The 286,724-nt window shown below is 42.2% G+C and overlaps 12 protein-coding genes across 45 annotated transcripts; 4 read left to right on the forward strand and 8 right to left on the reverse strand.

The window, feature by feature from the left end:
- The first annotated feature begins 8,464 nt into the window (after positions 1-8,464).
- Positions 8,465-24,685, forward strand: myh7ba (myosin, heavy chain 7B, cardiac muscle, beta a). Of its 2 annotated transcripts, XM_080890758.1 has the most exons (44): positions 8,465-8,552; positions 8,833-8,981; positions 9,569-9,672; positions 9,784-9,927; positions 10,078-10,234; positions 10,342-10,369; positions 10,663-10,759; positions 11,331-11,354; positions 11,442-11,534; positions 11,650-11,713; positions 11,794-11,892; positions 11,980-12,083; positions 12,197-12,335; positions 12,445-12,563; positions 12,900-13,049; positions 13,291-13,461; positions 13,530-13,709; positions 13,805-13,937; positions 14,032-14,108; positions 14,447-14,534; positions 14,631-14,748; positions 14,836-14,959; positions 15,396-15,532; positions 19,000-19,255; positions 19,355-19,597; positions 19,745-19,921; positions 20,008-20,153; positions 20,244-20,334; positions 20,412-20,801; positions 20,882-21,008; positions 21,095-21,213; positions 21,329-21,525; positions 21,618-21,801; positions 21,979-22,144; positions 22,242-22,366; positions 22,448-22,563; positions 22,644-22,836; positions 22,924-23,127; positions 23,213-23,338; positions 23,454-23,624; positions 23,723-23,827; positions 23,905-24,000; positions 24,184-24,318; positions 24,571-24,685. In XM_080890758.1, the coding sequence occupies exons 2-44, from the start codon at positions 8,885-8,887 to the stop codon at positions 24,580-24,582; spliced, it is 5,826 nt and encodes a 1,941-aa protein (XP_080746884.1). In that variant the 5' UTR covers positions 8,465-8,552; positions 8,833-8,884; the 3' UTR covers positions 24,583-24,685. The 2 variants fall into 2 exon arrangements, with proteins under 2 accessions (XP_080746884.1, XP_080746883.1); XM_080890757.1 differs by lacking the exons at positions 8,465-8,552; positions 8,833-8,981; positions 9,569-9,672; positions 9,784-9,927; positions 10,663-10,759 and having other exon boundaries at positions 10,147-10,234.
- Positions 24,686-24,837: 152 nt separating this feature from the next.
- trpc4apa (transient receptor potential cation channel, subfamily C, member 4 associated protein a) lies at positions 24,838-37,019 on the reverse strand. The gene is made up of 18 exons (XM_080890759.1): positions 36,873-37,019; positions 34,250-34,378; positions 33,994-34,110; positions 33,802-33,859; positions 33,637-33,692; positions 33,372-33,500; positions 32,556-32,757; positions 32,213-32,398; positions 31,950-32,092; positions 31,731-31,862; positions 31,574-31,632; positions 31,288-31,473; positions 31,021-31,111; positions 30,793-30,933; positions 30,584-30,695; positions 30,152-30,264; positions 29,792-29,998; positions 24,838-27,410 (listed from the first exon to the last, which is right to left on the reverse strand). The coding sequence occupies exons 1-18, from the start codon at positions 36,996-36,998 to the stop codon at positions 27,273-27,275; spliced, it is 2,325 nt and encodes a 774-aa protein (XP_080746885.1). The 5' UTR covers positions 36,999-37,019; the 3' UTR covers positions 24,838-27,272.
- A 457-nt stretch (positions 37,020-37,476) lies between these two features.
- On the reverse strand, positions 37,477-41,817 carry sla2a (Src like adaptor 2a). 2 transcript variants are annotated; one of them, XM_080892328.1, is made up of 8 exons: positions 41,047-41,817; positions 40,474-40,577; positions 40,161-40,260; positions 39,978-40,064; positions 39,538-39,641; positions 38,876-39,028; positions 38,663-38,792; positions 37,477-38,288 (listed from the first exon to the last, which is right to left on the reverse strand). In XM_080892328.1, exons 2-8 carry the CDS (start codon positions 40,538-40,540, stop codon positions 38,162-38,164), a joined length of 768 nt encoding a protein of 255 aa, XP_080748454.1. In that variant the 5' UTR covers positions 40,541-40,577; positions 41,047-41,817; the 3' UTR covers positions 37,477-38,161. The 2 variants fall into 2 exon arrangements, with proteins under 2 accessions (XP_080748454.1, XP_080748453.1); XM_080892327.1 differs by having other exon boundaries at positions 40,474-40,580.
- A 1,057-nt stretch (positions 41,818-42,874) lies between these two features.
- On the reverse strand, positions 42,875-75,604 carry ndrg3a (ndrg family member 3a). Of its 3 annotated transcripts, XM_080891014.1 has the most exons (17): positions 75,466-75,604; positions 60,110-60,191; positions 58,080-58,112; positions 51,169-51,274; positions 50,933-51,053; positions 50,628-50,690; positions 50,467-50,527; positions 49,437-49,523; positions 48,821-48,877; positions 46,898-47,001; positions 46,380-46,445; positions 46,236-46,287; positions 46,062-46,109; positions 45,935-45,970; positions 45,775-45,826; positions 44,406-44,444; positions 42,875-43,917 (listed from the first exon to the last, which is right to left on the reverse strand). In XM_080891014.1, exons 2-17 carry the CDS (start codon positions 60,164-60,166, stop codon positions 43,745-43,747), a joined length of 1,155 nt encoding a protein of 384 aa, XP_080747140.1. In that variant the 5' UTR covers positions 60,167-60,191; positions 75,466-75,604; the 3' UTR covers positions 42,875-43,744. The 3 variants fall into 3 exon arrangements, with proteins under 3 accessions (XP_080747140.1, XP_080747141.1, XP_080747142.1); XM_080891015.1 differs by lacking the exon at positions 44,406-44,444; XM_080891016.1 differs by lacking the exons at positions 58,080-58,112; positions 60,110-60,191; positions 75,466-75,604 and adding an exon at positions 54,274-54,621.
- Positions 75,605-76,176: 572 nt separating this feature from the next.
- On the reverse strand, positions 76,177-87,359 carry phf20a (PHD finger protein 20, a). 3 transcript variants are annotated; one of them, XM_080892260.1, is made up of 17 exons: positions 87,201-87,359; positions 85,060-85,166; positions 84,299-84,464; positions 83,939-84,023; positions 83,560-83,636; positions 82,864-83,452; positions 82,699-82,749; positions 82,322-82,591; positions 81,884-82,078; positions 81,681-81,776; positions 80,889-81,044; positions 80,356-80,537; positions 80,151-80,250; positions 78,631-78,826; positions 78,085-78,526; positions 77,619-77,799; positions 76,177-77,493 (listed from the first exon to the last, which is right to left on the reverse strand). In XM_080892260.1, exons 2-17 carry the CDS (start codon positions 85,140-85,142, stop codon positions 77,351-77,353), a joined length of 3,012 nt encoding a protein of 1,003 aa, XP_080748386.1. In that variant the 5' UTR covers positions 85,143-85,166; positions 87,201-87,359; the 3' UTR covers positions 76,177-77,350. The 3 variants fall into 3 exon arrangements, with proteins under 3 accessions (XP_080748386.1, XP_080748387.1, XP_080748388.1); XM_080892261.1 differs by lacking the exon at positions 87,201-87,359 and adding an exon at positions 86,088-86,691; XM_080892262.1 differs by lacking the exon at positions 80,889-81,044.
- A 2,012-nt stretch (positions 87,360-89,371) lies between these two features.
- Positions 89,372-119,686, reverse strand: arhgap46a (Rho GTPase activating protein 46a). Of its 4 annotated transcripts, none has more exons than XM_080890550.1 (10): positions 119,498-119,686; positions 108,150-108,656; positions 98,547-99,978; positions 95,848-96,490; positions 95,496-95,588; positions 93,406-93,479; positions 92,935-93,134; positions 92,192-92,283; positions 91,929-92,098; positions 89,372-91,035 (listed from the first exon to the last, which is right to left on the reverse strand). In XM_080890550.1, exons 1-10 carry the CDS (start codon positions 119,509-119,511, stop codon positions 90,841-90,843), a joined length of 3,420 nt encoding a protein of 1,139 aa, XP_080746676.1. In that variant the 5' UTR covers positions 119,512-119,686; the 3' UTR covers positions 89,372-90,840. The 4 variants fall into 4 exon arrangements, with proteins under 4 accessions (XP_080746676.1, XP_080746675.1, XP_080746677.1 ...); XM_080890549.1 differs by having other exon boundaries at positions 95,824-96,490; XM_080890551.1 differs by lacking the exon at positions 119,498-119,686 and adding an exon at positions 116,428-116,655 and having other exon boundaries at positions 95,824-96,490.
- Positions 119,687-121,939: 2,253 nt separating this feature from the next.
- On the reverse strand, positions 121,940-168,930 carry sulf2a (sulfatase 2a). 11 transcript variants are annotated; one of them, XM_080892193.1, is made up of 24 exons: positions 168,787-168,925; positions 155,102-155,231; positions 146,932-146,997; positions 143,512-143,667; positions 131,784-132,050; positions 130,797-131,036; positions 130,529-130,680; positions 130,014-130,183; positions 128,377-128,527; positions 127,958-128,133; positions 127,715-127,843; positions 127,385-127,441; positions 127,117-127,246; positions 126,518-126,725; positions 125,882-126,137; positions 125,607-125,703; positions 125,416-125,510; positions 125,279-125,338; positions 125,027-125,193; positions 124,695-124,837; positions 124,443-124,551; positions 124,318-124,351; positions 123,742-123,795; positions 121,940-123,375 (listed from the first exon to the last, which is right to left on the reverse strand). In XM_080892193.1, exons 5-24 carry the CDS (start codon positions 131,977-131,979, stop codon positions 123,345-123,347), a joined length of 2,655 nt encoding a protein of 884 aa, XP_080748319.1. In that variant the 5' UTR covers positions 131,980-132,050; positions 143,512-143,667; positions 146,932-146,997; positions 155,102-155,231; positions 168,787-168,925; the 3' UTR covers positions 121,940-123,344. The 11 variants fall into 11 exon arrangements, with proteins under 11 accessions (XP_080748319.1, XP_080748318.1, XP_080748321.1 ...); XM_080892192.1 differs by having other exon boundaries at positions 143,508-143,667; XM_080892195.1 differs by lacking the exon at positions 155,102-155,231 and having other exon boundaries at positions 143,508-143,667; positions 168,787-168,930.
- Positions 168,931-197,323: 28,393 nt separating this feature from the next.
- id1 (inhibitor of DNA binding 1, HLH protein) lies at positions 197,324-198,619 on the forward strand. 2 transcript variants are annotated; one of them, XM_080892202.1, is made up of 2 exons: positions 197,324-197,789; positions 198,030-198,619. In XM_080892202.1, the coding sequence occupies exons 1-2, from the start codon at positions 197,433-197,435 to the stop codon at positions 198,063-198,065; spliced, it is 393 nt and encodes a 130-aa protein (XP_080748328.1). In that variant the 5' UTR covers positions 197,324-197,432; the 3' UTR covers positions 198,066-198,619. The 2 variants fall into 2 exon arrangements, with proteins under 2 accessions (XP_080748328.1, XP_080748327.1); XM_080892201.1 differs by having other exon boundaries at positions 197,325-197,789; positions 198,027-198,619.
- A 4,899-nt stretch (positions 198,620-203,518) lies between these two features.
- ncoa3 (nuclear receptor coactivator 3) lies at positions 203,519-239,715 on the reverse strand. The gene is made up of 23 exons (XM_080892176.1): positions 239,587-239,715; positions 218,027-218,094; positions 216,007-216,111; positions 215,579-215,739; positions 214,223-214,323; positions 213,813-213,987; positions 213,480-213,671; positions 212,848-212,934; positions 211,215-211,358; positions 210,655-210,802; positions 210,009-210,562; positions 208,433-209,400; positions 208,190-208,307; positions 207,843-208,079; positions 207,420-207,632; positions 207,164-207,281; positions 206,860-207,025; positions 206,381-206,737; positions 206,131-206,226; positions 205,805-206,027; positions 205,523-205,715; positions 205,203-205,398; positions 203,519-205,111 (listed from the first exon to the last, which is right to left on the reverse strand). Exons 3-23 carry the CDS (start codon positions 216,090-216,092, stop codon positions 205,100-205,102), a joined length of 4,545 nt encoding a protein of 1,514 aa, XP_080748302.1. The 5' UTR covers positions 216,093-216,111; positions 218,027-218,094; positions 239,587-239,715; the 3' UTR covers positions 203,519-205,099.
- A 5,345-nt stretch (positions 239,716-245,060) lies between these two features.
- Positions 245,061-261,760, forward strand: zmynd8 (zinc finger, MYND-type containing 8). 11 transcript variants are annotated; one of them, XM_080892181.1, is made up of 22 exons: positions 245,148-245,205; positions 245,298-245,366; positions 249,253-249,329; positions 249,624-249,775; positions 254,535-254,756; positions 254,946-255,059; positions 255,452-255,517; positions 255,761-255,853; positions 255,948-256,035; positions 256,284-256,339; positions 256,441-256,518; positions 256,630-256,745; positions 256,841-257,340; positions 257,601-257,735; positions 257,893-258,048; positions 258,230-258,763; positions 258,896-259,393; positions 259,602-259,798; positions 260,011-260,091; positions 260,188-260,266; positions 260,370-260,609; positions 260,765-261,759. In XM_080892181.1, exons 1-22 carry the CDS (start codon positions 245,192-245,194, stop codon positions 260,941-260,943), a joined length of 3,744 nt encoding a protein of 1,247 aa, XP_080748307.1. In that variant the 5' UTR covers positions 245,148-245,191; the 3' UTR covers positions 260,944-261,759. The 11 variants fall into 11 exon arrangements, with proteins under 11 accessions (XP_080748310.1, XP_080748305.1, XP_080748312.1 ...); XM_080892180.1 differs by lacking the exon at positions 245,148-245,205 and adding an exon at positions 246,031-246,128 and having other exon boundaries at positions 245,349-245,366; positions 258,230-258,751; positions 260,765-261,760; XM_080892177.1 differs by lacking the exon at positions 245,148-245,205 and adding an exon at positions 246,031-246,128 and having other exon boundaries at positions 245,349-245,366.
- A 250-nt stretch (positions 261,761-262,010) lies between these two features.
- Positions 262,011-281,679, forward strand: dido1 (death inducer-obliterator 1). 4 transcript variants are annotated; one of them, XM_080891117.1, is made up of 16 exons: positions 262,011-262,145; positions 263,601-263,693; positions 264,932-266,021; positions 266,180-266,606; positions 267,510-267,881; positions 270,316-270,535; positions 273,203-273,779; positions 273,902-274,061; positions 274,198-274,314; positions 274,463-274,624; positions 274,880-275,042; positions 275,143-275,644; positions 275,893-276,040; positions 276,348-276,437; positions 276,528-276,723; positions 277,634-281,679. In XM_080891117.1, exons 3-16 carry the CDS (start codon positions 265,090-265,092, stop codon positions 281,071-281,073), a joined length of 7,506 nt encoding a protein of 2,501 aa, XP_080747243.1. In that variant the 5' UTR covers positions 262,011-262,145; positions 263,601-263,693; positions 264,932-265,089; the 3' UTR covers positions 281,074-281,679. The 4 variants fall into 4 exon arrangements, with proteins under 4 accessions (XP_080747243.1, XP_080747240.1, XP_080747242.1 ...); XM_080891114.1 differs by lacking the exons at positions 262,011-262,145; positions 263,601-263,693 and adding an exon at positions 264,543-264,681; XM_080891116.1 differs by lacking the exons at positions 262,011-262,145; positions 263,601-263,693 and adding an exon at positions 264,543-264,681 and having other exon boundaries at positions 274,463-274,576.
- Positions 281,680-281,997: 318 nt separating this feature from the next.
- Positions 281,998-286,239, reverse strand: LOC308402219 (opioid growth factor receptor-like; the record flags this gene model as incomplete). The annotated part of the gene is made up of 10 exons (XM_080890908.1): positions 281,998-283,684; positions 283,781-283,929; positions 284,012-284,078; positions 284,152-284,230; positions 284,573-284,627; positions 284,709-284,747; positions 284,836-284,898; positions 285,376-285,600; positions 285,844-285,966; positions 286,228-286,239. 10 exons carry the CDS (start codon positions 286,237-286,239, stop codon positions 283,234-283,236), a joined length of 1,263 nt encoding a protein of 420 aa, XP_080747034.1. The 3' UTR covers positions 281,998-283,233.
- Between the last annotated feature and the right edge of the window lie 485 nt (positions 286,240-286,724).

Raw genomic sequence — 286,724 nt, forward strand, 5'->3', positions numbered from 1 at the left:
AAGTCTAACGCTACATCGACAGGCGACGTTTATCGTGTCTGTGTGATCATGATTATTTGTGTCAAGATCTACAGATATAATTACCTCGCCTCTTGCACTGCTGCTCTAACACACTGAAATAAAGAATGATCTCATTGTTTATGATATTTCTTTGTATGACCTCGCTGTAGGGACAATGACAATAAAGGTCTATTCTTCTATTTTGTAGATCATACATATATATATAATTGAATTACAGAAAATGACTAATGAATTCTGATAAAAACGTTTTAGGGGTGTAGTGTTGGGTAGTGTTAACAATCTATTAAAATTTGGCTTACATCAACCAAGGTCTTCAAAGTCAGCTTAATGATTTATTGATCAAAGATTGGCAGAAATCCTTATAACTTAGAAACTATGATTATTATGAAGTGTGGTGTGTATTGTTAAAATAGAGAAAGCACCGTATAAAGATCATGTCATATTTGACACGATTATCAAAAGGTCAAAGTGACAATGATGCTATATGGAACTATATAGAAAAAGTTTTAACTGTTTCCTACTGCCATTGTTCGTGCTGACATCATATAGGGAATGATATAAGGGGATTCTACATATCAGGTGACTTTTTTCAAGGTCAAAAAGGGTCTACCATTTATAAAATGACATCTTTGTGCGCTTTTATTTGCATTGGCAACATTTAGGAAATGATAGCTGTATATGTGGATTCTAAATATGACTTTATAGTTTGTATCCAAATGTCACATTTGACCTCTGACCTCATTTTTACATTTCACATCTGGTTTCTTTCAAGTTGACCCCAAACTGTGTTATATCTTTAAAGAAAGTATTGTCAAGTGAAAGAGAATGAGCTTCTATTTTATTGTTGTTTGTTTGTAAAACTGCTCAGAAAAAATGCTGAATGTTCTTGTAAAATGACAGAAAATACTGCTGTATGTGAGTTCTTAGCATATTTCTCAGCATTTTTAAGAAATCTTATTAATATTATTATATTTGTAAATTTGCCTGATCTCAATGAGTCAGTGAATCTCACATTTGCTTCCAGGCAAAGCTGGATTTGCGAACAACCAGATCATTTTAAGGGCTAATTAAAGTAGCTCACTTTTTATCTTCACCTTTTTTTCTTTTTAAAAAAATAAACATCATCTGGAGAGATGCTTTAACTTCAAAGCCAGCACTCTGCATTCAGGATGATCGCATTCAAAGCACATTTTAAGATTTGTTTGGACAGAACGATCAAACAAGTGGTGCTTGTTTAGCTAAGAAATCAGTTCAGCTTTTCTTTCAACATGGAGGCATAAGTCGCCTATCTCCAAAATCACTTTGTCTAACTTTGAAATGAAAGTTGGGGACTGCAGAGAGCTGTGATTAATGCTTTGTGGCAGCAGAGGGTAGCATTGATCACAATTACATCAGCTTACACCAAAAGGGCAAATATCTCTCGCATTTGCAGTCGTCTTGCAGCTGATTCAGAGCTGACACGGAGGCCTGTAACTCCCCCTGTGTAGGAAGTATTCTCTTCTTTCTGCAGAGGCTGTGATTTGTTTACAGATTCCAATTTTCCGCCACCTCCGAGTGGCAGTCAGCCACAGTTAAGAAGACTCCTCCTGAGACTCCAACCTCCGATGTTCACACTATTCTGGTACTGCCAATTAGGAGATGAAAACAGACCACTGACACACTGTCATATTGTGAGAGAAGAGGAAGACTGAGACACATACACAGTGCCAGCTGTCCGAGTGTCTGGCCTGTTGCCGGGATGTAGCACTTCTCCGAATGCCAGGCCAATCCTTCCGTTACATCTCGGCGAGCGAAGGAGGAGAACCAAGCTTTCCCTCAGGACTCTCTTCACCTGCTCAAACTTCTTGCTGCTCAACATCTTGCGGCCACACATACCTCAGACTAGCTGTGAAATGTTGGCAGGATCTGTTAAACGCCCAGGGAGGAATCTTTAGGTGGGACAAGGGTTGATGCCATCTGCAGCCGCTGAAAAACTAGAAGCAAGCAATGAATCCCAAACACAGGGGAAGTCAAAACCTTTTTTAAAGTCACTTGAAGACTGGATCTTATTAGTGTTTGGAGAGGAAATGACAGGAGGCTGATCACTTTACTGTAAATGTGGTTTACTTCACAGAATAGGAGAAGATGTTTGAATGGTTAAATTAAAAGGAAAAGGCCATGAAAATACACAAAGAAGACACCAGCTATGACACATTAAATTTAAATAAGAACTCAGAATCCTTTGATCTTGGTCAACATAAACCGTAACATTTTGGTCTGATTAGTTTATTTGAAATATGGGAAGAAGAAAAAAACATCTCGTTTAATGACAAAATATACCAGCATATATTCTATTGGGGCCTTAAAAGCAAGGATGCAGGGGAGTACTCGAGTACTCAAAAAACCCCAAAACATTTACATCTATGAGGACCACATGAATGAAAAAAAAGGATTTTTTTTTTTTACAGTGAGCAGAATAATGGAGTTTAATAGTAATAATAAACACAGTAATAAGAAGTGTCAAGTAAAGATAACTAGAAATATAAATTTGGTTGTGAAGTTTGTTACAGTTCAAAATAAACTAAAAGCTAAAACTAGGTGTGGGGAAAAAAAAACCATGTCAGTTGACTGAAATAAAAATATGAAATTTCAAATAAAATAAAAACTGTTAGAAGAAATAAAGTCAAATTTGGCAAGATAAACGTTGAGGCTAACACTGAAACTCATGAAAACGAAACATTTTCAAATAAGTAAATCTAAACTAAAATGAGGAAACTGATTCAAACTCAAAGAGAATTAAAAACTAAATTAAAAATCCAAAAAAGTCACAAGTTTGTTCGTGAGAAAAATCACTCAAACAGCCCTGAACTGAAGTCTGTGGGTTACTTCTACAACAGCTGGGATGGCGGTACAGTCATGTGAAGACAAGAGATTTCACAGGGGTCGTTGCATTAGTGTTACAAAAGTACTGCGTCAGTCAGAACAGGTAAAGTAGCAGCCAGGCGCTGCTAATCAAATGTACTTGATTAACTGATCATCAGCAAGTGTGAGCACTATAAAAGTAGCTGCTCTGAAGCTTTTAGGTTTGTGTTAACACAGTGCCACAGTCTACACAGGACTTCCCAGCAATTCACAGTGGAGTTCTCATAGAAGTGCTACATTTACTGTTAAAGTTTAAATTTAATGACAGTACAATTTAAAAAAAATGAATGAGTACAGCTTGTTTGGAAGGGTTGCCAGGAGAAAGCCTCTCCTCTCTGAAAAAAGTAAAATAGCAGCACAGCACAAACAGACACAAAAAAAAAGATCTAGAACAATGTTGGACGGATGAGAGCAAAGTGGAAAAACAACATCTCCGCACAAACACCTCATACCGTCAGGCAGGGCTGGTGATTATTTTGGCTTGTTTTGCAGACACTGGACCTGTGCAGCCACGAGTCGCCCATGAGCTCCTCCCACCAAAGTATTCTAGAGTCAAATGTGAGGCCATCTGACTGACAGCTGCAGCTTGGCACAAGTTGACGATGACCCCAGGCACAGCAGCAGATCTACAACAGAATGGCTGAAAAAGAAAAGAATCGAGGTGTTGCAATGACCCAGTCGAAGCCGTGAATGAAATGCTGTGGCGGCAACGTAAGAGAGCTGTGCATTAATGATTGCCCGCAAACCTCAGCGACAGAAGTAACTTTGCAAAGAAGAGTAGGCCAAAATTCCTCCACAACAATTTGAGAGACTGATGAAGTCATATATTAGAAGCCATCACTGGTGTTAGTTCAGTTTATTGTTGCTAAAGGTGGTCTTACAAGCTGAAAAACTGGATGTTCCCATTGTCATATGACTGTAGACTGTGGTAGCATATAAAGCATAAAGGAAGAAAAGAATTGTCTTTTTGGGCAAAGTCAGCAATTTTCTTTCTGTGTTACCACAGAAATTGAAGTAAATTTAGATCATTCTTCAGAATAACTGATTACAAAAACAGACTGAACACAGCTGCTCAGGCTGGCTTTACACTGCGTTTTTACCAAACCATTTCTGGGGGTTTTTGATGACAGAGAAACTATGACTGGTCAGGAAGGCCACAGCAGAGGTTCCTTTGCTTTCTTTGCAGACACAAGCTGCAGATCTACATTTTTAAGACGTCTTAAACCTGTAAAAATTCAGAATTGAGGTTTACAAGAAGTGTATAATAGGGATAAAGGGATCAGCAGCTTCTGATTTCATAATAACCCATTTATAGATGTATAAATGGCTTTCAGTAAAGCCTCCCCAAACCTCCACTTAAACAATGCAGATTTTGGTCAGCAAGCAGCATTTTTTCAAAGGGCTCAGTCATGAAACACCAGTTGTATTTCTGATTTTGCAGATGATGTTATGTGGAGGAAGTTTGTGTTTCCTTAGCCTTGAGCCAAGCGACCCGTGTCAGTTACCTTGAATTCTGCCTGGAAACAAAGTAGACTAACTGAACTCGATGGTGTAACGCATTTGCTGCTTGATTGGTTTCCACGGGCGACAGGTGAAATCTCACATGGCAGAGGTCCTGATGGTGTTTGTGTGGGTGACTGGATATTGGTGTATGGGCACGTGCACATACAGGAAACATACGGGGGGCTCGGAGCCTGAGTAAACTGTGAAAGAGCTGCCACGCGGCCTGCTGAAATGCCTTTCATTGTGACAGCAGTTCTGTCTAAACAGTTATGGTCAGAGGCCGAGCGCCGCCACCTGTACCCCTGGACGTCTTTAACGGACCCTCAGCAGGGCTGACAGTAAATTAAGGGAAGCTATGTCTACCCTGACAGCGAGATGCTGTAGGTCACTGACTGAAGGTCTTTCCAAGCAGCTAGACAGGTTTCCCTTCCAAGTCTATTTAAAGTCAAGCAGAGCAACTGAAGTCATGGCGCACTGTTTAGAAACAGTGATTTCATTGGAACCAAAATACAGGAGATCAAAAACATGGAGAGGGGCATCATCGTGTAACCTGATTTTTATATTTATTTTTTTCATGCATCCACGTTGCATTTTGCAGTGATTTATCGGGCTTAGTGATGCAGGTAAAGAAAATGAGCTGGACAAACTATAAAGTCCACTCAATACTTTTAAAAAACTGCTAACAGTTCACAGATGTACCGGTATTCATGTGTTTCCTTGTAAGTCAGTCATTTTCTGTAATTCAATTTGAACTTTGCTAAGCAAACAGCTTACAAACTGCGTGCTACACACAAACAGCTTTAGCTCGGTTTACTTTCCATCCTCAAACAGCAAACTAACCTCACCACAGTGGATTTGTTTTAGTGTGTTTAAACGAAGACTTGTGAGTGATATGTCTAACCGCATCCTTGTTAACCCTTTCTACCAACTTTATTAGACAGGGGGGGGCCTGCAGCGGGGCTGTCACTGAGATCCTGGAGTGCGTCAGATTGTCTGCGGGCCTCTGTTTGGATAAGGTTGTATTCCCATTGTTTCTGATGCCCCAGCTGGGCCGAGGTATGCCTCCATGCTCCTGAAATAGAAAGACAGCTGAGGGCTGCCATGCATACTGAGGGCAGGGTTGGCCGGGCCCACTGACCCGCACCACATCTTAGCACAATGAGAGACGGGGTATTGTCTGGAGCCAGAGAGTAATAGCTGAGGTATCAAACGCCCCAAATGGATTGCTAAAAGACTGATTAACTCCTCGGCGTGTTATTGTTGTCTGTGTATGGGTAAATGTACGGGTGGGCTGGAGTGGAACGGGTGTGGCGGAGTAATTGGGGGCTTTGGAGTGTGTTTCTGCCACGCGACTGCCCGTCTCCACTCCAATGAAGCGTCAGCTAAAGACCTGAGCCCGCACAGTTGCTGCAAGGTATTGTGGGCAAGCACGAGGCGATTACAGATATATCCACCAGCGATGAATGCTTTGATCCAAAATGAAACACAGCTTCACCCCCCAATTTTAGGTTGCTGCTACAAGTCAAAGCAGGGCTCTTCAAATCATACTTTTTATTTTGCCTTTTAAAACATTTTTTAGATCAATATGTTTGCTCTGAAGCGAGTAAACTGTGTTACTGCTTTCCCAGGAGAAAAAGAATAAATAAAAGAAGCCAGAAAGGAAAATTATAAAGAGTTCTTAGCTGAAAAAGGTGCGCAGAGGACTTTATGTAAAGATGCTGATAACCAGATTTCTGACACTGAATTTATCTCAAACTTCTTCATATTGCAGTAAAACAGCTTGAAAAGAAAATGATATTTCTTTTCTCAATGACAGACTGGGATTTGTGAATGTGAAAAGATACAAATGTATCATTTTTTGGCATTACTGTTTGTGGAGGAACATTCCCAATGCATAGAGCGAGAGGTGTGACCATGCAGTGCGTGATTAAACACTGCAGAGAATGACTGCAGTCATAATTCCCAATCTCCCTCCATCTCACTGCCTAAGCGTCCTGGCATTCGGTGCATGATGATCTAAAACAACTGTGACCGACCCCCAGATCAAGCCCTGATGCCCCAAATGTCAGCTCCTCGCATCACCAAACTGCCGGTGAGCCAACCCTCCCCAGGAGACGACTCTGTCCCCACACTTTTGGTGCTGAGCTCTACAGCTGGACGACTGCTCGGTTATTTTATACTGCAGGGTAACTTAAAGCTGCACAAATGTCTCATAATCAAAGCAGGAGTAATAATGGGCCTGGATGCAGTGGGGTGGGAGGTCTAAATGATTTTGAGGAACACTGGGGACGTAAGGAGAGCCGTTGCTCCGAGAAGTCAGCTGTTGCAGTGGGCTGCAGTATAGCGGTGCAGAGAGATGTCCTGGGCCCGACGCCGAAGCTGCAATCGCTTGTGTGTGTGTTTACATGCTGGAGTTTGTGCACTTATTTAAAGCCAGCAGCTCTGGGGACTTTGGGATTCATCTTCTCCTCGTGTGTTATCAGCACGCCAGCTTTTCAAACGGTGCACCAAAGTGACATGGTACATAAACCTGCCTCTGCTTCTCTGAAGAGACCCTCGTCCCAGAATAGCTCAGGCCCGCTCTATCTAACTGATGCCTAAGAAAGTTTGAGACATCACGGCAACACCTCTCAGTCTGCCACGGCAACAGATAGCGGCATCAACAAAGATGGCCGCCCCTCAAGTCAAGACATCTCATTACGAGTGGGTTTTCTCCTCCTCTCTGTCTCACTCTCTGAGTTGTTGTGGGGAAAGGGCACTCTCTTGTCATGTTACAAGACGGCCCACCGCTTTTCAGGACTTTGTAAAAACAAACAAACAATAAACTGCAGAGAGTCTGTCAAGAGCAGATGACCATTTCTGGCTTATCTATAGAGCTTTTGCTGATTTTGACACAGCCAACAGTTAACAGTCGATCTCCCTATCAGGAATGCGGGACTCTGGCTTTGTCTATTCTGAGAAACTCTGGTCCCCCTTTCTCTCCCCCCCCCCCCCCCCCCCCCCATGCTGCTGCACTGTCACCCTGCTCTCATACCACACACCAACCTCTCCCTTTGCTCTGAAGGTCAGATCTGCTGGAGCAGGAGTGTGAGAGGCACAGTAGCTTATGACACAATTAACGGACACACAAAATTGCAGCATCTGCAAGTGATAATACAGCACACTGGGCTTTCAGTGGTCAGGCATCATTCTTCTTTGCTTTTTTCCCTCTCAGAGGCTTGGTGTGGTAAATCCAAACATGTTGCTGGCATCAGCTCCGCAGAAAAAACAAACGATGAAAAAAGAAAAACATGAAACTGTGACTCTTTTCAACACTTTTTGGGCATAAATCGAAACATTTATTGGTTTTAAATTCACATGAGGCTCTTTATTGTGAACCCTGCGCCATGTTTCTCTCTATTAATATAATGTTGGATATTTATAGTAACATGTTTAATGCCACACAGCTCCTGAAATAATCTCTTCTAAGGTTGCATCCTCTGTGGCCACACACAATAGCAAACATCCCTGGCAGCACTTGACAACAAAAACGCTGCACGACTATTACTTAGAGGCCAACGTGAGTTCACAGCATGAAAGTCACGCAAGAGGTTAAATGTAGGGTCAAACAAAAGTTAAGTAGATGAGAAGATGAATTATGAAGTCTTGGCTGTAACTTTGATTCTGTTTTAGTGTTGTTGTTTTTGTTTGTTTGTTTTCATCTCTGTCTCTCTGATTATTCCTGTTTTTGTTGTTGTCTTTTAAACATATTATTTCATGGTAGAGGTAATCATGCAATGCCCTTCAGAGTCTGCATAAAGGAAAATAATAACTCTCTCCCTCCAGGATGCTCCTAATGCAACTCTCTAACACTCCCTCGCTGTGTGTACAGTGCATAAAATAACTGGGATACAAAAATAGCCGGCTTGAGTTCAGAGCAATGACAAAAACGTAGCTTTCCTTTTGTGTCAATTGAGACAGGCGCCCCGCACCAATAGGAGTCGGAGGAGGTGGCATATGCTAATGAGGGACAAATGTCCACTGACCGTGACCTTGAGGAAAACAGTATAAAGGAGGGCACATCCCAGTAAGCAGTTATTTCGTTGTGCTCTTTCTGAGGTCAGTGGACAACTTTTTGCCTCTGTTTGGTAGGTTGAACTTTGCGCATTTTGCGCGCGGGGATTGTCTGCCTTTTTAAAGAGTCCCAATTTATTTTTTAAGAGTAAAATAATCTCGCTTGCCATTGCTTCGTCGGTTAACGGTCTTTACACTTCTGTAGTTTTCTTCTGATTTCTTAGTAGCGGATTTGCGCTCTTTGCGCACAGGCTGTTTTCGTTTCATCCCGTCGTGGAAACTGAAGTAACCACAGGCGCTTTGACATGTAATGAGCTACTGACCTTAATGCAAAGATTTGTCTTCTTATCAAAGAAATTCTTCAACTGGTGCCTCCAGTTTTCGGGGCCGGCGAGGAGCTGCCACCATGTCGCGCTTTGACGTGAAAGAGTTTGGAGAGGCTTCGCCGTTTTTACGCAAATCTGATCTGGAGCTGCTGGCGATGCAAAGCACGGCTTTTGACGGTAGGCCTTTTAAGGAGACTTCAAAGGAACTAAACCTTAAAGCGCTTCACTTAAGAAATAGTATTTTTAAAAAAGGAGAAATCTATCTGATGTTGTGCGATTAGGCCTTTTCATTTTAGTAACAAAGCTGTGTTTAATGTAATGTTTTTAAAGGGATAAAACAAACAGTTTTGAAACAACAACAACAACAAAAATGCGTAAACTATGTTTGGAATTTTAAAATTGAGATCATTGTGATCGCAACAAATGCATCCTAACATAACAGAACATATATTAGTTAGTTATTAGTTATTCATATTTTATTCAACGTTTGATTTGAACTTTGCATTTACATTATATATATATATTGTTTGTTTGTTTGTTTGTTTAAATCTGCTTAACTAAATGTTTATTAACCAGTGTATGAATGTGAGAGTGAATGAATAGTGGTATTGTAAAGCGCTTTGGGTGCCTTGAAAAGCGCTATATAAATCCAATCCATTATTATTATTATTATTATTATTAAATTTTTTGAGATTTGTTTTTTTATTATCAATAATTCCCCCAATCCTCTCAATAATACTCCTCTCTCTCTACACCTCTGCCAGGTAAGAAGCGAGCTTGGATCCCGGATGAAAAAGAGGCTTACATTGAGATCGAGATCAAGGAAGTCAGCGGTGACAAAGTCATTGTTGAGACCAAAGATGGCAGGGTAAATGTTCATCCCTCTGTGGTACGGTGGTACCTGCTGACACATCTTCTCATGACTTTAACTGTATCTGCATGATTTCTTTCTCATGTCTTTGTGTGTCCATCGCCTCAGACCCTGACAGTGAAGGACTGTGACATCCAGCAAATGAACCCTCCAAAGTATGACATGATCGAAGACATGGCCATGCTGACGCACCTCAATGAGGCCTCTGTGCTTCACAACCTGCGCAGACGCTACAGCGCCTGGATGATCTATGTAAGTATCTCAGCACCGAGGGATGCCATGTTTCCAGGTTGCTTTAAGTGGCTAGATTATCCAGAGTTCAGCTGTGAGCTTGTGTGAAGTCAGCCTCTCAGTAGAAAGATGGTTTTAGGCATCTTGTGTCTTGTCCCTCTGTTTCCTCAGACTTACTCGGGGCTCTTCTGCGTGACAGTGAATCCATACAAATGGCTGCCTGTCTACACAGCTCCTGTGGTGGCTGCCTACAAAGGAAAACGCCGCTCTGAGGCACCGCCGCACATCTACTCGATTGCAGACAATGCCTACAATGACATGCTTCGCAGTGAGTGCACACACACACTCACGCACATGTGAAATAACTCTGCAAAGTGGTCTAACGCAGGTGGTGTCTTTTTAAATATAAACACACATCTATTCTGTCTTCATCAGATCGAGAGAATCAATCCATGCTCATCACGTAAGTTTCACCTGCTTTATTTTTTATTTTATTTTTAAATTTGGTCTTGTTTCAAGCCACAAATTTGGGAAGAAATACACATCTTACACACGTACAACAATTTTAAAGATTTGATTTGAAGATTTTTTTGTTTTTTCCTCCATTTTTTATTTTTCTCTGACTGAACCTTGTTCCTTCCTTTTTAATTTTTTTACCCCACTTGTAACATGCAGTGTACGTGTACCAGTTTTGTGAGCAGTTTTTACTGTGTCTGTTTGTATGTACACTTTGTTATTTTTTTTACACTCCTATAGCGGAGAATCCGGTGCTGGCAAAACTGTCAACACGAAACGTGTCATTCAGTATTTTGCCATTGTGGCAGCTCTCGGGGATACACCTGCCAAAAAAGGAGTAAGGCCGATGTGGCAACCCGTATTTTTGTTTCCTCCCGTTTTTTAATTTTTTTTTTTTTTTTTGCTTCATTTAATTTTTATTTTCTTCCTCTTTTTTTTGGTCCCAGGACCCCTTCAGTGTACACCCTTAAAACCATGTCCATACATTTTCCTCACTGTCAACATGGTGAATGTGAGAACTGATTACATTCATGTCTGAGTCTCTACCTTCATGTGTTGTGTTCCAGCTGCTCCACTCTGCTTTCTTATTGTTTTTAATCATTTCTTTTTTCCTCTCCCCTTTTCCCTTTTTTATGGCTCAGAATTTTAATTTTCTCTTCTTTTCCCCTTTTGCTTTAATTTTTTTTGGGACTTTTCCGTGTTGTTTGATGCTCCCCTTTTTCTTCCCTCCGTTCATCATAAGAAACATGGTGGCCTTTTTTTTTTTTTTTTTTTTTTTACCACAGCTTTAACACCAAGTTTCTAATTTTCCAGTCGATCATGGTGTTCCCCTTTGATTGTGAGAGCATTATTCAGTCATGGCTTCTGTGATATGACACTCACACTCTTTTCCCCTTCTTTCTTTACAGCAAGGTCCTGCAACCAAAACTGGGGTGAGTTTAGCAGCAAAATAAACACAACTGTCAAAAATTACTTTGTGTTGGCATTTTTTTTATATTACACTTTTTTTTTCTTTGCAGGGGACTCTGGAGGATCAGATCATTGAGGCGAATCCTGCCATGGAGGCGTTTGGTAATGCCAAAACGCTAAGGAATGACAACTCATCCCGATTTGTGAGTAACTGGAAACTGTACTTAGTCTAAAACAGAGTTTATGGATTGAAACATATTTGGAATTCTCTTAATAGTGATTATTTATTTTAAACTCGATGATTTCTTACGTCTGCAGGGCAAATTCATTAGGATCCACTTTGGTCCTACTGGCAAACTGGCCTCAGCTGACATTGACATATGTGAGTAAATAAAAGCGCAGAGTGATTAAAACCACACAGTTCTCAGTTTGTTTCATGTCCCACACAAACATGTCCTTCAGATCTTCTGGAAAAATCCAGAGTTATATTCCAGCAGCCTGGTGAGAGAAGCTACCACATCTACTACCAGATCATGTCACAGAAGAAACCAGAACTCTTAGGTTAGTTACTCTGGTTACTTTGGATATTTAGATACTGTGTACTACTGCTGATCTGCAAAATGATTTTAAAAAACCTTTGTTTTCCAGACATGCTGCTGGTGTCGTCCAACCCATATGACTACCACTTCTGCTCCCAGGGCGTGACGACTGTCGAGAACCTGGATGATGGGCTGGAGCTGATGGCCACTGATGTAAACTTTTATCCTCTTCGCTGATAAACAAAACAAAACAAAAAAACAAACCCAAACCTGTACGCTGAATAGATTTGCAAAGTTGTGAGCGTTGCTTTCTTGATCTCTTACAGCATGCCATGGACATCCTGGGCTTCCTACCAGAGGAGAAGTATGGCTGCTATAAAATAGTCGGAGCCATCATGCACTTTGGCAACATGAAATTCAAGCAAAAGCAGCGCGAGGAACAGGCGGAGGCCGACGGCACTGAAAGTAAGAACCTGTAGTCTGCAAGGAGTGAGCATAAAAGAATGAAAAGAAACCATGCAGTTAAAACAGGGGTCATGTTTCACACGTTTTTCATCTCCCTTTCTGCTACCAGATGCAGACAAAGCCTCATACCTGATGGGAGTCAGTTCAGCTGACCTCATCAAGGGCCTCCTCCACCCAAGGGTGAAGGTGGGAAATGAGTATGTTGTGAAGGGACAGAATGTTGAACAGGTGAGGAGACGCAGTGTCTCATGTCTGTGTTTTTGTTAAGCGTAAAGAGGCATAATCCACCCCATAATAATCATACAAACATCTATTAGTACAGTGGAGTAAAAGTTCAGTGGTTGCTCTCCTACCGCTAGGCTAATGGAAGGACGGCTTCTTAATCCTCAGTCAATACACTCACCTCTCAACACACACTAGAATATGGTTTTCAAACAACAGAGGCCATCCACGTGAATGATAGTATTCCTTCTTTGTGTGTGTGTGTGTGTGTGTGTGTGTGTGTGTGTGTGTGTGTGTGTGTGTGTGTGTGTGTGTGTGTGTAACTGTGCTTGGGTCCTGAAGGTTACCTATGCAGTCGGAGCTTTGGCCAAAGCCACGTATGACCGCATGTTCAAATGGCTCGTGGGGCGCATCAACCGGACCCTGTACACCTCCCTCCCTCGCCAGTACTTCATAGGAGTCTTGGACATTGCAGGGTTTGAGATCTTTGATGTGAGTTGATCTGCATGAAAGTTCAAATAACAGTCATACAGATAAAAGTTGAAAAAATAAAACTAGTTCAACACTTGCGTGATGATACGTCTTTTTGTAACCTGATCGTTCCTCGCCGTAGCTCACACTGCAATGACTCGGCAACGCTGCAGGCTGATCTGTAACAGTTCCTCCTGTTTTTCATGCTCCTGTGGTGTCTCCTCTGAACACCTGTTCTTTTTTCTTTTTTCTTCCATTGAAGCTCAACAGCTTTGAGCAGCTGTGCATCAACTTCACGAATGAGAAACTGCAACAGTTTTTCAACCACCACATGTTCATCCTGGAGCAGGAAGAGTACAAGAGAGAGGGTATCGAATGGACCTTCATCGATTTCGGGCTGGACCTTCAAGCGTGCATTGATCTCATTGAAAAGGTGAGCACAGCGTTGTGCTGTTACACATGTGAGGGCTTATAGAGACTAACATGCTGTGTTTGGTGCAGCCGCTGGGCATCATGTCCATCCTTGAAGAGGAGTGCATGTTCCCAAAGGCTTCAGATAACAGCTTTAAAGCCAAGATGTATGACAATCACCTTGGCAAGTCACCAAACTTCCAAAAACCACGGCCAGACAAGAAGCGCAAGTTCGAGGCCCATTTTGAACTGGTGCACTACGCTGGAGTAGTAAGTTGGTTTTCACAAGAGCAATTCTACAAGATAACATTTTACATTTAATACATTACCTGTTTATACATTTGCATTTGTTTGTTTATTTGTAGGTACCGTACAACATTTTTGGCTGGTTAGACAAAAATAAGGACCCACTGAATGAGACAGTGGTGGCTTGTTTCCAAAAGTCTGCCAACAAGCTGCTTGCTTCTCTGTATGAGAATTACGTTGGCTCTGACTCAGGTACAGTTTGGATTCTGATGGATGACTAAAGAATGAATAAATGATGTTTTAATCGTTTATTAATTTAGTAATCCTTCCTTTGACACCCTTGCAGCGCCCGACCCCAAGGCAGGTGGCAAGGAAAAGAGGAAGAAGGCAGCCTCCTTCCAGACTGTGTCCCAGCTTCATAAGGTGAGGCTGATGTGGCTGCTGCAGGGCTTGTGGAAAAACACTGAAGCTGGAAGCAAATGCACTGAGAGGCTTTAATGCAGGTGTTTAGTGCAAAATTGTGGATGTCACTGGAGCATGGGGACGGAGGCAGTTAAGACTTGCAGTGATGTTTAGGGCAATGATCACATGAACATCACTTTAAGTCTGTGCTGGCTCCTCTCTTCTTTACTTCAAGGATTTCTCATGTGAGCGTCACAGAGTAACAGGTTTTGCATGGTTGATGTCTTTGGTATTTTAACAGATTATTCAAAGTATTTTTATTCACTCATTTGGTTTGCTGTGATTCTTTGTTCCTGCAGGAAAATCTGAATAAGCTGATGACCAACCTCCGGAGCACGCAGCCCCATTTTGTTCGCTGCATCATCCCTAATGAGACCAAGACTCCAGGTAAACCGAAACGTAATCATCACATATTACCAGCTGATTAAAACCAATATGGACTTTTGGACACCACGACTCATGTTTGAAACCTGTTCTGCACAGGGATCATGGATGCATTTCTTGTGCTGCACCAGCTGCGCTGTAACGGCGTGCTGGAAGGCATCAGGATCTGCAGGAAGGGCTTTCCTAACCGGATCCTCTACGCCGAGTTCAAGCAGCGGTAAGATATGCACACACATCACTCAGATCACATAAGAGATATCGCGGTGCTATCATGGTCCTTTTTGTTTGGTAATCATTCAATCAGCTACCGCATCCTGAACCCACACGCCATCCCAGATGACAAGTTTGTGGACAGCAGGAAAGCAGCGGAGAAGCTGCTGGCCTCCCTGGACATCGACCACAGCCAGTACAGATTTGGACACACAAAGGTGTCTATTTTATTTGATATTTTTCTATGTTTCTCATAATTTATACACAGTACATTTTTTAAGATTAAATTGAAACAGTACATAAAATACTCCATATACATATTTACACACAAAGGGATAAATTAAAATTAATAATAATAATTAATCAAAATGCTAATAGTGTATAACACAGATTTTTTATATTAGCTATTAAACAATTTAACAATTCAAATGCATTTATTTAGAAGGTTTCTGTGTTTTTCTTTAATACAAATATGAATATATTTTACTTAGTACATTTTTATTGTGGCTGTATTCCTTGCATGGCTGTGTCAAAGTTAAAATGATTTTTGAAATTGAAAGTTAATCGACCATTTGATTATGCAAATAAAAATCTTTGTAATCCACACTTTTTAGTTTGTATTTTGTAATTAAAGCAGTGTTTCTTTTCATGTAGGTGTTCTTCAAAGCAGGCTTGCTGGGTCACCTCGAAGAGATGAGGGATGAGCGTTTGGCCAAAGTCTTGACGCTGTTCCAGGCGGCCGCTCGTGGCAAAATCATGAGGATGGAGCTGCTGAAGATGACGGAAAGGAGGTAAAAAAAAAAAGAAAAGAAAAGAAAAGAAAAAGAAAAAAGAAAAAGTAATTTTGCTCATTACTCTAAAAGAAGAGAAAGTGTGTTAATGAACACCAGTCTTCGAGCTCCACCTTACAGGAAGGTGAAGACATGAGTACAAAAAGCAGACCTCCAACAGTTGCTCCTCCGAACAGGTTTAATAGAGCCCGGTGAGCCGCCAGCCCCCCGGCCTGTGATACACTATACCTTATCGTTCACTCCCTCGCTCAAGTATGTTTGGCATGCAAGGGCAGTGTTATCGGCGTGTGTGAGGCGTGTGCTTGTCCTTGTATGGTTACCAGTTATGCGTGTGGCCCTGCTGTTAATAAGGGCTGCATACCCCCCTCATCTCTCTCCCGCACACCCCACGCTCGCAGGTCTCTGGCCATTCTCTCCCTCTGCTTTCTCTAAATGAAACAATGCGGACGGTGTCCTCAGAGCCAGGTGGCGACATGTGTCAAGTGGCAGCTGCTCCGGGCCTCCCTAAAAATACAACCATCACCACCACCCCCACCCCTTCCCTGGATGCCCAATGGCCCCTGGCCCCTTTTGTCCACGGCGCTTGTACTTCTAAGTGTGTGCATTGATGGGATAGGTGGCGGGTGACAGAGGATTAAAGCTGGCTGTCGGACAGAGGGCTTTAGTTTCTAAATAAACACAAACGCTCACCTTTGAGAGGCACCCGGCACGGAGTCATGTCAAAAACGCAATCAGCCCCTCAACCCTCCCGCACAACCACCACCTCCCAACCCTTGCAAGCGCACGCTCGCCCAAACCCTCTAAACATTGACGCGAAGTCCTTGACTAATCTGCTCCGGGTCCATATTTAGGGCTGTGAGACACCATCCTGCTGAGACTAAATCAATCTGGCTACCCTGTTTGGCCAGAGTCGTGAAACATCAAAAGCAGCATTAGGTGTATGATTTCATGTGGCATCCATCTGTGTATGATTAGATACAAGGGAGTGGATACTCGCAGGGTTAGTGCCAAAAAATCAAGCGCCAAGAAGAAGTCGATAAATAAACGGGGAAAGCCCGGGATAAATCTCTCTGACCTAACCGCCCTGCGGTATAACATTTAGGATTTTAACTTTGCATCCACTGAACTTTCGAGCAGACTTGGCATCATGTGACACTACTTTAGCTACACTCAAAAAAATGAAACGTTGACTTTAATTAAAATTATTTTGTCAACAGGTTCCACGAAATTGAATTATGTTAGTTTAAAGCAAAAATCTTTAGTTCATCTAATTTAAAAAAACTACTTAAGATTAACAAGACATATTTAAGACTAACTAAATCAAGTTATGTTGTATGAACATAGATGATATATTTACAGGTTAGATAGTTAAGATTAGTTACTTCAACACATTTCTTATTTGTGGCAGTAAAATGTTAAATTTAAGTTAGATTAATTCAAATATTATATTTTCAGCCACCTTGTGCTTTATTAATTAGTTTTACCTAAATCTATTTTGTCAACAGGTTCCACACAAATGAATTAAGTACATCCAACTTATTTTTTTAAATTTATTTTATTGCCAACACATTCAGTGAGCATTTGTGTAAACCCAGTCCAAAATAAAACACAACAGCTCATTAGGGTTAGTAATTAACAGTATGTAGACAGATGCAACATCAAGACTTTAAATTAAATGTCTGTATCTACCAGAAATAGAAGAGAAAAAAAACGCATTGAAGATCACATAACACATTGATAAGATGACACTTGAGTTATGCACATGTGATGCTAGTAAGGTCTGTGAGTGTTTTTTTCTTTTAGTGTCTAAAATGGATAGCAAAGTTGCTATTTGCAATGATTGCTTAGGGTCAGTCCAGTAACACAATGCCAATGAAGTGCTTTCCTTTAACAATGCAAAGTGAAGTGTCCACCTCAACAGCCACAATTTAAAAAAAAATTATGTAACAACAACAACAACAACAACAACAACAATAATAATAATAATAATAATAATAATAATAATAATAATAATAATAAATAGTCCACTGATATTAGCAATCAAAGAAAATTACATCACCATCCCAAATAAAACTTTAACAAAACATGCCAACATTATGGTCTAACAATAAAACAGCTTGTCAGCGTTCAGTTTTTTTGCAACAGCACAGCAGTAACCATTTAACACTCGCCACTGTCAACATTTATTTTACCAGTGTTTGGGCAAAAAACTTCAGATGTAAACATTTTAACATGGAAACAATTGTTCGTCTTTAAAAGTCCACAAAATATACATTCATCCTGCATTCCCAACTTGGATGATTTGATATCCTCGTGTTGGTGTTGTTCCCAGACCATCATGAAAATGTTGTTCCAGGTTCAACATTGCAAGTGACCAATCACATGAACCCCTGTAGCTAATCCCTTAATAAAACAAAAAACAATAAAAATGTTTCTTATACAGTCCACAAAATAAGCATGTCCAGGACCCAGTAAAACTAATGTAAAACAAGCACACGCAAACGATATAACATGTCTTGTAAGACAAACGTAAAATATAACCATGCTGGACATATAGATACTACACAACATAGTCAAAGAAAAAAGTGGTCTTACCTCTCAAAGAAACAGCAGCTTGGCGCCAAAACAGCCTTTTTCAGTTAAATTTGAAGTCTTGCGCATGAGCAGGCACAAGCCGTGAAACCTTCTTGTTCTGCGCGGTTTCATTACAACTGTTTTTGCATTACTGCCACCTTGTGGATATACAAGGTATATCGATCCTAATTGACTTAACTTAAATGTTATGCGATCAAGTAACACAGTATTATGTACGTTGAATAATAGACACAATTACGTAGACTTGATTAGAAAAACATATGTTAACTTAACAAAAACATATATTTTAAGTAAAATGAAAATAAATAATTAATATACACTGAACAATCCACCTCATTCATTTTTTTGAGTGTACCTAATATATCCATTTATTTAAGTTTTCTATTTGAACTTCTTATCTGTAGCTTTTAGTTGTTTAAACCATTTATTCTGCACCTTTTATTCATTTCAAATATAACACTTTTAGCTCTCCAGTTAATATATCATTCTCTTTACTCGACCTTTCCCTGATTACATGCTCCCAGTAGAAGTGATCACAGGGAACAAAAACTACATTTATATTTACTTTTAATTTACTGAAATAACATTAAAGCTACACAAATTTAATTCATGTTTGCTCACATAAATATATAGAAAATATATTTTTTTCCAGTCAAAATGTCACATGACTGTGATGTAGTTGTTTGCGTTGAGAGATCCGTTCTGAAAGTTTACCCCTGGTAAAAACATTGCCTGTATAAGCATTAAAACTAATAGGAAAAAATGACCGAACACTAAAACAGCTTTTTTTGTCAATTAAATTATGTTATATAAAACTAATTTAGCTACACAACAGGTTTTAAACAAAGAAAACCTTTTGTTGATGTTTTCAGAGAGGCTCTGATGATCATCCAGTGGAACATCCGGGCCTTCAACGCCGTCAAGCACTGGCCCTGGATGAAGCTCTTCTTCAAAATAAAACCCCTCCTGAAGAGCGTCGCTAACGAGAAAGAGCTGGCGTCTCTGAAGGAGGAGCTGGCCAAGCTGAAGGAAGCTCTGGAAAAATCTGAAATGAAACGGAAGGAGCTGGAAGAGCGGCAGGTCAGCCTGATCCAAGAGAAGAATGACCTCTCTCTACAGCTGCAAGCCGTAAGTTTTTCTCCTGATGTGCGGTATTTACACATTCAGCCTTTACACACACTGGCGTAGTGAGAAATTTGCTAAAGATGTACTTTTTCTTCCTCACAGGAGCAGGACAACCTGGCAGACGCTGAGGAACGCTGTGACCTGCTCATCAAGACTAAGATCCAGCTGGAGGCCAAAGTCAAGGAACTCCTGGAAAGGCTGGAGGACGAGGAAGAGATGAGCTCTAATGTGCTCGCTAAGAAGCGCAAGCTGGAGGATGAGTGTGCCGAGCTGAAGAAGGATATAGACGATCTGGAGATCACCCTGGCTAAACTGGAAAAGGAGAAGCATGCCACTGAGAACAAGGTAAGAAAAATGGATGAGAAAGAGCAGTAAGCTTCCTCCAGGGGGCGCTAAGAGGCCAGAGAAAGGACCACAGCATGCACAGTGGACAGGAGTTCAGTTTCTCACTGGCTGATTGTTAAACTCATTTTTAATCTTTTTATTTTGCAGGTGAAAAACCTAATTGAGGAAATGGCAGCTCTGGATGAAACCATACTGAAGCTGACCAAGGAGAAGAAGGCTCTTCAGGAGGCTCATCAGCAGACTCTGGATGACCTACAGGCAGAGGAGGACAAAGTCAACACTCTGACCAAAGCAAAGGCTAAGCTGGAGCAACAAGTAGATGATGTGAGTTTAAGACTAAACACAGAAACAAAGTGCTGTTACACCATTTAGTCAAAATTGTAAGATGTTTTCTTTCTGTGGTTCATCAGCTGGAAGGCTCTTTGGAACAAGAGAAAAAGCTACGTATGGACCTGGAACGAGTCAAACGTAAGCTGGAGGGAGATCTAAAGCTCTCTTTAGAGTCTGTGATGGACTTGGAGAATGACAAACAGCAACTTGAAGAGAAGCTGAAAAAGTGAGGATTGTCCCATAATCGCAGATAAACCATCTTTTAAACTATAAAGAGTGAATGATAAAGAACGATTCCCGAACATTTTCCCAACAGAAAAGACTTTGAAATGAATGAAATTAGCACAAGGATAGAAGATGAGCAAGCATTGTCCAATCAGCTTCAGAAGAAGATAAAGGAGCTGCAGGTGAAAATGAGCCTTAGCTTCTAGTAGAGCAGATGTGAGCCACCATCACAAAGTAACTGACTGTCGCTTTTCTCCAGGCTCGCATCGAGGAGTTGGAAGAGGAGCTAGAGGCCGACAGGGCTTACAGGGCTAAAGTGGAGAAGCAGCGCGGGGACGTGGCCCGTGAGCTGGAGGAGCTGAGCGAGCGCCTGGAGGAGGCCGGTGGAGCCACCTCGGCCCAGATCGAGATGAACAAGAAGAGAGAGGCGGATTTTCTGAAGCTGCGGCGGGACCTGGAGGAAGCCATGCTGCACCACGAGGCCACGACCGCAGCTTTGCGGAAGAAGCACGCCGACACCGTGGCAGAGCTGAGCGAGCAGATTGACAGCCTGCAGAGGGTTAAGCAGAAACTGGAGAAAGAGAGGAGCGAGGCCAAGATGGAGGCCGATGACCTGGCCTCGACTGTGGAGCAGCTCTCCAGGGGCAAGGTATAGATAGAGATTTAAACTAGTACGGGAATTGCATTTATATTTGTGGCGAAATCAAAGAATTTGCATCTACTCAACAGGCCACTTCAGAGAAGACGTGCCGACTCTATGAAGATCAAATGAACGAGGCTAAAGCCAAGGTGGAGGAGCTCCAGAGGCAGCTCAGTGAAACCAGCACACAAAAGGCCCGTGCTCAGGCTGAGAGTGGTAAGAGGCTATAATTTGATCTAAAAATCTCACAGATTTCATAGACTCATAAGTAATGCCTGTAACTGCTTAACTCCACTATGCAGCCGAGCTGGGCAGGAAGCTTGAGGAGCGAGAGGGCATGGTGTCCCAGCTCCAACGTGCCAAAAACTCCTTCAGCCAGAGCGTGGAGGAGCTCAAGAAACAGCTTGAGGAGGAGAATAAGGTCAGCTCCCAATTGATCAGTTCATCAGTCAAAACTTACCGGCTCACTCGGCGTGTGTTGAGAGTTCCTCCAGTTAAATTAACTCCTTTTCTACCATCATAACTGATCTCTTAAGGCCAAGAGCGCCTTGGCCCATGCTCTCCAATCGTCTCGGCACGACTGTGATCTCCTAAGAGAGCAGTACGATGAAGAGCAGGAGACCAAGGCTGACCTGCAGAGAGCTCTGTCCAAAGCCAACGCTGAGGTGGCTCAGTGGAGGACAAAGTATGAAACTGATGCCATCCAGAGGACTGAGGAGCTGGAGGAAGCCAAGTGAGCGTGATGTGGTTTTTAACTTGCAAAATTCGATGGCGCCACGTGATTATTTTGAGAGCTGACTTTCAGTTCTGTTTGCCTCTCATTAGAAAGAAGCTGGTGGCACGCCTACAGGAGGCTGAAGAGAGTGTAGAAGCTTCCAATGCCAAGTGCTCCTCCCTGGAGAAGACGAAACATCGACTCCAGACAGAGATCGAAGACCTGGTCATTGATCTGGAACGTGCCAATGCTGCGGCTGCTGCCCTGGACAGAAAGCAGCGGAACTTTGACAAGGTACTGGCAATGACAAGGACCCTACATCATCAGTACTGCATTCCTGATGTGACCTACTTTGGTGAATTATCTTTGCATTCTTTAGGGAATATCACCCTATTTTTGCACCTCAATCTAGACCCTCTGAGAAGCAATGCTAATAAAAAGCCAAAGAAAACCTTTAATTGTCCCTTCCAGGTGCTAGCTGAATGGAAGCAGAAGTACGAAGAGTCCCAGTCAGAGCTGGAGACCTCTCAGAAAGAGTCTCGTGGCCTGAGCACAGAGCTCTTTAAACTGAAGAACACCTATGAGGAGACCATAGAACATCTGGAGACCATCAAAAGGGAGAACAAGAACCTCCAAGGTACACATGGCATCATTAAAATTCAGCTGGAATTTACAGAAAGGTTTTCCCTTGACGTAAATTTAAATATAATACTTTCACATATCTTCTCCACCAGAGGAGATTGCTGACCTTTCAGATCAAATCAGTCAGGGAGGAAAAACCATTCACGAGCTGGAAAAGATAAAGAAGGGTCTGGACATCGAGAAAAGTGAGATTCAAGCTGCACTAGAGGAAGCTGAAGTAAGCAGCTTGCTGCGTTTATGTGCAATATTCCTTAAGAACAGTCTGCTAAATTCTTAATGCTCCATCTGTCTGTCTCAGGCTACTCTGGAACACGAAGAGAGCAAAACTCTCCGGACCCAGCTGGAGCTTAACCAGATAAAAGCTGATATTGACAGGAAGCTAGCGGAGAAGGATGAAGAAATTGACAATCTTCGGTGGGTTTTCTAGATAAAGCTCAATTACACTCTTGCTGATCTGCAGGAGTTTTTTATTTGCGCCTTTTTCTCCTTTTCAGGCGGAACCACCAGAAAACGGTGGAGTCTATGCAGGCTACCTTGGATGCTGAGGCCAAGTCTCGCAACGAGGCAGTGCGCCTGAGGAAGAAGATGGAAGGCGACCTGAATGAGATGGAGGTGCAGTTGAACCACGCTAACAGGCAGGCCTCGGAGTCCCAGAAACTCCTCAGAAACCTACAGGTGCAGCTCAAGGTGAGTCCATAACTACAGCCAGTCAGTGAGCTCACCTGATGTGCCATTGCACTCTAATGACTTTCTCCACCTGACGCATGACTCCAGGACACTCAGCTAGAGCTGGATGAGACCACCCACAAGAACGAGGAGCTGAAGGAGCAGGTTGCAGTGACAGAGCGTCGAAACAACCTGCTCACCGCCGAAGTGGAGGAGCTCAGGGCCATGCTGGAGCAGAACGATCGCTCACGCAAGCTGGCAGAACATGAACTGCTCGAGGCTACTGAAAGAGTCAACCTGCTGCACTCTCAGGTTGGAAGAAAATATTAGATGTTTTTTAAGATAGCACTAGTTATAGTCTTGTACTTTAAATGTTGGAAGGAGTTTTCCGTTTCAGAACACTGGGCTGATCAACCAGAAGAAGAAGCTGGAGGGCGATCTGTCCGTGCTGTCGAATGAGGTGGATGATGCCGTACAGGAGTGCCGTAATGCAGAAGAAAAAGCCAAAAAGGCAATCACTGATGTAAGTGCCCCAGTAACCAAAATACCAAATACAACTGTATACATCTGTGGCATAGGACTGGTTGCAATTAAGTTAGATTATTTGCCGATTTAACAGAGATTTTCTGCATTTGTAGGCGGCCATGATGGCAGAGGAGCTGAAGAAGGAGCAGGACACAAGTGCGCATCTGGAGAGGATGAAGAAGAACATGGAGCAGACCATAAAGGACCTGCAGATGCGTCTGAACGAGGCTGAGCAGATTGCCCTCAAGGGTGGAAAGAAGCAAGTTCAGAAGCTGGAGGCCAGAGTAGGAAATCACATCAGTCAACTGCATATTTACATAGTCTCTCGTCCACGTGCTTTACTTTGGAGTGAGTTTTAGTCATTTGCTTATTGCAATGGTAGGTCAAAGAACTGGAGAACGAATTTGAGTCTGAGCAAAAGAAGAGCCAAGAGTATCAGAAGGGAGTGCGCAAGTATGAAAGGAGAATCAAAGAGCTCTCCTACCAGGTAACTCACTGCGTGTGCACACGGAGCATGCAGAGGTGTGCAAATAAGATGTAAGACCTACCTCTGTTTCTCTGCAGGCCGAGGAGGACAAGAAGAATCTGGTCCGCCTGCAAGACCTCATCGACAAGCTGCAAGCCAAAGTAAAGAGTTACAAGAGACAGGCTGAAGAAGCGGTGAGTTTTCTGTTTGACAGTAAATGAAAGCTGTAATCGAAGCGATGATTCTAAGTGATGTTGTTTAAACTACAAATTTCTGAGCTTTTCTGTGCGCCACCAGACTGAAAATATCAATAGAATACTCAAAGATCTTTTAGTTTGGTGTAAATTGAATATTTTTCTTGGTTTTCTTTTACGCAGGAAGATCAGGTGAACACCAACATGTCCAAGTACAGGAAACTCCAGCATGAGCTTGACGATGCAGAGGAGAGGGCCGATATGGCTGAATCACAGGTCAACAAGCTGCGTACCCGCACCCGGGATCAAGGCACCAAGGTCGGTAAACAACCCACAATGCATTTCTTGTTACAGCTCACTGCAGAATGGAATTGTATGACCTTTGGAAGAATATTTTAAAATTAGCCAGCGGGCTCCGTAGCATGGACTAATTTTAGAAGAGACTAGATGTAATCCTCTGTTAAAGATGAACTCACTTTAGCCCTCTCATGTGATCTGTAGCACGGTTATGAGTAACTCTGACACTGTGTATGTTGTTGCTAACAAACATCACTGTCTCGTGCTTTTCAGCTGGCCGAGTGATGGAAGAAAGCTGCCCTCAAACCTACGACAGTCAGCCAGCTGCAACAGCTGTGCACCAACTGTGATGGCACACCCTCCAAATAAAGACTTTTAAACCTTTAAACGTGTCGTGTGTGTGTGTGTGTCAATGTGATAGAGAGATGCGATTCAACAAAGACAGTCTAAAGAAGAATTTATTATATGATTAATTTGACAAACAGCTGTTAAATAAGGAAATTAAACTTGAATACCAGCATTAGAGCAGGAGCATGAGGGCAAGTTTGTTACCGAAGTGTTTATTAGAATGTGGAACAGATTTTGTGAGTTGAACAGGGTTAGTCAGAGATTAACCATAAAGATGAAAAATAGATGTATAATTTCCTAAAGCCGTTTTACGACAGATTGTACACGACATTACTCACTGTCAGCATCTTTGAAATGCCGTTTGTCGCAAACCCCATAGATGCCGTCAATCCTAGTGAGATACAATCATCTTCCTTCACTCCCTCCCACCCCCCAAAAAAAAGCACCATATAATCAGTTGTAAAAGTGTGTTTAGGGCTTTTTATGACCGTCCCCCTCATGCTAAACATTACATAAAATGTACAGTTAAAGTCAAAGTCAGGGGTCTAAAATAAGTCAAATAGTGTGTTATATTATGCAGCATGTTTTTGGCCAAAGAGGATAACATTTCACCATTTTTTTCTGTACAAACTAATGAATGAAAACTAAGGCCTACTGGGTGGATCACACCACATACAGCATTACTATAGAGAACCAGTTCTCTTGTGCATCATACAGAAGGGTCACTCTCAGAAACTCATCACAAAGCTACGGAAACTAGGGTGAAGAAAATGTTTATACAGGTATTCCAAAGAGCTCACACCATTCATGCTTTCATACCAACAGCTTCGTCCGACTTCTACCACCAACGGCTGAAGCGATAACAGCGTAATAAACAATCTGTCCTGAAGAACACCGTTGTAAATATTCTTGGGCATCCAACAAAGAAATGGAGAACTCGAAAAAGAAGCACTTACGGGTACTTGCGTTACTTTCACTGCAAAGCACAGAAGATGAAGTCATTTAAAGTTTGCGCACACCAGTCAAGAGTTTTAAGACATGCTAAAAGCTAAAAAAATAGGAGAACCTTAAGAAGCTTTAAAGCAAATAGAAGGCTTCAAAAAAAAAAAAAAAAAAAAAAAAATTGACATGTTCACTTGCATCTCAAGGCAAAAAAAGCACAACTCGTGGTGTCGGAAATGCCCTCATACATTCACGTGAACACAACGTGCTGGGATTAAATCTGTACACTTGTGATTAGGAGTGGTTTGATCTGTACGGCGTTGGGATAAAACATGAGGTAGCTGATTCATTTGTACTTGTTTGACTGGACACATCCAAATCTTTTTAGCTCTGCATCTTCCATTTCAACAAAACAGGAGCACATTCAGGCTGTGGACAACTTTAACACAGCCACGCTCATCGTTTAAATTAAAGCTGAGCTATGCAGAAGGAGCCACCAAGAAGATTGTCATTCTCAGCTTGAAGGTTTCAGGAAATGCCAGATACCAGAGAAAGTGGAGGATTTCCAATCAAATGCTGATGTTGGGTTGAAAGCTAATTCGCATAAAGCAAACTTTGGGTATGGGGTGAACAAAAACTCTTATTTTAACACTTACACCTGCATAGTTTATTCTCTTCCCAAAGCATTTTCTCACAAAAGCTTCTGTTACATAATGAAGATTTTTTTTAACAAATGGGTTAAAATATAAACAATAAAAACAAATGTGCAATATTTTATTCTACAATTTATCCAGAGCTAAAAGCCACCGTTTTAACAACACAAAATATAAGTCAAGAAAAATAATAATAATATTAATGAGTCCCTGGGTGGGGCTTCTGAAGCCATAACTGAAGGGTGGTTTTTAGATGAGAGGTACCCCATGTGATATGTGGAAAATGCCAGCACACCCTCAAGCTACCTAAATGTGCTGAGTGGAGCCAGAAAGCACCAATGAACAATAGCCACCTAATAAAATAGACAGACGGGTTCATTGAAAATTCTCTTTTTAGAGGACTCATAAGGGGGGGAGAAGGGGGGGAAAGTAAAAAGCCATTTTCCTCCAAGCTCAGACAGTGGAGTGACATGGAGTCAACAGAGAGCATGAAGTTAGTGCGAGAGTGAGGCTGGTGACTCCTGGCAGCCCTGTGACACACCACTAACCTGCACGTGAAAGTTCAAGCTGCAGTAATTTCCAAACCAAGTCCATTTTTTTCCTAACATAACTTGTTGAATCATACATATTTATCATAGAACTTTCTAGGTTATATAAAAAGTTTTATTTTAAATTTCACCTAAAGCAAACAACCAATGCAGATGTCATTTTTTGAAGGTTGTTTAATTGTCTGTTATACCATGTGGCCAATCTGGGGTGGGCATACAGGTTTTCCTCTTCTTTCTCTTGAAAAGCGGATTTAACTCAGTGAGAAGACGATGGCCAGGAAAACTCCTATTTGCTGAAATCTGTGATGACAGCCTCCATGCGAAGGTGTAGACAGCAAACAGGTGAGTTTTTACATCCAGAACACAGTTCCTAAGCAGCCGGACGGCTCAGCTCAGCGGGGTCATTGCCAGCTTTAGGTGTCCATGCTCCATGTGGCCATCTGCCCCATCCCATCCCCAGTGCACTAAGTGCACACACTGGAGGTCAATCTTCCAGCAGATCTCTGTCCAGATCCATGAATGGTTCATCGATGTAGCTCGCTATGGCACACAGAGAAGTCCTGTCTGAACCCAGCAGCACTGATACAGTCTCCTTCCAGTAGCTGAATGGGATACAGGAGCTCTGAAAAAGGGAAAACCAAGATGAATAAGAACAAAAAAAAAAAAAAAAAAAAAAAAAAAACACAAAACCCCACAGCTAAAAGGTATCCCAGCTATAGCTATAATAATAGTTATAATTAGTTATTCAAGTAGCCTTTTACATAAAAAGAGTAAAAACCAGTAAAAGGACTTTTACTGGTTTGTATGAACAGATAAATAGAATAGAATAGAATAGAATTCAACTTTATTGTCATTGCACATGCACAGGTACAGGGCAACGAAATGCAGTTTGCATCCATCCAGAAGTGCTTTAGTGATATAGATATATTACAATATATATTAGCAATAATATAGATATGTAAGTATATTACAGAAATGGGTCTATTATGGTGTGTTATAATGTACACGGTATGAAGTATGTTGTGAATATTCTATAACTATAGGTAAGTACAGGCTGTAGTGAGAAATAGGTTAAATCAGAATAGGTTAGCTAGATGTCTCTTGGATCAATGTTAACACTTACAGATGAGTGTTCAAAAATAATAATACTTAAAAATAAATAAAATAAATAAATAATAGTCTTGTTATAATGCCACTAATTGCCACGAGAACAGACTTAAGACTTGTTTATCTAGGCTAAAAGTTTTCCCTAATTTTGTGTTTTGATAACTGAGATTCAAAGAGATTCAAAAATAGAAATAGAGGTAATCAATGATGCTGAGATCTGGTGACTAACACCACAAATCATAATTGGCATCGTTTAAACATGAAACCACTGAAAATGCAAAACACCCTACACAACACCGCAGAGCTTCAAAAATCACCTTGTTGTAGGGTCAAACGTTTGGATCGGCACTATTCTCCTGATGCAAGCATTAAATCATTTTGAACTTATGAAATTAGTTCTTTCATAATAAGCTCTGCCCCCCCCCCAAAAAACCCATCTCTCTACACCAAAGAATTACAAAAAGTGCATACATCTCTGTAATGAGGGCTTATGCGCTAATATCCTTTACTCTGTCACTACATGACCTGATCAAACTGTCCACCACTAATTAAATGTTTCCCTTCCAAATTAAACCAATGGCAAAGCATCAAATGCCAACTAAAATCTCTGACCCCATTTATAGAAGTATTTCCCACAGGAAGCACTTCTTGTGTTAAGCAGTGTCTGTGTACCCTATACGTTTATAGCGTTTAAATTTGATGGGTACTGAAGACTACAGTAAGTTGGTATGTGTCAAAGTCATTAACCTGTGGCAGTCAACAGTGTAATTAGGTTGGACAGTGCAAATCTAATGGAAAATTGTAGCAGCCAAGTTGGAGACATCTGCCACTTGGTGGCAGCAGAGCAAGCAAAACAAACACATTGACATCACCTTGTAAAACTGTTATGCTGACAGTGAGTGGGACATTAAGAAACATCTTTACATGTTCTTTTACAAATGAAAGAAAATGGCTTCAGAAAACAGTAAGAAGTCTGGGTTTTACAGAATTCCTGTGATAGAACTTTTAGATTGTTTTACTTTGAGCTCAATGACCATTTTGCTATTTTGTAAAGTTATTTCCAAACATCTGTTAGTCACATTGTTGCTTGTGAAAGGAGCTGAGCCCTCCATCTCCCTCCCATCAAAGCAAAATCTGTTGCACCATCTTCAGCATTAAGTCCCACTAATGAGTAAATGTTGCTCATAGAGTTGATAATTTCATAGGGCAGTCAAATATTTTAGATCTACTTACATAATCAATGTTTAAACAGCCATGTGAAAATTAAAGGGGGAAAAAGCCCTCTTCTGAGACAACGCTACAGCAAAAGTAAACACTTCGGTTTTGGTATAACTTAGTCCCAGCATGTGTATTTTTTTCATATTAAATAATATAAAAAGAATTTTATATTTGTTTACCTCCAATTAATTAATCACAGTTTGAGTGGAGAACACAAAGAGCACATACATTTTCTTCTTTTACTCTAGTTTTATTTAACCCCTGATGGGCAGGTGGATTTAACAGGGATTCCTGACTGGTGGTGGCTACTGCTGCAGATGATATGTGGCACTTAAACATTCAGCAGAAAGAAACTATTTTTTAGAAGGGCAGGTTTTTAGTTGTGGTGGTGTGGCGTGGGTATTTCAGTTCTTGTATGGAAAGTCCCTGACTTACAGAAGTTCTTCACAAAAATGAAAGACAATATCTAATCTGAAAGAACTTCTATGCACCTCTACAATTTACAAGTGCTGCAGCACAGCAATCAAAGTCTTGGTTTTATCACTGTGCTTGCAAACGTTTCTACTGTGGAATGTTTTGAAGGTGTAACACAAATGCCACTTAATATAAGTGAAGAGATCATTGCTTCCTGCCTGTGATGTTGGACCTGGTTGAGTGTTTGTACGTTCAGCTACTCACATTCTCCAGACAAGTACTGTCTTTGTCCTTATTGAGGTAGTGGCGCTGCCAGAATCGCAGTAGGTTGTGAAAGTTGTTAAGCAGGCAGCCCGGGTACTTCTCAGCATACTCCTTCTCACGAAGGGCGTTGAGGTAGAAGGGCAGTTTAGCCTTTCTTCTGGCCAACATCAAAATCACCAAACTGGTGTTTAAACAGCTGACATTCTCCTGTAGAGAAACAGACCTCAGTTATAATTAAAAAATGTTAAATGCCAAATGTCTCTGAACTGACTTACAGTTTACTTTTAAACAGACTTTTTTGCTAAATAATCACCATGATCTTCTATGAAAACATGTGGCAAGGTGTAAATGAACCCAGACCTGTGTGAGTGTCTGTACATTGATGATGTTGACCAGTCGGAAAAGGAACGACAGCCTGTTCTCAACTCTGGCCATGTACGATAGCAAGCAGCACTCAGAAAGTACCTCCACCACTGGGAAACAACAAAGAACACAAAACATGTTTGTAAAGTGGAGGGAAAAAAAACAACGTAATAAATCAAATAAATGTATCAATGTACTCTCACTTCTGGCGCACATTGTTTCATCAGCTATCAATTCCACTTCAAACTCTTTGCTTTCTTTTAGATTTTGTCAGCAATCATTAATTTTATGTATTCTTTAAGCACATTAAAGTCCCAAAGATAAAAAAACAAAACAAAAAGAAAAAATAAATAAAAGAAAATGCTCATATTAAGTTCTGCCTTAAATATTCTATAAACACCAGTTTACAACCATCAAATTTCCATTTACCTTTGACATCTTCAGTCTGGCTCTCAAAGCGGTCCAATGAAAGAACGATACAGCGTACTAGCATGTTTGAATCCACGAGGGAGCTGTTGATCTGTGTTAAAAACATCTGAAACTAAAAAAGAAAAGAAAAAACCATTAGCAACAATGCAGTAAGATCTTTTTCAGCCAGTATATATATTCTTAATAAATACTAGGATCTATCATCATACCTTTTCTGGAGTGTTGACATATTTGTTGAATCTCTTGAAAGCATCAATGTTGAACTTCATGAGCTCACCAAGCAGATCGAAGTAACTCTGAAGGACATCGCGAGATGTACAACCACTGTCTATGATGCAGAACAGGATGTGCTGTCGAGGAATGAAAATGGAAAGTGAACACCGATTCACTAAAGAAGAAGAAAGATCTCTGTACATGGGTGGTAACATTTATCTTACTTCTAGTAGGCCCCTCTTCAGAAGGAACATTTGGTCTGCATAGGATGTGGCACCTCTGAGGAAACTTTCCACTGCCCTTGCCTGCCAGAATCTATATATAAACACCCAAGAGAAACAATCCGCTAAAGCAAACTACACAGAGAAACCCCGAGCAGTCATTTAAATGGCACAATCTCTGATTCTCCAATATGTGCATGTCAGACTTTTAAAGAGATGGCTGACTATATAATCTGCATTATCTCCGTCTTTGGCCTACATGACACTTACCTGAAAGACGAGTCTGGAGGCTCCCTCTTCATGACAGTCAGGAGACGTGTGAGGAGGCCCTTCTTCCCATCACACACGAGGCTTCTATCTGTATTGACAAGAGCTTCCACCTCTGGGATATTAGCCTTCATGGAAATGGCACTCAGTTCATTCAACTCCTGGCTATTTAGAAGGAGGTACTTGTTCCTGAAAGATAGGGAACATATTGAAAAGGTAAATCAACATTTGATATTTCATTTAAGGTTAAAAGTAAAAAATAAAAAAAAATAAAAAAAACGCTGCTTACTCGTGATGATCACTGAAACTCTGAAGTAATCGCAAGAATTGGATTTTGAAGGATATCTCCTGTGTGACAGGAATAAAGAGTGTTCACCCTCCATATTTTAAAAAGTGATATGTAATTGTAATGATGAGTTTAGGACTACTGAATTGAAATTTCATACTGGACTACAGTCACAGTTCTCATTCTGGCCATGCACAACGTGATTCGAAACTGTATATTTCCTCCAGATGAGCTTGTCGAACAGGTTGTTGAGCCCTGGGATGAGACGAAACTCAGCCAGCATCTTGTGAACCTGAGAGGAGTTACAGGGGGGGAAAAAACAATTTAACTCTGTTCAGACAAAAAATTCAAGCTCAGCTCTAATGGTGGGGAAGAGTACCTGATTCCTTTGACGGCCCATCAGAAGAACACAGAGCACATACAGTACTTCTACTTTATACATAATCTCATGGACAATCTTCATGGACTGGGGCAGTCGATGTCTCAGAGGGCTGGTAGCCAGAGAACTCTCATCTGACGACTCTGTAGGTGAGGAGAGAAAAAAAACAACAGAAAAACAAAAAAACATGTCCAAATGTATTATTAAAAGTTCACGGGAATGCAACCATGAGTTAGCAGTATCATAAATGCCTTTTTTCTCACCTGTACTGCTTTGCTCAGGTTCCTCAGTGGCCATCTGCATGAGAGCATCCAGTACCAGAGCATTATCCAGCCATGTGTACCAGTCCTCCAGCTCCTGCAGGAAGTTAGCACCTGTGGCTTCAGATACCTTTCTAGTGGCCAATTTACAAAGCCGCTCAATGAATCCTGGGATGCTCAGCAGGGTTACTGTTGGAAAAAAAAAAAGGCCTGTTAGTTCAGTTTAATGACATTTCTTGTTACAAGTGTCAGAAACAGGGTAAACAAACGCAGTCAAATGCACTCTTGCTATTGTACAAAATAAATGACACAGCCAATAAATCTTTGAACTCTGAAGACAACCTACCCTGGTTGACCTCTGCACGTGAAGGACTTGCATTGCGTTTTTGCTGTGCATTTTTGGCCAACAGGGTGTGCTTGTCATCATTTCCCACATCAGGTTCTGAGATTGTGACAGAAAGGATGCGACAGAAGTTGGCTAGCTGTTGCTGGTCAAAGCTTTGGACCAGACCCGACAGGTTAGGGATGCCCTCTAACTGGATCATCTCCTGAAAGGTGTGACCAGATGTAAAACATCAAATGTGAACAGAATGCAGACATTGCAACACTTTCAAAAGTAACTTTTGAGACAGACCCCGACTAAATTTGATTTGACCCAGCAGATATATGTATAAATGCTACATGCCAGTTTACGCGTAAGACCTGAAAATATTTACTTCTTTTGTATTTACAAAACTGACAAATGATCAGAATAATACATACTAACTAGGCTAACTGTGACTTATACATTTTCATGGACCAAAGGTTTATCTGTCATAATTAGTAAAAAGATTAAGGAAAGCTGCTAAGTGAAGTGAGAGAGATGTCTAAACCATCAGGAGCACACAGAATAAAATTAAATCAGTCGCATTTTATAATCTCCACAGTGCTCTGACAGATAGTTGGCTTAGTTATGGATAATTAAGTAACTGGAGTTTTTGCCAGAGTCCACCCTGTACTGGTCGCCAGTCTGTCGCATGGCTAACACATGATTATAATCCATTGCTTAAAATCCTTTTTAAATAGTTGAGTAACTATGCATTAAAGTGAAGTCAAGAGATCCATAAATACATTTACCCCCTACTGTCACTTAATCCAAGTAGAACTCTTTACTTTGACACACCTTTTTTACTCCAAGAATATCTTCAATAAGAGTAGCAGTCTGCAGAAAGGTCTTCTTGTTTGTCATCAAGGTGAAGAGAAACAGAACAAAGTCATCCCTAGCAGCCAGACTCTTTGTGACGCCCTCCGTCTATGAATTTAAACAAGGAATTTTACACGGTCATTAAATTATGCAAAAATGATTCTGCATCAAGGCAAACAACTGGAAGGGAAAATATGATATGTGCGGCATATTTTATATGAAAAATATGTAACATGGTACTTACACATATGCAACAGTTGTACAGAACACTAAGGCAGTCTTTGACCAGGTCATCATTCACTGTTGTAACAGAAGCACAAATATTAATCTGACTGTTTCAGGATTATAGGAAAAAAACTAAGAACTAAAACGCAGAAATGCGGACAGATGTTATGGCAGTCCTACTTACTTTTAGGTTTCTTCTTCTGCATAGTTAGTGTAGGTCTCATCAGGATTTCCACTAGAAGCTTTATGAACACAGACAAATGAGAAAACCATTTTATTTCTCCAGTATCTCAGGAGGAGTTGAGCTATACATGAGAGTTTATTCTTCAGAAATAACAGCTTCAGTCCAATAACACCACAAGAATGTAAGACTTACATCAACTCCACCAAAGAGGTCAAAAGTGTACGTGTTGGGGAAGGTGGATTCCTGAGCGGTCTTCCTGTCCTCTGTGACAAAGGACATGGCCTCCACAGACAGCTGGGATAATAATAACTGCCAAAAAAACAGTGGTCACATTACTATTTTCCCCACCAGTTTTCAAAGTAAAACACTAAGCAAAAAAAAGAAAAAAAAAGAAGCTAAAACCAGTCATTTCACTGCCTCCTTTGATGGACTAGTGCTATGTGGATACCTTAAGAAAGGTGTGGGCATGGGAGAGGTCACTGTTGGGATGGCTGCTCTCATAGAGCTTCTGCAGCAGAGTAGGGATGCCATTCCACTTGGCACGTTTATCTCTCTCCTGAAGCAGGCCTCCTGGGAGCTACAACACATAAAGAGGCAACATGAGCCCTTTTCAAACATGCACTGCAGTCCTGAACTAGATACTACTTAGAGGAGCAGTATATGAGACTGCAAATGTCAGAATCAATCCAATTAGCACTAAACAGACTTTATCCCACCAGCTCCCTAGTTTCAAGTCTGTAATGTTTGATTAAGTCAATCTGTGAATAGCACAGGTAATTGTTTTGAGAATTCACCACAAGTATATGCTGTCCTGCACATTCTGCTCAGAAACCACAATACTACATAGTACTTTCAGTAGTGAAAAATCAGTCTGACATTTACTGTCCGCTATGTGAGAAGGTCTTCTCATACTTTATTCTAAACTGTATGACGTTTTTGTGAAATCAGCTATACATAGTAAAATATACAATTTTCTTTTAGACCTTTAAATAAAATTACATCGTTAATAAACATAAAAGCAGCGTGACATTGACTATAACACATACTCATAAAATATGTGTGTTGTCAGTCAAATAAATAATAAAATTCTCATTCCAATAGGTTTGCAACTTTCAAAGAAAGAAACATTTTATGAGTACAGCAAGGTAGTAAGCCTTCTTTTAAATGAAACTAAAAAAGCCACACCTTTGATCATACCATAGACTACAAAAGCTAACATGCCCCAACAGAGTTTCTATTTAAACCTTATGAAATCTAAAGTCATAGAGACCTTAAGATCAGAGTCATTGCCTCCCTTGATCACAGGAAACACATATTTATTGTGACATATAAACTTCCTGGAAGAAAAGAACATCTACACAAAAACATTATTGACCAAGTTAAAAATATGCGAAAGAAAATGTAAATATGCATGTTTTTAAATGTTGTTACCAGAAAACGTCTCACTGAGAAAGAATGAAATAAAAAGTTGAGATTAAAAAAAAAGCATATTTATGCATGACAAACTGACTTTATTACAATGTGTGATATCTTAACTCTGTTTACTCTGGGCAGGTACTGGTTGTGAAAACAGCAAACAAGCCCAGTCTTCCTACTGTCACTTTCACATGAAATGATTTGACCAATTCTTAATATTGCCCCCTTTTTTTATATTAAAGATGATGAAAAAAAACAAAAAACTCAGAGAGTAATCAATCAAGGCCTAAGAACCTTTCAGGCAATTTTAAACAAAATGATCTGTAACAAAATTTAATGGGTAATTGTTTTGGCCATGCTCCACCAACTTTGCTGAAATTGGGCAAAAAGCTGAAGAATGATCAAATAATTAGCTTTAATTCATGTCTCAGAGGCAGTTCAACCTAAAACACCAAGTGGACTGCTCTGACAACTGAAGGCTCAAACCACAGCACATGACATACCCTCCTTAAAATCTGTTCATGTGTCAGCAGAACTGGCAGGACTCCTGTGTTTTCCCAAATTACAGCAATTCATAACATTCCCTGGACGGCCTAAGAAAACTTGTTTAAAGTCGACGTGTTCAGGGTTATCGGGGGCGTTAACAGATAACGCTGGAAATACCTTGCGTTATTAGAACCTCTACTTAAGAACAAAGCTTCTTTGTAAACGTCATTACGCAGTACGCTAGCTGGAAATGTGACAGTCACGCCACTAACATATGCATTGAAAACAAAAAAGGTGTTAATGGGTTTAATCGGCTTTACAATTTGACGGCTTTTTTTTTTTTAGGATGAAACGGGCAATATCATAATAGATATGCATGAGTTGAACGTGTGGAAACACCCGGAGAGCTGCGACATTCGTATGCACGAAGATACGTGAAAATCTAAACAGTTGGCGTAAGCTGTCGCTAGCATTAAATCAAAAACCAACCCTTCACACTTAGAAATATCGTGTAAATGGCACAAAAATAAACCTGCGAACGTTAACATACCTTAACAGCTGTTGTGGCGTACCCATTTATGGAAACGATAGTTTTGTGGTTAGTGCTGTTACGTAATCACCTGAGCTATTCTGCTGGCTTAGCTAGTTAGCTGTCGCTAGCTCCTTCACTACCATTAGCAAATCTTACTGTCGTTTATACCAAGATTACAGTATTTAGAAAATAAAGTGAGGGGCGCTGTAGAAATATTTACATTATTATAGTCAACGGCCATAAGAACAGTCCGAAGACAACCGACTTTAAAATGTTTTATATCGTACAAAACCTGGCCTCCAATGCTAAGCTAATGTAAAGCTAACAACAAAAGAGCCACTTCAACGGAGCTTTTCTCATACACTTGTAGCAGTGACAGCGTCATTTGGATTGTCAGCGAGCAAAAACATGTTTCCTGGCAATAGGTTGTATCATAGTTTAAAATTGCCAAAGAAAAATCACACCCCGTTATGTTTAGCCTGTTAGTCAAGCCCGAGCTGACAGGAGCGACTACAGCTCCAGCTAGGTCTCTCGGACAACGTCTTCCTTTCAGGCTCGATTCCAAGCGCAAGTCCCTGGTCTCAGTCGATCAACTTTCGAGTGGTTTAACAGTCAAAACAAATGTCGTTTCTCCCACCTGTGTTCCTCGACTGAAGCCCTGGCCGGTGATTTTAGTGGCCGTGAACTTCGTGATGATATTGCTACTGTAGTTTCTTCGTTTTCCTCTCGTACAAGGGGACTCGCACCCCAGAAGCGTCGCCATTATTTCTTCTTCCTGAACTGAACTGTTTGGGCAGGAAGTGAAAGGCTTTGATGAATTATTTGAGGTAATTAAGCGGCATCTGCTGGCAGAGAAGCAGACTCTACGAGCTTGTGCGTTTGGTAATTCCGTTCTTATACATATATACCGCGATATATAAACAAATTAAAAAATAATAATTAAAAAGAAATTCAGGCCTGCCATTAATTATTTTTGCGTTCTTATATTTTTTATATATTGCACACAAGCGTAGGCGTTATTGGCGGCGGCTGAATTCTACGGACACTTGAACTACCTTGAACTTACGTTAATTAATCTTAAACGTACGTACTTAAAAGATGAGCTGTTGCAGTGCAAGCTCGGTACAAGTATTCGTTTCACAGTAGTTTCGTGTTTTTGCGGCAATGGTAACCAGCACGACTAAAAAAACATAAGTCATTCATCGGTTTGTGCAGCTTGTTTTCAAAACTCGAAAACTGCAAAACGAATGGAAAAGTGTTGAGGATATTGTGTGCTGATAGCAAGTGTATCGTGAATTCAGTGATCCGCTTCGGCACCCAGAGAAAGTGTTTCTCTTGCTTTGCCTCTGCAGTCTAACACGGATGTCTTTGCACTTTTAAAGCTGTGGCTACATGTCTCTATGAGTGTACTATACGTGTGTGGCTATGCATGTGTCAGTACAAGAGCATGTTTTTCATTTTTTTATGGAATAGCATAGCAAATGGACTTTAGCATGTTCCCCTCGAAGTTGTTTGGTTATTTCACAGAATCTGCACGTGTTACATAAATTATATATTTTTATTGGATTCCAATGACACAACCATGATAACAATCATATTCCAATAATATTAACACATAATATGACATTCAACCTGCAAGTACACATTAGTTTATAAATTAAAAGATACATTCAATGTTTCGGAGCCAAATGAGAACACATTTCTCAAAGCTCCTCTGTATGCCTCTTTGGACACACATCCACAAAAGCAGTCCTCCAGCTCATATAGTTTGCAGTACTGCATATCTCCACACAGCGTAGTGTCTCAGCCCTCTCGCTATTCCAGGGCAGTCTCTAAAGACTGCACTTGGGCGTGTAGACGGCCTCTTCCAGTGGGATCCCCAAGCCGCAGCCGATGAATTACAGAGTCTCACTCTGCAGTCTTTCCTCAAGTGTCCCAGCAGCTGTTTTCGCCGGCCTCGGTCATTTGGAGGTAGGAGTAAATAGCCTCCCTGAGCCCCTCGCTCACCAGAGAGTGGTCTGACACTGTCCTCTTCCTCTTTAAGATCACCGATCTGGAGGGGACAAAGAAGAATTTGAGACTTCAGTGAGGAAAGTGATGTGGTAACTGAATCCGTTGGAGACTGCCGTTTCAACCTGCACATCCTGCTCTACATTTGCAGGCTCCACACATTCACAACTGGCACGTACCCACTGTAACCACAGGCCTATCTGTTGGCATGTCTGCCGGTGTTGTTTACACACTCTTCACACCAGTTTATTCAGTACATTACTGCAGTGCTGAATCATTATCTTTCTAACAGACTGTCAACATAAACGGAAAAGGCAGATCTTGATGCTAATCTAGGAAAGACAGCGCTGAAAAATGAGTCACAGAGTGACATCTTATGGAAGACATCAGTACAAGTAAATCTAGAGCGAGCCACACCTGCTGATTTCCTTCCATTTGATGGTGGGCCTCCTGGTCGTTATTGGAATAGGCCGGGCCTCTTCAGCATTGTCTAAACCCTGGATGAAGCAAGGCATTGCCAGCCGACAGCACAATCCATCTGCGGTCTCTGCAAAAGAAGGCAACATTTTAGCATCGATCTTTTCAAGGGCTTTAGTGTTAAAGCAAAATAGTCTCAACATTAATACGAACCTGAATAGTGTTCCACCATGCAATGCAGGGTGGAGAAAGTCAGGCTTGGAGATATGTAGACCCATCCATTCGGGAGGGTAGAAATGCGGTAGTGCTTCACACAGTCCTGGTGCGAAGAGCTGGTTCTCCTCAGGATAGATAGCGAGTAGGAATCTAAATAAAGAAATAACACACAGATGCAGGAATTAATAAAATATGCCAGTCTTAGTTGTTAACCATAGTTCCAGTTGTTTCTGAAGCAAACTAAATATTTCTACTGAGCTTTACAGTATAGTCTGTAAATAGCTGTGCCTTCAGTAGAAATAGAAATAGCAGTTTAAGGGCGATTTTGCTTAAGGAAATTATTATACTGGATTCAATGTCTGATGATGAATACTCCATAAATAAATAAATTCATATACATGAACAATAACAATCCTTTATACATACTTAATAAGTGTAACAAGCCATCACCACTTTTAGAAGTACAGAAGAAATGAAAATGAAAATAACTGGGTAGGAAATACTCCTCCCCAGCAAAGCTAGGCTAAGGGGAAATGCAACTTCAAATGAAGAAATTTCAGGGTTCCTAGCATGACGTTGGCCTCGGACTGAATGGTAATGATAAATCTAACAATTAACAAAGGGGGAATAAAAAACAAAAAACAATAAAAACCTCTAACCTCTGCTTGTCTCTGACTCTCGAATCAAGAAGGCTCCATTCTGGTTATTAGGACGCATGAGCAGCTCCACTGCTTTGTACCTGCTGATGCCTTTGAACAGCCACCTGCATAATAATAATTAAAAAAATGCACATTCAGAACAGTAAGATGAGAGGACAATGTCATATTTTACTGTTAGGAAAAATCCAGTGGAACAACATCAGAGCACATTCACCACTGGAGGAGGACTGAAACTGCAGGAGGGAGGAGCTGATCATGTCACCGAAAAAGAAAAGCTCTGTTCCAAACATTTGTCTCCACTGAGGTAAAAGTTCACCTACACAGGGACCCCTCCCACCTCTCAGGGAACTCCCCGCCTCCCCTTTCATTTCAACTCCTCCGACTCTTGTCACGCACAGAAAAATGTGACAAATCTGCTAACGCGGTCCTTGTGTCTGTACCTGTCAGTAACTCTGGCCGTGTACTCGATAGGGACGTAGCTCTCCCGGCCTGTCGTTGTGGATCTCACCATTATGAAGTCCCCGTCACTGTGAGTTAAAATAAATACAGAAATAAATAAATGACACTCATCACTAATTGTAGCTGAACATTAAAACTGAAACATTAAGAGCAGTAATACATACTCTGATGTCATGGTCAGTCTTTCCCCAATGCACATGGTCAGTTGTGTTTCTCCAAATGATGGGTAATCAACAAGAGACACAATCACGGTTTCTGGGCTCTCTGCACAGATAGAAAGGAAGAGATATTTGATTTTAATCTTGCCTTTGGCTAATTATACATACATACATACACATACATATATATATATATATATATATATATATATATATATATATATATATATATATATATATATATATATATATATATATATATATATATATATATACACATACATACACACACATATTTCTGTCCTGGGATTAAACCTACCCATTGACTCATCTGGGTTTTCAAAGACTGTCAGGTTGGATTGGCATCTGGTGAGGCAGGTCCCCATTGTCTGTGGTTTTCTTGCTAATTTGAAATGTCTACTGCTGCTAGGGGGGAAAAAATATAGTGTTATTATGAAATCGCCTTTAGTAGCACAAATTCATAATTGAACTGCAAATGTAGTTCATGCATTGGCATTGTGGTATCTGTAAAGCTACTTAGAGGTGCAGGATATTTTTTTAGGACATCTGAATCCGGGCAACAAAACCAGAATACAGGAAGGCGCCTAACCACAACAAGAGGTATGATATCCTGTGTTAAATTTCCAATGCAATACTTATGTGAGAACTATGGTCAGTTTCTCAAATGCAAAGTGAGATGAGATTTTACTTCTGCGGTAGCAGCAAGGCAGGAACATATCTCAAACTAAAACACCGTAACTAACCACTCCATTTCTTTGCAGTGCATGATCATCACTCAGTGACAAAAATTCAAAGGAAATTTAAGCATAATTTCCTCGTTGTGAAAGTGAAGTCCTGGAACAAAAGGGGGGAAAGAAAAGCATATTCTCACCTTTTTAAATTCTTGGATGAAAAATGTCCCTCCAGAAAATATATTCCGCTCAATTAGTTAGACTCCTTTCACGATAACAAATCAAATCCAAGTCTTCCCAGTGAAAAATGTTCTTCGGCCTTCAGCACATCCAATGTTGCTTGGGCAACGTGTAGTACATGTATAAGCTCAAGTTCCTACTCAGGCACGCTGCTCATTCAGTGTGTTCCTTGCTCTGATCAGTTACCACGAAGACTGCTGTGTTTGCGCAGCTGTTTATCGCGTGGGCTCACTGAAGAGAGGAAGCTTCCTGCCTGGCTTTTATACATGCGGCTTAACTGCAACTTCCTGTGACGCTCAACAGTGACATAAACTACCTCAAGTTGATTTCTCTGATGCAGGCTGTTTTGAAGAGGCACCAATTGTGCGCTTGTTTATGGAATGAATGTGTACGTCAGTGAAATTTGTCATCCCCATGTACATGAACCCTGTGGCGCATTGTGGGTTGAAGAGGTGTCATCAGTTTACAGTGACAGTTAATGTAAAATAAGCTTATACTGGACAAACTATCTGAATTTCTGTATTTTGAAATGTGCGGAAAAGGGAAAACCGTGGAGATGTTTTCGCTCTTTACATTATTATCCATCATGTTAAGATTCCAGTTGTTGCTGTGAGATAAAAGACAAACTTCTGCAGAATCAGGCGGTTCCACTGCCAACCCACACGTGCCATGATTTCTCATCCATCCACCACAGTGACAATGCAGAAACAGCCCACCAGTGGGGTCCTGCTCTTTTATACATGTAAGTGTGAAAAGGTGAAAGGCAATCCAGATTATTATTTTTTTTAAATTGTCACGAATTCTGTAACTGTGTAGCTCTACTGCTTATGAAACCATGAGAGGGTAGGAAAGAAAAGCATGTCTCTGTTGAAAAAACACAAACCAAACCAGTCGTTCTTGGAAATATTAATAAAACCAAGATAAAACTGTCATATCTCCTTGTTCTGTGTCTTAATCAGATGTACTCTGAGCTGCTTCAGACGCAAATGAGCAAGTGTACCCTGCACGGAAACAATACAGCAAGAACAGATCAGATTGGTGCTGAATCACCAGAACAGCCTGTTAGCACAGATGGAAAGAACTTTGTGCTCTTTTAAAAAAAAAATAATCTGAGATTAACTTATTCCAAACCACTGATGTACATCTTTCTCAAATAGAAACTGAAAAAGGGTCACTAAATAGTGCATATTTCCTGTGTTTTAGTCAACTCGTGTAAAAAAAATAATGCAATGATCAGCCCGCCTCAGCTTCTCCGAGTACAACCTCAGTAAATGCACCACAGATGTCGACAAAAACAGGGCATTCGTCATAATGGGGTTTATGCATGTCATCACATTATATTCTATGCAAAAATGCTTGGAAAGCTCCATCAAGTAAGGGCAATTAATAATTAGCAACAGAGCTCCCACAATCATTACAGTAAGCACGTCCTCAGTGTGTGTTATGATTAGCATATTAACACTATTTTCCCATTCTGCTTTGTTTTCAGAAATCATCATCTTATTTACAGAGCAGCTGATCATTGTTTTTGTAACATGTGCTAAATATAGACCACCTCGTCTGTGACAGCAGAAGTTATCTCTCAGAAACAAAATAAGAAACAAGAGCGGTTGGAAACTCACTCACCACAGCCACCGCACTTTTCCACTAACGGGAGAGCCGATGTATGAGAACGCTCTGCTCGCAGACGCGCTCTTTCTGTCATTCATTCGATTAGGTTGCACGCTTGTTCACAAGCCGTTGGTTTAGCAGAATTATTGGTAAAAGCACTGACAAATAAAAACAAGACACGTTCTCGTATCTTTATTCAGTAGTAATATAAATGAGCTAACCAGCAGACAGTGAGAAGCACCACATGGCCCCTGATGGAAGGGACTCATACTTTTCACATCAGATCCCACTTGTTGAAGGTTGTTAAAACAACAATGAATATACTAGTCAACTGAACAACATCAAAAAAAGGGGAAAAAAAGCAAATTAAAAAAACATCAACACAAAGCAGAAGGGAAAATGAAATGCTGGGTTGAGTTAAAAAACCAAACAAAGTCAAATTACTTGAAGTGAAACACAACTGAAAGTTCAAGAGCAGCTCTACATTTAACTTAGCTGGACTTACAGTGTGCTACAGTATGCAATGCTACTTGCACGCATCATCCACATCACTTTCTATGCAGCTTTATTTCTGCAAATATTAAGTGATCTCCTGCTGTGCGTTGTATCTAATTTGCATTGCAGCTAGTTTGACAATAAAGACACACAATCATGATTTACAATCGATGTTAGGAGTTTAAAAAAAACCAGTTACTTTGATTTCTACACTGTGTGAAGACATTTGAAACAACGACAATGTGAAAAAAAATAAATACAGGACTGGACAGCTGAGTCATATGGTCAATCATATGGTTTTTGAATATACAACACATCTGAATGGAGTTATGGTTTCTGATAGGAATGTGAGTTTGACAGTGTATTTAATACAATATTTTATAATATGGATCTGTTAATATATTTATTACATCCTCCTTTCTAATCACATAGATCATTATAGATCTTCCTAGCATTGAGCTGCTTAGGATGAGAGAGAGAGAAAGTTAGAGAGACGTGGAGAAGGGACATAAGTTACTATGGGAGAGTGCGAGGTGGGGGCGGATTGGGGGCTTAGCAGGAGACCTCCATGGTCTGGGGCCCGGCCTTGCTGTCCAGGCTCCCGGTGGTGCCGCCCTCCAGCAGGCTGTTGATGTTGCTGCGGCTGCGACTGTTGTCCATGGAGGTGATGCTGGAAGAGGAGGTGGTGCGTGAGCGAGCCAAGCGAGTCATTCCTGCTGAAGGTACTGAAAGAGAAACGCGCGTTAATATTCCACTCACACGGCCCACAGACTCGGTGCAGCGTGGGAATGCAGATACCGTGACACATCAGCAACAACAACAACAACAACAACAGGAAACAAGTGCTTAGCATGCAAACTGCTCTAATAAATGGAGACTAATCAAATCAAATAATCCACAAATGTGCTAACAGTAAGTACAGCAGCAGCACACCGTATTTGCAATCCAATGGAACTGACAGGAAGCAACAGCGGCAGCTCATGCAGTAAACTAGGACACTCGGGGCATGCTGAGTGGGAGTGAGGTGAATGTCATCAGAGTATGCAAAGGGTGCAGTATGCTGACTGTATCCACAACCCAGAGCTGCTGTTCCAAATATTAAACAGTGCTCTCTCGAGAACTTCGTGCATACATTGACATTCATCCACTGTACTGTTATGAGGCCACTGAGTTCAAAGCCTCGTCATCTGGCAGCTACTTAAAAACCTGGTACCTGATTCGTTGCTCAGGTGACTGAGAAGAACGTAGGGAACTTCAGGCAATGATTAAAGAGGGAAAGAAAGGAGAAAGGGAGACATGTTGAAAAGCAAGCTCTTCGTGGTGCTTTGCCACACCTCTGTGTATTTCGCAGCACTTTTTGTAGACAAATAGCTGTCATTTGTTTGCTAGCAACAGCAGGTAAGAAATGAAGACATGCATGCAAGTTATACCGTACACTTGAGTTCCTGAACTTTCTGGCCGTTTCCCTTTGCATTTCACACTGTGGCAATGTGTTAATGAGGGAAAACCAGCTTTCAGAAACATGCTGAGGTGTTAAGATTTTTTTTCCACACTTTCACTGCATGAAAACACTCTTTTTAATCTGCTCTAATCCTGCAGTGGCATTTACTCAACAGGAGCACTTGGTGGCCTTTAAGGTAAAACCCAGGCTCTGGCACACTAGATACACATAGCTGCCCTCCTACAGTGAATGGCCCGGGAAAGAGAGAATGCAAAATAGAGTTGGTGTTACAGAATGACACACATAGACAGCGATCATCTGTGCAGCTGGTAAAAGCAAAACTACATTCATCTGTCCATCGATCAGAGTCTTGGTTGGTGCATAGCAAGCCTGTAGGGTCTTCTAGAGATGTGTTTGTGGCTTTTCTGCTTTTTATGTTTTTATTTTGTTTTTTTAACAAATGAATGACTGTAAAGCCTGAAGGCCTGTTTAACCATGCACATTGAGTCTCTTTTGACAAACACTGCATCATTAAACAGTTCAGATAGAAAAGAAAACACACCAGGCAAAAAAAAAAAAAAAAAAAAGGGCAATTTTTAACGCCCACTCTGAACTGAACAGGAAGAAAATTGCTGTTCAGCTCACAGAATGTGATCGTCATTTCTAGAAGCACTAACACCTCACCTACTGAGGCTGGTGGGTGCCACAGACTGCAAAAAGCAGAGAGGAAATGGTGTTAGCATCCATTGAGCCACGTGGGCTGCCTCTCCGTGAGCAGGGTGACAAAAAAAAAAAAAAAAAAGGCAAAACCTTTCTTTTCACGCTCTGCAGGCCAATGTCCGAGGGGGGGGGGGGGGGGGGGGGGGGGGGGGAGAGGAGGTTAGCAACAGCTCGCTGACTGCATTGAAAACAAGTCTCAATTAAGTAACTTTTGTCATTGCACTCACGTCAACAGGAAATTCAGTGGAGCGCCTGGGCCACAAACACGTCAGTTCAAACAGGTATTAGTCTGTAAACAATTCTTGGACACTGACTACTAGCAAGCCAGTTTAAACCAGTTTAGAGTTAGATCTGTTTACCCTTCAGGCACATACAAAAAAACCCCAAAACAAAACAAAAAAACAAGAGCATCTTCACTTACTGTAGCCCATGCCCTGGACAAAGTACTTGAATGCCTCAGCAAGTTTTCCTGGCTGCAAGAGAAAAAAAAGTTAGAAGATCGTGTTGCTCCAAGAAAAGAGCAAGATGACGTTCACGTCTCTCGATAATTTAAAAACAAACAAACAGACAAAAAAACCCACCTGCACAACCTGGGGCAAGCCTCCACAATCAGCCATCTGAGAGGACATTATCAGTCTCATCAATAAATCACATTTATAAATATGAATATCATCTCATATGTCAGAAATTGCAGTGCAGAAGCATCACCTTTAGCAATGTAGTCTTGGTAGGATTTAACCTGGAATTGCACTCCACCTGCAACATCAAAGACAGGCAAACACTGAGTGATGAAGAACTGCTGCTTGTTGGCATAACAAATCCTTCCCCAAGCTTCTTAGCGCACTGAGATGATGGATTGTAAGCACCACCGGCACCACTCACCACGGCCTCCACAGCAGGTGACGTGTCACCGACCACCAGCAAAGCAGGGCAACTGGAATAAATGAGGAGTGGATATTCTCAAATCACGCCATGCACTCACAGCCCAATGTGTATATTTGTGTCATCTTGATCTCATAGACTTACGTTAGTGTGTTGACCGTGTCCTCATTCAGACCCACTATGGGCCTCTCGATCTCAAGGTCTCGACGGCTGGTGCAAGGGGAAAAAATGAGAACGTGTTAGAGAAGCTGAAAAGGACGTTATCTCGTTAGACCTCTGTGCTTTGCATTTTTTGTGCTTGTATATTTAGGCTTTACTCCACAGCAATTAACTGTCTTTGTTAATAAAAGTTCTCATAAATGTAATGAATAAGCAAAAATACAGGCAACTGCAAAACCTAATATTAAATGTGTCCTGTTATGTTCATTACCAACTCTGTATTTTTATTCTTAGACACGGCTGAAGCAGCTGCGAATGACTCATAATTCAAAATAATCCTTATTTATCTTATAGTGGGCCTTTTTCCTTCCCTCCCAGCCAGAGCTACGTGCCTGTCTTTATCAGGGATCTAAGCTATGAAAACGCAACTGTAACAATATATAGCAGAAAACTGAAAATACAAGTTAATATATAGTGTATAATAACCATGAACTGTTTCATACTATTGGTAGGAGCCACAGAAGAGGGCCAGGTTGTCCTGGTTGATGTCTTGGGCGATGTGGAGGCGGTAGGTCTGAATCAGCTCCTGGTTGTCTGTAAGCTCATCCTGAGAACGGATTAATAAACCGAGAGCGTGATCGACATGGCACAATCTACTAGTTTCTATACAGTGGGGCAAAAAAGTATTTAGTCAGCCACCGATTGTGCAAGTTCCCCCGCCTAAAATGATGACAGAGGTCAGTAATTTGCACCAGAGCTACACTTCAACTGTGAGAGACAGAATGTGAAAAAAAAAATCCATGAATCCACATGGTAGGATTTGTAAAGAATTTATTCGTAAATCAGGGTGGAAAATAAGTATTTGGTCAATAACAAAAATACAACTCAATACTTTGTAACATAACCTTTGTTGGCAATAACAGAGGTCAAACGTTTACTATAGGTCTTTACCAGGTTTGCACACACAGTAGCTGGTATTTTGGCCCATTCCTCCATGCAGATCTTCTCGAGAGCAGTGATGTTTTGGGGCTGTCGCCGAGCAACACGGACTTTCAACTCCCGCCACAGATTTTCTATGGGGTTGAGGTCTGGGGACTGGCTAGGCCACTCCAGGACTTTCAAATGCTTCTTACGGAGCCACTCCTTTGTTGCCCAGGCGGTGTGTTTTGGATCATTGTCATGTTGGAAGACCCAGCCTCGTTTCATCTTCAAAGTTCTCACTGATGGAAGGTGGTTTTGGCTCAAAATCTCACGATACATGGCCCCATTCATTCTGTCCTTAACACGGATCAGTCGTCCTGTCCCCTTGGCAGAAAAACAGCCCCATAGCATGATGTTTCCACCCCCATGCTTCACAGTAGGTATGGTGTTCTTGGGATGCAACTCAGTATTCTTCTTCCTCCAAACACGACGAGTTGAGTTTATACCAAAAAGTTCTACTTTGGTTTCATCTGACCACATGACATTCTCCCAATCCTCTGCTGTATCATCCATGTGCTCTCTGGCAAACTTCAGACGGGCCTGGACATGCACTGGCTTCAGCAGCGGAACACGTCTGGCACTGCGGGATTTGATTCCCTGCCGTTGTAGTGTGTTACTGATGGTGACCTTTGTTACTTTGGTCCCAGCTCTCTGCAGGTCATTCACCAGGTCCCCCCGTGTGGTTCTGGGATCTTTGCTCACCGTTCTCATCATCATTTTGACCCCACGGGATGAGATCTTGCGTGGAGCCCCAGATCGAGGGAGATTATCAGTGGTCTTGTATGTCTTCCATTTTCTGATGATTGCTCCCACAGTTGATTTTTTCACACCAAGCTGCTTGCCTATTGTAGATTCACTCTTCCCAGTCTGGTGCAGGTCTACAATACTTTTCCTGGTGTACTTCGAAAGCTCTTTGGTCTTGGCCATGGCGGAGTTTGGAGTCTGACTGTTTGAGGCTGTGGACAGGTGTCTTTTATACAGATGATGAGTTCAAACAGGTGCCATTCATACAGGTAACGAGTGGGGGACAGAAAAGTGTCTTACAGAAGACGTTACAGGTCTGTGAGAGCCAGAGATTTTCCTTGTTTGAGGTGACCAAATACTTATTTTCCACCCTGATTTACGAATAAATTCTTTACAAATCCTACCATGTGGATTCATGGATTTTTTTTTCACATTCTGTCTCTCACAGTTGAAGTGTACCTCTGGTGCAAATTACTGACCTCTGTCATCATTTTAAGTGGGGGAACTTGCACAATCGGTGGCTGACTAAATACTTTTTTGCCCCACTGTAACTGAGAGGACACAGATAAAATAATTAGCAAATGTCTGAGAAAAAAGTGTCGAGGGAAATTTGAAAAGAAAGCCTCCAGAGGTTCAGCTGCTGTTTCACAGCTTCAATGAGAAAAGGTCAGGAGAACTACATAGCAATAAGTCAGACTCACAGTGCTGAAGTGGTGAGCCATGACGATATCCACCAAGTTACTGGTCCATCCAGAAAGCTGCACACAAGAGAAAGACGAGCCGCGGTAAGATACTAACAAGATCTGATTTATTTCTGGAGAGTGGACTAATTAGAAGTAAATAAACTGACATAGCAATCTTCAAGTTTTATGATTGTGAAGTGATCTACTGCTACTATAAATGCACAGTCCCTAGATTCACTGGTATATCTATGTCAGCTGGTATACCTGCATTTTAAAACTCTTGAGTGCTATAAACTTCGTAAATGGAAGAAATTGCTCAGGACTTTTCCTCTTTGCCATGTTTCAGACTTTAATAACAGCTCATAAAAGTGTGATGTTTTAAATGTATATGGCAGAAACGACACATCATATTATTATCACAGTAAAAGAATGTCTTCCTCATACAACCTTGTTGAATATTCACAGCGAGAGCACCATAGTAAACACAGTGTTTGTTCTTTAAGCCAAGAGGGGTGAGCTTTTATAGAATTTTTAACTAGGTAGTTGACTAGTATTGACTAGTCTTCAGAAGGCAGCATTTTCTCTTTTCATATATGATGAAAATCCTGGTCATCGATGAGGCGGAAATACTGACCTTTGAAGCAGCCCAGTCAATCCAGCCTTCAGCACACGGGTCGACATTAATGAGTACCAGCCCCTCCACGAGGGACGGGTTGTTCAGCTGTGAAAGTAAAGATGCACGAGGATGAGAGCTTTTTAACAAAAATGTCTCCCTGTGTTTTGTTTTGTTTATTAATTTCTTTATCATTTTTAAATCATATTGTAGTTTAATCTGAGCATCTGAACAAGGGAATGTTCTCCCAGGAGCTACATCCTCACAACAACAAGTTGGTAACATTTTGATGATGTTGCGTGTCCTCTAAAGAAGCAAAAACATGATTAAAAGTGAAGCATTTCTGTTCTGTTAAATGATGATGGAGTCACAAACCACTTCTAAATCAAGGGGTGCAGCTTTAGAACTTCCTGTAGACAAAAAGAGAGTATCTGGGGAAATCTAAGATCCAATGAGAGGGTGGCGGCTGCTGCTTCATCAACACGATGCTAATGCAGCACGGCAGCATCTGCTGCAAATCCATCATGGGAAAACATTTTGCTCCAAGCCAGTTAAAGCAAGCAATGCGTTTCAGAATCAATTTTTCCTCATTAATTCTAAATAAGAAAAGACTGTCCACGGAGAGCCCAACTCTACAATTCCTCATTTCCACACCTTCCCCTTTTACCATCCTCTCTTTTTATCATTCATTTTTTAGAGCTCCCTCACTGCTCTATGTCACTTCTAGATCTTTCTGCTAGCTTGTGCTTATTTTAGCTGCACTGTACCGAATGCAGAAACAAAGCAGTAGCAATGGAGAGAGAGATATTTAACCAAGGTGATTCATCACCTGGGGAATGGCAGCATATCTAGCAGACTGTAGAGGAACCTGATGCCCTGTGTGGGCTTGATGGGAGGCTTTAAAGTTCAGTGTGACAAACTGTGTGGTCTGAAAACCTTTAATTATTACAGGCGAGACAGAGAATCACACAAATAAAGACATCAAGGGCAAGGAAGAACAGAAATATAAGGATGGGTGAGTCTACACGCTGTGGTCCTGCTGTGGACTTACCGCAAAGCGGGTGAGGATATACGCTCCTGCTCCCACGCCGATGCCGATCACGCTGTTCACCCTATAAAGAAACTGCTCGTTAGTGTGTGGCTGAAGATGAATAATTCATTTATGGCAAAATCATCTTATCAATAATTAGCTATCAGCCAGGGGACACTCACTTCAACTGAGTCAACACAGAGGGCAGCATTTCGGCCAACTCATCCATGGTTGGATAGCGATACCTGGGCACGAGCGACACATGTGAGTCCACGCGAGCAGTAAGGAAAATGCTACCTTCAAGTTCATTCATAAGTTTAAATACTTCAGGAACAGACTGGATGATGACTGCACTTCAATTAGAAAATGAACCAACAGCTCACTTTCCTTTCTATGCACACAAATTGATTGGAACTCTCTCAACAGCACTGATATGAATAAATATGTACGCGTTCATCGGCGCGTGCAAAACCAGTCTGACACTCACCCGCTGGGAAAGGGAGGCGCTCCCTCCTGCTGACCGGGCGCATCGACGTGAACCACAGCAAAGTGCTGGGTGATCTCCTGCATGTCCTCGTAGTTAAACAGGGTGTTGAAGCAAGACTTGTCTAGAAAGGTGGAAAGACGTAGACATAAAATGTGACAGTGCAGGGGTTAACGTTCTTTGTTAGACGCAAAGAACAGAGCACTGCATATTGATGAGCTTATTTTTGGCCGACTCACGGTTGAGGCCGATGTCGTGATAGGTGAGGATGATAGGTCGGTTGCCCTTGGGAACGCCTCTCATTGTCACATGGAGAACGCCATGTGGCGTTTCAATGTCGTGCTCCTGTAGCCAAAGAGGAGGAAAAAAATAGTTCAGGACTAACACAGGTGGAAAGATAAAAAGCTTCCACATATGACCGCTACGACAACAATTCTGTTATAGCTGTTACAGCGTTACCCCAGAACTCCAGCAGAGTCCAAAAATCATCTAAATAAAAGAAGAACAATTGTTGTATGGGATTTTTCTCTTTCATCTCTGCCAAGCACAAAACAAAGACGCTTTCTGTCTCATTTCCCCAAAAGGCAGACATAAAGGCAACATTTTAGCTAAAACGAGCCATTTCTAGCATACTGATTGAAGTCTGCATCAAAGCTCCAACATGGAGCCACACACAAACTAAAGTAAACAACCCACAACAAACAAGACATTTGGGTTATATCTTGAATTGGGCATGCAGAGGATAAACCTTTTGTCGCCAGCTCACATCCCCTGTGCCCTCGGACAAACAAAGCACTGAATGGCCAGTTCAGGAAAACAGTCTTTCTATCCAAGGGTCTGAACCTCACAGTTCTTTTCACAAGAATGACTTTGCAAAAATGCCAGCATCATTTGTCTTCACTCAATGTCTTTGCAAAAAAAAAAAAAGACCCATTAAAATTCAAAGTGTTCATACTGGCTTCATTCTCTCTGTTGCTTTACAATTTGGGTCGAACACTCAGGGGGCTTGAGTACCTTAAACACACCGCTTCTGCAAAGGAAAACATTAAGAGGCTTCAACATATTTTCATCTGGCACTTAATCTGTGTGGAAGATCCAGAAAGATGATCAAGATAAAAAGAAAGACTGTTTAACGATGACACAGCAAAAATAACAGTGCCTTAATATTGTTTACAGGATCCAAAGACAGGGCAGGAAGTGACATTAAGAGAAACAATAAACTACACAAGAAGAGGCAAATGCATTTCCCAGATTCCCCCAGAATCACCGAATCATCATGTTACAATGCACAAAACCTCCCAAGATCAGCATGATCTGCAGCTGCAAACTACACCCTGCACGTTCTAGCCACATGCATGCACGCTAGGGTGTCTGTGCTGCACAGAACAGCGGGTGGTGCCTCATCCGCTTGCCTCGTCAGAAGGCCCACTGGTCATCAATAATAAAGAGAGAGTGAGCCTGAGTGGAAGAGAGACACAGGTTACGGCTGACAGACTAAGAGGGGAGTGTGACTGACTGTACGCTGCCATTTTTCCCCTGCGTAATCTCGGCCGCCTGCATTTAACTGACGGACATGTGTCCCAGTATCTTCAGAGATAAAGGCTAATTCTCAAGGGCGAGACTGCACTGACTTACATCTGCAATCTATAATAAGAGGAAAAATACTCATCATGTCAGCAACAGCGTGAGATATTTGCTTTTGAGTGGGAGTTGCTATAGCGATTAGCCTGTCGCACAACACATGAAAACTGCATTCAAAAACACCACAAAGTGATGCTCAAGATAGCGAGCTACAAAACAGCATCTCATTATAACCTGTATTTCTCAGATGGCACAAACCCTAAAGAAAGCCTATCTGCTGACAGGAAGCTCTGCCCTCATCGAAGGGCTTTTAATGAAGCGATTCTGTAACCTCGGTCTGGTGAGGTGACAGAACAACCTGTTAAAGGTGAAAAAACACTCTCACCAAGGCTGTGTTGCTGCAGAATCTTTAAGGTTTTTTAGACAAGGACAGAGTCAAGGACACTCAGTGCTTTGCTCTGAGAAACAATATAAATGCACTTTGTTCAAATGCTGGTATTCTGTTGAGTCTATGTGCTATACGTGCACCCTAACATGTGTTAGGTAAACCGGCGGAGGAAATAGAGCATGAAAGCAAAGAGTGACAGAGACAGGCTGGACATCTAGAGAGGGGAAAAAAGAAGGAGAGCACTGCAATGGCATCAACCTTTTCCCCACTTTAATACATTCATGATAGCTAGCATTTTGACGAAAAGTACGTTAAGGCATTTGGGCTGGGTTGGAGGTGAAATGTGAATACTGAGCAGAGGTTTTATGCTTTGAGGAGAGGGGCCTTTCTGGTGCCACAAATGGGTGAGTACTCATTTTTCAAAGAAACATGGTGAGAGAGTTGGAGTGAGATGAAAAAAAAAAGAACAGAGCACTTTGTCATGCTGATCTTCTTCCCGCAATTCACTGCCTATCAATCCCTCCTCTCAGTTTACTCCACCCTGCCAGGAGAGGCATCAATCACCACTGGGAGCAGCATTACTGGGCGGAAACACCAAGCAGTCTGTAAATGACTTAAGTGCACACATGCAAGTGGACAGAGCCCGGGATCATCTCGGGTACAGGCCAACCTCATCCATTTCTGACACTAACACGACCCTCCCCACCTGCAGCACACACAGTAAGTGTGTGTGCCATCAAAGCAGTGGGCTGAAACAACAAACTCAAGGACTCTGCGGGGAAGGAACAACCCGCTACAGTGGCTTTGGTGGTTTCTTGTCACGGTGTGTGGGGTGGGTGGTGAGTGACCTCCCTGTGATAACAGAAAAAAAGAACACAATGCACACCTGCAAAACGCAACATCTACAGCAATTCACTCATCGCCGGAAAGACATGATGAAGACATGCAGAAACAAACATGTGAGATCCACACACACAGTTACCAACAACCAGCTGATGGATATTGACAGGCGCACATCCTAAAACACTTGAGCACAACACAAGCATCTTTCATATCATCACATTAAAATGCACAACTGCACCCTGAGCAGCTTTAGACTGTGCAGGCTGCACATATGGACGCTGTGTGACCTGTAGTTGCACGCACATACGCACACGCACACACTGAACAAATGGTCACCCCATACCAGCAGCTGCCCAGAGAGCACGAGTCCCATCAAAGCCAGACCCCAGAGCTATTCCCTTCGTTTAGCCAGCTGCTGTCGGCATGTCTTTGGAGAAACAGCACCACAACACCCCTAATCTGAACCAGAACCTCCTTGAAGCACGGACAGAGCCAGGTGTGTCGAGTCAGGCGAGACACGTTTGTCACTCACCACTTCATTTCCAGCGCATGCAATCTGGTCCAGGTCCAGAATAGCTGACATGGTTTTCCCACACAGGAGAGGAGTGGTGTAATGCTATGTGTGAGTGTGCGCTGGGCAGCTTTGAAGCCCTCAGAAAGGAGCAGGAGGAGGGAGGGAGCGTTGGTAGGAAGTGAGGGATGTAGGGTGAGGCAGCTAGAGCAGTAGCGACAAGGAAGGAAGAGAGGGAGGAGAAAGACACAGCAGATGGAGTGAGGAGGAGAAGGAAAAGTAACCTGAATGAAAGCAGGAGGGGTGGGGGATGGATACGATGCAGAGAGAACAAGAGAGAGAGCGACGGAGACAAGAGGTGGGAAAGAGAGCAGGAAAAAGACAGAGGGGGAGGAGAGTGAGACTGCAGTTTGTGCTTGGTAGTCACAGTGCGTCCATACATCCAGTCACTGGTTCTTCTAATTGGATTGCGGAGGGTCAGGTGGGTAGAGGCAGAGGGCGGGGTTTGGAGGAGAAAAGGAAAGGGGGAGGGGGGGAATGGAAGCGGGGTGATGGGGTACAAAGAATGCAGTCCAGGAAAATGTGCAGGCTGCTGACGTCACGCTGTCTTATTGATGAGGAGAGGAGGCTGACTTTGACGGCTCGCCCTGGGCTGTTTTCTGCATCAGCAAAATGGCTGCTTGTCGCCAAGCACCGTATCCACATTTATTTTTGCATCACATTTCATCCGAATGGCTTTAGAACCCTGAAATATCTCCGTGTGAGTGGATATAATCAGATCCAGCTCACAGCAAGAGTGGACTAGCGTATAACGCAGCAGGAGGGCTTACGATAGCAATAGCTTTGCTGCGGATGTTGGCTCATTCAAGGCACCACTTAATCATGTAAATGACTGTCAAGTAGTGACTCTGACACTGAGCTTTGGCTAATGACTCCTCGTGTTCCAGGCTTACGAGCAAAAGATAGCAAGCCACCTTTTCCCCTTACTATCAAAACAGGACATCATCAGGATTTATGTCCTCTAAACTTGCTGCTGAGTCATTTGATCCACGTAGTGTATTGCTCTCTCCTTCTCACTCTCCTACCATCAGTACAACTCCTAACGGTGCAGGGTGTCACGCCTTTGACGGGGTGCTCAGTGCAGCCAATGGCAAACATGTAGACACAGAGTTTGTGAGGTTATAAGGACCAGGGTCTCTTTATTGGTTAATCATATAGCAGCATGTTTGGTTGTAGACCAGTTTCTCTGATTTATTTCCTTTCTTAACCCACAGAGGGTGCCAGCGAAACACATGTAGTCATTTCATGCACTGAATCATCATGTGCCTCAGCAAAGCCCCCTGCAGCCTGAGGAGTCATACAGACGCACAGTGACACTATGATCTGCAGAGATTAGCTCAATTGCATCATTTCCAGAAAGTAGGGTTTGATTTGAACCAATTTTTGTATACTAAAATGCACCAGCTCAAAACATTGTTTACCTGTGACACGGTCAGTTTGATGACAATTGTGTTAATCATATGTTATAGTCTACACAGCCACAAGATCTCCGTCCAGTGTATCAGAAAGCTTTCTGCACAGTCATCTTCACAACACTAGATGAGAAAGCTGTTCTAGCAACACATGGCAGCTCAGCATGTTACCAACACAGTTAAGGTTCTTTTTTTCCATTTAAATTGTCACATGTCTGGAGCTATCGAACAGCCTCGTGGCGCCCTCTAGTGCGCATAATGAGACAGTGAGGATTTGAAAAGCCACAGACTAAATAATGAGAAAGTTGGGCAAAGTTATAAAGAGAAACTGCTATTTTAAAAGTACACACTTCCCTGAAAATGTAAAAACCTACACACTGCATACAATATATAAAACGCTATACATATATAGAAACAATAAACAAAGCTTAAGCAAAAGTTTAAAAAATGGACTTAAAAACATAGCAGTGCGAGACTGCAGCAACACCATGACACTAAAACTATTTTTGAAATGCACAGTCAGCATTCTGGGTTTGAGGAGTCTGTCACACACCTTCCTCTCCCTTTCCTGGCATAAGCAGAAAATTGTAAGAGAAACAAAGCTGCAGCAGTTTGAACCTTTAGGTTCCCTGACTCCACCCCACCACCACTGTCCTCCTCTGCAGGTATGCACAGCTCTGGCACGACTCCTGCAGTACCTGTGGACTGCCTGTGGTGGGAGCGTTAGCAGCAGGAAGAGAGCAGCTGGATTCATCCTCCAGCTGCTGGAATGTCACGGCTCAGAGTGATGTTGCGGCAGGCAGGACCCCTCCCACACAGGTCTGATGTCTTGTATAGGGTGTGTTCTCCTTTTATCTTAGTGTTATTACGCTGCGTGACGGGTTCAGTGTTATACTAAATATTTACAAGATATTTACTCCATCACGTCTATTGCCAAATGGCCAGATTACCAAATCAGGAGGAACACCAGCACAGTTTGTTAACACTATAAATCTTTTAAGAGAATTGAACCTTCTCACGATCCATCATCAGCACCCTTTTTAGCAATTTCCCATCTTCAGCTGCTCCCTTATTCACAGGGGGTCGCCACAGCGGTTTAATTGATTTGGATTTGAGTTTTTACACCAGTTACTGTTCCCAAAACAATCTTCTCAGGATCAAACTGGGAATTTTTCACTAGTTAGGCGAATGTGTAAAACCACTACACTGTGAACTGCCTGAGCTTCCTGAGTGTGACCATGTGAGGTCATAATGGCTGAAAGGCAAATGAGGTCAAACCACCAGTGGGACGGATTCAGGTTCAATTCTCTCTGTAACTGACAACAGCATGACTTCAAAGGGAATCACAAAAAAGTGGTAATAAAAGATTACACGGTGAACACGAGCAGCTGACTGACTGCAGGATTGTACGCACATGAATGTCTTAATAATAGTTCTGACAGGATGCTAAGGAGCATGCAGCTTGCCTGCTCCGGCTAACATGCTTACTCTCTTCCCCCGCCTGCGTCGGCTATATTTAGCTCTGCCGGGATGCTGGAAGGAGGCGTGACTGCAGAAAGTGAGCTAGGGATGAAAGGTTTAACCCTTAGCAGTCATGATGGCCATTAAAACACAGCACAGAGCTTTCCCCAGCATCGTGACTCCTCCTCCTGCAGGAGAATCGTTGCAAGAAAAAGCAAACTGCCCAAGAGGTGGAAGGCTGGCAAGCCTTCTCCTCATTCTAAGACATAAAAAAGGGGGGATCTGGAAAACTGCTTCCTCAAGGTTAATAACTCTTCTTCTGGAATGACAATTATTTTTACATTATCACATAAAAGGGCTTGACTATGAATAAAATACAGTAAAAAAGGCAGGCACTAAAAAAAAAAAAAAAAAAAAATCATACTGAGGAAGGTGCTACAGTTGTTTATTCTTCAAAAAAACAACCTGATATGAATTTAACATAATCTTTTTCTGTATCGCTTTATGCAAAGAATAAAGTGAGTGTGCTTTCTCAGTCATTAGCACAGAGCCAAAGCACTATTCAAATTTTTTTTAAAAAGGTCCTCATTTGCAAATGATCACTACACTTGCCTCCAAAGAAATAGATGGCCATTAGCAAAAGCAGCAGAATTTTAATCAGGTGAGCACATAACTACTGGTTTGTCCTTTCTGTCACAGTCAGCGGTGTCAAGAGTAAACGCAGAGAGCAAGTTGGACCAAACACGCCTTTCACCTGCATTAGGCATCCATAAATGTGCGTGTTATTACTGAGTAACGTGCTCGGATGTACAAAGAATGCATGGGTTCAGCAGTGTGGAGCTGAGAATGAATCATAATGCTAAATTAACAGTGGGAGCAGAGAGCTACACTTACCTGGCAGTCGAAATCCTGAAAGTTGCGTGCATTCTGCGTGAAAAGGAAAAGAGGAGAGTTAAATGTAGCGTAGTATGCTAAAGCTGGTAATCACTCTTAATGTGTTTGTGTAACCCCACCAGATGGATGGGAGTGTGGTGCAGGATGTATACATGTGTGCAGACAAAATGGCAATAACCCATGTCTGATTACATTTATATCCATGACATTCATGCAGCTCTTCACGGAGCTGTTGATAACTTATCATTAGCTCCTTAGTTTAACAGCATCGAAACTAAAGTCTTTGCTTCACATAATACATGTGATGGTGCACAATTCTGACGTTTTTATGTTAATTTGCATTGTTTGAGGCCTGAGTGGGCAGCCGACCACAGAAAAGATGCCACTGGGATTGAGTTGCAGGAGAGACCAGTGGGGTGTACATGCTTTTAAACGGAGATGGTTTCTACAGAGCGGTCCTTTTCTTCTTCTAACTGCCTGTGCAGCAGAAATCTGGATACAAATCCACCACTATAATGAAATAATGTTGAGATGTGATGAATGTAATGCAAGTAAATGGGGTTGCTTTGATTTTTAATGTTGGGTGAATTACAAAATCGCTATTGGAGTGGTTAAAGAAATGGATGGATAGATTCACTGCACCATGTCAATCATCACACTTTACAGGGCATCTTGATTGCAGTCAGGTGACTCAACATATTAAAGAGACTTTTAAAAGGCTTCTTTTACATAGTCTGGGACGGGAGACGGTGCAATGAAGGTTACAATGATGAGCTAAAACGAACAGCAGCCACCTATGCGTGCCATAGACACGACCTACATATTAAAAATCAGTAAAGGCTTGAGTAAAGCTGTGGTACGTGGTGCCACAAGACAAAGGGGGAAAAAAGTCTTGTCCAAGTCACTCAGCTTAACCATTTCTTTTACATCTAACAAGTTAACTGGAAATACTGACAGCTTGGTCTCCTTATAAATATCAGACCTTAAAGAAAACTAAGATATGAACTACACTGTGATTGGCCAAAACTAACAGGCCTGTTTTGCTTTTATTAAAGGCACTTTAATGTCATACTAAATGACAGGATACATTTATAACCTTCGCTGGCTACCTAGGTGCTCTGAGCTTGACCAGTGTAATAAGAAATTATCAGTCGGCAGTCAGAACCAGTTTCCACCACTTTTACAGAAATGAGGATCCTCCTTCATCATTGTTATCACATCATCAACATCATCTCAATCCACTTTGAAGACTCATCTGTTTAATGAGCTGACCACTAGGTGGAGTGAGAGGTCAGTGCCAGTCTCCTCTATTTCAATGATTTCCATGATGCATTTTCCCCACTCTGTCTTCTAACATAATACATTTACCTTAACTGGCATAGAGCACACTCAGAGAAATGTTCTCATTCTTCAAATCCACCCCTGAGGTGACGCAATCCCCTAAGAGCCGATACATAATCACACACTCCTCCCTCTGAGGCACGATATGCTCCTGACTGTGTCAGTGATCGGGGTACAGAACAAAACAGACACATCATCATCATCGTCATCATTATTGTTCTAATCAGTTAATCAGGTGTTGAGAATGAAGGCGGGAAGAAGGAAAGACAGGTAGCGCTTCTTGTCTCTTTCTGCTTTTATTGTCCCTCACTCGCTGCAAACTTTCAAGCTTCAGAAATAAAAGAGATGAGTTTCTTTTAGCTTTTCCTTTGATCTCTTTACCTCCTCGCCAGACTGTTTTCTCTGCCTCTGTTACGTATTCTCTCATTGCTTCATTCTGTCTACAACCCCTTTTGCCGCCCCCCCATTCCCTTTACACTTGAGCATATATGAATAATTCACTTTGATGAACGGCACTGCAGAGCATGCATGACTAGTGTATTAGCGTATGTATTTTCCTGGGAGTGCTGTAGTGGGTGCTTATTCATTTTTAGGAGACAACACATCTGTTCATTTTATGTGTATGGTTACAAAAAATTTATCTTGTCGCCTCTGCAGCTTGTCATCACCTTGTTCTCGCTGCAACTCACCTTATTGGTCAGCAGCGGCTTGATCTCAGTCAGCTGTACATCCTGGAGCTCATCCATCTTCCTGTCGGATCACTCGAAACCACTGTCCAAGAAGGAAAAACGAAACATTTTCATCAGGAGGAGGACCGCATGCTGCCAAAGACACTTAAAATCTCAGATTAAAAGATGTCCATCTTTCTATTTTGCCTTTTTAAAATTCACACTAGCGCTGTGATACTTATGCTGTTATAAGAGTCAGACACAGAGGGCAAAGGGCCTCATTTCTGCTCCACACAGGTAGTGAGCAAACGCAAATATATATCAGGCCAGATTTAACAAAAAGTTTTCTCATTTGTTTTCCCCTTGAAGCCAGCCGTTTGTCCCTGCTCGTAATTACTGAACAAGAATCCTGACACAGAAGTGTCCCCCTCCCCCACTTTCCCTGAAATGCTACCTATTTTGCCCCCCTGTTTGCACAAGGTGAGGACAGGAAGTAGCATTGAATTTCTTGGCCGTTCCTAGAAGCGTGGCTCATGTTGCACATAGCAGCAGATGGAGGCTCTAACTCTTCTAGGTCAATGCTTACAACCGGCAAGCTAAAACCACAGCAGACAGCCTTTCTATAGATGGACGGCATTAAAAGAACAAACACACACTATGCTAGGAGAAACAAGCAAGACGTGTAGGCAAATGCAATTGGATGGAAGACCGGCCAACTGCTACCTTTTAATCACTTCCTGAATCCAAGCCAACCCCCCTTGGAATGACATTGAGCTGCTGGTATCAGATAACCTTCAATTGGTTAGAGAAGAGTCAAACAGCCAAGTTCCAGCAGGAGACACCAGAATAGATGACGTCACGCCATGTTTGTTTTACCAGCAGTTTCACCCTGCAATTGCCTGACAAAGGTCTAAACCCACATCTGCCTGCTGATGCATGAATCGGCTCAGGGGTCGTACTGGACTAATAACAGATTTCAAATTGCATGGGAAAAAGCCAGGGAAGCAGATGGCAACAAGTGAGCACAATCCTCAAATTACATAAAAAAAACAGTTCAGAGAAAGAAAAAAAAAAAGTGGAAACATCCAGGATTGGAAGGACTCAGCGATCAGTAAATGGGGAGTGAAAACATGCCAGGCAAAATCCCTGCTGACAAATCCGGCTTGGGAGTGGAACTAAATAATATTTAGACAACTGAACAAGGAAAAGAAGAAAAACAAATATTCTGCATGCTTGAGCAGATTGGGTGTATTGGTCGGATCAATCCAATACTTCCTCAGGCCGTCACAGAAAGGAAGGAGGCAAAGACCTGCTTTATTTGTAGCTGGCTAGTGGGGTAATTGAAGTGTTTAGTGCGACGGGGGTCAAGGCAAGCTTAAACTGACAGGCTGACTGGGTGGCTTTCATAGCCTAACCCCACTGACCTCACCGCCTTCTATCCTCTACACCAGCAATATTACAGAAGCAGAACGCTTGCTTTTATCTTGAAAACTGCTCAAATGCTCTACACCTTTCTTGTGAGCGACTTGCTTTGTGCAACCTGGCGTTGCACAAAAATCAGCCTCTCTTAGACAGGCACTGTTCATTAATCTCACAGCATTTGAATTTGCGCTTTCCTGTATAAGCTTGGACCCAGTAGCATATACATGTCACCTTCAAAACAGCACAGCAGCTCTGAGTGCATATTATACCAAGGCAGGCTCACACACTGAATCTTCAGTTGCTCAGCTCATCATTGCTTTGTAAAATGTCCTAAACAGCCACGACAGGAGAAAGAAAAATAGGTACACTAACATTTTTACTGGGTTTTAGAGTGTGGCTGTGATGGGTAAGGTTAAAACAATTGATTGCTAACAACTTTACAATCAAAATATTGGCAGAACATTAACAATAGCAGAAGTCAGTTTGTTGCTTCCAGCTGTTTTTAGAAGTCTTTTTTTCTATGTTTTCCTTTACATGCTTACTTCACTTACTGAGAGCATCACAAAGCAGAGTGAGAGAGTTGGACCTATTTATGCACATGGCATAGTGCATCATCAACAAGGTGTGAAAGAATTGATCACTGACTTCCTCAATTCACAAAGGTGAGCAAGTAGCTTCTCTATTATCGAGGTGACTTCCTAAATATAGAAGCCGAGGCAGGAAAACTCACAATGTCACAAGGGTTACCTGCCTCACTCTGTCACTGTTGTGGATATATGTGAATGAAGCAGAGAGGAACACTAACGTAACGCTAAGTCGACCTCATCTAAATGACAAAATGCCATCATTTATCAGACTGATGAAGCCGGAAATGTTACATATCATGTGACTGTAAATTGGGTACAGACTAGCTGTATCCCAGAGCAGCTCTGCTGGTCTCATAACCCCTTGTAACAATGCAGGTAAAGAGCACCAGATCACATTTAGAAACATCCACTGCCTTCGCCACCCTTTTCCTGCCTACTCTATGTCTGAGCTACCATTCAGCATCTACAGCTGTTGCCATAGAGACAAAGCTGGTTGCTGATGTTTATTCTAAACTGGGATAGACCCAAGGGACAGATGTAAGGCAAAGAAACAAGGGGAATAGATAATGGTAGAAATGAGAGCTGCCGAAACACGTTTTGAGCTTCATTTCCTTCAATGCCGTGGAACAATGCTCGAGTGTAACACATACATGTTATCTCGATGATAGCAAAGAATTCTATAACTGTAACAGGAAATGATTCCCAGGCTACAGCAGGGAAATTCACTTTGCAGCTTGCAAGGTTTGTCCCACATTCACACCGCACCATGGATGTGGAGGAGGATGGGGGAAGGATTCAAAGTGCTGATATGGAACAAGATCTTCCTGCCTTAACAGTATTACCATCTGTTGTAGCCGATCACTCACAAACAAATACTCTCTAATACCAGATTCTGTTTTACTCAGCTCCACCTGCATTAATACGAGTAACACCAGATTACATGCTGGATCTCACACTTTAATTTCCCACATCTGTGCTCTTCAGGTTCTTTCTCCTGCAAAAGCGTGTTGCTTTTAGGAGAGCCTCATTGCCAAGGATAAATATCAGCTCACACAACGAGGAAAGGAGCAGGCAACAGAGGATCCTGCAGAAAGTGTGTCAAGAGAAAACCCACATGAGGCTCTTTCGACACTGAAAAGGTCATCTTTCATTACATTCTAGAGTCAGCAGTGTCTCTGAGAGACCAGGTCGTCTTCCAATTCTGGCAAAATGACTTTATCGGAAGAATTGCAAAGACATGCTGAAATCTGTCAGTTTAATAAAGGGATAACTCATTTACCATCGCCCCCCTCTCCTCCCCACTCTTCTGCTGGCAAGCACTCCTGCCTACCTCACACAGAACATCCTGAGCTTTAAGCAGAGACAGAGCCAGTCTTTGCTTTAACAGTGAGACGCAGGCGCCTGAATACATCCGTGTGTGGACACAGTGGCGCATGCCAAACACTTCCTTGAGATATACCTCGTCTCTGCCAACAAAAGGAGTCCTGTAGCTGCCATGTCAGCAGGCATCCCTGAGTGATTGATGAGCAAATCCCCCTCCTCCCACTTTTTCCTCTCTCCCTCATCCTCTCCTTCTCTGCACTCTCTCCATCTTTTCCTTTTTCTGCTCATCTCCATCACACCTTGGGCCATCAGGAACTGTTTGCAGGTGATGTGATGGGCAACTGAAAGCCCAGCTGTGCCACCACTTAATTTAGCCCTTTTTCACCATGGCAACAGTGACTTCAGATTTACTTGTTTACGTCATGGCCGCACTTTTGACTCTGGCCTCTCTGCTTTCGTGCTGAATATCAGCACAGTGACCTCATATTAACGTGCCTCCAGGGCTACGAAGACCCTGACTCAGCCATCAGGTGTACTGCTATGGCGATAAACAATGAAATCCTATCGACTCACTGTCATCCGGCACGGTGGGAAGAGGATTACAGCAATGACGGTGGGGTTCAAATGAAGGACTAATTAACAACCCCCAAGAAAACCAATTAAAAAAAAACAAAGCTCACAAAATGTTACAAACATGGTTTTAAATTTAATTTTTATATAGAAAACTACAAAACAAAAAGTTTCAGTTCTGCTGCATTGCTTCTGATTTGATCTTTAATCTTGCACCTTTCCAGGTTTACAGTTCTACACATTTTAAACATTTCACTTCAACAGTACAAAAAGCATCTTAGTCATTGGTAATGTGTCACTTTGCCCTACCACGCATTGCCTTTTTAAAATTCAGAATCCTTATGGTTTATTTATCTTAATGACTTTAACTTCAAACTATCCTCTTAGGCTGATCTAGATTCATTTGAAGTTTGTTTTCTGTGGTATGTAAAAGGGATTCTTGCTTAAAAGCAGCGAAGATTTATTTTCATGTTTTGATCCTCTGAAAGTCGGTGCTGCAAAGTTTTCAGCTTGCACAAAATTTTTTTTAAAAAAATTAAAATGACTTGAGACACTGGCCAAAATTTGCAAAGAGTAGTGGTGGATCACACTAAAGCTCTGTGCAGGAACTGTATCCTCCATAGAACAGCGCATTTCTAAACTGATGATGCTTGACAGGTCAGCTCGCTCTCTGTGAGAGTTTAAGGTCTTTGGTGAACTCGGGTGCGTTTTGATTTTTTATGACCACACATCATTTCACACAGAACAAGAGGGAAAGTTCAGCAAAGCCTTCAGATCCCCTATAAGTCTCACCTTAATCCTCAAGAAACTAAGCTAATTTAGTGAGTGAAATGACAGACTAAAGTCAGGGATTAGAAATGGAAATTTACGGGCGCTCGCTGTGTGTGCAGGTGACCATGTGCCACATGACTGAAAGGCAGCAGCTCGAGTTTAAATCTGGCCTGAAAAACTTTCTGGCCCACACAACTTTCCAGTGGGCCAGATCCTGGTAAAAAAAAAGAAGATGAAGAAGCAGAAACACTTCCATGGTAAAAAAAAAAAACTATCATGGCATGTATAAACATATGTCTGGGCTCATTTCTCCTTCCCCTGGTGCTGTTTTGAGTGGCAGTTTTTGTCTTTTGGATTTTATTAAAATTGTATTGACTTTATTCCTCGATAAAGCTTCTTCTTCTTTTGCTCTCAGTATTTTTATTCTAAAGTGAAATGGCTACTTTTGGTTTCCCAAGTTTACTGATCTGATCGTGCTGACAGCTCGACTGCCCAGAGCGAGGCCTGTAATCCTGGAGGAGCTGCAGAGGTGATGATGGGGGTTCAGAGCCGGAGCCATTCCAGCAATCATCATGGGGTTATGTGAGGTCCTTGGACAATAAGATGGACGCGCCTGGCGAGCTGACTAAGACCCAGGAACACTGTGTAATTTTATTGTGTTGCATGGAAATGAGACTACACTCACAGTTCCCTAACCACAGTGTAACCATATCTGGCTCCAGGACTTTTCGTATGTGATGGGTATTTACTGTGAGCGGTAATTACTGTGGAGGGACTGCACTCTTTGGAAATTAAATGTGGTGTAGTCCCAGGCATGTTACTACAAAGAAACATTTTTTGGCCTTAATATCAAACTGTGAGTGGAATGAATCCATATTACTTGCCAAAGGATTTCTCTTCTGTGGTTGCTGTCAGAATCCAGTATCTACTCTGAATCATCCAGTTGGAATCGAAGTGGATTCTTCCATCAGCTGACACAGAGATCATGCAAACAACTGTGGCTGTGGCCAAAAGTTATAGATGATAAAAGGAAAACCTCTAAACCACGTGATCTTTTCAGACAGGCAGTGCCAAAAGGACAGATACAGAAACTCTTAACACCTCACCTCTATTTATTTTTTCACATCTTTACTTGCCTCCAATATATGCAGATTTAATTTATTGAGCTTTTTAAAAGTTATTTCACTATTTGGTATTTTCTATTTAATTGTGCTCTTTTTCGGTAATTTTTACCTTCTTTTTTGTCATATTGCATCTAGTTACTCTATTTAAACGTTGTTGTTACAAGTTCATTTAGCCTTCAGTGTCATTCCCAAAAACTTACAATTAGAAATGTTCCTAAAAAAAAAAAAATCCATGGGAACAATACAATTGGAATTAAGTGGGAAGCATTAGATAAACTGACAGAGAATGACCCTTTAATATTTTAGCCGCTATAACACAAAATGTCCCAACCTTTGGGGAAAATTTAAGGATATTTTATTATCTAATAAATAACCCAGTTTGGTTATCTCGTTCTTGACTTGGGCCTATGACCAACTCACTTCCACTGACGGGACGCAGACTTATCTGCCCATCTGCCAAAATGTTACAATCACAGAGGAACACAAGCATGTCTGTCCTCAACTAAAACTCCTGTCCTCATTCAACACTTCAGCGATCTTCACATCACAATAGAAAACAGGCTAGCACAAATTCCACTAGCCTCCTGCCAGCCATTCAGAGAGCCCGACATCCATGTCTGCTCCTCTGTTTTCAATTTCGGGGTAAACACAAATCTGTGTAAACAACTTCGCCTAACCCGGGCACTGGTGCGGTGATGCCCTATTCAAGTGGAATCTTTCTAGTGTACAGTTACTAGAAATTTCCTTATCCTCACTTTTCGTAAACAGGCAAAGCCGGTGTTTATAGTTCTGAGTCTTTAGAGGCGACAATCCGCACCGGAGTAAAGCTAATGGGCTGTGACAAGGCTCAGTTGCAGATTATTGCTCTAACTGGGGTCATTTGGTAAGAGAATTAGAGGAAAAATCCATTCGTTTTGCATTTTCGCCCCCCCCTCCCAGCCTAGTCCCCTTGTTAGGTCACTAACAATGTAATTGACAGAAAGAATTTAAACCCAGAGAGATAATACCTGGGAGGAAATCCGATCTGGAGTCTGAGATGTTTTGTTCTCCACTGTGGGAAAAGCTGACCTATAACACGAAGCATCTCCTGCAGATGCTGTCAGCAAACCCACACAGATGAACGAGCACAGACACACGGCACACACTGGCATGCACGCGCACTCGCACGCAGCTCCCCGTGATTCATGTCTGCGTAATTAAATGACAGCTTGCTCTCCTGGGGCTCCATCATCCTCCTTACAGCTTCTATTATTCTCCTGATACAAGCTGGCAGAAGAGTTTTTCTTCTTTTGACAACATGAGAAAAAAACTATAACGAGACATGTTGCTGACATTTTTCTCAGGATTCAGTTGAAAAGGTATATTTTTATCCAAAATCCCAAATGTGGGGCAACACCCACAGCTGGTTTTGACATTAAACTTCTAAACAATGGCTTAGGCTCTGTAATAAATGAATACACGCCAATACGCATAGATGATCAGTACATTTAATATCCTGTGCCTCCGGACAGTCATTACTCAAAATGCAAGTGATAAAAATGTTGCAGAGGCTGTACTTGGAGGGCTCACGGGACATTACACACATAGGAGCAATAAGGTTTAAGACCTATTCACCAGACAGAATATGTCCACAGAAGACTCACGACCTTGTCCTCTGACCAGTTATGTTCACTCTCGATGAACATGACATCGCTGTCTGTGATAAAAAGCTTTAGCGACACTGTAGTCAGTGCACTCATCTGCCTGCCAAAAAGAGAGGGCCCTCTTCTACTGACAGATTTCTGTAAAAAGGTAAACACACCTATTTACACTCACGCAATTTCAGACAACTAAAAGCTTAAAAAAATACTTAAAAAACACTAACACATTTCAATCCAGTTTAGCAGGGCTTCACTGGCATGAAAGACACTATAGTGGTAAAGCTGCTTCAATAGCCAACAGCTGCATGTGGGGAGTGTGTTCACTGAAATAAGATCCAATGAAAATGATATATAATACACATGTAAATGACATTAAACTGCTTAGCACAGCTATAGGCCTACAGACAAAGGTAACAAAGAGACAGACTTGCTGTCTCCCCAGCAGCAGGAGCACTAAACAGGCCACAAAGCATTACCTTAATGAGAGCACATTAACCCCATGCCCCACCAGCACGGACACTATGTTGGCAAAAACGAAGTGAGCTCTAGTATGATGACTACTGCTGATTTTATATTATAGCTAACATAATATACCATTAGTAAATTATTTAGAATTATCAGTATCACTGACAGTATATTATTCTGCATGTAAAAGAAACAAACATATGAATCACAAAACTAAAAGCACACAAACCAATATCTGATTCGAGGAACACTCAAATACAGATGGCTATATTATTGCTGAGCATTTTCTTCCCCCAATTATTAATAAGGAGACAAAAAGTTAACATTTATAGCAGATAAGACGCAAAAGCAGTGTAGGCACATGTTACGTTTCTAGATGTTCTTATTCCGCTCTCTCTCCTTTGTGCGTCTTACATCTGTGTTGGCAACAATAACGCAAAGTGCTGTGAAACTGAGCACTCCAGCATCACCTAAGATCTGTAACAGTATCTCACGATATGAGATCTTTTTTTTTTTTTTTTTAAAAAAAGAGCCTAGAAGAGTTTAGCATTAGTAGCATAAAGCCTGAAGCCTCCATTGTGGTGTCTGACAAATTTCCGAGCCACGAGGCTAAGAGTGATAACTATCTGATAACTTAATGGCAATTCCCAGTTGATATGGCCGTGACCACTTGAAAAATCTCAACATATTGCCTAACTTTACAGTAAATATATGTATATGTATTGTATGTGTTAAAAAAAGAAGGTGAGCAAAAAGATATATTGCACTTTGAAAGCTTGGTATTTACACCTGTCCATCGAATGGCGAAACTGACACGGGGAAGGCTGCGATAATTAACTGGACCGATTAATAAGTCTATCACCAGCATGGACACTTATGCACATGTCTAATCCTGCAGAGCAGCTAAGTGCAAGAAACCATCTTATTACTCGGTGAGTGCTTTTAAAGGATTCCTTAAGGAGGGCACTTTACCTGCTAATTGTCTTATGAGATTGAAGAGCACCATCTGGCAGATTTGATTCATAACAGCACATCTACGGGCATAATCAGCATGTTTTATGTCTTACATGAAGACGCACATGTCGAGAGAAAATCTCAGAGGACAACTGGCTGGCCCCCTAAACAGAGTGCTATGGTTTGTAAAAATACTTTTCATAACGTTCAGGCTCAACCTAAATTTACTTCACTAATGCAGACCCAGAGACCAACAGTAATATTTTCCACTGGTGTTCTGATGTTTCAGACCAGCAAACTGGAAACTCAATTTATCCATTATGCAGTTGTGGATTCGGGTGTTTGCAAGAGGGAAGCTGGGACATGAGTCAGCCCTCCCCATGCCCCACCCTCCTCACTACATTGTACTATATAGTCAAGCATCTATTCTGGTCTTCGTTTATAAATAAAGTAGTAGTCCTTGCACTAAGCTGCAACTTTATGAGAGCCTTAGTGGGCAGTGTGACTGGACCCCTGTGACTATATTAAACTGCATAGTTTAAAGTAAATACATCCAAATTTTCAAGTGTAATCACTAGAGACCAACATAATTTAACACTGCTTTAACTCGACACTGATGCTAAGATACCAAGCTGCATCCTCCGGGACTGAAAAATGAAGCCACCGTTGAGGTGTCAGAAACTGCACTTCCTCTAATAATGACTGGAAGTTAACTTGTCAAGTGGTTGGAGTTTTAATGATATTACCTAATGAATAATATGGCCTCCTGGAGTTTGTGCTTCAGTTTTAAGCTAATTAACACTTGATAACGCTTCTGTCTCATAAACATACTAGTCTGACCGGGATTTTAAGACCGGACCATAGCAAAGTACAAGCACTACATGAGAATGCATGAGGTTCATATGATTGCTCCTATTACTCCTCCTTGATTCTTTGGCTTAACATCATAGTTAGTCCTACTTGTGGAGCTGATTGGCTAACTGTGAATCCCCCTGCTGCTGCATTGGACCAGCTGCTTTTTCAAATGAGAAACTTTCATTTTTCCATCGGAAGAATCAGTCAACAATCAACTCCATTGCATGAAGTTGACTGATTGATAAACAGACTGGTAGGATCAAAAGACCTGAACCAAAGCAACATCAATTTGGACCAGAGCTGAGGTGTAACACAACCGACCTGTGCGTGTCTTCATTTGTAATTGAACAGCCATGAGAACGGAAACATAATGGACTTACGCACTTTGACTTCCTCGCTTTTTAAAAACACATGAAACCATTTATTGTGATAGAGACTTCACAGATTTTACCCTCCTCTATAAAAGTTCTCTGTGCATTTATAATGTATGTCACAAACACGCATATGAATTCACTTCATCTTTCCTTTAACTCCACAAAGCCCCGCAGGGCACTGACCCAGATGATCCTTTCAAACAATGATAAACAGACTTAATAAGAAAACAGTATTGCAGAAAACAACTGAGTTACTGTAGTGCAGCTGGGTGACATGGGGGGAAATCATATATCAGAAGTCACTGCATAGTCGGGAAACTTAGACCATTTTACATCTTCCAACTATATTAAAAAATATAACGTTTCACTGGCAAATTTAATGTATCCCTAAAAAAAGTAAATCAAGTCTTGCAGCATTTTGTTAGCGTTCTGTTTCCACAAATGAAGTAGCTTGGCTATACAAACAACTATAACATTAAGCTATCATCTTTAAACTGGAATATTTTTTTTAGACAACACGTTTTCCCCCCTTCATGGTGCAGGGGAGAGAAATAGTCTGCAGATGCAGACCGAGCACAGTTCTGGAAAAATTGTTTTGCAGCACTGAGTGACAGAAGACATGCAATTACTAGCATGGGTTTACATACAACATTAAACTACATCAGCACAAATGCTGTCTCATCCTATACTTCATTATAAAACATATTAACATACCTTAAAAAAATCAATATACTGCCCAGGCCTAAGCTGTAGCTTCATGACAGACACCATTGATGAATCAATAGACATCAGAATATACAGGTCTCACATAAAGGACGCTTAATGATGGGTTACAAGGAAAAAAAATATCGCTGCTAAAGGACGAAGGACGAGACAGCTGTGTCTTGATAAATTAGCTCTGATAGCTCAGATTGAGGTGTGAGTGTGACTGAATGAATCTCTCCTGGCTCCGCTCCTCCTGGTATCTGGCTATAAATTGGCTGAATGGCCAGGCCTGTCTGCCCTGCACTCAGCGCTGCTAATAGAGTACCTGCCCCACTATGCTACGCTAGGCTAGCTGCGGCTCAGTCTATGGGGATTTCCTCTGCCATGCTCAGTTGTGCAGGAAGCCTAAAGAAAGAAAGTTGAAGACAGAAACTGTATGTGTGTGCGAGTGTGTCTGTGTCCTGGGTCACAGCTGGTTGATGTGAAGAGGCAGAGTTTCCAGAAGAGCAGAGTCCTGCTGGAGGCTCAGCAGGATCTGGAGACTGCGGTCAGGCTGGTTGAAGGACACCTGTGAAAGCAGCAGCGAGGCCATCTGTGTGGCACGGGACCTAACAATCTCAGACACACGCATGCACGGCACATCAGCGTCACTTCAACAAACGAGGGGAGGGAAACACAAGATACTGTTTCCATAAAACATTAACAGAGCACAGAGACATGAGAGCCCTTGTATCCAGAGACAGTGAAGACCTCTGCCTGTGAAAACACAGCAAGCTTTGAATGAGGACAAGTCTCAGTATGTTTCAGTGTATGAATCAGTGCTAAGAGGCCTGTTGCCTCACAGGAACACAGCCTCTGCTAATAGAGTTATCTGTGTGGTCAGCTTGGCTGTCACAATGACTGATTGCTGACAATTCAATTTCCCAGAGAAACACAGAGGTGGCTCCTCTGGCGCCTTCCCTTGGCGAATGTTCGCTGTGGAGGCTGGCGGTGTCCTTGGCAACCACAGGAGGGGGAGGTACGCCCCCCCCCAGATCCAGCTCAGCTGGTGGCACTGCTGAAATCGAGCGACCTTTTTCACCATCATTTCCATAAACTCATATTCTTCTTATCACAACAACCAATGAGGAATTCTTCAACAGCTGGCTTTGACTCTACGACTCCAGCACGTTGACTTTAAGTCCAGCGAGAAAACATCAGACGAGTGATAAAAAGATGTCGACTATTCATCTCTTCCTAATATGTAAAAACAACAATACATGTACACGTGCAAACGTGAAACAAACAACTCTCACCGAGTCTAAAGGGTCCAAACCTCTCAAAGTATGATCCCTAAGTTTTTAGATCAGTGCTCGCTGCGTCTCATCTGTGAGAGAATTTATCAGCTTCCAGCAGAAACATGGATCGAGGGGGTCCTGAAACTACCAGGGCGCTGCATCTCCCATATGCTTCGTCACATTAAAGCATCTAAGTGTCTTGGGTGTCCCTGTGACCATAAAGCAAACGGAGGATGTAACCGCTCATACGGCTCACAGCCTATTGTGAGGGACTGTAACTAAAAGCTGCGTGCTGCTATTAACACTTTTAAGTTCGGAGAGCCTGCTGTGTGATGTGTGCCAGCTTATATGGATCTATGACAAACAGGGATTTGGAATATCTCCCCCAATCTGGATTAGTGAATACAGCTTCTTTTCCGCAGAAATCCAACAACCACCTTCAGACAAACGAGAGGAACAGAGAAAACTGAGGGTTAACGTGATGGCATCTGTGCAGATGTGCTCAATATGTGATCCTAAATGAAAAGCAGAGAGACGGGGACAGTCCAGAGGTCAAACCTGGCTTGCATCCAACTCTTTGGATCAACAAGCTTACCACCTGTGCTTCTCCTCGCCTCACTCCCACCTGCTGATTTGGCCGCCGATGTTGATAAGGAAAATGGAGATGGAGCCCTCCTTCTAGCAGGGATGGGATCCAGCAGATAAGAAAGTCTTGAGAAAACTATGTAGAAGACAGCGCGATTGCCTCACACGAAGAAAGTCAGCTCGCAAACGGCCTTGGATGTTTTGCCTTTCGTAGCTCGTCATAAGGAAACTTATCCTCCGTTATATCCATGCAATAAAAACAAACCGAGCAGGGACTCAGCGGTAGACTGGGATGAGATGGAAATTTAAGAGATGAACCCGGAGCAGAGGCTTACATCCATCATCTGTTTTCTCCAGGCTTTGTACAGCTTCAATTACAGATGCTGTTACGAAAACACAGCAGCAGCGCAGAGGACAGAGCCGGACTGAGAAAAAGACACACGGGATAATGTTTACATTGCTCGCCTTGCTGGGGATTTTAAAAAAACAACAAAAACACTATAATAATGTGCTGGCTGTATGTTTTTACTGCCAACTGACTAAGGAGAAATAGCAGAACAGGATGAGGATGTATTGTCAACAAAGGTTTTAGGCATTTTCCATTATAAGAAGAAGTCACGGTAAACGTCTGTGCCTGGCACAGGTTATGTTTGGCCCTGCGGGGCCGGGAATCCAAAGGTGAAAAGCGAATACTAGACAAGACTGACTGTCAGCACAGTGGCTTAATTACTGTCTCCATCTGAGCAGCCAGTGTTATTTCCTGACATTCATCCCTGCCAATGCTGCAAGAAATCCTCTTCTGCACAACAGCAGCATTTTCTCACTTTTCATGTACTCTGTAATCCTTGTAATACATCAAGTGGAAAGTGTAATCCAAGCTGAAAGGCACCGTAAAAGTTTCACCTCTTGACACTAACAAACGGAAATTATTTTTCAGCATTCACTTACAAGCGTTAATGCCATGTGAAGCCCGCAACTGTTTCATTTTGCCGCCTTTGCATTCACTCCAGTGAGTTTGTTTTAATTTCCGAGCGCGCGTGGGAGATGAATCACGCCACCTATTAAAAAAAGATATGGCAAAACTCTTGCGATAAACCACATAAACCGCTTATAAATTATTCAACATTTCAGCGAGGGCTCTAAGGATTACAGCCTAGAAAGACCTGATGAACACGTTGTCCTACAGATTCCAAGATGTGAAGGACAACGCGTGCATTAATAAACAACTTTTGACCCTCCCATAAGTTAAGCACAAGGTGATTCGGTGTAATAATCAACCACGAGCTTAGAGCTTCAAACAATAAGGCGAAACACCCCACCCCACCCTACCTGCCATCTGCTCTGTTATTATATATACAAGCTTTCCCAATCGCAGTCAACAGTCTTCTGCAACTATATAGCAACTGACAACAAAATCCTGGTAGTTGCGTAAGCTCTGTTCAGCCTGTTCTGACCATGTGGCACTGTTCGGGGCACTGTGGGAGATAAAATTTGTGAATTTAACGCCATCAAACTTTACATTTTAACACTTACATATGCTACACAGGCTTTCTTACACATTTAGCACACAGGAAGGAACACAAAGGTCACAGTGACCTTCTTGTCCTTTTCTGTAGTGTTTAAATCTCCCATAAATGAAACGGTTTCAATAACCTAATGGCAGATTTACTCTGAAAGAGTGGGATATGTGGTGGTATTTAAATACAGGCTCTGATATTCTTAGTAATGAGAAACACCTGATGCCCACTCCCTTACACTTCTCACCTGTGTGACCTTCGCCTGCGTACCAGTGACAATGTCATCAGTCACGTTATGTCTAATTATTTTTCTTTGGGGGGGGGGGGGCCTTCTATCTCATTGCGACTGATCTGCATGGTAATGATGGGTCTGTCGAGGATAGACTGGGACAATTTGTGGAGGAGCGTGCAAAGCTGAGGGCAACAAGTCCCCTCACACTGCGAGAGGTGGGAGGCCGGACATTCAACACCCGGCTTCGGATCTTTGGAGACAAATGTTTCCTGTTATAATTCAAACTAAAATTAAATCCATGCAGATAGAAATCATATTACTATTCCAGTAATTGGATAGGGGGGAGTTAAATAAAAGGCACAACTTGTATTTTTGGCGTGTTTATAATAAAAGTTCTTGTTTTTGTTTTCTTTTTATTAACAGGTAATAAGTACTAACAGGTTCTGTGCACTCCATCTATTTAGCTCAAAGCTATTCGGCTAACATTTCTTTAGTTGTCACAGTCCGTTATGAGGCGTCGTGACAGGCCTAGTTGTATTCTAACTAGCTAAAACACGGGTTAACACTTAGCAAGCACAAATGTTAACAGTGAAAAAAAATCCCAGATCAATGGCAACAACAACTGCACTGACAAATGAAGGGAAACAAGCTAAGCCGTTAACACAGGCGTTATGTCGCATCACAGTTGAGAGAAGCGGCTACGAACTCAATTCAATTCAGCTGCAGTTTATTTATTTATTTGTTGGTTTTTGGGGTTTTTTCATGACTGGACCGCTCGCTCCCTGTGAGCCACTGGTGTTTAACATGTGGTTTTAACTAGTCCTCTAACGATCCTCTAACTGCTGCCATCATCGATGTAACAAACGCCTGGACAGTACAGACAGCAGCACGAACAGGTTGAGAAATCCAGCGAGCTGAGGTAATCTGCTGTGGCATCGGGCACATCTGTAAGTGGTAAACGGTTATGAAAACTCACCTCGACGGTTGAAATAAGTATCCGGTGGTTTACTGTCAATTCTTCGCTGGGAGTGCTGTTGAATACCGTCGGTGAATTGTATTTCTAAGTACACAGCGAACAACGCTCGTGGCTGCCCAGCGTTTCCTCTGCCTCAACTAGTAATTCTGGGCGGAACTACACGCTGCGGCGGAGACACGGCGGAGGAGCCAATGGGAAAGAGGCGGTACCGCCCACAAAGTGGGGGGTGAGAACGGGAGGTCTCACTCCGCTCCGAAATCACGGAGACGACACTCTGCTCCCAAGGGAGAAACAAAATGTACAGAGACGATCAAAGCCAGTGTTTGTGATGACTTCAGTTCCCAACTTCATTAGATTCGCTGGGCTGCTGAATTTATCGACGATTAATTTTTAAACGACCGCTGTTTATAAGTCTCTGATCAACAGATGAGCATTGAGGCTTAATATATCATTTTCCTTCTCATTCCTTCATTCACGATAGCGGCTGACATTTTGAGAGATTACACGATTACAATCCCCATCCAGTTTCTATTTTCAAGCCGATTATATAACCGCTCAAATCGGCTATGCCATAAAAAGCCAAAAACCGTCACATCAAACATCAACATCAAAATATGAATGATCCAACCATCGACTTCACTGGTAGTCAACACAGACAGAAGAGGACTACTCTGTTTTTATGAGAAAACATACAGAACATGTTCATCGCGATTAATATCAAGGATATTTTATTTATGTACCAGGAAATCTGTTTGCATTGTTCTGGACATTTCCCCTGCTTCTAAACCAGACACACAGTACAGTAGCATACAATATGCTCATTAAAGAAGAATGACATATTTACAAACAAACGATTTACTGTAAATAAACAGAATACAGGAAAAAGAACACATTTACAGGTTTTCTGAGTAATATGTCACTGACACAAGATGATAGGTTAAGAAGAGACAAGTCCACATTACAATTTTCAGTGAATCATAGGTCAAGTGCTATAGCAACGACAATCCAAGGAGTAATTTAAAGTAGGAACGCAAACTGATAAAATGGGTGAACGGACAAGCAGACAGCTTTTAGACAAAACTTTTCCTTTTGCCAGTAAAGCTAAAATAAGATGCCTTTGATACCCAACAAAAATAACTTCACAGTGTAGTGGAAAACAAACCCTAGAGGAGGTCAAAAAAAATAGATTTTTTTGTAGGGACCGCTTATACAGCATCATTACATACTAGATGTCTTCAAGTTTCTATCTGTCCACATTTACCAAAAGAATTTGACAAATTACGGCATGATAGATGACCACAACTGAACTCTGGGAGACAAGGTTATGCAAAACAAAACCATTTAAAAAAAAAAAAAAAAAAAAAAAAAGTGAAAATGTGTTCAGAAATCTGCTGCAAAGAGTGTAGGTTCAGGAACTGCAATTTGCTTATAAAGCTTCTTCTGCATGTAAAGCACTGCGTACTGGGAGAGACGGGACAACCTCAAGCAGTAGCTCAGACAAAAGGCATTCATAAGGTTTAGAGTTGCATGGAAACCACAGAAGTGTAGTCTGGTCCTAAAGGATTTTCTCCTGCATTTACGAGGTTACTTCTTGTGTTTTATCCTGATTTAAGATGCTCACTTTTCATACACGTTCATATAAATGTTCATATAAATATTCATATATGACACAAGCTGAGCACGGCATTGGATTCCACCACACGGACCCTTTTAAAAAAGGAGAAACAGCAGCAGAGGTCAGATCAGAGCAAATGTGCTGAACCAACAAAGTCTTGGACCTGCATGAATACTGTCATCTTTGCAGCCTGTGACCAGTGAGCTTCAGCCACTGCATCTCTTCTGCAGGCTGTGTGGCGTCTGAACCTGCTGCTCTTCTCTGACGCCCTCATGTGGAGCTGTACAGGGCGATCTGCTGCACCTTGCTTAGCTGTGTCAGCAACCGTTTCATGCGGTGTTTGAGCTGAGGCAGACGAGCCAGAGGTTCAGGAGGCTCCAGTTCCCCGGTGTAGTCCAGCCAGCTCTCCAGCACTGATGACAAGAAGTAGAGTTTGTTTCAGAGAACCTTTGTGAAATTTTATCAGTCATATTTCTAAATCAGTTTGGTGAGTTAAATGACCTAGTTGGACAGAAGCTATTAAAGTCAAAGGGCTTACCATCTAGCTCCCTCTCAATGAAGTCCATCCTGTGAGAGACCTCGTCCTGGACGGCATCTATGTGATCCAGCAGGTTGATCCGCCACTGCTGATGCTGCCTGCTGTTATCTGAAGCTTCTCCGGAGTCCTTGACACCCTCGTCCCTGTTCTCAGTCTGTGACCATGAGCCACCCAATGAAGCCTGAACAGTTTTAAGGGAAAAAAATGGGAGGATTTACCTACAATCCACATGAGAGTTGTACAAGGACTTACTTGTAAATGTATTCACTTTGAGGAAAAACAAAGTTTATGATGGAGTCATTTTAAATTATATAATAAACCAAAAGGGACCTGTGCAGTTAAGATCTAATGCTCACATGAGGTGAGTTATTCTGAGAAATGCTGACAAAAGTATATTTTTATATATCCCCCTCAGAAGAGCAGCTTTTCTCAGTTTAATTAGTTTAATTACATAACAAATGCCCACCTTGTTGCTGATGCCTGTTGATTTGGGCTTGTCTGTCTCAAGCAGGCTTCCGTAGCGTTGCTCCCTTTCCAGCAGCTCCTCTGTGCTCCTCATGCTGCCCTCCAGCTCAGAGCCCTGTCGGGTCTCCACCACCAGCCGCTGCTCCACTGCTGGATAATATGCTCGTGGTTTCTGGTAGCAGTGTTCACTGGTAATGTAAGAGTCTTGGAAGGAAGGAAAGGGGGAAGAGGAGCAGGACGAAGAGGCGGTGGCAGCTGTAGCAGCCCGGCTAAGCTTCTCCAGAGCGTTGGACATTAAGATCTCTCCTCGGTTCATGTCCTCATCAGGAGTCACAGGAGATGGAATTGCATTGCTGCTCCGGCACGAATCTGAACCAATCCTTGACCTCTCCAAATGCTTCCAGGGCTGTCGCCATAGCTGCAGGTGAGGGTGAGAGTTGTTCCTGAAAGTACAGGGAAAAAAATCCAATGTGTGACTGATTAATCATTAATAACAGCTGAAGTGCATTGGTCAGAAATATCCTGTCTTGGGAATAATTGTACTCACTGTAAGACGCTCATCTTAAGCTGAAGACCATTGAGGATCTCCACTACATGGTGCACATCTCCCAGCAGCTGGTGGGTGGTGGTGATCTTCTTGGCATTTTGGTGAGAGTAGTTTTCTTCCAGGAACGAGAGTCCATACATGTGACCATTGGTCAACCACTCTCGATCATACCAGTAACGTAGACTCTGCCTCTGACCTGAAATTGAGACAATTAAATATTAACTGTAACGGCAAAAATATGCTTTGACTGTTAGGCCACCAATATTCTCTGTACAAGCCAAACTGTGTCTGACTCCTTTTCTAGTTGGTTGGGAATAAATGGCAGATTGAAGAACAGAACACACAAACGTAAGCAAACCAAGTCAACTAAACAGATGTGTGCTAAAGTCTTAGCTTAGCAGCATTTTATCAGCTTCCATCATTTACTCCTCCACCTTGGCAATATTAACACACTCTTCACACATTTTCTTTTTAGCTAAAGTCAGGACTGTACAGTCATGCAGCTCTGTACCGTGGACACAGTCAAACACCCCAGAAGACTACATTGTTTAGTTCCCACTAATAACCAACTAAAAACAATAGCCAGCAATGTTCATAGTTTCTGTAATTTAGCTGTGTTTTGAAGACCAGGAACTTATGACTCTATATAAGCAAAGTGTACTGTGCCATACAGCGACACACCTAAGTGTAAAACTTCTGTCTTAAAAAAAAACAAGGTAATAATATGAAGCAGAATTCCTTTTAAAATGCTAATATTGTATGTCAAAAGTCATGACTATGGTTATTAGGACTAAACATTCTAATCTCAATTTAAAGTTACACAATGATATCATGTACAGTCCAGTAAGCATTTAGAATCACAGTGAAATGATAGCATCTTCAAACCAGGAGAAGGAGGAGGAAGAGGATGAGAATTAGGGTAACAAAAATGAGTCATATGACATAAAAATGATTACTGATTATTGGCTAAACAATTTAGCATCCAACAAGAGCCACAGGGACACAATCTTAGAACTTGGAACAACTTTAAAAATATAATTTTTCGTATTGTCCAATGTTCCTTGGACATTGTCATTTTCTTATTGTCCACTAGATGGCCGGTTACACTTTTTCAAGATTCAAGATCCTTTTATTTGTCACGTACATAGTTATACAAGTATAACACGCAGTGAAATGACCTGATACGCTCCTCAACTGTGCAAAATAGAGAGAGAGAGAAGTAAAAACTACAGCAGAAGCAAATGGTTATTTCTAACAGATTAGCAGAGCAAGCTTTATGATGGAAATGATGCAGTCTTAGGCTTTGACCATACTCTATTGTGCAGCTGGAGATCCAATGTGATTCTTATTATATTTCTTTGAGGTCTGTCACACGGGGCACATGCACAGTTGTTAAACTAATGTAAATTCTGTGCTGACAATTGTGCGCGAACATCTGCACAGTCCCTCGTGCTCACTGGAAAGTATAATTCTAGGTCTGCTTTTAAAAAAAATAAACAAATAAATTTTTTCCCCCTTACCTGGTGGGTCTCGGCAGATGTAGCAAGTGTAACGGTCTGGAACATTTTCTTCCAACAATCCCATACAGGTGCCATGCTGCCAGCACAAACAATCTTCACACTAACAACAAGACAAACGTATTTAACAATTGTGAAAGTCTTAGATTCAAAAGCAATAAATAATAAAGCCTGATTTAAAATAAAAACAAAACAACAACAAGCTCACCTGAATCATGAAGTCATTCTCTTCTTCCACCTCACAGATGCATCTCACTATCTCTTGGTCACTGGTGTCTAAGGCACCAGAGTCCACACTCAGAGGTGGTGTAGTGACGTCCAAATCCACATCAAAGTCATCTTCACTCCACCCACAGCTATCAGTGGACCAGTCACTGATACTATCCTCGTCTACAGTAACAGGGACAAAACGAACGGTTGGGTTTTCAAGTGAACGACACAACCTTAAGATTTAATTTGTTTGTGGGTGATCCTGTTAAGTCGAAATAAAACTTCCGCTTAAATGATGAAGCAAGCAGTGGCAGCGAACACCAGCAAAGGATTCAATCAACCATAGGTTTAAAATGTGGCAACTATATTGACTTGTTGCATGCATGAGTATCAAATGTACAAAGATGAGTCAAGCTAAACAAAAATCTGCAGCATGATGGATTAAATCCGAAAGGAACAGAAGAATGTAGGGAGAGGAACCCATCTACATCCACACATATTCAATACACGCACACTATCAGAAATACCCACCATCCACATGTATCTGCTCTGAGTAGCTGTATCCAGGCCTGCTGGGGTAGGCCTCGGGCTTGTGATTGTGTGAGGGGGGAGTTTTGAGTGGCAAATTCAATTTGGACTGAAGACCCAATACTGAGATGCCAATATTCTCCTCACTACCTGTGCAGTCTGTTAATACAGGGAAGGGGGGGGGGGGGGGGGGAAGCACATGTTGAACAAAAATGTCAGCTTTAATAATGCTAAAAACAAGTGCCCATCAGGAAGTGAGAAAATGTGGCACAAACATACATTATGGACAAATGACATTACTCAAGAACAATCGGGGGGCAAACATGCAGCCCGTATTTCAGGACTGAACAATGTCAAATAACTAGTCAGTGGAACGCCGCCTATACATTCGTGTGCATGCCAAACACACCACTGTGAATGCTACCCAGAATTAACACTAGTGCGGGACTTGTATGTCGGATCAGTCATTATCAGTGCCACAATGAAATCTGGCTTTTTCCATCTGTATTGCCAGCTAAAAGAACTTTAAAAACAATCTAAAAAAATAAAATAAATCAAGCTGACCAATAGATTTAAGAGACAAGATGTTGGAGTTTTTTGACTGACATTATGGAGGGACAGAGGCAGACGACAAATATCACGCTTCTCCCACACACACAGACTCAACCACCACACCAAGAGGACTGAATGGAGCACGATGCTTTGCAGGCTAGCCATTCCCACAATGTCACAGTGAGTGCGCATGCAGAGCAGCAGATATGTGATGCAGCCATATGCCAAGCACCTGCTTCTTACCAGACTTGGCCTTCTTTTTCTTCTTCTTTTTCTTGAGTTTAATGCGGAGGAAGTCCTTCTGTTTAGGCTTTTCTTTCAGTTTATCTTTTACTGAACCTAGGGGCAAGAGTTCAGCTGCATGAGAGTACAGCAAACACTGCTAACAGGTTGGTACTCATACAAGCTGAATTGTTCTGAGCATATTTTCATTGCATCATACTGACCAATATCGAAGCAACTCCTGTCTGAGTCTTTGTCCTGCAGCTGACAGCCATTCCTGTCCAGCTGGTTCTCTTTGCTTTTCTCCCTCAGCAGTGCCCTCTGCTGATGGCCTTGAGTGTTGACTGCAGGCGGTGCTGACGTGCGTCTGCCAGCAGCCTTCAGCTCTCCACGCGGAGCCGTGGCAACTCCAACAGACTCTGAGGAAAAAAATCACAAGGAATTTATGAGCCAAGGTGCCTGATCTCAAAGCAATGCTGGACGTGCATATATTTATCACTTGGCCTCAATTCTGAAGTATGTGATTTAAAATAACAGCAAGCCGTGACTCAGCATTTCAGATTCTACTATTGAAAAAGCGACGCAGTGACCCAGTTTATTTATTAAAAACTCTTCCTCTGTCACTTTATCTGGAACAAATAACAAACTGAAGAATAACTTACGCATGGATGCAGAAATGGTGCGCCTTCTCTTTGTGCCATCCAAACCAGTGGCACTAGACTGTTTCTCAGAGGCCCTAGTCTGGACGCTCCTTGGGGGGCTGCGGTCTGCCTCTGGGGGCTGTTCCTCGCCATGGTAATATTTCATGTGGTAATGCAGCAGCTTGGCTTTACGGAATGATTTTGTGCAGCCAGGAGCGCTGCACTTGAACGGGTTGTGATCAAGATTGATGGACAGGACAGGAGGAGGTTGGTTTTTGATAACTCGATACACTGAAACAGAACAAAAGAAGTGCAAGGTGTAAATAAAGCTCTTCTTGTTTTTTTAAAGAGTGTGAGAAATTGCAGTGCTTGACTCAAAAATGTTAAAATGTACTCACATGGTTCTCTGCTAAATCTGTTGGGGTTGTGGAAACCCTGCTTCCTTACCGCTGTTAAAAGATAAATGAAAGGAACTCTTCAAAGTGCGCTCACATGCTTTCCAAAACACTAGAGAGCCAATGGCATTTCTGCTAAATGACTTCATTTAGTGCGTTAACACTTACGTTTCACAGGCTGAGGAGGCGGCACATCCACTGCGGCCTGAACACTTTCTGATTGGACATTTGGTTTCTGCTCCACATCGCCACTGGATTCTGTGGTTGTCATAGTGACAGACACCTGCTCTGTTTGCAATGACATCTGAGTGGGCAACTCTGTGTATGGCTTGAGTGACTCTGTATATGGCTTTGCTCCAGTCTGTTCCATTTCCACCTCTTCCTTTTTCACATCTCCATTGATGCGACACGTTTCGCCACCTTCCTTCTCGTCTTCCTCGACTTTCACGCCATTACTGAATCCTGTCCCTTTTTCGACATCCCTGGGCTTGATTTGGTCTGCTTTCTCAGGGATTTCCTCTTCTTTTTTGACAGTGGGCACAGCCTCTAGCTCACCATTTGTTTTCTTGTTTTTATCATTTACCATTCCCTGTTCATGCTCCTCATCCTCAGTGTTGCTGTCTTCCTCCTGGTCTGAAGTGCTGCGTCTGGCTCGCTTGTTCTTGGGTCCCCCGTTCTCCTGAGACCTTCTGTCTCTGCGGTTTGGGGCCCTCCTAACCATGTTCCTTTCAGAAGACCGAGACTTCCCTCCACCTCTCTGTGAGCAGGGCAAAGAAATAGCTTAGAAACAAAGATCTAAAAACCGTAGTCGAATCCACGACAGTATATCGTATCATTTGTAAGAAAAAAAAAACATGTTGGTACCTCTCTGGTAAAAGGCTTCACATGTATTCCTTTCACTGTCTGGATGACACCATCATAAAACCTCACAGTGTAGGATGCTGAAAAGAATGAAGAAAACATACAACTATTTGATCATTTTAAATGTGATGTGTGTGAGGCAATCGCTCTATGCAGAAATCAGATAAATCTAGCATTTTAGATTTTTTTTTGCATTCCCAACAAAAGAGAAAGTACTTAGACGACATCACAGATTTCATATTGAAACCAAAAACAAACGTACAAGATCTCAGACTATACTCCATATAACACTACTTTGCAATGAAAATGCAAAACTTTAAAAACTAGTAACAAATCCATGACTGAAACTCATTTAAGCCCATTAACTTAATGCGATACTCACCATCTTTATTAACCGAAATGACCTTAGCAGGATAGAAACGGCAGTCAGACCAGCTGGCCAACACTTTGTCATTCACATTAAAGGCCTGGAGGGAAAAGATGTGACACTGTTGGCACCATTTCAAAGATTGCATTGGAGGTGGAGGTGTTAAAGGCTTCCTATAGTTTTATTAAAAATGACACTTTTACTTGTAAGTAAAAGCAGCAGTACCATTGAACTTATGCAAATACAAAAACCCAAGAATCGCATTTCGCTAAGACCAGTTCAATGCAGTAATGCACTGTGCAACAAAGGGTAAAGAAGACAAGGCAGAATGTCTCTACGCTACACACTTCAAAGCAAGCATGACTGTTAGCTTACAGGTACATCATCATTCAGGCCCTGCCGCCTCAGCTGAATTCTCTCTACAGGTCTCAGGTAGGGACTTGTCCAGTCAAACCATTCGTCGTAACGGTGGCTCCACTGCCGGTAATGGATCAACACTTTTTCATCATCATAGTCAATCTTCTCAATGTTGGCAGCATACCTACAGGAAGAAGTTCAATGGCTAGTTTATAGAAAGGCTGAATGAATGACAAGTCTAGTGATTTAAGCACTTATCATTTATCTCAAACATATGAGGGTGGCTTTAGAAATGAAATCAAGCTTAAAAATGTAAACACATAAAATACAATGAACCATGGCACAGCTGTACTTAGTGGATGGTGTGCTGGGCATTTACACCTTACTATAGTGGAGTTAGTTTTCATTTTTAAATGATACCTTTAGCACTAAACTGTTGTATACAATATCAACTGCATTTATACATAACTGTGTCAGAAGGAGTGCAGGTCTATTATAAAAGACATTCATATTTTAAAAGGCTCCTCCCACTTAGTTTTGCAATGGCAGTATTCTAATGATGTAGTCTTATCACACATTTACAAGGATAATTCCTTTAAATAGAATTTAACATGTTTTTACATGATTTTCACAGCTTAAGGGACACCTTGAGGACACTCATCAAACATTACGGTTACTGTAATACAGGCCCGAAAATAAACAAGGAATGGAAACTTAGGTGTGAGGGGGAAGTGAACAGTAAAATGGATGAGAGAGGAATGAGTGAGGCCATGACTCACCAGTTTTTGAGGCTGTCTCTAGCCTCAAGCTGAGCTCCCACCTCAAATGTTATCCCTCTTCTGTTAGGGGGCGTCTTACTCATACTGCCCACATCAAGGCACCCTTCCTGTATGCGCACACACACACACACATTAACCATTAAAAGAATCTGCACTCATATGACCTCTGTTTTGCAACTAAGAGACATAAATTGTGCCGAACAAGGGACACAATACACATGTGCACACACACACGACCGTCAAGGTCTTTACAGATAATAATGCAGTCAACTCTGTGTGTGCCTGTGGTCTTTCCTAAATATTTCACCAAGTGACTGGAAAAATAAATCACTCTTTAAATCTGAATACCAATCTAAGACACCCCCTTTGTGCCAGAAGAACAATAACCCTGTCCAGCAAGGGAAAAATACTACCACTGTAGGCTTATACAAGCTACAGATTACAAATGTTGTTACATGGTGTGGCACAGTGTGCAGAGATTAAATACTGGTATAGTAAGGTGAGCCATGCCCCTCAAATGGTGGTGAATATGTAGCCAGTACCAGATGTTCAGCAAACACTACCTCAAAGAATAGGAGTCTTTAAAAAATTAAAAAATAATCAAATGTCCTCACACAGGCTCCTAAGCGGTTTTAATCAAATTGATCACAGTGCGATTTCAGTGTATCCTTATCAACCACATCGAAAGACGGTTTAAGAATGACAAAGATAATGTGCTCACTGTAGGCATTCACCACTACAGCAGGAAGACATTTCTGCACCGAGCTAACACGGGATTGATTTAACAGCACATTCTGCTTAAACTGCCGTTGTCAGATAAAGAATAACACCGATGATCGCTATTTCAGCTATAACAAAAATACAAATAAAAAATAATGAGGGTCGTTGGAGTCGAGCAGAGGAATAGACCGAAATCCTCCCGATAACATCGCTTCTTTTGTCATGCGTACGTACACAGGACAGACTGACATGCCGGTGCCTTTTATTTAAACAACTAAAAATTCACACCATGCACCACAGCATCTTACTTTTGTCCACGACGGAGCCTAATCGGTTCACCATAGCGGAGACTGTCGGGAGTAACTCCGGATTTCAGCGCAACCTACAAACCGGATATCTTCACACTACCCTGCCCACGTGTTTTTTTGGTCAGTCGATTTCACGTATAGACACAATGGGAGACAATGGTAAAGACCATTATGGTTGCACGTAGGGTATTCCCGCTACATTAAGAGGCGAGCAATAGTCTGCTCGGCAAAAATACTGGATTTAAGATCAAATCGGGTGTTTATTGGCGTGCAGAGAGCTACACAGACGGCAGCGACACGGACACAGAAGACGCACAAGAGACGTAAGATGCCACAATCAGGGCACATGAAACAGGTGATAAAAATTACTTTAATCTCAAAATTATCCGCTAAGACTATGTGTGGAGTAGCACATTTCGCATTGTAATATGCGGAGGAAAACGGAACCCCATATAGTATTTTACCACCGGCCCACCCAATACATTTAACAGCGTTCAACCGCTATTTTCTATCTAATTTAATAAAAGGGGGGAAAGCTGAAGAGAAAAAACACTAACAGGACTCGACATTTCCCAGATTTCCTTTTGTTGACCACTTCTACCACTATAGACGCGTTATTGTCCAGTGTTTTATAACCGGAGGGCGGAGCGCGAAAGTAACTGACACCTACGTCAGACCCTTTGACAAATAACACTCGTCGAACAAGCACTGTGGAGGCGGGACGCTTACATTTGATTGGGCGAGCAGCTGTCGTTCACAGAGCCGTTCGCGGCCTCGCAGAAGGCCTACTTTTTCATACTTTTCTGGCTGTGTGTGCGCGCGGCGTGGAAATGCCGAGTATAAACTTCTCCAACTAAACAGCCACAGACATTTCAAAGCACAGAGTAACAAAGACCGTAGGACCTGAAAGCACACCTGCTATATAACAAATACAAAACCGATATGTACTCGTATAACATTTTATTACCTACTTCGTCACGTTTGTTTTGAACTCAAAAAGCCGACATGCGGCACCATACCGCTGTTGATGCACCCACCAACCGGGCCTCGGTCACGATATTACTGGGAATTTAAATCTGTCGAATGCAAAGTGAGGATATTCAAGCTTCTTACCTGTTTACCAGTCTCTATTTGTCCGGTTCGATGTATAATCTGCTGTGTAACTGCTTAAAAGCACAGGAACCGCCGGCTCCGCCTGTCAGCTCAAGACCACGCAGTTAAATTTCTCCCCGTTGCATTCACCACCGGCGCGGGCAGTGTGCTTCTGCGATGCGCATGCGCATTAAACGGACCAAAGCCCTTGTGAATATCAATAGGACGTCTCATCTAATACAGTCTGTTTCATTGCGTATGTATAGATAAATATTAAATATTTAATAACCTGCAATTTGCCAAACTTTATCTATTATAAACTGTAATAATTATGAATATGTACAAAAATGTAAAAGCAGTAAATGAAATCAGAAATGTAAGTCACATGCGGTATAAATCCGTAATAAAGTCTAAATACAGGCACAGGCATAAATACAAGCACAAAAAATCAGAATTTCAATGGCTTTTTAGTACAGCTGTTCCTTGTATAATGTTAAATTGTATTTAATGTTTCCTAAATAAGTTGTTGGTTTGATCTTAGAATAGTGATGCTTTCAGTCCCTGACTATGCCCAGGGGACACGAGTGTCTCCCCGGTGTATGTTCGTCTGGATCTCTTTTCTTTTACTTGTTCAAGTCCCAAAGGCAAAGCCCAGAGCTCCTATTATCTGGCTTTAATGTTTATGCTGCTCTGGCAGCTTTGCACCAGAATGACCGATGAAGCAGAGTGAAGTTTGTGTAGTGATGAACATAAAAATGACAAATATTTGAACATGTACAGTGAAGGCAATGACAATTGTGGAGAAGTGTGTGTTTGTATGTGTGTGTGTCGGGGGGGGGGGAGGGGGAATCCGGTATATCTGATTGTTAACTCTTTCCCTTGTGAGTCTAAGGACAAACAGGAAAAATGGATTCTCATTCTCTGGGTGTGATTGTGTAACACACTGCAAGACAGACTGGCTGATTGCGAAACGTCAAGGCGTATTACTTCTGCTTTTGAGAGTTAGATCCATGAACATTTTAAACTGCAATGATATAATTACATTGAACTGATGTATCAATGTATACTTTAGTAGTTAAACATTGTTTAATCCCTTAAATCAAATAAAAAAACGCTCAACATTTTAATATTAGAAAATATTTTATTATAAAATGTTAGTCTATACAAAAGAAAAAACAATTAGAAAATAAAAATAGGTGCAGTAATTTATTGAAATGAAGAAACATAAACAGAAAATCTGTATATAAGGCAAAAACTGAGTATGTAAAAGTCTAATGGGCTTGAGAGTCAATATTTGGTATGATCACCATGATTCTTCAGCACAGACTGAACTCTTTTAGCCAAGGTCCTAAAAAGTATCTATGTATTAAAATTATGTTTAGAATAAAAAGATTAACAGGACTGATATATTTGTTTCCACTTACATGAAAACATCCACTCACACTCTTGTGTGTGTGTGATATGCAGAAGTTGGTCTATTGCAAATTGTTGAATGAAGAATTCTATAAATAAGTGTGAAGGTTTGGTGACCCGTCCATGCAGTCTGAGGACCTGTGGTTCATTTGTTCCATTCTTGTGAGCGTTACAGCTGTTTTTGTGTTACTGTTTTTAGCTTGTGGTAGCCTAGTTGAAAAGCTTAGTCCATTCTTGAATTACTGTGCTTGAGGACTCACTTAACATTTAAGTGCTTTCTGTGCAACTTTCACACTCCAATGAAAGCACTCTGCTTTTGTATTTTGCCCAAGGACACTTGGGCACTCAGACTGGAGCACCTAGTGATCAAACCAACAACTTCCTGATTAGCAGATGACCTGCTCTACCTCCTGAGCCACAGCCACCCACATGGTGATAACGGCCCAAGAAAATATCTGGCTTGGGGCCTATCACAGAGTTGTGACCCCTGTGAATGATTCATGGGACATTGTTAACAAACAACAAAAACATTCCTTTGAAAATGGTCAGGTAAAGGATTGGATTGAAAATTAGTGATTTATCATAACCTCTCAAGAAACCCTTTAATACAGGCTGAACTGTACAGTTTTAAGCCACTGCACAGAGGTATCAGAGGACTTTGTTACTTGGTGTTCTTCCACGCTTTTTTACAAACTATTATTACCAGAATAAAGGCAAACTGCCCCAAACCAAAAAAAATCAAAATACAAATAAATTGCACACACTAGGGAATCCAACAGTAATTTTGAACAAATCTTTATTCATGGACAATCATTCCTTATTACGATGAGAAAGTATGCCAACACACATACACGCATGTACAAGGAAAGTGGTTTGAATCATTCCTATGTTCGTAAGATGAGCGGTTACAGCAGAAAAATGATCAGTTAATTACAACACAAAAGTTTTTTTATTGCTCTTTTACAGCAACAGTTAAGCTCAACCATAACCCAGACCATTAGAATACACTTACAGGAAGTTACTACTATTTTACATGTAAAATATTTACATCGACAAAGCCTTAAAGAGGGGCACAAAAAAGCTCAGTTTACATTCTCATAGCACTTGACAGTTAAATCAATATTCAGCGAAAGAGGCTTGTGTTAAGGTTAATCAAATTTTCAGTCTGTGAGAGAGAGAAAGAGAGAGGCCATGTACAGTTCTCACATCGAACACCCGTTTTATAGTAAGACCTGAGCCAAAAAAAAAAAAGCATAACATAGGGACCACAAACACAAGAGAACTTGATTCCAATTGAAATTTATCTTACAGATAATAGAGAGTGTATTATCAGTTGAATAACCAGCCTCCCACGTTGTTACAGCGTGAGCTGTAATTAGAATTAACACTCCCGCCTGGCTTAGGCAATCGTTTGAATTTGGAAAAATCAAAGTAGTTCCATGTTTATTTGCTTAGAAAATTGCCACCATCCATTATCAAGAGCTTTCTGCACATCCCTCTAGTTTGTGCTTTGAAATGAAGCCTCTGTAGTCTATCAGAATAATTGCGGTGGAGTGGCTTTATATGCCTCGTAAAATTAAATACGAGGAGACCGGCTATCAGTACGACTACTCAAAACAGCACAGGCAAGCTTATTAACAAGACACCATTACAAGATCTCTTTTACATTTCATATGTTCAATTTTCTGTACATAATAGAAGGCTGTGCCTTTTGTTCACACGCTGACAATCACACACGCACACACGCTTGAATAAAATCAACCAGAGGGGTGGGGAGAGGAGAAAAAAAGGCAGAGCGTTAACACTGCTGCCTTATGTTTTTTTTGTGCAAGTAAGGAATTTCTGAAACTAAGTTTGTACTTTGCACAGCCCAGTTGTCCCATGTAACTATAGTTCTACCAATTAGATAAGAAATAAAGGTAAACCCCTTCACATGCAGCGGTTAGAAAATACAGTCATTAAAGTGAACCACTTGTAAGCAGTCACTGTGGATTTTAGTATCAAAATCAGTGAATCCTAAGGTGGTGTGTTCGTCTTTCAGTAAGAAAGCAGGAGAGCACAAGGGCTCAAAGTCCCAGCTAAAGCGGTTTTCGCACTCCTTGTGTTGTAAGAAGTTTAATATCTCACCTCAACAGTTTCCAGTGTGGTCTGAACAGAGAGACAGTATTTTTGCATGCTTCTAATGTATAACTGGACAAGTTTGAGGGCTGATCAGCCCCTGAGGTGCACTCTCTGTGCTTTGCAACCTCTACACCACCCCTTCAATGAAACTGGTGTCCAGGTGAACGATGAGCATTCTCAGGAAGGACATCTCCTTGCGGGTGTTCTCGAAGATGATCCGTGGGTCGTCGGACTGGCATCGGAGGCAGTTGGGAGCCATCACCATGGCCAGGTTGTTCACATCCATCTTGGTAATTGCGACATTGGATGGCTGAGCGAATACCTGGAGATAAAAGTGAAGGAAGGAGAGGAAAAGCAATCAGGAGGTGTGTGAACTGTCTGAACTTAAACCTACAGTCACTTATGCATGAGTCATATTCAATTATTTAAAAAGGTCAAATGCTCAATAGTTTTATTATATAATTACTTTATAAATCAATCAATGAGATTTTTAAGAGTTTACCAACACTCTGTTTTGCTAACTGGTTATTCCAAAGTGGGTCTTTTTCTATTAGCCCTGTGATAGACTGGTGACCTGTTCAGGGTGTACCCTGCCTCTCGCCCTACAGCTGAGATAGGATTCAGCAACTTGTAAATGTGTAGCATTGAACTAAGAGGAATATTTGTTTTTAAATGTATGATCAAGGACAAGCAAACTTGATTAAGAATGTGTAATTCACTGTAAATAATAAAAATGTTTACTATTAGGACGGTAAACAAACACTAGGTATGATTAACACTGTTCAAGAATTTATTCTTTTGTCTTGTTTTTTAATCTGGTGGACTACATTAAAAAGGTCTGCTCATGACAAAGTGCTCTGTAAGACGGCTCAATTAAGTCATCCTACACCTTTTAAGTCAATACTTTGTGTTCATTCTAGTTTTTGATTCATCATTGTTTTTGTTTTGTTCCTTTTACTTCTGCATTGCAGCTCTTTTTGAATGAGTGGTGCTTTCACTTACAGACAACTGTAACCACTCTTAAATGTTTATGTGACGTTCTCCCCCCCCCCCCCCCCCCCCCCCGAGTTTTGTTATTAGTGTAAAGTTCAGTTTTAACTGATCTTTTGTTTTGAACAAAACATGTGTATATATAATCACAATGGTGTTGACTTACTACACCATGACTAAGGACCCTGCATGACAAGATTATGAATCTGTCAGCTTATTGGTTACCTGCAGGAAGTGGATGAAGTAGCAGAGAACGAGCCGGTTGAGCTCAGGCAGAGATTGCACCACGGCAATGGCCGCCACTGGGTCATCGCAGTTAGTGACGCACTGCTTGTAGAAGTTCATGGGGATGAGGGGTTCTTCCAGCTCCCGATACCATAGCTTCATCAGAGAGGCTGAACGAGACATGACAAGAGATTTTATTTTAATAAAGAAAAACTTCAAGAAGAAAACAATCAAATACTTCAAATTTAAAAATCAGCGCTCACCAGGAACATTGGGGTCAGAGAGGTTCTCTGGAATCCTCCACTGGTCTACTTGGAGCTTCAGTGCATTTACTTCATCAATATCTCCAGGAACCCTGTGGATAAAAAGCAACCCTACAGTTACAACCAGCAGCCACAAGAGGGACCTCTACTTCTACTCTGCACATTCTTCATGCCTGGTGGCAAAACCCATTCCTCACGCACACCCAGTTGGCCTCAAATGTGGCCTGGTGACTCTTGCTTTGTTTGCTGTAGTTGCATGAAACAACACAAAAACAGAATAAGCAATATAACCAAACAACACCCTCCTCAGGAATTTCCCTATGTAGATGTTTCACAGAGAGAGATCTGCGTAAAGTATGTTTAGTGAAAAGCAAACGTTTTCTAAACAAGTCAAGATGCTACAGGATTGCATTTTGCTGGTGAAAACCCTACACAAACACTCGGCTGTGAAGCTCCCACGTGCTTGTAGGCTTAAGCTGTAATGTAAACACATATCATGAAGTATCAAATCAAAACAGTGCTTGTCCTGGGAGTGTTTTTTCTGCTGTCTGTTCTGTGTACTGTGCTCAAGGAGAGAGCGCTGAGAAATACGTGGCTAAAGGAGACCACACACATACGTTTAGATGCACTATACATACAACACAGTGTGCACATTGGTACATAAGATCCCCTTCTAATTTTCAACACTGCACAGTTGCTGCTCGAGTTGAGGCATGTCATTGACTGAGTTGGGTCTGTCTTACCTGAAGATGCCCTCTGTCTGAGCTCCGCCCAGAGCGAGAACGTACTGGGAAAGCTGAACCTGCACCCAGGGCAGTTTCCTGTCTGGGAAGAGTTCACTCTGCCGCTCCATCACCTCCTCCAGAGAACTGCCGAAAAGGGAGGGAGTGACAATAGCCCGTCTGCTGTGGTCGATCTCCTCCAAAGTGGGCTTACGTAGACCCTGGAGGGTGAGAAGGAAGCACAGGGGGAGGATTTACAACCTGGGTATATCAGGGGCCGTGATACTAATGATGGTTGTGTCTGCAGCTGTGCTACAATGACTGGGTCTGTGTTTATGTCTATACCTGTGACTGTAGGCATACCTGTAATTATGTTTCTCTCTGTGACGCTATCTAAGATGATTCACATCAGACCTTTAAAACTGATATGCCTGAACTTTTATCATGTGGAACTGAAACACCTTGATAGCTCTTTTTATTCTTCTAGCGTACCTTTTTGCCACCGGTGATTGCAACCTTCTGCAGCTTCCGGTGGCAGAACTTGGCATAGGTGCTGATGGGGAGGCCTGTGGGAGAAGGAACAATATGTAAACCCCTTAAGCGTCAGGCATTACTGAACACACAAAATAATAAATGATTGAAATTCTTTCCCAAGCTGTTTTTCCCCACTGATGTCACATAGAGTATCAAAGCAGGCACTGGTAATTGGAGAGACTTGTTGACAGTGTGATTCTGGCATATGGGGATTAAAGCAGGCCCGGCTAAACTGTCAGGCTGAGGGAAGATTTACTGCTGCTGAACAAAAGCTCAGAGTCAAGATCCAGCCCACACATCCAATGTTCAGGTGATTCATCAGCACACACAAGACATAAAAGCCTCTGGAGTGAATAAGAAGCACAGAGGCTTCCCGTATGCTACCTGCCTTAAAGCAGGGTCCAGATCTATTCTGGATGAGAAATGCCTAAAAGAAAAAGCTGATTCAAAAAGCACCTGATCTTCCTAGAAATTTTCTACACCTAGAGTTCACGAAAGAATAGAGCGCTGATTGTTCAGTCATTTTTTCAGCTTATAAAAAAAAAAAATATCTACATATTTGTGTAGTGTGATAAATACTTAAACTCTGAAGCTCTAGTGCTGTATTCACACTTCGCTCTATCAAGAACCTTAATCAGGCCCAGACTGGACAAATTTACTGACAATAATTTAAAAAGTAACACTTTCCAGTGCATTCCCAAAAATCCCAAGAGTCTACAGATTTATAGCAAACAGGTGACTCCTATGCAAGTTTGCAACTTCTGCTAATCTGCCCACGTCTGACTATAATTATGTCTAATTAGCGAGATCATACCAATAATTTGCCCTTGATCTTGGCAAAGATTGGCTTTCCCCCCACCCCAAACAGTTCCCAACATTTACAGGAAGAAAAGCAAGAGTGTAGAGCCCCTGCACTGCAGTGAGAAGAAGGGGTTTAAACACTAGCGGTGGTCTATATTTACATCAGACTTGCTGGCATGAAAAACACAACACCCAGGCAACCAAAGCCCGGGAGAAATTTGAGCTCATTAAGAGCTTGAGTGTACCGTACCAGGCTGAGAACGGCATGACACCTGTCTACACATAGACTGAAGGGAAACTTAACAACAACAAAAACAGAGTCATTAAAATAAAGAGAAGGCTTATGTCTCGTCTTCGTCATTATTTGCAAAATGCTCCTCCAAGTGCTGGCTGAAAACAGCCCTACTTCTGATCCCAAACGTGTAGATGTTTCCAAGGCCACACTAGGCCAGACCTCAGCTTTAGTTCCCATGTTGGACTCCCACACCTGCTGCTCACAGCTGCTTGTTGAGCTAGTCAAAACACAAAGTGCGTTCCAGCTCTGTAACCCGCCACACAAACAGCAGCTTTCTTCATACTGTTTTTCTGCTTGTTGGCGGTCATCGGGATTCTTTTTGGCCATTAGAGTTACTCAGCGAGGTTCAGTGGGCTTTCTCTTTGACCCATTAGTCAGCTTGAGGTTTTCCAGCGTAAAGCCCTGAGTCAGTGAAGTACAAAGCGTGTAGCCGCTGTTGTTGAAAAGATTGGGTTCCTCTCTGGTGACATCATCACCAGAGCTGGCAGTGTGGGTTGGTCTAATGAGGGCACGTGCTGATGAGTAGCTATCCACTTAAAAGGCCGTCTGACAAACAAGTGGCAGGGAGAGAGAGAGAGAGGCCGCTGATACGAATCACAGTGTGGCCAATTGTGTCCAGGGCCCCATGAAATTCTCATCCTACTGTTTTTCAGCTCAACTCTCTAAGAAGCCATTCATGGTGCCGGCAAGTACATCAGCATGTACTCGACCGACAAACTGCACAGTGCTGCATTTTCCATCCCACTCAGAGTGGTCACTCTGCAGGGACTGATATATTTGATTTGTAATGGCTTGCTCTGCTTGGACTCCAGACATGTTTTAAAGAGAGTAGAAAAACATCTTTAAACTTATTCCCCCGCCCTGTCCAAGAGATAACCATGACCAAGTGGGGAAAACTGTTTCAAAAAGTAATATGTTGGACTGAAAGGGACATAAACAAAAAAAAATGTACCTTCTTCCTCCTCTGAATTCTGTTTTCGCTTCTTTCTGGACTTTGAATTCTTCTTAAGCTTTAGTTCCTGTTGTTCCAGTATGAATTGGGTCACTACGAAACACACACAATAGCAAAGGTCAAATAAATATCAGTTAGATAAAAACAGAGCCAGTAGTAAGATCACACCTCATCATACTACACTTGATCATTTGGACAAAACAGAAATATAATCCGAATGGGAAATAGAAGGGCAAGGAGGAACACATGAGAACTATTAAAAAAAAAAAACAGGAACTACTTTAATCAGACAACACAGGGAGGTACAGAAGAAAGAAAGGTGACCCACCCTGCTGCTCAGTCTGAGACTCACATTTCTTGTCGCTGGTTGGCTCCGTGTGTCTCTGTATGTAGCCTTCCAGGTAACAGCGGAACTTTGGGGAGGGGGCAAAGAAGGCCAAGCTGACGGCCATCAGCTCCCAGCCTGCTGCCAAACTTCTGGGGCTGGAGTTGCCTGTGGTTTGCCTCACCAACTGCACGTACAGTTCGTCCCGCAGCCCCGGCATGTCCCAGCACTTGGTAATGATAAGCAGGGCGCAGTGACGGCGGTCGAGACGTGAGGGCCTGTCTCCCATGTAAGCTTGGACGAGCTTGAACATCTCGCAGGCCTCCTTCCTGACAGCGCGATTGCTGGTGATGAGCATGGGCTTTTTGATGGACCCGCGGTTCCAAGACAGCATGTTGGCGATGGAGACCCGGCGCCGGAAGAGTCCCTGTGTGTGCATGTTGAGATGCTTGCTGGCCCAGTCCTCCATGCCAATGTCAGGAGGTGGGGGCTGCCGCAGGGTGGCGTAGGAGAGTTGGTAGGCAGACCCTCCTACTCTTCCACCCGCACCATCACCTCCTTCTGCGTTGTCGTGGTTGGTGGGGCGGTGGGGGCCCAGGGAAGCAGTCCGTCCATCCACCATGCCTTTCTTTCTGCTCTCCAACTGAGCCTGCAGCTCTAGGGTGCTGGCCTGCAGGGAGGACACGGGGTGGACATGGGACAGAGGAAGTAAAGGAGAGAGGATGTGAGGCAAGAGTGCAGCAAATATGCAAACTGTGTGCATGCAGCTGCAGCCTTTGAGAGGCAGGCTGCTTTCTGCCTACTATGCTCGGCTCTGCAGTGCTGGGACTCGAGGGGGACTGTTGCAGGACTGGCACATTTATTCCCTAATGCCAGCAAAGAACTGAAACAGGAAGAAATCTCCACAAATCCTTATGAACCCTGTCCTGAACAGTAGGTGAGCACGTAGTGGCACCAAAAAACAAACAAAAAAATAATCTTTTTTTAACACTAACCGAGTTACATCTATGCTCTGCACAAGACTTCCCTGTGATCCCTGAGGTTGAGTTCGTGGCCATGTAAATGTGAAAGGAGCACCTTGGCTCTCTTAATACAGGAATCCAGTAACCGACGCATATCCCCCAAACAGCCAAGAACAACACAAACCCTGAGCCAAAATCAAAGCTCAGATTTACTAATGGGACCTAAAAAGCATTGACATGTCTTTAACGAGACCCTGCGGTACTATGGAAGTGATGAGTGCCAGACAAGCTGGGTTTCAGATTTTTGTTTCTCAGTCAAATAAAGCAGGTCTGTGATTTGGCTTTAAAAGGAATCCACTACAGCTTTAAAATAGTACTAGATGAAATGAACAAATTGAATGCTTGATGAAGTAGAGAATACATTTTACTATGTAAAAGACTCATTTTAGTAAATTAAACTGTTTAGTTAACAGACGGATCAGTACAAGGAACAGTGGGAACAGAAAAGGATTGTTTCTGTAAAAATTGTTCCAGTGCATTCTTTGAAAAGAAAAGAACTCTAGCACTACATTTTCTAGAGTAGAGTTTTTGTAATTACACATAACCAGCTATAATCTATGAGTGACATAACAGCAGGTCTGAAGAACATTCCAGGACAGACTTAGGGGGCCTTGGCTGTTGTCAAGCAGACTATAGCTACAGTGGTACCAATAAGCCGTGGTACCAGTCCGCCTCGTAACTCCTTGCCAAACATGGGCCATATGGGCCACAGTGGCTCTCCTTCCTGACCAAGGGAAGCCATGTCCTGAATCTTTCTGGCCTGGCATGGGCCCCAGATGCCCAAGCACAGAGCTGGCATGTGAGTATACAGTACCTGCAGGGCAGGGCAGATGGACGGTGGTAAGAGGATGACAGCTATTGCTGGGATTGTGGCCATTATTATCAGTGGTGCTCAGCCTGCTCACTGTCAAATGTCCTGGGGACATTTAGGCACTCAAGACTGGAATGTAAGAGGCATTACTCACAAAATCCTCTAATTTCTTCTCAAAGAAACGGATTAGGCCTATTGTTTTCATCCCAGACGCAACCGCTGCATCAAACATTAATCACTGTGGGTTGCAGAGGCGAACTTAAACGGCTTTATATAGAGATTTTAACATTTACGGATGCATGAGGTGTGTGCCTGTTGATTAGAAGAAGCAGACCTTGGAACTGGCTGCTATGCTACTTACATTAGTCCAAATAGAGGTCAGAAATTTGTTTTTCCATTTTCACAGCAATTTTTTATGGATACCTTTTAATAAGCCATAAGACCTCATAATAAAAAAAATACCAAATTATGTTTAAAAAAAATATATAACTGGACCTAATAGTAAAGAAGAATATTACTGCAAAATATTGTCTGTCACTCACAGCTCTCACAGAACATACAAACTTGATGATATAAAAGCAGCAGCTAAATATTCATTTGACAGTGAAACTGATTTATTTTTCCTCCTAAGATATTGATTCTCGACAAATATCAGTAACCAGCGCTCAAACTGAACAAAGCTGAATCCAAGCACACCTGCTGAGGAAAACAGACCACACAAAAACAGTTGATCTCTTAATCAAACAGGAAAGTATCAAAACACTGGATAAGAGCCCTTATCTTACAATCGTAAGTAGTTGTTTGTAACAAAATAAACTTTTTGCTGTTTGCGTCACTCATTCACCAACCCACCCACAGACCCACAAATACACACAGAAACATAAGGGGGTTACCTGGGAGGGTGGTCCTGGGGTCTCTGGTGACGACAGGCTGGCCTGGCTATTGACACTCAACTCCAAGGTATCCACCTTTTCATAAGTTCTTTTCTGCCTCCCTGGCATTTCCAGAGGAGTCAGGGCTGGGTTGTCACAGGTACTTGCCCCTTTCATTGTCCGGGGGCCTCCAGTGAGGTCCTCTCGAGATGCGCACCTTCCTGCCGACCCCCGTCCCCCTCCTCCTCCGTACCACCTAAGTGAGTCTGCGGGGGAGCGTGTCCGAGCTACAACAACCCTCTCCCCCATCTCTGGATCCAGCCCTGCTCTCACCTCTCTCATTGTGTTGGAGCGACTTACCACCTCCCTCATTTCGGCCATCAACCTCTCATTGAGGGCGCACAGCTCCCCACTGCTGCCTACTGACCCTGGCCTACCTCCTGCACCACCACCGGCTCCCACCCTTCTCCTGCTCTTTCGCCTGAGACTCGGGGAGGGGCCAGTGGAGTAACCAGAGTCTTGATAGTTTGCTGTGGCCTGCGGGGTCGAGGAGGGGAAGTCCTGAGAGGCCTGGCTGCTCTGCCTGCTGTGCCGAGCCTCCATGGCGCGCTGCACAGTGGCCTCCAGGACCCGCCAGCTTTGTTTCTTGTCCAGTGAACTTGGGCCTGGCGTTCCTGGTTCCCTGTCCCTTAACTGACCTCGACCCTGCTGTAAAGAGTGAGTGTGGGGATGTGGATACGGTTGAGGCTGCGTCAATACAGGGTCTTGCCTGGAGGTAGGTGAAGGGGAACGCGTGGGCACAGGAGAGCTGGATAGAAGCCCCTGTTTGGGGTCCACGTTGACCATGTGCTTGATACACTCCAGGCCAGCTGGGCTGTAGTCGGAAGCAGAAGGATTTCTCTTGTGTCTGGACCCTGGATGAGATGAAGCAGGTTGCTGGAGGAGTCTGGGTTTCTGGAGACTATGGGTAGGTGTCAAACGAGACAGAAGTTGTCCATTGTACAAGTGTGCCCCCTCCACCTCCATGTCTGTGGGGGGTTCATCATATATAGGGCACTCCGAAACTGGCTCATCATAGATTGGAGCAGTGCAGCCATAATGGGGAGAGACGGGGCGTGGTGTGCTCGTCTGTGACCTGTGAAGGAGTGGACTGGGATGGCTACTGTCTGACGTCACCAAACAAAAGCTGCCGTTGCTGGCTTTTCTCAGGTGATGGGCCTGACGTGTGTCACCTGTCATTTTGCCGGAAGGGGCTGTTTTATATCCCTGTGCAGAGCTGAACTGTCCCCCTTGGGCCTTGTTGCAGGAGGTGTGGAGGGTGAAGGTATTGGCTTTATTTTGCTGGAGGTTTTGCTGGATTGCTGGGTTGGGCTGGGTGCGGCTCATGCTGTTCACCTTCACCAACATGGCTGCCTTAGAACCAGGTGCTGGCTGCCATCTTTGAGAAGTATCCCTGAAAAGGGGAAAACATGCACACAATGAGATCAGACAAATAATCAAGTCTAAATATAAACCCAAACATCAAGAGGCAGTAAAAATCATGTAATCATATGTATGCAGTCATACAGCCACTGGCTAGGTTTCCTCTACTCTGAAATATTCACTGCTGACAGGGCTGGGGAAAAAAAATCTGCAGCAATCCACACATTCTTCTCCAAACATTTCACTGACCTCCAAATACTTAACTCCATTTTTAGTCTGGCAGTCATAATAGCCATGCCAAAGCATGAGACAATAACTTTAGTGTGTGTTGTAGCTAAAGAGGCTAAAAATAATGACTCTCTGAACATATTTCACTGAAACACATCCATTCCTCCTCACGCTTGTCTCAGATGTCTGGAGAACATAGTAAGTTCAGTTATGTGTAATATTTGATATTTTTAAGGATTGAAAAACATTTGAAACACTAGAAAAGCAACTGTGACCATGGGAAAAGAGGTTGATCTGAGAAAAGTCAGGATTGCAGCAGTGGGCAGATGATATATTGACTCGGGTTCAAAGTGCAACTTACTTGAAGTTGAACTTGGCTGAGAGGCCAGGCTAACTTATAAACCAATGACCCACTGCTAATCCCAGCAATGTAAAACAATCTGCCATCAATCTGGTCACACTGTTCTGGTCTGCTGCTGCCTCATAATCTTCCACAGTAATCAGGACTTTTCATTCCACAGCTGATCAGAAACTTACCCTCTTAAACCAGTGAGCGTCTAAAGCCGGCACTGTTGCACATACATGCATGCTTGGACACAGACGGTGCCTGGTCCGAGGAAGTCATGTGTAGCAACACTAAACAAACAAGCTCAGAGTATCTTCTTGCTTAATCAATGTTCAAAGAGGTAAATAAGTTTAAAGGTAGGCAAAGAACACTTACCCTCCTTTCCTTTAATCACTACTTAAGATTCAGCGGGGTAATTGATTACATCAAAGCTAATCGCCTTATGTCCCGGTAAATCCAACACAAACGCAGATCAGTGGAGAGACAAAACCAATGTTCAATGGCTTCCCTTTTCCAAGTGTACTGGGACTCAGAAGAAAGTCTGGCTGTAACGGCAGGAAGAGGACGCAGAGGGAGGAGAGAAAGAGGCAGAGGGACCCCCCCCCTCTCCACCCCACAACTCTGGAACAATACTTAAACGATTCCCCTGAGGTCCTCCAGCCAACGGCAAACTTCCTTTAGTTCTCCTAGCTACAGCTCAGTCCTCTCTCTCTTTAGACCCTGTGCCACCCTCCTCTATAGTGTGAGTCACACCATCTCAGCCTTTTGAATATAAACTTGTTTTCATCTTTGACCAGTCCCACAGACTCACCATGCGTGCAGAGCCTGTAAACAGCTGGGACTCAGCCACCTGGCCCCAGTGTCTGCCCCCCACGACCCAAGCACTGACGGAGGGAACGCCACAAGATCTCTGCATTCCCAAAAACAATCGAGACCCTTTACAGCCTAAATAAAAGACTCACAGACAGACACGTGTGAAGACGAGCTCTGATGGATGAGAATCACCCCACACCACCCAGTGGTGACAAGGTGACAGCTGTAAACATGTGAAACCCCTGTGTGTGCTCTTTGAAACAGTCCGTGTTTTCTCACTCTGGGGGAGGTGACACAAAAATGATTGCCACCTCAGTACGTGACACACAGGTGACGGTTTAGCACTGGTATGCTGTAGCAACACCTCTCACACATGAAACAGAGCTTTTATCACAACTGGTCTTCGTATATACACCAGTCTAAAACATTAATCTGTCTTCTGTATTCCTTCTGGGAGAGTCACAAACTTAATGAGGATTGACTCTGACATAGTAGTGACCACTACTTCCTGCCTGGGGAGGTTTGGAGAGAGGGTTTCTCCATATACAATACAAACAGGAAATGCCTAATGCAATGTTCACATGCTGTGCCAAGGCCGGAAGAGGGCTTATAAAGACTTTCTAATACGTCTGACTTTATAGATGGAAACCAAATAATCTTTAGACCTAAGCAGCCCTGTACACTTTTCTTTATCTTCATGGTCAAAAGCCAACTTTATGTCAAATAAAATATTACCCTTTACTCCTGTATCCACACATTCAATAAAACACAACAACCTCTGATTAATTCAGCAGCATCCTTTCCCTTGTGGATTAAAACAACTGCCGACAGTTTGTAGAAGTGAACAACTGTCAAGATAAAAATAATAACAACAAAAATAAAAGCGAAACCTATCAGTTCTCTTGGCTAAGCTCTTCTTTCTTTTTTTATTTGCCTGCTATTGTTCCACCCAGGCTCAGAAAAGGTGTAGTACATGCATCGTGTGCTGCCCTGGCGCATTATGTTAGATGCCAACAGGGTTCGGTGCGACAACCATCAAGTTCGTGCGGAGGCTCAAACTCCAATAGAAAAGCTGTACAGTGCTTTCCATCTCTGTTTAAAACCCTTAATCTCATTACACAACTCCAGCATTTGCATATCAAAACAGCTCTAGTGAGCTAAAGTATGAATATGACATCTGAACCAAATGAAAGACAAACACAGTAAAATTGTGAGAAACTACAACAGCAACAACTGGCTTAAATGGGAAGACTTTTGCTGGTGATGGCTGAGGGTTGAACAGACCAAGAGAGAATAGTGTGAGCATGTGTAAATGAGAAGGGGTGGGGATTAGTCGTGGGAGAGTGCAGCAAGGGAATGAGCGGGAAGGCTAGAATTCCTCAGGGCTCATTTAGGGGCCTTTGTGGCATTGTGGGGGAGCCTAACACAATGCATGGCTGTGCCATCGTCAGGGAAACGCCTCTGTCAACGACAGCCATTGAGATCAAGAAAGGGGAAGACAACGACCCATCTTCCACCTCTAGTCATTCGGGCTCTTACGTAACACTAAACAGGCCTGGACCTCATTTGAACAACAATCAAAGTTGTTTAAAAAGGGTGTGTTGCCTGCTGGTAGCCTGCTGGTCAGGTGTTTACTGAACATTAGCTGCAGGAGGGGATTATGCACAGCAATTTATCACAGTTGTTAGAAAGACATTATAATCATCATTGGGAGTGTAAGAGCTCTCTAGATTTATTAGAATCTACCAGTGTTTGCAAACAGGGAATTTCCATTTCAGCTACGTCATGGGCACAAAAGATAGCTGCATGCGACGCATGTTAACACATGAATAGCATACTGAATGCATTTGAAAGCCTTTCCATCAGTTAGCATGTGAGACTTACAAGAAGACAGAGATATGTAAAATAACACAAGGTTATTTTATTCTGCCTTTGTGAAAACAACTGCATAATCTGACCTGGGAAACAAATCAGCAAATTTGAATGAGTGTAAGCAGCTCTTTTGCCTCCCCCATATACACAGTCCAAGACACCCCTGTCACGTTTCTGAATACTAACATTTGTCCCTGTGATCTTCTGTGCTGCTACGGGAACACGGCTGTCAGGAGATCCATTTCTCTTTTCTTTTAAACATAGACTAACAGTTGTTGGAAAAGCCATCAGCTGAGTCATTTTGCCGGATATGGATTTGGAAGTTCTTATATTCCTCCTGAGAATAGTGGGGGTCTGAAAAGCACGGGTTATTATTAACATTGGCTGGACAGGAAGAGGAAATGAGGTCGCACAGGCCAAGCTTCTGCTACACAAACACCTCGGAGCACAGACCAATGGGATCACTGCGATCTGCGTGGAGGAAGGAAACTAAAAAGACAAAGATTCGCAGAGGACAATGCTGTATCCACTACGTCAGGGTTCAAAGCTCATTCTACGTCCCGCTTGTGAATAGCCCATCATATAAAAAAATAATTAAATTAACACACATGAAGAGCAAAGCTTTAAGCATTTCACTTCCTACAAGATACCTTGAGAGAGCCCAGTTGTCCTGAAACAGCTGAAGTGACGCACGTCCCTACTATGAACCAAGACGCCTACCAGCTGTGTCCGTCTGTGGCTCTCGAAGCCTGAACTAATGGGGAGTGCCGGGATAGGTCAAAGGACAACCACTAGATTCGTTCTGAGGGGAAAGTGTAAGGCCAAACCCAAGTAAATTCCAGAGAGACTCGCCCCAGGAATTTGAAAGTATATCTGCGACTCCTTTTCTGAGGAGTCAAATTATAGCACAGCGTGTATGACATTATTAAAACAGCTGCCTGTTCACACATCTTAGTTAGTCTAACCTTTATTAGTCCCACGTGTGGGACTAATAAAGGTTATCTTATCTTATCTTATCTTAAACATACACACAGACCCTTTCATAGTCAGTCTCTAACAGTAAAAGATCAGAGTGATAAAATAAAGTACTATAGTGGAAATTCTTTAAGCAAAAAACCCAACAACCCATCTTTGATATTTCAAGTCATCTGAGAATCTGAGATAGTCAGAATTATGCCTCAAGCAGCTCACATGTGCTGCCTTGAGTTCTTTATGAAAACAGTCAAAATATACCATCACAGAACCCGAGAGGAAAGTTAACATTAAAAGGAAGGCTTCAATGATATCTCAAACAGAGCAAGAGAGACTTTTGTCTGTGTCAGCGAGACACACAAGACTAGCTCTGTGATTTAGTTCAAGAAAGCCATAAATGTATGGAAAACACAGAAGGAAACCGTAAGAGAACGAGCGTAGAATAAAACTAAACAAGCACCCTGTCGATGCTAACCAGACCAAAGTACAGGATTACAAGTTCAACCTTTTTCCCCACAGTATTACTTTTATGTAGATGTGGGGGAAAAAAGAGAGAAAACCTTTATTGTTACAGGCAGACTTACAACACCATCTGCAAAAATCTTTAAAAAAAAAAGAGCTTACCACACCACGAGTGTAGAGATGAAACAAGTCTGTCCAGTATGTATGTTGTGGCTACATCCTCACAGTGGCAGGAGATGAAAAGCATAAGGAGCTTCTGCTCTGGCAGTCAACAGGCACACAATGTGTGACTCATTAAAAAACTTAAAAACGTTATCGACCCTATAAGACGTCTCCTCATTTCCTAAATAAACCCACTGGTGATTTCTCCCACATGATTCACTGCCAGTGAGTCACAACTATATGAGGGGAAGCCGGTTGTGCTTTTAGCCTTTTTATGCTTTTGCTTTTGAGTGTGTGGTTAATTTTGAAAAAATCCCTTTCAACAAATTCCCAACACAAAGTGAAAGAGAAATTTAAAGAAAACGTTTCCAGTTCTGTTTTTCACTTCTCATCAGTTCATGGGGAATATTTTTAAAAGTTGGTCCCCTGGCTTCCTGAAAATAAATCAGACTACAAGAAACCCAACATCCCTTTAAGTAAAGTCAGTGCACACTCGTAAAAGCAGCTGTGCCGACTCCTCTTTGATGTGTAGAAGCTTTGGTATAAGCTTGAACATAACTGCGTACACTCTGGTACTCAGATAGAAAATGGCATTTTTCTGCATCTTCACAAATCCAAAGCAAGGAAAGGCGACTTTTAAGTGTCTAATGTCAACGTGACATGCTTTGACTGAATTGCTGGTGCACCGCTATATCATTACAGGGCTAAATGAGAGGGCACATTCAAGTTATTGGGCGTTCTTCTCTAGTCAGCATGCCTACACTTCCAGCTCAGAGAAAGCGTTCAGTTGACTGAGGGGATAGCGGGGTTTTAAGAGAAAGCCTTTGTTCCTATTAGTGGTCTATTATACACCCCAGGGTGGCACGAGAGGCAAAAGAGTGCTGCGACCCTGATGTGAACCACCTCGGTTCATTTCTGGGTTGTCTGGCTGTCACGTGTCCTCTGCAGACTTATAACATCTTCCCAGCCTCAGCAGGTCTCCTCCATGGAGGGAGCCCACACACATACACTCAGGTCACACACACTTTCTAGAGTCAAATCTCCCACACATGTTACCTGGTTAATGACAGCACAGACCTGCACATGCATTAAACAGCTAAGTGAAATTCAAGACAGATGTTTTAAGCCATCTGGTATATGACACCTTTGTCTGCTGCATCATGAAAAGAGATCAGTTAGTCACGCCTTCCTGGCCATAACTGAAAGTAGTTGGCATGTTTATCTCTGAAGAGCTCGGTACTTCCCAGATGAGCTCTAGACTAAAACACTTTTAAAAAAAATTCCCATGACATGTGATAAGACTCGGCCAATGAGTAACAAATTGGGCACGCAGGTAGTTAGTTCATGTGCTTTCACTTCCTATGATCACAAACTAAGAAAAATACAGATATGAGCCACACAGTAAGAGGAAACTGTATCTATCAGGCTGGAATAATATTATAGTACAGGGTGTGTTGTTTGAAAACTTTGGAAACTATTTTGAACAGATTTATTAATAGCTTGAAACAAAAGCCCACCAGCAGTGGAAAAACTGGAACAGACCCATCTCTGCAATGTATAGCATTGTTTTCAAAGGTCAGAAGTGAATAAAAACCCTCTGAAAAAGAAGAAAACTATGATGCAAAAACAGACCTAACGCAATGTCTTAGGAAAGTGACAAGTTGTGACAGGTAGGAGAATGGCAAGAAAGGGAGAAAAAAAAAAGATGGGTGTTAGATAAACTAGCTAAGCTCAAACTTTGGGTTGCTCGTTTATGGTGAAAAACAATATTCAGATTTGTTCAATATGTGCGCCAACATTTAAAACAATTACCAATCCCTTTCAGAGGTTCATACATTTAATGAGCTTAAAAACATTACTTTTAAGAGCTTATTTCCTCAAACTTGAAAGAAAATTCATATGAAAATAAATGGAAAAAAGTTAAGAGACCAGCAGAGGAGATCTGTGATTGTGGACAGAAGCCACATTGTGAAAATAAATGTGGTACAATAATCACTTTATCTCAATTATCTTGTTTTCAAAATACTTGAAATCCAGGATAAAATTTCATGACATGACTCCAACCCAACTCAAACCACTGTGCCTCCCCCAACTCTTCTTCTCACACATTTCTTCCTGTCATTATTAATAAAGTGCACCGCTAATTGAAGACAAGCATCTCTCAGAGTTTGTTTTTATCCATTTTGAGTTGTCACATTCTACCCTCTTTGTGTCTTTTGTCGTGGTTTCTCATTACCTGCTAAGAGACACAGGCTGGTGAGCACGTGATGGGCCATATGGCTAAGTAGGGTATCAATCCCCAGTGAGCTAAAGACTCCTGATCCTAACTCGGCTGAACACAGCTGGCCAGTGTTTTAAGAAAGACAGAAAGGGTTCTGGGAAAGGTTGAATCACTGGGGCAGAGTGGGACCCTGTGAGGAGTTTTAACACTGCCCACACACAAAAAACAACGGGGCCGCCAGCACTGCCGTTCAGCAGCAACGCTTAACTAATTAGTTTCCCCACCAGCTTTAATTACTCTTAAAGGGTCAAAGGAGCAAACTCCTGAAGGCAAAAGTGTGGCAGAAGCAAAGCCTAGAACCACAGAAACCTGGCAGGGTCAACCTTGTTTACAAGCAGTTCGAATATAGTGGCTCTGCTTGTTATTAACCACAGACAACACTCTCTCACATGCCTCTCATGCATGCACGTAAGAGGCGTTACAGTCTATGATAACCAGGGGCTGAAATTTGTTTTAGGAAAATGAAATGAGGGCTGGGGCAGAGAGGAGCAGAGCGCAGTGGAGCAGGGTGGCGGTGAGCGCACAGAAGGACACTAAGATGGCCTCAGTGGCCATGTGCCAGGGGAAACAGAAGTGGCATGTGTGGAATCCAGCTTGGAGGGAAGAGACGGTGGTTTGGATGAGGCCACAAAGCAAAGCACATGATGGGGTCTCTGAATGACTTACTGTTAGGGCCCGTTCTGCACCAGTAACCCTAGCGTGAGGGGAAATGTCATGCTCTGTAATATAACTGACCATTTTCCCCATTTGGTAGCGATTTGCTGAAATGGCTGAGCATGGTTCACAGGCAATACTATGGAAACATGGGACATATGGAATGTTCAGATAAGTGAGAATGAAAACAAGAAAGCAGTTTGAGTCCAGCCCAAGTGGTCAACAGTCAAAATAATCCTGCAAGTTCTCATAGCATAACCGTTTGAAAGCCTTTACAATTGGGTATGGCACATGCACTGATGCCTATCACATTGCACCACTTTTCTCTAGGTAATATGAGCCGCTAATGATTAAGCACAATTCTCTTTCCAGACATGCTGTAGAAGGCTACTTAAGGTTTAGTCAGGCTTACCTCTGCGGGTCTTTACCACCATCTGTGCTGTGTTCGGTGCTGCTACCATCTCCCTGAGATCTGCTGTCTGCTGCCAGGTCCAGCTCAGGGTTGGCAGTTTCGTCGTTGGACTCCAAGGCTCGAGGGAGAGGGCTGTCCCTGTCCCGCTCAGGTAGAGGGGTGCAACGCCCCTGGCTCCCTACGCTGCTGACACTCCCTGAGGTCCCATGGTGGTGCCTATCCACACCCGCTCCAGGCTGCCTGGCCTCGCTGCATCGTTTCATGGCCTGCAGCTGGGAGAGGGGCACTATATCAGCTCCCTGGGGTCGATGCCAGACTGTGCGGCGTCCTGCGGAGTTGTAGTAGTAGAAGCGGCCACTGTGGGGGTCAAACAACTCCCACCACTGGTTGCCGTCTGCCTGGCGGACAGAAACACCAGGCGGAGGATCCCAGCCGCATTCGCCAGTGGTTAAATTCACATACATGCGCTCACCGGAGCGTGGCTCCAAGATCTCCACCCAATCACAGCTGAAAAGAAAAGAAACAAAAGCACAGAGAAAAAAGCTGTTATTAGATGCTTAAAATGGCAACAGATCACCTACAGGATATGAGGACATATTAGAGGCCACATGCCTGAGTACTAATCAACTCGACAAGCAGTAAACAACTCGCACTGTTTGACAGACGAGAGGCTCGAACCTGCCCACTTGTCCATATGGAGACTGTGTTAATGTCCCTGTTCCCTACATGCATCCATCTGTATGTGTGTGTTAGCGGTGATGTCATCTCTATGCAGTGGAGCGGCAAAAGCGATGGCGCAAATATGTATGTCCCGAGTAAGGAGACAGGTGGACATACTCAGTGAGGCACCAGGCACGGAGTCAGCAGGGCCCAAAGAGAACCATACGCTCCGAGTGCTACTAACGCAAAAACCACAAAGCTCAACTACAATCACAGACTGACAACAGCCAGCTCAGCACAACACACGCAGACAACGAAAACAGAGACAGTGCAGAGAAGAGGGAGGGGGCAGAGGCAGAGAGAGAATCAGAGTAAAAGACAGCCCTGTTTGCATAAAGTAATAAGGCAAAAGGGTACAGATTAAGAGGAAAACAGATTACATATGCAGAGACCCTGAACTGAATTTCAGTGAAATGACAGGACACTACGTTAACGAGTCGGACACTGAAATAGTATTAACATGCTACATTAAGGTTATGTGGTGTAGCTACAGTACCTACATAAAATCAGCGTCTATAAATAAGTCGGACCTTAGCTCGCTGTTTCTATATATCCAGGTCATGCAACTCTTTAGTGAGCTAGTTTATGTCTCCTTTGATCTAGTTCCCCAAAGGAGACCTTAACTGTGTCAGCAAATCCATGTGGGAACAGGAACGCTACAAACAGCCACGAGGAGACCGTTACCAAGGTTCAGCATCACAGTAAACGTCTAGACGAGAGCCAAAGGAAGGACTCAAAATAAACTCACAAGGCGCCCTTTTCTTCTTGTACTGAGCACTTGAGGGTCCTGGCAAGGTTAGGTCTTTTCTATTCTTTAGTGTCCCACCTAACACTAGTCTAGTATCTTTGAGAGCAAAGTATCAGTTGGGGAGGAATTAGTGTCACAACAATCTGGTAGAGGCTTGGATATTTTCCCAGCTTTCTTAGGATAGAAAAGCTTTTCTTCTCCCTGTCACGGTTGTTAGAGGTACGACTCCACCATCCAGGCTACCTGGGATGATCAGAGCAGGCAAGAAGCTTAGCAGGGATAAGACTGCCTACAATGTTCACCAAATATCCACATTTGCTTCAAGGCGCCTGCCAAAACAACCCTGTGTGCAACCCTGTCTCAGAAACAGAGACAGAGGAGCACGGTGCCAGGCAGCTCTGCCACATTTACAATGTCACCCAGTTGGCCGAAACTCACTGGGACGAACAGCTGTTCCCTGTTAACACTGATGTACCTGTTCATCAAGCATAACGTATCAATCACTCTCTTATGTGCTGCCAGAAGGAGCCACAGGCTCTTCATATCTTGATTTAACAACCAGGTAAACATAGAAAGGGCATGGAGAGACTATAGGAGCCTTCCACATACTGTCTTCCCATGTGTCCCAGTGCTTTATGCTGGGAAACCATCTGGTCCAATCCTTCACAGCAGTCAAGCAGCGCTAACCTTAGTCCACTCAACAAGCAGGTTCTATTTATACAGCATTTTAACTCTACCTGAGATCAGAGCAAGCAGAAACTCAAAAAAAAGGGAAAAAGACACGACTGTATAGAGCAGGGAACTGACTACAGTGTGTCTCCCCACAACGAGACGCAAGTATTACAAAATTATTTTCTGAGCGATGAGATCCACAACACTTAATGGGCGGGAAGCCTTGCAAATAATGGGGGCATTCAAAGCAGAGGCCAAACAGTCAATGCCACCCCACACATACCAGAGCCTTCATCCTTTCACTGCTCCTGTCTGTATTCCAAAAGAGGCGTTCCCAAACCGAGAAACTGATCTTCCCATGCCGCATTCCCTGTTATTCAGTTCGGTGTTTGTCATTATTCTCTGTAAATGGAGTGTTTGGATGCAAATAAACCTATTTCTTACAAACTGCTGAGTTTCAAGTAACATGTTTCAAGTAAGCCGACACGGCATTTTTGTGTGTGTGTGTGTGTGTGTGTGGGGGGGGGGGGGTTATCTCCCAGTGTCCCACAGCTGTGATGACGGTGAAGTAACCAGCATGGGATTTTGCATAATGGCCTGCATCCTACACACCCTGACAGGACACGAGGGTTTCATGGTGCACTCTGAACACCATACATGACAAGTTAAGCAGCACGGGGTGTAGCTGTTTCATAAGGACTGTTCCCTCTGGGTAAATAAACAGCAGTTAGAGCTGAGAGCGAGCCTGCTGTGCTCTGTTGACACGACCTGATAAGCAGGAAGAAGGGCCGTGTTCAGGTTTTGAAATCATTTTGGGGAGCACTCAGAAAACAGAGACACAGCCATTACCTGGGTTTGCCTAATACAATGGCACTTTTCTTCAGTGGGACATACCAGGAATGAGGTCGAAACACTTTGATTTCTCACTAAAATGAATGAAAATGAATATTTATTCACTTGCACCAAAGAAAAACTTTAAAAAAAAATGAATAAAAGTGGACCAACTAACATTAACAGGATCCTCTTTGATACACATTTCTGGTGAAAAGTTGCTTTATGTGGTGCCATGTAAATCAATCTGAGCCTGCACAGCTTTATGTGGTCTTTCTGCAGAAGAAGCAGACAGAAAAGTATAGAGCATGACTCTCCAAACAACTGAGGCAATCTGCCTCACGCTGTAAATGTTCATAAATGGTTTGGAATGCAGTCTGCACAAGCTCAGTGAAGTTTAACTCCAAGAGGAATGTTTTATATTGATCTAAAAGTAACTTGTTACACACATGGACCTATGACTAAAGCATACAGCACCCGGTTTACCTCTGGGGAGACTCAATCTAATTGAAGCAGACCTTTATGCCACAGGCCCATGTTATGACTTTGCGCACTCTGTAACCAGGAGTTGACTGCATTCAGTAAACACTTTTTGGTGGGGTTAGATTACAGATTGCAACATAAAGAATAGTGTTCATGGACAGTCTAAGGTGCCTGGAAAGAAAGCGACTGGACCTTTTTACGTTTCTTAAAGACGGTTCACCCCTCATTCAAGAAACTTCTATTCCTCATAAATAGACTTTTTAAACTGCATCGGTTTGCCTCTTCACGTGATGCCCATTGGCAGAAAGTTTTGTGAAAATATATGAAAAATCAAGTATGAAATTCCTCATCCTTTATATTCCGATGTGTGATAACACATTACAAGGTCTCTGTCTCCCATGAGGAGTCTAGGAGGACCTTCAGGAGCCTATGGTTATCCACAGTAACTAAGAATAAAACTTGTCAAAGTGTGAATAAAGACTATGCAAACATAGCCCACCACAGAGACCAAGAGGCCAAACCCGAAACACGAAAACACCTTCTTGACCATCAAATCGCTCACATTCACATAGTGCCAGTGGCTTTTTTTTTTCTTGAAGGAGAACTACTACATCTATCATCCATCATCCACAATTTACAGTCATCTCCCAAAATAACTAGAACTGAGAGCGGTTTCCCAGAGTTAGGGAAACAACAGAATATAGCTCATGGAATCTGCCCCATTGTTCAAAGGCAGCGCCAAAGTGTAAATGGCACTTTTCCCAGCAGCGGTAAACACAGAGGACTGGACAATGCATTCACTGGAAATGGGGCAGCAAGCAAACCTTGTGTCATTGTGCAGCTTTGGGTTTCAAACAAACTCAAATGCTAGTGTGGTTGTTGATTTCATCAGAAAGATAAACCATATAGAAAGGAGAAAAGATTGTTTTCCCCGGGTGGTGGAGAGTTTAGACTAAGCGTTGTGTCATCAGATAATCTCATAACGACTGAAATGCTGTTTTATGCTTCTGTGCTATTGTGGCATTCCTGATGGAGCGATAGCACACCTTCAGAAACACGGTGCTAAGTGAAGGTTTTAGTGAAATCACTGGTCCATAAACTAGACAAAACTAAGATAACAACCCAGTGAGACAATTATGCTCCCATCTATCACGCTGTACTCTTAAAAGGTAACCGCCAACCTTTTTCAGCAACCAACTATTCTGAGCTGCTGCTGCTCTACTGTTCCTTGTGGACCGAAGCAGGCGGAGCGCTCGCACAGGGCCTGCCATTCATCTAGGAAACCATACCACTCCGGTCACAGCAACAAGTGCCAAGGTCCCCCCTTGCCGGTATATTTACAGAGCTGCTCTTTCCTATTTAGAGACATAAAACATCCTTTCTCCTCAGATACTGGCATAAAAATAAGTCCTCACTCTGCAGAAAGGAAGAAATTCAAAATCACTTGGCTGCACACACCCAAAACTATAAACCTAAGTCTGAAAATGCTGTGAGGTTGGATGAAATGTAAATAAAAATACAACGCAATGATTTGCAAATCTCATGGCCCATATTTTATTCACAACAGACCACAGAAAGCATTAGATATTGAAATCGACACCTTTAAAAAAAAGCATATGAAAAATGCAACACAACTCATTTCAGGATATAAGGACAAAGCCATGTTTAGGACTGTGTTATATCCCTGTCTTGAGAACTGAGGAGACCAGCTGCTGGACATTTGGGAGAGGAAAGATGTCGCATTATCTGATTGAGGCTTCTAGATGCTCAACTGTCCTGGGGTCTTCTTTTGTGTCTGACCTGCACAAACTCATATTTTTCATTTCATAATGTGACAAATGTTTTCAAGTGGTGACAGGTCTGGAGTGCAGGCAGGCCAGTGCAGCACCCAGACTTTTTTACTATGAAGCAGTTGTGTGGGAATAGGTGCAGTGTGCAGTTCAGCATCGCCTTGCTGAAATATGCAGTCTTGCCTGAAAAAGATGTTCATCTAGATGGGATGTTTTTGGCAGATCAGTAAATTGGCCTCGAATATTCTTTACTTCAGAGAAACTCTAAGATGGACATTTTATACCTAATAATGTTAACTGGCAACAGGTTAGTTACAAAATGTTGCTCCAGTTGTTTCCAGTTAGGTATTCAGCTTTTTCCTCCCATCCCATCCAATTCAGAATGAGCCATTTCTGTTCATTTAATTTTTTGGGGTTTATTGTGAATAAAATATGGGTTTATATCATCGCATTCTTTTTTTTATTTACACTTCACAAACACTCCCAAACTATTTCAGAATTGGGTTAGTATTAAACATTTTGCAACTGTGAGAAATCTCTGGTGATTTACTGATACAGAGCAAGCAGAGGCCTGTACCTCAATATAATGCATGGAGGGACCTGCCAAAAGACTTGTTTGATTATGTATAAACCATGTACAAAGTCTATTCAGCAATGCTGCTAGGCAACCTGCTTATCTAAATATTGTAAAACAACAGCAGCGACACGGGCTGACTGCTAAGAGCTTGGCTGGGTTTCCAGTAGCTGTAACTAACAGAGAACGTAACCATAAACCGGGCACGTTGAGTGCTGTACCACTTTCCCTGTACGAAGCAACTTAAACACGTGCAACTACAACAAAACTCAGATCAAACAAATAACCCAAAAACAAACAAACAAAAAAACAACATTATTATCATTTAACGCATCTGACTTTAAGCTTTATCACAAGTATACTGAGTGTCCATTGTTGAAAACTGAGCTGTGGCAAGGTGTACGTGGCTAACCATTGTGGAGGATGTGGGAGCAGACTCCACCCTGGTAACCAGAACAATAACAGGGAGAAGGGAGCGTGCACATGTTTTAGATGACAGAAAAAAATGTCCTGCACCTGTCACTAACACATTCTTTCAGCCTTTTGTTTAACACCTCTCGTTCCTGCCGTGTCACCACAAGTCAGAGGTCAGTAAAACACATGGCACAATTTCTCTGTGTGCACTGAATGTATGTATGTATGTATGTATGTATGTATGTATGTATATATATATATATATATATATATATATATATATATATATATATATATATATATATATATATATATATATATATATATATATATATATATATATATATATATATCTCAACAAGCAAATTGGCAGTTTGTTTGAGAGGAATAGGCTCCTGCAGCCCTCATTAAAGCTAATGCCAAGGTTTAGGATGCTCTTAACTCGTCTTATACTCCGACTTTAACTGTGATGTCTTTTGTACTGGGGACCCACAGGGCTCCACAGCACCCACCCAGTTCTCTCCTGCGTACTGTGTACAATACCACATCACTCTATAAACCCCAAGTTTATACTATGGCTACTCAGATGATCAAAAGGTTGTGACTTTTAAAATCCTGCTTAGGTTCCAGATCTTCTCTCTGCTCCCCTTTTCCTCCTAAACTTGGCAGCAGTTGTCAGTGTCACTTTCTTACTCGCCGTGTGCTGACATGGGGAAACAAGTTTGGAGGGGTATGTGGGAGTCACCTTTCACAGAGGGACACGTGAGACGCACTGGAGCCGACCTTATACGACTTGACCCGGGAACCAAGGCAGGCCAGGTGCCAATGAGGGGAAGAGAGGTAAAGAACCTTAAGACCAAACAGCCGGGCAGCTAAAGCCTGGCATAGAGAGGAGACGGCTGGTATGGGAAGATGAAGATAAACAGGGGGTTAGACTCCTGAACGCACCCTATTATTTGATTCACTTCCAAAAAGTCCTGCAAGGGTCAAACAAACTGGGATAGACAGAAGACCTCCCCAAAGAAGTATACAGACCCTTTATACGTGCCTAGGTAAAAGGAGAGTTGCTGATAGTTCCTGTTGCAAAAGTAAAAGTTAGCAAACTGAACAGCAACAGCTGACAACAACCCTAACTTTGCTTTCTTTCTACATTTTTGTAAACAAAAGCAGCACCATTCTGCTTAAAGTGACTTCTCAACCACTATATGTCGTCATCACTCAGCCCGGGTGAGTAAACCTAATTCCAAGAACCTCATTGTCTCGTATCACCTGAGAGCAGACTGCCATTTCTGAGTTACCGCAATGACTCAGGTACAACTGCACAAACCAGACGGTCCAGTTTGGTCTGTGTGCAGCATGATCACCCTGCACGAACTGAGCTGAACATGGGTCTTTTAAAACAGTGGTATTGGGGGAAAAAAGAGCAAAGCTGACAAACAAAAGATGTTGACTGCTTGTAAAACTGGAGGGCACAAACACACTCATCTGACTTAGGAGTCTGAAAAAAAATGTCTTTTTACCACAGCTGTATACAGCACACAGGCTCTTTGGGAACAGAAAATCAGTAGTACACAGTTGACAAGAAAGTCCCGCAATGACTCAGCTTCATATGCATTACAAAGCCTGTGAAATGCACCCTATTCTGAAGCCTGTAATAGTACAAAACAATGCTGAGTATTGTCGGATCAACAGGCAGACTTCATTCAATTCTTTGTTGCGTCCACACAGGGGATCACAGCCAACGAGTGCTGCGATGAGGCGGAGCTTGAGACATGTATAGGAGATGTGGGGGTGACCTCCTTCAACAGCTGCCCTAATCCATGACTAGAAACGGCTTCCCCTCTCTACTGGCGCTGGATTAGACTGGATCTCACAAGGTCACACAGCCAACCTTCAGCAAGGCCAGTTTTTCCCATGCTGCGTTCCAACTACCAATTTTACATGGCCCCCCAATTCATTCCATATAGATGCCAAAGCATTCACCCCCCTCCACACTGCAACAAACCGATTCTTCATGAGGAATGAGATAAAAAAAAAAAAGCCTACCTCACCACCAGCTCCAGGAGAACATTTTTGTGTTAGCTGTTAAATGTTACTTCAGATACCCTTGCTGAAATCCGCCTACAAGCTAAATGCAGAGAAGCGGCTCTCTGTGATTTCTCTATGGGGAGTGTTGTCTTGTCCCACCATCTTGCCTTCACCCACGAATGCTGCAGCTCAGCAGAAATGCCGGGAACTTCCGGCCCCCTTACTGCTCTGCTGAACACTCACTGTCTGTCCGAGGTGACACTCAGCCAAAGGGTCAATAAACTCCCTTTCAGAGAGAGTAAGGCCTGTCCAAACACAAGTCCCCGTCCTTCCTAAAAAAAACTTCAGCCCTTCCCTTAGTTCAGGGGTGGGCAACTCCAGGCCTCGAGGGCCGGTGTCCCTGCAGGTTTTAGATGTGTCCTTGAACCAACACAGCGGATTTAAATGGCTAAATTAGCTCCTGCAGTTCTCCAGAGGCCTGGTAACAAACTAATCATGTGATTCAGGTGTATTGACCCAAGGTGAGATCTAAAACCTGCAGGACACTGGCCCTCGGGGCCTGGAATTGCCCACCCCTGCCTTAGTTGGAGGGTGCTTCTGAGGTCACATAAGACTCTGGACGAGAGCGAACATGTGCAACAGAAGCTGCAGCATCAGGGTGTTTACCACATAGAAGATAGCCTTTCTATCAGCACACCAGCTGTCAGAGTGGGAACAATGGGGTTACTTGTCCAAACACACACACAAAAAAAGAATGACCCTATTACGAGGTAATTGTGCTTAATAACCACAAACATTCATCTCTAAACATTATCTTGTAAAATCATTCAGGGTTATCGATGAATACATATTGTGCATCGGCCCTTTTATATAAAATAAACTCAAGAATTCCACCTGTGCTATCTGGGTGCTGTCAAAACAGCAGTTTTTATTAGTATCTGACCTGCTTGCCTACAACCACCAGCAGCAGCAGTTTGTAACTTCATTTTGGTCTAAGCCCACACCATCCCCCGCGAATCCTCCCCCTGCTGACATGACAAACGAGGCCAGAGTCTAATCCCAGAGCGCAGCTACAGGGTAAGCAAGGGGGTCAGCGAGGAGCCACGCAGGAAAGGAACGTCCGGATTGTCCTCTAGAGGAAGTGAAGGTGCAGACGGTAGACTCTCTAGGATTAGAAATGCAGAGCAGGCCAGTGAAGATGTTAACGCCAGGCCCGCGCAGGCCTGAGGGGAGGAGTGGATTATGATTTAAGAGGCCATCGCTGGGGCTCAACGTGTAGGGAAGGATTAATATTTCACTAACAACAATAGATCTTCAGGTCGTGGCAGATTCTTTGTGTTCAATGTGTTAATTGCACTTTGTGGGTTTCATTTGCACCTTAGCTCACTGACGTTACATAAACTTGTTCACCTCTTTTAACTCTTGAATTTGTGTCATAGACCTAAAAAGTACAACAGGATATTAAGCCACGTAATGATTCTGAGCGACGATGAGCATCTGGTTCAAACCAGTGGATGCCTGCGATTTAAACCTGTCTGTAATCCCCACAGTTCGCAGTGTGAGTGGTTGCTCAGGTACAGATAAATTTGTTTGGACAAATCACCTTAACCTCATTACAAAGTCACTGTGGCAGGCCACAGAGAATCAAAGTCAGGTGAAAAGTGCGTGCTGAGTGTTAAGAGCACTGATCCTCAAGGGATCAGAGAAAGGAAAGGAGTGAAAGCTGGAAATGTGTACGTTGAAGCTAATGAAATCACAGCGATTATTAACAAACCATGACTCATAACATGTCAGTGCAGGACAGGCTTCACTTCCTGTCAACAGGCAAACAAACTTCCCTATTGTCTGTCTGGGATGGACGTCCGGTCTCTTCTTTGCAGAAAGCACAGTTTAGAGTCATCTTGTTGAAGGGGATGTGTTGCTTGTTCTCGATTGTCTGCCCACTGTTGTGAGCTTGCAGAGTAAACACCGAGACAACATCCTCATTTTCAACTCTGGTTCCTACATCTCACAGAAAAAACTCATGAACTATGGAAACTTTGACCAAACGACATCGCTGTCCTCTGTTATAGTATCTCATCTATCTCTTGCAATTTGCTGAGCAGATAGAGAAATTTACACCAACGCCACGCAAATGCAAACACGCAAATGCAAACAAAAGTCATCAGATGAGCACCAGCTGGGCAGGGAGATGGTGAAAACTGCTGCGCCCAGGAAGTCAGGTTGGCATGCCCTGCCAAAATAAACAGCTTTAGGCTATATAAATGACAGCTGACTCGAAAACTTGCTCGTCAGCTACTGTCTAATGGACTGCACTCAACAGCAGATACAGGACGAGGAATTGGACTTTTTACTGCATGTATCACAACACTAAGGAGTTCCCATATGAAAATCTGTAGCCAAAGCAGTAAGTGACTTTAAATAGACCGTGGGGACTAAAGCAAGCAACCGATGAAAGCTAAACAAAGTTTTAATGCACATCTGCAGTGAAAACAGATGGCGAAGAAATTAAGACACGTGGAGCTGAATCTGAGAGCCACAGCAGTAGTAGAAACAGGAGCAACAAATGGACTGTGGAACATTTGCCCTCTTTTTGGGTTACCGGGCTCCTAAAACCACAGCAAAGAGCTAAGCCCGTGAAGCCCATTTGGAGACTAGATAGAATTAAGAAGTAGCCTCCGTCTCCCACCACAGCCACCACACTGCAGCTTCTCCCTACAATTAAAAACTTTGGGCGGATGTGTCAAACCTTTGCCACCTAGCTTCCCATGATAGGCGTTAGCGAGCTACAGTGTAATGTTTTACTTTTAACTCACCGACGATAGATAATAATTAAAATCGAAAATAAAAAAAAGAATAAGAACATTTCGCGGTTTAAATAATCTGTTAAACTTAGAAGTCACCCCTAACAGACTTTGGTAGATATTTTTAAAAAAACGTTTTATTTTCAAAGGTTTTAAAATACCCACAGAGGCTTAAAATAATGTTACTATCCCGCGAGCTGCGGCTCCGGTTCAGCGTCGGCGGCTTCTAAACTTTCTCCACTTCATTTCGCGCCGCTGTGAAATTAAAGAAAGAGTCTGCTTACCTTGTCCCGGCCATGCTCTTCACATTTTAAACGAGGCTCCAGCGAAAGGAACTGTACAGTTGTTGTTGTTGTTTTTTATCTCTTCTTGCTTGTAAGGTTAGTTTTGTGAGCGCACTGAACTGTCCGAGCAGTGAGTAGTACGGGACGGCTCTCCGGTGGCAAATCCCGTACGCAGTCTCCGCCTCTGCACGTGAGTCATAGGTTGCGATGGGGGTCACCCAGTCTGCACCCCCACCCAGTCTGCTCCCCTCCCTCTTCCACGCCACACCACCCATCCTGAAGCCTTTCGACTGGCTTTCTGGAAAAAGCGGCACTTTTTTAAGATAGCCAAAACATTTAAAGGCTCAGCTGGCTCAACAAAGTAAAGTGATAAGATGTTAAAGGTTAGAAGGGGGTTTTTGTGTGCCAACTTACACAGGAACTTCAATTCACTTCATATATTAAGTTAAATAAAACTAAGGCTGCTATTTTTTAACAAATGCGGTCTATTTATTAGAAGGTTTGTTAAGCAAGCAACAGATTTGCATTGCATGACACAGCTGAAATACATTATTCGATTCATATGTGAAAATTCAAGAGTAGTTGTGTCTAATATATAATCTATATTCTCACTGGCTCACCCTTTGACCAGTCCCTCCCACTTTTTTTCTGACTGCTGTGAAGGCATGTCCAGGCAATGCCCTCAGCACAGTCAGCATCGTGCACAACAGAGAGCATGTGCAGAAGAACAGGCGATAGCCAGTACTACTAATTGTTGTTCATTAACTTTTGGCCAGAGAAGCTGTTGCATGCTCTTTTTTTTAAGTTACCTGGCTAATTTAGTGCAATACCTCCACCTAGACTCTGGTTTCTTTAGGGCAGGTCTGACTGAAGGGCTTTGCTTGCACAAAGTATCAAAGCGGATAATCCTGTGCTTTCTCTTAAAAAGCAGCGTATTAATGTTTTTGGAAATTGTTAGAATAGAATAGTCTTTTATTGCCATTGTTCATCTGGTTATTTAAACTGTGTCTTAAACTACATTTTAAGACAAAGAAAGAATATTGTCTACTTCCACAAATCTATAATAAAATCAAAATATACCGTGGCTATTTTAAAGGCACAGTGTGTAAAATCTTGCCTAGATGTCAGTAGATTGCAAACTGCAGACAACTGAATCCTCTGTGGTGGCTGCCATGAGACAAATAACTCACCCTGCCATTTCTTCAGCCAGGTGTCCACGTCTATACATTGTGGAAGAGCCTGCAAAACTTTGTGAAAGGAGTCTGATAGGAGTCAATGGGTCTGTGAAGCTCACTTATGCCCGATGACAGTGGTGAGTTGTTGAGGATATCCTGAACCTTTCTGTTGGTAAGACTGCTGTTTTCGTTGCTGCTCTAATCAAGTAATCAAGCTGTTTATCAGAGGAAAAGTGAGAATTTTAGGACAGTCAAGCATAAAAGTAGCAAAATGTTAGCTTATAAGCAGCTGTTGTTGTTTAGCTGGGTCTTCTCAGCTGTCCAGAGATGGAAGAGTGGCATGTGTAATCTGTTGAATATGCAATTGTGACAATATCAGGAATAAATAAGCATGTTTATGCTTGTGTTGGTGTGTTAGAGTCTTAACTGCAGTTCAGAAGACGAGGTTTGAGATGAGGAGGAAGAGGATGAAGTGGAAATGAGGGAAGAGAGAAAACAGAGAAAACAACAAGACATAACGAGAAAGATGATGAATACACAATGACATACAAATGTTCACATATATGGTTTGAAAGGGAAAGAAGTAACTTATAAGGTGAACGATGTAAGTTAGCCAGTGTACAGGCACAAACACCGGGTGTAAGATGGTGTAATGTCTTTTTTCGGCCACTGTATTCAAGAGGCTGGGAAACATGGCGGCCTCCACAAAGTGGAGCCTGCTCCTGTGTATTTTTAATGGCTTAATTCCAAGTTGTGTTTAAATCGCAGGCATCCACTGGTTTGAACCTGATGCTGATCATCACTCTGAACCATTACATGGTTTAATATCCTGTGATCTAACACATTATTACACACTAATCAACTTATATTCATGAGCACAATATATTATTTCCTATTAAATGACCTTAAAAAATTACCTAAGTTCACCTTTAAATTTTAGTTTGTTAGTTTGATTAAAGTTGTGCACAAGTGGGCGTGCGTTCATGTTTATTCAGACTGAGATGCCAGCGTGACTGGAAATAACAGAGTTAATTTGACTGTGCCAATCAGAATGCTATGACTATCAATTTAATGATCTCAAGCTGCTGGGATTCCACTGTTGAGATTACATTAAGTACAAACCCTCCTGATGCTACAGTGAAAGGGACATTATTGAGAGCAAATAGGTTACAGCTTCCACATGTCACTGCACTCACCACCATAGGTTGTCCAAAGAAACGGGCAGACAGAGACACCTACTGGACATGAAAACAGTAAATTACTTAACAATTTCAAAATAAAAGCCTGGTCATATTCATGGTCAAACAACACTTTATTCACATTGACTATCAGCACTCTATTAAAAGGAAGTATTGGCTAAAAAAAGAAAAGAAAAGAAGCTAACAAATGCAAGAAGTAAACTTCACATCAATGAGTATTACACTGTTTTGTTTTTCTTCCGGCGCAAAGCATACTGTCCATTAATGTACATGGCACAGCTCTTCACAGTGAACCCTTTAAGTGCTTTTCTGATGTAAATAAGGACAAACATACAAATCTCAATGACAATGACATTTCTCAAGCTACGTTTCTCCCTATAAGTTCATTTTATCAACTCGTATCATACAATGAGGTTGCCTCTCCAGTATTATAAAAAATATTGTAAACATTTATATTAATTGCACAACATACATTCAAATACATACTGTACTGTACAGCAAGATTTCAGACTTGTATTGTTATCTTGTAGCACCATGTATAGCAAACTGAACAAACTATTTGGATACTTCTACAGTGTGATACTGACAATACAAAGGAGTAAAATGGCATTCACAAATGACACATTCTGTTACAGGTCACGTAGTCTGGAGGATTGTATCATTGTGAGATGGTGTTGTTAATTTAGACCTCTTCAAGGGCATAAAGAGACTTTTGTTGAATTCTGTGTATGCATTTAAATCATTGCAGGCAAACTCAGGTCATCTCAGATCGCACAGCTGTGAGGAGGATGACCTGTAGTAACAAAGGACATTCATCGGTGTTAAGAATAACTATAATACAAAAGAGTATGGCGACATGTTTGATGCAGTTGGTTGTTTGTTAAGTCCACTTTACTTCCATGTGCAGACACGTTGGTGCAGAGAAAGAATACAACATATGTCTTAATGTTACTCCAAGTGTGAAATAGTTAGCTAATCCACATGTGCCGCAGAGACATCACAAGGCCATGACGTCATTGTGTAGCAGCAGAAGTGACGTGTTACTCATCATATTTCCACACAGTCTCACATGACATGAAAGAAAGCTGATTAAAGCTGAGACATTGTATATTATCTACAAGCATTAGTGGTATACTGAAAGGCTTGCAGACACCAAACTGTTCCACTTGATTTACAGAATCTTGTTGTTGTTGTTAACAATCCTGACAGCTGGGGGTGGCAAAGTTTGCAAATGGATATGAAATATGTTCCAAAATACATAATTGCTGAGTCTTTAGACTTATTGTAGGCCTTAGTATTTCCTACACCCCGGTAGGAGGCTATGAGGAGCAGCTCCCCCGAAAATGAAACCCAGCTTAGAGTGGTATCCCAGCATATGGTCTATCAAAGTCGAGGTCTTCGGGTTTTCTGCACTCTCCATTCTCCTTCCTTCTCTGGAGGAGGCCAATGCGGTTGGTTGTGGGCTGCAGGCGGTTAACCAACCCACCCTTCCCAAATCTGCCCTCTGTGCAAGAGAAACAATTACTGTAAGTTAAATGCACTGCTTGAGGCATTCACTGGAAACCATGGCTCCAGCTGTGGTCTGTTCCTACCAACACTGCGAGGAAAAGCAGGAAATGACAATAACAGAACAGAAAACGCAACACAATGTGACAATGACATATCTGCATTGCTGTAATGAATTTGAGCCGAGAGAGTGAATGAAAATGGTGCAGCAATGCAATGCAGGGAAATGTAAATACAATTAGTAGAGGAGTACAGAAATACAGTAAATAGGGCACCATGCTGTTAAGTCATCTGACCATGCTAAAAAATCTGGATGGAGATGCTGGCTGAGTACAAAGGAGCAGATGGGTTATGACAAACTCACAGCGATTTGGAGGAGGGCTTCTTCACTTTTGGCCTCTTTCGGCGATGAACTGGCCTGAAGCATGCACAGCACGTATACACGCGCGGGACCAATGCACGTGCATGAAGACAAAACCCACAGGTATACACACACACACACACACGCACAGACATAGATGCACGCAAGTACACACATGAACACAACCCCGCACACACACACACACACACACACACACACACACACACACACACACACACACACACACACACACACACACACACACACACACACACAATTAGGGTTGATTACAAAAAGGCAGAAGCTGAAAAGCAGCCTTGCATTTTAGCCCTCTTTGGATTTGACTTCTGCATGCTACAATGCTTCAATCACAACAGTGAGGAACCATGGCAGTTCAGAGCTTCCGTTTCAGAGAAACGTGTCTGTATTTTGTTTCCTCAGCTCCCTAGATGACTGGCAATGAGCAGAAACATAACCAAAGACTCAGCAGTAACCTCTCTGAATTCATATTATAACTTGAATTCCATCTGTGATGGTTGTGAAAGCAATCAGCTGCAAGCTGTTTAGAGGAAGAAATACCTGTATTCACTGAAGTAGTTTCGCTCCTTTCCTCCTGAAAAGAAGCAGGGGTAGCATTAATCTTAGTTTCAAATGACTGTTGGCGCTACAATATATGATATTTACCACAGAGATCTTTTACTGACCCTTCTCTGGGCTGCACTGCTTATGTCCTTTGCAGCCCCGTAATTCCATAAGTTGTTGATGCATCAAATTCAGAGCGTTGCGGTCAAGGGTGTTGACAGCATTTATCAGCTGCAGGAATGATAAGGACAAAATGTCAGCAAGGACTTTGGAAATTTTGGGAACTATCCCATGTGCACCATGAATCATGTAGTGGGATTATTTTAAACGTATTATTGGTAACTGCCATTCTGTGTGTCTGTTGAAATAAATACCTGGTACGGGTCAGTGTTGAGGTCAAAATACTCCAGGAAGCCCGTAGCAAATTCACAGAACAGGAAATTGTGTGTGTCATTGATGGTCCTGAGGCACCAGTATGTGTTGTTGTTGGCACTGGTGCATGCACAGAATGGACCCACTGAGGATCAGAGGAAGGGGGAGTTTATAAGGAAGGGAGGGGTGAGAGTGGAAAACAAGAGTTTGAAAAACGTGATTCAAAATATTGTTGTCATCATTTCTGCTCAGGAAAATAGTGCCAGAAACAAAGAGGTATGTTCCACCATGATACTCTTTGAACAACTTGCTAAATCCATAGACTATCCCTCACTTGTCCAGAAGGGAGCAGTCTGCCAATGATGGTTGTCATGTGTGAAGCAGGTCAGGCCGGGCATGCTGCACGTGTCGTTGTTCTGAAGCCTCTTGAGGAATTTCCGTAGTTTCTTTCTGCGTTTCTGCTCCTTCTGCAACCACTGAGTCTTCTGCTTTGATGGCATTCTAATAAATACAAAACATACGTCACAACTAGCCTGAGTGAGGAATTCAAAATTACTACACAGTAAACGAGTGTTATACATTTTACCTGAGTGAGAGCATTCGTCCTGCATTAAGTTGGAAAGTCTCCTTATTCGTAGTGAGATAACTGAAAAGACAAAGTCAGCTGTCAGATGTGCTGAATCTCTGTGTTGGTGCTTATCTGTCACCCTTAAATTCTCTCACCTGGGACTGTCGCACTGACATTCCTCTGGTCGCACGTTTTTTAAATGACCTTTGACCTCACGCAAGTTCTTGATTTTTGTCTGCAAGGTTTCGATCTAAAAAGGAAAGTTGCCCCAAATCTAATTAGACACCACAGGCTATAAATAACCTACAATATGTATTAAATATAACAATTAAAAAAGGAACAGTACCTCGTGCTCTATGTGCAATTTGTGGTCTTTCCATGCTTGAAGGGACTTATAGAGGCCTCCATCACATTTAACTGTGTCATTCATAAGAATGGAGCATCTGAAGGGCATAGAAACAATATATATATACATATATATATGTATGTATATGTATATGTATATGTATATGTATATATACATACACATATATATATATATATTCTAACAGTTGATTTCTGTCTTTTACCTCAGGAACATTACACATTCATGTGGAAAAATGTACACACACACACACGCACCTATATGTGACTTTAATAGCAGCAGGTGTAGCAAGTTTGTTGCTGGTGGTGGGTTTGACAGTCACTTCCATGCCACTGAACTCTTCATTGTCTTCCTCATTCACTCCTCTCCTCCTGTCTCTGGCCCAGCTGCTGTTCCTGGACCCCAGTGGCCAGTAGCCTTTTTCTAGGTCTACAGCATACAGGTCACCGCCCAGCTCAAATGATATAGAGCGGGCCCAACGCTTCCTACTTGTACCCTTACTGGACTTTATCTCTGCAGAAGACGAGACAGATTAATGTAAGACGTGTTTTTGATTCTTTATGTCAGGATAGATGACATAACAGCAACTAAACAGACTGATATAAATCAAAATTCCATGCAAGTTGTATCATATTCTGGGAATCCTTTACAAGCTTCTGCTATTTAATTGGTAATTTGTCTGTTCTATTCTGCCACTTGATGGCAGCACTGACATATCCTTCTGGTCTCATGAATACTTCAACAGCTGGTTATTTTCGCTTGAGATAAATGGCCCCATTTGGAAAGCTTCATAGGCTACTGCAAGGACGATTCAAAGTAAAGAAAAGTTTCTTTCTAAACAAAAGCATCTATTTATAGCAATGACAACAATGTAAGCGACAACAGGAACTGACTCTTTTTGGTGAGAAGCCTCTTCCTCTTCATGATGGATGGTTTGAAGCCGGAATTGCTGCAGTCACAGCTGTCAGAGCTGGATGTGAGAGACAGCTGTGAGGCACCGCTGGCCATCAGAGCCTGCATACGTGGGGCAAAGAGACTAGCCATGCCCTTGCACTTATACAGCCTCAGCTTGCCAGTCGGGTCCTCCACACACTGCCACTTCTGAAAGAAGGCACAGGGAAATATGGATTAACACAGGTCTTTGAGATTTTATAGAGTATAACATAATTTTGACCCAGTCTTTATAGCATGACGATAAAAATCACAGACATCTAAATGAGCACAAGGCATATTCAAGCTGAGCAGTAATAGTAATAATATTAATCTTCTGGGATGAGCCTTTTATGAGTCTTATTCAAACTGGAAAGCTCTTTATACACACGTGCACATGCTCTTCATTTTGGAGGATTAAGAAAAAGACTTTTATGTTCGATGAAACATACAATGACTGCAGATAACTCGGCAGATTGCAACCAGAATGTTAATTATCTCTTAATTTTGTTCTATTCAGACTTCATTAACCTCTCTGTTCGAGATCTTACAAGTCAAGTACCTGTCCTGGCTGCTGGCAGGAGGTCTGGTACTCTTCTTTTTGGCACAGGTCCTTCACCCTCTGATATTTTGGCAGGAAGTTCTCTTCCTGGGCCATTTCCTTTCCATCGGCTCTCTTGTGCGGAGGCTTCCTGAAAGCACAGATAAACAAAAAAACAGAAAATGATTTTTTCTTCAGCCAACCAGACAAGAAGTCTCATGTTGCTACAGGACAATTCCTGGTTTGGGAACAGTTTTCACAAAAGATAATACATTACAAGAAAACATACCCTCTCTCCACGAGGAAAGAATCTCTCCATGTTTTACCCTTCCTGCTCAACTGGAACCTGTAAAATGAGACGTTTTCAGAAATCCTGTTAAACCACTTTGTGATATTTGCACAGGATAAACATGTACTCTATTTTAAATGTCATCCTTGCATGGCACTGAGAAGAAAGTGGTGTTCCATTTTTATGTTTGGATTGCAGATTTCATTATGCCCATGAAATAAACAGAGTTCAACTCTCAACCTTTTTGACACATTCCTGGTATTTTAAATGCTATTCAAAAATACGAAGAACACGAAGATAGTGAGTTTATAAAGTAAAGTAGGTACTCACCTATTGACTGGTCGGTCTGTGTCTAGCAGCTTGAGGATAGACTTGCCGTCCATTTCTGCAGGGATATCAACACCAGCCATGTCCAGCAGAGTTGGTGCCAGGTCAATGTTCAATACTATGTGAGGATTACTGCAGGACAACAAGAACATTTTTTTCTATAGAACTAGATAGAAGAAAATAGTCACAATGGTATTTACCTTTATCCCTATACTGAATGCAAGAGAAAAACAACGAGTCTCTTACACAGCACCTTGCTCCACATTAGGTCCTCGAATGTAGAAGGGTACACGGATATCAAACTCATAAGGCATTGATTTGCCCTTCACAAGACCAAACTGGCCAATATGGTAGCCGTGGTCTGAGGTGTAAATGAGGTACGTGTTGTCCAGTTCACCTGTCTCCACCAACATGTTGTACACCTACGGAGGATATAGTTCATTGAACACTCACACAGTGTGAAAAGTTTTACTTCTGTTTGATAGCTCAAGTCTCTTGTGCCAGATTGTGGGAAAGGAGGATTGAACAATTTACCAAGTGTGTCAGTGAATACATTATACAGTCCCAGTCAGAACAAGCACAGATCTCCCAGGATTTAAGGCTGTCAGATGAGATGTGTGTGTGTGTCTGTGTTTAAGCATATGTCTGTCTGCTTGTCTGAATACCTTCTCCACACTGTCATCCACCGACAGCAGAGTCTGCATCCTCCTGCGCTGAAGCATGTTAGTGAACTGCATGTGGACAGGCTTCATAGGTCCAGTGTAGCGTAGGATCCAGTGCTTGTCTGGGTTAGGGGCATAGTTGTAGCTGGGGGTTCTAAAATGAAAGATAACAACAAAAAAGCTTGAAGCTTGAAATTATGTGGTGTAATAAGCATTTCACTTATACCGATTCTACTTACATTTTAAAGGAGACAGAGTTCTTTTTGTACTAGTCACCGTACATTTGCACAGAGATGTTTCCATATTCTTTAGCTGTAAATTGAATCATAGAACCAAAACGCATGCATTCACAGCAACATTTTCTTCCTGTGCTGGCTAATGTCTCCAATCCTTTTCCCCCAAAGTAGCCAGAAAACTGTTCATGGAATGCTAAAGTGGAGGTTACATAAACCATGTAAAATGCAATCAATAGGTCTGCACACAGTGAGCCCAGTTTGATCAATATTTAACTCCAAGCCATACAGAACTGTATTTGGGAATAAAAACTGCTAAATAGCTAATGAGATCCTAAAAGAAAATACCTTTAATGTTTAAAGTGGATCGATTTGGCTTTTAAGAAATGCTAATGTCCCAAAGCTTATTCTGCAGCGAGAAATCTAATGTACTGTGAAGATGTGTCTGTAATGTGCCAAGGTGAGAAGAAGGTTTACCACTAGAGGAGTGCAGGACTTTTACTGCCTCTCTCTCTTAGTGTGGTTGATAAGGACAGAGGGAGATGGAGTGAGAAAATAGCCAGAGAAGGCTCTCACAGAAAACATCACCCGAGGGAGAGGAAATTTATGGAGAAAGAGCAATTAAAAGTTTGCACAAAGACACTAGGGCTGAATTTTCAGAATATTCTATGTGTTTAAAGCTTGTGTGGCACAGGTTAATGGTGCTGGAGGGATTAGATGAAGCAGCAGGATGGTGTGAGGGGGTAGAAATTGGAGTCTCATTACTGGCCTTGGCTACATCTCTAGAGGCTAATAGCAGCTCTGCCATTAGCTAGCAGCACTAGGCAGCCAGTGAGCACAAAGGGTCAGGAAGAAAAAAATGGAGGTGTTAGGCGTGTCTGTGTGTGTTTGTGTGTGCACATGGCTTCATCATTACCTAAGCTCTATACATACATCATTCCTCTCTTCTTGTACCACTGACAAAATGCTACAAATTAGCAGGTCTCATTACGGTGGTACCACTAATGTGAACAATGCACGAGCCAAATAAACTGGAGCAAAGCATTGGCAGTGGAAGGAAAGGCATCGGCTGCCAACAACATTCTGCAGGCAGAGGAGGATGAGATTGAGTCGAGATTATGGAATTTGTGTCATCCTGGGTCATAGAAGCAGAATGAATGCACAGATGACTCATATGCAAGCAAATAGGTCTGGATGTGAAAATGTAAAAATGTATCTGTGTACTTGTTATCTTTGTCCCCCTGAAACCAAACACGCTTACATCCCATAGGCAAAGCTCCTGTTCAAACAGCTGCCAATTATCTGTGCATGTATTATCACAGATCATCGGAAAACCTGCAACAATCTGCTAACTCGTAACTTGGTCACAGTTTGTTTAGGCAATTTGAAGCTAACTCATTTCCTTACATGTGCTGTGATGCATTGGAGAAAGCGGAGCTGTACTGCGGGGCAGAGTCCTCTGGACCATGTGGAGCAACGTGACTCAGAACCATCAACACAGGCCGGTGAGGGTACAGCCTCTTGGACGTACGGAAGTAGTCGATGCTGTTGTTGGTAATGACATCTGTCAGATAGTCCTGTAAAGTACATGAAATATTATTTATCATGTACTCAGTGAGTGACAGAGGGAGTCAAAGAGCAGAGCACCAGCACTGTGCGAGTCAAAACCAGACGTTACTGATACTGAGTCAGTGGAACTGCTCAATGTTTTAACCCTTCATCTTGTTAAGCTACTTTAAAGTGTAATTTTCATGTGTATTATGTTGCTTAAACTTATTGAATTGTTGTTTTCATTTGAACAAAAGCATCACTTTTCACAAATTTCATTAAATGATTTTGTATCAATCTCAGCACATGCAGGGATAATTATTCTGTAAAGATACATGTATTTTCTTTTTGATGTCAGAAGAGTGCAATAATACCTTTGTGTAGTCGCTGCTGTGCTTCTCCCGTACACCGTTTCTGCAGAGGGTGTAGTTGTAGAAACGTGAGTTTTTCACCAATGCTACCCACTCCTTCCAGCCAGGAGGCACGTAGGAGCCGTTGTACTCATTGAGGTATTTTCCAAAAAAGGCTGAGTGAAGAACAGGTGCGCAGCAAGTTAATGATGTACTCTTTTTCAGGTTTATTTGCAAATTTCATAACTCAATGGGTACGACTGAAGCTCGATTTGGACTCTGCAACGCTCACCTGTCCTGTAGCCTGAGTTGTTGAGGTGGACAGCAAAGGTGTGCGGCTCGTGGTGGGCCTGCCACGAGGGTGAGGAGCAGTTCTCGTTGTTGGTATAGGTATGGTGATTATGCACATATTTTCCCGTCAGAATGGAGGAGCGGGATGGGCAGCACATTGGCGTGGTGGAGAAAGCGTTTGAAAAATGTGTGCCGCCCTTTTCCATGATGTGCCGAGTTTTGTTCATGGCCTGCATAGAGCCTGGGAGGCAACAGGGGGAAAGGGAGAGAAGGGGGGGGGGGGGGGAGGGGAGGTTGTACGAGGGGACAGGAGGGTAAGAGCAGATTCAAAAGCCAGCAATTGAAATGAAAGGGACCCAGGGGGATGTAAAGCATTCAAGAGGAATGAGGAGTGAGATGTTGAACATAGAGTAAAGAGTGAAAATATAAATATAACCCATGAGGGGGGAAAAACATTATGGATGTGGGAAGATAAAACGAAAGGGGGGAAATAAGATGAGAGAATAAATCTTTTTTTGTAAAGTAACCCATTTGGTCTACTGTGTACTAAAAGCTTTTCAGGCGGATGGTGATTGTTTGGGGAAACAGATGCTTGACCATAAATTCCTGCTTTTCAATGGGAGTTTTCTCACTGGTGATCACAGGAGGACAAAGGATGTCACTGAGGCCATTATGCAGCCACTCCAGCCCAATACGCTGCTAAAAGACTTAAGCGGGTAGGGAGATGGCCAGGGTTTGGCAACCAGACAATGGAAGCCATAGGCCGCCCTCATTTCATGCCAGCGACAGAGGAGCTGGCAAAGGGAACACATGACTTTGAGTGGGCCAGTTGTTATGGTGCCAAGAGGCAGCATTAGGCTGACTTTCCTTTGCTGATGCTGGTGGATACACATGGACAAAATGTCTGTACCCGACAAAGTGAACAGAGATACAGATGCATAATCACACGGTAAACGCACACCACAGAGGATTAATGGAAACATTTTACCCAGTTCTATGTCTTGATCATCAGTGAGAATGAGAATGACGTTGGGTCGGATGTTGCGGATGTGCCGGTCCCTCTGCAAACGACTCCTCAGGCGATATCCGGAAAGATATCCCGAGCTCTCAATCTCTGGGAGAACTCCCACCAGGACAAGAAAGAGAAGGAGAGGGAGAGGGGCGGAGAGCCTCCGCTCTGCCATCACGCCACCTCCTCAGTCACCTCCTTAGTGTTTCTTTCAACACAGAGGAGTCAGCAACTTCCTTACTCAGCCTGAGGAAGAGGACACAGAGGGAAGCTGATGAGAATAAATCATACAAACACACGCACATACACAAAGCTGCACAAGTTAAAAACAGCAGATGCAAGCCTTGCCTGACCATTATGGGGTGCTCTTCCGTACAAATGCACCCGCTTGGGCTGAGCTCAGCTCGTTAATCAATCATTAATGATGCATTGGAGTGGTGTCATTGGCTGATTGTAATGATCTCTGGTGATGAGCACATGGCTGCGAGGCTGGGGCTAATGGGCCTGGGCTGGAGGCCAGCTCGGGCCTCACCTCATCATAACGGGGTTAGGGTGAATGCGAAGAACAGGGGAAGGAGGAGTTGGGTGAAGGAGTGTGAGGCAGAGGTGAAGGAGAGACCGGATGAGAGGAGGGAAATGAAGACAGGGGTCATTGAGCGCAGTGACAACGTGAGGACAAAATATGACTCTAATGAAAATGTTCACCTTAAATCATAAAGTAGACAAGGCACACTACAACAGAAAATCCCCACAGTGTGAAAATGAAAGTAGAAGAATAAATGTGGATATGACACTAAGGTTAATAAAATAGATAAAAACACAAAAACATTGTCTATTTATTGTCATTGTTGCTCAAAAAAATTGAGCACACATTTAACATAACAATTAGAGCCAAGTATGTGTTAAATAGTCTTTTCTCAATTAATCTCTACATGCAGTTTGCCAAAATTACACTTCAGTCCTATTAGCTTTCTAATAACTCCTCCTCATTAACAATACATCCCATTAGAGTTTACCATGGCAACTGTTGGTTATTGTGCCCATGCAAACCCACAGCAGCGGTAACCTGACTTTCTAGTGTAAAAACTCCAGAAACAATGACTGCAAGAACTCACGAAAAATCAACAGTAGAATTGACAAGCGCTACAAGCACTGTAGCTAATTAAGACACATCAGTAAGTGTTCGAGATTTAAGAGTCGTTTTATTTATCTTCATGCAAAAAAAAAACAAAAAACGCTGTATAACGAGGATCACATTTAGTCTCGAAATGAATAAAAACCTTTTTCTTAGAAATAAAGAAATAAATATTTGTTTGTCGTTTTTCCACCTTTGTTTACATCTGAACCTTTCGGAACAAAAATCTGCCTTATAAAATGTAGCGCATTCTCATTTTGATCAAATCCCCAATAAAGTTTAAATAGCATCTAATTTATGATGACACATCAGCAGCTACACACCCCTGTGACCGTAATTAAAAACCGTTTGTAAGCAACAGCAACCCACTGTGATGTTTCGCTGTCGTGAGAAGGTGGGGGTTAGGTATATGTGCTGGGAAGTCCACAATGAGATTGTGACCAGATCAGTCCTGATTCAAAGACAAATACAAAACCAGCACCTTCGTATGTCCTCTGTCTTCCTCCATCGACACACTCATGCAAGCAAATACACACTATGAGTATATCAATACATGATTAAAATGTAGCAGCAGCTGTTTTTGCTCTGCTCTTCTAACCCAGGGCATGCGGTTCTTCCCAGGAGGAGCACATGAGCTCTAACTTGGGGCTCTGTGCTTTTCTGAATTGTCCCTGCTTCCTTCTCATGTTCCCTCCTTGCCTCCATACCTCTTTCATTTCTGCCAGTGTATGAAAAGAAGGCACCAGCAACGAGGGAAATCATAATAAGGGGGGGGGGGGGGGGGGGGGGAAAGAAACCTGCTGAAAGGACACACATTTAACCAACGCTGTCTGCATTCAGTAGTGCAAACCTCATCACCAAAATCATTTCCAGGACATCTAAAGAGAATAAAGAAGAGATTCAGTATGTTGAAAAATTAAAATCATCCTCTGCCTACTGGCTCCTCTTTCAGGGCGGCTTGTGGTGTAGTAGGTACAATGCTTGCCTTTGATGGTTGTTTATCTGTTTAAAAAGCTGATGTGGGCAAAAGCCATCAGGGAAGGCTACCAAATATAGTCCTGACTTGCAAGAAAACATCCAGTTAGATTTTTCACGCTGCTCTATCAATAGCCAAGTATGTAAATGTTGTGTTATTGTCATGCTATGGTGGTGGATATTTCCTGACATTACTCCCATGAGGCTTCCTCCTTTGCCCCGATACTGAGAACTAATTGGATTTTCAGGCTTTTATCAGCTTTAACCGACACACACGGTTCTTTCTTTCCAGCTTGCTCTCCCTCTGTCTGTCTTTTATCTGCTCGTATTGTTTATCTCTTCGGGTGGTAGATGCTACATGAAACCCAAAGAAAAAGCAGACGCAACCATAACCTCCAAACAGACAGAAGACATTGCACCTTGAAGACGTGTGGAAAAAACAGATGGACGACAGTTAAGGAACAGCAGTTGTCAGCCAAGCTGCTCTCAGTCTCCAACAACATGACCGTGTTGGCTTATACGCATTCATAATGCGAGGCAGGCCATGTTGTGTCTGTAAACTGCAGTGATTTAGAGCTCGTTTTCCTGACAGAGATCTGCCCACATCAGCTCTTTGTACTAAGTGAGCTGCAAAACAACAATGCTGATTCAGCCCGATAAGACAGAATGAAAGAAGAAATTTTGCCATTTAGACAGAAGCACAAGACAACTTGAGTAAATATAACTCTCAGCAAAACTCATTAAAGGCTGGGGGCTTGCAGAGGAAGGCTGTGGGAGTAAGCTAGCAGAATATGAGATCATAGGGAATAAGCTTCTAAAAGCATGTATAAAGAACAAGTATCATCTAAGGTTATACTAATGCCAAGCGATGCCTGAAAGTCAGAGCACAGAGGGAAAGTTTTGCTCTTCAGTCATTCGCTTGTAAAGAGGCTTTAAGAGACAGCAGCACTGCATCACCAGATAAAAACTTAATGCCACGCATCTTTTATTGATAAGACTGAATTATAAATGTAGTGACAACAGAGCCGGCCATGTCATAGCATGGGCATGATGGTAAGACGGTAGCAAGAGTGGAGGGACAAAAACAGAAACCGGATCGGCAGGCAGATATGTTACACTGCCCGGCAACTCACATCTGTACTTTACTAGGTCTGTCACAGTTCAAGTGAGGCAGGGTGGAAGCTGGGAGAGTACTTGATAAATCTTCCAAAGACTTTGCAGAGGCGTTAATGTACTTTTCCCCTATAAATAAAACACCTTGGGCTTTGAAACAGGCACAAAGTATGATTCATCCAATCTGCGATCCCCCGAGAAGGCACAAAACACAGACAGAATATGAGAAAACTGAGAAAAAAAAGACATTTATTACATATTGAAGGAGGACGAGCCATGGCGTACACTTGCAATTTAATCAGCTGTGCTCATAATGCCAATAAAATATGGAGGCGAAAGCCCACAAGCTTAAAGTCAGGCTCCTGGTTTCTTTATCACCAATGTTCTTAGACAGAGAAAGATTGAGGGAAAAAAGACTGTGCGAGGCAGGGGGAAAAAAATTCTAGGCATATAGTCTGGAGAGAACAAAGCACGAGCACTTCCACTGCAGACAGATCTTCACAAAACGCGAAAACTAGATTCATAGGCCAAGGCTGCCATATAAAACAGAGCAGAATAAAACAGGATGTGTCGCAGAGAACCGCCATATTGTCCTCTGCCTCGTTCTTGACAGAGGAATTTGCCATCTACGGTGCTGAAAAACATAAAGGAAGTGGCCAGGAATGTTTAAATAGACACATCCATTGCTGAATGTGGCCCGCTGAAACACTATCAAGCCAATCCCTTTGGTCATAATTGAGCCTGGCAGGGCTTTGCTAATGTGTGACTTTGTTCCCACTGGCCTGCCTAGCTCTGAACAGAATGTGCAAAATCTCCAAGGACCCTTGCATTTACCAACAAAAGTTGGTATTCAGATGCTAATTTTGCAACGGCATGCATCTACGTGAGAGTAACATTCTCTCAGGGAAGTTTGCATTTGTGTGCGTGCGTGCACGAGGGCGTGCGTGCCAGTGGAAGGAGGGGATTGTGATTCTCAATACAGTATGGAATGTTTTTTTCATGATAATAAGAAGCCACGGTCCGTCTCCTTAATCTATTATTCTCTGCAAATCTCTGTTCCACCACCAGATTTGGGAAAATTTTTTATTTTGAGGTATTGGTGGAGCTACAGCAACTGACTTTTGTGGAATTTGATGGCAGCACAATCAATCTGTAAAAGAAGTACTGATATATCACGTCATCTTTCAAGTTGATATGCTGACCTGGGCTTATTTAGAAATCTAGCAGCATTACAATTCTTATGCTTACGATCACTTTATCAGTGTAGGTTCAACACCCACGCCCCTTTCTCTATGCATTCAAATCGGCTGTTTTCACATGCAGTCTTAATATATTATTCTTATTATTACAAAACACTGTAGACACCCAACCGTGCAAATGTAGCTAATAAGGCTAAGGTAAGATTTTGGTCATGAAAATTAAACTTGTACAGTTAAAGGTGTTATTTGGTATATGACTTTCAGAACTACTGGAGACCGAAATAAACAAGTGCGTGAGCCAGTTTAAAGTCCATTGAAATGTCTTAATGAACTGTCATTAACTCCACTGCTCGACTATTTGTAAGTGAAACTTCGTGTGTGTGGCTTCATCCGCATGTTAAAGCGATGCGTTCACGCAATCAGATGGGTCACTTTCACGTTAATGTTCCTTCCTTTATTCAGTGACAGTGATGGAGAGAGCTATTTGCGTCTTTGTCTTGTGCTGTCTTGTGTATATCCATCTATTAATGTGACAGCATGCAGTTCAGACTTGTGCCATTAACAGATAAGTAAATGTTCCTAGTGCTGAACTACTAAAAAGGTCATCGCAACTTTTGCGGAAAAGTGATAGGGTGCTCATTCAGACACGAAGCCAACACTTTGGAACGTGATCGGATTAATGTGAAGGAGTGTTTGCCTTCTCTGCTCCCCTTTATGAAACACATTGAGGGTGACTGAGGGGATATACATGGTGAATCAGAGAGCAAGGGAAATGAGAAGAAAAAACAAAAACAGTGGGTTAGATGAAATTAGGTACATAACAGAATGCTTCAGTTGTTTTCTGCAGCCATTAGCTGAAGGCTCTGGGCTGCACTCGCCTCTTTCTAAATGTAGATACAATGATTTCATAGCGAGAGAACAGCTAAAACCCACAGAACAGCTAAGCAAGCAACGCACAAATGGAGAATGTTGCTCAGCTAAATTGTTCCATATCAAAGTGTTTGCTGCTCATGTTTAAAACCCTGTATATAGATCCTTTGTCAAGCTGAGACTAATCGTGGTATCAGACTCTCATAATTCATTCTATAAGACAGAATGCTGCTTTCCCCTGTCAGCTGTTTTATGTCTCTATGAACTCTGATTTGACAGTAAAAGTAAAAATGTGGATTTTACGCAGTTACAACTTGTTGTCATTTTTTTGGAGCAGAAGGTCTTGACTCTTGATTCCCCCGTAGCACAGCTGTGTGACCCCAGACAATCTTTTTCCAACACTGACCTCCAAACTAACAACTGATACCGATGCAATGACATCCAAAAACAATGCCTCTTTACTATGACAGAATCCATCACTGGTCAAAACTCTCAGTGCTTCGCTAATAACCCTGAAATCATATTCAATAACTCTCCAGCAACTCCTTGGTTTAAAATAGAGCCCACACATTCTTCTGATGAATGTGCCTTTACTTCCTAATAACTAACTTTAACCGTTGAGAATGACAAGAGATAATGCAGAGGCTGATCCTATTCACTGAGAAGATTTAATTTAGATTTCCCTCAGGTTCCGATAAGCTCTGCACACTGCAGACATTTTAAGATGACAGTCAGAACCTGCACAGCAATTTTCTGTTTGAATACGCAGACACAAAAGACCAGTGGTTAGACTTTAAAAGTGAGAAAATTTGATTTCTGCAGCGATGAAGTGACCCAAGTGTGAAATATTTCTTTCTGCACTTAAACTGTTTGTCTTCAGATTTGTGTTTCTTCTCTTGTTAACACATAATATTCTCCCCTCACCTTTAATGCCATGTGGAATGTGCTGCCCAAATGGTGAAATATGAATGTGTGTAAATAAAGTATCCATTATTATTATTTAGCACTTAACACATCATTAATCCTGCAGTGAGTCTGCTGCTCCAGGGGAAGAGGTGAAGTGGTGATGTGCTCTGTCTGGAAATCTCTCTCTCTGCCTCACACTCACTAACAAGCGTTTTCTTTATAGAAAACATATCGAATGCTATACAAGTACAATAACTATATTTGTAGATAAATGTGGATAAATAAACAGTTTTCTTATAGTGTTTTAGGACAACCTCACTGGTTTACACAGACCTCTGATATCAACCCAAATCCAAGGCCTTCAGGAGAACTCGGTACAGGGTTGGGTTGAATATCAGAAGCAACACATTAAGAAAGAGTTCTTGGATTTCCTCCCCAAATTTGGAGCAACATGCACTTCACTTCCTGTATTCTGGTGAATTGCATTTTTTCTACATCTGTTTATGGTGTAAATTAAGAGATGCAGAAAAAACACACATATAAAGCAAAACTGAAAAAAAATCGAAGAGCAGGTGACAGTTCGGCACATACTAAAATATAACACAATGAAACTCTCAGGCATTCTGCATCATTTTCAAATAATTATTCCCCAATTTTCTCACTAATTATCAACAAACTTTTCTCATTAAAAAATTATGGCTGCTGAGTAAACACAGACATGATTCACACCGCTGTCCACTGTTGTCTTCGCCCATTTCCAGTAAGGATGCAACTAATTTAATAGTGTTTAAAACAAACTGACTGTATGACAAAAGCACACAGAAAATATCCAAAATTGGACACAATGGACAAATTAAATATTGGTCATACAAACATTGCATACATATTTAAAAGTCATCTTAAAACCATTAATCACTTCAATAATCGCATTTTTAACTACTGAAATGTGTGCCACCTCCCACTGTGTACAAAATAAAGTCAGATTAGTTTGCCGAGTCAGGCTAATGCTATGAGCCCTGGCAACCTTTCCTGCACACCTTGCACAACCCTGTGCAGAAAGTAGCTACACATCCTGTGTAACACAACATTAGTTGTGCAGTTATATGTAGTTTTATTCTGACACATCTAACAAACAGCTGCTCAATTTCTGCATCCAAGTTTTACAGAACCACGCTGGTTCATGCAGCTTTCACCTGGTTACTTTCCACCTTGCTTTTCACAACTTCCCCTCACACAGAGACAGTGAAGCAGTGCTATAAATGCTACAGCCAAAAGGATACATTTCATTGTACATTAACAAAACAAGAATAAAATACTTTGTAAGAAAATGTTTCTATCACTTACTTTTTCCTTCTTCGTGGTGATCGTCCAGCCTGAGCGTGCACAAAGTGAGACACTGTGTAGCTGCTAACTGAGATAACACCACTGTGAGTGTGTCAGAGATAATTATCTTTACCTCACAACCTTCAGTGGTTGTATAAATGCATAATTCAGATTTGGGGAATTAAAAAAACAAACAAGGAAATAAACTGAACAAAAAAGACCCCAGACCTATTGCTGAGGGAGAAAAGCCCCACCTGTGTCGGAGTCGTTCGTAAATTCTCCTTTTTTTCATGTTTTTACAGCAGTGTTGGGGGTAGTGGAGTAAATATTAGAGTTTTTGGGTCTTTTCAGAAAGCTACATCTATGTAAGTTGCGCTTTATCAGTGACCTCATGCTCATGCCAGGTTATCAAACCTCCTGGAAAGTCTTCACAGAGGGAACGTAGATGCTGGAGGTAGCTAATTACTCCCCATGCTTGCAGAAGGAGACATCGAACAGCTTTATCTGGTTGCCACGCTGTGATGTTTAAATTTTGGCCCTAAGTAAAAGTTACATAAATGTAGGGTAACAAACAAAGATGGCAATAAATTATAAATGCAAAAAAAACTGCCCTCAATAGTCATTTTCTGGTAGTCACGCTATACTCTGACTTCCTCACAAAGCTAAAGCACCCAGACAGACACAAGGAAAAAAAATCATCGCCATACCTCCATAATCCACAGGGCCCATTATCTTTTAAATGGTTTCAATGCGTGAGGGAGAAAGTGATGGGAAGGTGGGTGAATAGTTTGCTGGAAAAAAATAAGAGGGTGGAGGAGAGAGAGAGGAAGACGAAAGAGAGCGAGGTAGAAAAAGAGACTGTATGATGGTGTCAGTTCAGACAAAAGGCCCAGTCATGATGTGTTCTCGCCAGAGAACAAAGAGCTCTGACAGACTCGGCTCTGTTGACTATAAAAGTACACACAACGTCTCACACGCGCACACACATACTGAGCGGTAGACACACAAACACACCCACACTGTGTGTATCAGACTTCAAACTTCTCTTTCCAATGAGGGGACATAAAAGAGGAAAACAACAGTTAGGCTAATTATCTCTGAATCTGGAGGAAATGAACAGAATCATATTGTTGTATTGTTCTCAAAGGCATTACAGGGACATCACAGATCTACCTTTTGGTCTCCTCAGGGTTTATCAAACTAAATCAGTGAAGATCTTCCCCATAATGGACTCAGCCACACCACAAATAAAAACCTACTGCAGTGAGGATTTCTTTATTAACCAGATTCACTCTTGAACTCTTAAGATGCTACTTTTCACTTTGATTCACACATGTCCACTTTGCGCTTTGTTTCCAGCAGCAACCGGGTGGCATGTAAGGCTAGCGTGGTGGTCTGCAGGATTTTTTGAGGGGCTCCAGTCAGGGACCATTTCAGGGTCACGGCACTTACCCCTCCTCTCATGCACCCCTGCGGTACGCTCCATGAGAGCCCAAAGAGAACACGGAGGTGTTAGAGAAAACACAAACAGAGCCACGATTGTCCCTGACTTGAGTTCAACCCCCCACGGCCCCACCTCCAGGGACTTAAGATTGAGAGAATGAGCAACTGTCAATGGTGTTTTGCAAATACGTAGCTTTTTTCACTTCAGATGGGTTTATTCAGATGTCTGAGGGAAAATCGCCCTGCTTTGCAGTCTCTGAGTGTCCTTGCCTTTCCTGTCCTATTCAGGTTTGTATATGAGAAAGCCATGTGTGATGCATCCGAAAGAGCGGCTCAGTTGCTAGCTCCTTTGACATGGGGGTTGACAGCTGAAACAAGTGAGCACGCTGGTGGACAGGGCAGCCCGCTGAGTGATGACTGTTTCTTATTGGCACTTATTGACCAGTGGCAAAGCCCCCCTACAGTGTGTCACATCTCAGCTAAATGGATAACGGACAAATCAGCTGGGGGCCATTGTTCCACCAACCTAAATACCTCACTGAGACTTCAGAGCAGCCAAATGACTTCTGTATGACATTGTGTAACTGCTGCAGCATTGAAAAATCTAACATCAATCCACAACGTGGTCTGCTAAGAATTGCATAATACGAAAAGGCTTGATGAGAACAATATTGAGATTCCCACAGTGATAATTATCTGCTGAAAGTTTGTTGCTGTTATTTTTCTAAATAAGGTTGTGCGCCTTTGGTTTATGAGTTGCACACATCTTGTTCCACTGGACTCACAGGTTTTAAGCTGTCATCTGTTGTCTTTTAATTACATGCCATTCCTCTCCTATTATCAAATTAGCAGCGGCAGTGGGGACTTCTCCCTCTCCTTATGGCCCAGACTTAATGATGATTACGGACAATATCAGTTTCAACTTTCAGTAAACAACTGCCGGCCACCCGCTGAATAAATTAAAGACAGCTCAGATAAATCAATACGCTAGTAGGAAGTTACAGTTGAGCTGCTGCTGAAGTAATCACTTCTGTAGACTTGCCAATCTTTTACTTAACGGATAAACAATGGTTCTTAACTATTCAAAGAGGCCCTACACAGCATGGGGATGGCCAGGACCGGTGAGCATGGTGAGGACCATCTTATCTGGAGTTAAGCACACCCTTGGGACTTTGAGAGGCAACAAATGCTTCTTTACTTCTTCACTCCTCCCATTCTCTGTCCTTACCCCCCCACCTTTGCTAGCTGGCTTTCTCCTGGCCCTTTTGTCAGTGGATTACTGGCTTATCCCTCCCTCTCCTATCGGAACCACACAGGGGGTTAGGACTAGAGCACAGAGGGGAGATTTCCACACAATGATCTGAATTACAGAGGCTTTCTATGTATGGTCACTTATATTCCCCCCATTTGCTCTACTTGGAAATCACCACAGAGTGCCATTCATTGCTTATGGTTTTCCCAGCAGGAATCTTAGGCTACATGCCCAAACCCGGAATGTTTTTCCTCTGTAACAACACAGTTCACAGAGTGTGTCTTTTTAAGCAAACTCTTTGTTTTTGGTTCAGTTTAAATGCAAACATCTGTGTCTGTCTGTGTAAACATCAGCTTTGGTAACACAGAAAATACTCATGCATTGCAAACAAACAAGCCACGGTTGAGACCGCAGTGTGTGTAACTCCACACTCTCTACACACACAGTCTATATCATCCCTCTATGAGCGCAGGCCGTCTCCTCCTCTACAGGTCGGCATCCATCTCTCTCCATCTCTTCCTCGGGACAGCTGCCCAGACAGCCCATCTGTCTGTCCTGACCTGTGTTTGGGACCATGGGGGGAGCCTAAGTGGCCCACAAAGGGGGTCTCTGGCATGGTGCCCACCCAGTAATGACAGTTAAGCTGCCAGCGACTTGCCTAACAGCTTTGGAGGTCCCTTTGTGGTGCTACAGTATTGATATTGTATTGGGTTGCAAAGGGCTTGGCAGCCTTTTAATGAGAGCTCAGATTGATCAGGCAGGAGTGGGTCTCTCTTTACTGTGGATAATGCTCATCAGCTGTCCCTGCAGGCCTGACTTTCCTGTGATTTGAATTACTGACTGAAAAAAACAGACACACACATCCTTACATGTGTGAACAAATATTAGTAAGTAAGAGCAGAAAGAAGGTTAATATTAAATATTCATAATTACAGTTATCTTTGGGGGTTTTCACAATTGATTGAACCGAATTCATCATTGTCTCCTTGTGCTTTGGATCCATATGTTTCATTTTATGTCCAATCAATATGCAGTGAAAGAAAGCTGCTTGAGTGCACTTGGCCAAAGCTAATAACCTTCAAACCTGTTGCTTTAAAAATCCGGACGATTTGTAATTAAGTTATTCTGAAGAAAAAAAAAATGTTGTTGCATTTCAAATACGGCAATAATGCACTAAAGTTTGATGAAATTATTCAAACTTGAAAGTTACTTGCAAAACAAAAAGGTTTTTTTTCATATATATGAATCCCCCCCCCCACACACAATTATAATATCAATAAAAAAACAAGAATAGTTAAATAAATTTTAAGGTAATATATACTTTTTAAAATATATTCTGACTCATGGTGACACACAGACATACACACTTGCCCAATCAAAGGTAAAAAAAAAAAAAAGATTCAGAGAGCCAGAAAGGTGTTTAAACCACCTGCCTGTCAGCTTCTACAATATCACTTCCCTTTTCCATCCCTCATCCTCCTCTTTACCTGCCTCCACAGGCGAAATTCAAGGTCAAAGCAGAGGCCTCTGGAACTTGACTAGTTCCTATTAGGCCTCCATTAGACCCCTGTCAGAAAGGCAGCCGGCTGTCGCCCTCCTGTAGTGTGATCATGACCCCCACTCTGCCTCTGGAACCTCTCCTGGGATCTGCAGCAGGGAAGTAACAGGATGGGGGAAGAATAGAAACCCTGCTCAGAGGACATCGTGGTTATTTCACAGTGGCCTTTACTCCTGAAGCAGCCAAGGGACCAATCCAGAGCTGGGCTGGCAACCGATCATACTGAAACAGGATGTGAAAAGAAATTTAAATTCCTAATTGGAAATTGTATATATTCTGTTGATAACCTCTTCAAAATACTCTACACTTGTTTAATTGCAACCTGCTGACTTTTTCTCTTGGGTGATTTCTCTGTTTTATCCCACTTTCTTCAATCAGGCATCAATTAACAGCGCTGGGATGGAGTTCATCAACCTTGTGTCGCAAAAAGAGTGCAGCGCACGACCCCGTTTTACTAAAGGCGTAATTACTGCACCATTACCTCACTGTGACCGCTGCACCCACACAAAACCTCATAACGCCTTCCTATCAGCTTAGACAGAACATAAAGCACCAGACAGGATAGGAGATATGCCCAGTTTTTCAACCATGAAGCGATTAATAGGCACCTATACCCTTTTACTGTGGTTCACACTGAGCAAAAAGGTCAATCACATTCATGAGAAAAATGCTGTAAATGAATGTCTGCATTTAATGAACATCATATGGCATTAAGATCACTGTAACCCTCTCTTGTGCAGTCAGAAATCATTAAAAATAGATGGGGAGCAAAGCCAATTCATGGTGTACATAAAATGGCCAGTAAATTCATAGGGTAAGCCGACAGGAGAGGCACAGGGACGCTGCATTTCTTTCACATAAAGAGTGGAGAAACGCACTGTTTTACTGCTGTAGAAATTCAGTTTAGGCGTTCCTATAGTGTAGTGCTTTACACATTTACTTACCAAACAAAGGATCCATGGTTCAATTCTAGAAGGAGACATCTTGTTCAAAAAAAGTCTGTCAAATCAAACATGTGAAGCTACCTGCTGTGGCAAGCCTTTGTGGATAAGGGAGCACCTGAAAGAAATTTGATTCCTACACTAGAGTGTAAGAGACAAGACTTCAAACAGAACCACCAACACCTATCCAGCATTTATCACAGACTGGTGATGAGATACTCGGTGTCATCGTGTGTTTTGTAAGCTCCTTTTTAAACACAGCTGTGATTAATATCTATTAAAGCAATTATCTTAAGGGCAGGAAACTGGGGATGGGAAAAAAAGAAGAGGGCCCTTTGTGGAACTTTGCATTCAGCTGAATGCGCCTTTCAGCACCATCGCCCCAGATTGCTTAAGTTAGATGAGAGGTTATGCAAGTGGGCTAAAGAGATTTTTTTCAAGCGTGGACCTACACACACACACACACACACTTTTGTCACAGGCAGCAACTTCCTTAAAAATAAAAAGTGGGCTCCCAGCTAGCTGATGGAAGCTGACAAACAGCAAAAGAATGAGCTGCCTCTGTTTTTACTATAAAGCTTGGCCGGAGTGCCGAGTGGCCTCAGTGTGTGTGGGGCCGCAGGTTGGCACACTCACAGGAGGCTTTATTGGGGTGCCGTCCTGAGCGTCAGGCAGCATGCCCGATGTTGACAAAGCCTGGTATCGCCTGCTGTCAGCCCATTCTGTGTGCACCCGGCGGAAAGAATCAATTAGGCCGTGGTCACAACAGAGCACTTTAATATTTGACTTTTAATCAGTGGGCAGAAGGCAGGATGGTGCATGGAAGCAAGCCGGGAGTTTCTGTCTTGCTGATGTGGAAAATGAGGGTCAGGAAACTGCTCCAAGACCCCTGCTGTGTGCATCAAATATCCTAGGCTGGATGTAAGAAACCTGCACCCACCACTGGCTAATCCAAAGCGGTTAGGGAAAAATATCCTTTTGTCACTCACACGATATCAAAAGCACCTTATGCAATCAGCTGCAAGGAATAGTGGAGATATATCAAACAACTTTGTTCATAAACAACCAGAACTCTGCGGAAAGGACACTGGTTTAAGAGGGGAGGCTGAATTGATGAGGTCTTCATTCAGCGAATGAACTGTACCTTTGAAGAGTTTCTCTAGCAGACTTTTGGTTTTTATCCTGCACTGACTGCCGAAGGCTCTCTCTACCAGGAAGAAGAGGAGGAAGAAAGAGAGAGGTGAATGCTGTCCTCAAACTAGGGGTTTGAAGTGGAGATCAGTCCTCAAACAGAATATTTTAGCAAAGGCACATCATTCACCTGTCTGCTCTTGCTAGTGTCACAGAAACAGAAGCTATATCAGAGCTGAGCTGCCTTAAATCGTCTGTCAATACAAGTTTCATAGTGAGGCATATTGTCTTCACAAACAAAACAGTAAACTATTGCATGTATATTAGGAGCCCTTTGTAGCAGTTGTTTGTTAACCAGAAAGGAGAACTGCCCTGCATACTGATGTTTTTGCAAGTGGTAATGAGACAGCTGTACACAGCTGTGCAAATAATATACCCACATGTACAGAGAGCAGTTTCTTCTGCAGCTATCCAACTGATCACACAGAATGACTCTGATCATAGCAGCAGCACGACTATGTTACTGGAAATCAGGACAAAGTAACAGTGACACATCTAACAACTAATTTAAAGCATAAAATGTGTCCAGTCCTATCATTACTTCTTTAGATAATACATTAATCTAACCCAAAGCTACAGGGGGTGAAGGTGATTCTTCATAAAAAGTCTACACTTTATAACCAGCTCATTAGTCTTACCTCACCCAACACTCTACAGCATTCATTTCACTCTTTTTTTCCTATTCATAACTACCAATTTCTATTGACGAGGGTGCATCTGCTGTGGCCAGCAACCAAAACACCCACAGATTTCTTTCATCATGATGTCCCTCTCTGCAGAAGCAATAACAACCGTGCCTTTATTTGTGCAGAACCAAGTGGTAATCACTGGCATTCAGATCAAATGAGCTGATGTGATTAAGGGACTGGCTGAAGCAACGTGATGTCTTTGGAAGAGATGATTTCATCCCCATTGTAGGAAATAAAGTGTTGACACTAACCGTAACCTGCAGTTTTCTCAGGAATAAGGAGAATCCACAGTAACGGGAAAAAGTAATAAGTCAGTCCCTGACTTATTTCTGAAGATGAAGGTGTGATACCCAAAAAGTACAAAATCAGATAACCAGAAAAGACCAAATCTGTGTGATTTGATTTCACGAAGAAACGTAAAGACATGCACTGATCCACATCTTTAGAAACCTATCTGTGGAAACGCGACAAAACTCCATCCACGGGGATGTTAACAGATGGAAAATTCTCTTTGAGAGGTGAACATCCTTACCTTCTTTTCTAAACAAGCTGCCAAAGATGTTCTCTCCCACAGAAATCAGCCTCTCACTGCCAAATCCTGTAAGCAAACACAAAGTCCAGAGTGGTTGAATACTTGGAACATATATTACTTCAGTTTAGAAGCTCAAACAAAGCCGGATTATTCCATATTGTTGCAACTGCATTATTTTTTTTTAACAAATATTTTTTTAATGCTTGACCCCAGCTTGATTTGTTCCGCTCCACCCTAAAAAATGCCATTAAGTACTCTGTCTAGATGCCACTCTGAAATGTTACTCTTCTTTCACACATAGCCCAATGACTGAGAACATCTGGTGTACACACGGTATTCAAACAAGATAGTCCATGTATGATGGATGTTGTGACGCCTGAGGAAGCAGGCAATAGTTCAGGAGGTGGTTTAATTAGACCTGTACCAGAATATAAATGATCTGATTTTAACATAATTACCTCTTACTCTCTGGGACATTTTTAGCAATAGTGATAACAACCCGTTTGCCTTCATAACACTATGAAATTGCTGCTAAATTTCAGCTAGGCAAACAATACTAGGTGTCAGAAGCAGTGGAGCTACAGAAAAATAGCTTTTTTCACCCTCCTCTTTCCATCAAGCTGCCATCTAACACTATCTACATGTCTCCAAATGTCTCCAGTTGTGATCTTGTAAGCTGCAAGGCCTTGTTTGGTGTCTGTCTGTGAAGACATGCTGACAGGAATGGAGCTGTCTGATCCCTGTTCTGATTGGACAGGTGTCAGTGTCCAGCATGTAAACATCTGAGGCAAGCCAAAACCAACTTCGACATCTCCATAACACTCTGTGAAATCTTTGATGAGGTGTCTTGCACACGCACAGTGGTGATGTGCATATGCACGTGCACACACACGCACACACACACACACAAAACCCTAGCCATTTGGTATGTGAAGCATAGCTAAGAATATGCTGGAAAGCCCACTGTCATCTCGCTGCCAAGGCACGTCTCTGACCCCAGCTGCTCTCTGCCCAAGCCAGCACTCCTAGCCACTCATGGGCATCAAAGAGAGGTGAGTCTGTGCACCTGTGCCTGTTTATCTGTCCATCTAAAAATGTGTAGTAGTCATACAAGTAACCGGAATAGGCATTTAAAGCTAAGCATTTCAGTGATGTGACAACACAAAACATCTGAGACATTATTTATTTTGACAGGATTTTATGTGGCAAAAAATGATATCCACATACATTCGCAGAACTCAGCAGACACAGCAGGCTGCAAATGGCAAAAGTGATTTTCCTTCTTTCTCAATCCCTGAGATAAAGAAGTGACAGATTTAATAAAAAGTAAGCAGAGAGGGAGATGAGGGAAGGAGGGGATTGGAACAGGCCAAGGGTGACAAGGAAGCACGACAAGCGTGGCAACTGAGAGAAAATGTGACACCTGGCCTTGTCCTTGATGTGAATAAGAGAATGATACATCAAAACGTGACACGGCAGAAAGATGGCTATTACCCAGGCAATGGCAAGATGAAGAGGAAGGGACTATTTTTAGCAGTGGAGTAAAAATACACCAGGGGTTCACTTAATATTCCTTTCTGTGAAGAGAATTTCAGGTTCTTGCCAGTTTTACACCAAAACAGTAATGACATTTTGAAGCAAATATTGACAAATATAAGCTACGAGCTGACTTCATCCTCCAGATAAGCTGGAATGAGCTGTCTTTTTACAGTGATCCTGATCACGTTTGACTGTGAGAGCAAATAACTGGAAGCCTGAGGCAATGTTTTTTTGATTAGTTGCGTTCTTCATTGGAGAGGCGACTGATTGATGTCAGTGGACTGAAACTTCAGTTCTGGCTCCATTGATCCCTTACCCTCACTCCTATCTCTTCTCCAATTAAGAGTTCACAAAGCCACCACTTCTAATGAATACCACCTTCCTGCCAACATCTTAATGTTGCATTCACAGCGCTGTCTGCTTCCTCACTCCAATTGTGGTTAATGTACAATCACTTGAGCGATAATGACAGAATTGATCTAGAGGTGTGATGAGGTAGATTTGTAGGGGACGGGAGGGGTGGGGGAGGATCAAGGTTAGTTAAGAAATCCCACAGTTCTTTAAACAAGCCTCAGGCAGACAGTGCAAATCTTTGTACATCACTTGGAATCAATTGCTTCACCAGCAGCCAGATTTTAAGGATTAGAACGAATTGAGCTACTTTGGGATGTAGAAATCTGGGATGTGTCTGGGTGTCAGGCGAGGAAGATCAAAAGATTCATTAGATGAGAATTAGATCAAACACACTCAAAGTTGTGAGGACAGACGTGGAGGAGTGTGTAAGAGTGAGAGTGGTCGACATGAGAGAAATAGAAATCCAGACGCACAAGCCAAAAAGCTGTCTGACTCTGAATCTATTTAATTGCCAGGTACATACTGATACAAAGAATCTGCCGGCCTGCCTGCCTTTCTCACTCCAGAGCTGTTGGCACATCAATCTCTTGATCTGCCACCTTGGGGTGAAGCCAGAAAAAAACACTTCAGTCACAGGTCAGTTGTGCCCCAGTGCACCCGGGCTTAAATCTGTAATCCCAGTGCTTTGGTGGAGTGAGAAAATCCAATTTCAGAGATCTGTAATTCCATAAACCTTATTTGGCACAACAATGACTGCTACAACCTGAGGGAGAGGCACGAGGGAGGGGTGAGGGTGCGCAACGAGGTGGGAAACTGCAGTTGTGACTTAAACACAGGGATGGAGAGAGGGCGAAGAACACAGAAACTGAGATTAAGGTAGAGCTAGAGTGTAGCAAATCAGGGAAATGAAGAAGACAGAAGCGTTCGGGCTCAGCTGAACTTCTGATAAGTTACCATGACCAGGTACAACATGATGAAATGGATGATGCTTTGAAATTTGCTGGGTAAAATTTTCAATTTTCAGTATTTCCATTTGGAATCTTCACTGCTGCTGAACTCATTGTTCCTGATTTAACAAAGACTTAAAGAATATCCCACATTTGTCATAGCTTTTTGTTTCATTTTCTCTCTCTTTAAAATTTATTAATTTTTTCTTTGCTTTAAATCATATTTGAGCCTTTGTCAAACGAGATCACACAGCGCTCATTATGCCTATCAGCACTCTGATCAGTTCAATCTATTATTTTGTAATGTACTGGAGTTCAAAGTAACACTACACTGTAATCATATTTTATCTGTCTGCAAGACATTATATTTCCTAAGAAGAGCAATCACATTATAATTATGAATCTAACAATTTTGTCCCTACTTGCATTACTTAGGTTCTTTAATTATCACAGTAATGGGAGATAGAAAAAACCCCAAATGTGTCTTGTGAATAATCCATGATTTAAGTCCATGTGGGACACAGGAACATCATAATAGACCCATCAGCTGAGAAATGGAGATATGCACATCAAAACTGTTGCACAAAAAGAAAAAAAAATGTGCACAGGACAGAAGCAACTATCCATTTCTGTGAACAGGACATCAAAAGCCAACAAGCTCCTGGAGTGGATGCAACATGCTAACACAACTCTATTAACAAAAACTGAGCGTATTCTGCTCCCAACCAAGCATCCAAAGCTTGCTTTTTTAATCAACAGCTGTGTCACCTTTTTTTAAAAATTTTTTTTTATAAATGACCAATAATGTGTAATACACCATTAATCCAGCACTGGTAGCCATGACTGGCTTGGCAGAGCTGAATGGGAAGCGACCATAATGACAAGGAGAGAGCAGCCTGCAGCAGTGACAGTGGAGCCTTTGGGCAAAGAAAAAACTGGAGATACCAAGAAAAAGTTTCCTAAAGAAAATCCAAATAAACCAAAAACCTCAGTGTTCAGAGGAAGAGTGGGAGTCTAAAATATTGATCGACTGTGAGGCATGTGTCCTGAGCACATGCCGACAGTGCCCGAACAGGGCAGGAGGGTTTGAGAGATGTTTTGTACAGTATATATAAATTCCAGATGAGAAAATAATATATTTTAGTCGGTTTGGGTCGGTGTGTCCTACCATCATCTCTGCATCCTGTATTCATTTAATCATAACATCAATGGGCCATTTAGTCTGCTGTTATCTGAGTGCTCTCATTGATTGTTTGCCTAAATTCAGGAGAGTGGGGTGTGTCTGTTTGTTTTGTCTTACTAATGGACATCATCTCAGCACACACCTCAGAGCAAAGCTGAGAGCAGGCAGCAGAGGAGCCACAGCTATAGAAAACAGAAGCACATGCTTGGATGAGAGGAATATACATCAGAGATTGATCAATAAAAAAAACTCTTCAATGCCTCAATGCCATTCACGAAGGACGCAGGTGGAGAAAATGCAGATGAAAGCAATTACGACAATAATTACATCTGCGCTGATAAGATTTCGCTTCTCAGACAGAAAAAAAGAGGTGAGAAAAATGGCTTTGAACTTGAGTCAGATATTGGCTGTGTTCTGAAATCTCCCAATCACTGCTCTTAGCAACCGCAGTTAATTCTGTCATAAATTATTCACAACTGTAACAAAACTGTTGCAAAAGGCCACAGATAACCCCGGGATTTAAAAGCTGATTAGAGGAGCAGATTGCGGTGCACGGATTTAATACAAAATTCACAGATATAAGAGGGCTTTAGTGACATCGCTGCTGTTTGATATTGCAAGTGAGAAGGGGCCTCCAGCCGCTGTCTCTCCTGAGACAGATAGGCCAGTGAAGCCTGTACTCTGTGGCCAGCAGGGTATAATTACATTTCCCCGTGGGGGCACCTCCGCCGCAGCAGCTCAGCCATATAGAGGGAAGAGATTGAAATCTGATTGCATTCGCACACAATAGTCGAATGGCTTTCCACACATAAACAGTGGGAATTGCATCTGCACACAGCGCACACTTATCCGACGCGACACAGGCACAAACACGGAGAAAGAACTACACCGATGTACTTCACCAGCGTGCTCCTATCAGTCCTGGGCTGTGCTTCTTTCTCATTGTGCTTCCAGAGAGGAGTGTCTGAGATGCTTCATTCAAGGAGTCCTTCTGCCTTTCTTCCATTTTAGCTGAGAGGAGCAGAAGCTCTCAGATTTACATACTGATCTCCTGGTGCCGCCTCAGCAGGACCTGCTAACAGCAGCTTATAGACACAGATGAACAGGGATTCACGTGGCCACTACTTATTGTCTGGATAAAGAGGGTTTCTGTGCTCTTCAGTGAGAAGTACAACCCTAGATTGCTGGTTAAAACTTGAAAACATATTTCCTATAAAACATGAAGCAGTGTTTTACTTAAAAATCTCTGAATACAGTCGTATACACCCAACATATTCATTAAGCCCAATATATAATTAATGCCACAGCCGATATATCACAAGGTCTAACGTGGCGGTATACGTTAGGTTTTTGTTTTCCCACCCCCTCCTTTCTGCCTCTTTTCAGTGGACTATGTTATGTTTAAACAGCCAATTGCCAAGATTTGCCATTAATTAGTCATTCTAAAAGAAATGCTGAGTGCACAAGTAGAGGCTATAGAATAACAACAATGTTTAACCGCAAATTCTGCAAAAGTCTGAATTTACTATGGCTGCCCTGTGGTTTACACAACCAAAACAGGAGGAGAAGCTCTTTTGTTCTCCTCAGTATCTATTGGTAGCTTACCCCAGGTAGCTGAATTGCTGGATGATGCAACCACAACAGTAGCTGTGACAACTCTACCTGACAATAGAAAATGAGCCCCATTCCTCCGTCGGGGGAGATAAAAAGAAAATAAAAAGAGAAGAAGGTGGCGAGTGTTAGGGACCAAAAACAAGAGCAAACCTCGGGCCGGCATGCATTTTTTTTAACAAGAGATTTAAACAGGAAATTTATATGGTATTATTTCTACTATATCAGTAAGTAACACAGTCTGTTTAGTTATTAGGCTTAAACAAGTGTGTTATTCAGTGTTGTGTTTCTAACAGTGGCACTGAGGAGGATTGTGGGGGAAGTTTCTATTGTCACTTTAATGGCAGCCCAGTGAGTTTATCTGTCATTCTAAGTGAAGATATGCCTAAAAACAAAGGGACCGGGAACATTTTAGCTAGACTGTGTAGGAAATGTAAGGGGCCAGGAAATGGAGCAGGTGAAGTAAACCATCGCATGCAGAGGGTTGAATGAAGCTAATGGGTGACATTAGCTTTACGACCCTCTAATCTAACCACCCTGTGTATAACCACAAAAGGTCAAGGTGACAATAAAAAGAGCAGACACCAGCGCTGCTCCAGTCGCCCGTGGGCCCTCAGAGCCCATCCTGCAGTGTCACCTTGGCTGCTGTCACCGATATCTGCCACCTGTCACCACTCTGCCCCCGTGCCCAGGGATGAGGCAAATATGTGCTGACAATAGGTTTGTCGATAGCACTTCCTCCCCAGAGTGAAGATGGGGGAACGTGTCCTCTGTTTTCATCAACAGCTTGAGTCAAGCGTGTGGGATTAACATACAATACATATTCATGCTGCTGTCTCACTTTGACACTAGACTCACATCGCTAGTTCTCCTGCACATTTTCAAGCCATTTTTACAAATGGCGTGTCAAGAACCCCATTTTTGCCGGGAGCCCCACATGGCCTCTTATGTATTCACAACACGGCCGCTGCAAACAACATCAACAGGTCTCAAGGTCGTCACTCCCACTGATTGTGCCTGTGTTTTTGTGTGTGTGTGTGTGGAATTCATGTGTCTAAGAAAGAGTGTGTGAACAAAAGAACAAAACTAAGAGGAAAATGGCTGATGGTTGACGGAGTGCTCTGCATGTGCTGGGTGTGCATGAGCACAAATTTTGCACTGAACGTGCAATCGCTGCATGTCTGCAATTAAGTCAGCACAAATAAGCGACTGTAATTTCACATCCCATTACATTAGTGAGTGTAACCCTGCAATTACTGCTTAGTGTGTGCAAACATAAATATGAACAAAACATCATGTAGGTGTGTGCATGTGTACGAGAGTAAGTGTATAGCATAAAGATGGAGTCTTAAAATGTCCGGGGATTAGCCGACAGGTAGACTAAATGGGAGCATCCTCCTTCAGTCCACTGGCATGTTAGTGAGAAAAGAGGCCAGTTGATGTGGGGGTTAGAGCTTCCATGGCAGAGTGCGTTGTGATAAATAATGAATGCTTTAAGAACAGATCTCTGAAGCTTCTTTACTTTCCGTCCATTCCTCCATCTTTGCGTTTGTTCACCCCATATCACTACAAAGAACACGGGACGTTCAGCAGTCTCTGTCATTAATATTGCAGCCACTAGGTCATCCCCTGACTCTGTTGCTCTTAACCATCACCACTTGGTGGTGACACAGCCTTTTGACCCATAAAGACGTTAAAACAGTGATACGAGTACATTCACAGGGACCAGACTAAAGCTGTGCAGGTTCTTACAGGAGTGGCAGCGGCTGCATTTAACGAAATGGCGATTCAAGAATGAAGGAGTCCGTTTGCAAATTGAGGTTTACTCAGTGTAAAGCATTCAAAATTGGACTGGTCTTTTCTTGGGAAAAAGTTCAGATTTTCACTCTAATTTTACACCACACAGTATTCAGCAACAGTCAGGATTATATTTGGCTGAGTAAATACAAAGCAACGAAAGCATTTCTCAAAACTGGGAAATATGAGGACAAAGAGAAGTTTATAAATAGGATGTAACACCAAGACAGACGAAATAACAGTAAAAGCTGCACTGACTTGTTTCAGTGGATAAAGTAGACACTTGCAGATTCTCAGCACAGCTGCTGTTAAAGCTGCTTTTCGGTGGCATATTATAAGGCATGCTGAAACATGAAAAACACTTATAGAGACAATCGCTTAAAAACCAAATTAAAGCCCCCAAACTACCAACTTGTTCCACCAAATAAACAGCAGCTTATCCCCTTACTGCTCCGATTCAAAGCCAGATACTCCAGTGCATCCGATGAACAGTCCCATCTCTCTTACCACAATAAGCAGTGCCGTTAGCGACTCCACGCATAAATCTCAGAGGCGAACAGAATGGATCAGAGCATTCAAGTGTAAACTAGGGCAAAGCTCCAGCACTGTACCTTCTAGATACGCTACTCTGAAAGCAAGTCCTGTGGAGGAACAAGCAATCACATACTGAGGGATACACATGCTGTCCCCAGTCATCTATGACAAATGCACACACAGGCACAGATAAAAATGCACACACCTGTTTGGCCAGTCAAGTACCATCCAGCTTCGTCTGGTCCGGTCAGATCGGGTCCGCTGTACTAGCAGAGCGAGGAGATCGTCTCACCCCACACACAGCCCGGTGCAGACAGCTCACTGTTATAGATGCACTGACAAGTGAAAGGAGGGAGGCGTGGTTTCACATGAGATAAATAAAAGAGGGAGGGAAAAAGGGAGGAGAGAGGCTCCCTCAATCTACAATTCAATTTCACCCTCGCTCCCTTTCTCAGCAGCATTTTTGTCCACTTCTTTTGGAATATTGTTGTTGTTATTCGAGCACGTCTTTTCCGTCTTCCTACCTGGCTGTTACCCATTAGTTTTAGCTGTGCTTCTGCTCTCTTTCTTCCTGTTGGGTCTGATTCACAGGGCAGTAATGTTTGTGGGCATTGTGTGTGTGTGCATATATATCTGTGTGTGTGTGCCTGCGTGCGCGCATCCACGCAAGACAGTGAACCAGGGCAGCTCCAGCCATCTGTTGGAGCCTGGGAGCTTCACCTATTCACAGTCTCATAAAGGCAGAGGCACACAGAGGAAAAAGAGAGAAAAGAATGGGAGGGAACAGAGGATCAATCTTAGTGCCGCAGGGTTGAGGAGGAAAAGGCACAGCCTGGCACACACACCATATCTATCAGACTGGCACCTCTGAGGAGAGCTGGCGTGGGCACGCCTGCTCACTGGGTCGAAGCAGCACAGGGGATTTGGCTCGCAGTGCATGGGCATGCAGATAGAAAAGAAACCCACACCACAATCAATTTATATACAAGCACACAGAAGGGATACATGGGAGAGTTCACACACTCAGAAATCCTCCAAACTGATTCTCTTTTTGACAAAACAAACAGGATCAATCAAGATGGATAATCCTACAAGCTCACAGAGACAAGGAGATGGAGGGCTGGGGATAATTCTAACAACCCGCACCGAAAGTCTGCCCCGAGTCCTTCCATCACAGCAGAGCTAAAGCAGGCGTTTTCCTGCTCAGTTGAAGCCTGGTATTTCTCCTGAGTGCCGGTGTCACTTCCTATCCCTGACCAGGAAAGAGAGGTGCAGCGGAGGGTGGCAGAGGGTGGAGGCATTCATCATTGTTTCCACCAGCCATCCCATGATGGATGCGCCTGTTTATCCCTCTCTGCAGGTTATTTAGATGCAGTCACAGCCAGAAAGATTAGTGATGGAAAACCTCTGCACCTCTTTGCCTCCCCTCCCAAACCATCTAATCAATAACACTCTTATCAATTATCTGCATTTTGAGGTATTTCTCCATGGAAATTTGAAGCAGTGAGAGAAAGAGAGATTAATTGTCCACCCCCTCCTAGCGTTTTCAATTACATCGTCTGCAATGGATCATCTATCTGTCACTTTGTCATACTTAGGCTATTTGTGTCGCTGCAAAGAGATGAAACCGTGTTGTTTTGGAAAAATAATAAATAAATAAATCAAACAGTATTTTTCTGGCCATGACTGTCCTTTTGGAGATGAAGAACAAGCAATTTAGAGCAAGGGATTTGCATGCCATTTGAGGATGAAGAAAATTATGTTTCCTGCTTCCACATAAGATTCATTCAACACTAATCCTGATTAAAAAACACATTCAAAAGCATTGTCACACAAGCCAATTGGAAGCATAAGCCCTTTGTAAAAATGGATTAGGCTGCTCTAATATTTTTCATAATAATCTTAAAACAAAATATACTTCTGTAAAATTATTATTTCTTCAATATATGCATATGAGATTATGTCTGCGACTCTGGGACTGCTTACATAAAGGAGCCATCTAGCTGTTCTTACATGCCAAATTACAAACAATGCCCCAGAGATAGCCATGTTTTTCCTGAACGGTGCAGACATGCCAACACAGCAGCCCAGTGACGCCACTTCAGCACATGCTTAATTGATGCCCACTCTCCGTCTCTGCTGCCTCCTCTCACGCACTCTTAAGCTGTGCCATCCTACCAACTTGTAACTTCATGCAAATCAACAGACATGTAAACCATGAATATCGTGGATAATGCACAGACAGAGTAAATTCTCTATCTAAACAAAGGTGACTTTTTTCAGCCCAACTGCATTCGAAGAAAGTTCCACAGAGGCGAGGAAGAAAAGACACGGAAAGAAATGGAAAGACTAAAATACGATGCGAAGGAAGACAATAAATGTCTTTATGCTGACACAGAGAAAATTCAGCACAGGAAGGGTCCAGACAGCGGGGAACACGTTTTACATTTCTGTTTTCTGCTTCATTTGACACAAAGTGGGAAAGGCCTTGTGCACAACCTTTGCATGATAAGGTGGGGCAGGTGCATAAATAAAAATGAATGATTTCACTTCTGATAGAACAAAAAGACAGCTCTCTTCTATCATGCTGAGATCTTGTCCTTGGCTGTGAGTGTGCTTTTACAAATGAGTTCGTTTCCTTTCTGCACTGTGTACGCCAGGCTGATAAAAATATTCCCTGTCAGCTGGCTACATGACGAGGGGAGGACTCGGTGCAAATGAAACAGACCCTCTTACTACCTTCTCTTCACCGGCGCTCTCTATCTTTGAGAGCTCTACTCCTATTATTTTCTTGGTAAGGGCCACTTGGTTCGAGGCTGACTTCTCTTCACCACCACCACTACTGTATATAGTATATTATTTTATTCTATTCTGTACAGCTGTGTACTGTATTTATTCTTATTGTATTCTAATTTTTGCGTCATAACTTTTGCACTGTCCACTTCCTGCTGTGACAAAACAAATTTCCCACGTGTGGGACTAATAAAGGTTATCTTATCTTATCTTATCTTATCTTATCTTATCTTATCACCCTGGCCTTTGTGCATTTATGAATCCCTGGTTGATCTGAGGGTGTGTGAGTTTACAAGTAGGTCCTGTGCATTGAGACAGCACTACATCACCACAGCCACATTATGATGAGAAACAGAAAGAAAACAGCGAGAAAAAGAAGAGAAGAACCCAGGAGCTGACTACATGGGGACTTCAGGACACAAGATTGACAGAACTGAGCATGAGAGAAGTTCTCCTAAAAAACAAAATAAAAAAACACGACTGCAGGTATAATAGTAAACCTCCGAGCACACAGCTTCAGAGGCAGGGAACCAAATTACCCAGTCTATCATCCTCCTAAGCTTGCATAGGCTTAAACATAATAATAATCCTAAAAATACAAGACCTTGAAAGAAACACTGTGCACACACATCAGAGCATTAAACATATGTATGACCAGGGGCTAACTCTTTTAACTTACTGCAAATACAAATAGTGTAAAGAATCACATTCTGCAGCTGTGCTCATTGCTCCCGGATGTTTCCTCGGTGCATGTTTCTGTGGCACAGAAGGTCGTCACAACAGCAGAATAGATTAGCTGACTTAGCCCTACATCATTACATCCCTCCATGCCACACATCGCCCTGTCATGTCCAATGTAATTTCCTCTTATTTATTTCATCCTTCCCGTCACTGCCACATCACACGCTCCCACTGAAAATATAAATAGTTCATAAGTCTGTTATGAGCGGCCATTGTTTTCTAGTGCCGAGTTCCATACCCTGAGGTGATGTTATAATTCATTTATGAATGTCCCACAAATCTGAATGGTACAATTAAAAAGAACAGTGTCATGAATCGCTGTGTGGCAGGCAAGCAGGAGTGGTGGACCCAAAATGCAGAACTCAGACACGGAAGTGAAACTTAAGGCGCAGCTTTATTGCTGGGAAAAACCTCGTACAAACTAAACTCACCAAAAGAAAACCAAAAGTCAGAACAGAGGAACCAAGGACTGAAACACTGGAAAGAAACACTAAACTGGAGCAGGAGACCAAACACTAGGAACATAGAAGCAGAACACACAGCTAGTTGAGGGTACGACGCGACACTGACACAGAGAAACACAGGGCTTAAATACACAGACGGCAGAAATCAAGGGATGAGAGACAGGAGGGGAACACACCTGGGAGAAATCACAGCTGACGAGTCAGGCGAAACGTAAACTGAGCACACTTACATATGACACAAACCTTCACAATAAAACAGGAAACTCAGACACATGGAACCAGACAAGACATTGAACTAAACAGACAGATTCACAAACAGATGGGGTGACACCATAGACAGAGACAGACTCAAAGGCAGACCAAATATAACACACAGAACTCAAACAATAATAATCATCATCATCATAAACTAGAAAATGATAACTAAAAGCGCTGGGTCACCGACCCAGGACCATGACAAACAGAGGCTTCAGCAAAGTCCTCAGTGCAGATTTTAAATTTAATTGCTAAGCGTTTGGTTATTTCACACTGAAGAAAGTCTGAATAAGACCAACTAAATGCTCTGCAATAAAATATAAAATCTACAAGAGAACAACTGTGGGAAAGCCTTTGTCTCCCTTTGTTCGACAAGAACTACAGATTTCATTCTAGTTTTTAGGTCGTACACAGAACTCTCAAAACGTCAAGGACAAATAACAACAAACACAGACACACAAAGGAAAGCAAAAGTTAAAAAAAATGGTGTCCTGGTTGAACAGGTTTGATTATCCGTGTAGACATGGAAAACACTGGGATTTATCTAGTTACCAACAATATAAGATATGCCTTTGTCTGACAGTTCAAAATATTCTGGAAAAGACTGTCGTACCTAAGCAGTAGCTTGACAGCCGTGCCGCACTGCTTCTATCGTTCTTGTTAGTACAAAACAGTACACGATTTGTTGATCTGCCAAAACAGTGTGCTGTCAACATTACTACATGGTGTACTAACACATAGTAATTAGAATTGGGACACCCCGCCAGGCTTGCTAACTGAGCCCATGTTATGTGATCATCAGCCAGCAGGGGGAGGCGAACTCAGGGCTTCATGGAATAAATCTTCCGCTGTGCATCAAGAGTATAAAAGAACCCAAATGCATTACTTGAAGGTGGGAAAGGCAACTGAACTGATTGAAAATGCTCAAATGGTGCTTATGCTAAAACTGAATCCCCACTTTTCCATATTCCTCGTGTACCTGCATAATGTTTTTTTTTCACTCATAAACCCATGTTTATATAATTAAGGAAACAGAAAGTCAAAAACTGTGCATGTCTCTTTCTTTATGTGATACTCTATATTTTCACTGGCTATTTGGTGTTTGTGTGCGACAGGCATTGGCAGCAGTGAGTCAACAAACTAAACATACGTTTGAATGATTCATTTTCTTTGCCAGTATGACTATAGGCAGCGTTGTCAGGTATATGTACTCCATTTTGCTCTAAATGTTTAAGCACAGAGCTTTCAGTTTCTACTATATTATGTTTTTAACCTCTTCATATTTTTCCCATCAGTCAGATGCTGCCAACACCATCCTTCTCGTGTGAAAGTGCAGGGGAAACTTGTTGACTTAGTGAAATGATGACCAGTATGGTGTGACTGCTTATCCTGACTGCAGATGTTGCGGTAAGTGAATCCCGTTTTTATTTTTAATTTTCATTTATTGGCTGTTATAAATGCAGATACTGACATCTGCACAGCATCAATGCGGTTAGCTCGTTAGCGTCAGCACCGTCCAGCCCCACGCACGGGGCAATCCGCGCTAACTCGCCAACGGAGATTTGCCACATTATTGCGGTTAGGGCGTGAATGTCATTTTAACTAGATTAACGCTGACAGCACTAGTTTTAATATGGGGATACGGCATCTGTTCTTGCTCATGAAGATATCGCCAGAATATAGCAGACAAGGATGATTAGTGGTGAAGGCTGAGCCCTTTCAAGGGATTTGGTGGGAGGAAAACAATGAAGGCAAATACACTCTGGCAACCAGGCAGGAGGCCAGAAGTAAAGATGAAGACACTATAGGATCCAGGCAGGAGGCCAACAGAAGAGATGGAACCACTCTGAAGGCCATGCAGGTGGCCTACTGAGAAGGCCAGACCTCAAAGGTGGGTGAACTCTGGACCAGAGTACTACTAGACAGACACATGTTCCCCAGCTAGGAGTTCAGCCAACTCTACAGGAAGAATAGGTGAAGGCTATGGCAAATGTTAGGTCAGTCGCGTCAGCAGATATTTATACATTTATGAAACCTTGACATTACTGAACCACCTTTTCTAGTGTGTGCTCTCTTCAAAATGGGCCCCCAGAGTTCAGACTCCTGAGAACAACTGGAATCAGGCATGAGGTTTGCAATTATAGGGAGTGGTCGAGGTAGGAGGTTAGAAGTCCCAATTGCTAACATACTCAGGATCTAGAAGTGACAGGTGGCTAGGGTTGCCAACTCCCTGAAAAATAAATAAGGGACACCTCGTGGCCAGGGCCGGGCGACCCAGTTGTCTTCACCCTTCCCAGTGTGGTGAATTTTCTAGCTCTTTTTTTGTGTGTGAAATTATTTTTTTAACCATTTGACTTGAAGTTGATTTAAGTAGATGCATATTCTATTCTTTGTGATATGAACACATGTGAAACAAGTGATCATTTAGCCATTTATTTTTAGCTCAAAATGACAACATTAACACAGTAAAACAGGTCTCTTTCTTGAACAGAAGCCTGTCATGCTTAACTTTTGAGAATATAAGTAAATCTTTCTTTAAAAGAACTCTGTCCTGCTTAACTTAAAATTATATAAATTAATAGAAAGCAATAGAACGAAAAATATTCTTGTAACAGTGCACATTTAGTGCATTTAGTACAATTGGCTTCAGTTGAGGTATTATTTCAGCTTTTCTAATGCTAATCAGCTGCTCCTGTTTGTAAACCCGCTTGTTCCCATGATTAAGCATCTTAACTCATCATCATTATTCATCTATGTATTACTTTTATGTATTAGTCATCTATTTGTTGTAATCATCTATCCTTGCAGTTGTTTATTACACAAAATAAGTTATATTATCACACTTCTGGCCACATAGCGCTGATTTTCACTGCACATGCCCATATTAACTTTTTCCAGCCAGGTGTTTTCCTTTTCCCATTCTTCCCTTTCTCTGAGGGGAACAAACATTGCTGCTCTAATGCTGGGCTCACACTGTGCGGTTTTAGGCCCATTTTGAGACGATTTTTGAGTGATCGGACCGATTTTGGCCTTCATCGTGCGTCGTGTAGTATACGTGGGGTAACGAGAAGCGATTAACACCTCACGACCAGCTCCCGATCATCAATCGCTCGTGACGTGTCACCGCAGCCGCTCACACTGCTCACTCGCAAACACGTAAACGTCGGTGAAAAAGACGGCGCAGCACAGCTGTGCAGCGTGTGATCTGGACACAAGCGATGGAGGCACAACTTGTAGAACTTTGGAAAGCTCATCCGAGCCTTTTCGATGTGGCATCACAAAATTATCACGACCACAACAACCGTGAAAATAGTTGGATTTACATGCTGCTCAATCACAGCTGCCTGATCAATGTTTTTCATTAGCAGTTTAGCAAAGTTGATGGTGGTGGTGTGTGTGTCTGTGTGAGTGAAAGACAGAGCGAGCGACAGATTTTCTGTTATAACCTTCATTTTATGGACGCACAGTGTGAGCACTCAGGTCGCATTAGAGCATCGGGCGGTATAGTGTGAGACCTGCATCGTGACCTACCAACTTCTAACCCCTGCGAGTCAATCGTGCAGTTTGAAAATCGCACAGTGTCTGTCCAGCTTTAGGTGTACTGTCGTCCGAGACTTGCACCGCAGTGTCGGCGTTTGTTTCCCTGTTGGCCATGCTTCTTGTTGTGGTCATCTGTTGTCTTCCGGTATTTTCTCCGCAAGCGACCTTTCCTCGACCAATGAGATGAGCGGTAATCTGAATTGTCATACTCGAATTGTCATAAGTGTGCTGTCAGCTCATTGGTCACAAAGCAGGAGAGGGGCTGGGAATTATGTTTTCAAACAAAGCGTTAATTCCATAAACATTTATAGACTACTTTTGATTCTCACTGTATTACGGAACAAAGTGCGTCCCTTATTAGCTCAATACGGGACGTGTACTTTTGTTTCGAAATACGGGACGATTCCGTATTTTAAGGGACGGTTGGCAACCCTACAGGTGGCTCACCAGTTAGTGACTAGCTACCTGGGGAACTTGAGCAGGGTGGTGTGGAAACAGAGCCAGCTTAACCATCTGGATTGTTTCAGAAACTAGATCAGCCATTGGGAAGAAGCAGGGACAGGCAACAGGCTGGAAGTTGGTGCAGGCAGCAGGCTACTGGGCCACTAGCTAGCCAAGTCAGGAGGAGGCTTGAGGATGTTTTTTTTACTACTAGGCACATGATAATCTTAGCTTGAAGACTACTAGAAGACTTGCCAGCGCTTCCCTGCTTACAAAAATAAATCAATTCCACTATATTATGGATGAATAAGTCCATAGGTCCACGGTTAAGCATGGACCTGTGGACTTATTTATGCTACAGTTTAACCAGAGGACATTGCTTACTCAACTTTTTTGAACTTTTCAGAAAAGAAAAAAGATTTAGGATGTGGAAACAGAAACAAAAGTCTGAAAGAGAATACACATTTACACAGTGAGACAAAAACAAAACTAACAACAACAGCAAGTGGAAGGTGAAAACACAAAAAATCCAAAAACACCTGACAGGAAGAAACAAGGAATACAAAATGAAAATGGTTCCAGTGGTTGACTACTGACAGTACAAAGATGATCCAGCAACAAGGGGGGGATCAGCAAGTGGTATATAAACAGAGAACCCTGGTGGGAAAATAAAGACAGCAAGCACAACAGAATGACATGAATGAAGGCGAGCGCTTCCAAACAACACACACAAACATGACACATCTTTGGAATCCAAAGTTTGGTTTTGCAAATCTCAACCTTTGAAACTATTTGTGGCATAATTACTACATGCATGTAGATATGCTGAAGGAATCCATTACCTTTGCATTAGAAACAGGCTTTTGGAAGTAACCAAATTGAAGCTGAGAAATAAATACAAATCCTGAGTGGAAGAGCTCGCTTGTAGAGAATCATTAGGTTTCTTTCCATAATATTGTAGAGTCTTTGTTCTTTAGTGTCTTGTGACCTGAGAAAACTGGTATGGTGAACTTGTGATATATAAATAAAAATGAACGGAAATAAATTGGAAATTTTATGATGAAGGAAAAAGCCAAAAAACGCAAAACAACCCTCCCACAAACAAATCTAAGCTAACTTAAAGACTCCAGGCCTTTAAACACCTCGAGTGTTTATAGGTTCACAGTAAAGGAAAGTGTTGCAAAAAGTGGACGACAGATTTTCTCATTCATGTGTACAGAAGCAAACACTAAGCTACACATTTCGTTCCCATCCGTGCATGTGCAGCAGCAGCGCAGCGGTTAGGGAACTGTTAGCAGACTGTGGGATCCACAGATCAAAGAGTGGCCCCCCGTCGTGGTCTGCGGTCCCAAGGAACACAAGCCGACATGGACCACAGCCAGCATTCACATCTCCAGCTAATTAACAGAAACCTCTTTGACGCTGTGTTATTTGTATTCCTAATGTACAGCACTCAGAGCAATATCTGCCACACATATTAAATAAGAAGTGCTTGTGGGTTTGTCTAACAAGGCACCCCAGTGTTTTTAGCACAAATACATTTGTAATCACTTTAAAATGATGTGAGGGCGGCTACACAGAGGAGCTGAATTACTAAGAAATGGGTGAATTTTACAATATAATTAAATGAACATTTTTTATGAACTTGCTCGCTACATATTCTCAGATCTTTATTTGGAGACACATCGCATCACAAAGCCACTCTACTTGCACACCTGTTGTAACACAAAACAATGCGTACACTCAGTCACACGGGACTCTCACCGTTTGCTGAAATTTCAAGTGCCTTGAAGTATCCTTGTAATCTGTGCACTCACCGTAGTGGAAGAATGGCCTGAATTATAAAGCCGGCAGCTTTAAATGGCTATGATTAGCAAGCAGGCGTGTTGGGTGTCTTCAATGGTTAATTACTTGTTTGCACCAGAGTAGACCTCACATCTTTTTTGTATGGCTCTCTGTGTGTGCAAACAAACACTGGCTGGCGTGCAATAAGGAGCTGTCAGGGTGTGGGGAAGGGCTTGGTGTAAGGACTCACATCACAAGGCAAGGGCAACACTGCTGGGAGCTTTCTGCTAATGTGTGAGTATGTTTATTACTTTTTTATAGCACTAAATGTTTCAAAATCATTAGAAAAACTTCTGCGCGCTCTTCTTCAAGAGGCTAATTTGGGCTCTGATGTTCTCTTTGTGGTTTCGATTTTGCAGTTATGTAACTGTACGGGTTATGGTTAAAAGCCCTCACTGCCTGTGTTTACATGAGCACACATCTAACAGCAGAGACAAATGGGAATTGAGCTGCAGCATTCTCGCAGCATATGGACCATTTGCTGCCAGCTAGCTACGGCAGAATGACACCTGTACAGCACACTGCGATAACACAGCCGCCGTCATCTCCTTTCGTTGTGCCCTGAAAAAGAAATGTTTGGCATACATCCTTTTCTTATCACCGCCCTCTGGCCACTGCTCCACTGCTGCCCTAAAACAGCCCTGTAAGCAGACTAAAGACAAGTGGGAGGATGAAGTAGCACCTTTCTCTCCCCCATGAGAAATGAAATGATGAATTGTGTAAAATCTTATTTGGCACCTAATATTAAAAGTCGAAGATTAAGCCAGCAAAGCAAAATGCAGAAAAGAGCTGATGTAGACAGAGCAGAGGAGGGCCCATTAGAGGAACGCTCCTGTCTGTCTTTCTGTCCAGCTGGGTGACACCTCGCCCCTTAATGAGCTGTCTGAAGTCAAACAGGAGAAATACCAACACAATAAATTACCAGCCTCATCCCTCCCTGTTTGCCTTCACTCAGATATGGCTGAGTAATCGTACTATCTGGACCTGAATCGTCCAGAATGAGATTCTGTCAAATCACATTCTACAATCCACGGGGCCATTTGCATAACTACATTTGATGTTTCCAGCAATACTGGTGACATGTTTTTCTTCAGTTAATTAGATTTTGGAATTACTTTTCCGAAAGGGAAAAGAAAAATATTGCCATTTGGAAGTGACAAGATAAAATTGTGTATATGGATAATTGCGTGGCAGTGTTGGAATTAGAGCTGGAGAGAGAAGGTATTTTTGCAGTTGTGAGCTAATACTCTATTCCAATTTCAGTCTGTTTAGCATGCACGCTCTGAACTGTTCCCTCTGACACGGCAAACCTCATTAAGATAGAGCAAAGTAATTCACTTGAGAACGAGAGCTAATTCTTCATATCTTTTTTTCTTCTTCTTAGAGATATAGAGACAAACTAGAATTTTTAGTGAGTACACACACTTGAAGGTAGCGCTCTCTCCTCAGCTCTTATCACAACACATTTACCACAGATCAAAGAGAAAAGGGAGAAGACGCAACCTTCAGCTACATTTGAACCGGTGCTGGTAGAAACAGAGCAGACTGAGCCCTTGTATGTCGAGCTTACTCTGGAAAAAACTGTCAAATAGAATGGACGTCTGAGCTGCATGAGACCAGTCTATGTGTGCATCTATTCCTGCTAATAAAGCACAGCTAACCTTTAGGAAGCACATGTGGAGGAGAAGGCAGGAGAGCAAATGGATAAGAGGAATAGGTGCAAGAGAGAAAGAAGGAGTGAGAGAAAAGAAAGGGACAATGCTGGGCCTGCAATGGGCAGACATCCATTAACCAAGCGCTCAGCATGGGATATGGCATTTACCAAGAACAGCCAAATGCCATGGCAATTAATCAGGGCCTTGAATGCCAGCTGTATCAATACCCCTTGTAGCCTTATGTGCAGGAGTGCAACACACACACACACCTGAAAAAGAGCTACATATTTAATTTCTGTGTTTTCATGAGAAAGAAAACTGTGTAGATTTAGTGCTGTGGCTTGTCTCTAACCTTAATATTATCTCAAACTAGGACACACACGGAGAAATGGAATGAATACATCACTTACACAATCACAGTGAAAGGCCTGGGAGATGGCACACATTTTACTCTGCAGGGAGTTGCAAATTGCTTTTGAATAACCAAGGTCTAATTGACAGGAAAAGAATACGCTGTCACTTCGCTGGTGCGACTGTCATTAACACATTTTTCATTTTGTACATGCTCCAAGGCATTATTGTTTTGTTGGCCCCCAATCCTTCCCTGGTGCAGTGAATATGTTTTAAAATGGTTGTGAGCAGAATGTTAGCAACACAACACTCCCCGAGGGGAACAAAACACAAGAACAATCGGCTCATTAGAAGCAGAAACACTTCAAACTACAATATGGCTGGAATACACTCAGAGGAGAGACAAAGTCAGCGAGGGAAGAGCACAGATGGATGGATAGGAGGGACAGGGGGAGATAAAGGCACACCAGCAGAGGAGCAGAAACATTATGTTCGACACACAGAGAGCTTAGTGTGCACAAGAGAAATCTACCGTTGCGGTGAGGACGACTCCCGAACGGGAAGAGATTTGGGAGGGAGGTCTTATAATTAGATTACAGTAATCCAGTTAAGTGCTACCTGTTATACTGCATGTTTATACTGAGTTTAATATAAAGCAGTAATCACTTTATGCTCTCTGGAAGGTACTCAAAGGTATTTTCATATGGAAATGAGAATTTAGATAGCGAAAGCATGCTCTTTGAAGCAGTCTATCTCAAGTCTACACAAGTATTTAGCTCGTAGTAACAATGAAAGACAAGACCTTTGTTTGATTTACTATAGCAGAAAAAAGCAGAGCAGCTATTGGAGACTCTTTTCTTTTATCCCAGCGAGTCATAACAATGCGTCAGTGCGCCAGCACGAACAATATCAGAAATCTTTAACTGAAACAGCTAAAAAGAGTTTAGACCTATTAGTTCCTATCCATGCTGCACACAAACTCTGCTGAGGTTTTTGAGCATGTAGGTCACACTGGAGAAGTATCAAGATAAAGTATCCTTAAAATAGAATTGTCACCATTCGTTCCAGTCAAGCTGCAGTTTACATCTATGTTTCTACAGACTTGTGTAGAGAGGACCGTCAAAGGCTTTAGGGTCTAATTAGGTGGGAAACTTGAACATCATCTCCCTTTCTGTTCCTAAGTTATGATGCTGAAAATTATGTTTTATCGACAACGTTAAAATGTCTAATTAGCTCATCCATGAGTCCAGTTGAATGTTTATGCCAGAAAAAACAAGCTATACATGTTCATATGGAAGCATGAATGTCAGGCTACTACTCTCCCACGTACAAAAGAAAGGGAGAATGCACAGAAATGTGATGATCCAGCTTCATTGGAAAAAGAAAAAAAAAAACAACCAAAAAAAGACTAAATTTAAAAACCTCGTCGTCAAATTGCAGTTAGGTTATCTTGCAATATTTTCAAATCATATCATATACTTTGACATTAGCGAGCCACTACAGTTTTAAGAAGAAAAACATAATGTACAGTCACTGTACTTCAGCCAGGTACACACTGAGACACTGCCTGTTTAACTGAGTGTTTGCACTTGAAGAATTACCTCTACCCTCTTTATAGTCAGTTGTAATTACAAGCTGGTGTGAAGATAGTCCCTAAAGTGATACCAAAGATTTATACTTTAACACTCCAAAAGGGGACCAGTACTCATTAGAAATCTTACAAAATATTGCTTAAGCACATCAGCTTCTCTGAGGATCTGAATTCTTCCCCTTGCAACCAATATCTGTAATCTGGGCTTCCCTACCTTTTGAATGATTCCATCTGCCAGCCTTGTTTCTCCCCTGTGAAGACCTCTGTCATGCAGAGCTTCTTCTCTTTAACAAGTGTGCCTATAAAAAGAATAACAGTATAATTCAGAGCTTTTTGAAGGACCTTACTGTGACAGCTGCACTGAGACATGGATGTCCCAGATACCCCAAACAACTGTCCGAGCCATATCGCTGACCTGAGTCTGGGTTCTGTGTGAAAGGGAGGGACAGATGGAGAAAGGCTGGGAGAAACAGTGGGAGTATTTGACAGACACCAGCCTGTCTCTTAACATGCTAGATGTCTTGCAGCAATATAGAGGGAGGCTGAAACAGTTCTCGGGGTCTCTAATGTTTTGTTCAGAGATTAGAGTTGGCTAATATTTTCCGGGACACATCATTTATAATTCATTCAGTTTATTGAATCTCTCAAACATCACTCGCAGTCTATTAATATCACATTCACAGCTTGATGAAAGTGTTCTCCTGCATGACATAACTGCAAACACAAGCGGTTTGCGTTCATTGTTTGTTAGTCTGACAAAGATAAGATTTATAGACCAGCAGCAGGCAAACACTGGCTCCAAGGGCAAGTACGGCCATCGAATAAAAGCTGATGATCTCGCTGTTGTGCATCGTGACTGTGTATATGACTTGCATTAAACCCAAAACAGGTTGCTGTTTTGGGTTTAATGTTTTCCTCCTTGGTGGAGGAATAACAGCATCTTATTTTAATTAATGCATAAATGAAACAGTTCACTGACTGCTGAGTCTGGTAACCTATTAACTGCTTTTTAAGTCTCCTAGTGCAACACAAAGTGCGTCTATGAGTTGTTTTACTAAATAAACACAAAATTGGTGACTCATGCAGCTGAAAAAAGGAAAAAAAAACCTTCCCTCAGATACAAGCCTAAAAGATCACTTTCATGTGATTTATTCCTAAAACAAAGCAAAACAAAACAAGCTAAAGCACTCATTGCTGAGAAAGCACGACCACTTCTTTAGGCATACATGCAGCTGGGATGAAGCATAATCTAAATATGAATTTAGCTTTAAAAACATGAGCAGTTTATTAGGGAGACAACGGGGATTCATGATATGGTTATGGCAAAAAAAAAAATCTAAATCAAAATCAAAAGCATACTTTTCGTTGGCTTCTTATATATTTAGTATATTTATTTTCTCCAACAAATACACTACATTGACATACCTAACGGTCACATCCTCACTGCCCGGTGTTGTCGACCTGACGTGGGCTAGCATTATCTTGCAGCGACCTCTACCGACTATTCGTATTAAAGCGTCGCCGTCGAGTAAAGTGTGGACTAGCTAAGTGTTGAGCGCGGTTATGAGTGGATAACTGTTCAACACACTGCACACTGAGCAGTTCGCTGCATGTTTGCTGTCAGGATCTCTTGACACGTCGTGTTTAGATACCCACCTGACACACAAGATGGCGCCACCAGCTTTAGTGTGCTACTTTCACAACAGGCAGGCAGGCAGGAGTCGCTGTGGTGTACTTTCACCTGGCAGGACTGACTGAAAGGCATCAAATTATCTGCGTATTTCTTAAAAAATAAAATAAAATAATCAAAACTGTAGCTGGCTGCGGGGGTGAACTCCAGATTTGAGGTGTGTGGGATAATCTAGCATACTAACTTAATCCCTTCACATCACCCTTTTCCAAATGCATCCTCCATCCTCCTCCGTCTACATGAACCCCAGCACAGTTTCCTTATCCTTTAAATGTTTTCAATTAATTAAATGCTTCAAATGCCATTTTCTGTGCATTAAGATAACAAAATGTCACAGAACAAAACAACACACACGCTCTTAATGTTTAACATTAGGAGCGTGTGGCACATGAAGCATATTGATGACAGGGGAGGAGGGGGGGCAAGGAGCCTTTAGCATTTCAGGCAAGTCAGGGAAATCCTTCAGCTGTTTTCCTGATCATCAGCAGTGCTGAGCTGGATCGCTATAGAGACCTAAGCAGCTCATCTGTTACCTCATAGTTGTGCTGTCACTGGAGAATAATCTCCTACCTCTTTTCATGATTTATAAAAACTGGAATAAGTCACACAAAATATGAGTGAACTCAGCTAAAAAGGCTGAAACATGACATCAACATCTGACATCTATTGCCCTGGAGGCCTGAGTGTGTGTGTGTGTGTGTGTGTGTGTGTGTGTGTGTGTGTGTGTGTGTGTGTGTGTGTGTGTGTGTGTGTGTGTGTGTGTGGAGGGTACGGGGACAATATGCTTGGATTACACAAGGAGAGAGAGGGGTGCAGCAATAACCTGTGGATCACTTCTCCCTGAGTCAACATCAAGACTCTCTGTTTATTTTTCATTATTTCCCAGAGGCACTGAGCTCCTGGAAGAGAGGCCTCATACGCACTAACAACATCTCATCCGAACTGGAGCCTCTATCTTAACGGCCCTATTTTTAGCGTTGAAAACTGCTGCAACTCTGAGGAGAAAATGACAGCTTTTCTCTTTGTGTTAGCTGCTGTTTTTCTCACAGATATAACAAAGGTTTTGCAGATATAACAACAGGCTGCACCCCGGGAGACGAGCCTATCATCTGTTTAAGTATCGCTCTGAGAATTGTTTTTGTTTTTAGCAATAGAGCTGTTATTACAGTGAGTCTGACACAGGTGAAATTACCACGAGTGAAGAGAGAGACGCGGTTACTGCAGAGAGTAGATCATTCAGGACGCCATAACACAGCCGTAAAATAGCCCTGTTAAAGCAGTGTGTTACAAACCGAGTTAACACAACCACCGCAGCACCTTTAGCAGTCACTGTGGCTGACTGGTTTGGCAAATGGTGCCACACATGCGCAAAAAAAGATCAGTCAGATTTTCTACAATAACCTGTTCTGACATGAACACTATGGAGTTTTACAGTAACAAGTCACTTATCACTGAGAGTGTTCTGGTCCGCTTCTAACCTGACAGGGCATGAATGCTAACATTTTCGTTTTGAGCTAATTCCCACAGTCAGTTCCAGGAGGACCTTTGGTCACGTGTGTCAAGTGAATTTATTTTTTACATGACTGTATTCAGGAACCAGGTCTGTAGAAGGTCGGTATTTACATAAAAAAATGTAATTTAATTTTTTAAATGTCATTTTAGTCATCACAAAAAAGCAGTCAGACAACAGAAGCACTTTCACTTTGAAGTATTGTCTTGTTGTTGTTTGCTTTGACGAAATTTCATGTCATTTGAGGACTAGCGAACCTGAAATGATACGCTTGGTTATTGCATTAGCATTAAAGGCTAAAAGATGACGATGCTACAGTATCCAGACAAATCAGTGGCAGTGCACGTTGTACAGAAAGAAACGTACATTTCTTTTCATTTTAAGCCAGTGAAAAGTCAACCTCTGTGATGAGTGTGAGAAATTAGCTCAGTGTTACCCAACAGCATTGAAAAGCATTAGTCAGGCTAGCCGCTAGCTGTTGGGTATGAACAAGCTAGTGTTCATACCCAACAGCAGAAACCAGGAGTGTGATGTAAACAGCAGTTGTGCGTATTGTTCCTTATGATTGTTTGAATTTGATTGTGTGATTTAGCATTTTATGAACTCTTAGTATTAAATATTAATATTCATCTGTTCAATTTGCAGATCAAGGAAGCAGTTCTCACCCATTACTGGTGTATAACTGCTTTTCTTCGCACCTCCATTTCTAAAGATATCACCCCTCGCCACATTATTCATGCAGCACTTTTCACCTTCTGCTTCATTCTGATTGCTTTCCTTATACCTGACTTCGTCACCAGGCAGAATGTTTTCTAAGCCAGAGGATAACAAGCTAAGCCTGTGTTTGCCTCATTGTCAGAGCACAAACACTGCTAATACCAGTCCGGGTGCACTGCCATTGCTGCTGGGCCTCTCCCAGTGGGGCGTTGGGTAGACTTGTGTTGACAGTGGTGTTACTCTGGAAAGCCTGATGATTCACACACAGCGTTGTGCCAATCTGCGGGTCTCAACACACCAGCAGCGCATACGCCTCGCAGGCCAGCCGGTGGCTGATTGCGCAACGACAGGACGCCAAAGACTTTCTTTAGTTGAGCAGGCTCACGACTAGAAAACAAAATCCAGTGGCTCTTTTTCTTGGCCACACACACATGCATTTATTGTGCAATATGCAATTCTCACTAGGACAGTATGAATCAGCCCTTACTGGAGGACTAACCAAATAAATTTAGCTGCCTCTCAGCCTGCTCTACAGTAAATCTCTTGGCATTTAAGCCTATTTATGGCTGTCAGTGGGTAAAAGAATGGACGTCAGCAGTGTTTTCACCACTGTGACGGTTTTCGGTTAGGTCAAAAGTCAATAGGGCTTTAGGGCATCAGCGGAGAGCAAATGTTGTTATCGCATCAGCCAGAGTTAGCTTGCCACTTTTTTAAGAGCTGTATTTAGAGCTGTATCTCTCTTTGAGAGCAGCAATTGTGTCTGCTCAGCTTTTTTTTCACGCTTGACACTCAAGCCCCTTGGCCCTCAGCGCAGTTGAGAGCCATGCCGACAGTTAGCACCTGTAATCTGAATAGCTGAGGTCACCTTTAGCACTTGGGACTACTTGTCCTCTTTGTCTTTCACATAAAGTCCCTCCCTCTCTTGTATCTGGTGTCTTTCTTTCTTCTCTCACCCTCTTTATCTGTCTTGTGACAGATAAAAAAAAAAAAAAAAAAACAAGAATAAGAGTGGGAACTGGAGCTGATACAGGTGGTGAGAAGATGTGCGAGGTTCACCCCGAGTGAAACGTGAGAGAAGACCATTCAGATAGACCAGGGAAACTATTTTTCTCTAATGGCTTCCAGAGAAGGCAAACACCAACTAGTGCTGTCCAGATGTAATCTGTAGTCGCCGCTTTCTCGGCTTTTTTCGAAAATGAATATATTACCTTGTTTTACCAAAGTAGCTGGATAATTTGTTCCATTTCAGGGGGAGGGAGAGGAAGGCAGGCGACAGTCAGGCGAGCAGCCGCACAGGTTCAGGCCTTGTTGGCGAGTATCACGTAGCTGCCTTTTATGACCTGCTTAACACCAGAGAGTTGAACACAGCCGCGTGTTGTGGAGTATATGACATGGTGTGAATGCAGCAGAGGTGAAACATGTAATAATCATTTTTTGAAAAAAGCTCACGTTCGTGTGTATAAAAGTAACAAGGCTACATGGAAAGAGAGCGAGAGGTTTGTGTTTGTCTGCAGTAAATTACACTGACGCCTGCTTCTCTGGATCCAATGAAAGAAATTGTTTTTGCTACAGCTTTCCACTGTTTAAAAGGGAAACACTATTGTGACTGTGCTCACGTGCCAAGGGAAAACCCTGATGCACGCTGTTTACTGGATACACAATTCTAAGATTTCAGACAGACGCTTTTGGGCAGAATAGGTCATTTGCATAACAGCGTGTGTTTGCCTCAACTACCCTCTGTCTCTCAAGACCATCACAAATTGCCAAACAGTATTTATCTTATGTATATAAGAGCTCCCCCCATCATGTAATGTGAGATAACACATATGTCTCTGTTTAAAAGCCAATGAGTGTTCCCTAATGGGATGTGTGAGAACGCTGTAAGAAAAAGAAGCAGAAGCTTTATGTTTTTATGTGTGTGAGTCTAAGCCAGGAGAGGATAGGTGGTGAATATAAATGCAGGAGAAGAGGTGTGGGTGTTTATGGTTGAAAGAAAGAGGTTGAGGAAGAAAGGATAAAGGAGAGTCAGCAGAACAAGGAACATTTGTCCTGACAGAAACCAACAGGAGCCACCATTCAAACACGGCCGTCTGTGAGTGTGTGCGTGTCATGTTTATCACTGCTGTTTATTATGTATGTCGGAGCCAATATGTTTATATGACTCCACTTTGGCTCAGGACACTGATCCTCAATTCCTTGAAAGATCACTGGAAGGTCCCTCTGTGGACACTTGGCTCCAGCTTTTCAGAGGGAGAGGAATAACAATTGCCTCTGTGATATCTTCCACATGCACTCTGTGACGCTTTGCTCTTTTTTTGTCTGGCTATTTTGTGCCTCATCAGGCATGCTGGAGGTTGAGCGGGAGGGAAGAAGAAGAAGAGAGAGAGAAAAGGGTAAAGGAAAGTGAGTGGGAGACCGGAAAAAGTGAGAGCCGATCCTGAGTTTCAGCGGAGAGTCGGCAGCTACGCAAACAGTGGATAAAGTTTGGGTTGGGGAGGGCGAGTGTGAGTTGGGGAGAGCGCCGAGCAGCTGAGGGAGAAAGGATGGATGGATGGATGTGGAGAGAGAAGAAGGGAGAGAGCGAGGCGCTCGGCAGAGCCACTCAGTCTAGACTCCAGATGTGCAGGCAGCAGCAGTGTGGCTGTTTTGGCCCCCACCAGGCTGCTCTGGGAGTATCCCCGGCACATGTCCCCACGCCGCCTGTAAATCACCCCAGCCAGGCCTCAGGCAACACTGCAGCCACAAAACCCCTCCGCCCGGACCCCCAAAACGGGCTGGCCAGCGACAGACAGACGCCGATGAGCCCACTGTGCCGCATTATTCCTGTAATAGTTTCCCTCGCTGCCTATGCGAGATAGAGAGGGCTCCAAGTTTGAAGCGTTACCACCCTTTTCCATGCGCACCTTTTTGCTCTTTCATTTTTATGTGCATGTTTGCATGTGTGTGTAGGTGTTCCCCTAAGCACAGATGATGCCCACCAATACACAGCTGATTATAGATCAGAGAGGAATGCAGCTCTGTGTCATAAATGCTCTCGTCTCCCCTCATTTAGCCCCACCACAACTTGTCTGCTCGCTCTGCTCCCTAGTCTCACTGGCACCAGGGTATTCCTTCAATAGCACATAGCTTCCCATACTTCACATCCACTCCAACATCCACAGAGTGCGTTCACACAATTACAGATTCCTGCTGGATGGAAGTGTGTGTGTAATCCTTTCCCATCAGCGCTCAACACATAATTAGATGTTGGACTGGGAGGCCCAGCCCATATATAGTAAGCAATGCAGACCACAAACATGCAGTTAAATCCAGATTTCTTATTGTACTCTGTCAGGCCAGAATGAGCTATTTTAAAGGAGAAACAAAGTCTTTCAGTGGGTCACCGGGCGGCGTTTATAACATCCAAGTCCAGGCGAGCAGGAACACAGCAGGAGAAGGAGGCCTGTGTGTGTGTGTGTGTGTGTGTGTGTGTGTGTGTGTGTGTGTGTGTGTGTGTGTGTGTGTGTGTGTGTGTGTGTGTGTGTGTGTGTGTGTGTGTGTGTGTGTTTCCAAACCAATCCTGAGCTATTGTGCAAAGTGCTGCAGTCAACACTCAGCTGTTCAAACAGGTAGCATGGAAACACTGGAGCAGTGTTTAAGTTGATCAGGATCCTCTGAACAAACAGGTGAGCTAAAGAAAAAAATGTGGAGGATAGTGAATACATCTGTGCGTGTGTGTGTGTGTTTGTTTGTGTACACTCAGCCGTGACTGAGGCCATGTGAAAAGAGACCGTTTCCCCTCCTGTCCACTGTGTGTGTGTATGGGTGTGTGTGAACAGGTGAGCAGCCACTATTTTGTGTCCAACCAGTGGCAAGTGAAACACACAAATACACCTATTTACACACTACTCTCATGCAAACAAATCCCTACTGATCCTCTTCAACATAACACTGCGCACTCATGGTGAGATTCCAGGAGTGGCAGTGCTCACACGCTCTTTTCCTGGGAGAGAGGAAGATACACATCACTCCAGCATGTGTGAGTCTATGCGCTTGCACTTTATGGTTGTTCAAACGTCTTGACTGAGTTGTTCATCGTTACTGGGATACAGAGTTAGGCGTCCCAGCATCGAGGGGCCAGAGTTTGAATAAGAAGCTGCAGGAAACAGCAGCTGACAGCGCGTGGAGTTCTCAAACATCTAAGGTTAACTAGACTTTAACCTCTGCGCCGTTGGATGAGAAAGCTGCTAAAACACAGCAAGGACCTCCGGCTGCACTGTCATCAGAAGCTCAGGCCTCATTAAACTATGAAGTGTGCAAGACTCAAACATATCAAGATGGTGAGAGTGATGGTGCTATGTATGCTGCCCCAAACAGCCACAGAGATCAATTTAGAGTTAATACCAATGCTTAAGTAACTTTCAACACTTCACCTGTTACAGTGTTCACCATTTATATTTGCTGCAAAGTCTTAGTTACCAATAACTAAGGCAAACAATCAAAGACTCAGAGAAATGTTAAGGGCTAAATCAAATGGTAATTAATGGGAATTTATACTGCAAAAGTCTAGTCATATTTACCTCTCCAAGTTTATATTCACACATATGTCGACTTATTCTATGCACACATTGGCTACTGCACACACTGACACATGGATGGATGCATCATGGGCAGTCTGGAGTTCAGTATGTTTTACATTTGACATGCAAACTGAAGGAGCCAACTTTGATTACTGGATGACCAGCTGTACCTCCTGAGCTACAGCCACTCCCAGTGAATTCATGGTTCCAAGCAAGAAGCAATCTCCAAGGCTGAGAAACAAAGATGAACTTGGTTCTGCCAAAGGTTTCTTCCTGTTTAAAGGGAGTTTTCCCTTTCCACTGTTGCCAAGTCCATGTTCAAAGATGGTCGTTCGATTGTTGGGGTTTGTTAGGATCTGTTATTGTAGGGTCTTTACCTTATAATACAAAGCACCTGGTTCTGTGATTTGGCACTATATGAATTGAATTGAATTGTTAGCTGCGTCTGTGTAGGGACACAACTTGTGAACCCAGCTCTCTACTGTTACCATACAACTTACAGAGGCAGAAGGTTGGTCCAAGGTTTATGTAATTACACTTTAGCTAGTAGTAGTTGACTTTCCAGAGGTTATATTTTTAAATAACATCATAGTTTCCATAACACACCAGAATTACCTGTTTCAATGATCAGTTGACTACTCACGACAGTGTGAGTTTAACCAACGACTCGCAATTATTCAGTGACTTTTAAAGCATTTAACTTGTGGTTTTGAGGAAAGTTTCTGAGAATGGCAGACACATTTTGAAAGCCTGCTAACTATTCTCAACAGCCTTCATTTTATACCACAAGAGGGCCACCTACACCATCTCACATCCTCTTGGGGTCCACAACAGATAGGAGTCTGTGTGTCAGTGTGTATTTACATGAGTGTCAGTTAGCATGCATGCATGAGCAGTCCTGAGATGGGGGGATTGCAGGAGACAAGGCAGTCAGTCAGAGGGCTTTGGGCTCACCTAGTTAATTAGTAACAGGGCCTAGGCCACAAACAAGCCAGCAGCAGCCGCCTGGCTAGCAGTCATCATGTGAAACGGCTGGAGGGGTGAACATCTCCCTGACGCAGCAGATAGAGCTGTTCAAAGAGCTTATCTCAGGCAGCCTGGCCTCGACTTATCTGATCTGACCCCAGCTCATGCGCCTCCTGTTGTACTATGTTTCATTTGGTGTACCACGAGAAGGTCACTCCATACATTTAAGGGCGTTGCGTGTGTTGGAATCTGGTTATATAGTTAAATGCTTGGGTTGGATGTCAACCAAGCCGACGTGAGGTCACCAACAGTTGTAACACAGTAAAATGAAAGGGGGCAGGGTAAGGAGCTGCATATCAAATCAGCCAAAGGTAATGTTACTGTTACGACGCAATCTGAAATCGCTTAAGCATACATTCGCACAGTGATTTATGAAGTGATTTATGGGAATGTTACTCAGGCAAGCTCTGTGGCCTGAGTGGGAGTGTGTCGCTGTTTTAAGTGCTCAAAGTTGTACAAGAGAAATCTGGAGTTAACGCAGAGCGGTTTTAACTAAATGTGAGGGAAAAAAGAAATCAACAGCAAGTAATAAAGACAAATAAAGAACTTTCCTCCTGACTAATATAGATAAATAAATATTCTGCATTATTTATCTTTATTAGGCTGCTGGTGTTGCTGAGTCTTTGTTTTTGTTTTCCCCACAAATCTGGAAAGTAATCAGTAATCTGTTCAAAATTACATTCTTCAAACAGCCCCCTGAGCTCAGCGTGAGTGTGTACTCATCCTGCAGGTGATCGTTTATTTTCTATTATATGCTAATAAGCAGTGTTGCATCTTTCAAATGAGCCACTGCACAGTAATTACGTACCCACTCTAAGCTTTTCTCTCTTGGCACCGGCTGGCTGTGGGCAGGGACGAACAATTCAGGCACAATTTAGCTACAATGCTGCAGTAATTGTTGTTGCCCACTGTCTCCCCCAGGGGTGACCCCTCACTTCCCGAAACACAAACACATGGAGATACAGATGCACACACTCACACACATTAGCACACAATGTTGACACAGCTTCAGCAGGGACAACCCCCCCCCCCCCACCACCACCACCCCACTCTACACCATGACAACCCCCCCCCCCCCCCCCAACTCTCCTCTTCCCCCTCTTTTGCCTTCTTGATCCCTCATCCCACCGTCCCTCCCTGCACATGCACTCACACACACACACACACATCCACACACACACACTGCTGTTTGGTGGAGATCAGAAGCCCAGCTCAGAGGCCCCACACCTGGGCATGTTTGCGGAGGAAGCGGGCCCTGGGCGGGCTGCGCTCCATGCGCCTGTCGACTGGCTCCACCAAGTCTGGCCAGCTGTGCTCCTGGCCTGGCCTCGCGCTGTGGGGGCTGTGCAGCTGGGAAAGGCATGTTTCCCAAAAGAGGAGAAAAAAAGGACAGGGAGGGGAGGAGGGAGAGAGAGGACACAGAGAAGAGAGAAAGAGAGGGAAAAAAGGGGCTTTAGGTTATTTCGAGCTCATTACACATTCATCCCTGAGCTCTTCTAAAGCATCTCCTTTTATATAGAGAAAAAAAATTCAGGGCTAAGCTGGTTAATACCTTGGAAGTGCTGAGTTAATGATTAGATTTTTCTTATGGAATTACCAGCCAAGTTTCTATGATTTGAAGCAATCAATAGAAAACTTACACGCAAAGAATGATCTTGGCTCTCTTTTGTTGCAAAGACTGTAGTATTTGTTGACATATTCTCATGAACAAAGATGACTCATATGAAGGATTCCTTGCCTTTTTCCTCCAGAATATTAGGCCAAGTACTAACACTATATATTTTGAAGAATAACGCCATCATTTTTCTAGACTTAAACATTTTTTTTTGACAAAATGCAACTGTTATCAGTGTTTTATTGCAGTTTAATGAAATAAAGCATTTAATTTAAATGGAATCTGAATCCTAGATTTTGTTATTTGGCAGATATTCCAGCGGGATGTTACGCGTGGTGGATACAGTACACGCACTATAAACTTTCAGCAGTTTAAAGAGCTGACAAACAAGCTGTTGCAGCCTTTGCTGTTTTAGATGTCACTTCTTCCTGTGTGTGTACTTAGCCTGCTGCCATGTGGAGCTCCTCAAGGGCGACCTAGCCCAGCAGTAGCCTCAGGAAGTGAGGGATGTGTGAAGAGTCTGCAGTGTTTTCCTGTCACTCAGCACTCTAGGGAACAGCCGACCAAGCTGGGCCGGGCTAAGCCTGGAGGACCAGGGCCAGCGCACTGCAGAGCTCGGGGTTCCCCTTGGAATATGCCCAGAGCACAGGTCTCGTCTCGGGCAGGAGACACTGCCCTGCCCACCCTCATTCCCATGATCCTTTAGTGCTAGAAACTACATCACATAAATGAGGATTGATTGAGAATAACCACACCTATTGTTGTTTTTGTTGTTTACATAAATTAAAACCAGAAAATACCAGAGTTTTTGTATTAATTGTCCTCTTTTTGCTCTACTGGCATAGTTCAGATTCTGGACTCTCATCTTATCTGTGTAAGATGTTAACCAAGGACTTTTGAACCTTAAGTGGCTGCACTCATCAATAAGTATCCCTTGGGCTTGTTTGACTACGCATTGAGTGTTCAGGTGAAACAACACTTGTTATCCAGTCCAACTATTTATTGCCCCTGCCCAGTCCTTCCCCTCAGCAAACCTCAAACATACAAGAGCCTCTGTGCAAACATAGAGGAGGAATACACTAAATCCCATTTGTCCTTGCTGCAAGACATAGTGTCTGCTGAGACACGGTGGGTCTGCAAGGAGCCACATCAATCCAGTTCAAAGGCGATTCTCACAGTTTGGCCTCTATGCAGAAGGATGACATACTGCTTCTTAGTCCCTACTCCCTGCGGTCCTCTGGCCTGATCCTGGGCCTGCCATCCTGCTGTCACCAAGTGGCCTCGGCGGCCAGATGGACGTACAGAGAGGAAGCAGCATAAGGTGGACATATGCTTGTGAAAAAAGGAAGGTGCTGTGACAGGAAGTTTATTTGTTCCCTTTGCTGGTAACATATGACCTCCAAAGATAAAAATGTTGCATTGCATGTATTGATTAAAAGGTGATGTTTCGCAGGATTGGGATACACCTAGAGCTCAGACAGAAAGGCATGAAACATCAAACTACTGCCTGTTTCTGACTGTAAGCCTGCACTTGCTCACCTACTGAGTCCTCCTTCTTGCGGGCTGCCTGTGCACTGTCCTGTCTGCTCCACGACAGAAGCCTGTTCATAGGTTTGGCGTACCGACTAGAGCCAGTCTCTGCTCGCTACCCGGGCCTGCAGACCTACACCCACTACATTCCTCCACTCGCAGCCAGAGGGGAGGGAGAGGTGCTAGATGAGGATAACATCAGTGCTAATGGACGGGACAACCTGGTGTGATATTGTAGGATATTTTCTCCAGATCAGCAGGTATAAACTGTTTCTTGTGCCTGGGTCTGAGATCATATGGTTGCATGATATCTGTTAGGTTAATTTAGCAGTAATGCTGGCCTACCTAGGGTTTCTCTCTTAGAAGAATATCTATCTCTGGGGAATCAAATTCGCTTTGCATTTGAATCAAAATAAACCTGCAGCCTAGCAGAGTAAATGGAAAAACAGTACAGGGGGGAAGCTCTGGAGACACAGAAAGAAAGATAGAAAAAAATCCCTGACAAAGGCAGAAAGAGAGAATTATCTCCCCAGCTGTCTGTGCATCAGGAAGTTTCTCCCAGAGAGTCAGCTCTGGCCGGCCTGATCACAGAGGCAGCACAGGAAGTCCCACAAAAAGCAAAGGAAGTGAGCACCAGCTCCAGGAAGTGATTTTTTTGCAGCTTCGGCTCCACGAAGTCTGGACCCTGAAGGGAGGGAGGAGGGAGGAGGAAGGGAGTCAGCCCAGCTGAACACCACAGTGTGAGAGAGTGGAGGGAAAGAGAGGGAAAGACGCATAGAGGGAGGGAGGGAGAGGCAGATTAAAGCGTAGTGACGGCAGTGACAGCTGTCTCAATGCCGCCAGCTGTGTGTCATTTACTGAGTGCTTATAAAAATGAGCCTGGCACCAGGGAGTGATGTTCCCAATGCAGTGGCGCCAGGCGCTCCGCTTCAAATGACATTGGGTGCCACCACCGACTTCCTCTCAACCTACACATGTATACACGCAGAGAAATGAAAGAGCCCAAAAAGCTCAATTCAGCACAAGTAAATACAGGCTGCAAGAGGCATGCTTTCAGCTGCTGCTTCTTCTGCAATCTACTCCAGTCGACAATAGAAAACTGTTTCCACAAAGCGTCTAATTACACAATGCTGGGATCCAACAGTACCGGAGCAAACACAGAGTACATCAGGACAAACAGATTAGTGGCTCCAGTAACAACATCTCCATCGTACCCCAGTCTCTCTCTCTCTGTCTTTCTGCCTTTCTCACACACACACACACACACACACACACACACACACACACACACACACACACACACACACACACACACACACACACACACACACACACACACACACACCTGTGTTCACACGTTTTTTGACTAAGCCCAGTGTTTTGCATGTAAATAGAGTGTGTCTCTCTGCTGAGGAGGTGCTAACTTCCTCTGTGTTGCACCTGGACCAACTGCTTATCTGCATAAAGAGAGAGTGAGTAAAGTAGAGCTGTAAGGATGGAGAGAGAGCGATAGGAAAAGAGATGGAAAACACTGTAGGCGTTAAAAGGTTAAAAGCTGGTAACTCTTAAAGCAGCTAACTCTACGCTGTTCCTTTTGAAAAAGGGTGTTTGTTAGGACAGGAGTCTGGCCTATGAAGTAAAGAGGAATGTTTAAATGTAATCAGCTGATAATGCAATGATACTCTTAGACAGCTATTATCACTTTGATACAAATAAAAGCCAATCTGGTTTTCTGAGAAATCGCACGTCACTATGCTGAAGCGTTTAAGGGCTTATCAGTGACAGCATTTCTATCTGGCCGCAAGTGGCAACTTCACTGCAGCTGGAAAATTAAGTCTCTAGACCAGAGAGAGTAAAAATGCTTTTATGCTCTCATTTTTGCTGGTTGTCCACCTATTGATTTTTGGAACCTGCTGCTGCAGCTAGGTTGAAGACAACAATCAAATTCTACCACAGTTTTAATGATCTATCAGCACAGTAGATCAGAGATTCACATATTATACAGATGGAAATGCTGCAACAGTTTAAAAAAAGATTAGACTTTCTGAGAAAAATTATGCAATTTCTTTGGCTCGGGTTTTGACTTCTCCTACATCAGCACTGATGTGGCTGTATCATTTAAGTATCATTCAGGAAAATACTGTACCTGCTCCTTAATGGCAAGCATAAATATGACCTTACCAGTGGCAAGGCACGACGAACACCTTGTATTAAAGGCCCCAGTATACTGTATATATATATATATATATATATATATGGCAGAAAGAACAATTTGTTATAGTGGACATGATGTTAATCTGATATTAAATTTGTCTGACAGCTGGCTGAAGTAGCTGTAGGTGCTGGCGATCAAAAAGTCTGTGTTTCAGTTTTGGTGAAGTTTGTATGTTAGCAGAGGCAGGGGGTAGTGCAGTACACATGCCAATTTACAGTACTTAAATAGTATTTTCAGGGATCTTTGTTTTGAGTATTTCTTTTTCTGATTTTTTTAAAACCTGTACTCCTTATATTTTGAAAACAGCCTCTTTATTTTAGATTTAAGATATTTGAGGGGAGTTATTATTTCACACCTTGAAACATCACACCGATTTAAACGTAAATGGAAGGAACAGCGTAGACAAAGAGATAAAAGAGCCAAAAATGTGTGCTTGCTAGCTAACAGTAGAGTTGTTATACCTCTGAGGAAAAGTGAGATAAGTTCCCTCTCACAGATGGAGGAAGATGTAAGAAAGACAAAAGAAGAGAGGAAGAAGATGAGTTATTTTAAAAGGACTGGTCAGTGACATTTGAAAACTAGAAATCTACACTCAACAGATATTCGAGCTACACACGATGTCTTGGTGAAGTTTAGTTTCATTTTAAAAATACACTTACTTACTTGCTTACTTCGAGAGTAGCAGATGTCACATTCAATCTAAGGTGTTGATGCTGATTCGACTGACCCATTTTCCCTTTGTTCTATCGTTATGCGGAGTGTTGGAACTCAGCCATGATAGCTAGCATCTGCTCATAGAAGCTAGTTTCCCTTGTAACAAGAAGTCGCCACAGCATGTAGCTCTGCAGGTTAGACGTGGCAGATTTTTATGCCAGATTCCCATCCTGATGTAACCCCAAAGGTATTTGTGCTTTCCGCTGGAAATGCACCAACAACCTTTCGCTTGTTAAGCAAATGTGTAAACCACTACATATAACACCTGCTTATATCGTGCTGAATAGCTTTGCTAAATCCACAAAGAGCTGTAGCACTGCTCAGCTGATCACAACCTATATACAAAATGTGCTTCTGCTCAAAATTATTGTGACTTATTTATGTGATTGTTTTCCTCACGGTGCCAAATCCCATTTTAACCCTATACTATTTTTCTGCTTAGGTACGGAGGTAATATTAGGTTATAGGTTTTTTAAATGAATATTATGTTATTACTATATTAATATGACATTAGTTTCGGTCTGCTAGTTTGCAGCTGGTAGCAATGTCCTCCAAAGAGCTGCTTTTTACTTTTACACCTTAAGTGCATTTCAGAGCCAGTACTTTTTCAGTTTTACTTAAGTAAAAGTAGACTATTTTTTTAAATACACGTACTGTGTACTTCCATTTAAGTGGTACATGTGTGTTATTTGGGCACCTCCTTATATTACTTAGAACTATTTGCCAGGTACCTGTTTGTGTAGCTAGGTTAGCTTGCTAGCGTTGAAAGCTAATGCTATTGTGCTGCTCATGAAAGGTATCAGCTAATAGGTTAGCTGATAGCTTAGCACTCCAGCTTCATGTATGTCCATATATGGTTATAAGTCTTTAAAATTAGACTTCACAAAACATCACTATGGCCATCTTTTATATAAAGTATATGGCTGCTTTATCTGGACTTATTCTGTATCTGTAAAATGCACTGTTTTCCCTTGTCTTATCCAAACTTTTCTACTTCCATTTGCTGAAAAGTAAATCTTAACTAACTTACATTTAATGACTACTGCAGCATTCATTTCTTTAAATTGCTGACTTCTTCCTTAAAACTTTGAATTCCCTTTGGCTCAACTGTCACCTATTTTGAGCGCAGAATATTTTTTATCTGCTTCTGTGTCATAAACATGCGGTCAGTCTTGAAACCACATCTCAGTGTGTGTCCTCTGAAGTCTTTTCAAATTTCACTAAACCCTTATTCATAAAAAGCCAAAATAATGAAGTGCATATAACAAGAAGGAATAGCCCAACAATTCACAAACTTGGATAATTTGAAGTTGTGATGTTTTGAAGCAACCAGTGCGACCAACAGTATCTTTGTGTCCTCCTGCATGTCCTTTACCTCTGATCTCATTTATTTTTCCCTGATAAATGATAAAGCAGAAAGCCATATGGTCTGGGTTTGTTATCAAGGGCTATCAGGACCTTACAAACAGTATCTAGAGCCTCATCAAGGTCAGACTTCAGTTCATCCAACAACTCTTCAGGCACACAACTGTATTTCAGATGGGACACTGTCATCTTGGAATCAGCATGGACACACAGTCATAACATTTGGGTTGGAGTCTTCCAACAGACATAATTCAGCACAGCTTTAAAAGCAAAAGCTGATAATATCCAAAATGGCTGTTGTCATCATACTTGAGAGAGTGAGTACCCTGGCTTGGGGCCATCCAGCTCACTGCTCTATATTTGGTCATTTCTCCTGAGTTTCAGTGACTTCACCAATGCAGTTTTAGTCCAGGCACATGTGTTGTTTCAGTCTCATTTTCAGTAAACTCTGTGATCACCTTGCCTTTGCGTTCCACAGGCCTTTCACTGGGAGCACAAAGAGAGAAAGGGGCATTAGTCTACGAGAAAAGCCCAGCTTTGGCTTCTTAAAGAAAGCAGAGGTTTAGCTCTTTCACTTCCACTGCATTGTTATGCTAAGGCCCAGCTTGGGAATAGTGGACTATTAGCATCTGAAGAAGAGCCAACATCTGAGGGAAACATGTCTTTAAGGCCCCAAAGAAAAGAATCCATGCTGTCTCTCCTTCTCATTTTCTCATTCTCCATCTCACTCACTTGCTCCTTGACTCAACTCTCTTTCCTCGCCTTTCGGAGGCCCATTCTCTTTTCTTTCACTTTCTCCTGCTGGCACTTTTGGCGCGAAGAGGGATAAAAACATGTGTGTGTGGGTGGGTAGAGAGGGGGATTAAGAAGTAAAAACTTTCATGAAACAATACAAATGGCTTCTTAGAGATACCACATATCAAATGCTACCTGTCAGCGCTCATGTTACAAGCAAACAAGCATTTAATTGATGATAGTCCGGAATCTATTTGCTAGATAAAAATAAGCTATCATCCTCCAAACTGATGTATCAATGACAAGCAGCTTTACGTAGAGATTATACCAGAAACCTTTATTTTCTTAGGTAAATAGAAAGATTAAGTAAAATAGAAATGTTCAAATAAATGGGCAAAGTAAACAATAAAGAGATGACAAATGCTACTCGTCAACACTCGTGTATTAAGCAAACAGATATTTGATACCCAGCGGTCATGCTTTCACAGGTTACTATCTGAGAAGCATTTGATAAATTCTCTGTATTTGTACTTTCCATGATGTCACCTTATATTTCCCCTAAAACTATTACATTACAGCATTTCCAGTAAATCAGGAGTTCAGTGTATGATTGAGGGCTGCACAAAAACAATGTTGTGGCATACTGGAGTTGTGGCGTTTTTTTGTACGTAATTGTTATTTTTGTGCTTTTAATCACTGGTGAGGCAGTATTCTTGACACTAGCTGCGTTTTGGTAATATTAGGTAATGTTAGGAAGGATTAGTCTCCTATGACGACTATTGTTATATAAGTTACAAAGAAATTCACCCTTCTGAACTGCAATGTCACAGTAATTCTGTCTCACACAAAATGCAACACGACAAGTCACCAAGGGCCACCACTGGCCTTAGGCTAATGTTCATGCATACTGGCATGCCACGAATACCTCAACCATGACCTTGGTTCATTTTTACATGACAGATAAAATGCCCCTGAAGTGGCCAGCAAGTTGTGCAATCCCACAATATCTCATAGTGAACAGTCACTGAGGATAGTAAGGTTAACAAGCTATCGTTAACAATAATAGCTCTATCATTAGCATTGTTTGCAATGAGCAAATAGCATTCCTTCTCCATCCCACAGCACCTTTCTTAGCTGTTTTTGTCTTTTCAAATATGAAAATATTCGGTATCTGTAAGCCATTTTGGGGTTTGAGCCCGTCAAGAATTTTAATAGATGATGGTTTGGAGTGGATGTTGTTTGTGTTCCCACATGCACAGCTTATCCACACTTGAGGCAGTTTTCTGTATATCTGTCAGGTAGTTTGGCCAAACAGAGCAGATTCTCTATTAAAGATGCTCATGCTTTTCTGAAACCACATGCGGGAGTGTTCCCTTTGCAAAGCACTCTAAGGGTCACCGTGCGCATTACCATGCAGTGACATCAAAGTTCTGACAAAATCAAGCCACGCAGAATCCAAGTCTCACGTGAGCGCAGCCTTAATCTGTGCGGAACAATCATGTTACCTGGATAACTGAACATGGTATTATCGCAAATTCCAAGTGTGAAAGCAGCTTTGCTTTTTCCACTGCTATGAACTCGAGTTTGTTGTAAACAGCAGTCTGAACATTGGCTGTTTTGCTCATGCAGAGCTGGAGCAGGTCAGGGGGGCAGCTGTGGGATGAATCACAGCCCCAGCACACACGTCATCCTGGGTGGGAGTCCACAGACGTTTCCCTGGATCGCAACTGGACATGGATCGAATCCTAGTATAAGTGAGAGCACTAGTGCAAAGATAAACATGTAACGCGAACAAAAAGCAGGAAGTGAAACCTAGAAACGCTGAGTAACTCTGGTGTCACAAGGTGAGAAATCGCTGCTAGCACCTGGCTGTTGACACCTCAAGGCAGCAGAGGTAAGCTGAGTGAATAACAGCAACACCATCACACTGTGAAGCTCACTGTAAGATAAACACATGACTCTGAAAGACGTTTTTATGTCGAACCGTTCTAGCTGACTCAAGCCTGAGTGAAATACGGAGCCATTCGGGGAAGAGAAGAGTGACTAAGACATGCACCTGCCTCTGTGTCAGGACAACACCGCCAGCAAACTGACAGGAGAGAAGGGGGCGAGAAGGCTCCGTGGAAAAAAAAAAGAAGAAGAAGGAATTTCCAAGGACATGGAAGATGTTGTGAAATCATATTGAACATGTGGCCCGCACAGCTGCAGAGGGAGTGAATCGCTTCATGTGTAACAGCATGAATCACCAATAGAGTTCCTCAGAAGTCAGATCACACTTTCAGCTCTCTCTCTCTCTCCCTCTGTTTTCCATACCTTGCCTTCTTCATCGCAGGTGCAAGGGGTGAAGTAAGCTGCCTAGATTGTCCACATGTGCTATATAAGATCATCTAAGCTCACACATGTGTACAAACACACACACAAAGAGATATATAAATACCCCCCCCACACACACACATCAGTGATCACAATGAACAATGCCGCAGCCATCCACAGTCTCTTCATCAGCATGAGATCATGTGGCACGTATAACACATTGCTCACACACTTCCTCCTCCCAGCTCTCCTGCCCCCACTACACTATAACACAGGTGGCCATCTGCGGGAGCCGGATCAGCATTCCTGCTCTGTTGTTAAGTGACATCTCCTCTAAAGAAGAGTCCTCATCCTCATCCAGGAAAATCAGATGACTCACGAGGCTATTTAACTCGGATGGATCGCACTGGGGGTTTTCTCGCACTGCTAATTTAAATCGAATTCTTATGGGAGATTGTTTGGGACTCCCACTGCACATTAATGCAGCTCTATCGGTAGTAGTAATGCTCGGATACATGATTAGGAGCATGTTGACCGCTACAGCTCGCTAAAGGCCTGGTTGCGGCAGAGTTTCAGACAAATTATTCATGTAAATGAACTTATCGGGCCATCTTGCCGTTGGAGAGCTGCGCCCGGCTTGCTCCATAAACCTCTCATTTTAATCCACTGTTCAACAGAAATCATAGCTATGAGACAAAAGAAATAATATGAATATATATTTTTGGAAAAAATCTGTTTAAAATAACCCACCAGCCTTAAAGGGGATTTTATGATTTTTACAAAACATCAAATCTTTTGCCAATCATCAAATAATGAAACTTTATGAAATGTTTTGTGTGTGAGAAGAAAATGAGAAGAAAAGAGAGAAAAATTGTCAACCCAGATTGGCACGTTGTAGATGACAAACAGCCTTAATAGTGATCGCTCAGAGGCAAACTCCCCTGTAAGCTTGAATGATAAGCGGTGGGTGTCTGATTAGGAGCCCCCTCCAAAAAGTGAAGAGGCTGCCGACATCTCTATCAGTCAAAGCGCTGGCTTCTGATGCTAAATTGACAGCTTTAGAATGTGTCTTTAATGCTAATTCAGTGGCTAAATACACCCAGATCTGGGCTAGCTGTAATGCTCCGTGGGGCAGTAGTGTCATCCAGGGTCCCGGAGGACTGCCCAGTGCTGCTCTGTGTGGTCCTGCCCCCCCTCCCCAGAAGAAAGTAGAGGCTGAGGCCTCTGGGCCTCTCTCTTCTCCTTGTCCTCCCTTGATATCAGAAGTGCTGGAATGGAGGAGTAGTTTTGGGAGTGGAGGGATGTGTGTGTATGTGTGTGGGGGACTGGGTCTCCCTAGTTGCCAAGCGAACACCATATGGGCAGCTCACTGGTGTTACTGGGGGCCCGGGGCAGTTCCCAGAATTCACATGATAATGAAGCCCAGGGCCATTCAGAGTGCTGGCCTAAAGCTGGGGCTAAGAGCTTTTGATAGCCCCCAGCAGCCTGCAGGCCTGCCCACCCCAGGCCCAGCCAGCTTTCCTGCCAGGCACAAACCACCTGTTTGATTTTCCCAGGGCCCTGCCACAGCGGATGGAGAGAAGAGAAAGAGGGAGAGCAGGGAAGAGGAGGGGAGGGGCAGCAAAGGAATGTCTCCCTCTTATTTTGCCACTGAGTGTGTACTTCCCATTCACTTCCTCTTTATAATCCTCCGGCCCTCCCCTCTCACGTGCACACGCACACATACATACACGCCGCTGCATAAACACAGGCGTGCACGCGACTATAACCTAGATGCACATATGCACACACCCCTGCTGACCCCCGCACACAGACTCTTTCCTCTTTTGTTAAACTCTCTGAAACAATCCCAGGGAGAAGAATGAGGTTTAAAAGTAGGGCACCTTCTGCTGCATCAAAGATTCTCACAAGCAAATTCCTGGACCAGGGCCCCGGGTGAAAAGCAGGGCGCTTGTCTTAGCTGCGTGGTTTTCAGCGCTACGTGGGAACCAGAGGAGGATCTTCACCGGGCAGCCGGTGGGGACGGGATGACTGGCAGTGGAAGCACCCAACAGAGCCAGGGGTGGATGAGGGGGGGGATAAGTGGGTGATGCACACACGGGTACATGAGGGGACACTCGATGAGAGGATGGGAACTGGGAAAGAGGAATGACGCTTATGTCACTTGGGGGTGGGGGTTCGATGTATGTTTAAAGATGGCTGCATTCCTTTATCATGAGAATTGCTGGCCAGTGCGTGGCAATAACACCAGGACAGACATGGCAGATGGCGTTGGCCTCTGTTGCTGAAGCTACAGCACATGCAAAGAGTGACTCTAGCCTTATCAGCCTCAGTCAAAGAGGCTGATTTTTAGGTCAGTTTAATTTGGCTATGGGGCTAACAAATGACATTTGCATATAACATGCTGAATGCATGCTTTCTTCTCTGGCCAACTCCAAAGTCGGAACACTTCCTGTTGAGAAATCATGTGATGCAATCGCAGTAGCAAAACACAGGCATGTACTAGGAGCACAGGTGTGCAGGTGTGACGCTGTGTACTCTGCGGCCACTTCTTGTTCACGGCGTGAAGGCGGGGCAGCGTTCCTACAGTTTAACCTGAAATGCTGGCTTGCTGGGGGCTAAACACCTGCGTTCACAGGGTGCCAGAGAAGGTGGGGGGTAGAGGAGGAGGAGGTGGAGGAGGAAGAGGCACACCCGAGCAGCTTGCATTCACCCTTACCTAACAGGGTCTCTGGTTACTGTAGTCCCCTGGCTGAGCTTTTTCTTTTAACACATTATTCAGGTCATGTGCACAAGGGACATCTGCATAGAAAACACTACAATGACCCCACACTGTGGCTCCACTGTGACAAGAAAACACACACCTACACCTGTTGCACCTGCGCTGCCTTCTGGAGGTTGCATGAAAAGATTCCCACACCCAAAGAAATTGACTTCCTCCCACTAGTGCTCCTTCTATACAGCTTTGATAAATAGAAACAACAAACAGGAGGGGAAACTCGAGCAGGCTCAAATCACATATGAGCCAGGGGAGACTGCTAAGGTGGGACTTTGGTGTCAAGAGCGTCAGGGAGCAAGAAACAAAAACTCCCCGAGGCCCAAATAACTTGATTATAACCGCTCCACAATCAAAACAAAAGTGGCAGGCCCAATCTGTTCACTGTCAATGGCGGCTCTCATTTGTCAAGCCCATCCAAGAGGTTGGTTCTCAGGCGACTCGCACAATGCTCAGTGACAAATAGGAGGGCTCTCCTTTTAGCCCTGCCTGCCACAGGGAAGCCCATCTGAAGTATTAATCTTTTGGTGGAAGAGTGGAGGAGAGAGCTCAGCCTGGCCCAGCCATTGTCCCCAGGTCTGGGCCCTCTGAATGGGGCTTTGTCAGCTCCCCAGCTGCCACTGTCCATGCTCCATCGTTGGGCTTTGGCTCCCATGTCCCCTGGCCGTGCTGACTGGACGCCTCTGTGCAGCTGTGGGGATGTGCACGTTTGTGTGTCTGTGTGTGTGTGTGTGTGTGGGATGAAGAGAGAGGTCAGGTGACGAGCCATTTGTCTCACAACACACAGAGACACACACACAAATATGTGGCTTAACATAAGGCCTTGCTTGTCATTTCAAAGGGATGCATTCAGTTACCATGGAATCTTAAAAACAACAGAATGAGTTCCCATCTTCTCTTGAGTTCAGGAGCAGCTTGTGTTCTCACATGGCAAAAATACATACTTTGCAAACTACAACAAATGCATCACTTTTGATTTCACTCTAAGGGTAAATTATGCATTTGCAGACAATATGCATTTCAACAGGGATGTCCCAGGTAAAATTAGGTAACGCTGGACATGTGAGCGCAGGCAGAAGCTCTTATTTATTGTTCTCCATCTCCTGCCTGCAGCAGGGGGCAGCTAGCCAGCAGCAATCAGGCCTGTCCCCCATAGGCATCTTGTGGCAACCAGCTGAGAACAGCTGGCTTCCCCTTCTGCTACTAGCGGACCTGGACTCTGCTGGAAGTCCTGGAAAGGAGAGGGGCTTGTAAGAGCTGACAAAAAGCCAGTATTCACACACAGACAGGTTGTGCTAATGAAGAGGCCTCATTAGGCTGCATTTACAGTGTCTATAGAGGTGCGTTTGCTGTTCAGTCCAAGAAGGCAGAATCTCTTCAGGCTGTGTTTAGAGTTTTACTACAGCCTCAATATAAAGTTTGTGTTAAAACATCCAAAATGGCACCTGTGTGATGTCAAACCGAAAGAAGTAGGGGGAGGGCTGAGGGGAAATACTTGCTAGGCGGACGGAAGGTTGGTGGGTGATGGGTATGACCACTGAACGGAAAAGGGACTCTGGTGTTATTAGATTTGCAACAAGCTGTAACACTGTCTCTCATTGTGTATCCCTCCACCCCGGCCCTCCCCCGAACCCCTAGCCGTAGAGAAGACTCCCAGTCCCCCCACCCGACCTCTGAACACCCACTCCTCCCCACAACACACGCACTCCCAGCTAAAGCTCGCTCTCCAGGCAATTGCCACTGGAGTGGAAAGTATTCCAGAGCACAATGCCTATGCTCTCAATGGGTGCTTTAGCATGCCACCAGTGCGCTGTCACCAGCAGATGGGGAGCTAATTAGAAACCATTAAAGGGCTTTGATAGTGTGTGTGGGAACCAGGCGGAGGGAGATGGCCACAGGGGTGTAAAAGGAGGGGGTGAGCTTTGGGTCCGGTGAACGCACACATACACATGAACACAACTGAGAGAAACAGATATAGAGGGACCAAGCTGTCCCAATGATTCCTCTCAGGCCAAGGACGCTGAGCAGAGGACACCTGGGTGGGGGGAACTTCAAGGATCTCCACAAGGTTCAGCTGCACACCAACTATCAGATGGAGATAGCATTCCTGTAACCTGCCCCTGCCTTTCAGGGAAGGGCGTCCATCCACCCACCCAGTCTGCTCCCTGCACACAGGAAAAACACCCAACAGGCGGTGAGGCTCCAGCCGGTCTGCACTTTTTGATGACACATCTGTGAACTGGGACTCCCACAGGAAGTGAGTCCTAACCACTGGTCCTCAGTCATTACACAGGCTGGGCTTGCCAGGGAGGTGCCAGGCCACGCCGGGGCACACGAGGATGTAAGGAAACACACCCACAGAAGGTGTGACGTACTATGTTTAAAAAACACAACTAAAAATCTCACACAGATCAGCACAAACTTTATTCATTCTTGTGTTGAATGTGAGGAACTTGAGGTGCCATGGGTCATCAATCAATCATCCGAGGATAGACGTGACATTGTGGTGCGGTACCACAAGTTTTATACCTGACACCACACTTCCCCCCAACCCCGCTTCTCCCTGTCCCATATGAGCCTCTCCACACACCTGCACACAGGTGTGATCATTATCAAGCAAACAGGAAGAGCCTGACTGGGAACTGGAAACTAATCCCACAGCTGCGAGGAGTGGCATGTGCATTTGTGTGTGTATTTGTGTGTGCTTGTATATGTTAGTGAAAATTGTTGAAAACTTAAAAAGTGACACTCGCTTTTCATAATCAAATTCCACCCTGTTTCTTTTCGACAGCGTATTTGGAGAATCATACCAAAGTTAAAATCCTCTGTCCAAGAAAGCATAATTGTGCTTTGGTCACTTTCATGTTTCAGGAAGTAGTACGAGGGCTACTACTTATTGTCCTTGCAGCAATAATAACAGCAGCAAAAGTGTCAAAGCATTACTGGAATGTCCTATTTCCTCCCAGTGAATTCCTGCACCAACTTTTGTCCCCCACCCACCCATGCGGCTTCCTGCAGTGTGCTTTTATAGATCTGTTTGCCGTAGCGATAAAGAGGGCGTATTAGCTAATATGTTTCCCCTCCACCGAATGGAACAACTTATCTAGGAAAAAAAAGCTACCAGAAAAGTGTTTGTGTGCTGGCATAAATGCTGCAAAGATACACCGTGTCCTTGAAAGAAAAATACCAGCGCTTCTTTTTGCCGTTTGATGACGTGCGATGTTGCAAGAGCACTGACACAAACAGTAGCCTGTCAAAAATAAAAAGTTAAAACACAGAGCCATAATCAGCTCACATATAAAGAGTCCACGGGGAAATGAATTCTGTGTCAGTGATGAAGGAGGGAAGGGGAGCGGGGAGAGAAAGAGAGGGCACTGCCATTCTGTCAGTTAAAATCAGGAGCTGTTTCACTTTTCTTTCCCCTCCTCTGCCTCTTCTCTCTGTCTTCTCTCTCTCGCTCCCCTCGCCTTGATGTGCTGTAAACAGGCTAAAAAGGGCCCAGCTGTGTGGAGTTATTGTTGGTGTCAGTAGGAAGTGCTGATAGCTTTTGCAGCTGAACAAAAGCTGGATGAGGGGAGTGGAGGGGCGCTCCAGACACTGTGGCTCCAGCCTAGATTCTCTCCCACAATCCCTGCACCGCACTCCCATTGTTCTGCCCACCCGGCCTTCCCTCCACCCTGTCAGCTGCGACCTAGGACAGAGGGCAAGAAAAAAAAAAGGGAAAAGAAAAGAAAAGACAAGAAAGTAAAGAAGAAAAAAGTTTTTACAGGCTACTGCAACAGCTAGAAGAAACAGCCGGTGGTAGTTAAGTTTGTTATACTGGCGTTATCTCTGGTATGGCACAACATCTGTGCAGATATAAGCAGCGGCTATAAATGGCATTTATATTAAAATGTGAAGAGAGCAAGCTATTTATAATTTCTTCCTCCTGCAAAAGGAATGATGCAAAGCTAAGAGTTCAGTCAGTCAGCGCAAATATCAAAATATACATTATTATTTTTATGCATATGCATTAAAACAACAATTACTGCAATTGCAAACATGGGCAGTGAAAGTTGTTGTTAGAAATATATTGCACGGTATTATACAGATACTTGTGCAACTTTACTGCTTACTGTTCACTTTATTCGTGCATTACATTAATGCGTTAGCTAGTTTTAATACCCATGCACAGCACTTTCTCTTAAGTTTTTCTTTTTCTTTTTTTACATATTCTACACATTCCTGCACTGGACTGTAAAACTTTTCACAAAGGGAAACCATTTATATAATGTTTTCATTATGCATCTGTTTCTACTCCTACATATTTCTTGCAGTACTTGCTTTTACTTTCTGTTTCACGGGGATTGTTATGCAAATACCAAGGCAAATTATTTCCACTTTAAAACTTAGTTGAAAAAAAAACTGGTTTGGATTGTTTCAGAACTTTACCTGACGTGCTCAGTTTTCACACCAGCTAAACTTAAAACTTTATGCCTCATGTATTAAACACTGTATAAAACGTATTATTCCATTAATAAATCAACAGTAAGATATTATGTAACAATATGACGCTTAGAGCGGCCATTCTATTTGCTTAATGGCACAAATTTCCCTTTATCAGCTTTTTTTATTTCAGATTTTCTGCATTATTTGCACGACAATAGCAGACAGGGAAAAGAAATGCGTTTGATGCATGATGCATTCATACCGGTTCTCACTAACACGGTGGTCACCGGAATTCCTGCACATGTAATAAAATGCATGCATTTTTTTTAAAATAGTAACGTAGTGAATGTCGGTCGTTTCAAGGAATGCTACAGCTAGTTTGTGTCCTAACTCCTTTGTAGCTCCGGCTGACAGCAGCTGCTCTGCAGGTGCGCGGGGCGGTAATCTCATCCCGCTGCTTTAAGGTGATAAATGAACGACAAAAGCTCCGGAGCCGGTTTGTTCTCAGGGATCCGCGCGCCACGCAGGTGAATGGAGGAGTGCCGGAGTGCGCGCTCTCTTGTTTAACGTCTCCATGGAGACCGCCCGAGCGGCGCCAGGCTGACAGGCGTCAAGGCTCGGATGAATGGGTGACGTCACCGCAGTGGCGCCTGCCAGTCTGCTCGGGCTTGTTTGGACAATCTGGGGGGAAGATTCGGAACAGAGCGATGCGATCTGAGTGCGCGCGCGCACACACACCCAGATACACGCACACAAGGCTGAGCGCACACTGCAGAAACATGTGAAGGAATCCGTGAAGCCGATGCTCACACTGGTCTTCCTTCAACGCTGAGAGCCTGGAAAAAGAGACCGTGCTCGTCCAAAGAAGTGCCGTTTGTGAGTATAAAGAAAGCTTTGAGTGAAGAGAGCGAGGATTTTAGGAGCGTGTTTTTCCCCAAATCGGTCAACACTGTGACATCGAATAGTAATAAGCAAATGATCGAGAAAATTGAATAAACCGCTTAACTGTTCAGACGCTGCATTCCACGCAAATCACGTAAATCTAAAAGAAAAAATGAAACCCTAATACACTTTTAGAAAAGGCTACTCCTTCCCAGAACTCCTTCCCAAATAAGTTCTTTAAACTTTTACTGTACTATTGTCATCCACATCTGCAGTGGCATCAACAATTGTGAAAAGGCACTGTGGTAGCCCAATTATCATTAGCCATTCATTCCATTCATCCCGTCCCACACGCATTCTCACAGCGCATACCCAACCATTCACCACCCTTTGACTGTCCCCAGGCAATCTACACCTGCAGAGTCCCCAAGCCGTGGACAGCTGGATTCCCACATATTACCCATAAAAGACACACATTTGTTTCCATTTGTAACGCCATCCCTCAAACAGATTGTAAATCCCGATAACCAGCCGAGCGCTGTCACTGGCTGAGAGAGAAGTTTTGAACCGCCCCCATCAATACAAACGCAGCTGTCCCATTGGCCGTCCTCCTTCAAACCGGACGATTCGGCTCCGCCCCTGGCGTCTACTTTCTTATAAAGCCGGGGAGGTTTGCCCATGTGGATGTTGCGAACTGTCAACATTGCGTTGCTATCAGTCCTGAAAAAGGAGACCAACCCAATAACTCTTCTTTCTCTTCATTTTTGGAAGCTACACTAATCAAGATGAAGGTTGTCGGATCTACCTGTGCCCTGAAGAGCAAAGGCGAGGACGTGGTGCGCTGCCTGTCCGATCAGAGTCTGACCATCTCCAAGTGCAAGATCCCGCTGCTGGACGAGCAGATGAGCGTATTCCTCCAGGACATGAACAGCTGCTACAGCAAACTGAAGGAGCTCGTGCCCACTCTGCCCACAAACAAGAAGGCTAGCAAAGTGGAGATCTTGCAGCACGTCATTGACTACATCTGGGACCTGCAGGTCGAACTGGACGAGCCGGAGAAGAGCCGCCAGCACACCGTCAGCAGCGTGCCCCGCACGCCGCTTACCACCCTGAACGCGGAGCTCGCCAGCATCTCAGTGGAGGTAAATTTCTCGCCACTCATACTGAATGAATCAGGGAATGGGCAATAGTCCAAACAGAGCTGCATGCATTCAGATAAAAACATGTATATAAGTGTCGGTGCGCGTGCGTAAAGTTTGCAAGCCCGTGCGTAAAAACTCAATTTGCGCATGGATAACAACTCGTGTGCTTTGCTAAAAAAATATATATTTATGTATATATACCTGCGTTGTACTAATCAACCTACTTTCTTCTTCCAGCAGAACGGATGCTCAGATGACAGGATCATGTGTCGTTAAGAGCTCTTGGAGCATCGCCCCATCACATCACATCAACCACAGCGAGGGGATGAACAAGGCTACTTAATGTGACTTCTCGAACCGCATCAAGAATTACAACCGTGAACTGTGTAGGGACGTTTCGTACTCCCAGTGTTAGATAACAAGTTGTGTGGACATTCTGCGGCGACGAGCCTCTCTTTTGTCGCTTAACGGTTCTCGATTTATAAGAGGGTCACGGGACGAGAGGAAGATGAACAGAGAGTGTCCAGATATAGACTGGGTTAGCCAGGGGACCAAGAGAAGTTCAGCGCAACCGGCATCGCCCGTTGCTTGCAGAGTTTCTAAAGAAAGCTAACGTTTCTGTTACTGCTCTTTGTATTTTGTGTAAACCATGTAGAGGATTCAACATTTTTTGTAAAAGATTTAAAAAGAAAAAAAAGTTAATTTCTCAGATTCCTGAGCGACAAACTGTATTGTATATTACAATGCCACAATATGTGAAGATATTGTTTTCTTACAATGTACATTATTTGGTGTTTTTATTAAAACAAGATCATTATTTTTGAACAAGATCCCTTTGTGTCACTGTGTCTGTGTGCGGGAGTGAGAAGGTATCTGACTCACGTGCTATACCTGGGGAGGTTTCGTTGCTGGGAGCTGTAACTGTGAAAAATAACACTGCATGGTGATTACGCTATGATGACCTTTAAAGCCTTATCAGGATTCCAATAAATCACACAAGTACACTCATATATTCTTATTTAGGAGAGCGTAAACTATTTGTCACAGAAAAGTGCTACACCTACTTTCAAGTAAAGTTAAAAACCAAAGCTGGTGGTAAACCTACTGGTTCACAGCCAGTTTAATTGGTAATTTGACTCACTAAAAGCCATTAAAGTATCACATTACAAGAGGAAGTCACACGTTAAATCTACACATTTAAATATCCTTACAGATACGGTCTTGACATAAACTTTAAATTAAAACCACGCATTAGTGACACATGTTCTGTCGAAGGTTTTCATTTATTCCCCCAACATCTGTCGAATTCTGTGGCAAAGATAAGCCCATTGATCAGCAAATAAAATCAAATAAAAACAAAAGGCTTTTCTTCACTACATAAAACATCCATTTAAATATGGTGTTTCAATATGTTCTCGTGTAAATCAGCAGTCGAAAAAATAAAAATCTGCCGGCACCGAAGGAGTTAAATGGCTTTGGCGAGGCGATTCGTTATAAGATTTATTCTGTCTCCCTGGTGCAATGTTTTTCCCATTTCCCTGCGGTGCGATGCGCACAGCTGCAGCCCCGGCGTGGCCAGTGTGTGATTGTGTTTGTGTGATAGCTTTGTGCCAAGGGCAGGGGAGGGCGGCGGGGCCCAGACTGAGCGGCGCCTCGGCACACCTGGGGAAGTTCAGGTTAAATAGCTCCACATTCCTCAACACACAGCTGATTGAAACATTAACAAACAGTAATCCACAGGCCAGGCCGCAGATGGGCCGGGAAACACGCCAACACCGAGAGAGAGAGAGAGAGAGAGAGAGAGAGAGAGAGAGAGAGAGAGAGAGAGAGAGGGAGAGACAGAGAGTTTGTCGGATAGAGATTCCCACAGTACAGTCGTATGCCATAAGTTTGCTATATATACTTAAAAGAGGAAAGAAAACAAGGGGGAAAAACAACTACACTGTTTTAGTTCTAGGAGAAGCTTCCACGAGTGGACTTATTTAACACTTTTTTCATCATTTATGATATTACTGAGCAGTTAAACTGTTAAACATATGTAACATTATCTCTGGGCCGGGCAGCCTCTATAAGAAGTTTGTACTTTTTTTTTTAAATTACAGTTAAATCCAGTCGGGACTGTGTCGAGGATTTTGGCCTCAGTCTTAATAACAATGATCATTTTAATCCCAGAGTCAATAAACATAAATCATCATCAAACCCCTGCCTCCAACTCTCCCACTCTATTGTCCTCTGGCGAGCATGAAAAACATTGCAAGTCTTGATTATCCGCTGTGTACGTGTGTCAAGGATGATAGAGGAAGACAACAGCGCCATCGTGTGGCAATCTTAACACATATCACATTTACACAGTATGGCGTGTTTTTAGAGACGAAGGAGCTTACTGTACTGCGATAAATGAACTTTACTCGATTGTTGCCCTTTTCCATTATACCTTTGCTTTTGACTTACTGCTCAACTGATTCCACACCTGTGATCTTTAATTGAAAACATGTAAACATGACTAATTATAGAATCAAAAACAAAGGATCACCAAGTCTTGCAAGAATCAGTAATAAAATATAAGGATGCAGATCAGAACTACTCACTCTTACTTTGTTTATGAACATATTACAGTGCATTAGCAGAAATGAAACGTTTTGCTCAGTTACTGCAGATAAGGGGAAATTACAGGCCGTTTTCCACTTACACTCCAGTTACTGGTTTCTTTTCAGTAATACTTTAAATATAGCAGTATTTTCCTGTGGCTTAGTGTCTTAATGTTTCAGTTGTGGACAAGATGATAACAATTTAACCAAAGAGTCATCTCCCATCTAAACCTCCCAGGTGTTTTGATTCAAAAACAACTTTTAGACCCAAAGAAAAAGCAGGCATTTCATTTCTACATATATATATATATACAGTGGGGCAAAAAATTATTTAGTCAGCCACCGATTGTGCAAGTTCCCCCACTTAAAATGATGACAGAGGTCAGTAATTTGCACCAGAGGTACACTTCAACTGTGAGAGACAGAATGTGAAAAAAAAATCCATGAATTCACATGGTAGGATTTGTAAAGAATTTATTCGTAAATCAGGGTGGAAAATAAGTATTTGGTCACCTCAAACAAGGAAAATCTCTGGCTCTCACAGACCTGTAACGTCTTCTGTAAGAAGCTTTTCTGTCCCCCACTCGTTACCTGTATGAATGGCACCTGTTTGAACTCATCATCTGTATAAAAGACACCTGTCCACAGCCTCAAACAGTCAGACTCCAAACTCCGCCATGGCCAAGACCAAAGAGCTTTCGAAGAACACCAGGAAAAGTATTGTAGACCTGCACCAGACTGGGAAGAGTGAATCTACAATAGGCAAGCAGCTTGGTGTGAAAAAATCAACTGTGGGAGCAATCATCAGAAAATGGAAGACATACAAGACCACTGATAATCTCCCTCGATCTGGGGCTCCACGCAAGATCTCATCCCGTGGGGTCAAAATGATGATGAGAACGGTGAGCAAAGATCCCAGAACCACACGGGGGGACCTGGTGAATGACCTGCAGAGAGCTGGGACCAAAGTAACAAAGGTCACCATCAGTAACACACTACAACGGCAGGGAATCAAATCCCGCAGTGCCAGACGTGTTCCGCTGCTGAAGCCAGTGCATGTCCAGGCCCGTCTGAAGTTTGCCAGAGAGCACATGGATGATACAGCAGAGGATTGGGAGAATGTCATGTGGTCAGATGAAACCAAAGTAGAACTTTTTGGTATAAACTCAACTCGTCGTGTTTGGAGGAAGAAGAATACTGAGTTGCATCCCAAGAACACCATACCTACTGTGAAGCATGGGGGTGGAAACATCATGCTATGGGGCTGTTTTTCTGCCAAGGGGACAGGACGACTGATCCGTGTTAAGGACAGAATGAATGGGGCCATGTATCGTGAGATTTGGAGCCAAAACCTCCTTCCATCAGTGAGAACTTTGAAGATGAAACGAGGCTGGGTCTTCCAACATGACAATGATCCAAAACACACCACCCGGGCAACAAAGGAGTGGCTCCGTAAGAAGCATTTGAAAGTCCTGGAGTGGCCTAGCCAGTCCCCAGACCTCAACCCCATAGAAAATCTGTGGCGGGAGTTTAAAGTCCGTGTTGCTCGGCGACAGCCCCAAAACATCACTGCTCTCGAGAAGATCTGCATGGAGGAATGGGCCAAAATACCAGCTACTGTGTGTGCAAACCTGGTAAAGACCTATAGTAAACGTTTGACCTCTGTTATTGCCAACAAAGGTTATGTTACAAAGTATTGAGTTGTATTTTTGTTATTGACCAAATACTTATTTTCCACCCTGATTTACGAATAAATTCTTTACAAATCCTACCATGTGGATTCATGGATTTTTTTTTTTTTTTTTTTTTTCACATTCTGTCTCTCACAGTTGAAGTGTACCTCTGGTGCAAATTACTGACCTCTGTCATCATTTTAGGTGGGGGAACTTGCACAATCGGTAGCTGACTAAATACTTTTTTGCCCCTGTGTGTGTGTGTGTGTGTGTGTGTGTGTGTGTGTGTGTGTGTGTGTGTGTGTGTGTGTGTGTGTGTGTGTGTGTGTGTGTGTGTGTATATATATATAAAAATAAAAAATAAAGGCATGTGCACACTTTACAAACTCCGTATGCACTTCTGCAGCAGAGCTTTGTTGTTTCTTCTTGTCAGACTGATCAGTGTCAATCATTTGTGTACTTATTTTACTTTCTTTGTTTGGATTTTGATTTCAGATTAGTTTTGACCCCATTAACTCCTTTCTTTGGTCACATTTCTCTTTGTTTTGTCGAGTTACACATGATTGTACTTATTTACACCCTTTGATAAACAAAATTTAATTTAACTTGCTGTAACAAAGGAACTTTGGGATGCATTATTTTAAACAGCAGAATTCAGCGAGCAAAGCAGGGAGTGCGATTTCATATGTAAATATCACTCTGTTTCCACACTTCCTGTCCGGTCAGAAGTACTTGACAAAGTTGTGATGACCTACTCGACCATCCAGAGATCGATCAGCTCCTTCAACCAAAACCATTCTCTTTTACACCAAAGCATTTCACAGAAACTACAAACTGATACTTTGTTATAAACATTAAGTATTTTTGCTTTATGCAGATTGCACATTAATAACTGAATGTTGATAAATTTGCAAAGAGTCAGTCTATACGAGTCACGAGTTTAACATTTTGCGTTAGAACTATGTTAAACTGCATCGTTCTTTTAAAAAGATTGATTTTCTTTACAGAAGCCCTCTCAGTGTAAAATATTTTGCTGTGCAATGCAATACTTATTCAGGAACCCATTTACTTTCATTGTCTCATTTCTAAAATATGGTATTGTTTTGTAATTGGAAGTTTTCTTTTATCATTATTGTTCTTCTTTATGTCACATAGCTTAAGTATTTAAGAAAGAAAATAAGCCCACAAACTTTATTTCTTTATGCCCTGAAAGTGGAAACCGTTTCCAGGTTGACTAGAGTGTGATACTGAAAATACAAGAAAAGCCTAACAGAACACCAAATCCTTCACGTCTTATTTTCAGTAACTTGACAGCAGAAGCGCCCCTCCTCCTCGCATCCATTTTGTACGATCAAACTAATCATTCTGACAACGCAGCGCACCCGCTGATATTTACTGACGTGTAGAGAACTGCACACAGGCATCACAGCTTATGAACAGTAAATAATTGGAGAGCCAGAGCCAGGAGTGTTTAAATAGAAATTTGTATTTTATATCAATATCAACATCAGAGAAAAAAAAAAAAAATCTGTAATATACATCCTGTAAAATAACAGCTTATCTTACCTCCAAAGAAAGAAAAACAAACCAAATGATCTCCTGCCTCTTTTTTGCACTTCATTCAAACTTCAAGATATTTTTTTATTTCTTTTTCTCCTGAAGTAACAAAGTCTGGACATAAGATGAAGTTGTTTCCTGAAAAATAGATGAGATATTGATATGTCTTAAAGTGGATGTTTTTTTTTTTGTTTTGTTTTTTTTCTACATCACAACAAAACATGCGTGTTTTTTTTTTTTCCAGTCCTCTCCCCACTGCACCTCACTTTCCCACTGTGGAACAATCCATCTCATGTCCATAACCACCCAAAGCTTTTACAGATCCAATGATATGTACCCATTTACCATCAGAATAATATAACACAATGTAAAAAATGTACACCAGAAACCTCAGAAACTATACATGTGGAAAAACATCTTTGGATTGCGCATGTTGAAAAGGTAGATTCAGCAAGCTGATAACAGTCGAAACAGAACATCGTGTGAATAATAATAATAATAATAATAAAAAATAAAAAAAAAAGCTGGACTGACAGAGCTGCTGCTGCTCCTGGGAGGGGGGAACACTGCTGATGACGTCAAAGCTCAAACCTTCAACGCATCAGATACTCATCGCAAGTTAAAAAGTGCCTAAAAAACGTAATACATAACCTTATTGTTTTGTTTCCAAAATTAAAAAGCATTCTGTAAATGAAAAAAAAAAAAAAAAAAAAAAAAAAAAAAAAGGAAATCAGATCAGCATTGACCTATGGGACACAAAAATACAACCAGGTCTCATACTTTGTGCAAGAACGGGCCTTTAAAAAGCATGTTTGATAATATATTGTAGAATATTTACAATTCATATTCACAGAGAACATTTGAGACATCTAATACTGCAGTACCATTTGTTTGCTTATAACAGGGATTATGATGCTCAGGTACAGTCTAAAGCATAAAGGCAAGAGTTATTGCTCCAATCTGCATAACATAGTAAACTGTGTGCTTATAGCTTCCAATGACTTTAGAATGAGGCGCATCCAAAGGATAAGGAAGAAAAAAAACAAAACATTGTTGTGAAGGCATTGAATCTCTAGTAAGGCTGTAATGAAGAAATATTGCATCAATCTCTCACCCCCCGAAACAGAAGCCTTGTGGTAAAGTGCAGCCACAGCCAGTTGTACCGTAGTCCTGTTCTGCAGTCTGGCTGTGACGCTGAATACTGCCTGACAGCTTCAGGTCACACACAAACGCACGTGCAAACACACAGCCGTATCGGATTTCTGTATACATGTGTGCGGATGAAACCTAGCACAAATCATTTGTCCTTTCAGCCCACACCCTCTAGGGCGAGCAGCATGTTGTGCTGAGTTCTTTGTGTCAAAATTTATGCTGGGGGAACTCTACTGTGTGTGTGGTGAATATGTGTGTGCGTCTGCGTCCAGTTCCTCTCCTTGTTCAGCTAAATCTGCCACAGCTGAAAGGTCCAGATTCTGTCATGAGCCACAGGTCCTCAGCAATACTTCTGCAAAAAACACACAAAGCAGACAGACAGTTACAAACGGAAATCCTCCGAGCAGCAGCTGAAACACATGTAAGACCCTAAAATTATCCACCTGGTCAGGTCCCATTGGCATTCGGCCCATCCCCATGGAGTTCATTCCCATTTGACCCTGCATCTGTCCTGGCATTTGAGCCATCTGTCCTGCACCAGCCCCGCTGACCGGCCCGGGTCCCCCCATAGAGTTGTTAATCATCATGGGTCCAAACTGGCCCTGATTGCCCTGCTGGGGGAACTGTTGAGGATAGGACCTAGACAAGGAGAAAAATGAAAAGTAAATTACCTCTGTAACTTGATTTTGAGAAGTGCTTAGGAACGTTTCTGTTAAGTAACACTTAAACAACTGATGACTAAAGGAAGCATGATGCAGCATACATGTTACGTGGCATTCCACCCTGCGGCCATCCTTTCAAGTCTCCAGATGGGTACGAGTGCCCTCCCTGTGGATTTCCCTGCATTCCTGGCATCATTGCATTCTGTGGTGGGCCTCCCATTCTTCCTGGCATTATATTTCCTGGTGGGCTGCAACCTGGAGTCATGAAGGCTGGGTCCCCCTGCTGGTTCATCCCTGCAAATAGTGCAACAGTTGTTGAGTGTGAAACTTCAGGAGGATATGACAAAGGATACTGACAGCTGGCTCTATCTCAGCCAACTCACCGTAGTTGCCTCCATAGTTGAAAGCCTGCTGTCCAGGCTGGTTCATGGGGGGGGGGGCCATTGGATTATCCATGCCTGTTGGTGCTGTGACATTAGGAGGAGGGCTGAAGGTACCTGCTGCCCCCTGACCTTGCTGCTGCTGCTGCATCATCATCATCATCCGCTGCCTTCTTAACTGCAACTCTCTGCGCTGAGCTAACACCTGGGCACTCAGGAAACCCGGCTGCAGAGAACAACAATGCTCAGTGTTAAATAGGTAAGTTGGAGCTTTGCTGCCGTGTCGAGTGAACGCATGCTACATTACAGATGAAGTACTGTCTACATACCTGTCCACCCATGCCAGGTTGCATGCCTGTGCGTATGACAGGGTTTCCTCCAGGGGTACTTTCCATCTTTACAGCTTGTCGTGCCTGGTTCATAAACTGCCGGGTGAGATGAGATAAATACACCTTGTTATTCCTTTATACTATTTTTTCACATCCATATTTAACAAACATACAAGAAGACAGATTTCAAAGAAACAAGTTGGAAGCCTGGAAGACTACCTTTAAAAAAAATGTGTCATAGAGAGATTACCTGTTGTCCTTGTAGTCTCTGCTGTAGTTGAAGTCTCAGAGGCTTGTTGGCAGTCATCATGCGAGGTCTTGGCATGTTTGCGCGGGGGTTGCCTATACCCACCATGCCAGGAAAACCCCCTGGCTGCCCCATCTGATTCATCATGGGACTGAAGGTTCCAGGAGACTGGCCTTGCATTGCATTGCCACCATATCCAGGCTGCATGCCCATCGAGGGGGGGCCTGGGTAGCCTTGGCCATACATGGGTTTTTGGTCCATGCCTAAGGAGGTATCAGGCCCTGGGAATGGCCCCGATGGTGGTGGGCATGGACCCTGGCTTTGATCTTGGCTGTGCTGAAGGCCATCAGGTCCCTGGGCCTGGCGTACAGAGATGTTGGTTTGTTAGTGGACTAAACTTTACTAGAATTCCTGTGCATGTTAAGCCAAAAGTGGTTCTAACAATGGCACTAGTGAAGTTATGACTTAAGTGTGTCTCCTACCTGGCCTACGATTTCAGGGATGCCTAGAGCTCGGTCTATCTCCTGAAGAGTACTGACATCAGCAGCCTTGAGCAGAGAGTCCAACTGGTCTACAAGTTCATCACTTGGCCCTTCACTATTGGGCAGAGGCCCCAACAGTTCTTCCAGGGGGTGTGCAAATGGGTCCCTAAACACCAAACCAAAAGAACCATAACGAACAAGTTTTCAAAATGTCACCTTCAGAGTCTAATAATGTTAGCTGCTGAGTTCAGCTCGACATCTAATACAAGAGAAGATAAATGTGGGATTGGTGCTGAAGGTTCACCTGTTTATGTTATTCTGTGGTCTCTCCATTCCCATGGCAGAGTCAGGCCAGGAGGGCGACTGAGGTGGGGGACCGTGTCCAGAAAAAGGTCTCATGCCTACATTAGCATCACTGTTACCTAGAGACATGATAGAAATGCATGTATGGTTCACAATGCACTTAACAGAAAGCTTTTAAATAGTCATGTTAGTATGTTGCACACAAATTAAGGGCATTTTTTTTTAGGTTCAGTCTACAACAGAGACATGTGACATACCCATATCCATGAGCTGCTGCTGCAGCATAGATCTGGTGTTTCCCGGTGCACTGATGGAGCGGTTTATTAAGGGTCCTCCCAGTGGACCAGAGCGACCCATGCCAGGGTGTCCTGGTCCAGCTACAGGGCTGCCGCTGGATCTCTGCATCCCCCATTCCCCTGGCCCTGCCATGGGAGGGCGCTGAGGAATACCCATGCCTCTGCCCATGCCTCCTGAATAACAGGAAAATATACAGAGTGTTTCATTACTGGGTGTTGTCAGTCAAGGGAGTAGCTTCTGTGTGCTAAAGGTGGTGGCTGTAACTAAAAATGTTAAAGTAACTAGAACTCAAAAAAAATTCTCATGCAGTTTATTCTGTTGAACAGGTATAAAGAGAAAACTTGGAGATATTAGATATTTTAGGAAGTAAGTGCTTAAGTTACTTGTAGGATTGCCTCTTGGTGGACACACACTCATGCCTGCAGGATAGCCATTAGGCACAGCTCCTCGGATTGGAACGTCCATGTTCTCTTGTTTGACCACTGTGGAAGAGGAAATATTTCTTCTTGTAGCCAGACTGCCTCCCATTCCTCCCTCTCCGCTCATGGGTTTGGAATCCAAGGACAAGGCTCTTTGATAGGCAACACGCGGACTTGGAAGAATGGGGGCTCTCTCTCCATCTGAAACAAATACAAAACCAGGTTTAAGGTCCCTTCACACTCTTCTGTGTATTACTGTTCAGCACTTGAGTCAAATCACATGATGCACTTGATTATACTGACTGACGTACCATGTAAACTGTCTGGAATATTTCCCCGTTTGTTTCCAGTTTCCTTCCCAGCTCTGGGATCTGAGTCAGGGAAGAAGCCGGGGTTGTTCCTGGGAACACCTAGAATGGTCTCCAGGGTCTGAACCATGAAAAAAAACAAAAAAAAAACAAAAACAAAACAAAACAAAACAGGAAGGATCAGAAACGATGTCTGAGAAGATGATGTATTTGAGAACATGCATGCAAGAGAGATTTTGAGCCTACCTCATCAGCTGGCTCTAACTTGACCTTGCTTTCTATGCTATGGTGATCAGAGCTGGTGACCCCTGGCCCCTGAGCACCTTTCCCATCCAGATCCTTTGGTTTTATCTCCCCCACTTCTTTAGAGTCATCCTTATTGAGGAGGTAGTGAAGGAGGGCATTGGGCTTCTCCTTCTTAGGGCTCTGCTGCTCCTGCTTTGATTCTGACCCCCTAACCACTCCACTGGTGGCAGGCCCTGGCTCTGGTGCCCCAGAATCCAAGCTGCTTTTTCCTGTGGCCTCAGCTGTGATGCGAGCCACTTCATCAGGAGTATTCCCATTCTGCAGGAGCTTGTGGAGAATCTTGTGTTTTTCCTGCAGTGACTGGTTATTTACATTTCCTGTGCTACCAGAGGAGGAAACAGCAGCATGATTGCTGCTTGTAGAGGATGACACTCCCGTAGAGGAGGAGGGACTGGTGACACCAGCTGTTGCATCTTTACTCTCAGGTGTGGAGCTGGGCCCGGAGCTTGCTGTGTGGAGCTCATCTGTAGGAGAGGTGAGGAGCTGCAAAAGCTTCTGGTGGCACTTTGTGTCGGGAACCCGTCTGTTGGTTTCTCCCACACCCAGACTTGCCTCTCTGCTGGCCTGACTGTCTGGCTTGTCAGGAGGGCCCTCACTGGTGGGGGTGTGTGGGTGCTGCTGAGATTGCTGCTCTCCACCAGTCCCCAGTGAGCTTCCTGGGCTCCTGGAGTCCGAGTAGGCTGGGAGGGAAGTTTTACAGGGTCCCCCTGCTGCTTGATTGGTAGAGTTGATGCTTGGGGAGCTGTCGGGCTTGTGAGGAGGAGGAGAAGTGAGTGGGGAAGGCATTGGATTGCCCACTCCCTCACTAATGGCTTGAAGGGCATTCAATGAGTTGCTGGAGAAGGTGGTAGCTCCTCCTCCACCTCCTGAGTTACCGGCATGAGTGGAGCTCATGGGAGAGTTCATACCTACAAAGGACACAACCAGAGTAAATCTACTGAACACACACCAAATAAAAAAGAAAGTTTTAACTATTTATAACTAAAGTACAGTTAACAAGCTGATTTCTTCTTTCCTGGCCCTATATGAAAAACGAAGTAAACCTAAAAACCGAAGCAAGTGAGGCCTACAGTTCATGGTGTGTTGCTTTTTGCAATCTTTTAGCCTGTTTCACTTTGTTAGGCACATTCTATATAAGCAACTTCTTGACTCAACAGGTCTGGCAGTAATCAGGCCTGGGTGTGGCTGGTGAAACTGAACACAGCTTTCCAAAAAATGTGGTTTATCGCCGTTAATTCATGATTTATGGAGAATATTACTTTTCACATGGGGCTAGGAAGGGTTGGGTCAATTTTACTGAATTTTAATGAATGAAATCATTATTTAAAAACTGCATTTTGTATTTAGTGTTGTTATCCTTGTCTGATTTTTCAATTTTACTTTTAAATAATTAATTTAAAACATGCAAGTGTGAGAAATATACAAAAAACAAAACAACAACAACAAAAATATTTTTTCATACCACTATATTCAATTTTGTTTTAAATTCGGCCGTTTCAGAATAGTTGGCTCATACCTCCGGGAGAGAAGGGGCTACCTCGGACTCTGGGGGAACCCACGACGTTGTGCGGAGGACAATTTATCCCTGGACTGGCTTGGGGAGGGCTTGTCATTCCCATCCCATACCCTGCACCTGCAGGTCCACCTCCAGGTCCATGGAACGGGGCCATCTGCTGATGCTGGTGCTGCTGTTGTTGCTGCTGATGCATACCATGATGGCCCATCTGATTCATGGACCCCATTTGGTTCATTGAGTTCATGGGGGAATTTATTGGATGTATGGAGTTCATCTGATTCATATGACCCATGTTGTTCATCTGATGCATGGAATTGATTTGATGCATAGAATGATGCATGGGACTCATTTGATTCATCGGATTCATCCGGTTGCCCCCAGCGTACGGCGGCACTCCTCTTTGTGGCACGTTGCCCTGCTCAGTCATACCGTAGCCCCTGTTCATGGCCATCCCACCTCCTGGGCCCATGTTCATCTGTTGGTTGGGGTTGTTCATACCCATGGTCTGAGGCCTCATGCCACCACCACGGTTCCCCCGATAACCATTATGCTCCCTACAAAAATACAAATGAAAACAGAACAACGATTAAGCTGTAGAAAGGAATGAAACATGATGAAATCATATTGTTCATTAGACAATTTGCACCTTTGCAGCAGGTGTGTGGAGAGGAAAGAGTGTGGTTCATTTGTGCTGGGATTCCTGCAGAGGTCACTTCTTGTTTGAGCTGTGACAGGGGTTCCATCTGAGAGTGAGAACCGGTAAAGAGGTGTCTCCGCATGGCCATTATGGAAAGCTGGAGCAAGAAAAAAGAAGAGAGAAAATAATGTCACTCCTCCAAAATAGCTGACAAAAAAAACTAAACATACTACGAATATTAAAACATCCATAGGTAATAAACCAGCTGCCATACAGTCCCCTCTTCAGCAAGACCTTTAATATTATAAAGTCAGCATAGAGATCATTCACTGTTTACTATAACCAAGGCACCCTGCATGGTCAATAACTATACACCCCAGAAAGTTTAGCTACATAGCTCATGTCTTTTGCTAGAGTAAGATTGTTATTAGTGTTGTTACCCTCTTATTTATGTACAAGGAGCCTTAACCTACAAAACAAAGATTGTAATAAGATGACATGCCTAAGAGCAACCAAACAAAAGATGTTACTGCACACATATATAGTAATGGAGAATCAGAAATGCATACCATCTTGGTAGTGGCGTTTGAAGGACCACGGCTGTCCCTCACTTCGATGGATGAACATCTGCAAGCAGCGTCTAACCAGGTCTTCCCACCCTGGGCGCATGGTCGTGTGAAGAGAGTTCTGCTGTTCAATTTCAATCAGTTTACCTACAACAGAAAATCCCAAGTGAGCTGGTGGTGTTGAGGAGAAAGAAGCTTTCGGTTTAGTCCATGTGTATAATAATACAGACATTTCTAAATAACACTGCCTAACTGTTCATATTTGTGACATGGGTGGATTTATTCTGTAGCACCACCTACATAATTTATAATATTCATTAAATTTAAAATAATTGTGTTATGCACAGCTGCTGTGCTTAACAAAACACGGACACTGTATTGTACAGCTAAACAGCCAGTCACAATGAACTCATTGCATTGTCCATGTAAACTCGTTAGACATTTGGATATGGTCAAAACAACTTGCTGAAGTTCAAACCAAGCATCAGAATGGAGAAGAAAGGTCGATTGAGTGACTCTGAATGCAACATGGTTGTGGGTGCTAGATGGCCTGGTCTGAGTAATTTAGAAACTGATGTTTTACTGGGATTTTCCCACACAACTATCTCTAGAGTTTACAGAGAATGGCCTGAAATAGTCTATCCTTTTATGACCACAGCGTACCCGTATTCTGATGGCTGCTTCCAGCATGTGCCATGTCACAAAGTTCAAATCATCCCAAAGTGGTTTCTTGAACATGACAAGAAGGTCACTGTACTCATATGACCTTCACAGTCCCCAGATCTCAGCCCAACGGAGCATCTTTGGGATGTGGTGAAACAGGAGAGTCACAACATTGATGTGCAGCTGACACATCTGCAGCAACTGTTTGTTGCTATCAAATCCAAGGAAATCCAAATCCATGGATGTTTCTAGCACCGTAAAGCTTGAACTGACCAATTCTTCACGTGCCTTATATTGCCAGAAATCATGAAAGAATAGTGCATGACACACACACACAAAAACTTTTGTAATTCCTGTTTGCTGTAGAGCTTCAATATACTTCTATTTTAAAAAAATGAAACAACACAAAAGCAACAAAAAAAACAGAACCCAAACCAAAAAACATTAAATAAGATGTCATCAGATCACAATCACTTTGATGTCAACTAACTGAAGCAGTAGAGTGTGTGTCTGTTTTACGGCTGTGACAGTCTCCTGTTGACTAAATCTGTCCACAGACAGGCATATTCAGAGATTGTGGTAATTCCTGCTGCAGTCTGGGTCTCCAAAGCCAAATTTAGCCAAAATTACACTCGCACAGAGACAGACTCACTATGTGAAAAACAATAACAACTATGCTTTATTTTTAGCTACACACAAGCTTTGCGAGTATGCCGTGCGTGACTGCAATGCTATTGCACAAACAAGAGCTGCAAAAGTGTCCGAGCGGGCTTTGTGTTACGTCTTGCTCCAGTATGTGTTCCACCATGACACACAGACAAACACAGAGAAACTCACAGTATGAAAAATAATATAAGCCTTGTCGCTGTAGCTGGTTAAAATGCATTTTTCCCCCAAATGTACTTAATTTTTATTATTATTATTTTTTAAATTCTCAGGTGTCTCCATTACATGTCATACAGCAAACACTTACCAGACAGTTCATGACGAGTGCTAAACCTCTCTGTCCGCTCTACTGCAGTGATGCGTCGTGCCACACATATCATACATGACTGCAAATCTGAGGAAAGAGACAGCGCCATGTTAAATCCTCATGTAACTACAGTGGAGGCAGAACGGGACAGTTACTATTTTGTTTATGGATACAGAACTATTTGGAATATTTAAGAGGAAGCCAAATAAGGCAAAAGGTAATGAAAGTACATCTGGTTTTAAACCACAAATTTTAAACATAAAAGTATGGTACGAATGAGTATAAACATAAGGATGTTAAAGATGGTGCAGAAAGCTGCATGTGGTCAGAAGGGAAAAAGAATAACCCACACAAACTTGACATGTCTGGCAGTAGACAGATGGAAAGATACTGATGGTTACACCCTTGTGCAATAAGACACAATAAGAGAGCTGATCAAATAGTTTCACTAACTCATCTACACAATGCAATTTGTAGAGAGTATAGGAGCTGTGGCAATTATCAAAATGATAATTCGAGTATAAGCTCGAAATTTTGACTTTAGTCTAAAAATGGACACTAATTATTATTTATTTTCTTAATGTGGCTCTAACACTAAAAAAAACAAAACAAGCTTATAAACAATGACTTGCCATCTCCCTCCTCCATCATGGCCCGGGGCTGAGTGAGAGCAAAACACTGCATAGTCTCATAGCGTTGGCCTCCCGCTCTTTCTTCTGGCAGTCCATGAGTCTGACTGTGAACATAGCTGACCAGCATGCGACAGTTGAATGTGTGGCTCTTCTGACGAGGTGCCTCTCCACCCCACGATGCTCCATTGGGTGCTGTGATGCAAAAAAAAAGAAAAAAAAAAGATGCAGACTCTTTAACCACGTGTGCAAGTGATCCACCATTTATGTGTGTGTTGTTATGTTTTATGCATCTTAAATGTGTTTGCACAAACATAATAAACACTCGTGTCTCACCATTAGACTTGGGGAGATTCTTGTGAAACTCCTCTCGGTCCTCGTCATGGATGATATTGTACACGCTGGTGTTGATCAGCTCCTCCTGCTTGTACTGCAGGTACTGGGTCACATTGTCCGATACAAATACAATGCTGCCCTCCCGGTTAACCACAAAGAGAAAGCCGTCCAAGGCCTAAAAGAGCAAGGGCAGAAGAAAGGAGAGCCAAATGGAGTGAAGGCCCGTCAATGCAAATAGCATTAGTTTTTTTTTTTTTAATTATTACTGCTTTGTCCGTCTAAAAAGAAACCAGCTGAGACATTTTTATCAGCTACATGTCAGCAATGTCACCAAAACACAGATCCAACATATGGAGGGGGAGCTAATTGGTGTTACTCTTTTGCCCCCGAGTGATTGTCCCCAAACTGACCTGTAGGAGCAGTGGCCCCAGATGGTCCTTGTCAATGACCCCTTGACCAGTGGAGGAAACATCCGCCTTCTGAACATCGTCATCACTGCAAGAACTCTTTCCTGAAAACAAATGAGGCACACTGCACTGTTGGTAACGATAATAATGATAATAATGTTACAGTTCTGTTGAAAATAACTTCCACTGTGTAAATCAACAAGATTAGTTTGAATTCTTGGGACAACTTGGTGCATGACCTGTATATTTTCCCCAACTTTTACTTTGTTTTTGTACATAATACTGAGGCATAATCTAAAATTACAAAAGACAAAACAACAACAACAACAACAACAAAACAAACCCCAACTTAAAACATATCAGTCTGTATAATTACCCACAGTATAATAAATATGTTTTCTGGCCACCAGATGGCAGCACAAGTCATGACTGCATGGTTGGCATGCCTTTCTATTTTTAAAATCAGCATGTGTCTGAGGCTTTGTTAGATACCACTCTATATAGCTGGGTCACTTGGAACACAAGCAAGATGTGAAACTGTATGCCACTGGATTTAATGCTATTTCAAACTTTCAGTAGCTGTACAAGAAGAGATGAGACAGCAGTTGCTGACCTAAATGAAAAAGAAAACATAACAAAACAAGGAAACTGACCCTAAAGACGAAGACATGTAAACAAGGGTTGGGGAAAGGTGTGTTAAATAAACAACAGTCAGAAAAGAGAAGAAAAACGGAGAGGCCCCTCCATCATTCTTATCCTGTATCTATGGTAACCTGGCTGCACAACGCCAGGACCCACAGTAGCCAGCTGTGACCCTCTGGGTACATTCCAATATGATTGCTCGCTTTCTTCTTTACCCACTTATCCTAACAGATGTAATCGCAACCAGGCTAAAAACATTTGGAGGAAGTTATTCACTTCTGTGTATTTAATTGTGTAAAATCTGCAAAAATGGTTAAAAAAAAAAAAAAAAAAAAAAAAAAGCTTTGAGATAGGAGTGGCTCTCTATAAGGTCTGATTTCTGAGTCTCCAGTAGCATTAGTCTCCCAGAGAGAAACAGGGTTTGGCACTAACAGATACACACTGTCACTTACAGCCTTGAGCCATGACCACCAAGGATTGGTCTCAATTACTGGTGCTCATTTACCCCCAGCGATACAAACAGCCAAACTGGCTGTCAGTCTGAAGTGGCCTGGCCATGAACCAAACACACTACTTTATCACTGGCATCATCTGTCCTGCAGCAGCGTACTTGACAATCCTTACTTTCTCCACGGTTTACTTTCCATACACAAATTCAAAAATAAAATGATCCTTTGTTTTAATCACAAAGATGTAATCTGAACATGGAGGTGGTACCTTGCTCCTTGATTTGTCTGATCTGCCTCACTGTCTCCTTCAGGATGGCACATTTGTCAGGCTTGACGTTGAAGCTGTCAATGTTGGAGAGGTTGGCAGAGATGAGCTCAGCCAGCTCCTCGATGTACTTGCTCTCCTGTTCCCTCCGACGCTTGTCACACCTGCTGAGGCACCAAAGGGATTAGATATGTTGCCATGACAACCTCACCTCTCCATGCCCCATCCGTATGCAGGCCATACGGCCATACAGGGCTCAGATGCTTCAGATATTCAGTTAGCAGCAACATATGCTTGAACCAGGGATGTGGTCAGGAGGAAGACAGCGACATCACACACACTCATGCATCATGCTGGCATTTAAATAAAAACAGCGACGGACAAAGTGGACTGATGCATTAAATATACTCAGCACAAGTTAGAGCACTTACCCTAAGCTTGGAGTGTCACAGGTGGACAGTTTACGCTTACGGTCGGAGCACAGGGGATCCAACGAGTTGTCTCCGACGCCACTCATCTTCAGCACACATCAGCACCTGAAAGCGCAAATCGGTGCATTGCATATATACATAACGTGGTATGATCAGACAGAATGACCTGAGAGTGGTATGTGTTGCAATCTAAAAGACCATTAAAATGTTTTTTTGTGTTTTTTTGCAAAGTCCACTCAGAAGTGAGTGCAGATGAAGAGACTTCTGGGGGAACAGAAGAATTTAGATCAGTATAGATTTATAAGGGCAGACTATCCAGTTATCTGAGCAGCCTTGGTTTCTGCACTGTGTTTGATGGGAGTGAAATCTCATCTGTTCCACTGCAAGGAGCAACTGATGATGATGTAGTGATTTGGAGCCTCAGGGGAGATGGGTCATCCCGCGTTCAGCCAGCCTGCCCGCTAGAATGATACCCTTCTGCTAGCAGCGGCAACACAAGTATACTATACAAACCATTTCCAGTGCACTTGCATGCTCAGGCATGTCGGGGCACAGTGTTTAAGAGTGCTAGAAGCTACTGTCCCAGAAAGGCACATATTCACCAGCTCGTCTATTTGTTTAACTGCCTGGGGCTGCACAAGCCAAAAAAAGAAAAAAGAAAAATATTGCACACTGTTCAGGCTTGTGGAGCCTTGAAACAATCCAGGCGAGGCTCTGCAACTTTTAGTCATTTGAATACGCTGTATTCTCTTTACTGTGCACGGTTAATGCTAAGCTATATCCGTTCTTTCTTCCAATAGATTTTACGTTCAGTCCCCCCTGTATCATCCTAAGACAACACCTCCCTTGTATTTTTCCCTTTCGGTAGTTGTGCCGAGCAAGGGATCGTGTCCTTGTTTTCTTGCTCTGGCACTAGCCTCTGTCTGACCTCTCAGAGTTCATGAGAGGAAACCCCTGTAGCCAACATCTAAGGTCACTGCTCCTTCCTATTCCCACCCAAAAACTTCTGAGCTGCACTACCAGACTGTTCGACTACAACCCTATCCTGGACTTTGTGTCTGCTTCTGTGCGCACGCACACGCACACACACAAACTCATTCCAAAGAAGTGTAAAACGGATGGGAGTCATTATGCAACTCCTGCTCTGCAACTGCAGGCTAGGACATGCAGCCCAGTCACCCACCACCACTATTACTACTAGAAGAGCACCAGGTCTCAGACACACACTTTGTGCAGTAAATCTGCATCGCATGCTTCTTGTCTGTCTACCTTTCAGCACCCCTCTCTAAATCTGCCTGTCGTGCTCCGGCTGTGACTCTTGCTCCCCTCCCTCCTCTCTTTCTTCCTTCCTTTCTGATTTCTGACCTAAGGCTCACCTCTGCAGCAGCATAGAAAGATGACATCAGCCCTCAGTCAGCCTCACATCCTGACCGGACAAACAGCAGAGCTGTAGGCTGCTGGAAGTCTTTTGGAGGACAGGGTATGAATACCAGGACTGTACTACAGGGAAACCTTACTGAAAACCAGAGTAAACGTAAACACGTTCCAACATGGTAATGCAAAAAAAAGAAAAGAAAGAAGAAAAAAAAAAAAAAAAAGAAAGGTAATATGATCTTACACAAAACAAGAATGCTCTCATTTGATTTTGACAACTGTAACTCAAATTTACTGTTGTTTTTAAGTTTGTGTGTTTTTGACATTTAAACCAGCTAAACGTTTAACATGACTGAAAACAGACACAAGTTGAGTAGATGGCAGCAGAGCAGTAAAAGAGAAACTTTTAGCAGCAGCCCACCAAAACCACAGATGTCTCTCAACAGGCCTGGCAGTGTGCCACTGACCTGAATCAGCTTCATCTAACAGTGTGAAAGTTGCTCAGGAACAAGATGAGATGTTGCACCTACCATCAGGTACATGGGCACAGTAAATAATAAAAACATTTTATATTTCAAAGTAAAATGGTCCTAATTGTTATTTGATGGAGTGAATGCATTTCTGTGTTTTGTTACTGCATGCTCACCTTAGCCAGTACAAGCCCCAGTCAAAATCCATTCAGGGTCTAGTGTCACTTTAATGTCTCAACATCTCCTGAAAACAGAAAGAGAAAGGTCATGAACTACAGCGCTCTATAAATGTCTGGAAGTCTCAACATGACTAGTACTTTTGTGCACGCTAAAACATGTGCTTTATATATGTTTTTCGTTCATAGAATTTCATGGGAAAGACTCAATTCTAAAAATGCACAGGAAGTCACAGCAGTTTGCATCCTGTTTGCCCCCTCCCCCTCGGCCTGTTCCACTGCGTCATCACTTCCCTTTCCAGGAAACGTGGCCACTTATCCACCATATTTACATATTCTGTTCGTCAGTTCCCTGTCGTCCTGGTTTTTACTCACATTTTGTCTGATTGTTGTCTGGCATCCGAGGGTTTCCAAAACTAATCTAATTGAGCATTAGGAGAAAACACAGCATGGAAATCCTTCTTCTATATCTGACAAAAGGTCAGAAAATTCCAGCTGCATTTACTAAAATGCTTAAAGACCTTTACCATCTATGGCAGCCAGTAAAGTTATCTCAGTCAGTGTGGTGTTTTTTTGGTTTTCTTATTAAGGAAACTCTGCAGAAATGAATCTCGTGATCTTTCTAGTCACTAACTTAATAGTTTTTCCCATAGAGCAATTACAATATCAGATTCAGATATGTTATCTTTTTATTTTCTTTTTTTGCTAATCAAGTATCCTTCTGGTCACAAGGGATCTGTCAGATTCCCAATCCTAATATTTAGAGTGCCTTGTGTTCAGCAAGTGTACAAGCTCCTGCCTAAATCACTGCATCATCCTCTGTCAAAGAAAAGCCTGTGAGATAGTGTTTTTCCCATGCTGAAATCTAAGAATAGCCACACAGAGTAAACACAAATTCTTCCTGTGATAAAGTTTGATATTAAAAAAAATCTAAGTTCAAAATAAAAATAAATCCATTTTATTAGTTACCATGTTCAACTGCTCATTTATACAAAGTTATACTGAGCCAATCACTTGTAAGTGTGTGCATGCATGGGCAAGAAGACCTGCTGTAGCTCAAACTCAGCATGATGGCAAACAAAGGCGATTTAACAGATTTTGAACGTGGTGTTGTTGCTGCCAGATGGGTTGGTCTGAATATTTCAGAAACTCCTAATATACTGGGATATTTTTTTTCCTTTCACAACCATCTCTAAAGCTTACAGAGAAAATCTGAAACAAACACTATGAGTGAGTGGCAGAGAAAATGCCTTGTTGACACCAGAGGTAAGAGGGGAATAGTCAGACAGCTTCAAATGGACAAGAAGGCACGGTAACAAAGGTAACCAATTCTTGTAATCAAGGTAATCAGAAGAGCATCTCCGAACAAACAAAACACTGAACCTGGAAGCAGATGGACTACAGCAGAAGAAGAGCACATCGGGTGACACTCTTAGCAGCTAAGGACAAGAAACTGGTTCAACAGCTCAGGTTGGTAGTAGGGCTGCTCGATTATGGCAAAAATGATAATCACGATTATTTTCACTGAAATTGAGATCGCGATTATTTGACGATATTTATTTAACCCTTTAAGACCTACCATAGAACCAAGTCCGCCAGAGCTTATATTATTTTTTTACATGTTGTAGTGCCATTTGTGGGAGCATTTCAAGTTGCTAAATAACTGTTATAGCCCATATTTTAATAATATGTATGCATTAAGTCCATAGTAACTACATTAATTGCAAAAAAGTGCAATAAACTACAAAAAAAATTGAAAATCGCTTTTGTTTTGTTACATATATTTCTACTTGGAGAAATTTAAGAGGTTTATCCCTCAAAACTTTAAATACAAAAAAGTTGCAAAAAATAGTTTACAACAACAGGAAATTTATTTTGAGTGTCTTCATAGTTTTATTTTGGAGATACACCAATTTTTATATACTGCAGGAAAAACAAAAAAACAAAAAAAACAAAAAACAATCCTATGATGCAAATTTGCAAAGAAAACAGCATGTGCATCAAAATAAACTATTTCCAGCAGTGCAAGCATCCCAGAAACTATTCAGAAAAGTCAAACATGACCAGTAGAGGTTTTTAAGGCCTACAAGTAAAAAAAACTACATTTCCGCAAAAATGACGTCACTTCAGGTTTCCGCCTGGAAATGGCAGACATGCGAATGTTCGCGCTGACGTCTGTTTCACTGTGGGAAGTGTTATGAACAGCTGATCGGATCGGCAAAGCGTGTTTCTGGAATATTATGTTTTTGTTCCTGCAAGGCTTTTTATGCAATTTTTGCAAAGCTTTATGTGGAAGGAAACCGTGACCGAGGACAAGCTGATGGCATAAGATGTAAGTACAACTCCTCTGGTTTCATATGCAAAACAAATTATTGCGCTAGCTTACGCGGTTCAGATTCTACAGGGATTTAAAAATAGTTACACAAAACGGAGCGTGCTGCTCTGACCGGATTTAAAGGGTTAACAATGACTTTAAAAAATAATATAAAATAGTGTGCAACACCACTGAAGTTTTTTTTACCTCTCTTTTCAACCAACGGCAGTCACTCTCCTCTCCAAATAACTTCTGCTTAGCTTTCCGAGCTTCCCTCGGGTCCTCTTAATCAGCGGTCTCCAACCTTTTTTGCGCCACGGACGGTTTATGCCCGACAATATTTTCACGGACCGGCCTTTAAGGTGTCGCGGATAAATGAGGGAGGGGCTAATAATCGGCTCAGTCATTTTTAATGATCGTTGAAAGCCCAGATCGTAATCGTGATTAAAATTCGATTAATTGAGCAGCCCTAGTTGGTAGTGATGTAATGTAAACGTATTATTGTTTAAAAGCAACAGCCTAAATTAGTATTGTTCCCAACCATGAGGATTGGTCCATAAACACAGACGAGCACCATGTTAAAAAGTGAAAAATTAATTCAGTTAAAAAGTCAAAAGGTTTGTGTAACAGCAAGGTGCACCTAACGAAATGGCAGGTGAGAGTATATTAAAAACACACATAAAACATTAAACATGCTAATAAAAATATATCATTACACAGTTGTCCAACTCATAATCATCACTGCCACACACAGGAAGTGTGTGAACTGTGACTCTGAGTCCAGAGTGTGTGCCTATGAGATACTCCAACACAGGACACTGATTACATTAGTCCCAAAAACAGAGCTGCAACTCATCTAATGCTGCAGCTCAATAATTTAAACACAGACAAAGAGATAAAACCAGCCCTCTTTTCTCTGTCTGTCAACTGTCCAAATACAGGTTAATTATTATGAGGAACCTGTTTACACACACAACCAACAGAACAACAATGTAGAGACATAATGAACCCGTTTAGTTTTAACACTACACACTTCATCACACACAAGTCTTTGCTAAGCATTAATCCCTTTGTTTTTGCTCTAGTTCATTGACGGTACAATTGTAGACCTGATCCTTAGGGAGGACGAGTAACAAAAGGTAACAGAAAAAAGTTTATTTTAAAAAAAAAAAAAAAAAGAGCACTGAAAAGTAGGGCTGGGCCATATTATACCATTCACGGTAATGCCGGTATAATGTTAGGCAACGATAGGAAAATGAAATATCGCGATAGAATATGAGTAAAACGCGCATGCGCAGTGCCTTTGTTTTCATACGCACATGGCCGATTGTTGAGTGAAACAGATGAACCAGAATTGGTTTGTAAAAATGGTGCAACTTCAGTGATGTGGAACTGGTTTGGTGTTGGTCCGTCAGATACACGACAAAGCACATTTTTTTGCAGAACATGCAAGCGGCCGTCGTTATTGTCGTATTTGTCGAACTAAGATGCTCTTAAATCTGGGAGTAATCTGGGTCCTAAACTCCATAATCTTCAGGTCAAACGAACACTGCAGCATCACTGAGAGTTAAAAAACTGTCTCAATTCTTTCATCTTTAATAAAACGATCAGCATTGCTGCTTTACCAGGTGTAACTATGAAGTTTAACTTCCAGGCATCCATGAAAACAAAATGTATTACATTTAATGGAGTTAGAAGTTAGCAGGAAGCTAGCGGAAGTTAGCTCGCTAGTTACCTAAGCATGATATTGCATGTTCTGACTGAGATTTCTGAAAAGATTCAAACGTACAGCTCTGCTATCACGTCCAACATAAATGAAGACAGGAAACTAAACAGCAGTGACGTTTGTAGGGTTACTGAAGTTGGGCTAGCTGGTATATAATGATGTGCTACCTGATCGCTAGCGACACAGCTATGTTAGCATAACATAAACAGTGAAGCTGGAGGACGAACACTAACACTTTTCCATTTATAAAAGTTAACGTTAAGGTTCCTGATAGTTAGAGACAAATGCAATCGCATGGCAGGATGCTGTAAACGGACCAAACTTCAGTCAGGAGAACAACTGAGATAATCCATCCACAATACAAGGTTAGTCATTAATATACTGCAACAACAATAGAGCAGCTGCCAGAGAATTCAACACTAATGAATCAATGGTACAGAAGTGGAGGAAGCAAGAAGAATGAGTTTAATAAAGTTTGATTTATCTGACTGCTTTGTTTCGCTTAATGTGCCTTATAATCCCGTGCACCTTATGGTCCGAAAAATACGTACTGCACACTGCAGTTTAATGTTGCAAAGCACCTCTTTTTAACTTCAGTGGATATTATACATGGTTATGCTCAGGATATGTCAGCCCATTTCTACTGGAAATGCCTTTTGGTTAAACTTTCAGCAAGGAATTTGCATTTGCACTGTTACATTTTTATAAAGCTTTAATGTACATAAAAACCAGCTTCCTGTTTAAGTGAAAATAAATGGAAGGTTGTCTTTTTGCGCTAGTAATGTTGTGGAGTTGTATTTTGTCTCGCATCAATTATATCGTTATCGCAAATTTTCAAATATATATCGTGATAAATATTTTTGGCCATATCGCCCTGCTCTACTGAGAAGTCTTAAGTTAATGCCAAAATTACACCGAAGTGGTACAAAACAGCAAGTTACGCAAGTCTCATACTGGAACCAGTATGTAAGGAAGGCTGCAGATAGCCATTTTCTACCAGGGTGTTTTTGGAGAAGCAACCAGAGAGAGTTGCGAGATGACTGGTGCAAGACTGAATCAACAAGTGGGATGCAAGAGTTTGGGCCCAACAAATTCTACTTTCTAAACTAAAACTAGCAGAATGACTCAACTACTAAACCTAACTATACCATTTCTACTTGAGGAACATCCAACTTTTTCTGTTGAGACTTGCATGTAGATGACTCCACCACAAATAGATTAGGTAAACATGATACAGATGACAGTTGAATGTCCAAATCAATGACAGGTACCAGCTCCATGAGCAGAATGTTGCATCCTCACATCTTCTAAACTACACAGCACCATTGCAAACACTCCCTGTTATGTGCTATAAAACAATTATTCAAACATCCTCTGTGTCATATTTTACCTGGCTAAAACTCTGGTACTGAGGTAAATACACATGATGAGAAGTCAGAATTGCTCCTGACCTTTGTGTGCTGGTCTTACAAACAAGTATCAGTTAAGTAACTTTAGCAACCTCAGTTACTAGAGTTATTGAAAAGTTACACAACTGTGCAGTCTAGCTAATGTTAAGAGCTGAGTTTATCAGGAACTTTATTGTTTTGTTGAAAGTGAATGGATTTTCTCACTTAGTTGTCTTTCATAAATCTGAAAGGGTATTGTGGTCCTAGAATGTTCATGTTTCTCTTCAGATTTAATGTTTAAATGAACTTTCTATGCAAATACTGCTTCACTAGCTGGTGGATATGTACAAGAGAGCCAAGAAAACTTCTATAAGAACATGTTTATCATTTTACAGGCTTAATGCCAATGACATTGTTTAGGTACACTTGGTGAATAACTTTACATTTTCAGGATTCTGCACATCACTTCAGTTACATCCATGATTTTGATTTACTGACATTTGGCTCAAGGCCAGAGCTGCAGCAGCGTCAGTCAGTCAGAACCAGAATAGTGAGAAGGACATTCCTGCTCAGCCTAAAATAAAGCCTGAAATCTGAGCTCCCCTAGACAAAGAGCGGCAGGCCCAACAATAACCACAGACCCACCCTAAACAAAGATGACACATACTGGGGTACACATGCACAAAATTAAAGACCCCTGAAAAATGGATCTAAGTGTTTTAAGTGTAGCAGGAAGTATTTCTCTTAAAACAAAAAAAAAAAAAACAAAACAAAACACTGTAGTCAGTACATTTTAAAGCATGATAGATCTGGGCTACAAGAACCGTTTAGCCTCATTACTTCATCACACACACACACACACACACACACACACACACACACACACACACACACACTAAGGTAATAAAGTAACAAAAAGGTGTCCACTAGAGTCTGGGGAATCAAGTGCAAAAAGGAAACAAAAGGACACAATGACTTCCTGTTTTTACTTCAAGGAATTTCTCCACCTCCTGCTGGCCATAAAAGCACCTATATACTGGGTTAAGTGCAACTGGACCTTGCACCAACACAAGCTCCCACACAGTTTCATTAATCCTGAAGCCTTATGTTGAATTTTAATATAAACCAAAACAAATTATATTCCAACTCGTAAAATTACACAGAAACAATCTTAGAAGTAGCCTGAATGTTTAAAGATATATTTTTATTTAATAGTCCTTGTGAGTTAGATTGTTGTAAGGAGTGCAGAAGGTAAGCTCTCTGATGAAAACAAAAGTCATGGTTATGTTTCACATGCTCGTCCCCACCCACACGAAGTGCATTGTTGAAACAGCCCTGGGACTATTTATACTGATACTTGCAAGGTGCTCAGTTTCCTGTGGTGTACTCCTAAAAATAAATTAACGAATAAGAAAAATTTTATAAAAGGAAAAAAAATAGAGTTAAGATTGAAAAAGAAGACATTAAAACAGCAAACTAAGAGCTACCTCATCAGGCCAGGACTCTGCAGTCTATTTACACCTACAGGCCAGTGGACACTCTTTCAATGATGAGGATGTACACATCCTGGACAGGGAGGAACGCTGGTTTGAGCGCAGAGTCAAGGAGGCCATTTACGTGAAAAGAGAAAGACCATCTATGAATCGATGAGGGGGCCTAAGGGTACATCTTTCACCATCTTACAGTGCTGTGATTGCAGCCATTCCAACTCTGTGAATGGTACTCATGGCCATTGATTAGTGGGTTTTGGTCAGTGGTGGTTGATCAATGGTCATGAGAATTTGCATAATTACGATTAAGGAACTGACCTCCCAGCCCATTGTTCCTTAAGTGGGCTGGTTTCAGTCATTATGCAAATGTACTGTTTATAAGATTGGGGAAACCTGCAGTCAGCTGAGACTGAAGAAGTCACTTGGATGAGTGACGAAACGTTTTTCCCACAAAACGCTACATCCAGATGAACAGAATCAACTTTTGGAGATTTACTTTCCTGGATGATTGAGAATGCATCAAGACGAAGCAAACTAAGTAATTTTTTTTTCCTTTTTGAACTGTTGCTGCAATCTCCCTCTGTACAGTCAGGAATGTCTATGCCCCTGAGTTGATATATCATAGCAAAGGATGCAGAAAGCAATCCAGTCACTCAGCGGGGTCACTAGTCTGCAGGTGCAGGACACAAGAGGGGTAATATCATTTCTTGACACTTCCTACCAATTGTAAGGACAACAACAGAGTTTGTGCATATAAAATAAACTCTGGCATCCACCAAAGAGGTTTAGACTTCTCACCAAAGACAAATTACCATGACCTTTTGTCCCGTTCTTCTTCTTTTTTTTTTTTTTTTTTTTTAAAAAACAACAAAAGAGGTCAATTAAATGAGGCCAATCATAAGATACATTTTGCCTAGAAAATGTTAGGCCACCTTTGTGTGCTGGTCTTGCAAATATGATCAGATATCAATAAGAGGAAAATGTACAGTCTTCTGTTAAGATCACTGCCTGCGTGAACTTTATGTAGACCAATCATGGTTACATGTGTATTCATAACTAAAAGCCTGTTCTGAGTCAACAAAAACATTGCCAAGAGCAAGGACAAATGGCCTGTGAAGGGGGAGCTACCTTCAGTGTCGTTTGGTGTGTAAATTGATGAGGAATTATCTTCTTAATCACCTCATAGTAACATTTGTAACTGAATAAATCGAAATAATTCACCATCTTATTATGATGGTTTAATTATTCCATATTATAATAAATTACAGTTAAGAGAAACATAAAGTAGTGCATTCTTTTGCTTTGAAAACAGAACTGTAGGCTATGAGGTGCCACAACCCAACTCTAATGAAATGACAACGGAATCAAATAATTCCTAGATATTCATTGTTACCTACAGTATTAGCAGCTTGGTGTACAGCTGACAAAAGTTGCTGTCAAACATATAATTTAACCCTAACTGTAACCCTATGGAGGTACATGTGGGAAGAAAAATGTCAAATGCAGTCAGAGCAGACGTCAAATGGATTTTAATCTGCCAAGCACACAGTATAAAGTTCATGTGAAATCCAGTTTAATCAACATGAGAATAGTGCAGGCAACAGACTGATAAATTTGCAGCTGGCAAGTGGCCACCCTGTTTCCTTCTACCTGCACGAACTACCCAAGAGTATAATGGAACCAATGGAACCAGACAGCAAATGCCTTATGGGTTTAAAAGAAACAGAAGGGGGGGGGGAAAAAACCCAAAACAACCAACTATTAACAGAGCAGTTTTACACTGCAATGGAAGAAAAATAAGACAAGGACAACAGATTACATGTTTGGGCTACACATTCTGAAGTTTCAATGTTAGCATGTCACCGTCACCATGTTGTTTTTTTGGATCACACGCTACCTTATAGGAATGAAAGGTTGAAGTGCAGATTTATCAGCAAAGACTAACAAGCTTTGTTAACTTGTTGCTTTCATAAACTGTACGGGTTTAACAACTGTTAAAAACTGAAGCAAACATTTCGACAGTCTGCACCAAACAGAAAGGCATAATATTAAACAGCTGGGGAAAAATAAATAAAATCACATCAGGTCTAGCAGACCCCAATATGCTCCAGTTTCCATTATTGAGACACTTGCTTAGCCTTCTTGACCCCTAGCTCAATTATACAGATTGATGAGTTGTTAAAAATAAATAAATAAAAATGAATCCCACACAGAATAGTTATAAAGGAGGGAAATGACCCCAGAACCAAAAGCCTTTTGTTGCATTAGGCTGTAAATATTCTTTTTAATGGTGCAAATTTAGGCATTTCAACATGGGAATCTAAATCCCTCTTGGATTCACAGACAGTATAATATATGCCCCTTGATCAGGAAAGAAAGTCAAACCTATGTCTGTGTTGTCTGTGATGCTTTTTACACGACTAAATTTCACTTTGTTTAGTAGCCATCTCTCATGTTGACATTTTAGGAATTTCCCTCTTAATTGATCCGAAGTGGCCAGCTCTGTTCTAGGATGCCCTCTGGACCCAGTGGAGGTGGTGAGTGACAGGAGAATGGCGGCTAAGCTGTCATCCCTGTTGGACAACGTCTCCCACCCCATGCAGCAGACTGTGACAGCACTGAGCAGCTCCTTCAGTGGGAGACTGCGGCACCCACGGTGTGGGACGGAGAGATTTCGCAGGTCTTTCCTCCCCACTGCTGTCAGACTCCACAACAAAGACTTTAACTGAACAAACACACACATGTGCAATAACACTAAGTGCAATAATCTTTTCTGGCATCGTTGTATTTTTACTCAGTTGTATATAGCATTCGTATTCTATTTTTATCTTATTGTATATTTTTATTCTATTTTATTCTACTGTATATAGTATATTATTTTATTCTATTCTGTACAGCTGTGTACTGTATTTATTCTTATTGTATTCTAATTTTTGCCTCATAACTTTTGCACTGTCCACTTCCTGCTGTGACAAAACAAATTTCCCACGTGTGGGACTAATAAAGGTTATCTTATCTTAATTGTATTGGAAAATGACATCCAGAAATATTTGTCAGAGTTGAATGCACTTGTGAATTTTCCTTATTAGCCATTTCCCTGCCAACATTTTCATTCCACTATTACACATGATTTCAATGAAACCTGAGCTAATGGGGCTTAACTGGAGCCAAAGGTTTTGATGGCAAAAGAGGAGAGTGTTGCCATGCAATGAGATTTGAGAAAGGGGACGAGAAAGACATATGTGAAGCATATGTGAAGTGAGGATTTATTAAAAAACAAAGCTGTAAATTGCTAAGAGAAAAAGGGGAAAAAAAGGAAAAAAAGAAACGCAGATGAAAACAACGCAAAAAAAAGACTGGTTGGCTGGGGAGTGTCTAGAGGTGTGATTCAACACTGCCAATAATTTAACAAAACACATTTCTGCTTTACTAAATTTAAAAAAAAAAAAGAAAAAAAAAAAGAAGAAAGAAGCCTTTGTCTTTAAGGTAAAAACAATGTCACAAATGCCAAATTCGATTTTATTGACAAGCGAAGAAATAAAATGTGTGAAAAAGTCAAGTGTCAAACACATTTTGCACATATGACGGATATTGTAAAACCCATTCTAACCATCTGCACTCTTTTCAATAAAGAAATACAAGATGTCCATAGATGAATGTGGTGAGTAAGACTGTAGCTCATAGCAGAGGGAAAACTGTGTTCATAGGATTGCCTATTTCTCTAGAAGAAAAAAAGAAAAAGAAAACATCCCCCACCCTTTTCCAATGCACACAACACACATGAGAGCTTGGACAGGCTGTGTGTGCATCTCCCCATTTTTTCCCACACAAACTGCAACGTGGAGAAAAACCAGGGAAAATAAATGAAGGTGAAAACAAAGACATGGCAGATTCCACTGTGTGTGTGCGTCACACTTGCATCTCCTGCAACTATCCATCATCAACAGGAACAAAGAATAGAAAGGAAGAGGATAGGACATACGCCGGCATAGATTCAAGCAACTAACTTGTCACATTGCACAACTGTTAATTCTACGTCCCCAATAACCCCTTCATTTTCAATAGGCTTCATGTGCTGGTGCAAAAACTGAGGTGATAAGCGCAGCATCGTCCAGAGGAGACCACAGACCAAACAGAATGCAGTCAGCTGTGATCACACAAGGCTAATATTATGGAAATGAGTTCATTAATCAATAGCTAAACAGCCTTTTATCTGGGGAGCCAGAACACCAGTGCCTGATCAACCTCGATGCTGCCCAGCCTGATAACACATATCCACTTGCAACTGATGCAATGAGCGGGCAAATCTCCTGTAGAAGTTAAATCAGTGAGACGATATCTTAACCACTGTAATTATTGTTTGTGATATTTGTAAATTTGGCGATGTCAACAGAAAACACTGAGTTTGATTTGGCAGTTTTGATTTTCGCTTTGCTGTTGAGACAGAGGGTCTTTCTGTTTTTAACGTTTCAACTGTGTCTCTCTCTCAGCTTTCGCTTTTTCCTTTCTCCCTCGTTCTTGCTCGTGTCTTTCCCTCCTCCCTATCTGCTCCCTCCCTGCCCCCTCCTCTTTCCTCCTCTTCTCCCCACCGTCACTGTTGGATTGGTGGAGTAAACACAGGAAGAGAGCGGGCTCTGTTCCACTACGCCAGAGCTGAGCCTGGGCGTTCCTGCAGCGCTCCTGCGCCGGGGTCAAAAGTTTACTGTGGTTTTCATTTCACCTTTCCACAGCCAATCAGAGCACCACACTGCAGTCTCTGAACTCTGACCCCTGCAAAGAATTCCAGTCAAAAGACGGTCTGACGCCAGTTTCCCAACTTTGAACCCTCCTCTATCCTAGTATTCCTCTTACTACTTCTTTCTTTTAAATGGTCAGCTTCATGTGGTGACGGAGCCTAGGTATAAGAAAGAAAAAAAAAAAAAAAAAAAAAGGATTTTACTAACAGGAGTAACAGCAGAAGGAACTATCAATACGTGCCTTGTTTGATCTCCCAGGGTGATGCTGACCTTGGTTAAGAATACATGAGGATTTTACAGCCCGTCAGTAAAGTTTTTTAGTTTGCTTTTCACCCAGTGCAAAAAAAAAAAAAAAAAAAAAAAAATTAAAACAGAAGAGATAACAGACTTTATCATCTCAAGCTATATAACATGCCCTGTTTTATAGTTTTTAATTCATTGTGTTATTTCATGCTTTAGACAAAATAACTGATAAGGACAGCAACGACCAATTGTTTAACGGGAGAGACAAAAAGAAACATGGCTCTCTGCTGGGATTCAGCACAACACCTGGGAGTGTGTTTAGGAGTCAAGTCAAAGCTGCTCAGTCCAAGAGGACAGAGACACACAGCCAGCCATAATCCAACTGTGGGTTTGTTTTTGCCTTGGTGACACTGCACTCTGTCCCATCTCCTGAGTGATTAAGCCTGCACTGCTAATCAAGTCTTTCGCTCTTCAAGGGGGCAAGCAAAGGACAACACAGGCTGACTGAGCGGACACACACCACTATGCATATTTACAGTCTGGTTTATGTTTATTTGAAGTATAAAGCAACAAAAGTTGCATTTGCTGTTTCTGCTGGTAGAAAAATGAAATATTGTTGATTTTTCCTCAAGGCAAAAAAAAATGCTTATGAAGTATGAGTACAATGCATCATTTCAGGGTTTTTGTTTTGTTTGTTTTACTTGAAGCAAAGTGTGAAAATAAAGCTGTCTCTTAAAGAAGTCTCCTTTTCCCACAAATTACAAGTCCTCTTAAAGCCCAAATAATTCATTCTGTACCAATACTAGGACTGTACCTCATAGTCAATAACTATAATGTTGGGTTTTTAAGACTATTGATATTTGTTTTATTTTTGTTTGTTTTTCTTAGAATATAGTAATGTACGCTACCTCAGCTCCTCCATCTCACTCACAGGTTTGATATCACCACCGTTCAGATCATTCAGATTAACACTTTGCATAGCCCTTTGGTAACTTTTAAAATAAAGAACACAGACATAATATCTACAGACAGTACTGCTTCACGGAGAAAAAAAAAAGAAGGTCTTTCTTCTCCTGCTGCAAGCACACCTCTCACTCTCTCCCCTCCTACTCAGTTACGTGAGTGAGAGAGCAACGCAGCTTCACTGAATGACAAAGAAGAGCAGTACAACAAGTGAAAGGAGGAAAAAACGAAGACATGATGCCGCTTCCAATTTCCTCCCTCAGTGTTTATTTTACTTGAACAGTGTGATTGCGTTAGGCCTGAAACACTGAAACAAACCTAGAGATCAGTCAGTGACCTCCTTGCAACCTTCGGCCACTTGGGAAAAACCTGCATTCCCTAAGTATTTGGAGACTGACTGCTGGTTGTTGGTAGGTGAAATCTATCCCAAAGTGGGTGCTGCACCCAAAACCTCCTTGTGATTGCTTTGGTCACTAGCAGATTACTGCAGTTGCCTCTAGTCTGAAAAAAAAAAAAAAAAGGTCGACATGTCTGCAAACTAGTCTTGCTAACTAACCACCAAGTGGCAGTGAAACTAGGTGTGACGCAAACCGGAATCAGAAACTTTTAAAACTCTTACTTCAAAGTGAAGGCCTTACTCATTTCTACTGCACATCCTACAGTTATCTGTTGATGTCTTTAGGCCTTGTCTTTAGGGCTGTGTAAATGGGGGCTCAGATTATGTCATTATTAAAATCTAAAACCACTCCCATTTGGATATTAAAAATGAATTTCTTGATTATAGATGAAGCTTGTGCCCTGCCACACTAAGTTTGGTTTTGACCTTCACATTGCCTTAAAACCCAAAGTCATTAACTGCTTTAAATAATATTGGAATTCTATTTCAAGGGTGGCCACCATGTCCAGAGGATTTGACTAGGACACATTGGTGGAGCTAATTGAACAGGGACCTTTATTTCCATTTTTAATCATACCATAGTCACACATAACCAATTCTCCCAATATGGCAAGAGCAATATATATCTATCTATATAAAACAGGGCAAATAGAAACATAGTAATTACTTGCAAAAGTAAAGCCACTTCTATATAAAATAAAGAATCAAATTTCAGCTCAACTTTTTCGAAGCGTTGCTTGATATTTAAACCAAGACTTCACTGCACAGCTTGATGTGATGTGGCAACATCAGGAGGCAAGTGTTAGCTCTGCTATTCTAGGGACAGCAGTAAGCTTCAGAGCAACCTTTTGATTAGAGTGTTGCCTTAACGACAAGCCACGTTAACAGGACTGACGTCAGTAGGCAGAAAAGAACAGTAATAGTGAAAAGAACACTTTTCTCTTCCCGTGAGGAGAAGAGGAGGAAAAAGAAGAAAAAAAAAAAAAAAAGGGAAAGAGCACGTATAAGAAACAAGTGTAGTAAATTATCTGACACATGCCTTGCCAGTGTTGACATGCTGTAGTAAGTCTGGAGCCTTTAACGATGGCGTGGAAGTAAGTCATTCATGACTTTTCTTTGAACTCAGGGCTATAATAAAATAACATTTATTACAGGCCAATGGAAAAATGAAAAAAAAAAAAAAAAGTGTTAAGCTCAGTGCTGTGTGCAAAAAAATGCACACACTCATTGCAATCTGTGCTAATTTACTAAATGAAAGAAGATTTTGAATTTCAGATGAACTACAGAGACCGTACCCGTACAGTCCCTGCTTGCATGGTCAGATATCCTCTTACAACTTGGGACTGCAGTGCCATGCATGCCAACAGCTGGTTCCCAGTTCAGACAGACCTAGAAACTAGGGCTGGGCAATATGAACCAAAAACCATCTCTCGGTGTTTTTAGACTCTGTGGTAATAGAAAATCTCTCTCACACATTGTTTTTTTATTAATACAATCAAAGCAAACTGAATGTTAAATTGGTGTAAGCTGAAAACACATTTTTATTAAAACACACTGAAAAAAGTAAAGTGCAAAAGGAGTGATTGTCAATTTACAGTAAATGTTTAATTTTGATGCTAAAAAAAAATGCCAGTTTCACTGGGTAAACTGATTTTACTCAGTTTAGAGATCATTTGGCTTCTTTGAAGTGGGTTTGTCTGAGGTACTTATTCATTGCCAGTGTGTTTTAAGTCAGTGGCCAATGGTATACCACCAAGTAGACAGGGGAATTGACACTGAAGGTGAGCAATGTACAAACAGAAACAAAATGTCTTTTAGCCACCTAAAAAAAATGCTAACCTTAAAATAAAACACATTAAAAAATAGCAAGGAACTCAATTTAATTAGTCAGGATATTGTGGGGGCACCACAATCAGTTGTTTTGCATTAAAGAACACACGAGTAGCTGTCTACTAGCACCTTAATTAACATGTTACCGTATGCTTTAGAAGCAATTTCCATGTAAAATGACTGTTCTGTTCACTTATGCCAGAGGACAAATGGACAAATACTGTCTCAAGCTGTTTTCACACACAAACAGCTTATACTCACTGACTGTGTTGACTACAGACTTTTGCAACCAAGTCCTCGGGCATTTCTATGATATTTCAATGAGTAGTACAGGGATGTGCAATTGGAGACTAGCACAAAAAATTTGAAACAATGTTTCACATATAAATCTGGAAAAAAAAAAAATCTTAGCAGTCACTCTGTTTCCTGTCTGAACTCCCTGTATTCCCATTTCAGCAGTGATTTGGGACACATATCATTCAGGATATGACTATAGCGATTGAAGCATGCCTCAAGTGTGAGTATAAATTGTTATGGGGCCGTGTTGACACTACAGTTCAGGCGAGCGATGACTAATGTGACCTTATAACCAAGGCTATGAACTCCTGAAAATGTCAGGAGAATTAGGTGGAGACCTTCTCTAAAGCTGCCCTTTATCATATAGACTGCAGTTAAGGTGTGTGTGGAGAAGGCAGGACACCTGCTAGCTGCCACTGTAAGGTGAAAACACAAGAAGGAAGGAAGGGCCCGGTGCTAGGTGGTTAGCAGCAACTGAACTCTAAATAAGAATGAGAGGATTGTCCAATCAAAGATGCCATCATTTTCTCAGAGAAAGAAAATAAATTTAGTCACCTGTTTTCACCAAATACACCTGGGCAGCCCACTTGAGTAAAGTGTTTGTGTGGGGAAACGCTGACATAACTTGTAGACACTCCCCAGGCCTCCTAGAAACCACAACCCACTGCCACAGAAAGTCAACATAAAACTGTTTCATTTTCGATGTGTACACAAAACAATCTTTAAAAAACCAAAAACAACAACAAAAACAACTATAACCCCCCCCCCAAAAAAACAAAAAAAAAAACAAAACACTAAACTACTAATATTAAGGCCAGTAAAGACAAGCTTTGTGAAAAGTTAGGCCAGAGAACCTTGAAAACTCTGCAGAGAACAAAGCCCTTTGTTGTTTTGATAGCAAACCAATTCCACAACACTCAAGCATTTGACCCAAATTGGAGCTATTCCTGAGACTCTCACTAATGACTAGGGCTGCCACAAACGATTATTTTGATAGTCGACTAGTCACCAATTATTTTTGCAATTAGTCGACTAATCAGATCATCATCCATTGGACATACAGCTTATTGCACCAGCAGCATCTGCTCTTATATAACTATCATTAGCTTACAGCTTTAAGTGTTTAAGGTATGTGCTAACTAAAAATAAAGACAAGATGATAGTTTATTAAATTTTAATGAAATCTGCAGATTGTTGTGGTTTAATAAACTCCTTGCTATCTAAAATATAACAGGACACCGGAGTAAATTCTTGAGCATCTCACACTTCTGATAATCAGCTGTCTGCTTGACGTTTATTCAGCTGTGTAAAAACTTTAATCTCAGCCAAACCGATTTACTCAGGAACAAATAAAATACTAAAAAAAGCCAAACAATAACATTTTGAAGTTATCTAAGTGACTTATATATATATATATATATATATATATTTAACCTGAGTAGCGAAAGACGGCGGTCGGTTTGAAAACGATTTGCCGGGAGTCCGGTGTTCTCACGGCTCTAGTTAGCCTAGCCTAGCCTCCGGCTAGCTATCGAGCTAGTGGGTAACAGACGTCTCTGAAAACGTCGGAGCACTTTTGAAAATATGTGGTGTCTTGATAAACTGAGCAGATATTTGAGGTTTACACAGCTACATTCTCGCCTGAAAATATGTTAAACATTTATTTTGTGACCCAGAAAGAATAATAAGAGTAAAACCAACTAGCTGCCACCATTGTTGGAAACTGAGCTGGGCCGCGCTATGAATTCTGGGACACAGCTTCTTCTTCTTCGGGGTTTAACGGCAGTTGGCATCCTTGTACATGCAGTGCTGCCATCTTCTGTTTCAGTCTGTTATTACACTCTTAAATCCTGCTACTTATTCCTGCGTCTTTCAGGATCTTACAAAGCTTCAAACGACACGTCGACTATTAAATCAGTCGTCGACGATTTTGATAGTCGACGTAATCGTGACTAGTCGACTAATCGTGGCAGCCCTACTAATGACATAAACATAACACATATTTACACAGAATAGATTTCTCAAAAAAAGTTACATTAGAGCCTTTATGGGTCTAATGGTCACTATGTGCAGAAGTTGTACCACTTTTAAAAATGATTTTGTCTTTAATAAAAGGGGGGAGGGGTACTGATGGGAAAAGAAAAGTGAGGACTGAATTAAGACTGTTGCATGGATAGTTCATTTAAAGTTCATTCAGAAATGACACTCTCCTATTCTCTTCTCTTCTGCAGCCTTTCTTTCTAATTCTTCTTATGCTGAATAAAAAGACAGAGAGAGCATCTGGTAGCAGTTATCTCACAAACCAAACTTTTTTTCCACCCGTGCTGCTTCTCCCCAGAGCAGTTTTATAAAAGGGGGCCCTAAACAAAACACAAACAACGTCTTGCTAACTTTTTACAATAGTAACAAAACTAGAGCAGGGTCCTACCCTCCCACTGGCTTGTTCAGGTGAACTCTTTTTACGAGCATTCTTGAGCTCGGGGAGCGAAAGTTAAAGGGGGAGTTGAAGTTAAAGAGGAAGGGCAAGGAGGGGAGGGGGACAAAGCTCTTGGCACACCCTTCCCTAATAAACTCCATCCTCCATCCAATCAATGAGGACTAGAGCGAGAGCTGTTCCAAATCCACGCTGGTTATAAACTAGAATTGGGTGCAATGATTGCTTCAGGCTGCCTGTATGGCTTTTAGAAGTGTGCATGGCTCACATATGGCTCAGCTAACCTAACACTTGGGTCTTACCTCAGAGATGAAGAAGAGGATAACGAGGGCATGAATGACATGTGACTTCAAACAGAACGAAAGTGCAAACTGCACCATTTGACTTGGGTCTCAGTGAGGTGGCGATCTGGCCTTCCCTGGTTGATCTGGTTTCGGCAGCTCTCATTTCATACTCTCGCTCTCACTTGTTTGAGCAAAGTAACTAAATATTTCAGCAGTGGAAACATGACTGTCTTGTTTAACAGATTTCTATATTTAGCTCTACAGAGGTAGGCAGAAAAAGCAAACCTACCTGTTGAGTTCTGCCAGTGTGTATGTGCCCTTTTAACAAACAAATCCAGATCACTGTCACTGCATGAGTGACCTTGAGATGTGGGAATTAAACAGGATGTTATGCACAGCTTGAGCTGACCGCAGGAAGCTTCTGAATTCTTAAACTTGGTTGTAAAACAGCCTTGAACGACCAGTCAAAGTGAGGGAAACAAATACTCAAACTTGACTTGAAAACAGACCTGGGTAAAGATAACGTCAAATACAAAAACAGTTGCTAAAAATATAAAGATCCTCCTTTTCTCTAAATGATAAGAACTGGTTACAAGTTACATATGAAGGAACAACCGCTTTCCTTGACTAACCCTGCACTCCCCATACAGCTGTAAGAAGACCAAGGAGTCATATTTCAATTAGGGGAAACAATCAGGCTGTTCTTTCAGCTCTGTGTCATCAAGAGTACTCTCAAAGCTACTGCTCAGCCACACAACTATTAATCATAAAATAAACACATACCTCATGACCGATTGGCAGTTTCTCGAAACTAAGCTTATTATCTCTGTCTCTCTGTCTCTCTTAAGGCAGGGAGACTGACGAAACAGTCAAAGAATGCCATCTATTCAGACATTAATGACACAAAAATGCCGCTCAACAAAGACAGATTAGGCAGTCAGAGTTGCAAGCTCACCACCACTGTATTTAGAAGTCTTAGACAACTCAAATATGGCAGTCCTATGCAAAATGCAGCATTGCATAACGAGGTGAAAGCAGTAAAAATATTTTTAAAATCCTGCACTTTTTGATATTATTTAAAAATTAGGTTTTTAACCATTTCATTCATAAATACGTTTGTTTTGAATGCGCTGTGCTTACCCCGAGAATTGCAGTTTGAACTTGTTGTGGTCAATATATTTCAGGCTTCAAGCAGGAAGCAGGCACTCATGTGTTCCCCAATTTACTCATGTCACTAAATAAGTTTGTAGCCATAGCCGCCATAGCCACTCCTCAGAAATTCACATTTTTATTATTTTAGGGACAGGATACAATACTTTGTTTCACAAGTAACCTCTATAAGAATGACCCAAATATCAGCAATGCCTCCAAATGTTATGCTCATTTTAATAGGGTGAGCGTTAGGGTGCTGAATCCATGGGACATGTGACCGATTAGCCTTCTCCCATGCCCATGAGAAAAAGTGATAAGTTAATGAATTATTGAGAGCCCATGCGGGGGCCAACAGACAAAGAGCGAAAGCCATGCAATGCAGTCACTTCTGCACCCCATCTGCAGTCAAAGAATCCCCCCAAAGATTGATTCATTGTTAACACAGCCTGACACCCTGTGTGAGGGAGAAAGAGAGTGGTAGATAAAGGGACAGAGAATGGGGGGAAACAGGGGGCTCCGTTTGCCAAGAATATGAGCAGAAGTAGCTCATTGGACAGGTTCCCACAGTGGTCATTCTGCCCACTTAGAAAAATACCACATACATGGACTTGAGTAATGGCATTCTATGAGACAAGTTAGCCCACCTGACAGCTAAAGACTGCTAGTAGAACCATCCTTACTCATTCTTTCCCAGCTACCAACCATCTAATGTCCACATTACTGAGATATCACAGTCTACTTAATCCCATGTGTGAAATCGCTGAAAGTGAGAAAACTCCACAGTAGGCAACAACAACAAAAAAGAAAGAAAGAAAAAAAAAATATATATATACCTGAATGATCCCAGAAACTCTTGCATTGAGATGTAAATGCCTGCAAGTATCGGCAGGGATGGCCCCGGGCAAACAGAGCGACAGCACACCTAGTCCTCAAGCATTTCAGAGAAATGACTAACCTACCCCCTCACTGTTGCCTACACTTGAGCACGCTCTCCAAGAATTTCCTCTTACAACCTTAAAAAACAAAAAACAAACAAACAAAAAAAACCCGAGTGCTCAGCATACACCTTGTCAAGCACAAGCACAGGGAGGCGAACCCAAACCGGAACCCTGCGAGTGTTTATCATCCTCTGCACTGAAACACATCCATCTGCCTCCACAACCAGTCCGTCTGTCTCTCACGCTCACGTATGCACCTACATGTGATTTACCAGCAGTGAACGCCAACATTTAATCACGTAGAGAGATAGTCCCAGTTATACCAACCACTACAAACACGCGAGCGCTATTTCGCTACAGTCATGCAAATAAATACCACATGCTGGGGATTGTTCAGAGCAGCCACGCTGAGCCAGTCAGTTCAAGTTGGGTTGCAAGCAGCAAGCGAGCAGCATAGTGTAGGCTACTGGAAAATACTGCGTGGTTGCCCACGACCCTGCAGCTGGCCAACTTTACTAATGTAACAACCACTTAGAGAAAACCCGTCCCATTTTAAAATGAAAAAACATTTTGTCATTTTTCCTACACTGGTTTTTTTTAAATGGGTGTTACTTAGATGCTCCAAGTCTCTATGTCAAAGTATAAGGAGGGAGCTCTGTTTAACAAAACCCAAGTAGATACACCGTAATTAAGAGTGCTAATCTCCACCACATTCACCGTGGAAGCTAGTCACTAGTCCAGAAGGTCATTCAATATTGTTATTTAGATTTCCCCACTAATGAAAACTTCCGCGGTGTACCGTCACACATTAGCTGTGAACACAGACGACTCCAGCAGCATATGAACCGAAACTGTAAAGCAAGGCGGGCTGTCAGGTAGAAAATATAGTCCCCAAAGCAATTCAGCTGTGTGTGTTGACAATGAACACATGCTAACAGCGGCACAAACTTCACGTAAACGTTTCCAAACACAAAAGAGTTCACTCGTGAGCAGAGCTGAGTGTTAACAGCTAGGGTATTGCACCCCAGCGAATCAGAGCCTTGGTCTCGTAAACTTTGTAGCTAGTGGATAAAGGAAACGCCAAAAAATACAAAAACCAACAAGAATGGATAGTTATCAAGCCAAGCTCGACGTTCATTGTGATACCACTTATAGGTTAGGAGCTAATAATATTACAGCAAATATCCCATAAACAGACACTGGTAAGGTGGTTCGTTTTATCACGGTAGCGTAAAAAAGCACAGCCTGCTCGGAAAGCGAAGCTACACCAACTGCCTCTGTAACGGCCGTGTGCTTTCAAACAAACACCAGAGCCAGTGTTCAAAACTTGCGTATAACTGAATCATAAACCAACTGCAGAAAACTCACCGGCTTCGACGCTTTCATTGAGTACACCAGTTTGTTTTACGCCTCTAGAAACTCTCCGCCATCTTCGGCAAGACCGTGTTTGTTTAAATGGGAAGCACTCCCAGATCGGAGGGAGCCAGCTTGTAGCAGGTCGACTGGACTTCTGGGTAATGTAGTTTTCCCCATTTATAGGTCGCATCAAAGTGTTTGGCGCGTCCTGAAAATGAACTACACGTTCCTTTAATACCCTTAGGTAATATGAGCAGCAGACACAGATATTATTAGTGGATGTAAATTTTCAATTATACACTACATGTAGTGTTAATGGCATAAAGCAGCTTCATACAAACTACTTAGCCCTCCATATCTATAGAGTATCCGTTTTTAATGTTGCTCATTTCTTATTCCTCTTAATTAATCAACATAACACTGATAGCCATTTTGAATTTATTTAAGTTAGGAATTATATATTACTAATAATACAATGTCAGTAAAATTCAGCATAATTGCATGCAATAGGGCCTGAATTATAAACATCAACTAACTAACTGTAAATATTAATCTGAGTTTTTATATACTATGTACTGTGAAATCTTATCTAACACCATTCATTGCAGCACACATCTAGTATCTTGTAGTTATATCAGTTGCAAAGTGACTGTCAGTCATATCGATAGTATGTACAGCCTGGTATCACACAGACTAATGGCATACTGTCATTTTTTTTTTAAAATAACCATGGAATCTCTGTGGCCCTTAAGCTGTACCACAGATGATAAAAAACTAAATAAATAATCTCCTCAGTGTTCTCTCCGGCACACCAGTTCAGAATTTTTACAAGTTAAGAAGGGGCGTGGGTAAAAGATGGAGAGAAAACAGCAGGATGAGGGCGAGGGGAGCGAACAAGCAAAAGTATTAAATATGCAGTTAGATCCTTACTTGATCTTTCCTGTCGGAACACTTTACTTTTGGATGTAACAAAAAAAAAGTGAAAGGCTGGTCACATATTATCTTTACAGCTAATTGCTTAGATGACACAAACTGCTGCAGCACTTGCAGCCACCCCTGCACTCTGATTTATCTATTTGCTGTGAAGACGGTAAGTATTGCCTGAGGGGTGTCATACATGATCATGAGGCCATTTTGACCCATGATGCACCACAGAGTGCCACAGGAAGTCATTCCTGTCTGTCAGACTTTACAACTCCTGCTCATGTCTCCAGGACTTTTTTCACAAGTAATATCTTGTTTATCTTGTACACATGTACAGTATATTTTTATATATACTATATACTATAATATAGAGAGTTTACATTTTATTTGTTACATATTTATATTTTAATTGAGTGTCTGCAACATTTTAATGTCCCCCCTGGGATGAATAAAGTATCATTGTAACATGAGCATATAAAGACTTATGGATTGAACCACACCCATGAGTGCTTTTCATGGAGAGAAAAAAAGTGCCTTTTTGTTGTTCGTTTCTTTTGGTTTGTTTGTTGGCCTATAGAGAGCCTCAGTTGCATTCCATGAAGAGCCAAAGAGGGGCCCAGTGGCCCTCTGTCTGTACCCCTTCCCCCACTAAACATGGAAAACTGACCGCTGCCCCCAGTACAAGACACTTTATCCCCTCCCCCTCCCCTTACCACTTTGAAAGGACAGGAGATAGCAGTTTGAAAGGACAGGAGATAGCCCCACAATCATTAATGTATTCAGACCGGTTTACCTGCAAACAGCTAACCACATGCCTTTCTTTGCCCCGCACCCATTCCCATCCCCCCATTCTCAACACTGCGTATGACCACAAAGGACAAAAACACGATCACTGCACATTCCACGTTTCTGTGTTTGAAAGAACGATTTTAAGTTATACCGTTTATTAAAGCTGTAGTGTGATTTTTAGTGCAAAGATGCAGGGGAAAAAAGAGACTTTACTTTTGGTTTGCTGCATTTCAGCCATTAGACAAATCAAATTATCAGTTAAACGTGAAAACATCTACATTTAGACACATGAATAAGATATTAATAAAATTAAATATATTTAAGTCACCCGGGCATTGTCAGGAATTTTTCTGAGGTAGGCTAATCACTTCTTTGGGTAAGCAGTGGGTAAAGCAAAATTATTAGAAGGGCAATTCACGTAAATGTCTTCCTGAAAAACAAGAAATGAACCTGGTAAAACAAAACAAAACATGCGCAGTGACAGGGAGATTTATTTTACCCGCAGAACTGATGTGCTGAGAGAGGAAAATAAATCTAAATCAGGAGCACCGGAAAAATCTAACTAGGGCGCCATCTTGGGGCCTGCCAGGCTAGTTACTAGCTCTCCAGCTCCACTCAAATACGAAGGTCACAGGGCGGAGTCTACAGTGTGGACACCTAACCGTACGGCTTGAATAGACAAGTATGGCACAAGTATATTAAAGTTTATATGTCAGACTTTTCCGACTTCTTTTCCGACCATAAAATGGTTGGAAATGAGTTATGCGGTAACAACTATAGCTAACTATCAAGCTAATCATTGAGCTGTTTTTATTTGGCTAGAGAGGTGTCGTGGGAACAGTTCCCTTATCATTTGATATTAGGAAACATGATATTTATTTTTCTTCATATACCCGACACAGTTTTTTATTAACATGAATTAGAAACGTTTGGTAGGTAGCAACCAACAGGCTACATACACGAAAGGAGTCTTAATTTTCAATTTTCTCATTATCATACCTAAAACCTTTATTATATGTTGAGACAGTTTCGCAGAAGGACCTCTAAAGTCTGATTCTACACAGTTATATGTGTAGTCATAGTTTATTTTACAGGTTTCTATGTCAACTTCCTATTTAATCATGTATCATAGATTACATACACCCGGTACTTTTCTAGCTAGCAGTTACTGGTTTAAGGGGTATTTAGTGATTTGAGATACAGACGAAGAGAAGAATTTGGGCAGTTTTTTTTCTTGTTTTTCTTCTTTTGACCCCCAGAGTCTTTAGCACGCTCTTCTGGCAATGTTTAACTTTTTTCAGTAAGTTTACATCGTTATTTTCCGAGTTCATCTCGCGAAGGTAATAAATAACAACTACAATATCATTGCCATTATTATACACCGTGCACCATCTAACATTCATTTCCTTCATTTGGCAGCATATGTGTCTGAATCAACAGAAAAAAGCTATCATTTGGACTAGAAGATTAATTCAGATAAATTTGTTAATTTTTGACGTCCAGTGAATTTATGGGCTACTGAGTGGCATGCTGTGATAACGTTTTACCACTAGAGGTCAGTGTTGTCTTACTTCCTGTAGAAGAGAGGCCACAAACGTCTGAGGAAATGAGCCAGGTGGTGCTCAAAAGACAAACCTTTTACGTTTTCAGAAATATACAACAGTAATTGCACTCTGGCTTTTTTGAATAATCATTTCCTCACAGAGGAACAATAATGAGCTTTCCTTTCTTTAGCATATTACTCCATGCCAAGATGTATGCCTGGAATTTAGAATAGAAAACAGGAGCGGTGGGTAGTTTATTATCTGCAGTTTATTGTTCTGTAGATGGCTTTGCGTCACCAATGCCAATTTTATTTTGGCAGTGAGCACTGAGCTATGAGTCTATATATCTTTGCTAAACAAGCCAGCTCCGTGGGCTCTTTGTTTGAAGAATATTAATGACTCAGTTATAAAGAGTAAAGTGTTTTCATGAATGAGAAAGTTAAGGGTGTAAATTTCAGATAATACCTCTGTGGTCCATCGCACTGCATTTTATTTATTTTCAAAGAGACAAACACGTAGTTTTCACAGGAAGAGGTACTCCCTTGCTCTTTCTATAGGAATTAAGAGGATAAGTAGCCGTCACATACTGCTAATCAAATGGACTTGATTAACTGATGAGGTGTGACTACCTCTGTGAAAGCTGTTTTTTTTTTTTGCAGTTTGCTGGTCTGGGGCATTCAGGTGTGTGTTAACACAGTGCTAAGGAAGAAAGACATCAGCAGTGATCTTAGAGAAGTAATTGCTGCTCCTCATTTCCATTTCCGAACAACATGAAGTCAGTCATTCTACAGTGAGACAGATTATTCAACAGTGGAAAACATTAAAGACAGCTGCCAATCTTCCCAGCAAGCTCACCCCAAGGTCAGCCTATACAATGCTCAGAGAAACTGCAAAAAAGCCAGGAGCTACAATTTGGACTACAGACATGTAGGGTAGCTTTACAGTTAGCATGTTAAATGTTTATAACGTCAAATTTTCATAACACTACAATTAGAGAAAGAAAATAGAAAACGACAAGTATGGCTTATTTGGAAGAGTTGCCAGGAGAAAACCTCTTCACTCAAAAAGAACATTTACAGGGCCACTTAGCTTTGCAAAGCAGCATCAGAGTAAATTACAAGACCTCTGGAACAATGTCCTTTGAACAGATGAGATCAAAGTGGAGATGTTTGACCAAAACCAAACACAGGATATCAGCACAAACACCCCCATACCAACTGTCAAGCATGGTCGTGGAGGGGTAATTATTTGAGCTTGCTTTGCCATAGTGAAAGCTTTCATGAAACTGCATCATGCAGCTGAACAATGATCCTAAACACACAAATCCACAACAGAATGCCTGAAAAAGAAAAGAATTGAGGTGTTCTTGTGGTTCAACCAGACATCAGCCTGACTGAAACACTGTGCCAGGGCCTAAGAGAGCTGTGCATAAAGAAATACTCGCAAACCTCAATGAACTTATGCAGGATTATAAAGAAGAGTGGTTCAAAATCGCTCCTCAGTGACAGGAAAGACTGAAAAAAGGTTATACAGAAAATTGGTCAAAATTAGGCAACTTTAAATTTTTGCTTTATAGGTTTCACTTAATGCTAGAAGTGAAAATAAAGCTTAATGTAAAAAAGAAACACGTGTGAACCCTTTACAATGAAATATAAAGTAACATACAGATTCTTATACTCTTATTGAATTATACTGCATGGTTGAAAGTGATAACAGAAACTGAACCACTGCAACCACATTGTTAACAACAAACAACAGCAGTTCAAAGGCCCAGGTATGACTGAAACACATGACTGTAATTTGGTGTTCAGACTGAACCTTTACAGGTCAAACACACAGAGTGCATTTCATGTCGTGTCTGCCTACCCACTGGCTTTTATTTACATAGCAGTTTCTTTATCTTTCCCATGATGTCAGCTTACTTTGAGGGTGGAAACTTGTGAGACAAATTCCTTTCTAACACCACACGGGCCTGTTTATTATGCATGTGACTGCTGACTGCTGTTCGTAGCTGTACTGAAGAGCTCCTTTATAGCAAGTTGTCTGCAGGCTTCTTGTTATGTGTGGGTTGTCAGTGGCTGATTATTTTGATCTGGGCCTAGAGATTCCTGCTAGCTCTGAGTACTGCGTTTCAGCTTGCCTGTGCTAAACAAAAGACAAGCAGCCAGGAAATACACCAGCCAATCAGCAGCTGCCTTATATGCTGACAGCACATGGAGCCAGTCCTAGCGTAGCTTTTATCTGAACAGTTGAGTCGGACAGCTTGGAGAGCCGTGGCTGTGCTCTGAGCAGGGTGAGGGCTGACAGGGCTGTCCTCCATGTTTTAATAAGCATTGACATATCACACAGAGTATTTAGCCATGCATCCACAGAGGTAAGCTTTATTTTCATCTTTTTCCACATATACTACTTTGTCTATGAGGCACCAGATCTGTGCCTGAGTAATAATATAGGTTTGTCTGACAGAATGGGGGAGGGGAAGCATATTTGTCACTCACAGCACAGGAGTGGAGCCTGGAAGGAGAGCAATGCATGGTATAGTATAACAGACAGCCTCTGCTAGCTGGTTGGCTCTGTGAATATGCATAGTAGAGGGCCATAGGTCACATCCAAGGTCATTGTATGGTCTGACTAAGAAAACCTGCTTCCTTTTGTAAAGTTCAAAAGAGAAGTGACGTTCTGTGACTGTCCCTGGCCTTTGACAGGCCCAGTGAGAGAAACCAGGCAGGATGGGAGAGCAGTTCAGAGAGGAGATCCCAGAGGAATTAACAGATGGTAAACTGACAGCACAGCAAGTTTAATTTAGACCTCGAACAAGAATGAGAGCAAGGCAGCAGGGTACTCTTGTTAATTGTTTGCCAGACTAACACGGCAGGGAAGAACAGACTGTAAATGATAAAACTGTATTTTCATCCGGAACCCAGTTCACCCCAGAAAGGGGAATGCAACCTCCCCCAAAAAACAAACAAACATGCTGTTAAAAAGCCTGTGAGCTGATCATCATTATTATAAAAATACAAATTATTTATTGAGTAAATATGCTGTAGCTGCTTATTTATCACGAGCTTGGAAAAACTGCCTGAGCTTAATGGTGTGCACTGCCTCCCAGTGTTGTTCTCTGCTGCTGAGTGTCAGCCATTTTAGAGAGCTTCCCCTTTCTGTCCCTCTGCTCCAAGCACACTGAGTATTTGTATGTAAGACAGAAGGAAAGAAGGGAAGGACTTCCTCTCAAAAGGCTCTGCACAGAAACCTCATCTCATCCAGAGAAGCTTTTGCAGCCTTTTTGAAGTCGACCAGGTTAGATTGAATTCTGTTTATGCATAATGGTGTTGGTGTTTTGTGTGCATGGAGAAGATACACATTTTAAATTCAGTCAATGATTGTGTCATTTTTCTGTCGGTTTAGCAACATTATTTATATACCATGTAATATTATTGACAATGATTATAATGGACAGAGCAAGTCAAATGTAACCAGTGGGGTTATGGCCTGGATATAATATGGTGTTTATAAATGTGCTTGACCAGGGTTCAGGAACGATTTGTAAGGACTGAAACAACAAAGTCAACACTCAGTTTGCTGTGAATGGTGTCTGGTAATGTGTTTAATCCCCCCCAATTCCACTACGCTTTTTTTCAGGATTTGTACAGATACACTCACACCTACACATACAGCCTTTTTAGTTTGGTTTGTGCCTTTACAGAGTCCTTCCTCGCATGTTTAAATAGATATAACATGTTTTAAGGTATGGTTTTCCCACAGAAAACTGGTCATTTGCTTAGTAATTCTTAGTGACTTCTGTGCCTCGCTCATCACGCTTTCCTTTTTTACCAGGAGTATCCAAGAACGGTTTCCTAGTGTCAAACGTTTAAGCGTGTATCTGTTTTATCTCGTAGTCTGTATTTATGTTTTATGAGAACTGTGTTTGAATTGTGTATGCTATTTGTATCCATGTCTTTGAGGTACTTGATGTAAGGAAATAAATATATTTGGCTTAAAAAAATGAATACCTCTGCTTTAACGGTCAGCTTACGTCACACTGTGTGCTCAGATTTTCAGGCTGACAGTAGATGGAGGAAGGAGGCTATGCAGTCCATAGTGTGTAAAAGGCCTGTGACATTTTTCAGCCTCATCTTTGTGTCCACCTTTAGGGCCCTTGCTATATATCAGCATGCCGGGGCACATCATAAGCTGCATGTGGTCCTGTGCAGCAGATCTGACTGGTGCCGTGTGTACGTGCTATGTGTGCAGTGTGCACATTGGCCAAAGAGAGAGAGCGTGAGGAAAAAAGAGAGAGAGAGAGAGAGAGTCTTCAAAATGGACGCCATACACATATACTGGCTGAGAGCACAGAGAGAAGGAATCTGATCCCCTCCTTGTCAAGCCCGTAGGGCTGCATCTTACATGTCTGATAAAAGGAACAGAGCCAGAGTATGACTGGATGGAGTTTTAAGGCAGTGAGGGACTTGGTTTTCACGACTGTTTTTGTGACAGCGAGGATCAGTCCTCTCTGCATTGCAGCATTGTGGTTGAGGAGAGCGGGGAGAAGAGAGCCTGTGTGGCACACCGAGCTGAGCACCCAATCAGGCACCTCCGTGTGGTGCTTGAGCCAATCGGCAGCTCGCAGCCGAGGTTAAAGATTGTCAATTGCAGGAGAGAGCAGCAGGGAGAGAAGGCCTTCTGGGAAACCTGGACCCATCTTTTCCCTCATCCCCCAACGTCCTCAATTGATAAAGATAAAGATTAAAGAATAGGCTGAAGAATCTGTATGTGAGTAAGGAAAAAAGGTATGCCGTTCATTTCCTACATTGAGGCATGATTGTTATGGCAGTGGTGGGTGTGGAAGGGGATGTGTCAGAAGGTTACAGGGTTACAATGTGCTGAACTGAACGTGCTGTGGTCTCTGATTTATAAAGGGATTTTGTCAGGATAGACAGCAGTGAGTTCCCTCCTGTCTCTCTTTCCCTTTGTGTGTTGTTGTATTTCCTGGCCTGGACAGGACATGATGGTGCAGGGGTAAACTGTCTAAGGCTGTCCAGAAAGGCTGGATGAGGAGGCCAGTAAAGCAGTTTCACTGCACTCTTATTTTTGTCTGTAGATGTGCTGTATTTCTGGATGTCATTTCATCTTACTGTAGGGATTGAGGAGGTTGAAGGGTGTGGGGGTTGGGGAACAAGATAATCGAAATGGAAGCAGTATTCTAGCTGGATGAAAACAATACATTTAAAAGGTGTTTTTGTGAAGTGTAAGGGAAATAAATATGGAAAAAACCTGGTTCATCTGAGCACAGAGGCCACTGCATCTGCTGTGGCGTCAGAGAAAACCGTAACAACAAAAGAAACGACAACAGAGCACCTGTAAACCAAGGTGACTCAGATGAGAAAAAACCTGTTGGTTTGAGAGCACATTTTGGATTGCATTTGAATGTTCTTTTTCTCCAACAGAACTGTGGATGTGATTGTGCTTTCCACTACGATGCGGTGGCTGGTATTGGCTCGATTAATGAATATGACTTTTTGTTTAGACTATTTACATGCTGTTAACTTGTTGGATGTCAGAAAACGCAGACATTTCTTTCCTGTGTTTTCATATTTACTATTTATTAGGTCAGTAGAGAAAAGTGTCTAATACTAATAAATGGAGAATGGCAGCACACATTGTACTCATGTTGTCTCAGTATTGGTTAATTTTAACTTTCCTTGAGATCAAGATGTGGCCTTTGTTCTGAGCTGCTGGTATATTGGTTTGCTCTCTCATTTTGAGTCTTCTAGCTGCAAAACATTCACATAAATTGTTAGGACTATTACCAGTGGAGCATTTGTTTTCAGGTTTTGTAGTGTTGTGCTGTTGAAGTTTTGCTTACTCTGTCTTTTAAAGTCAATCTCACCTTTTTTACCTTTGAAAATCAAAGGAATTATTTCTTGACATGACATAGACTTACTGCTGGATATCATTCACATCAAGTCTTTGAAACCTGCAATACTTTAGCTCAGCTCCTTTCTTGAAATACTGAGACACTTCTTCTCGCCTATGTGACCCAACTCTCACCAGAAACCTGTTGTCATTTTTTCTCTAAAAGAACTTTTCTTCACATGATAGGAGGTGATCCAGAAAGTTATAGAATAAGGTTAAGAAAACCTGACCACTTGCATACCTACTAATGAACCTCACAACTGGAAGTCATTAATAAGAGAGGTTATTTTGTATTCAGCAGTGAGCTTTATTAATTCTGGTCCTTTTTCTTACGTGCAATTTGGTTCAATCGTAATTACACTAAGAAAGTAACGTTCCTCATACACCATGCGGTGTCTTTTCCCCTTTTCCGAAACATTTAGAAAAATAACAATATGACACATTTTCAGCTGACTGTTACATTTAACTGCACTACACATTTGAATACCTGTGGCAATGTTATTTTCAGTTTGGAAGAAGAAGAAGAGGGAAAAACAGAAGAACAGGCTGTAACAGAAGAAATGGAGATCTCAACACGGTCCAAAGGTAAAAATAAAGTATGCAAGGTATTCAGATGGTAAGGCTCTCTTTCTCCACCTGCAGCGTTTCTAAACTTTTTATGTGTAAAGTGATTTTGGTTTGGTTTATTACTATGAATTAGACGAGCTAACTCACAGTTCACCTGTGGCAACCCCTTGCAAGTAAGATTACATCTGAAAGAAGCTATTTTAGTGGCGCCACTCAGTTGTGTGAGTTCAAGAAAAGATGGTTGTCATTTCTGATACTTTTTCCTGCTTTTAGAATCAATATGTCTGTTTGATCTCTGATTATTGTCTGCAGTTTCAGAGGCTGGTTCAACAGAAAGGGTGGCACCAAAAAGAAAGATGCCCAGTCCTTCTCAGTCATCCAACGGTCACTCGTCTGCTGAGACCTCACCGTGCCCAGTGAAAAAGAAGAAGAAACCAGGTGCTGTTAGCAGCAGCAAAGACCAGGTACCAGTCAGTTCACAGCTGAGGATTTTTTTTTTTTTATAAATAAACTATATTTATAATAATAACACAGCAACAACTAGTTGATCATATTTTATGGCTGCACGATTTTGCATAAAATGAGAATCACGATTTTTTGGCTTAGAATTGAGATCACGATTCTCTCACGATTTTCTTTTCCAGTATAAATATTTATTGCACTTATTAACTGCACATCAACTTCGTAACAGTTGAGACTGAACATAAAAACAATAAATAAACATAAAAACAACAAATGTCTCACGTTTTGTTGTTGCCGCAAAATGTTGTACTGCTCGAAATTCCGTCTCCACCGTTGCTCGACGCTGCGTGTATAGAGCAGGTAGTGCAACAATAGAAAAATAGTTGCGGGACGGCACTGTGTAGCGTTTGTCTAGGGTGTTGATCATTTTCCTAAATCCCTCGTTTTGCACAGTGTTGATGGGAGCCATATCTTTGGTCAGGTGATAAGTGATAGCCTCCGTAATTTCTTTGTGCCTGCGAGAGTTCGACGGGTCTAGGGAAGCGCTGTATAAGGTTCCCGTTATTGATGTTTGGGTGGTTGACCGGAACGGATTTTCTCCTGTCACTTTCTCGTCATCCCTGTCGTGCTCTCCGTTGTTTTTTCCCTGCCAATTTTAGCTTCACACGACACAGCTTCTGTATCACGTGGTATAAGGCTCCGCCCTTGTCATATGTTGAGCAGGAAAAGTGAGCGCTTGTTTTCATGCAGAGTACGTCCCGGATCAAAATGCGGTACAATCGTCGTCTTTTTTTTTTTTTTTTTTTTTTTTAAATCGTTGTCATTTGGAAATGAGATCGCACATAAGTATGAATCGAGATCGCGATTTTCTAACGATTAATCGTGCAGCCCTAAGTAAAATTGATAAAAAATATCAACAGTCCAAACTTTTTAAAGATACATTTATATAGTTAAAAGAAAATATATTTTGCTCTTATGTATTATCTTAATTAAAGGCTCATTTTTCACAGATAATTACAAAAATATTTTGTTTCTTATCTAGTGGCACTGATAATGTAAAAGGGTTTTAGGGGGTTTTGTTCAAATTTGTAATAATAGATGATCCAAAATATTTAGGAGAGAATCACATGTTACTAGAAAATATCAGCACTTCACTCTTTTGAATTTTTGCTTTTCAATATATGGGATTAAATATCCTGCACTAGCCTATATAGATATTGTATCATTACCAATCACTGGTGATTTTGCCAAAAGGTGTATTCAAGATGCCAGATTTATTTACTGCAAAGAGCAGTGGATATTGTCCCTTCTGAATGTGAAAGGCATGGACAAATCAGGCTACAGTATTCATGAAGTTTAAGTCAACTCAGACTTCAATAAGTTACACAATTTTAATAGCACAAGATAATTCTTTTGTGATGTATTATATCGTTGGGAAGTTTCTGATAGGGCTTATATAAGATTTAGAGGCCATGTCCAATATTTTTTATGTTTGTCTGTTAGTTTTGACCTGATTAATACTGTTAATGCCTGAGTATTATGTGAAAATGAAGTCTGTGCAGCTGTAATTTTAACAAATGCTTTTATAGTTGCCAGTATTTCAGTAAAATTCCCTACAATCTGTACTATAATAATTACATGATTACTTGTGGCTTATGATTTAGCTTGCATTGCCATGTGAACGCTTTGCTTGCTTTCTGCTCAAAGCAAATCACAAATTTACATTAAGATAAGATAAGATAAGATAAGACTTTATTGATCCCACAACGGGGAAGTTTTTGTGTCACCTCAGCTCAGGTACAGATATCAGAAGGAAATACAAAAATACAAATAAGTACAATCAGTGAAAAAAAGTAAGATAATACACTATATACAATGGCAGCATACACAGTATGTGATTATGGATATGGTTGGAAATATGGAAGACATAAACTATATAGCTTGACATAACTATTGTACCACTACTATTCCTATTTATAGACATGTACACACACACATGTACACACTAAATATACATATGTATACATATATACCTGCACATGTCCATACACATGGAAGGTCCATTATGCATGAAGTGGTGACCGTGGATGTTCACAGTGTCCAGTGACTTATGACATCGTGATTGAGGAGTTATAGAGTCTAACTGCTGTTGGGATGAATGATCTGCGAAAGCGCTCCTTCCTGCAGTGAGGGTGTTTCAATCTCTGACTAAAGGAGCTGCTCAACCCACTCACATACTCATGCAGTGGGTGATGTGGGTTGTTCATGATGGATGTCAGCTTTACTAACATCCTCCTCTCGCCAACCACCTCTACAGACTCCAGGGGACATCCCAGCACGGAGCTAGACCTCCGCACCAGTTTGTCAATCCTGTTCCTGTCCCTGTCCGTGCATCCACTCCCCCAGCAGGCCACTGCATAGGAAAGGGCAGATGCTACCACAGTGTCATAGAATGTCCTTAACAGAGTCCTGCAGACTCCGAAGGACCTCAGTCTCCTCAGCAGGTGGAGTCGACTCTGACCCTTCTTATACAGGACGTCTGTATTTGTAGTCCAGTCCAGTTTATTGTTGAGGTGAACACCCAGGTACTTATAAGAGTCCACTATCTCAATGTCTTTCCCTTGGATGTTCACCGGTGTTGTAGGGGGTGACTTCCTCCTGAAGTCTATGATCATCTCCTTTGTCTTGCCGGTGTTGATTTGGAGTACATTAGTCTCAGACCAGCCAACAAAGTCACTGACGACCCCCCTGTATTCCTGATCATTCCCGTCTGATACGCATCCAATGATGGCTGTATCATCTGAGAACTTCTGTATATGGCAATCGTCCGAATTATAACAGAAGTCTGAAGTGTAAAGGCTGAACAGGAAAGGTGAGAGAACCGTGCCCTGTGGTGCCCCCGTGCTGCAGATTACCACCTCGGACACACAGTCATGGAGCCTCACATACTGTTGTCTGTTGGTAAGGTAGTCGATGGTCCATGTAGTCAGCTGTTTGCCTACTCCGGCTCCCTCCAGCTTTCCTCTCAGTAGTGCAGGTTGGTTGGTGTTGAAAGCACTGGAGAAGTCAAAAAACATGATCCTCACAGTGCTCCCCGCCTGCTCTAGGTGAGAGAGGGATCGGTGTAACAGGTAGATGACAGCGTTATCCACCCCAATTCCAGAACGGTAGGCGAACATCACTGAGCCCACCAGTGGCCGAAGGTGGTGCAGGATGAGCCTTTCCATGGTCTTCATCAGATGAGAAGTCAAGGCAACAGGCCTGAAGTGGTTGGGCTCCCTGGGTTGTGCGATTTTTGGCACAGGAACCACACAGGAAGTCTTTCACAGTTCAGGAACCCTCTCCAAGCTCAGGCTCAGGTTGAAGATGTACAGGGCCACCTGACAGAGCTGGTCTGCACAGTCCCTGAGCAGTCTGGAGCAGATTCCATCCGGACCTGCTGCCTTCCTTGCCTTCGTCCTCTTGAGCTGATTTCTCAGCTGTGAAGTAGATGTGAGGCTGGGCTGGAATGGAGGGTGGGGCTGGCTCTGTTGTGGGTAGATGTGTGGATAGGGTTGAAGCAGGGTTGTGGTGAGAGGAGAGCTCAGGTGACAATGGCATTGCACCCGGGGGGCAGCAACTGGAGGAGGGTTAATGGAACCTGGGGGGTGGGAGAGGTGATAAGTGGGCCATTGTCAAATCTGTTAAAAACAGATTCAAGTTGTTAGCCCACCCCCGGCCAGCAGACACTGTGGCTCCTCCATTGTCCTGGAAGTGGCCAGAGATTTGTTTCATGTTCCTCCAGACTTCTCTGATGTTTTTCTGTTGGAGTTGGTTTTCCGTCTTCCTCCTGAAGCACTCCTTGCCTTCTCGGATCTTGTATTTAAGATCCTTTTGGACTTTCTTAAGTCCCTCCTTGTCTCCCGACCAGAAAGCCCTCTTCTTCTTGTTCAGCAGGGCCTTCAGTTGTGGGGAGACCCACGGTTTATTGTTTGAGAAACACTGTATTTTCTTGGTAAGGCACAGTGTTCTCAACACAGAAATTAAAGTAGTCCGTGATGCAGTGGGTGAGGGCGTCGATGTCCTCACCGTGAGGCTTGCAGAGTTCCTGCCAGTCTGTGCATTCAAAACAGTCTCTTAGGGCCTCAGTGCGTTCCTCAGACCACACCCTTATCACTTTCTTCGTGGGGGAGTTCCTCTTCACCATAGGAGTGTAAGTGGGGTGGAGAAGGACCAGGTTGTGGTCTGAGTGGCCAAGCAGGATGAGGGGTGATGCACTGTTAGCCTGCTTTGTGTTGGCAAACAATAGATCCAGGGTTTTGCTGTCCCTTGTATGGCAGTCAACATACTGGGAGAAGTTAGGGAGAGTGACAGATAGTGAGGCATGATTGAAGTCCCCAGAGTGCCCAGAGATAATATGATTGCATTAGATAAATGATTGGTGGTAAATCACATTGCCCATTATGTTGTCCTTTGTAAATAATTAGTTATCCCCTCAACCTTGATTCCCATCAAGATTGTCCACACTGTTTTCCCCTTTTATGTTATAAAACACAGACTGAAATCACGGAATGAAGCTACATTACCTAGAATAACTGGACTTGTAATTCTTTTATGGTAGATTCATAAAACAGCAGTCAGTGTGTAAGAGAGTCAGTCTGTGTTTTGGATGGTAACTTCTGTGTGCTTTTTGTCAATGCTTTGCATGTCTGCTTGGCTTCTCTAATCTCTGGCCTGATTTTGATCTCCCCCAACTTTGTGTTTCTTTTGCCTGCATTCCAGTCAGAACTAAGACATGGTCCCTTTTACTATGTGAAGCAGCCAGCACTCACCACAGACCCTGTTGATGTTGTACCGCAGGACGGCAGGAATGACTTCTACTGCTGGTTGTGCCACCGCGAGGGCCAGGTGCTCTGCTGTGAGCTCTGCCCCAGGGTGTACCACGCCAAGTGTCTCAAACTACCAGCCGAGCCCGAGGGCGACTGGTTCTGTCCGGAGTGTGAGGTACTCACTCAGGAATGTGAAAAATATATTAGTGTTGTAAAGCGTAGGTTAATCCTGTACTTATATTGGCTTAATAAAATAAGACCAACCAGTAAGTATGGATTGTAGATGACAAAGATAGGTTGTCAGGCTTTCGTATGCTCAGTGCAGATATAACAAAAGTGTTTGTTTTCTCCTGGTGTCTTTTAGAAAATAACAGTTGCCGAGTGTATAGAGACTCAAAGCAAAGCCATGATGATGCTTACTATAGATCAGCTGTCTTACCTGCTAAAGTTTGCCCTGCAGAAGATGAAACAACCAGGTGTAAGTATTCTGTTACCCCTGTGTTTCCAGAAATTCGTGCTGCTAAAAAGTTTGAAGGCACAAATTTCTTTTTCATGTGTATGTTCACATGCAGTATATCACTGGGATTTTGGCATCTCCTCTTTGCTGACCAGTGGTGATTTTTAGACACCTTTTGCAGCCAAACGATAACTGTACTACCATCTGTCATATCAGATAATCTGCACATCCTGAGGTGCAACCTCCTCACAAACAGTCCAGCATGGTATAATATTGATTTGCATGTGCTAATAATTTCTAATAACACAACTAACAATCATTTGATAATGATGGGCCTGACATGGCTGGAAACCATGAAAGTAAATATCCTAGCTGGTGGTGAGGATACAGCTGCCCCTCTCACTCTCTTTCAGGATCATCCCCGCTTGTCATCTCGCTCCCCCCATGCAGCTTCCACGCAGAGAAAGACTTATAATTGGGTAATCAATTACACCACTAACAAGACCCCGTCATGATTTCTTCCTCCACTAGTATTCCTCCTTCTGTTTGAAGCGGCTTTTAGAACTTTTAGTAGTAGCATGGTGGTAGCATGTTGGTTTGTGGCAGAGGGGACAGGTGTTGAAAAATAAGATTTAGGTTAAGGTGTAATAAATATTGAAAAAAAGCTAAGGTTTAGTTGAGTTTATTTAGCTTCACTCTCTTCTCTGTTTACATAATCCTAGACTGAACCATTCCAGAAACCCGTGTCTCTTGAACAGCATCCTGATTATGCAGAGTATATATTTCATCCTATGGATCTCTGCACACTTGAGAAGGTAATACGTTGAGCAGTCGCGACGATTGGATAGTGTAAATGTGGAAAAGTTGAATCATTTGACATTTGAACATCATTTCTTTTTGTCACCACAGAATGTCAAAAAGAAAATGTATGGCTGCACAGAGGCCTTTTTGGCGGATGCAAAATGGATCTTGCACAATTGTATTATATACAACGGAGGTATGCTCCTCGATGTGTGAGCTGTATTACACTTATCTACAGTTATGGTATAATGAGTATAGTAATGCACACGATGCATGACTGTGTTAATAGCAGATAATTACACTTTCCTCAGATTAGCTGATATTAATGTGTTATTAGAGTGCATTTCCAGATGAGGACAATTAACAGTAATTCTGTCTTATATAAAATAACCGTATAACTAAAAGATTTAAAAGTTTTTACCTAATTGCATGTCCTTATTTCAGGCAACCACAAACTTACAACTACAGCTAAGGTGATAGTAAAAATCTGTGAACATGAGGTAAATATTACTTTACTTTTCATTATGGGTAACACTATGACATCTGAAACTTAATTTAGCCATCTTTAAATGCACATTTATTTGTTTCATTTTGTTTTCAGATGAATGAGATTGAAGTTTGCCCTGAGTGTTATTTATCTGCGTGCCAAAAGAGAGACAACTGGTTCTGTGAGCCTTGTGTAAGCTGAGTTACCTGAAGTTTCTGCTGATCATGCTATCAGAACCTTCTCAAATGTACAAATCTTTAGAGTACAACTCTGTAGTTCCAGTGTTTTACTGTATGTCTGCAGAGTAACCCGCACCCTCTAGTGTGGGCCAAACTGAAAGGGTTTCCATTCTGGCCTGCTAAAGCTCTGCGGGACAAAGATGGGCAGGTGGATGCTCGCTTCTTTGGGCAGCACGACAGGTATCAGTGCTTTGCTCTTCAGTTTCTTGGGCTTGGTGGCATATTACAGTCTTTGTGTTAAAACGAGAGACATATTATTGATCTTCTTCTTTCAGGGCCTGGGTTCCTTTAAACAATTGTTACCTCATGTCCAAGGAAATTCCTTTTTCTGTAAAGAAGACCAAAAGCATTTTCAACAGTGCCATGCAAGAGATGGAGGTCTATGTGGAGAATATGAGAAAGAAGTTTGGAGTGTTTAATTACGCCCCCTTCAGGACGCCGTACACGCCGGACAATAATTTTCAGATGCTCCTGGATCCTTCTAACCCCTCGTCAGGTCCCATCAAACCTGAGAAGCAAGAAAAGATCAAGCTGAGTTTTGATATGACCGCATCGCCTAAAATTGCATTGACCAGGACCTTGTTACCTGGGGCTGGGGTGGGAGGAAGCGCAGCAGGACGCCGGCTCCCTCTCACTGACATGCCTCGCTCACCCATGAGCACCAACTCCTCTGCTCATACAGGTTCAGATGGGGAACAAGAAACAACCGACAAGTCCCAGACAAAAGCATCAAACAGCCAGTTCAGTACAGGAGAGGAGTCCATGGACTGCACAGGTGTGTGAGTGCCACTCCAAGTCCTCCCCTGTATCAACTATGAGCAGTATGTTGCTAGCAGATGTGGTTATTCATATATTTATCAACTACTAAACCTGTAGTCACCTTTAAAATGAAATCAGTATATCTGCTGATATAAAGCAACTGTGATAACATCATTTAAAAACATATATATGTAATAAGCATTGCATATATCTGTCTGCTTATATCTGCATTGTGTAGACAGTAGACCTTGTTTCAAAACAAATATCTATCGACAGTCTCACCAGCTCATCCTCGACCTGGTGGTGCAGGTGGTTCCTTGGACAGCCCCAAATCATTACCCTCTCAAGCTCCTGGCATCCCCAAGCAGGAGAAGACACCACAGACAGGAAGTATTCTGAACCTTAATCTAGGTGAATCCTTTATGTCTTTGTAACAAAAACTACAACACACAATAATGTGTTTAAAAATGTCTCCCTCTATTTTAAAAGCCACTTCTACTGCACACACTATGACTGTCAAATCATAAAACCTTTCCTTATTGCTCATGTACATATGCACATTCTCTAGATCGAAGTAAAGCAGATATGGACCTAAAGGAGCTGAGTGAAACAGTTCAGCAGAAACAAGGAGCCACACCTGTCCTCACATCTCCAAAAAGACAAATCAAGAGCCGTTTCCAGCTGAACTTAGACAAAACCATTGAGAGTTGCAAGGCTCAGTTGGGTTAGTAGAGATACTACTGAGGCCAGTTTTGTAATTCCTTTGTGTTGATAATTTGTTACCAGTGCCATAATTGAAATATTAATTGGGTTTTGTTTGTTTTTGTCATTTTGGGACCTTCTTCATAGATATGTCCCAGGACACAGTTTATTGTGATGTGACAGCCTCTTTCATTGCTTTGTAGGTATTGGTGAGATCTCTGTGGATGTGTACAAAGGTGTTGAACACAGTGACTCAGAAGAGACTGATAAATCTGACTCCAGTGACAGTGAGTATGGCAGCGATGAGGAGCAGAAGACCAAGAATGAACAAGACACAGCACCCAGTGAGGAGCCCCAGAAGGAACCCACCAAAACTAATGTCAAAGACCAACCTTCCCCCAGCAATGAAGAGGAGGGTAGAGCTGATTTACTTGTAGCAACTGAATCAGCAGCTGGCGAAGCCAGTGTGACGGTGTCTGACGCTCAAACTAAAGAGAAAACGAGCAGTGAAGTAGAAAAAGAGAGCCCAGAGAAAAGCAAAGCACCTCAAGAATCACCTGTTCCCAGAGAAAAGTCTCAGGTGAAACAAGAGACAAAGCAGACTGTGCCAGTGGAGGACTCTGACTCAGAGAGGGAACTGGTTATTGATCTTGGAGAGGAGCAAGGTGGCAAGGAAAGGAAAAGGAGAAGAAAAGACAGCGCTACTGTTAAAGATTCAACTACTGGTAAAGTTGAAGGTGACAGTTATACTTTCTCTGTGTGTCTGACTAGAAATCGTCTAACACTTCATGTTATAGTCCTTATTTTGTTTAAACCTTATCAACTTTGTATGGGCAAAATTGGCAAATAAGATATGATTTTTCCTGTAGGTAAAGCTTCTGTAACGTCAACGCCCCCATCTCAAAACAGCACGGCACCTTCCACACCCTCTAGTGTTTCCATGCAGTCCCCTGTGGCCATTCCTGTCACTGTGGTCTCCTTCACTGCTCCTTCTCCTGCAACCATCAGCCTCGCGTCTGCATCCAGTGCCACTGCAACACCCCCCCCTTCCACTTCCACCTCGACCACACCGGCTTTGAAGAAACAGCGCCCTCTGCTGCCTAGAGAGACAGTGCCAGTGGTACAGAGGGCTGTAGTGTGGAATCCCACAGCTAAATTTCAGACCTCCTCTCAGAAATGGCACATGCAGAAGGTGCAACGTCAGCAGCAAAACCAGCAACCTGTGGCAACCACACAAATGCAGGCGTCATCTCCCAGGCAAGGCCAGACGCAAGTGCTAACCCAGACCCAGGCAGCTGCAAACGGCTCTACAGCAGTCTCCTCCTCTTCACAAAGCACACGCTATCAGACCAGACAGGCGGTGAAAGGTAAAAAACAAGCTTCACGGTATGCTAAACTAAGTATGACCTAAAACTGTGTGACTCAATACAAGTCAAGATTCCTTCATGTAAGAGTGGTTAGACAACGTACAGACCTAAAGAGCAAAATGAATTAGAATATTACAATTTCATGGCTACAGTGAAAATGTTCTACTTGCATGTTTCACCATGTGAATAATAGTGTTTCTTATTCCAGCTGTTCAACAAAAAGACACCCTACTCAGCACGTCCACTTCAGCTGTCACGCTGGTTTCCAGTAGCCCAGCTTCCGTTGCCATGATGGCAGCGTCGAGTTTAGGCACGGCTGCTGCACCTTCACCAGTGGCAACAGACCTGTATATCCCAACTGCCTCGGCAGATGTGGCGGCAGACATTGCCAAGTACACAAATAAAGTTAGTGCATATTTTCTTAGACAAGCAATTTGTTTTATGTTTTCACTGGAAACACTGCTGGTGTAGTAAAAATACACAAGATACATTAGCACTGGGTAACTTTAAAACTACATATTAGTGACAGAACAACCTTTGTGTTATTAGTCTGGGTGAGAGGCAAAGTATATAATTTTTAATGACACATCCTCATAAAATTGTCTTCTTTCTTTCAGATAATGGATGCAATTAAAGGTACAATGAGTGAAATCTACAACGACCTTTCAAAAAATCCTTCAGGGAATACAGTAGCAGAGGTAGGTGGTTGCTCTCGGTTGCATATAGACTGAAAACGATTCAGCTCATTTCCTTATCCTCGTATGCCTTTATCTTTTTCTTTTTTTTTTTTACAGATAAGAAGACTGAGGATTGAAATAGAGAAATTACAGTGGTTGCATCAGCAAGAGTTGTCCGAAATGAAGCACAATCTTGGTGTGAACTTTATCAGTCAACGTAACCGTGCAGTCTTTTTTTCCCCTCACACTGTACAATTAGTTCTACCCGTGTTTGGTCACGCTTGTGTTCTTCAATGTAGAGCTTACGATGGCAGAGATGCGGCAAAGTCTGGAGCAGGAGAGGGAGAGGTTGGTGAGCGAGGTGAAGAAACAGATGGAGCTGGAGAAGCAGCAAGCAGTGGATGAGACAAAGAAGAAACAGTGGTGTGCTAACTGCAGGAAAGAGGCAATCTTCTACTGCTGCTGGAATACCAGCTACTGTGATTACCCCTGTCAGCAAGCCCACTGGCCAGAACACATGAAGTCTTGCACTCAGTCAGGTAACAGCGCATGTCGTCACTAACATGCTGAGGATCATATTGACAAAAACAAAGACTGTATTTTCTTATGCTCTCCATTTGCATGCCTGTATAACCACCATTCATTTCTTACGGTAGTTGTAATTAGTTTGGGCTGTTTTTTGTTTTATTTGTAGCCACGGCTCCACAGCAGGAACCTGAGGCCGAGCCTACAGCAGACCTCCCAAATAAAGGTTTAGGGCAGACTAGCGGTGGCCCAAACCCTCTCAGAGACACACCAGCCTCTGCGTCATCCTCGGACAAAGACTGTGACATGGAAAAGAGCACTGACAGTGTTGCCGTCACTTTGTCATAACCACGCTTACCATACTTGAAAATGTAAATGTAAATTTTTTTCCTCCCACTACAATAATATGTCCATGTAATTCTGTTCAACAGCCTTTTCCAAATTGAAAGTGAAAAAAAATCAATTTATTTTTTATTTATATTATTTGTTTGCCTTTCGGGCGTCACATGGTTCCCCCACTGCAGAGTGGTGTAAAACACGACTGGCAGCAGAGTGCGGCAGTTTAAAAAATAGCTTACAGTGTATGTTCTTGCACTCTCTTGCTGGTCTTTATAGGCAGCTGCCAGTATAAAGAGCTTAAGAGCATGCTTGAGTGTCATAAAACATATCAGTGGTATATTGGACAACAGTTAAACCATTTATGACTACAGAAATGTAACCCGTGTTAATGAACCACCTCAGTTGTAGATTAGAGGACTGCTGACAGAAGTGTCTGTAAATGACTTATTTTGTATTTTGTGTTAATTTATTTGTTATTCTATTGTTGTCTGTTGTATACTGCAAAGAAAGTAACAAATACACATTTTAAACAAGCTGTTTTATATGATTACAAAAACACTCTTACATTTGATCTTTTAGTTGTCTCTAAAGTTGAGGGGAACCTTAGGGTTTGGTTGAATGTAAATGTTATAAGACTGTACTAACAATGAAACAGCTGCGGCACATTTTAAGATTTGAACATTTCCATAATCTGCATCAAATGCCCCCAAGTAGACGTTTATGGGCCTATCAAAAACAGATTTTTGAGAGGTCGGAATTGTACATTTCTGTGTAAATTGTGACAAAAACAGTAAAGTAAAAAAGTAACATAGAAAGAGTTGTGACTGAAGTAAATTTTAAATATCAGCTCATAATAATAAGAGCTCATTTGGCAAACATTCACATGTTGGGACAAATATCAAGTAAATAGCTGAATTAGACTTATTTAAATCCACTAAGTTTAGGACAAATCACATTTTGTTAAAAAAAAAACAACAACCCCAAAACAATTACACCCTTTCCCGCCGTTTGAAAGTGATTACGTATTGACGGAACGTCGACCTCTGCTTCTACTTAGTTTCCCTCCTGGCCAATGGGGGCGCTGTAGACACAAAGCGTTTTGTGTAAACCGTCAGCCATCTGCTGCAGTCAGTTAGCTCCAAAGGGAATGGAAAATGGAGGACTGACCCACGAAAGAGCGAGGGGACATTATCCGTATTTATAACGCATGGGTGGGTAAAATACAGCAACTTAATTTATTTTAGTTCCGTTATATTTATTTTTGGAGTGTGTTCGTGCTTTTGTGTTTTGTTGCTACCAAACATGTCTAGGGCGAAGGTATCGGATGCGAGGACGTTGAACACGATTCGCTTGACGATAGCTTGAGTACAGTTACGCTTTTAAATTCGACTTCAGTTGTATACATTGGTTAAAATTTGAGTTTGCTACAAAATACTTGTCCCACGTAGTTTGTTTGTACTATATGTTGGCTTTTTAACGGTTACCTAAATGCTAATGATTTTAAGTTGAATTTGCCGCTAGCTTACCCACGCTCGCTGTGGCCAACAGCGCTAGCTAAGCTTACTGGCTACAAGTGCACGTTTTGCAACACGCAGTTTCGCATTGTGAAACAAAACAAAAACGACTAGAATAACCTAATAATACAAATGTAGTTTCAGTGTTATAGAAAGGGTTGCGTACCGTTTCCCACTGAATATTTCTTCGCCGCTTGTGGCACCCCGTTTGTAGTTTACATGAGCTAATGGTAAATAGCTAAGCGGTTGGCGGAATGTTGAATGTTTTGCGGCCGTCACTGGAGATGTAGGAGTGAAGAACGGGTCTGCTCTTATAGTATGCGGATTTTCCAATATCGTTTTGCTAGCTTGATTGTCTGCACATTGGGTTTTTTTGTTCTGTTTTTAAATAGTATCATGTGACAGTGTGGTATGCCGTATTGCAATGAAGAAATTAGATTATATCATGCGTCCTAAGGCCGTGTGCAGTCTACCTTTTAAATGTCGCGCAGCAAGTACTGGACACGAGTATGTCTCTTCCGATGACTGCCGTCAGGCAGCATCCTGATGTAAACCTTTAGCAAATGTGTTAAAGTTGTTTTTTTTCTGTATAAGTATATACACAATATTATATAATATGAAATTTTATTTTCGTCATGGCCCCTCCCACCTTCCTCGGTTATAGCGGTCCTCCCATTCACGTGGCGAGTTGTCGTGACCACAGACATACCATTGGACAAAATCCCGTTCAATCACACTCGCAGTCTTTGGGTGGATACCCCCCTCCAATCCATCGATGGCGGTGCAGTATGCAAGGCTTTATAAAAACGCTAATTTCAGGAAACTCAGGCGTCCATTGCGTAAGAATATTCATGCTAGAAGGCTTTACACAATTGCCAAAGGTTTCTGACTTGGTCTAACTTGTCTGAAAATGGCAAACTTGAACTTGCGTATTTGTAAAGTGATGGGTTGGCCTACTTATGCTTTCAGATTAGATTATTTCATCCATTTGCCCATGCTCTTAAAATGCAGCAGTCACTTTTTAAAAATATAAAAATATAATTTAAAAATTACAATTTGTTATTTTTGTCATCATACCATTGTGCTGCATGTCTGTTTTCTGTGAAGCCTGAAATAAATGTGTCCTAACTTGTGCTTCCTTGTGTCTTTCAGGTTCTCTAACCTCATACCAATTCTGATGATTTGGGATTTATGGAAGCTTTTTTGTTTGAAGAACTGCTTTGTTAGACATCTGCTGAACTGCAGGTATGGATATTGGTTTTCCCTGTCATTATTTTTCCTTAAATTAGAACAGCAGTTCTGGCTTTAGAGAATATAAAGGAAACATCATCTTAATTCTTGTAACTCAAACTGCCAAGAAGAACAGAAAAACAAAACTGGAATTTTATCAGACCACCAGGAACTTTGTCTAGGCTTGTGAATAGCTATAGTTAATTATGAGTGTTAAGTCTAAGATTATAAAGTGTTGTCATATTCTTAAAGTCATAATTTATTAACCTTTAGTTAAAGTGTATTTAAAAGTAAAGTATGTGGTTACGGTTTAAAAAAAAAAAGGTTATTTCAACCATGGCAACATTAGAGTTTTAGAGGATGTGCATCACTGCCTTTAAACAGCGGGATGGTTACTGATTTTTATTTATTTTTTGTAGTATTTTGTGGTTTTTCCCTTTAAAAAAGGGTTTGTGATTTTTGTCTGTATTAAATATGGCATAACAGTACTGGAAAGATCGCAAAGCACAGACTCTGTAGAATGATTCTCTTTATCCTGTTTGCCTAAATGATATTAAGATGTTTGTGCTATCGCGCCCATTTCCATGGGTGCTGTACATGGTGCTCTACACCCACAGGGTTCCCTATGCATGATAGCATTAGTGTCATAACATACCCTCTGAAGAGCTGCACTTAAAAAAAAAAGAAAAAAAAGAAGGAAAAATATTTTTTTAGTATTATTATTTGCGAGTGTAAGTACAAAAGAATATAACAAGTATGTCTAAGAATGATGACGTTATTAAGCATTCTTAGTGCTACCTTAAAGCTGGCACCCCTCAGTAATTTTCATTTTGTAAAGTGAAAAGAGTGACTCATAGTCGGTCTCTTGTTCTTTTCTCTGAACTGTAGACGTTAATTTTGAGAATAGTGACTCCATCATCTATGGATGGGAATGTGAGCCCTGAGCTCTCTCTAGCCCCTGAGCCAGAGCAGAGCTGGGACCGCATGGATAGCTGCTCTCAAGGTATCTTGAATGAGCTTTTTTTTTCCCCCCTTCACAATGCCTTGTCTTAAAAAGTAAAAGTGGGTACAATTATGGTGTCAGGGACTTTTATTTTAAATGTGGTTAGACATACGGTAAGTATGGGCGATATAAGAATTGAGCAGTAATTTTTGTGTTTTGGTTTGTTTTGCCTTACATATGCATGCTTGCAAAACATTCTCCCTTTCTTCCAATGTTATGCTGATTTGATATCAATAATGGTTGTTCACAGGCGTTGGAGAAGGACGGAGTGAGAAGGAGGAACAGTTTCACCTTGAAAGTGAGAATGTGCCAAAACAGTTGGTAGGGGAGCAAGATAAATCTTCAAAGGCCAAGAGTGAGCTAAAGAAGACTTGGGGTTTCCGTCGGTCCACCATTGCAAAGAGAGAGATGCCAGTGGAAGCGGTAACCGACAGCCCTGAAACCCGCTGTCCTGTGCGCCGTAGTGGCCGACAGCCTAAACGTACTGACAAACTAGAGGAATTCCTCTTGAATGCCAAAAGAGCGTCAAGAAAGAGCGCACCTCCCAGTGTGGAAAGTGGAGATCCTCCTTCACAAACCCCAACTGATGCAGAGACGGCCTCAGAGGCCAGCTTTGATGGTAATGCTGATTCCAAGGCCGTTGAGGAAAAAGCAGAGACTCCTGAGAGAAGGACAAGGAGTGGTGCAAGGAAGCAGACTCAAAAGAAAGGTCGAGGTAGTGGCAGGCAGACCCGAGGTGGTGGAGCGACGGTGAAAGATGAGGGAAGCTCTGAGAATGAAGAAGACAGTAAAGATGCTGTCAAGAATACACAGGATGACAGTGAGGAGAAAAAAGAAGAAAAGAGTGATCTCACTTCTGAAGCTGTAGGGAGTGTCAGTGCAGCACAGACTCAGCCAGAGGAGGACTCTGAGAAGAAGGAGTTTGCTGAGGAGAAGAATGACGATAAAAATGATGAACTTGAGAAGACTGGCGAGGATGAGGCAGACAAGGCTGCAGCAGTGCAGGGAAAACGTGGACCAATACGGACATATGTCAATAAAAAGAAGGCAGCTAATCAGAACATTACACCTGTTAAAGCTTCTGACAACAAGAACAATGCTCTTGTAAAGAAGGAAGCAAAGCCTAAAGCTACCCAGAGTGGTGTAAAAACACGGAAACCCCAGACACAGGAGGAGGAGGAAGAGGGGGAGGAGGAGGAGGAAGAAGAAGAAGAAGATGATGATGAAGATGATGAGGATGAGAATGACTTATCCACATCGTCATCTTCAGTGGAGTCTGATGATGGAGGCTATGACCCCAATGCACTTTACTGCATCTGTCGTCAAAAACATAACAAAAGGTTTGTTTTGGCCTCTCTTTATCCTGTAGTGCATAAACTTGTTTTTGTTTCTCTCTACTGTCTCTTAGTTGCCTTTTGTAGGAATCATTTCATACACAAGTAAAAAAATGTTTTAATTACTATTATTTGAGAATGTCTTGATATTCACTGCTCACCAGGTTTATGATCTGCTGTGACCGCTGTGAAGAGTGGTTTCATGGGGACTGTGTGGGAATCACTGAGGCCCGTGGACGGCTGATGGAGAGAAATGGGGAAGACTACATCTGCCCAAACTGCACCGCTAAGAAAAACCAGGTGGTCAGGCCTGCAACTTCTATTCTTTCTACAAATATGGAAATTGGGAAGCCCAAAACTGATTTTGCTTCGCCGACCAATGCTTCCACTCCTCCTGTTACCTCGTCTACAAGTGCTGTTAAAGGTAATAATGCCGGAGGGGACTCCAGTCCGTCAGCTGTTCGAGCAGCAGCTTCATCTGCACAAACTACTGGTACTGATGAGAAAGCAACAGAGGACCTGGGTATCAAAGGAAGGATAGAGAAGGCTACTAATCCAACGGGAAAAAAGAAGATAAAAATCTTTCAGCCGGTAGGTCTTTGCAGCTGATATGAACGTAAAAAATGTTTTAGCCTCCAAATTATTTTTTGCACATCTTATTATTAAATATTTAACAGTGGGTTTTAAGTGCGGTCCTTAATTTGATGCCATGCTTAATGACTTAATTTCTCATTTGATGCCATATACCAGTTACATTACTACTGCTTTTTGAGTGCATAAATGTTGGGTTTTTTTAAAGGGAAAATTATGTGCTTTTTATTTTTTTGTCATATACTACCATGGTGCATGCTGTGATTTTTAAAATAATAAGGCCAGTATATGTAGATGTAATATCTGTGTGCTAAAAGTTCAAGCTTCAGACTGCTGTAAATGCTCTGTGTGTGTTTTTTCTACTGTTGGATCTGTCTGATGTCATAAAGAGGGCATATTCTCAGGGTCCATTGTGGTTTAGTTGCAGGCCCGCCCTTTTCAGACCTTCCATTTACAAATTCCAGCCAGCTAGAAGGGGGAGGGCTGCACCAAGGGTCAATTTAGGATAAATTTTAAATGTTAATATATAAATCACACAAAGCTGCACTAAATCCTAATAGAGCTCAGGAATCAAATATATATAGCTTAATTATGTAGCTGAAAATGAGCACAGTAATCATTATTTTCAAGAATGTCAGTTAGGTTGTAATAATTGGTGGCAGGTAGGGCTCTCTGCCCAGTTTTCTGCTGAGAGATGTAGGTGTTTTTCACATGTAAGTTTACAGATAAAAATTGAAAGCATGGCAAAAAGAAGCCTACCTAAAGCAGCTTGAAGCTCAAAATTCTTTAAATGCTATTACGATCACAATTAATAAGATGATTCTTAAATTGTTTGAACTGACAATCGTACAGCGAAATGCAGAATATCAGTAGCTGTTAATTTTATTTTGTACTGGCTTGAAGCAGGCAGTACAGCAACCAGCTGAACCAAAGGCAGAGAAGGCCACACCACCTGTTGAGAAGAAGGCAACAGAAGGCACACCAGAAGTCAAAGCCCCACCAGACACAGTACAGAAAGTCGCATCACACGTGGAGGTGAAAACGACCCCAACATTGGCGGTTCCCGAGGACAAGGCTGAGCGAAAGGCTGATGAGGAGTCTTCCCTCTCGAGATGTATTGGACCTGGCTGTGAAAATGATGCCCAACCTGATTCTGTGTACTGTGGAAACGACTGTATCCTGAGACATGCTGCTGCTGCCATGAAGTCCATCACTGATGTCAAAGAGCCCAAGCAAAAGGATAAGGCCAAGGCTCAGAAAAAGTCCACACTAAAGGTAACTTGGATGGCCTAAAATGATGACGTTTGCCTGGTTTTAAAGCAGGAATGTTAATTCCCTTTGACAATTAAAAAGTTATTAGGTAGTCACCAACACTTGAGTCTGTTGTTTCACAGACTGAACTATCTAAACTGAATCACTCCTTATATTTCATAGTCATTCATTGAGTTTTCATCATGTCTTGACACATTTGAGATATTATATCAGCATTGTTTGCTGAAGTTAATATAGTCAGATGTCATTACTGTCTTGTTTGGGAAGAAAAATTCACCAATTTAGTTTCATCATTTGTCTTGGCAATATCAAGTTTCCTTGTTTTTGATTACACTCTGCATGTCAGTGTCAGTACACAAGGCATAAATATAATTGAATGGTCTACTCTTAATTCTAACATTTAAACAAATGGGAACTGCTAAACTCTGATTTCAGCATAATTTGTTACTTAAGTGCTGGCCTAAATAAGCAAACGTATTGGGTCGGCACACAAACCTAGTCTTAAAAGGCTTTTTCCAGTATGAAACGTGCATTTATTTCATGTGAAGTGGCAGAAACATGCATACTACTGGCCAATCGGGGCATAAAATGGATGTATTTGTAATAGTGTAATTTGCAGAAAATGGATCAACACAGACAGTTAATCCATTGTCAGATAGATGATGCTATCTGATCTTTGAACACTCTTTGAGTTCTCAAAGAGAATAATTCCTCAGCATTCTACTGTGTCATGACACAAAGAAATGTGCTGCATACAGATTAGGGTTTTTAAGACAACCAGCATGTATTAACTTTACAAGCCAATATAAATGATCCATTATAATTTTCAGTTCATAAAGACTACTGATGTTCCCTCGCCCTGGTGAATATGGGGTGACTTTATGCAGGAACAATGATGAAGCACTGACAGTCATGGCTGTAGTTTGTATACACTATCACAGGTTACATTTTTAATATATTGGGCAAAATCTAAAGACTTAAAAAGTGCAGACTCGTCTGTCTTATAAATGGTCTATATTCTTGTTTGTGCTCTTTTTTTTTTTTTTTTTTTTTTTTTTTTTTTTTTTTTTTTGTGTATAGATTAAAATTTGTGGTTACATTTGCTACGTGTGTTTTAGCTCAGTATTAATGTATTTTTTTCTCATTGACAAGAAAAGCAGTCAGTAGTCTCACATATGTTGCTTCTGAAGTGATTGTTTGCAAACTTTGTCTTGTGGGGGAAAAAAAACTGGGGGAGAAAGGCCTTCTCCAGGAACTCAAAAGGACTTTCGTATTAAAGCTTCAGCAGCTTGGAGAGGAAGTGAGCAGTGATGCACACTAAAGTGGCTTAACTCAATCCCTGAGTTTAACAACTCCTTCAGACATTGGGTGTCTTTATAAATGTAGGTCTTGTCATGCTAACGTCTTTTAAAACTGGTCCAGAGGTTTAGGAAAGACCATGAACTCACCTGTATAGCAGATTATGTAATCATTTACTTGGTTTTGTGAAGTTTAAATCCATGGTCATAATTTAAACTGGAGAGCATATGCAGGAAGCCTGACAATTTTGGTATGCTAGGCCCAAACACTAATGTTAATGTTCCAGATTTAGATAATTTTCAATTTCAAAAAAAGTTCAGTACACAGTACAATAATCATAGAAATGTGTCCAGGTTTAGACTTGGATACATGCAAAGCAGTGTAAGAGACCTCCAGCTCCAGCATTGGAGTACACAGAAATGTCATTAATATGTTTTAAATTATTAACTGCACACTATTTGTATGCTTAAAGAGGAGAGTAGACTGAAAAGGCTATTGATTTTGTTTACCTGTTTTGTTTGGAGAGAGAAAAATCTGTTCTTAAAACAACACAAGTAAACACGTTTTAAACATCTTCATTTGTTGTTAAAGGAACAGTTCACCACCTCCTAAATAAAAGTGATGTGTGTTTCCTGCCCCGTTGTGCTGTTTTTTCCATCTTGATTTTGATGGTATCAGTTGACCAGTTAGAGATTTTATCCGGGGAAATGTTCTTTATTAGAGTGGAGCGAGATGGTACTTGCCTTATTGTGCTCAGAGTGCCTATAAATGCATTTTTTTAAAACTCAGCTTGAGTGTCTTTAAAACTACAAAATAAATAAATCCACAAACCTTGATCTGAGCAGGTTCATTTGGAACTATTTTCTTTCTACTCTATAAACAAATAAAACTTGTAGCTAGCAGTCCCTACAGCTCAGCTAAGGAGGGCTGCCATAGGTGTTTAAAAGCTGCACAGATCACAGTGGGTAGGTGGATGTTTTCTTTGCATAGTCATTTGATTCATGAGTATAGGCAATATGAATAAAAATGTACTGTAGGCCTGGATAAAAAGATTTGAATTTGGTTTTGGGCTGAACTGTCACTTTAAATCAATCTGAGTGGCTAAAACGTCTGAATGTGTTTCTTCTCGTCTATTCAGGGGACCGGTGCCGGTGGGAAGAAGGTGCAGAAGAAGACCCAGGAGGAGTCGGATAGCGAAGACCACAGTCCTGATCCAGATGATGATGACGACGAAGATGAGCATGCTGAGGAACACCCACCTCCGCCAGCCACTGCATCCTGGTCCAGCGACCATAATTACATTGCAGTAACACCAGAAAAGACTACACCCATATCACCAACAGTGTTAAACAAAAAGTGTATGTATCTCTTTGAAGGTCTTGATCTGTTGTTGAAACCATACTGTTGCTCTTCCATTATAAATGTGCTCCTGTCATGCTAACATCCTTTAAAACTGGTCCAAACGTTTGGGAAAGAACATGAACTCATCTGTATAGCAGACTACTTTATCATTTACAAGGTTTTGTGATGTTTAATGTAAGGATTTTGTTGTCTAATGAAAACTTGGCAGCTGTGAACAGGTAAGTGTCCCGTGTGATTTTGGTAAGTATTTCTGATCCAGCAGATAGTTATTTGGAAAGGGGTCCTTCACTCCATTGGTTGCACTCTTTTAAGATTACTTAATTAAGTTGGACAATGTGTTCCTTGGCTCTAGAGGAGCTTTCTGAAGCATGAAACAACTTGCATCGCTCTTATCTTGGCTTTGAATTGGAGCCTTTTAATTTCTTACAGAAAGCCTGTGCTGTAAATCAAAATCATCATTTTGGAAGTTGCAGACATTTACATTGAGGCCGATGTGTTATGAGAAAAATTTTTTTTTTTTTCAGAGCAATGCCTCTGCTGCATTGATTTTAATCCCTTAGTTTCAGGAATGCCTCCCGGGAGTCCCTGGTCTTTTGGAAATGCAGCACTGGTTTGTTGGAGTACCCCTTTTATAGGTTTCCCACATTATGTGCCTGCAACCTAAGAGATTATAAAGGCCAGTGTGGTAGAAACAAAAAGGAGGGCAATATCTTAAATTTAGTGATTGATTGATATGACGTGTGTGTGTTTTCAAATTACCTGGTTGGTTTGACCGTACATGTCTCTTCACATCCTGGGTTCATCTCCTCAGCTGTTGGTCTCAAATAAGGCCCTTCCCTCCCATCCTCCAGCAGGTAGGTGTCTGAGCTGTCCCCTGTGATAATGTCAGCCTATGAAGTTGGGTCATATTGAGCTGATTAAAAATCCAACCTTGTGTTTTTTGCCCTTCATTTTATGAGTAATGGGCTATTTTTTTCAAAGTTTTTCATGCATGTTGAATATGATTCATCACTGCTCGTGGGAAACTGGTTTTAAAATAAAAGGTGTTAAACTGATTTTTGGATGCCTCGATTGATTATGTGAGCGTTGTTGGCTTGCCGTAGGATATCCTGACCAGTTAAGCTTAATTAGACATGTGCAACTGTTTAAGTCTACACACACTATGAAGACTTTGAAGCTTGAGAGCCTCTCAGATGGTGAACAGCTGGATATGACAGAACCTCTATCAGACTGGAGCACCTGTGGAGATGCAGTGAAGTTCAGGAATGCTACACCTGAAGATGAAATCTGAAGACCTGGGCTGAGCACAAAGGGCTAAAAGAAGTGCCATCTTGATTTTTTTAAACATATTTTTTGCACCTGATTTTAAATGTAATGAGGGAACAATATGAAATGTGGACAGTTTCATTTTCTGTCTGGCTGCCTCTATAAAAAGCCTGGAGAAATAGTGAGGATTTTACCTGATGGGACAGCAAAGAGTAATTGGGTATAAATGCATTCCTAATGTTCAAGAAGGCCATATAGCCACTGATGGTTCTTCAACAGGGGGAAGTTAGAGCTCAGTGATTTGATCATCCATATCCCTTTTGCTGAATGATGATTTTGGCTTGTTTGACAACTTATGATCTATAGAAAAGAGCTGATTTTAGTTGCTCTGGTTGTATATATTGTATCATTGCACAAAGGCATAGTGTAAACATTTGGTGGCTGTATAGTATGTCAAGTTAGCTCAAAGCTAATGCAGTTCTGCCGCACGTTTGAGATGACGGAAGGACAAACATCTGCACATGACAGTTTGAAAGTGTTTACCAGGTAGCAGATCTATTGGCTTACTGGTTGCCCCCCCCCCCCCCCCCCCCCCCCCCCCGCCCCCCCATATCAAATTAGGAAATATTCTATGTGATATTTATTGCGACTGAAGCTTTTGATCAAATGGATTACTACTGTCTCCACAATTTGAAAGAGGAGAAGAATTTGGCTTTGGTGTTTCTGGGGTCAGAGTTCAACTATCAACTTGATGGTGCATATAGGTGATCTTGTCATATTAACTAATTATATTTACAGTGTTATGGTTAGACTAAATTACATTTTGATATTTAGGGTGTGTGACACCTGTGGCACATGGTTATAACCAGTGGATACCTGGTTGTGGTTGCTTGGAGCTGGTAGTTGTAGATCTTTTTAGATTTAATGCTATTTAGTTCATTCTGCTTGGCTGGCACATGATTTATAGTACTTGAACCTGCTCATCTTCTATGTGAATATATCAAAATGATTGGAGAACAATACTAATTTTGTCGTTGAGGATCATCACTTGCATATTTCTATAATAGTTGGGAAGAAGGTATCGCCCCCACTACTGTGCTGTCACTACTACAAAATAAAAAGGGACTTCATCTGCTCTGTTGTCAACTTTGTTTTTTTGACAGTGTTCTCTCTCTCTCTCGCGCGCGCGCGCTAATATGATTTGCATTTTTACTAGTTTTTTGGGGGATTCAGTTTATTTGAAATACATTTTAAAACTGCTTGACTTCGACTTAGCAATATAGTCTGATTTGTGCAATTGACTGCCTGTAATTTAGCAAAATATGTTGCCACATTGCACATTACAACTGAACATTATCACATATTTTAAAATATTGGATCTTGTTCTTGTTTTCCAGCCCCAACTAAAGAAGAGAAGCACAGTGAGAAGGACCATAAGGAAAAGGAACCAGCCCCAGCTCCTGAGAAATCCTCTTCAGCATCTGCGGCAGCTGGAAAAGGAAACAAGAAGTCCACAGCAACAAAACCAACCAAGGTTTCCCCAAAGGGAAAGAAACCTCCAGTTCAAGCTGCCAGTTCAAAGGGATCCAAGAAGCCTGTAACACCCCCAGCTAAAACTGCAACAAAGTCCAAAAAGGCCGGCCAGCCACCTGTCCACTCCCCATCTCCCTTTCCTTCAGGCCCGATCCACGTCACAGGAGCACTGAGAGTCACCAAGTCTAACTTCACCATTCCCAAGAAGCAACCTCAGCAAAAGGACACTAGTCCCCACAGACAGTCGTCCTCATCCCCTAGAGTCCCATCATCTCCCGTTTCCTCCTCTCCCTCCAGCCACTCTTCATCCTCCAGACCTACACATTCAGCTGTTTCAGCACCACCTGTTTCAGCACCACCTGTTTCCCCTATGCCGCTTCCACCTAACAACCAGATGAGACAGAACATCCGGCGGTCTTTGACAGACATCCTTTATAAAAGGTGAGTGACCTGCAAGTCCCAGTTTGATTTTTTTTTTTCCAAATTCTTTCTTCTTTTGGTTCCAAAAACATTACCCGAGGTCTGCAGATTTAAACATACATTCTTTTGTTCATTTCCACCAGGGTGTGCGACAGTGATGATCTGAAAATGACAGAGAGCGAGGTGGGGCGACTGGCATTTGCTATTGAAAAGGAGATGTTTAACCTCTGTCTTAGCACCGACAGCAAATACAAAAACAAATACAGGTCCCTCATGTTCAATCTGAAGGACCCTAAAAACAAAGTGAGTCAACATTAACGTGCATGCTGTTTTCAGTAAAGTACATATCTTGTGTTTATGCAGCTGTGAATGGAAGGACACCAATTATAGCTTGAAAAACATATTCTCATGTTTGCGCTGTATGGCATGTTTGTCTCAGGGCTTGTTCTACCGAGTGGTGGGAGGTGAGGTCAGTCCCTTTAGACTGGTCAGACTAAGTGCTGAAGAGCTGCTTTCAAAGGAGATATCTGAGTGGAGGAAGCCTGAGGCTCCTGAGGTAAATGGCACTGCCTTTTAATTCAAACATCAGGTGTAGGGCAGCTTAAGACTCATAAATTTTCCTGTTAGGATTTGCAGTTTTGAAAAACCTGTCTGCATAAATTTACACCATTGTAAAGTTTTTTTCCCCTTTTCCTTTTCTTTAGCCTCAGTCTCCTAGTGCAAAAGCCCATTCAGGGCAGTCCAAACCAGGCAACAGGCATGATGGTGGCTCCCATAGCGCCGATGTGGAGGATGCTCCACCAACATCTGATGCAGATGTATGTATCTCTGCCACCACTTCATCTTCTCGCATGGCTTCTTCTACAGTAAGTGGTGGCAAGCTGCTGCTCTCACCCTCTTTTTTTCATGCATGAGGTTCTTGGCACACAGTGCAAACTATCAAAGAATGTTCACCAGCTTACAAGTTATCGCCTCTTGTCCTGTTAGTTTCTTTCCTAAGCTTTATCTGCCTCTCACAAAATGCATGGGTGTGTGAACCACTGAGAATTGTAGTTGTTACATGAGTGCCTGCGATTCCAGTTCATCTGAAGTTTGACTGATCTTCTTTGGTATATCCTCAGGATCAGGAGGAATCTGGTTCCACCCCTTCAGCTTCAGCTCAGGCATCTGCTGCTGAGGGGAACAGTGGCAGCAGCATGCCAGACATTTTTAGTAGCATGCTCAAAGACACTACTTCTGAACACAGGGCCCATCTGTTTGACCTCAACTGCAAAATATGTACAGGTAAATAAGAGGCTAAGAAGAAGTGCTATCATTTTTCAGCAGAATTGATTATTATATGGATGATTTATTTCTTTATTTTTGTAATAATCTTGCCTTGTAGGCCAAAAGACAGAAGATGAGCCTGCTGCTAAAAAAGCCAGACTCACCAAGAAGCCTGAAACAAAGCCACCTAGACAAGAGTCATTCTCATCCAGATCAGGGGATGTCTCACCTGTCAGCCAGCCACAGGCCGGCATGGCCACCTACCAAGATCCTTCATTGTACCAACACCCGGCCTCTTCATCCTACCAGTCCACCGTAGAGCCAGCAGTTCCAGAATCACAGCCACAGCTCTATCAGGAGGATATCACCACGATGGCACCTGTAGCACAGGCCCCTGTACCCATCTCCTCTGTCAGTATCACCCGCAGGGACCCTCGCATGGCCAGGCACAGCACCGGGGTGAGCGTCACTTACATGGCCCCAGAAAAGCCTGCCAGCAATGCAGCAGACCCACTCCCAGCTCCTGTTACTGCTCCATTGGAGGTTTTACCTAAGGCACCACTACCGATGCCCCCTGCGCCGCCACCTTCAGTTGCTGCGCCCAAACTGTCAAAAACAAGGTGCTACATCTCACCAAAGTTCTTAAAAATACCAGAGAGCTCTCTTTTTAATAAGCTTTAGTATTTTGCACAGATATTTTACGTTTTAGCTAAAAGTATACCAGAGTAAAGTAACAGCAGCTGTAGTGCTGGTGATACTGAGGGACTTTGTTGTTGATGAGATGCTTTGAGATACTGTTTTGTGTAGTATGTTATAGTAAGAGACTGCATGTAGCCTGTCTAAAAGGAAGATGCTTTTGTTTTTACAGTGGATCTGAGCCGCCTCCTGAGGGGGAAACTGCAATATTTCTCCATGGTCAAGAGAAGATTTGGAAAGGATTTATCAACATGCAGTCAGTAGCAAAGTTTGTAACCAAGGCTTACCTGGTCTCGGGATCATTTGAACACCTGAAAGAGGTACATTTTCTAAAGCAAGAATATTTTCGTTATCATTAATGATTCATAGAAATGACATTTATGGTATTAGTTTTCTTTGTAAATGCCTTATGCTTTTTCTTATTTAAACATTTTGGTCTTCAGTTAGAAGAAAGTAGAATGCAAAAAGGCCCTAAAATGAAAAAGGATAGTCCAAGAATAAAAAATATCTGGTTGTAAAGGAGTATAATAGGTCCACTTTAATATCAGACCCTGTAATCTTTGAATTTCAAACTGTTTGACATACATACAGGCCAAAAAAATAACTGGTTTTGTTGTTGTTGTGCAGGATTTGCCAGACACCATTCATGTTGGAGGTCGGATTTCTCCAACCACAGTTTGGGACTATGTTGGGAAACTAAAAACCTCCCTCTCCAAGGTTTGTTAGTACAAAAACTAACTTGTTAAAAGGCTGTTTTAACTTTAAAGCCTTGCATGAAACTGTACTGTTTTCTTTTTCAAATCACAGGAGCTGTGCCTGATCCGTTTCCATCCAGCCACAGAGGAGGAAGAGGTGGCATACGTCTCTCTTTTCTCTTACTTTAGCAGCAGAAAAAGATTTGGTGTGGTAGCTAACAACAACCGCCGCATCAAAGACCTCTATCTCATCCCCCTGGGCTCAAAGGACCCATTACCCTCCAAACTGTTGCCATTTGACGGGCCAGGTAAGCATGTAAAGAGATAGATGTATACATCTTTGTGGGTATTTGTGTGTAAATTTGTAAATATTATTGTTTTTATGGTAAAACTTTCTTTCTATTCCTTGTGTGTTTGGAGTATGTTAAATCCATTTTTTCCTGAGGTTGGAAAAGAGAGTTGGTTTAATTGATGGGTTTGTACTGTAGAGGGTGCTCACGCTCCTTGTTGATACCCTGTAAATATCTCTGCATGTAACAGTTACTGTGTCTCTTCTGTGTATTTGACTTAATAAAGAAAGTTTGCATCGCAGGTTGTCATGTTAGTCTCAGCTTGTTGTTTCTTCTGAGCTGGATCAGTGAAAACAATATTGGATAGATGTTACCAGTACACTTCTATGAGCTATGTTTTCAGTCACATTACAAATAGGTTTTGCTCATTCTTTCACATGCTGCACCACTGAAACAAAGTCACTGTTTTTATTGCATTTAGTCTTAAACAACAGCTGAGAAGTTACGGCAACATAAAGTCAGCTGTCCATTTGGGAATCTCAGGGCTATTTTTTTCTGCATATTTTGCAACTATTAGCTGTTGATGATTCTTTTTATATTAAAGGAGTGAAATGAAATGTCAGTGTGGAAATCATTGGCCCTGACTGTAGGGTACTGATGATAACAAAGCATCAAAGTTATTATATTCACACAGTTTTATTGGGTTTTGTTTTTTTGTTTTTGCCACTGTCAGTAGATTATCTGGAAATTCATCATCAGCACATATCACAACTGACAGCTATCAGCAAATTTAACAATTAGTCTTCTATGAATTTTGGTTTTATGTCTTTTAAAACCAAGTACAGTACATTTTGTTTCAGTTTGGACCATGAAAACATTTCTTTAGCTTTGCACGTTCAGCTTATTTTTTGGTCTTTTTATTTCACAGGTCTTGAACCAGCTCGTCCCAACCTGCTCCTTGGCCTGCTGATCTGCCAGAAGGATAGAAAACGTCCTGGTGCTCCGTTAGAAAGTGAAGAGAAACGGCCCAAGACTCAAACCAAAGATGCAGAGGAAACCAGCCTTCCAAAGCCACCTCCTGCAGTCAAAGCAGAAAAGAACACACGGCAAAGTCTTGAAATCCCCTTCAGCACAACTCCTCCAGGATCACCTCCATCTAGCTCCTCCGAGGCTTCCACCACCTCTGTTCTGTCCCTGTTATCTTCCATCAAGGCTCCATCCACATCCGCTACCACTGACAAGGACTCCGTTTCTTCATCCAACTCTGTTTCTTCATCCGCAGCAGCTGCCACTCCTCTTGAGACCATTCTCAAGACTCTTTTTGGCAAGAAAAAACATGACTCTGAAGCTTCCAACTCACCGTCTGATCAGGGTGGGGAATTTGCTGCCCCAACAGGTACAATGTTAGATCCTATAGTTCAGAAGTTTGCACAGATTTCTAAAGAAAAAACAGTAGAGGAGGATGAAGATGACCGACCTTATGACCCAGAAGAAGAATATGACCCCAGTAGATCCTACAATGTGCCGAAGAAGCCTATGGAGGTGGTAAGCAAACCTGAAGTCACTAAGCAACCTAAGGTGGAAACAAGTGAAGCTGATGATGTTGCATATGACCCAGAGGATGACTCTATTTTCGAAGAGGTTGAAACTTTAGTTCCAGGTCAAGCTAAGCCTGCAACTGAGTCTGCAGCCGATCCCCAAAAGATTCTTGAGAGCCTTAAACACATTGGTGATCAAGCATTGCAGAAACAAGGAGAACAGCAAATGTCCTCTACAAGCACTCCTATTGCCTCAGTGACACTTGCAAGCACACTCTTAACTCAACCTGCAAAATCTCTTTTGGCCAATTGTCAGTTGCTACAGCTTGGCAAAAAGGTTGAGGAGCTTGTGAAATCTTCATCTGTTGCTCCTTTAATCAATCAGAGGAGAGATCCCAGACAAAGCAGGGATCCTCGCCAGTCTACAGGCAGCAGAAAACTGTCTGATGAACCCGAGGACAAAGAGGAGACACCTGCTCCAGTGACCGATCCTGTTCCTCCAGCCTCACAGCCTGAGGTGCAAGAGCTGCAGTCGCCTAAAACAGGCGAACCTGCAGACTCGTCACAAGATTCAGACCCCTCACTGCATCAAGAGGAAGTGAAAAGTGAGGCGCTAGTTTTCATGGAATCGGACAAGGCAGAGGTTTCAATTCCTTTATTAGGCGAAAAGGTGGACCCTGATATGGAAGTCAGCTACACAGATGAGAAAGAAGAGAAAAAAGAGGAAAGCGAGCCAGTTAAGTCTGAAACAAAGATGGACAAGTTCAGTATGTGGCCAAATGCAGCCAGTATTTTAAAAGCTGAGGATTCAGAGTATGAGGAGAATAGCCAAGAGACATCTACAGCAAGATATTACAGTGAGCCTGCAAAAACATCCAAAATAACTTCAACAATCCCAGTACTCACTCAGAGCACAGCAGCAGCTGACACTCAGTCACATCACATGCTGCATCACATGACAGGGTCAGACTTCGACAGTGAGTACAAACCTCCAGCTGACATTCCTCCACAACCCAACTTCTCCCTTCCCCGTTCCATGCAGGGCCAAAATCTAATAATGAGGCCGCCTCCAGTGCCTGTGCTACCACCCATGCAGGCCATGCAAGGTCCTCCAATGTCAGCCCCCCCTCCTATTCAGGGACCCCCTCCTCCAATCCATGTTCCTCCCCCTGTGCACAGTCATCCCCCAATGCAAGGTGACAGCAGTCAGCAGTATGGCCCACCACCATCTTCATACCCTCCCTATCAAAACCAGTGGTCAAGCACGCAGCCACCACCTCAACAGCCACCACCTGGCCCACCACCTCAGAATATCATGCCACCCAGAGGCCCACCACTACCACCATTCCCTCCAGTAACCCAGAGGGGCCCACCTCCTCAGATATTTGATCCCTCCATTCCCCCTCAGCACATTGGACAACCAGGTCCCCCTCCAGGACTTCCCCTTCCCCCCACCTTCGATGGACAGAACAGCTTAGCTCCGCCCAGATTCACTAGTCCTCCCCCACCACCTTTTAATTTCCCTGGAAACAGAGGTCCTCCTCTGCCTTTCACCGCTCTGCCACCTGGTCACTTTGATAACAGGCTTCCTCTTCCAAATCTCTTTCCAGGGCATAGGGGTCCCCCACCACCTCAGTATGGTGACCATGGGGCTCAACCAACAATAGTAGACCAGGCTCGAGGATCTGCAGAACAGTATAACAAAGATGCTGTTAATAATCCCAATCAGGGCCCTCCACCAGGTCCAAGCTACCGGGGACCTCCACATAACCAGTATGAGGACAGACGAGGTCAGCCTCCCAGTGGGGAGCACTTCAATCCACAAATCCAGTATGGGGGCTCCAGACCTCCATCTTCACCACCACACCGAGGATTTTTTGATGAGCACAGAGGTCCTCCATCTCAGGAGACCAGACCTCCGCCTTTTGCAGGCTCTGACCGGTACCGCTTTGACAGGTACTCTGATGAGGCGAGACCTGTTCGCCACAGCGGGCCACTGCTGCCAACTCCTCCGGAGGCTCCACTAGGTCCGCCAGACCTACACCGGGACGATCACTGGCGCCGCCATTCTCCTGAAATGAGGAGGAGGAGCAGCACCACCCGTGAGGACTCAGAGCCTCGCAGTGGAGATCGCTTCAGCCGCTTTGAAGGACATAGAGAACTCATTCATGGTTCCTCACAGGCCCCTGATGAGAGGCCGAGGGATCTGTCTGAGGACCGCCGGAGAGAGAAAGAGAGAGATGTCCCTCATGCTGGCAGGCCCTCATGGGACAAGGGGCAGGGAAAGCGGTGGAGCCGAGAAAGAGAGTGGGACAGAGGCAGAGAAAGGGACCGGGATAACGAGCGTAGCCGAGAAAGAGACCGCAGCAGAGGGAGGGAGGGTGAGAGGCACAGGGATGCAGAGGGAGAACGACACAGGGATCAAGATTCAGACAAGAGGCGAGACCGAGATAGGGACAGGGAAAGAGACAGAGACAGAGTTAGGGAATCTGACAGGAAAGACTTGGACCGAGATAGGGGAAGAAACCGTGACAGAGAGCGAGAACGAGAGCGTGAGAGAGACAGGAAGCGGGACCGATCCAGAAGCAGAGAGAGAGACCGTGACAGGGATCGTGGGAAAGATCGGGGTAGAGACAGGGACAGAGACAGAGATCGAGATAGGGACAGAGAGAGGGAGAGAGAGAGAGAAAAGGAGAGGGACCGTGACAGAGGCAGAGATCGTCGGGAAAGAAGCAGAAGCCGAGATAAGAAAGAAGAGAAAAAGGACAGTAAACACGATACGTCCAAGGACAGTGATAAAACCACAGAAAATAGCAAGAACGTTTCCTAGTCTCTGTTTTATGGACATTACGGTTCCAAGACTTTTACATCTTTAATCACTGTAAAAACAGAAGAGCAGTATTTCATCAGATTTCCACGGTTGTGTTCCTACCAGACAAAAACATTTAAATATGTTTGTATTCTCTTTGTCACCTAAAGGTTTCTAAGTTTGTTTTATTACATTTGAAAAGCAAAAAACTGAATGCAAGCTAAACTGCTTGTGGTACAAGACGTATTAATGTAGGCTGCACAGTCCTATTACATGTACCTTTTTTTGTCAAAGCATTTTTCTTTTTAGAAAACAATAATGTAACTGATTCACACCATTTGCAATATGTAAATATGAATGTATTTGTGTATATAAGGATGTTTTTAATCATACTTTTCTAAGTAGAGAAAATAAAAGCCATATATCTGAGATGGACAATGTGAAGGCTAAAGATACACTGAGACATAAATGTGTTAATATGTTCAACAGATTTGAAATAAAATGACATCAGCCTTACGGTATACACCACAAAAATGGTTGTTTATGAACTGTCACTTTTTTTTGTTTCAGCTCTACTAATAAACCTGTTTGATGGCATTTGTTTTGGATGTAAACAGTTTTTCTTTCAAATATAAATGAAACGATTATTCATCTTAAAAGTGGTGTGGGGTTTTTTGTGTTCACACTGTTGTTTTAGCTACACATACTGATTATTAGCTTATTGAGTCAGATGATAAAGTGAGCAGTTTCAGTTGTTAAAGATCAGAAATCAAAGCTTTTCTTTTTCAGTAATAAAACACGTATTAATCTCGATAATTAACTTTCAATTTAGGAGCTTATTTTTTCAGTCCATATAGAACCACCATATAATATTTTGGCCATGGCCTGTACTAATATGAATATATATATAATTGTGAAGAAATTCAAGCTTCAGCAACACCGACTACAATACAGAACCTCTTTAATGTTTGACCCATGCTGCAGTAGAAAAACAAAGCAAACAAAAAACCATACATCCACATCTCCTGATGAGGCGCCGACTAGACAGTCCAATAGAAAACTTTTACGCCACCATAAGCCAGATAGATCCACCTGTGGGGGTGGTTAAGTGTTATCCCACCCAGCGTCAAGCAATTTAAAACAGTTTAAAATGAAACTGAAAAATAACCCGAAAGCTTACAAGAAAAAAAAATTCCTTCGAATTGTTTTGGGTTGTTTTTTTTTGTTTTGTTTTTTTTACATCTGCAAGGAAAATAAAAAGCAATGAAAAAATAACGATATGAGGTGATGAAGGGTAAAAACTTCAAGTACCTGAATGGTTTTAAAACCATAAGGAGGAAAAACAGGCTTAGTGTATCAGCAAGCCTCTTCAAGGCCACTTCAAATTGTAACCTGCATAAACAATATAACATTATCCAACCTTTATGCAACCAAAGAAGGTGTGGGGTTTATCACCTGTAAGACTGAGAATGAATTTATATGATACAATATCCATGTAACGTGATATATATTAATGAAACCGACAGTTTCCTTAAAAAACATAACTGAAGACAGAAATTTAGCTGACCGAAAAAAACAACCAGTAATGTTGCCTGGCATTTCAGTAAAAACATCACATTTCATCCTTTTTTATTACAGACAGAGGTGCTTGAATCTAACCACAGATGGGTTGATGTCAGTTGTCTCAGGAAAAAGAAGGATTGTGGCTTTTCTAGTTTAAAAGTTTATTTCCAGGGGGGCGTGAACAATTTTGTAGTTATGTTTAAGTAGTGTTTCATAAATTTTGTCCACATGGTATAGTGGTTTAGACATTCACCTAACATTTAACATCAATCTTCAATACCAGAAGGAGACACATACCCGTATCCCTCTGAGGTTGTGTCAGGAAGGAGAGCAGCATAAAAAAATCACTGTTAAGATTCAGTCTCCTTCTGTGCTTGGGCATCCCTGACCACAACGTTTTGGATTTTCCTTTGGAACCACACAAACCCATCGTTAGGTTTATAGTTCAAATATGCAAAGCTGATGAATACTGAAGTAAGCAAACATTTCCATAAAGAATCAGGCCTTTTGACTAACTGCACTGTTGAACTAAATCACTGGATCTGCATACACTCCATACACAGTATAATTTATCAGTATTATTCAGCATAAGATGAATAAGCTTTTCATTGTCATCAATCAATCTTCATTATGGCTGAAAGTTTCTTCACCCTCATGAGACTCATACTCTGCATTGTTACACGACTCATCTGCAGACAGGTTTTCCTCTTCTTGTGCTTCACTGTCAGAAATCACAGTGTCCTCCTGTGACTCCAGAGAGTCAGCGGCCTCTTCCTTTGCTGCCTTGGGCTGCATTGACCACAATTTTTGGATTTTCTTTGGGCACCACACAAACTCATCTTTAGGCTCATAGTTCAAATATGCATACTTGATGAGACGTCTGCGCTTTTTCTTATCAAGTACAGCAAACATAAAGTAGCTGAGGACGCTGTCCCTGATGTTTGGAAGTTGTCCGTTGACCAGAGTCTCCTCCAGGAAGAAGCGGACCAGAGGGGCTTGGTAGTGACGGTAACCCAGGTTTCCCAGACACTTCAGGATGCGAGTGATGCGCAGGCTGTTGTGTGTGTGACTGTCAGACAGTGATCAGTCCCAAAATTAGATCATTTACAGCTTTTTGTCACTTTTACTGCACACAGATTTTTTTTAAATTCAGAGGTAGTTTTACCTGTTAAGGTTGTCAAATCTTTCTTCCCAGTGCTTTGCTCTCCTGACTTCTCCAGTTTTTTCATCACACAACACGATACCATAAAAGTCCAACATGAGCTCGTACGACTTCACCAGGTTTTGCTTTGCAATGCTGTGATTACAAAAATCCTGAAGGAAACATCGAACCTCTATCAGTGTATAAGACATGTTTTCTTTTTAAATCATAACTTGGTAACTTTCACAGGTTTACCGTAATTTCTTCCTTTGTCAGTGTACTGGCCTCATAGTTCACTCCTGGTTCTTGCAGTGGGAACAACCTTTGAGAGAAAATGTCGTTACAAACTGGAACTGAACTTTTTACATCATATTTGTGACTATAGAGTAACTTACCACTGAATATATGTGTGCACGTACTCAAGGCTTTCATAGTCTCCATACCATTGTTCATGGAACTCAGTTATGCTGACACCTGGTAACAAATACAAGTCACAGCAAATAAATCTGTTTGTAAAAGAAGCTGCACAGATTACGATTTATCCAGTGATCACTGAGGTGGCTCAAACTGATGTCAGTATCAAAAAATATCTTTTTTTTTGACATCTCATGATTATAGCATTCTTGTGTAATATCAGTAACGTTTAAGGCCACTTAAGGTTCTGATGACATGGAAATATTGAGAGGATTAGTTGAATAAAATAATGAATTTTATAAGCTCTCATTCTTGAACAAATAAATTACAGAAAAACATTTATTTCACTTCCACTTTATGGACATACTTGACTCTATACTTTGTTCTACTAAAAAGGCCTACCATCTGGCACCGATCGTTTCTTTCCAAGGTAGAAATTCAGATTAGACTTGTCGTCCTACACAAGAGAAAAGAATTTGATTCAAACCATTTATTTTGTTCTTCTTTGAAATAAATCTAAAAACAAACGTTTACATACATTTGTGTTCTTCTTCCTGTGCTGTGTCTTGATTTGGCTCTGCAGGGACACATAAAAGAACAACATGTGCTTGGCTTGTGCTTAAACATGAGAGTGTGTGTTTACAGTGTGTGTGTGTGAGACTTACAGGGTAGTCATGTCTGTAGTTCTGCATGTCTCTCGCAGCACGTTCAAATCTGCTGAAGTTGTACTGGAACACAGAAGACAAATGGAGTTCAGGGGTAACACTGCACAGCTAAAGGAGACATTCAGTAACCCAAAGATCATCCTTGGAGATCCTCCATCTTTATTTACAATAAATGGGTTTCTGTCTTTGTGCATATGTCATTCTGTGGCTCTTTGTTTTCATTTGTTGATCTCATATTGATTATTTCAGAGATATATTTCACAACACAAAATGTAGTCACCACTCTAAAAATGTTTCTGGTTATCTACTTCTTTGTTCACCATTGTTATTTATGTCCATTTTATCTTTCCCACTGATTTTAATCTCTTTTGGAAAATTTTAAATGTCTTCCTTTGGCTCTTTGTTGTTTTTTTGAGCCATCTTTGTGATTTTTTCTTGCAGGAAAAATCAAGAAATGTGAACAGAGCTATCACCTAAGTAAATGATTTTTGAGCAGACGTGGAAAATCAAAGCACTTGTGACAGGCACTGGCTTACTTACATAGTTGGAGTTTGTTGACCGTCTGATCCTGCTGGGTGGGCTCTCCTCATTCGGGTCGGTCTCCCAGGTTGAATCATAGTCGCAGTAGAATTCATCCGTAGTGTGAACTCGATACTCTGTGCTGTCAAACTCTTCCTCTTCTTCTTCCGGCCCTGTCAGCTTCTTCCCTTCGTCAACTGCATTTTCCGTGCGCATTTCAGACTCATTTGGGTGTACCATAGAAACCTAAAAGGAATAAAGTAAAGAGCAAATCACGGCATTGTGCCATGTTTGTATCTCCAAGTTGCCTGTTATACAGTTGATCAATTCTGGTTTTTACATTCACAGAATACGAACTTAAAACGTTTGGTGAGAAACCTGCATGATCACCTTACTGTAAATGTTTATTTCTTTACTCACATTTTTATCAGCGGTCTCAACTCGATCATTTTGAAAGTTATCTTGGTTAGACTTTGCTCGCTTGCTCACGGGCACCCCATCTTCGTCTGAGGTCCTCTTCTGTCCGTCACTAATAGCCTTCTCTTCATCGTCAAGTGAATTCCTGAGTAGACGTGTGTTGTCGTCGCTTGTTTCAGGCTCATTTCCGTCTTTCTTTGAATAAGTTAAAAATCTAAACAGTGGAACCAGTGGAAAAAGCAAGAACAGTAAAGGATTCCTGTGGCGCACTATCCAGTGCCAAAGCGAGCGAATCCCATTGTATCCAAACCAATGCATTATTACTTTACAGCAGCGACACAGCACCGACATAACCCTCATGCGTGAAGATAATCGGTCAGTCTGTTTCGCTTTCCCTTACGCACTTCACAGAAAACCGAAACTAAACTTTGCGGCGACAAACAACATGTTACCGACCGCCGGCATCATGTTACCGACTATTTACACGCTGCTGCAAATCAAAAGTAGACTAGACTTTAGTTTGGGAAAACTTGGTTGACGTGTAAAAGTTAATTTTCTTTTAAAAGTAAACCATGTCAGAAATCCAAATACCTTCACTTGGGCTAGTGTTATTTCACTGTTATGATATTGTAATGTGACTTGGCTGTATATCTAATTAATAAACCAATTTTTTAAATATATTTCTATATTTATTCATCTTATTAATGATCACGGTTTAAGTGTATGGGACACATCCCTTAAATTAAACCTAAACATTGCACCAGTGAAGGGGCTCAACACCTTAGATTTCCAGGACTTGGTTTAAAACCCTATTTTTAGCTTAAAAAGCTACAAAGTTTACCTGTAATTGCATAAACAGTCAGGAATCCCCTTTGCACAGATAACCCATAATTTAGTCACACCTTCACCCCAATAGTGAGGTACACTCAGTAAATATTATTCCCTCCCAGGGC

This window comes from Rhamphochromis sp. 'chilingali' (genome assembly GCF_963969265.1).
Source record: "Rhamphochromis sp. 'chilingali' genome assembly, chromosome: 9".
In the NCBI taxonomy this organism is placed as follows: Eukaryota; Metazoa; Chordata; class Actinopteri; order Cichliformes; family Cichlidae; genus Rhamphochromis; species Rhamphochromis sp. 'chilingali'.

Excerpts from the sequence above, each read along its gene's own strand:
- myh7ba (XM_080890758.1), top strand. The coding sequence starts at position 8,885 with ATGTCGCGCTTTGACGTGAAAGAGTTTGGAGAGGCTTCGCCGTTTTTA. Across the intron at positions 11,714-11,793 it reads CTCAGCTGACATTGACATAT|ATCTTCTGGAAAAATCCAGA; the intron begins GTGAGTAAATAA and ends CATGTCCTTCAG. Across the intron at positions 24,001-24,183 it reads AGAGACAGGCTGAAGAAGCG|GAAGATCAGGTGAACACCAA; the intron begins GTGAGTTTTCTG and ends TCTTTTACGCAG.
- trpc4apa (XM_080890759.1), bottom strand. The coding sequence starts at position 36,998 with ATGGCGACGCTTCTGGGGTGCGAGTCCCCTTGTACGAGAGGAAAACGA. Across the intron at positions 34,111-34,249 it reads ATGCCCACACCTTTCTTAAG|TTATTATTATCCCAGCTGTC; the intron begins GTATCCACATAG and ends TTTTTTTGGCAG. Across the intron at positions 33,860-33,993 it reads ACCTCTTTGGTGGAGTTGAT|CTTCTAGTGGAAATCCTGAT; the intron begins GTAAGTCTTACA and ends GTGTTCATAAAG.
- sla2a (XM_080892328.1), bottom strand. The coding sequence starts at position 40,540 with ATGGGGACCTGCCTCACCAGATGCCAATCCAACCTGACAGTCTTTGAA. Across the intron at positions 39,029-39,537 it reads AGAGTCAGAGACAAGCAGAG|ATTCCTACTCGCTATCTATC; the intron begins GTTAGAGGTTTT and ends TTCTTTATTTAG. Across the intron at positions 38,289-38,662 it reads AAATGGAAGGAAATCAGCAG|ATCGGTGATCTTAAAGAGGA; the intron begins GTGTGGCTCGCT and ends TGTCCCCTCCAG.
- ndrg3a (XM_080891014.1), bottom strand. The coding sequence starts at position 60,166 with ATGGATGAGCTCCAGGATGTACAGCTGACTGAGATCAAGCCGCTGCTG. Across the intron at positions 58,113-60,109 it reads AGCCGCTGCTGACCAATAAG|AATGCACGCAACTTTCAGGA; the intron begins GTGAGTTGCAGC and ends CTTTTCACGCAG. Across the intron at positions 49,524-50,466 it reads ATATCCTCACCCGCTTTGCG|CTGAACAACCCGTCCCTCGT; the intron begins GTAAGTCCACAG and ends TTACTTTCACAG.
- phf20a (XM_080892260.1), bottom strand. The coding sequence starts at position 85,142 with ATGAGTAAGACGCCCCCTAACAGAAGAGGGATAACATTTGAGGTGGGA. Across the intron at positions 84,465-85,059 it reads AGAGACAGCCTCAAAAACTG|GTATGCTGCCAACATTGAGA; the intron begins GTGAGTCATGGC and ends TTCTTCCTGTAG. Across the intron at positions 82,750-82,863 it reads GCCTCCTCAGCCTGTGAAAC|CGGTAAGGAAGCAGGGTTTC; the intron begins GTAAGTGTTAAC and ends ATCTTTTAACAG.
- arhgap46a (XM_080890549.1), bottom strand. Across the intron at positions 95,589-95,823 it reads GTCTCAGACTGAGCAGCAGG|TGACCCAATTCATACTGGAA; the intron begins GTGGGTCACCTT and ends TGTGTTTCGTAG. Across the intron at positions 92,284-92,934 it reads CAGACAGAGGGCATCTTCAG|GGTTCCTGGAGATATTGATG; the intron begins GTAAGACAGACC and ends TTTTATCCACAG.
- sulf2a (XM_080892194.1), bottom strand. The coding sequence starts at position 131,979 with ATGGCAGAGCGGAGGCTCTCCGCCCCTCTCCCTCTCCTTCTCTTTCTT. Across the intron at positions 130,681-130,796 it reads CAACTCAGGCTACAGGACAG|CCTTTTTTGGAAAATACCTC; the intron begins GTGAGCGTTGCA and ends TTCTTCACTCAG. Across the intron at positions 124,838-125,026 it reads GACTGCTCCCTTCTGGACAA|TGGGTCCATTCTGTGCATGC; the intron begins GTGAGGGATAGT and ends TCTGATCCTCAG.
- id1 (XM_080892201.1), top strand. The coding sequence starts at position 197,433 with ATGAAGGTTGTCGGATCTACCTGTGCCCTGAAGAGCAAAGGCGAGGAC. Across the intron at positions 197,790-198,026 it reads TCGCCAGCATCTCAGTGGAG|CAGAACGGATGCTCAGATGA; the intron begins GTAAATTTCTCG and ends TTCTTCTTCCAG.
- ncoa3 (XM_080892176.1), bottom strand. The coding sequence starts at position 216,092 with ATGAGTGGCGTCGGAGACAACTCGTTGGATCCCCTGTGCTCCGACCGT. Across the intron at positions 210,803-211,214 it reads CAAACGCCACTACCAAGATG|CTTTCCATAATGGCCATGCG; the intron begins GTATGCATTTCT and ends TTCTTGCTCCAG. Across the intron at positions 206,028-206,130 it reads AACCTGGCATGGGTGGACAG|CCGGGTTTCCTGAGTGCCCA; the intron begins GTATGTAGACAG and ends TGTTCTCTGCAG.
- zmynd8 (XM_080892177.1), top strand. Across the intron at positions 256,340-256,440 it reads TAAAAATCTGTGAACATGAG|ATGAATGAGATTGAAGTTTG; the intron begins GTAAATATTACT and ends TTTTGTTTTCAG. Across the intron at positions 260,092-260,187 it reads CAGGGAATACAGTAGCAGAG|ATAAGAAGACTGAGGATTGA; the intron begins GTAGGTGGTTGC and ends TTTTTTTTACAG.
- dido1 (XM_080891114.1), top strand. The coding sequence starts at position 264,600 with ATGGATGGGAATGTGAGCCCTGAGCTCTCTCTAGCCCCTGAGCCAGAG. Across the intron at positions 267,882-270,315 it reads AGAAAAAGTCCACACTAAAG|GGGACCGGTGCCGGTGGGAA; the intron begins GTAACTTGGATG and ends TCGTCTATTCAG. Across the intron at positions 274,625-274,879 it reads CTCGCATGGCTTCTTCTACA|GATCAGGAGGAATCTGGTTC; the intron begins GTAAGTGGTGGC and ends GTATATCCTCAG.